Source organism: Micromys minutus (assembly GCF_963924665.1).
Source record: "Micromys minutus genome assembly, chromosome: 3".
Taxonomy (NCBI): domain Eukaryota; kingdom Metazoa; phylum Chordata; class Mammalia; order Rodentia; family Muridae; genus Micromys; species Micromys minutus.
In genome coordinates this window covers 75,653,765-75,942,122 of record NC_137972.1, presented here as the reverse complement: position 1 = coordinate 75,942,122, position 288,358 = coordinate 75,653,765, and the positions used below count along the sequence as shown (strand labels likewise).

At 38.6% G+C, this 288,358-nt stretch overlaps 1 pseudogene across 1 annotated transcript; it reads left to right on the top strand.

Annotated features, from left to right (window-relative positions):
* Positions 1-123,459: 123,459 nt before the first annotated feature.
* Positions 123,460-123,803, top strand: LOC308419283 (ribose-phosphate pyrophosphokinase 1-like; annotated as a pseudogene). Its single transcript has one exon. The product of its transcript is annotated as a ribose-phosphate pyrophosphokinase 1-like (transcript).
* The last annotated feature ends 164,555 nt before the right edge of the window (positions 123,804-288,358 follow it).

Sequence of the window (288,358 nt, the reverse complement as noted above, 5' to 3'; positions counted from 1 at the left end):
GGAATCTTGCAAGGAATTTGACTTTTGTGCAACATCCTAGATATAGGAACCAGAACCTGTATTTAGTCAAACCCCCTCAGCAAATTTCATGCTCTAGAAAGCATGGATGGTACCAAAAATCCTTTTATCTATCCCCCTGTGTGATATTGGGGAATGTTTATTTTCTGACACCATCTCTGGTTATACTGAAGATGTTTTACTTTTCATGGAGTGCAATGGGCTCAAGCGGTCATGTAACTTGTTCATTATCAGACCACCCGGAACCTAGCCTTTCATCAAAGGGGGTCTCATTACTTTGTAATAAGGAGGCTTAAGTGAGAAACTAACCTACCTTTAGAGAGGAAATACAGTTGGCCTGCTGTGATTATAGGCCTTTTTGTTAGTTTTAAACAAACAGGGATCAAAAGCATTCAGGGAAAAACTCCTGTTTGTAGAGAAGATGAACGTATTTGAACATATTTCTTCTTTTGGCTAGATATGATGGTTCACACCTTCAGTACCAGCACTTGGGAAGCAGAGGTAGGAGGACATCTGAGACTCATTTCAGGTGGTCTACATAGTAATTCCAGGACATCAAGGTCTATACAAAACAGACTCTGTCACAAACAAACAATCAAAAAAGCCTACCAAATCAATTTTTTTTTCTTTTAAGACCATTTTTCTCTAAGCTCTATAATCTAATGACTACTTACAGAACAGTACTTTGTTGTAAGATTTGGAAATGATCTGTAGCTGATTTAAAGTATAGGAGAAAGTGGGTTATATGAGCACATGCCCTGTGGATACTGAGGAACAGCTGTATATATTGGTGACATTGTCTGTACTTTCTCTTCTGTTTTCTGATTATTTTCTGATTACCAGGTTCCTCTTTTGATCTGCACTAGATAGGATGGGCACACACACAATCGCTGTCTTTTCATCATAACTGCATTGGACAGAGTGTACTCTGTTAACTTTGGGTATCCTAAAGCATATTACATCATGTGCACTGTTTTCTTTCTTTTCATTTCAAAGAACCCAAATGCAGACAGGATGAGGAGCAATTCCCTGATAGGATACTATTTTGCTTTGTTTTTTTGGAAAAAAATGTAAATTTAGGACTCTGTTCCTTACTTCCTTTCTTCTTTTTTTTTATTGAATATTCTCTGTATTTACATTTCAAATGTTATCTTCTCCCTGCTCCCCCCACACCCACCCTTCCTCCCCTTGCTTCCATGAAGATGCTCTCTCCCCACCACCCACTTCCACCTCAGTGCCTTGGCATTCCCCTATACATGAAAAATGAGCCCCCCTTTTTTTTCAATAAATGCCACATAAGTGGACCAGTTTGGGGAGACTTGCTGTTTCATAATTTACTTTCTCTGAAAAGATGAATGTCTTTAATTTATAAAAGAAAGTATAGGATGTCTATAGTTAACCTCTAGCTTTTATGTATCATTAATAATGATGCTTATTCATAAAAGAGGATTGGGGAAGGAGTTAAAGAAGAAAGAAATATGGAACGTGGATTAAATAAGCAAACACAGAGCCCATCATTTCTAAATGCAAATCTTTCAAGTGTAGACATCTCACATCCTTCTTGGCAATCCTCAAAGGTCAGATAAAGAGAGTATGTGGTGCTGAGCTACCTGCTCAGCTTCATTTCGGGCCTTAGGCTTCAGTAAGCATGTGGAAATCACTTGAGGACAAGACAAACAACCTCTGTCTGGTTAGCTGGGGAAGCCTATGGAAAATCAAGTCACTTCTCTCTTTTGATTAATTCTCCTTAAGAGAGAATTTGAGAAACCGCTTGAAGCATAGATTTTTTGCAGGGTTTTAGGAAAATAGACCCCCAATTTCAGGAGGATAATGTTGCCACTTCTCAAAGCATCAGCATAAAGATTACATTAGTTTTTTAATTGCTTCATTGCAAAGTACCTCAAAACTGACTTAAACAGCAATAAACATATGGTTCACAGTTCTGGCATGTCAGGAAGTCTGGAGAGATTTACAGGGGCCGCCCTAGCTCAGAGGTTCTCTTGAGGTTATACTCAAAGTGTTGGTAGAGTCTATGGTCACCCAAGGCCTTCTCCCTGGGACTGCAAGACCTTTTTACTGAAAGACTCCATCATTCAGTTTTGTGGTCCTTTTGTAAGCAGGGTGTGTGTTTCTTGCTGTTTGGAGCTCTCCGGAAGTATTGTTGAGTGTTTTGGAAACATGCCAGCTAACTTCCCTTAGAGCACAGCAACAAGACAAAACCCAAGTCTTTCTTATGGCTCAGTTTTTAAAGTTTCTCATGGCCCTTATACAAGGAGTGGGGGGAAGGAGGGAGTAAGGGAAGAAGGAAGGGGAGAGAAAGAGAGGGATTGGGGAGGGAGGGAGAGAGAAAGGGAGGGGAGAGGCGGGGAGAGAGAGAGAGAGAGAGGATGGGAGGGAGGGAGGGACTAAGGGGGGTAGAGGGAGAGGGAGAGGGAGAAAGGGAGAGAGGGAGAGAGGGAGGGAGGGAGAGAGGGAGGGAGTGAAGGAGAGAGAGAGAGAGGGGAGAGGGAAAGGGAGAAATGGAAGATTGTCTCAAATTTTGGAATGTCTTGGGAGACATGTACTTTGAGGAACCCCAGTTCCAAGTCTTAGTTCCTCTCATTTGGTCAAACATCTAAGGAAAGTCATTTCCAGTTCTGAAGAATGGATTTTAGGTTTGCTCACTGTTGACTATGCTGACGATAAAAAGGCAGAACAGGTTGAGATGCTTTGCATACCCAAGTTCTGTGAACCTGAATGATGCTATTTTATTTCCTCATGAAGAAATTGAATCCAAGGAAGCCAGAAGGCAGGATCATTATCATGAAAACAAAATTACCTGCTCCCTTCAGTGCATTATGAGTTCCCAAAGGTCCCCCCCAACTAGGATAGTTGTGATCTTTTGAGCACTGCCAGGTGGTTCTTATAGCCCAAACTAAAAGCCACATCATCTTATATGCATGCTTTGCAATTTAGAAAAAGCTTTTACTGGTATTGTATACTATTTGGGCTTCACTTTTTTCCCCCAACATAAGATACCTTGTTTCTAAAAGCAAGTTTTAGATTAGTACCTTATAGGAGTGCGAATGCGTGCTCCTCTCGCTGGGTCTTAGTTTTATGCCTGCTTATCACTCCCTTCCATGAACTAGGGACTGGCAGTCAGAGCTCTTCCTTGTCTGCCAATATGTAAGACATTTGTGTCTCAGAGCAGCCAAGTGGCTTATCTAGTCACAACTCCGTGGGATGACTCTGAAAAAGCTTTTTTTGTCTTCTTGCACTCTAAGCTACTAAGAAGGAAAAAGACAATAACGTTAATCAAAAGTAATATCATTATAATTTCAAACTCCACTAAGTTTTCATTATGCCAAGCACTGGAGTCACCAAAAGTTGGGAATGTTAATACTTATTCATTTACTTGTGAAGATGGTGGATCAGACTGGAAAACTAGTAAATAATTTCAGAGCAGTATTATCATATGTCTTCTTGGTTTGGGGACCAAGTCTTTAATGACTGAAGGTGTGTGGAAGTGAGAGTGGGGACATGATATTAGAGGCAAGAAAAGAGTCCAAAATAAGAAAGCAGTAATATAAGGGTTGAATGCTAAGAAGTGATGGCAGATAGGGGCTAGAATAAGTGGCCACCTTATATATAATATTTTTCTAAAAATAATACTCATCACTAGTGCATTAAATCACATTTTAAAATGTTTCAAAGTCTTTAAACAAAAAGAAATTTAAGGCAACACTAATTATTCTGAGTTGATCTTTATATGTTGTATAAATAGATCTAAGTACCATACCCTAGAAATATATTGCATGTCAATCAAAAGAAAAATGATGTTTTTTCCTGATTGAAGTGTATATAGAGTACTTGTGAATAAGGAGCTAGGTAGGTCATGACAGATGTGTTTAGCAAATAGCATTCCTAAGGTATGTGGAGGACGTGAGTCACACTTTGAGGGAAGACAATTAGCATTAGCACACATTGGGGGTAACAAGACTTGGAGACTTTGCAGTGGAATGTGTGTAGATTAGGGGTTGGCAAACATTTTTCTGTAAAGGGCCAGATTGTAAATGTCTCAGGCTTTGTGAGCCATATGGTCTCTGTTTCATCTACTCAAATCTGCTGTTATAGCACAGAGGCAGCTACAGACAATGTGTAAATGAGTGAGCAGGGCCGTGTTCCAATAAAACTTTATTTATAGATGGTACATTGAATTTCATATAATTTTCATATGTCATATTATCTTTCTTTTGAGATTTTTCAAAAAGTCACTCTTAGTTCATGAGCTTTCCAAAAAAGAAACAAAAAAACAAAAAACAAAAACAAACAAAAAAACAACAACCTTGGAGTCAGGTTTTCCTTGCTGGCTGAGGTTCTGCAACTCCTCTGGGTGTCTTTGAAAGTCCACACTATACCTGCCTGCATAGACTGGAAGAACTCAATCTAATTTTGGGAATGGATGCATCACAAGGCAATCTTCTGCTCCCAGCATTCTCAGGCCACAGCTGGATTCACTGCACATTCACAAACAGAACTTTAGTTTGAGCAATGAGAGGTGGGCATTTAGCTCAGACAGTTTGTCTTTCCCACAGATCATGCTGAGATTCTAGACAGGTGAAGGCCTCACAGAACTCCAGATTCTGCCCTATCTCTTGAGCCTTTTGAGAGGATGGAAGAACTGGAGATCAGCCAGTCTAAGATGATCTGGATGGCTACTGTGGAAAGTTCCCAATCTTAGCCTTTGTTCTCTTCTCTTATATAATCCTCAGAACGCTGTAAGCCACGTGAAGATAGGTTGTGGATATTTAGACATCACTTTTCCCCAGTGAACCAAGTTGAAGATAAAACTGCTCTCTTGCCTTCGCAACTCATGTGCCTGTTTAACTTCCAGAAATGGTTGGTCAAGCTTAGTCCATTGTAATAGCTTAGGGCTGTGGCTTTCACATTAACTCTGATAACAAGTAGAAGGTGAATGGAGTCCCAGGGCACTGCCTGGAGGATCATGGCTTGAATGTCTTTGTTCAGCCTCTGGAAGACACCCTTCAGCACCTTGAGTCTGTTTCCATTCCCTGCCTTCCTTTCTGCCTTCACCTCTCTTTCCTATTTCTCTTGCTACCTACTAGCAAATGTAAGCAATTATTTCTGTGCTTGGGTCAAGAGACATGAAAGCAAACAATTACTTGGGAAGTATGATTTTTAAAACACAACAATCCAAATATTTGAACTTTAGTGGCATTTGTATTCTGTCTTCTGTCAACTCTAATTTTATCAAACAGGGAAGAGCAACGCTCAGGGGATATTGTGATTTTCCAGTGTAGTCGAGGGAAACCTTGATTTGTCTGAAATTAGGCAAGTGAAAAAGCAAACAACTAGAAACAATAAGGGTATTTTTTCAGCCTCCTTCCTTCCTTCCTCCATTCAATTTTTTACCTAAGTCTTGAAGGTCATCTGGGAGCTTGTACCTGGGTAATCTTCTAGGCTTGAGGCAGGATGGCTGGCTTGCTTTATGAAGGATCTGGGTATCAACTGTATGTTGGTAGGTAAAGAATGGTTTCTCAGGTTGTATAGGATTGTGTGAAGTCACATTATCTCTCTTTGCCCTCAACCTCACCTAATACATCCAACCCAGTCACCTAACAATTTTTCTTTTTCTTATCTAGCTCCCAGCATGGGATTATTGGTTCCTCTAAAAGGGTCAGATGAAGGGTCTCCTTATATGCATGTCTGGGTCACTGCTCACTGGAGTTTACATGGAGACTAGACTTTCTTTATAGCATCTAGACATAGGATAACATGTCAGCACAGGCAAGATGCTCATGAGTGTGTGTGTGTGTGTGTGTGTGTGTGTGTGTGTTTGTGTTTGTATCTCGGGCAAATTCCTCAAAGTCTTTTGGACATTTTCTTTCTCCCCAGCCTTTCCTCCTGTCATCTGTCCCTTTCTCTCCCCCTACCCATTTCCGTTTCTCCCTTTTTATCTATTTCTGACTCATGGCCAGAAATCTTCACTTCTTGGCCTTCTATCCTGAGCAGTTTGAATCCATACTTTCTAGACTCCCAGAGCCTTAAGGTATCACAACAGAGCCTCTTCAGAGAGCAAAGGTGGATTTAACAAAAATTAATTCCACCAGATTTAGAAGATTTACATGTCATTTTCAAGCTGTACGAGACAGAATCAATTACTTTATGTCACAGAATAAGCCTCAATGCCATTTGTTTCGGTGACCCAAGGGCTATCTAAATGAACATATACAATAATTAATAGGTATGCAGTCAACTATACACCTAGCACCTTGGCAAGAGTTGTATTTTTGTGGTTTTACTGATCTTTGTCATCAGAACTATTTTCAGACTATTAATGTTTTGAATGTCAGAGCTGTTCAGAGACCTGCCTAAGGTTGTTTGTCCAAAAAAGACAGAGTCTGGATGAGACTGATATAAAGTGTTTTATAGCAGAGACCCTCACATGCTATCTGCCTCTGATTAAGGCTCACATCTGGTCACTTATGGAAGAGGAGCTGGGTCTTTCAGATGATAGAAAATATTGTGTGAATTTTGCTAAACTAAGAACTAAATTACTCATTAGTATTGCCTTACTTGTATTTATATTATGGATTAAGCAGATTTCATAGACACAAGTCAAGCATAGTGGCTTTGGAAAGAGGTCAGCAATAGAGAACTAAGCAAGACTTACTTAGCTTCTTTCAGCAAATGATTACCAACACATACCCCTACACACACACACACACACACACACACACACAGAGAGAGAGAGAGAGAGAGAGAGAGAGAGAGAGAGAGAGAGAGAGAGAGAGAGAGATGGACACACATGTGCACACATTATTCTAAGTAAGGGAATTTCATAGAGGGGATAGAAAGGTATTGGAGGAAAGATATGGAGGAGTCCATAATTTAAGATTAAATCTATGTATTTATCTTAGGTTGTAAGAGCTGAGAATGTAGGAAATCTATGGCATAGTAAAGCTAGTTACATTATTCTCTAAAAGGCAAGTTAAACAGTACATAGTAGGGCAGCAGATTAAGCAGTAGTCTTTTTATAAAACATACTTTTTTATAATATTTAAGTACACAGTAGTTGTTTCAGTTGTATTTAGTTAAGTACACACAAGAAGAGGGCATCGGATTTCATTACAGATGGTTGTGAACCAACATATGGCTGCTGGGATTTGAACTCAGGACCCCGGGAAGATTCTGAATGAATAATTGGAGCAAGGAAGAACAGAGCACGAGACTAGCTACCAGTCACCTGTGAGACGTCATATTCCAGGTCAGCAGCACTGGCATGTAGATACTGTCCCCATTTACTGATGAAAGCCTGAGGCTCAGAGGTCAAGGTCTTTCACCCTCTGTCCACTCTAACAGGCAAAACCCTACCAGTTAGCTTTGATTCACTTTTTTTCTTGTGTGTCCCATAGCCAATATACCCTGTGGGTCTGTTGCTTTTAGCTCTTAATTATCTTCTAAATCAGAAGCATATACCAGTCATTGGGTTCATATATCAGTCATTCTGCACATCAGATTGTGATGCAAAACCATAGCAGAAATTCTTGCGCAGAGCTGGCCAATGGGGCCGCCCTGTCCGTATTAAGACAATGCTGATTTATCTCTGTCAGGTGTGTTTGTTCGTGTGCGCAAATGTATGTAGATACGGGACGGCACCTGAATAAATCTGATCTTACTGTGTGCTCCACCTCTTTGTCTGAACAACTGAGGAATTCACAGAAAATTTCTCCAATGTTCACTGGTGCTTTGCCACTGGCCTCTCCCTAAGACCACATATTTTTGACCTCGGAGCAGGAAGAGGAAAGGAGAAGGGTGACAAGAGAGGACAGGTGGCTCAATTAGTCCTGATGTATGCTGTGCTGCTAGTTAACAAGCTGATTTGGATCAATATTAACATTGCTGGGGCCTCAGTTTCCCCATCTGAAAAGGTCAAGGCGATGCTTTGAATTTCTTCAAAACTGAGAATCCATTCTCTGTGTTTCCACCACTGAAAACACTAGAAGCTGTTCCTGAGTTCTGTCTTGTGAGCTTTATAAATAATAGACTACAAAGGTACCATCTCCATCTGAACCCAATGTGCTTAATCATATCTACCTGCTCAGTAAAATGACACGGGAAAGGGGCTTGCTGTCGATAGCTCTGTGTTTGGAAACTAACGCAGAGGAGAGGGCTCACGCTCTCTCATACATGTTCTCTGCAAACACATGTTCACATAGCCATCATGGGACTTTCATTTTCCTCTGTAACTCAGATGAAAGTGAATAATTTCTGATAAACTTTTCATTTGAAGATACTGAGAAAAAGAAACCAAACGCATGTCATTAGCAAAAGAGGCATTTAGTTGCTGGATTATCATTTATCTCTGAGTATACATGGAAGTTTTCAGTCATGGGTATTTAGCTGAACAGACAGCTGCAGCATTGTAGGCGCAGAAAAGCCCTTGAATGAGTTATGATAATTTTTTTGTTGTTGTCTGGTTGGTTAGTATTTTTTTTTTGTATTGAATATTGAACTCAGTTTCCTCAAGCTTGTGTTCTTAGGTACTCTGTGGTAGATTGAACTATCTTCTCCACACTTATGTGGTTACTAATAAACAGATGGGGAGCATTCCAGGTCATTAAGTTCCTAGCTTAGGGCCACAGGCATGTCCCTGGTGTTCAAATATGAGTCTTTAATGTTGTGGAGGCAACATAATAAATGAGTGTGTGTTTGTACAGCCTGATTATCTTATCTGAGAGAAGTACAAAGGAGGTCTACCCAAGACTGAACTGTGATCACCATGCACTTATCATAAAAAAGAAGAAACATCATTTCATTGCCTTTTCTGCACACAAATGCTTTGCTGACCTTTTCTCAGCCTGTGCAGCACTGTGCTGACTTACCTGCAACAAAAGTGACCGTGACAGACTGCTTAAACTCTCATTGTCTCTTGTCCCCTGCTACCATTTTGGCAGGCATCCCTGTCTTTTATGTTTGAGCTGTTGCCACTCATGTTCCATAAGGCACATGCATCTGTGCTTTATAAAGAGATGATACATCAGAGATGCCCCGTCTTTGAGCTTGGATTTGTACATGGTGATCTAGGCTAGAATAAACATGAAGCAAGCACAACATTTTCTAGATGCTTTATTTTTCCCCCACTCCAGAAAATGGCATTGCTTTTCTAGGTGAAGATGCTTATCCACTTAGGTATATGGCCTTTCAGAGCTTTGAGGAGCTTCAGGACTATAATTAATATTTCACATTACAGGTTCCAGTCATCGGGCTGGTCATGCATTGTCCCTTGAGAACCTCATGGATGGGTGGGCATCAGTCATCTGGAATCACATCATCCATCCTGTAGATCAGCAGTCCCAGGAGAGCGATGCTGACAACTTAATTGGGACATATATCAGAAATAATGTGTAATCTATATCTTTAAAGGTTTCCTGGGAGAATTCCTGAGCATCTTATAAAGGACGCTGCATTGACTGAATGACGCTGATGTTTGTCCCTCAGTGGAAACATTTCAGGTCATGAGTCTGTTTCAACCTTTGTGTTCCTTACTTAATAACCTACACTCACAGAAAATATTCATGGAATGGCACGTGGTACTTAACAGAATATTCTGATGACTTATGTGACATTTTTTTCCTTTAGAAACAGATTCTAAAAACATATTTGTTATTAGGATTATGAAAATTTTATAATGTTGAAGGTTATTTAACTTTTTTTCCCCATTAAAATTTCTAAGTTTTCATTTGGCCCATCTTCAACAAATATTTCATTTTATAATATAGAATAATTGGTATTTAAGTAGAAATATAAGAAAAATATCATCCATAAGCTCAATTCCAAATGTCAACAACTGTTCATGTCTTGATCTGATCCTTTTTTGGGAGGCGGCTGTTTTTATAGTTTACATAATTCAATCACAAGGCATAAAAAATGTATTACCTCTAAAACAATTATTTTAGAAATATAATTTGTTTAATATAAAGCAATCATAACATATAAAATATAAAAATGAAAATTAAAGTAATTTATAATCTCACAGATAGAAAAGCTGAATAATTGTGTAGTTTCCAGAATATTCTCTATGTCATCATTATTACATATTTTACATATGTAGAAAATAAAGATAATAGTATAACAATTATTCTTGTATTTATCATAGAAAAATTCCAAATGCTGATATTTGCTACACATGGTTTATATCCTCTTTCTGCTACTCACTGTATCCTCCCACCCCCTCTTCTTTCTTCTCCTTTTTTTTTTTTTTTTTTTTTTTTTTGCAAAATCAGTCTTTTCCTTCTTCGTCCCTTTCTTCGTAAAAGAAAATATCAAAATTGAAGTTACTGATGTCCAGGCTTTTCTTTCCAGTGTTTATCCATACTGAATTACTCAGGTGTATAGAGTTTCTCTAATGAATGGAATTGTTCGATGTGATGATGCCCCACAGCGTAATTAGAAGGGATGTTCCAGTCTACCTTTCTGTGCAGGAGCCTCTTTTATCCTCCCAAGGAATTTTCCAAGTTCCAATGTATGCCTGGGATCTTGGTTTGTATCAGATCTTTTGCATACATGTCTATGGTAAAATTTAATTATTTAAAAATAACATGTGTATATGTGCATACTTGTGCATGAATCCAGGTGCCCTCAGAGGTCAAAGAAAGACTTTGACTCTCTTGGAAAAGGAGTTCCAGGCAGCTGTGAGTCACCTGAGCCACCTGAAACTGATGCTAGAATCTAAACTCAGCTCCATGCTTCTCAGAAAGAGTAATATGCACAGACCAATCAATCTCTCCAATCCTACAAAATTTTAATTATAGCAACACTGAGTAATCATCAAATAACATTTTGGTGGTGTATCAACCAGATTTTTAAAAATTTATTTATTTTTCTAAAATATTATTATAGCTCACAAAATTTGTTACATAATAATATATGATAAGTACACATATTTTTAAATCTTTTTTTTATTTTTCTAGGAAGGACTGAGGCTTCTACATTTTGGCCTTCCTTCTTTTTGAGCTTCATATGGTCTGAGAGTTGTTTCTTGGGTATTCAGAGCTTTTTGGGGCTAGTATCCAATTATCAGTGACTGCCTACCATGTGGATTCTTTTGTGAGTGGGTTACTTCACTCAGAATAATATTCTCTAGTTCCATCCTCTTGCCTAGGAATTTTGTAAAGTCATTGTTTCTATAGCTGAGCAGTACTTCATTGTGTAAATGTACCATTCTTTCTGTATCCATTCCTCTGTTTAAGGACATCTGGATTTTTTCCAGCTTCTGGCTATTTATAAAAATGGCTGCTATGAACGCGGTGGAATATGTGTCCTTATTATATGTTGGAACATCTTTCGGGTATATGCCCAGAAGTAGTATAGCTGGGTCTTCAGGTACTACTATGTCCAGTTTTCTGAGGAACCTCCAGACTGATTTCCAGAGTGGTTGTACCAGCTTACAACCCCACCAGCAGTGGAGGAGTGTTTCTCTTTCTCAGAATCCTAGCCAGCATCTGCTGTCATCTGAGTTTTTGATCTTAGCCATTCTGACTGGTGTGAGGTGGAATCTCAGAGTTGTTTTGATTTGCATTTCCCTGATGACTAGGTACGTTGAGCATTTCTTTAGGTGCTTCTAGGCCATTCAATATTCCTCAATTGAGAATTCTTTGTTTAGCTCTGTACCCCATTTATTAATAGTATTGTTTGATTCTCTGGAGTCTAACTCCTTGAGTTCTTCGTATATATTTGATATTAGACCTCTATTAGATATGGGTTTGGTAAAGATTCTTTTCCACCACATGACATTTATGATAACCTAATGTAATAAGAATTATTTAAAAGTTTTAAATTACTTATTTGTGGGATTTTCCAGTTAGTATCTTTGGCCACAGGTAATTGAAGAAAACTGGAACCAAAGGAAGAAAAATCAAAAGTAAAAGGAACACTGCACAGGCTTTGTGAGATAAAGCACTATTTCTGCTTTTCCTAATAACTGTCAATTTGTTTATAGTAGAAGCAAAACTTTGTATACCTAGAAGCAAAATTTTAAAACTTGTATGTTTGACACCTCTTTTTTCTCTCCCTCCCTCTCTTCCTCCCTCACTTCCTCCTTCCCTCCCTCCCTCTTTCCCTCCCTCTCACTCCCTCTTTCTCCCTCTCTTACTCACACACCCACACTCACACATACACACACACTCACACTTTTATTGAGTGGCTGCAAAGATGACTCACTATAAGTTTGAGGATCTGATTTCAAATTCTCAGAAACTATGTAAAAAGTCAGGCCTGGCTCTGCCTGCCTGTGACCTAGCATGAAGAGGCAGACATATGCAGTTTCTGGAAGTTTAGACACGGATTCTACTTTAGTAAGGGACCCTGTGTCATAGCAATTAGACCCAAAGCAATGGAGAAAGATACTTTATGTCCTGATCTGGGTTCTCATGAGTGCACATGGATGTGTACACACACATATGAATATGTGTGCACTCCATAATACACCCCTGTTTTGGTTAGGGTTTCTATTGATGTGAAGAGATACCACAACCAAGGCAACTCTTACAAAGGATAACATTTAATTGTGGTTGGCTTTCTGGTTCTGAAGTTCAGTCCATTACCATCAAGTCAGGAGGCACAGCAGTGTCCAGGAAAGCATGGTGCTGGAGGAGGATCTCAAAGCCCTCCCCCACAGCGACACACTTCCACCAACAAGGTCATAGCCACTGCAACAAGCTCCCCCAAAAAGTGCTACTCCTTAGGTCAAGCATATTAAATGCCTCTACAACCTCCACAAACCCATACAATTTTTTTTTATACTTTAACTTTTTGTAAAGCTAGGACTTAAAGTTTTTGTCAATATTGTTTTTGGTGTATACATGTGTATTTATGTGTATGTATGCAAATTAGTGTATACACATTTAGGGTCTATATATCAGTGTGGCTGTCAACTTTATGTTTTTGAGACACAGAATAAGTAAAAATACAGAATCCTTTTCTTCTTTTACTCCAACCCAAACAAATGACCATTTGTGGATAATCTCTACTTTTTGTTTTACATTTATGGTCATGCTCAAATGCATAGGATGTTCTTAATCATGGGTTCTTGTTTCCTTAGTTTCTGAGCAGGAGTTGTGTGTTGTTTATTTATTTTTTATTGATTTATTGATTTATTTTTTATAATCTTATCTGTCAACATTAGCTGGGTGTTCTAGAATATGGACATATTGTAACTAACTCTTTGAATTTTGTGCACTTAGAAATTTTTTTAACCTTTACAAGACTTTATTTTTTTACATAGTGTTCCTCATCCTCCAGTTATTTTTTTTCTTTAAATGATTTTATTAGATATTATCTAATTTTACAATTCAATTGTTATCCCCTTCATGCCCTCTCCCATCCCTCCTCCTCCTCCACTTGTGTTGATGCAGGTGCACTCTTTCCCAATCACCCTCTCCACCTCAGTGCACTGGCATTCCCCTACACTAGGAAAAATTGCCTTAACTAAACCAAAGGCCTCTTCTGCCATTGATGCCAGACAGTGCTATCCTCTGCTGTATATGCAACTGGAGCCATGGGTCTCTCCATCTGTGTTCAATGGTTGGTGTTTTAGTCCATGGGAGTTCTGGGGGGGGTTGGTTGGTTGATAATGTTGTTCTTCCCATAGGGTTGCAAATGCTTTCAGCTCCTTCAATCCTTTCTCTAACACATTGGGGATCCAGTGTTCAGTAAAATGGTTAGCTGCAAGCACACTTACCTGCACCTGTATGATTCTTGCAGAGCCTCTGAGGAGGCATCCATATCAGGTTACTGTCAGTAAGCACTTCTTGGCATCAGCAATAGTGCTTGAGTTTGGTGGCTGCATATGGGGTGGATCTCCAGGTGAGGCACTCTCTAATTGATTTTTTCTTCAGTCCCTGCTCCTCTGTTTGACCTTGTACTTTCTCCCTTGAGTGTTTTGTTCTCACTTCTAAGAAGGACTGAAACATCCACATTTTGGCCTTCCTCCTTTTTGAGCTTCATAAGAATTGTTTCTTGGGTATTCAGAGCTTTTTGGGGCCAATATCTGCTTATCAGTGAGTGCATACCATGAGTTTTCTTTTGTGACTGGATTACCTCATTCAGGATGATAGCTTCTAGTTCCATCTATTTGCCTAGGAATTTTATAAAGTTGTTGTTTCTCATAGTTGAGTAGTACTTATTTGTGTAATGTATCCATTTTCTGTATCCATTCCTCTGTTTAAGGGCAGCTTGGTACTTTCCAGCTTCTGGCTAATATAAATAAACCTGCTATGAACACGGTGAAGCATATGTCCTCATTATATGCTGGAGCGACTTTTGGGTATATGCCCAGAAGTGGTATAGCTGGGTATTCAGGTACTACTATGTCCAGTTTTCTGAGGAACCGCCAAACTGATTTTCATCTATGGCAATTGAGAGTTTTGCCAGATACAGTATCCTGGGCTGGCATTTTTGTTCTCTTTGGGTCTGTATGACATTTGTCCAGGATCTTCTAGCTTTCATAGTTTCTGTTTAGAAATCTGGTGTAATTATGATTGGTCTGACTTTATATGTTACTGGTTCCTTTTCCCTTACTGCTTTTAGTATTCTTTGTTTGTTTTGAACATTTGGTGTTTTGACTATTACGTGTCAATAAGAATTTCTTTTCTTGCACAATCTATTTGGAGTTCTGTAGGCTTCTTTTATGTTTTTGGTCTTCTTGTTCTTAAGGTTAGGGAAGTTTTCTTCTATGATTTTGTTGAAAAAAATTTACTGAGCCTTTTAGTTGGGAGTCTTTTTTTTTTCCTACACCTATTATCCTTAGGTTTGGTCTTCTCATTGTGTCCTGGATATCCTGGATGTTTTGGGTTAGGTTTTTTTTTTTTTTTTTTTGTCTCACATTTTCTATGATAGTTGTGTCAATGTTTTCTAAGTTATCTTCTGCCCCTGAGACCCTCTCTTCCATCTCTTATAATCTGTTGGTGAAGCTTGCATCTATGACTCCTGATTTCTTTCCTAGATTTTCTATCTTTAGAGTTGTCACATTTTGTGATTTCTTGATTGTTTCTATTTCCATTTCAATTCCTTGACCTGTTTTTTTTTCCTTTTTCTTTTTCTTTTCTTTCTTTCTTTTTTTTTTTTTTTTGGTAGCTCTTTAAGTAATTTTTGCTTTTCCTCTTTAAGGGATTCTACTTGTTTATATGTGTTCTTCTGTAACTTTTTAAGGGAGTAATTCATGTGCTTCTCGGGGACTTCAACCATATTCATGAAGTATGATTATAAAGTCCATATCTTGTTTTTCTGGTGTGTTGGGAAATCCACTACTTGCTGTGGTGGGAGAACTGGGTTCTGATGTTGCCAGGTTGTCTTGGTTTCCATTGCTTAGGTTTTGGGCTTGCCTCTTCTCATCTTGTTATCTGTGGTGTTAGGTGATCTTGTCTCTGACTGGAACTTGTCTCTCCTGTGGGTCTGAGGGCCCCGGGCTCAGGAGGAAAACTTCTTCTCGGCGTTTGGCTCTTTGTAGGCTGGCTGTGACCCAGCTCTGTCTCTGGATCAGAACAGACCTGTTCCTAGAGACCACCACACTAGCTGAGCCTTGAGAGTTCCCAGTGGTTTATCCCTGGATAGTCAGTGGGTGAGTGGAGGTAATGGGGGACACACTCACAGGCTCAGGTGGGGAGTGCTTCTGAAGCTCATCTAGGTGCTCAGCTGTCTAAGGGCAGGCCCCGAGTCCTGATGTCAGAGTCCTGGCTGTCTCTGGCCCGGAACTAGAATATTTTTATTTATCATATATATATATATATATATATATATATATATATATATATATATATATATATATATATATATATATATATATGTGTGTGTGTGTGTATTTGATACATATATATGTGTGTGTAATATATATATATATATATATATATATATATATATACATGTATACATTTATATGTATGTGTGTGTGTGTGTGTGTGTGTGTGTGTGTGTGTTTGTTAGGAAATATATTAGGAAAACCATTATGTTTTTAAACTGAATATTTTATTTATTTACATTTTAAATGTTATTCTATTTCTCTGTTTCCACTCTGCAAATTTTCTATCCTCTTTCCCCTTACCTGCTTCTATGAGGGTACTCCTGCCTCACTGCCCTAGCATTCCTCTATACTGGGGTATCAAGCTTTCACAGGACCAAGGGCCTTCCCTCCCACTGATGCCATATAAAGCCCCTTCAGCTCTTTTGGGGTTTCCCCCTAACTTTCTAACTCCTCTTTACTACTAACTTCCCTAACTCCTCCACTGGTGACTCTGTGATCAGTTCAATGGTTGGGTTCAATATTCCTATCTGTATTGGTCACGATCTGGCAGAGCGTCTTAGAAAACAGCTGTATCAGGTTCTTGTCAGCAATCACCTCTTGGCATCAGCAATAGTGTCTGGGTTTGGTGTCTGCATGTGGGATGGATCCCAGGATGCTCTGGATGGCCTTTCCTTCATTTGCTGCTCCACTCTTTGTCCCTGTATTTCCTTTAAACAGGGGCAATTCTGGGTTAAAATTTTCGAGATGACTGGGTGAGCCCATCCCTCAACCGGAGGGCCATGTCTATCTTCTGGCTATGGTCTTGACATGTTCTCCTTCTCCTTTTTGGGGTATTTCAGCTAAAGTCATCCTCGTGAGGTTCTGGGAGGCTCTTTTTCCTGGCATTTGGGTCTTTCTGGTTGCTATCTCCAGTTCTCCATCTCCCATTGCTACACACCTCTACACAACTTCCTGACTCTCTGTACTTCTCCATCTCCTCCCATACCCAATTCTACTCCTCTTTTTCCTCCCCCTTCCTCCCAAGTCTCTCCCACACTCTACTTCCCTTGATTATTTTGGTTCCCCTTCTAAGTAGGCCTGAAGTATCCACTCTTTGGTCTTCCTTCCTGTTGAGCTTTATGTGATCCATAAATGCCTTTTGACATTGTTGTGAAAACTGCTGGAGGAATGAATCCTCACAGTTACTTTTTTTTAAAACAGGGCTTAAAACTGCCTAGGAGGCAGTGACTTATACATGTCCATGTTCTCGAACACCCAGCTGATGTTGACAGATAGCTTCATAAATAAATAAGTAGATAAATAAACAACACACAACTGCTCACGATGAAAGGAAACAGGAAGTCTACTGACAAAAATGAATTTGCATACTTTTATGCATAAATGCTTAAAATCTGTACATTTATCTTTGTTTTTTTAAAATAAAGTTGCTCAATTAAAAAAAAAAAAAGAACAGCATGTGCATTTGGACAAAGTGTCCATTCTGTTAGCATTAAGCTCAGCAGAGAATGAGAATATTAATTGTAATTACTGGATAGCCTGATTTGAAGGCTAATGATAATGTACATGAACTCCATAGCACAGAGTTAGAACTGTCACAGAAACTAGAAACTCACAGTCAGTCCTTTGTTTCACAAGTCTGGATATTTTTCTGGCATAGACCTTTTGAACCTATATAGAAACAGAATCATGTAATCTCTCTTTGACCGGAGGCTTCTTTCATCAAGAAGATGGTTTCTTTTATAATATTGATGTGATACACCCCAAATAATTTTTCTTCCTAATTTAACTTCTAGGAAAAAAAGCTATAAACGAGATAAAATATTTCACTCATATCAGGCTGTGGGCAGTCGACACTGTTATCAGCTGCATATAATAGGTTACCATGGCGGCAGAGTGCAGTAAGAGACACAAAAGAAGCAAAAATGTCCCAGTTGTTTCTGTGTGAACATCTATCACGTTGTTTATGTTTCTCAAGTGGTAAACTGAGACACAGAGGCGCCTCTCAGTTGTTGATTTTCTCACCAGCAGCTTCCAACCACTTACATCATTATTACTTTGATTTAGTAATAATTATGTCAACTGATATAATAAATAAAACGTAGGGACAGGCACAGCACAAAATTGAATTGAGTGTGGTGGATGTACATATGGTATATATTTCTTTCTTTCAAAATTTCTCTGATTTTCTCATTATCTACCTATTAAATATTAGTTTTGAGTGATTTTGAGTGTTAAAAAATCTCGTTTGCTTTAATTAAAAATGCCCATTCAAGATTAAAAGTTTCTTTCTATTTGTGTACTTTAATATATAGAACAATCAATGGGAAATCATGAGAGGATTAATAACTAAAAATAGAATGTTTTAAGATCAAATTGTCTAAAATATTTAAATAATTCAAAGGAATTAATATAAAAAAGCAGGGGTAACAAAACTAAGTGGGAATACATAAATAAAATAAAATACATAAATAAAAATAAAATCACCCTCAAAAATAATCAAGGGGTAGACCAAATTCAACGATATAAGTAAATTATCAAATCATCCCAGCATTTCATATTAAAAGTGTTGATGAATGACATGTTCAGTTACAACTTCAGAGATTGTATGAATTGGTGTTGAAAACGATGATACCTAAGTATATGATGTTATTAAGAGATTTATTTTACATAGAAGAAAAATAAAGAATACAGGTTGTGTGGTACTGAAGAAAGTGACAGCATGAAAAGCAGTATATGCATCTGGTGTATCCCCATCTTTACCAGATCAAACATCTGCCCATGAACCAGAAATAAAACGAGAAGATTCATGATGGGGAAAAAATCATCTCATCAGGAAGATAGAGGAAATTTTATAAATATACAATATCAATTCTTAGATCTATACCATGCAGAAGTATATATCTAGGGACTAACAGATAATTTATAATTGTTACTGGTGATTTCAATATGAAATTATTAAAAGAACAAAACAAAATATTACTAAAGATACAGGTAATCTGAGCAATACTACACAGTAGAATAATAAAACCAACAATATGTCCGATAAACACAGAATATACATCTCTTTGAAGTTGTTACATGCTATGTCCTTTCAAATATGACTCTGTATTCAAAGTGACTCTTACTGGTACCTGTACTTGGATTGGGGTCTTGATTTCAGGAAATGTCATGCAAAACCACATATGATTACATTCTTTATTTGAAATGCTTCTCTTTGTTATTTAAAACAAACATTTCTTCTGGTGATCACATGCTTAGAGAGATACAGAGAATCTCAAGCAAAAAGCAAAAGGTACGTGGTCTGATTTTACAGTTTGAAATATTAACAAATTTAGCATAAGTTAGCAACTACCATCAGTGTTATATTGCATGTGAGCTAACAGTACTGAAATATACAGATGGGTGTTTTCTGACAGGAAATGGATAATAATACATTGAAGGGTTATTATTATGTAATTATTATTTACTTATTGTTGTGTGCACGGAGGTGGGTATATGTGCCACATTGTTATACTGAGGTCAAAGGTCATCTTTCAGGAATTATTTCAGTTCTTCCATTGGATCTGAGGCTGTAACTCAAGTTTTCAGGTTTGGGTGACAAATGTCTTTATCTGCTGACTGGTCCATTGGGTTGTATTTTTGATAGAGAGGAAAAAGTATACAAGAATTCAGAATGATAGGTTATCAAATAAGAGTCCCAGTGCCGGACATGAGATAGCTCCCCTTGTGTTAATGAGAGGTGTCCCAGCTCACTAGAAGTTGATGGTAAGACCTTTGCTGAAGGCAGTACACACACCGCTCACATGGCATGGAAAAAGCCAGTTGGTATCGATCAGAAAGCTTCATCCCATTGGGTAGCTTTTGTAGCACAGGGGGGTGTTCTGGACAATAGTATGCCTTGGGACCATCAACCGTTTTATCGAACTGTACGTGATTCTGTGTTTCGTTTCTCTTCTGGTGGTTTTTGGGCACCACTGAAACACTGGCTCAAGGAGGACTAGAGAGCGTTTGGGAGGAGGATCTGTAGCTATCATCTCCCTTTGGGGTGTCAGAGCAATGCTGTAATCTAGGCCTGAAGGAGAGAGTCAGCCCAGACAAGCTGGATCTGAGTGTTGAGTGTGAATGCCAGAGGGGCAGGAGAAAAAAAAATGTCTTTGGGCTTCTTAGTGTTATGGCTTATTTAGGCAAAGGCCCACCCTGTGGCAGTAAATATTAGAAAATCTACAAATGGTTTCAGCCACCATTCCATGCTGCTTCCTGCTACTGTCTGTCTGGAAGTCAGTCTCTCCTCCTCCGCTAGCAGAATGAAGTGGCTGCCCTCTCCAGGCTGACTCTCTGCTGAGAACTTAGCTCACATTCCCAGCATCAGCCCATTGTGGTCACTGTCACAATTCCTAGTAATCCAACAAAAATCAAAACTCTTAGAGCTTGCAATTTATTGATCAGATTTATATCAGTAAATGCTCACTTCACAAAATGTCCACACAATAAACTCAGAACCAATTGATATTGATGTAAACTGCTCATCTAGATTAGACAAATTGTCATATAATTCATAATCTGTAAGTTATGAATACTCTGGTAGCAGATCCCAGCAGATCTGCCACTTGAACCGGGATCCTCTCCTACCTACATGTTGTCTCCATCTTCCTTCCTGTTCCAAAGAGAAGCTCTCTTTCTCCTACCTCCCTTCTTCTCTCTGACCTGGAAGTCCCATTTACTTCTAGCCCAGTGATTGGTCCCCTGAAATCTTTATTCATTAGGTAAAGGTTCTAGTCATATCTCCCCATGGTGATCTTCAAGGAAGCAGCTCTCTGAGAAGATCTCAGCTTGTTTGTATTTCAATATTAGGGGTGACTGTGAATGCATATGTTTTATGTGGGGAAACCAGGGATCATATAAATTTGGAGAAAGGCATGAAATTATCCATGAAGGGAAGACCACTGGCTGAAGGCTAAGGACACACTGCGATTTCTCTTTAGCATGGAGAGGCATTTCAGGTGTTGTGGTACTTGACTGACTGCCCATAGATACCTTAATTGAGGATCATGGCTCCGCAGTGGGCATAGTGGCAGGGAGAGAATAGCTCTACTCCTGCTGTCTCAAATCTCTGGGTATCCTGAGCTTTGAGAATTGTCATCAAGATATGCAATACCAGCATGAATGATATGGGGTAACTAATTACTTTATGACTGAATATAAGGCTTCTTCCCCAGTAGCAAGTACATGCTAAGTACCAAAAAAATTGGCCAAGAACCCATACCTGTCATCCCCTGCCACATTTATAGCACCAGGAGTGTATTAATCTACTAAATGATCATGAAATCAAACTGCCCTTTAAACTTTCCTCTCTGCCATAGATTAGCACAAACAGCATCAGAAAAGCTTCTGTGTGTAGCAGATGGTGAATAATGCAGACAGCCAACTGGTCCATGTGCAAAGGGTAAAGTGTTAGTGGAGTGCTCAGTCACAAATGGTTCATTTACATCACACTGTCCTCTCAGGGTTTGGAGACCATTAGGGAGGAGGGGCACAGCAGGAATATTTTAAGAGCAGAGGCAAAGACTATTTAAAAACAGCCTCTTCTGGACCTGGCAAGATGGCATCTGTGGTTGACTGTATAAGACTTGTACAAGATCAACCTAGTCAGTATTCTACCATGGAATGGGAAGTCTCTACCTCTAACTGAGGAGTTATGAACAGTTGATGGCATCTGGGGAGAGAGCGTCAGTTTTCTTTGAGGGTTTGGCATCTGATAGGCTGACCACATAGCAGTAAAATGGTCCCACACCAGGAGTATTTACGCAGCACAGATTAAAGTTCATTAGCTGTTAAACAACAGCAAAATTTGAAAGCACACATAAAAATATGGAAGAATAGGGATATTATATAAAGTTCTTAGAGAATTAAGATATTTAAAAAATAATTTTGAACAGATTCCCAACTAAACACAAATATATTCCTTGTGCATTGGGGGAAAGAAAACAGAAGAAGAAAACCCAGACAAAACATACACCTTTTGTCCAGGCACAACCTTGTGAAAAATTTTTTAATAGTTGGTTGAGCTGATCAGAGCAAAGTTAAATGGTTGGGGTGACTAAAGGTAGGTCGATGTATAACAGGACACAAGCTCATGTCCCACTTGTGTGTCTGTTCCGTTTAGATGTTATTGGCTTGCATGTGGAGTTTCTGAGTCATGGTTAAAAAAAAAGCCCAGGTTGTTAAAGACTGCCGCCTTCTACTTACAGCTACTAATGTTATCCTGAAAAGTTTTATTAAAGAGGAGATGAGAAGTAACAAAAACTTAATTTTTTCACCACCCAGTAACACAGCCCACTGCTTATAGTCCATGAGTGAGGACTAGTGACCATATTGATTACCCCAGGCACTGCAGCATTGAGTTTCTCCAGGGATGACAGTCAGTAATATGGAAAAGAACTGGAAACTATCATGTCTTGTTATTTTGGGGGAAAGACTCTATAAATGCTAGAACATTTATGGTTTGATATAGAGTATGTTTAACAAGGTAAAAATATCAGATTCTTATTTATTCATTTCTTCTACATAAATTCATAATTCTGTGTTAGATAAATATTATTTATTCTAAAATAAAGTTTCTGTATTTATTTTCACAAATCAGCAATTATTATTTCTGGGTCCTTATAAGGCTTTTAGGATTTTCCCCACCGGGATAAACATATTTTCAGTAATCGTTTTTATTTCTTGAATAGTATTTATACACTTTAGAATATGCTGTCTGAATTAAGGGTTTCTTATGGTAAAAAGAAGAGTTTATGTATTGCTTGATTTATATTAAAGTGTTAAAACCTTTAAAATAAAATTTTAGATCAATATAAAAGCATACCATCATATTATGTAATATTTGTATATCTATCAAAATCTGTTCCCTATCTTATGTTTATTTTAAACATGGATTCTTTTTTATTGTGTAAACATAAATTACTTTCTTGTTAGATATGTTTTAATCATAATATGTTTAATATATATTACATATATGCACAGTAGTCAATAAATACATTTTTAATCATTACTTAAAGGTAGGTAGGAAATACATAAATGAAATAGATTCATAAATTATAATCAAATTGAAACTGTACAGTATATGTTCCATGAGATTCATGGAAAAGTGTCAAAATAGGAATTCACAAATATTTTGGAAGTCCCTAAATATGTGGAAATTAATTACACTCCATATGTTGTTAGTAAAACTAGAAAATATTTTGATTTTAACTGTAACAAAAACATAGTACTCCAATAATTTTGGAATATAGATACAGTAGTACTTAGAGAAACTAAGGCTTTATATGCTAATATTAATAAAAGAGTAAGGTATCAAATGAATAAAATAAGGGTCTAACTGAGGTTAAAAACATAACTTAAAAGTAAAACTTAGAGGTTAAGAGGGGGTACAACCACTCTGGAAATCAGTCTGGCGATTCCTCAGAAAATTGGACATAGTACTACCTGAAGACCCAAGTATTCCACTTCTGGGCATATACCCCAGAGAAGCTCCAACATACAACAAAGACACATGCACCACAATGTTCATTGCAGCCCTATTTATAATAGCCAGAAGCTGGATAGAACCCAGATGTCCTTCAGTAGATGAATGGATACAAAAATTGTGTTATATTTACACAATGGAGTACTACTCAGCTATCAGAAACAATGACTTTATTAAATTCTTAAGAAAATGGATGCATCTAGAGAATATCATCCTGAGTGAGGTAACCTAGTCATAAAAGAACAAAAGTAATATGCAGTCACTGATAAGTGGATACTAACCCCAGAAAGCTCTAAACACCGCAGTAACAAATCACAGACTATATGAAGTTCAAGAAAAAAAAATAAAAAAGAAAATGAAAAACCATTATGCTTAATCTTTACACACAAGAAAACTTTGACTAATTATAGGTTACATCTTGTTTTACATGTACTTTATGCTCATTGTAACTAGTAAGATCTTAATGCACACTATCAAACCTTTAAAAATCTAAGTACTGACAAAAATGAATTCGTATACTTTTGTGCAAAAATGCTTAAAATCTGTACATTTATCCTTGTTTTTTAAAATAAAGTTGTTCAATTTAAAAAAAGGAGGTGGTGGTGCATGCCTTTAATGCCTTTAATCTCAGCATTCAGGAGGCAGAGGCAAGTTTGAGGCCAGTCTGGTCTCTGGAGTAAGTTCCAGGGCAGCCAGGGTTACACAGTGAAACCCTGTCTTGAAAAACTAAAATAAGTATGTAAGTAAGTAAGAAGTAAATAAGTAAATAAATTCTTATAGAGAGGGAAGAGGAGGGATCTTAATCAGTGAAAAGATAGAAGAACACCCAAGATATGAATGTAGGGTGGGGCAGGGCAGACATGGGAGGGGAGAGGGTGAGAGTAAGTTTAACAAAAACTAAGGACATATAAAAAACATTGATGAAACACATTGCTATGTAAGTTAATTAAAAAATTCAATTATTTCAAAGGAAAAAGTTTGAACACAGGTACCTTATATGAGTGGAAAATATTTTTCCTGGAAAACATGACCTATTAGAAAACTAGTCCTATTGATGCTACGTCCTTAGAAATTTTTGGTCATGGATATTCTCTAGAACCCTGCTCCCTGGACACATGAGATATTGCCATTGGTCTTAATTGTACACCATAAGTAGATGGTTAGATTCTGTTGATAAAGACACACCACACTTTGGTTGCAGGGCATAGGGAATTAAAGCTGCAACAGACCTGAAAATTCCTTCCCTGTTAGATAGCTTTCATTGTACTAGTAGAGCTATGTTGGCTGCCAGGAAAGAAAAGTCAATAGTTTTACCCAGTAGTGAACTTTGAATGCCATAATATTGACCTGCCAGGGAAACATATGTACATCAGTGAATTAGGGGAATAAAGATTATGGAGATAATTAAACACTTTCTGATTGGATCTAATATCTGCTACAAGGAAAGGGGTTGATTCCTGGCACTGTAAAGGTAGCCCAAAAGCCTATGGCTCTTGATGTATAGACCTTAGAGGAGAACCTATTGCAACTGTCTTACTATTGTAAAGCATCTCCTAAATATTTATGTTCTTGCCTTTACATCAGTGCCGTTATCAACTTTTGTCAGAGAAACTGCTTCTCCTCCCCCTCCCCTCCTCCTCCCGCTCCACTCCATTTGCTGTGGGAAACAGTCAGTGCAGATACTGATTGCTCAACCCCAAATGGAGCACTTCTACCAACCTCCTCCATGCACATGGAAGACCCAGAGGATAGGGAGGATAATGGTTAAGGCAGCTTTTAGCTCTAAGATGGAGATTGTAAGCATTGAGTCCCTGAAGTTTCCTGTAAAAGAACTGCACAAGACTGCTCCAGCAGAATCAGTCAGTGCTGTATAAGGCACAATTAACTGGACTCAGTGCCTATCCAAAACAGAAATTAAAATTTATGGAGAGGACATGAAATGTGAAGATGGGAGGGATCCATTTTGGGATGCATGTGGAGGGAGTTAGAGAAGGGGGTTGAGGGTGGATCTGATCAATAGAGACATGTGTCCAATTGCCAAAGGACAAACAGAGGACAAAACCTACAATTTACAAAAACGTAATAAGATGCAGCAAAAATTAACTTCAAAATAAAACAAAAGTCTGTGAACTAAACTCAGCATAGGGGCTGGAGAGAGCACTGGATGCTCTTCTGGAGGACTGGATCCGTTTCTAGCATCCAGATGGAGCCTCAGAACCATGTGTAACTCTAGTTTCAATGGGTACATTGCTCCCTCTGGTCTCTGTAAGCACCAGGCACACACCTTGTGCACATACACACCCTCAGGCAAACTGCTCATATGCACAATACGTCTCTAAAAATAAACTCTCTACAAAGGGTACAGATTAGGAAATCATACTTAAAAATTTCTTTTCTGAAAAGTGATGGTTTCCACAACATGTAAGGAATTGTTATGGTCTTCCACGAAAAACATCTCCTTCAGGAGCAGAAAAAATAATCTGAGAAGTCACTTTGCAAAAGCAATATACCCAGGGACAAAGTGTTTAATGTCATTAGTCATCAGAAAATGATAGCCAAACCAGAAAAAGATAGGACTACCAGCCCATCAAATGACTGAGTTTGGGAAGATTAAACATTAAATGTTGGCCGGAATATGGAACTAAAACTCCTGGGAAAAGTGTTAAGCAGTCTAGTCACTTTGAAAAAAAATTTTCTATAGACACTTTAAAAAAGAAAATTAAATATCTGTCCTATCAATACAGTGATCTGAATGGTAGGTGGTCACTCAATGTTAATGAAATGCATGTAGAACATAACTTCATTCCTAAGAGTCTCAAACTTTGAATGTTCCTCAAATTCACACACCATGTCTGTGAAGACTCATGTAATACTGAATAGTGACAGTTTTGTGTTAACCGAAGTGTGATTAATACTGAAGACCAGCGACATGATGGTTTCACTTCTCTGAGCAATGAATAGAAGGGATATGAAGTGGACACACAGATATGGCCAATACATAGGTTTGCCAGAATGTAAACATCTAGTCAGTGAACACACTGATGTTCACTGGGAAATATTTTAGCTTTGATTGTTTGAAAAAGTTCACAGTAAAATGTATCCAATCACTAATTGGAGCCCTCCCGACTTGACCGTAGTGTGAAATGGATAGGAACTGTACTTAAGAGTATCAACATTTGACCATTTCCTGGTCAGTCTTTCATGAGGCTGTGCTGCCCCAGCTACCCCAGGGATGAAGAAAAGCAAACGTGTGGCTAAGCTGTGAAATGTGAAGAAAGAACATAGGTTCTCATGGATCCTAGGCTGACAGGAAAGTAAGCCAACCATGAACTTTTGAACCTCCTTGCCTCTAATAGTCAAATGCTCAGATTTTAGGCATGTGCTTCCACGTATGGTTTACATGACCCTGATGATCAAACCCAGGGCTTTGTGCATTGTTGACAGTCATTCTCCCAACACAGGTAAATCCCAGCTCAGAAAGCTCAATTTTAACATAGGACATGGTGATGGTTGGTTGTATTTGTTCACTTGATTGGACCTGGAATCACCTAGGAGATAAGGTGCTGAGGACACCGAGGTAGGATCATCTTAATGGTTATTTCAAGTGGGAAGACTCATCCCCAAGTGTGGGCTGGCTTTTTGGGTGGCAGCCTAGGAAAAAGGAAGTCCTGGGGGAGAAGCTCTGCCATTGTGCTCATGGCCTTGTATCTGGAAGGTGAGTTTATGTACTCCATTGGAGTTGCTACTGCTCTGTTGCTGTTGTTGCTGCTGCAGCCACCACTGCCACTACCCCCTCCCACATGTTCCTTTACTGCCCACATCAACCTATTTTGAAGTTCCAATGTAGACTGAAGACTAGTGGCTCTGCGGACACATCCCAAGCCTTTAGTGCCCCTTTGGCATTGCTGAAGCATCTCATCTGGACTGAGAACTCACCAGGTTCTCAGCCTCCCTCCAGTATGACAATAGCCATTGTTAGGATAAACACAGTGAACTGTGTAAGGGTCTCTAAGAAATCCCTTTTAAACGTGTGCTCATTCTGTTGGTTCTGTTCTTCTAGAGAATCCCAGCTAACACAGATACTTTCAAGTTATGATGAATTTTTCAGAATGTAATGCCATGGTAACCAGTACAAGCCTTCACCATCCTTCCCACTTTCTAATAACCTCAACCTGAAAGCCTGCAGTGAACAAGGAAGAAGAGGGCACCTTTGGGCTTTGACTATTTTCTGCACCTTTATAGTAGTGGTTTCTGGCCTATTTGGGACTGGCTCGGGGGTGATGAGGGAAGTTAAGGATACCCAGGCATTACTGAATACTTTATTAGCCCCACAGTCTAGGTGTAGGTATGCATTTCTTGTTGGGTTGTTTTAGGCCAGGGTTGTCCCACAGCAGCTCTTTAACCTAGGCAACATATTTTCTGAATGGCCACCATTTGTCTCATCTAGTGCAGCCTACAATACTGAAGCTGGTTCACCCTAGACAGGCAATATTTGAGGGTAAACTCTTTTCCCAGACCCATAGCTGGTTGGCTACTATGGATGCTGTAGCTGGGCCCTGGAGTATTCATATCCACACACTTATGTTGAAATAGGGGTGAAGTGGAAACTTAAGGGTTCTTTAAAAAGTCCATTGGATGATGTTTTGCTGGGGAAAACACACGAAGAAACGTTTTATTAAAGTGGACACAGGTGTGAAAAGCTAAGACTCACGAAGAAATAAATAGCTGAAGCAGATACAGGAGAGGATGTGAAAGGACTCACAATGAAGGATTCTTTGCTAACAACACACATGTGTTGGTCTGGCTAACTTTGTGTAGTTGAGCTGCATTTGTCAGGACTACATAAAGAGAAATGCACCAAAAAGCTTCTGGTGATGTGCTGTACTTTTTTGCCACTTCTGTGGACCCAGGCTGATTGGCAGAGTGATGTCAGCTGAGACAGATGGACGTATTGAGGCAATACACAGGGAGGATTCGTGATGTTTGGAGGGTATAAGTAGGACTAGGTGGGAAATGAAGGAGACTAAGTTTGGTTTGCTTACAGAGCTAGCTGTGAATCACTTGTGGTTTCTTTGCTTCTCTGAGAGAGGCACGGCTAAGAGCTTCATCTGGTGTTTGTCTTTGTGGCTCCTGCTGACTTGAGCCAAGGTTGAGGCCTGGCTGTCTCTGCTAGGTAGCGTCACCGCTGCTGATTCATGTTTGCTATCCCAACTTTATTAAATTGGACTGTGATGTATTTGTGAAGTGTTTGTGAGTGTATCGAACTGCTACGGCTAACCTGTAAACTGAACTTTAGATTTCCAGACAACACAGATGGGGGAGTTGCTCCACAGAACCTTTCTAAACACATCCACTTCTTCATATCCTTTCTCTCCCACTAATTCTGGTGGGTGGTGGGTTAAAGGGAGGTTAGAACATTTAAAAACCATCATAAGATAGGTTTTGAAAAAAAAATAAATTTACATATGGGCACTCTTGATTTAAATCGTTTCCCTTTTCTTTGATCCCTGGTTTCATCTGATCCAGTCTGCACCTTAACTCCTGGCTCTAGTCAGATGCAAGTGGCAGTTTCTGGAACTCCAGTCTTCTGAGACACCTGCTACTCTTGATGGCCTTCAGTTTGAAGTCCTCTTTCATGTAGCATGCTTGCATTTTAAGATGAAGGAAAGACATTTATTTCTCTATCAAAATGGGACCAGGAGGGACCATACATAGACCTGGGGCCCTTTAAAGTCCTCCCTCTGAATATATTATGCAGATTAAACCCAGTTCTCTAAGATATCGAGGTTGGTTACATGCATCTAGAAAAAAGTATTTGTTGAGCAAACTCTTTGCAGGTCTTGGTAAGTAGGTCTTTATTCTGGCTTTCCCTGTGAAGAATCTTAACAACTAATGCGCAGCATTACCTCTCTTCCATGGCAACCTGGAGAAGACAAGTATCTATTCTCTATAATGATCCCAGCTATTGCTTCACTGTCTCTCATATAGCAAGATGCTCATGAGGTGCAGATGTTTGCAGAGGATGGGTGGAAGTAGAAGTCAGAACCCTAACACAGAAAGGGGCTTTGGAGACCCACTAATCGAATCCCTTCCGCTTGCAGAGGAGACATGAGGGAAATACAAGTAGCAGAAGAGATTAACTAATTTCTAGTTCAGTGCTCAGAAATTAGTTTTTTTTTTTTTTTAAAATAAGCCCACTCTGCCAAGGATATAAGAATTAAAGCCCTGTTTCCTCCCATCTTTCTGCTGTGACTGAACCCAAGCTTCACAGTGGCTCATGCTGAATCTTTGAGCTGCGAATGACAGAGCAGTGTGCCTTATCGAAGATCCCTGCTGGGACCTGCTGGCTACCTGAAGCTGAGTGCTGATCATCCTCTAAGCGGCTGCCCCATGCATGGGAGGAGCTGCCTGGCAGAGCCTCACCCACTCCATGATTGAGTTGAAGGTGGGAAATGAGGTGGAGATGTTGCAGAGGTGGAGATGTTGCAGAGAAAGGGATCATTTGTCTGGCAGCCTGGAGGTGCAGGGGTATGGGAGTTCACTTTCTAGGAGTGGGTTAACTCACAGCCTTTCATGACCCCTGCCTTCATTTAATCCTGGGTTGCTTTGGTTTTGTGTGTTTCATGGGGGAGCTCCTGTGGTGTCCCTTCTGCTGAAGAGCAAGGCAGAAGCAGCCTGCAGAGATATCCAGGGATGTTGGTAGTGTCAGATGGCAGTGACCAGTGACAGACCAGCACAGTGTGGGTAGAGCACCTAGGGTAGGAACTTTATTGACTTCCTTGTTTACATCCTTCTGATACCGTATTTACCTTTGGCAAATGGGAGGGTAGAAAATTTGCCAGAATGATGCTAGTCAAACATAGTAGGACCATTTTTGAAACTATACAGGAGTCTCTTTTTCACAAAGCTGCAGCTCCACAGGGCAGTGACAACCTCTCAGTGGATCAAATCAAATCAGCCTTTAACGAAATGTGATTGTTTAATCCCCTGCAGCTCCAGAAAGAGCCACATGACTACAGCTAATCAGTTGTTGAAATGCTTGTCCAAGCCACATGTGCTGGGAATTCACATGAAGGGGAAAAGGCTTTAGGATACTAATGAAGACTTATTCCAGTATACACAGTCCTCCTTAAACACAGACTCCCTAAGCCTGCATGTGGTTCCCACTGCTCTGCCACAAGGAAGCACATCTTATCTGGGCATTCAGCTATTTTCAATATCTCTGCCAGTGACATGGCCTCTGGGCTCAGGTAGACAGAGCTGGTTTGACATCATTTTCAAAGATTTCAAAGATTTGGCATAGAGTTTATGGAGTCTGGGTTTGGATTGGTGTGGGGAGTATTGGGGTGTTGAGGGTGTGGCTGAGATGGACCAAAGCCAGCCTCCCATGGTTGGTCACACCTCCTCACAGGCAAAGGTTTGAGAAGAGAATTTAACCCTTCCCATCTATTCTTCATCAAATATGAGTGATGGAGGGAGGAAAGGCTGGGGAAAATTCCATTATCTACACCTATCATAGATCTGTACCTTTCAATCATCCAGTCTACCTGTCGATTATGAAGGCTTCATAGCAGGAAGTGCACAATATGTTCTCACTTCCTGTCTTTCTATACACACCCTTAGTCAACTAGTGTGTTAACAATTATTTAAATGACACGAGTAATGAAAAAGGCCAGGAAGCACTGTTCTAATGAGAAGGATTGGGAAGGAATGGACATTCAACGGGGAAGCTATGTATATTGTAAAGTCAGGTGTCCTAGGTAAAGACAAGAGGGGAAAACTGGATCTTTTCCACTTCCTTCTCAATGGTGAGGTCACCCTCTTCTTTATTTCTTTTCTTTGTGCTTTCTTATCTGTTATGCTTTTATTTGCTGACTTTCATTTTATTGATTTCAGTGTGTGTGTGTGTGTGTGTGTGTGTGTGTGCTTATGTATTATGTATATGTTAATAAAATCATTAGGTATTTTATATATGTATGTTAGAGCCTTAAAATATTGGCCTTTAAGGTTTCTTAGATTTATTTTTATTTGTACATGTAGATGCCTGTGGAGATAAACCTTAAGAGTGTCAGGTCCCTTGAAGTTGGAATTACAGGTGATTGTAAATTCAGCACTTGCAGGTACTAGGTATTGAAATTGTGTTTCTAATGTGTATTTAAAGAGTGAAGACAGTCTCATAATTATCTTGGAGCTTAACACCCTTGTGACTAGATTAAAAAAGAGCTTAATCTTTCCTGCCCTTTGTAAGCAATTATTTCCTATTGTAGTTGTTTCTGTTGCTTGGCTCCATGTGTCTAAATACTATGCTCAGCATGCTTCCTCGCCTTTGGATGGCATGCAGACATTACTTACTATGTCCAAGTCTCTGTGCACAGGTGTACTTCCTATACTCTATCCCACCCTTTCCCTAAAGCTGGATCTTTTGGTTGATTAATATTTAGCATTCCTGTTCTTACCACTATGCATAATTATTCATAGTAGAACCATAATGAGTACTGCTTCCTTCTTGGCACACTGTTTGTTTTTCCCGGAGCTAGTAACTAGTTTTTGAGCTGCTTTCATATCCTGTGAAGTTATTATCCACTCACCTCTGCAACTCCCTACTGCTTAATTCTCCCTTAACGTCAAGTCAAATCATCTCTTCTGTGAAGTTTTTCCTCTGGTTTCATGTACACTGGTTGCTCTCTTGTCACCATTGCTGACCTAGAGTCTTCCTTCAAGGTTAACTTGGGGATTGATTTATCTTCTAACTGGATTGGGCCTCTATTTCTTAGGTACAATATTTGTTTAGAAGTTCTTTAACACAGGGCTGGATTGGTGACCCAGGAGTTAGGTGTACCTATTGCTCTTCAAGATGACCTCAGTTCCAAGCACCCAACTCAGGTGGCTTCTGACCACCTGCAACTTCAGTTTCAGGAGATCTGACATCCTTTCACACTTGCATTCCCCCTTCTCTCTTTCACACACACACACACACACACACACACACACACACACACACACACACAAATGTGCATATGCACATGCTTGCAGGCACATTTTAGCCCCATATTTTGATGGAGTATTCGGTAAAGATAGTATATAGCAAAACATTTCTAAAGAATGACTATATTCTTTATTACTATTGTTATTGGGTTGGATATGGGTAACTAGGTTGGAAATTACTTCTGATTTTTAAAACTACTTTCCAGGTTCTGTCTGTCGCTTTTGAGATGTTTCAAGCCATTTTAATTTTTATTCCTTTATTTTTTATTAAAAATAATTGGAATCTTGTGATCTTCATGGTACAGACTTTAATTTTATTTCAATGTAAAATGTGTCTTTGAATGAGGGAAGGGGGGGTTTATGTGTACAGATGCATTAGCTTTTTACCTGTCTGTCCCTATCGTTTTGAAAATTTCATTATTAAAAAGTTAGACATCTTCAAGTTTTTTTTATATATTTTGCTTCTGAACTTTAGCTTTTTATTTTCTTTCAGATTTATTCCTGTAGGGACTAAATGGTCTTCCCATCAACTTTGGCTTTTACCTTTCCGATGACTATCACTTTTCAAAGGTACCCAGTAGCAGCTTCAATTTCTAGAAGCTTTCTCATTTCTGAATTGGGTTCTTGTCTCATGCACATAATGCCTGCTTTTATGTTTTTAGAACACACACAGTGGTTTGAGGTTTATTTTTCTTTCGTCATGGTCCCCTTTCACTTAGGTTATTTTGTCTTTTGGGTTTGATCTGTGCCATTTATGGTAGAAACTTTGCTCAGATATCTGGTGACCCTTAGCTGCCACTTTCAGCTAAAAAGTAGAACACCCAAAAAAAAAAAAAAAAAAAAAAAAAACAAAACACACACACACACACACACACACACACACACACACACACAAACCAAAAGGCAGATGGAAGTTCTGGATTTATTAGCTTGGACAGTGAGCTGGCTGGTTCCGTTGCTTGGCAATGGTTTACCATGCCTATACCATCATCTCTAGAAACTGTTTCTTGACATGAAGTTCTCTCTAGAGAAGACCCATCTTACCTTCTGCCTGCATACTTATTGCCCTACTTAGATCTGAGTTGGAGGGAAAACAGAGGACCACAGTATTCCCTATGGAAATGACCTTTCGTGTGCTCTATTTCAGCACTCCGTGTGCGAAGAGCTCTGGCCTGAGACAACAGGCTCCCCCATTGCCCCCGACCCCCATCCCTAACCCTTATTCTTCTGAAAAGAAGCCTCTAGATTGCTGCCATCATGAAAACAATAGTCACCCACCCCTAGGAGAAGACATGAGATTTATTTGCTACTTTAAAATAATTCAACTGAATTCATCCCTTTGCACCCTTCCTTTGTCTTTGAGGCTAGAAGAAAAGGAAATTGCCAAGTTGAGTTTTAGGGATTCTGGCTGTTTTCTTGTTGCTGACTTACAAGTCGTTTGCACACTCAGAAGTCACTGCATCAGGTTCACCTTATACATTCTACGTTGTGCCCTACTAAATGTCATAAATACTGTCTTTTTAAAAATACTTCATTAAAAATAGTCCATAAAGTTTAATGAGAGTAGAGAGAGGCATATGGAAGGGTTTGAAGAGAGGCAAGAGAAAAAAATAAATGTGGTACTTGCAACAAAAAATTCGGTACTCAAAAGTAAAAAATTAAAGTAAAATGTATCAATTTCTCTTCCAAGTGATATTTTATTGATTTTTGACTTTGATTATATCCACTCCAGCTCCTCCCCTTAATTTCTCCTGGCTCCATCCCACTTCTAACTTTGTGTTCTTTTGCATTTTGATTTAATAATCCCAAGTGCAGAGACTCAGTGACTGAGGAGTGTGTCACTACAAATGGGACACCATGTCCTCTACATCACACCCGTCCTGAGGCTCATGGACCTTCTTAGAAGGGAAGAGGAAGTGGAAAGTTTGTAAGAGCCAGAGGTGAGGGAAGACGGGAGCAAAGCAGTGTCCTGGGGACCCAACAGGACTGACCTCATGACCCACAGCAGCCATGGTTACCTGCATTAGATCAAGCCAGCCAATATGTATCACGGGGTAGGAAGGGTTTATTAGCCATTATCACTAACTAAGTTTTATTTAGCAATAAAGAAGCACTAAATTACGCCACTTGCTGAAAAAATGGACAAAAGTGGAGTTCATCATATTTAACTGAACAAGCTTAATTCAGAAAGATGAATACCCAATGTTTCTCTGCTTTGTGGGTCCTAGATTATCTACATATCCCTCTAAACTGAGGGGACACTGGGTGGGGGAAGAGACTAGTAGAAGGGAGGAGTAGGGAGCAGGGTAAGGTTATTGGGGGTTAATATGATCAAAGTACACAAGACATTAAAGACTTTTTATGAGAACAATCATCATGTACAATGGATGAATGCCAGTACGATTTTAAATCCAAAGGAAAGTAAATTAGAAGCAAGCATTAAATAATTTGTCAATCTTTTAAAAGAAGAGTTGCATAGCTTAGTCTTCTGGGAATCCTAAAGCAGGAGCAAGAGCTGTCTGTGACTCTGCAGCCTGTATCTGGGCCCTTTCCTCCTACTGAGTGCCTCGTCCAGCCTTAATACAAGGGGCGGTACCTGGTCTTACTGCAAATTGATATGCTATAGTTGGTGCACATCAATGGGAATCCTACCTTTTTCTGAAGGGAAACTGACGAGGAGTGGATGGGAGTAGGGTTGGGAAAAGGGACTAGGAGGAGAGGAGGAAGGTAAAATTTCAGTTGAGATGTAAAAAATAATAAATAATAAAAGATAAAGATAGAAGAAGGAGAAAGAGGAGAAGGAGAGATCAGAAAAGTGTGTGTGTGTGGCGGGGGAGATGAAGATGTACTGTGTTCTGTTTCCAGTCTCCAGAGTAAAAGAAAGAAGCCTGAAAAGTTAAATTTTAAAGGTTTCCGGATTAAATTCTGAGTAGCCTTGGAACAGTTGGGTTCAGAATGTGCCCATGTGTCTTTGAGGCTCTTTTTGCCTGTGGATTCAACATTCACATTCTTTATCTTCATATTAATGCTGAAAGGTGATGTGGAGATCTCCAAATGGTTTAAACAAAAGGAACAGGTTATCCTTACCTCTCACCCAAACATGAGCATTGTTAATAACTTCTATATTTCCTTCCTCTACTTTATTCTAGGAGCCCAGTCTCCCATCCCAGAGGTAGTTTTGCTCATGAAATTGTCTTAGACAAAAAGTAAGTTGTCAGAGAGAACCGCCCACTCTCTTCTCATATCCAGTCTCTCTACCTTGAAGGTGATTGACTCTGGAATCCTGCATCTGAATCTCAGGGTGTTGACATCATAGCTTATGTCTGGATGCTCGCTCTGCAGTGCACTCCCTTCTTTCTACCCACTTCTTCATTTCTTGCCTCCCAGTTCATACTGACATTCACATTCAATATTCAGGACAATCCAGGTAGAAAATGAGTATTATTCCCTCTCCACAGCAAGAGGCAGCCACACTTTTGCAATTGAAAACAACCAGGACTGTTCATGAAAGTGATTTTGTTAAAGTGTGTGTGTGTGTGTGTGTGTGTGTTTGTGTGCAGGTGGTAGTTGTGTGTGTGAGACACAGGTTCTTAGCACCAGCACACACACACACACACACACACACACACACACACACAACACACACACAGTGTAGAATTAGAGGACAGGTGCATTGTGGGAACTCATTCTTACTGAACTGAGAGCAAGCAGCTGCAACATTGTGATAGGAGCTTGGAATGCTTTGTGGAGCCAGAACTGTCAAACACTGCTCCTGGGGTCTGAAAGGCAACAATAAGATGTGCTCCTCTGACAACCAGTCAGAAAATAGAATATGTGTGTGTGTGTGTGTGTGTGTGTGTGTGTGTGTGTGTGTGTGTGTGTGTCGGGGGAGGTGGAGGAAGGGAAGATGTGGGGAAAACCTTTCTGCTTCTCCATGAATACCTAGCAATGCCAGTCTTGGGGAGAGCACCGGCTTTGACCAGGTGGAAGAAGCAGAGTCAGAAGCCTGAGACCTGGTCTTGGGAGGGCGAGTTTCCTCAGCTTAAGCAGATGAGGAGGCTGTGCCCTTATCTACATAAGCCATGCTTTATCTGTGTTGTAGTTCCCTTCCCGCAACTGATCACTTGCTTGACTGTCTGTGCCAGGGGCCAACTAACATCAGTGAAGGGACAGGTAGTAAATATTTTCAGCTGAGTGGCCCATATGGTGTCTGCTGCAACTGTTCCTCATTGCTGTGGTAGTGAGAAAACATCCGTGGTGGCTCATAAGTGCGTGTGGGCTGAGTTCCAATGGAATGTCGTTAATGGAAACTGAAGATTAGCTTTCATATAATTTTACGTGCCGTGAAATATTCTTAATCATTTGAATTCTTCCATCCACTTTGAAATGTAAAAACTGTTCTTTACTCATGATCTATACAAAAGAAGACCACAGGTGGGGTTTGGCTCCTGGACATGCTTGGCCAAACTCTGATTTGTATCCAAATTGTGGCATAACAGAGAAAAGGGATGTGTGGGCCTCCTTCCATCTTCATTTCTTCTCTCTTCATAGTTGATTGTGTTGATTTGGAGGTCAAAGATCTATGTCAAGAAAGTGACTTCTTGGTTACTGAGCCCATAGGTATCACCACTGCAATCTGAACTCAGGACCAAATGAAGAGACGTTGTAGCCCAGATCAAGTGCAGCCATGTTTTAAGATACCCAGGGGTTGCCGTAGATATAAAAACCCCTTTTGGGAAGCACCTTGTGGTTGGCATTTAGCTATTGGAAATGGCAATTAAAAAAAATAGAGTCACTTTTGTAAGTTAGCCGAGCCATCTTGCTCAGTAATGATGTTTGAGTTATACATTGTTAGCAGACAAACTACAGTAGCAGAGACCCTAGCTCTGATGCACTGAGGCAGACATAGGAAGGACACTGAATTTAAAGTCAGGCAGAAACATGTTTAGGTCATGCCTGTAATATGTGCTAAATGTGTCTCATAAGAGATGACATTTTTGCCAGTTTCCCTGTCTGGTCAGTGAGGAAGTGAGCAGTTCACTGACATCACCTTTGTGAGGGTCAGAGATGTCCCGCATGACACTCCTCAAGGCATTTAATAGTCGTTTTATTCCCTCATTTGCCTAATTCATACTCTAGTTTTGAAATAAGCTCTTAAACAGCAGGGTAAGTAAGTGAAGATATTTCTCATTTTAATTTTTGAAACACGTTTTCTTTGATTTAGGAAGTGTTGAAGTTTTTCACAGTTCACTTCTGATCATACTCCAAACACCAGGTCTCCTTAGTAATTGTCACCGTGTGAGTGAGTGCTGCTTGCCCACCACTTCTTGTGCAAACAACTGTTTCACATTGCTATTCCTGCTTCTGCTGAGACCCTTCAAACTGCCGACAACCAGGAACATCCCCTCATGTTTGAGGTTCTGGAAGAAGTATCATTCTGTGTACAGCATATTGGACTTTATTTTAAAAGCATTTTTTTCATTATGAAATGTAAGTTAATTGTACAAAGTCTGTAAAACACAAAGAAATGTCTAAAAAGTATTCTTTTTCATCTGGACATATCCCAGGGTAGCTTCCTGTAAATCACTGTTCCTATTTTGAGGTACACCATCCTCTATTCTCATTCATCTTCTCTGCACCCACGAGGGGATATATGTTTGTCTAAATATGCACCTGTGCAACACATATGCATATCTTAAATGGCATCTGCTTGTCATTAGCGACAACGATAGCATTGTTATCACGGAGAAGTTGAAAAGTGCTAAAAGCTATATAGGAGATATGTAAAATACTCTATAAACTCATCACATGAAAATATTTTTAATATATTTCCTATTTTGTTTGGAATGGTGAGATTGCTATAGTCTTTGAATTTTGAGGAAGTGTGTGTGTGTGTGTGTGTGTGTGTGTGTGTGTGTATGTGTGTGTGTGTGTATGTTCTACACTTTATGGATTTTTTTGGTAAACATATTAGAAATGTGTCCACAAAGGGTAGGCTAGCTGCTCTGAACATTTTCTGTTTTTGAATTCTCACCCCTTCCTCCTCTCCCTTTGAAGGTATTCCAGTAGTTTCCCGGGTCTCTGTGTTAGTTTAAGCAAGAGTGCTGTTGTAAGAACGGGAACAATGATCCCTCTACTTGATCTGAATTTTTTTTACTCACCTGTGATCACTTTTTTTTTTTTTGGATGCATCTTGCCATAAAGCCTCATTCAGAAGGCTCTCAAAAGAGATCAAACCAATGGCAACTATTCCAACTTTGAAATAGTTGCCTCCAAAACTGTGGGCTCAACAAACTCCTTCATTACTGCCTAGCTATGGGCATTTTATCATAGCACTGGAACACTGACAAACAAATATAATAATAAATTATGTGGAATTTTCTTTTTAAACCTATTAAAGTTAGGGGATAGAGGGTATTGCTTGATGAATATTATATTAATTAAATTTCACTATACCAAAAGTTTTATAAAATGAGCCTAATCCATTTCATTTCTTGAATAAATCTCACTTAGTTGTTTTAAATCAATCATTTAAAAACTTATTCACTTGTTCACTTTTCATTTCAATATCAGCCCCTCTTCCAATTCCCCATCACACAGTTCCTCTTTCATTTTCCCCTCCCCTTCTCTTCTAAAAATAGGGAGGCCCTCTCTGGGTATCATTCTTGCCCAGTGAGGCCAGACAAGGGCATCCATTAATGGAATAGGGTCCATAGGCAAGCAACAGATTCAGGGACAGCCCCAACTCAGTTGTTGGGAGAACCTCATGAAGACCAAGCTGCACATCAGCTATGTGTGTGCAGGGGGCCTAAGTTCAGCTCATGATTGCTCTTGTGTTGGTGGTTCAGTCCTGGGAGCCCCCAAAGTTCTAGGTTAGTTAAATCTGTTGGTTTTCCTGTAGAGTCCCTGTCCTCTTTGGGTTCCTCGATTTCCCCCCTCCAACTCTTCCACAAGACTCCCCAAATTCCATCTAATGTTTGGCTATGGGTCTCTGCATCTGTTTCCATTGGTGGAGCCTCTCAGAGAAGAGTTATTCTAGGTTCCTGTTACAAGCATGGCAGTATCATTAATAGTGCCCGGATGGCTTTTGCCTATGGTATGGGTCTCAGTTTGGAGCAGTCATAGCTCAGGTACAAAGATCAACAATTAACACATGGGATTTCATGAAACTAAAAAACTTCTGTAAGGTAAAAGACACCATCAATAGGACAAAATGGTAGATTGGGAAAAGATCTTTACCATTCCCATCTCTGACAGAGGGATAATATCCAAAATATAAGAAAACTCAAGAAGTTAGACACCAACAACCTAAATAACATATTTAAAAAATGGGGCATAGAGCTAAACAGAGAATTCTCAACAAAGAAATCTTTAATGACCAAGAAGCACTTAAAGAAATGTTCAGCGCCCTTAGTTATTAGGAAAATGCAAATCATGATGACTCTGAGATTCCATTTTATACTCATCAGAATGGCTAAAATAAAAAACTTAAATGACAGGATATGCTGGTGAAGGTGTTGAGCAAGAGGAACACACTTCCATTGCTGGTTGGAGTGCAAAATGGTAAAACCACTCTGGAAATCAATTTGGTGATTCTTCATAAAATTAGGAATAGTTTTACCTCAAGATCTAGCTAAATCAATCCTAGCATATACCCAAAAGATGCTTTATTATTCTACAAGAACATTTGCTCAACTATGTTCATAGCAGCTTTATTCATAATAGCCAGAAATTGGAAAAATCCCAGATATACCTCAACTAAAGAATAGATACAGAAAATGTGGTTCATTTACATAATGGAATACTACTTGGCTATTTAAAACAAGGACATCATGAATTTTGCAAACAAATGGGTGGTACTAGAAAATATAATTCTGAGTAAGGTAACCAAGACAAAAAATAATATGCTAACATGCATGACATTTATTTAATTACAAATGATATTAGCCATAAAGTACAGGACAACTCTACAATCCACAGACCCAAAGAAGCCAGATAACAAAGCCCAAGTTGGGGGAGGAGATGCTTGAATCTTTTTTCAAAGGGAAAATAATATAGGTATTGGAAGTGGATGGAGGGAAGGAACTGGATGGGAGAAGAAATGGGGAGAGAAATGGGGCAGGGGTTTTAGAATCAGGTGTAGGGATAGCAGCAGAGAAAGAATGGAAATTGGCCATGGGCAGCAGGGGAAAGCAAATCAGGGGTGACTCTAACTTAAATTCCTAGTAGTTCAGAAGATGGAGCTTGAAGTGGCCATGTCCTATAGCTGGGCAGACTTCCCAGTGGAGGGACAAAGACAGCAGCCCATTCTCTAGGTCTTCAACTCAAAATGTGTCCTGCCTATTAGATGCACCAAGGACAAAGATGGAGCAGAGATGAAGGGAATGGCCAATAAATCTCTTTTTATGACTTGTGTTTGATTCAGTGCTATTTTGTTACAAGTGTTTGTTTTATGCTCATGAGACTTTAGTCTGTTTGGTTTTCTTATTAGGAAAATACTGGTCTATTAGGATGAGTTAGAAAATATTTCTTTGGTTTTGTCTTCTAAGAGAACTTGTAGAAAATTGTAATTTATTTATGTGTTTGATAAAATTTACCAGTATCTCATTTGTGCAGAAGCTCATTTTTTGGAATCATACTATTTTTATATAGTCTTCTAATCTCATGGAAGATTATTAGCTTCATGGTAATAAATTGGGAGAAAATCTCTTTATCTCTGCTCTCGTTGTGACCATGGCTTGAGTTGCTCCGAATTTTTAGGCTATACATTTGTCCTTCCTTGACTCTAACTGATCAGTTATTGCAAGGTTTAGTTTATTTCTCAAATTCATCCACAATTTTTAACTTTCATGGCATATAACAGCTCTCTTGAATTTTTTTATTGTAGGGGTTTTTTTTGGCATTATTTGGCCACTTTTTTATAAAATTTATGGCTCTGTGTTTCTATTTCATGGAGCCTTTTATATTACATTCATTATTTTAAACATTACTTTCTACCTTTATTCCTCCTCTTATAAAGTAGAATCACAAACATAATAGGATTTTAAATTAAATTGCACACTCTGTTCAGCATACAACAAAACCTATTGCCTTTTTATTTTCTGTAGCAGTTTTGCTCTTTATGGACCATGACCTCCACAGCTAATTGGGACAGGTATGTGGGCAAAAGATTAGAGTGCCTACTGATGCTCTGAGTTAACAGCACCTTCCTTGTGTCCTGCTTGGAGATGCCATTTCAAGAGGCATGCCACAGTTTTGCAAAAATGCTCAGTGGTATGTTCCTCCCCAGATCTGTTTTTCAAGTCTTTAAGGCCTTAGAGAACAAACATTTGAATCCTTAAGCTGTGCTCTGGATGTGTACTGGTATCTTCTATAGATGGGTATGGTACTGAATAAAATCTAGTTCAACTGGACTGAGGTCCATGGGGAAACAACAGGGCTTGTCTTCAGCTTGTGTGCATCAGGTGCTGGTGTGTGCTAGTGCAGTTCTAGCATTTGTCGCAGTGTTTGAAGATTCTTACACAGATGAACCTTGTTGTGACTAAGGGCTCTGCTCACCCTTTGGCATGGTTGGAAGTCCACTTTCTCTCCCAGGATCACACAGAAACATTAAAGTCTCTTGTCTATTCTTAGGGTACATGGTCTTATGTCTCATGTCTCTAGTCATGTCTTTTGTTATTTCTAATCCACTTTTTATATGAGACATTGCTCTGGTGACAAGCTGAGTGTTGGTTTTAAAAACAAAGTCTCACAACAGAGAAACATGAACATGTCTGCTGTTATTTACAATACCAAATTATTCAAACAGCCTAGGCATCCAATAACAGATAAATTCACAAGTAGATGTATATACATGCTGGAGTGTTACCAGAGCACAAAGAAAAAGAAATTATGCAATTTGCAGGAAGGTGGATGGAACTTGGAATGGAATATTAAGTGAAATAAAACAAACTTGGACAAATAACATATTTTCTCTCCTGTGTAGAGTCAAGTTGACATGAATCTTCATATTTCCAACAACAAGAATGACACATGAAACAGAAAGAGACATATTTGGGACAAGGAAGAAAACCAGTGTTAGTATAATAGGAGGGAGAAGAGAAGACAATGATATCATGAGTGTGATAGTGATACATTATAGACATGTTACAAATGCAGAAGATCCCCATTATTTCAAACAATATATGCAACAGTAAGCTAAATGTAACATTTATAAGTATATGTATTTCAAAATTTATTGCAATAATACTTATATTAGCTAAGTTATAAAGCCAACATAAATGTCTTTCAAAGAGAGATTGACAAAGAAAAGAGAATTTTATTCAGACATAAAGAAGAACAAATCTATGCTTTTGTAAGGTAAATGGGCCCAAATGGAGATTATGGTATAAACTGAATTAAGTCAGGATCGGACAGAATGCCAGGTTTTCTTTCATGTGTGGAACCTAGATTTTATATCATTATATAAAATGACATGTGTATACATGACATGAAAGTAGAAGCAACTGTCCAGGGAACCAACGGGAGTAATTGGTGGAGGATGGGGAGAAAAGGATCAGACTCAGGGGATATGAGAAAAAAAATCAAATGATGTAATACACATATAAAAATGTCTTTATTAATCCAACCTCTGTGTCCATTGAATGTATGCCAGTAATAGAAGATAAAAGAGCTTATATCTTCCAGACTATGAAAAAAATGTGAGCAGAAAGTTCCACTGCTCTGGAGTTCCCCAATGAGGCTGGATTTGTTGACACAGTCTCCTCTGATATTTTGTCTTGGCCAAGAGTCCAGGTCACCATGTCTGTTCATAGATTTGCTCTTCTCTGCTATCTTTTGGTGTCAGTACTTCCCCACCTCCTCTTTGGGTGCGAATTTCTCATTATATTATATATCCCTTGCTCCCTAGGCTCTTCTTACTGTAAAAACCTATAAATTTGACCCCAATATTACATGAGTATAACTCTTAGTCATACTTTACACTAGATTGGACTAGCAAAAACAATTTTCTTTTTTTTTTTTTTTTGAATTTCAAAAAATTTTACACTCTTGACAGAGGTTGATATTTCAACCAAAGTATAGTTTTTGCTAATTAACTTTCTGGCTCTCGGTCTCAAGAGAATCAATGCTGTGGTTGATCATCCACGTGGCAACAAGTTTCACGACATTTAAAAATACATCTGCTACTTCCAAGTATATCTGGTGACTGGCCATTTGGAATCTTTTGAGATGTCAGTGTTCTGTGAAAACAGTCAGGAAAATTGGACTTTCTCAAAGGTTGAGAACTTTGGCTCTGGAACCCACAGAGAGGGTTTAACAGCTCTGAAGAGAGAAAAGGGGGGATACCAGGGGTTGGTGTGACTCACACGCTGTAAAATTACAAAGTAATTCTAAGGAATTAGAAAATATGAACATTTATAGCTCCTTTTCTGTTCCTCAACACAGAAACAGAGGACTTAGAAGACAGCAACTCAAGCGTCTTGGGAGCAGCATCCAGTACACAGAAGGCTGTGGAGGAGGGAGAAGCATAAACTCCCATAAGGTCCCAACTTCCTCAAAGACTGCCAGTGGTTAAAAAGACTTTGGCTTGATTTCTCAGTATTAACAACCACAAACTGAGTAATGGTTTTCACAGCTCAGTGGCCTCATCTCAACTGGTGATGCTAAATGCTGTCGCTTGCTCTGCTATTTAAGAAATAGAATGCATTTTTTTTTTTTTTTTTTTTTTTTTTTTAGAAAGACCCATGCTTCGTTTAATCAATGCACCTAATGTATGGGCTCTTACTTAGTTGGTGTTTATTTTTCTTATGGTAAATGGGTTTCTGTCTGTCTCCTCACCTCTTCAACTAGTGATAGTAACGATGGTTGGTTGAATAGACATATATTCATTTACCTTAAATGCCCACTCTTAAAGTCTATCCTTAAACTCCCTAGTCTACCTCAGAGCCTAAGGAAGGAAGATCTCACTTTCCACTTTCCAAGTAACTGTCTTTCCATGAGCTCTGTGGAAGGAGACATAACCTAGTTGAAGGTAATTTAAAATGTGGCATGGCAGTGCTAAACTGTATTGGTGGTTATTAATTTAAATATTAGTGGGTTCGGTGTGGCATTTCTATGCATGTGTACAGTGAACACTAATCATATTTAACCTTAATCACTCTCCTCCCCAAACTCACCATTTCTAGTCTCTAATAACCACTAGTCTACTTTCATCTTGACCTTTTCTTTTTGCTCCCACACATCAGGAAGAACTCACAGTTGTCTTTTGTGTCTGGCTTATTTTACTTAACATAATAATCTTCAGTTCCATGTTCTCGAAATTCACAGTACTTCACTGGGTTATGAGTCTATTGTGTGTATTTTGTTTATCCACTCATCAGTTCATGGCCACATAGGCTGATTCCATATCTTAGCTGTTATGCACCCCTCTGGTGTGCCAAGAGCATTCTCGTTGGACAGTGAGATCAGATCGGAAGGAGAACATGCTGATATGGTAGCTGTGTTTTTAGTATTCTACTCTCCAGAGAGGCGGTACTAATTGCTATTCCCACTAGGAGTGTATGCAAATTTCTTTTGTTCCTCATTCTTACCAGCTTGTGTAATTTTTATAAGTTTCATTCTACCTGGAGAGAGAAGATAATTTTGATTCGCTTAATCATTAATAACATTGGGCATTTCTCATACATCTGTTGGAAGTTTCTGTTTTATTTTAGAAGCTCCTGATGATAATTGGCACTTCTTAAAAATGTTTTCCATTTTCGGGTACAACTAAATTTGACATTAGGTGGTCCTGTTGAGTGGCAGCTTTGTCATCGAGTCCTTGAAGACCAAAATTCATGGAACTCACTACTTCTTTCTGCATCCTTCCTATAGGTCACTTGCATGTTTAGAAGGTTTTTTATCAGTTTCTTCCTTTCTTCCTTTTCTGCTTCAGGAAGAGGGAGATGCCAGTAATAAATGGGTCTGGGGCATGCCATGTACTGGATGTCAACTTGAGGATGAACTTAGGAGCTGTCCAGGGATCTTTTTTGGAATCTTATTGGATAGGTTGCTGTCATACCTTGCATCAAGAAAATCATATATTCTAGTGACAAATTCTTTATGTTGTTATAGAAAGAGAAGGACAGACTTGGGAATCCAACAATTTTCCTGAAGTCAAAAATTTTTTTTCTGTATCCCTTATCATCCTAGTTAGTTTTTATATTTTATGTTATACATCTGAGTGTTTTTCTCATTAGCATGTTTTGGTACCATGTGCATGCTTTGCATCTATGGAGTTCAGAAGAGTGTATCAGATAGCATGGAACTTAAATTCCAGATGGTTGTGATCCACCATGTACGTGGTGGAAACTGCACCTAGGTTCTTTTACAAGAGCAATGACCATCTTAACCACTGAGCCATGTCTCAGGCTGCCTGTTCTAGTTGATTTTACTGTCAATGGGACACAATAAGCATCATCTGGGAAGAGAGAGTTACAGTTAGCAATTGTACATATCAAATGAACCTGTAGCCATGTTCGTGGGGAGTTATCTTGATTGGCAACTGATAAGGGAAGACTCAGCACACAGTAGGTAGAACTACCCATGGGCAGGTGGTCTTGAATTGTAGAAGAAATCTGTCTGTGCACAAGTCAGAGAGAGTGAGCCAGTGAGCAAGATTCTTCTGTGATCATCATTAATTTATACTCCATGTCCATTCCTTGACTTCCTTCAGTGATAGGCTGTCACCTGGAAGAGGAGGCCGAAAAAAACCCTTCCATCCAAATTGCTTTGGGTCAGTGTTTTATTATAGTAACAAAAATAAAAAGACCATTTAGAATTTATTCAACGGCCGGAAGTGCATGTTTTCTTGACTATTTGTTCTCAGACAGGGCTTTCTTCTCTAGCACAAGGTTGTTTGTGTCTGTGATCCTGCCTCAGCCACACAAGTCCTGGAATCACATGCTTGTGCCATTGTCTTTCCTTGGCCACAGATGTCTACATAAAAACAAATTCATTTTTTTAATAAAATGTTTTTATAAGGCATCATCCCTGAGTGATGTTTCTGACCTACTTGGTTTGAAAATGAATTACTTATTTGGTATGATATTTTATGTATATTAATACTATTAAAGTTACATTAACATTACTCTTTGAAGTTATATTCTCTCCCAAACTGCCTACTTCTCATTGGCCATGCTTTTGCAGTGTTCTGTGGTTTGAAGGAAGGCTAGTGCTAAAATCAGTCTTGCAAGCCTTTTATACAGCAACAGCAATAGCTCTCCAGGGCACAATGGACCACTCGAATATTTAGGACTTCAGTGATACTGCTGGAGTGGGGCAGAGCTCTGAGCAAAGACTGATTGACCCAGAGGGATTAAGGTCACAGGTGTTTGGTTTGGTGCCTCTTCTCCACAGTTCTACTAGGACACTTTCTCATAAAATGGAACCCTGCCTTGATCAGGCAATGGAGTTGAACAATATAAAATGAGACTTATTCCTAAACTCCTTTAGTGCTTCTAAACTGCAAACAGTAGGACATTTGCCCAAGGCAAAACTCCATCATCTGCTACTTTCATTTGGATACGTAGGAGAATTTAACCAGAATAAAAGGATCCTTATCCATTTAATAAAATCCTGGAGGATTTCATGTTCTAGATGAATTCTAAAATTTGGAAGACTATTGTAACAAGGCAGCTAGTCCTTTGCCATTTTAATTACTGGCCATTATGTAAAGTTCTTTTTCTCTGTTATATGTCTCAGTTTGTCTTGCCAACTGGTTATGTTTAACTAATAAAAGGAAATCAATGGTGGATAAGCCTTAGTATTTTTTTAATCTATTCTTGGACTGCAGGTGGTATATCTGTTAATGGCTCCGTCTGCTCAGTGGTTTCAGATAAACTAAAAGCCACCAGTCTATGTCCCAGATATCCTTACCATGGCTTTAATACTCTGCAGGTAATCCCAGACTCATATTTGCCATCTGCAGTGACATACTTTGCTCATCCATGGCTGCTTACAATTTCAGATTATCTTTCAATAATTAAGTGTTGCACAGAGCTCCTGGAAGGCTGCCACAAACAAAATGCAAGTAGATCTTTAGTTACCTTGACCAGTCTTCTAATAACGACTATCCTTATGCTGAAACAAAATTCCAGGTAGGTTTTAGTTGTTTGGCTTTTGAAAATAAACTGACTGTAAGATTTGACAAGTAAATTGTGGACTGAGTGCTGATTGTACCATCTATTAAGCCACAGGCTTGACTGTAGCCTCTGACAACCTCTGCTTCTTTGACTAACTTTAATGTGGATCCTACACATAAGTGAGGCTGAGAACTATTTGTTCTTCTTTTACTAGTATTATTCATGCTGTTGTTGATGACAATAAAGAGTTTTAGTTAGTTTACCATTGCTGCGATGAAACACCAAGACCAAAAGCAACTTGAGGGAAAAGGGGTTTATTTTGCTCATAGTTCAGAATAACAGTTAAATATCAAAAAATAGTGATGGCAGATACTCAAACAGGGAATGAACCTGGGGGCAGGAGCGAATGCAGAGGCCATGGAGGGATGCTGCTTACTGGATTGCTCTCCATGGCTTGTGCAGCTTGTTCTGATATAGAACCAGGATTCCCAAATCCAAGGCTGCTGATGGTCACAATGAGCAGTGGGGCCCTCTGCCATGAACCAGAATTCAGAAAATGTCCTACAGGCTTGCTTACATCCTGTTCTTATGAAGACATCATCTCAGTTGATATAAAACTAGCCAGTAGACAGGAATCCTTTTTTTTTCAAGGTAAAACATTGGATATATTTTACACTTCCTCATCCATTCATCCAAGTGGAAACAGCCTGTTTGGATAGGTTGGGTGCACAGTGAGTGCTGTGACAGAAATGAGAGCAGAGATGCCTTAGCAACGTTGTCTTTGTGTCTTCAGATAAGCTTCCAGAGCAGGCTAGCTGGATCACATGGCAGTTCTAGTACTAACTTTTTGAGGAGCTGCTTTACTGTTTCCATAATTCCTGTGGTAATTTACATCCAACAGTGTACAAATTACCTTTTTACAGCCTCCCACCTTCGTCCACATTTATCATCTCTTGTCTTTTGAAGATCATTGCTCTCAACAGGAGTGAAATAAATCTCATTGTTGTGTGGAAAGCCATTTTACTGAAGATACATCATGTTTGGAGTTTTCATATACATATTCATTTTACGCTTCCTTCTGATAAAAGTCTATTCATCTCTTTCTCTCATTTTTGAATTTGGTTGCTTTCCTGCTGCTGGGTTATTTGAATTCTTCATATGTTTTGGTCAAATGTGTAGACAACCATCTTTTTCATAAAAAATTTTTGCCTCTTCACTCTCTTGACTATTTCTTTTGCTGTGCTAAAATTTTTGTTTGCTACAATCCTACATGCTTAATTTTGCCTTTAAAACCTTTGTCTTTGAGGATCATAACCAAAAACTTTATAAAGACCAATATAAAGATGCATGGAGTTGGAGAGATGGCTCGGTGGTTCAGAGCTATTGTCACTCTTGCAAAGGACTCAGGTTTGGTTTGTAACATTCACACAGTGTCTCACTAGCATCTGGAACTCTAGATCCAAGGTATTTATGTTCTTTTCTGTTCTCTCCTAGTTCCTACTTACATATTTTTCACAGACATACTCTTAGGTGTAGAGACACATATACATTAAACATATACATATATACAATAATTTAAATATACAAATAAGCTTTTACTTTGTTTTTCTGATAGTCTTATAACTTCATGTTATCACTTTAAGCCTTATATATTGTTTTATATTTATATTTTCTGTGAGAGAAAGATCTGTTTTCATTTTTCTGTGTGTATTTTTCTCATACAGTATGTTGATGAGATTATTCTTTGAACAGTTTTAGAATCTGTGGTGAAAATCAAGTGACTACTGTAACACTTTCTCCTTTGACGGGTAATGTGTGTGTGTGTGTGTGTGTGTGTGTGTGTGTGTAGTGTGTAATTGTTTAGATGGGTGAATATATATATGGTTGTATAAGTGTCTATTTGTGTGTGTGTGTGTATGTGTGTGTGTGTGTGTGAGAGAGAGAGAGAGAGAGAGAGAGAGAGAGAGAGAGACAGAGAGACAGAGAGACAGAGAGAGAGACAGAGAAAATGAGAGTGGGTATATAGGTAGATTTATGAATGGGTGTTTAAGTGTGTGTATGTGTGTATGTGTGTGTATATTTAGGTGTATGTGTGTATGGGTATATATGTGTATGAGTGGGTATATGGATGTATGTATGTGTCACTCTCTGGGTGTTAGTATATGTAATATATGTGTGTTTCTACACACATTTTTAGTAAGTTTCTAAACATCTTAAATTACATGTTTTCAAATTACACATGATTAGGCATTATTACAATCATTTTATAAATGAACAAAATGAGGCTGATCAAAATCAATAAATTGCCTAAGGTGAGATGGCAAATAATTACCAAAGATAAAATTCAGATCAATTGCTACCCAAGTATTTTTTACCCTGTTATAACCACAATTTTGCTACTGTTATAAATTGTAATGTAAATATTTGATATGTGGTCCTGTAGAGGTTCATAACTCCCAGGATGAGAGCCATTTTCTAGAGAAAGAATTACTCTCCTTAGCTTAAGGGCAATGGTCAGAGATGACTACTAACATTTCATGGGTAAAAAAATATGGTTAAGGAAAGACTTTGAAGAAAAAATGTAAATTAAAAAAGTGATCAGAACATTCTAATAGTGCTTTATGTGTGAAAATAAAATCAATGTTTACATTAAAGTCTCCATCATTTCATCATTTTTTTTATGGTTTGGGAAAAGGCCACATATAAAAAAGGATCCATTCATGCTGAAACTGAGGTTAGTTTCCTGTGTACAACCACATCTGATAGTAATTTCTTTTTATCCCAGGCTTCTATTTGGCTTTCCCAGCAAGCAGAGCTACTGGACCTTAAAATGTAGTTATTTATTAGTACTTGGGGTGGCTGAGTGCTTGTCCAGTACTTATGAGGCCTCATGTTATCGTGACTCCAACCATAAGATTATTTTGCTACTATTTATAACTGTAATTTTGCTACTGCTAAGAATTAAAATGTAAATATTTGATATGTGACCCTGGAGAGGTCATGATTCACAGGATGACAGCCACTTCTCTAGAGAAAGAATCGCCACCTTTAGCATAAGGAAAATCATCAGAGAGATGACTACTGTTTCATGAGATGGGTCTCTAAGTTACTAGCAGAGATGTTCATCCTTTAGACACTGTGATATAACATGGTAACTTATGAAGTTTATGCTTGAGAACTGCACAGTTGAGCTACCAAAACAATTATGAAAACTTAATATTTTAAATAAGTTCATGAGTTTTTCATGGGTTGCTGTAACAGCTATCCTGGGCCACATGTAGTAGATTAGACACCCTTAGACTGTTCAGGAAGAAAATGTTGAATAACTTTATATGTATCTCTGGATATCATCCAGTAGTGATCGCTGGAGCTGGTACTTCCCTTCCCACTGCTAGTCCTCTGCCAGGCTGCACATTCTGCTCTTCCCAGAAAAACTTTTGCAAATCAGTTCACAGCAGTTTCCCATTGGCCAGAATCCAAGCCTTTAGCAACAAGAAAGCCAGAGTTCTCACCACATTCAAGTTTAGAAATTTAAAGTCTTTATGAGTTTCCACCATGTAAAATGCTCTATTAAAACTAATGGCTCCATTACTCCAAAGTCATAAGCTAGTGACTACATAAATGGTTTTACCAAAGCAAGAAAGAGAAGTACCCTTTCTTCAACTGGTTTGTGTTAGCTGGATACACAGCCTCATTTTTCCCTCCGTATGCCCTTCTGAGATAGAAACTTACTTGCTTAGGTTAGAGATTGGAGGGTTCAAAGAGTTAGGTGACACCTCAGGTTTGGGATTCGTGATGGTTAATCTCATTCTCAGCTTGATTAGATCTGGAAATATGCCTTTAGGTGAGGAAAGCTAACTACTAAAGGAGGTAGATTCTCCCCCAGAGACTTCCACTGGCAACAGCCAGGTTGGAACAAAATCTAAGGAAAGGAGTGTTGCTTTTGCCTGCCTGCCTTCACTTCTTGCCTACGGGTGCATCTATGCTGTTGTTGTGTTCATCTTTTGCTAACGATGAAGTGCTGCCTCTTTAGTTTTCCAGTGTGGACTAAAGATCAGTAGCTGTCCAGGAATTTTCTAGGCCTTCAGTGACAGATTGGAGCTGGCAGTGAATTTAGCTTGATGGAATGAGCAGCTACTGGGTTCTCAGTCTCTCCAGCATATAAGTCATTGTTGGATTGCTCAGGTCCTATCTTGTGAGCCAGTTGACTAATTCCTTTGTAACAAATATTCATTCTGCAAGTTTGTTCTTTTGGGAAATGTGTATTGATAGGAATGCAAATCCCTGTGTGTTTTATGCTTGCCACTAATGACTGTTTTCAGCTCTCCTAGTCTGAGTTTGATCCCATACCCAGTACACAGGACTTCTCTTACACCAGTGGCTTCTCCGTTCCAAACAAACAGTAACACTCTTCCTTCTGTCCTGCTGAGTCTCTGACAATAAATGCCCAAGGTTGTGAAAATTTGGTCCATCTTTGGGCACGTAAAAAACAGTGATTTATGGGCTCTTAAAATGTTTGGTCCCTCTTTATTTTAATAAAAATGAATCTTTTCTTTTAAAGGATGTATAATAAAACCACACGGAACATTTGCATGCAGAACTAGTAATATATGATAACTATATGCTGTGTATGTGTGTCATTCCACTAGCATCTGCTTCATAGATGAATACACGTGTGATCACATCAGTTTGCTTAAATAGCCTACATGTTAATGTCTGTTGGTTAAATTACTGGCTATGCCCTCTGACCTCAGCCTGTACCATCTTGGCTTTGGCTTAATAGTGCTACTTAATTTTTTTCATTTTAGAATTTTTTAACTCTTTTTAATATTTGGCTTTCTAGACCAGTGGTTCTCAACCTTCCTTATGCTACAACCCTTTAATACAGTTCCTCCTGTTGTGGTGACCTAATCCCCGAACTATATAAGTATTTTCATTGCTACTTAATAACTGCAATTGTGCTATTGTTATGAATTATAATGAAGATAACTGTTTTTCAATGATCTTAGGCAACCCCTTGTGAAATGTCCTTTAACCCCTAAAGGATCTAGACCCTTTTTATATAAAAGGATATGGCTGGGTCAGCAGTCGCATCTTGAAACATACTGAAATGCAGTTTCCAGGCTAAGGCAGGGTTATCATTGTTTTCTTAGCATTCTCTAGGGTTTCTGTGCATACCAGTGCTTGAAAGTCACCTTTGAAAGTACGTTTGCAAGTCAGATCTGCCCAGGTACTATAGTCACATTTGAAATGGGTATATGAGTACCTAGTCTGTGCATTCTACGCTAGGCCTTGTCACAGGACACAGCAAGCATTTCAGAAGTTTGCTAAACTTTGTTCTAGTTCATATACCTCATAAAATTGGAATTCCAGGTAGATTTGCAAAATGATTTATTTTTACTTTATGTGTAAGAGTGTACGTGTTGGCATGTACACTATCTGCACACCTGAAGCCCCTAGATAGCAGAACAGGGAGTCAGATCCTCTGAAAAAAGATTTGCAGATAGTTGTGTACCACCACATTGGTGCTAGAAACCACATCTGGATCTTTACAAGAATAACAAGTGATCTTAACTGTTAAGAGTCTCCCAGGCTTCAATTTAAACAACAACAACCCAGTATCCCCCCCCCCCCCCGGGTGTTTTCAGAGATGTTCATGACTTTACACATGAAGCTTCCTGCATTTTGTGCATGTGTGAATATATGATTCTGTCCTTGGCTCAAAGCTCTCTAGGAGCAACATCTTGAATATGAGTACCTATGTAACTGGCTGAAGGAGCACTCCCAGAAGAACTTGTAAAAGAGGAATGTGAGCAGAGGATGCTGTGTCTACTCTGGATTTAACCCCAGATGTTTCCATGCCTAATGCTGGAATAGAAACTGAACCAGAGAATTGTGCTACCCCATGGCTAGGGCCCAGGCTTCCCAGAGCAGTGTATTAGTACTTGACCTGGTGTTCGTTGGGAAAAACATTTCTTGCCAGCTTATCTGGAGAGAGCTGCTCAGTTGTCAGAAACTGCCCCCAAGAATTTGGCAGCTGTCATTACAGCAGCTATTCGGGAAGGCTGCTGGTGGGGTTCATGTCATGACTTTACTCTCTGTGTTTTTGGTCTCTAGAACAATCCTTAGCACCTGGAAATCAAGCAGTAAATGTTTTACATGGACAAACTTTGTTCTGGTTTAATTTGATTGCTGTGGTAAAATACTCTGACAGCAAACTGGGGAGAAAGAGGTTATCTGGCTTACAGTTCAGGTTAAAGTCCATGGAGTTCCTGTATGTCAGAACAGGAACTAAAGTAGAAAATGGAATGTAGAAACCAAAGAAGAATGCTGACCGCTGGCTTGCTCTGTGGCTCACTTACAGGCACATGCTTAGCTAGGATTTTTACACAACTAAAGACTGCCTGCCTGCCTTGGGATAGTCCTCCCCACCACGAAACTTTCTACATCAATTAATAATCATAACAATCTCCTTGAAATCTAGACATGCCCAATCTTATCTATGCAGCTCTCAATCCCAGCTTTCTTCTTCTTTTGTGGGGGGCATTGATTATGAGAGGCTTTTTTATTGAACATATTTTATTTACATGTCAAATATTATTCTCTTTTCAGGACTCCCCTCCATATATCCTATCCCATCACCCTTCCCCCTGCTTCTATGAGAGTGATAACCCACCCTCCCAACCTCTACTGCCTCTCCACCCTGATATTCCTTTACAGTGGGCCATTGAGCTTTGCAGGATCAAGGGCTTCTCCTCCTACCGATTCCCAAGAAGGCCATCCTCTGCTACATGTGCAGCTGGAACCATGAGTCTGTCCATGTGCACTCTTTGGATGGTGGTTTAATCTCTGGGAGCTCTGGTTGGTTGGTATTCTTGTTCTTATAGGGTTGCAAACCCCTTCAACTCCTTCAATTTTTCCTCTAACTCCTTCATTAAGGACCTTGTTTTCGGTTCTGTGGTTGGCTGCAAACATATGCCTCTGTATTTGTTATGCTCTGGCAGAGCCTCTCAGGAGACAGATATGGCAGGCTCCTGTCAGCATGCACATCTTGGCATCAGCAATATTGCTTGAGTTTGGTGGCTGAATATGGCCTGGATCCCCAGGTAGGGCAGATTCTGAATGGTCTTTTCCTCAGTGCTTGCTCCAAAACAAACACTGAAGCATTCACAATCTGGTAGTTTTTCTTGAGAATCATGTAGTCTGTATATTGCATTTTAGGTATTCCCAGCTTATGGGCTAATATCCATTTATTGATGAGTGCGTAACACTGTATGCTGTGTATTTTTGTGATTGGGTTACATCACTCAGGATATTTTCTAAAACAATCCATTTGCCTAAGAATTTTATGAACTCATTACTTTTTTCTCACTTACAACTTTGTTTTTAAAAAAGAGGAATACATATACAGATTTTTAAAGACATTTTGGCATAACACTATATGAATATTTTTGTCAGTACTTAATTCTTATAGAGGTTTGATAGCATGCATTGAAATCCCACTAGTTACCATAAGTGTAAAGTACATGTAAGACAGAACGTAACATGAAAACAGTTTTCTTGGTGAGTATAGATTAAGCATAATGATCTTAAAATACCAAAAATTGCCAAAAGGTTATATTCTTAGTTCTCGGATTATTAATGATTTAAGTTCCAGGTGTACCACACTCTGAAAGGGTGCTACACATTTTTTTCTAAGTAGTACTAAGGCTTTTATTCATTGGCCTTTGTTTTTCTTGAGCTTCATATGGACAGTGAGTTGTTTCTGGGGGTGTTCAGAGCTTTCTGGGGTTAGTATCCAGTTATCAGTGACTGCATATTATGTCTGTTACTGGATTTTGTGACTGGATTACCTCACTCAGGATGATATTCTCTAGATGCATTTCCTATAAATTTCATAAAGTCATTGTTTCTGATAGCTGAGTAGTACTCTATTGTGTAAATATACCACAATTTTTGTATCCATTCGTCTACTGAAGGACATCTGGATTCTTTCCAGCTTCTGGCTATTATAAATAGGGCTGCAATGAACATTGTGGTGCATGTGTCTTTGTTGTATGTTGGAGCATCTCTGGGCTATATGCCCAGAGGTGGAATAACTGGGTCTTCAGGTAGGACTATGTCCAATTTTCTGAGGAACTGCCAGACTAATTTCCAGAGTGGTTGTACAAGTTTATAACCCCACCAAGAGTGGAGGAGTGTTCCTCTTTCTGGGTACCCTCACCAGCATCTACTGTCATCTGAGTTTTTGATCTTAGCCATTCTGACAGGTATGAGGTGGAATCTCAGGGTTGTTTTGATTTGCATTTTCCTGATGACTAGGGATGTCGAGCACTTCCTTAGATGCTTCTCAGCCATTCAATATTTTTCAAATGAAAATTTTTTGTTTAGCTTTGTATCGCATTTTTTGATAGGATTGTTTGATTCTCTGGTGTCTAACTTATTGAGTTCTTGTATATATTAGATATTAGACCTCTATCAGATATGGGGTTGGTAAAGATCTTTTTCCAAACTGTTGGCTGCCATTTTGTTTTCTTGATTGTGTCCTTAGCCTTACAGAAACTTTGCAATCTCCTTGAGTCCCATTTCTCCATATTTGATCTTAGAGCACAAGCCATTGTTGTTCTGTTCAGGAAAATTTCCCCTGTGCCTATATGTTTTAAGGTTTTTCCTAACTTCTCTTCTAATAGTTTCAGTGTACCTAGTTTAATGTGGAGATCTTTGATCCACTTGCAATTGAGTTTTGTACAAGGAGATAAAAAAGGGTATATTTTCATTCTTATGTATTCTGAGTACTAATTGAACCAACACCATTTATTGCACAGTCTGTAATTTTTCCATTGAATGTTTACAGCTGCTTTGTCAAAAATCTAGTAATCATATGTGTTAGGGTTCATTTCTGGATCTTCTATTTAATTCTATTGATCAACATGCCTATCTGTATACCAGTACAATGCAGTTTTTAGCACAATTGCCTTGTAGTACAGCTTGAGATCAGGGATGGTGATTCCCGCAGATGTTTTCCTGTTGTTGAGGATGGATTAGGATATTCTAGGTTTTTGGTCATTCCACATGAACATGCATATTGTTCTTTCCAACTCTATGAAGAATTGGGTTGGAATTTTGTTGGGGATTGGATTGAATCTGTAGATTGCTTTTGGTAAGATTGCCATTTTTATAATGTTGATCCTTCCAATCCATGAGCATGGGACAATCTTTCCATTTTCTGAGATCTTCCTCAATTTCCTTCTTCAGAGATTTGAAGTTCTTGGCAAAAAAGTCCTTCAGTTGCTTAGTTAGAGTCACATCAAGGTATTTCATATTGTTTGTGACTATTTTGAAAGGTATCTTTCCCCTAATTTCTCTCTTCTCATGTTTGTCCCTTGAGTAGAGGAAAGTTACTGATTTGTTTGAGTTAATTTTATATCCATCCACTTTGCTGAAGTTGTTTATCAGATTTAAAAGTCCTCAGGTGGAACTTTTGGGGTCACTTATGTATACCATCATGTCATCTGCAAATAGTGATATTTTTACTTCTTCTTTTCCAATTTGTATCCCTTTGATTTTCTTTTGCTATCTAATTGCTCCAGCCAGGACTTCCAGTACTATGTTGAATCAGTAGGGGGAGAGTGGGCAGCCTTATCTAGTCCCTGATTTTAGTGGGATTGCGTCAAGTTTCTCACTGTTAAGTTTGATGTTGGCTATTGGTTTGCTGTATATTGCTTTAATTATGTTTAGGTATGGGCCCTGGATTCCTGTCCTTTCCAAGACTTTTAACATGAAGGGGTGTTGAATTTTGTCAAATGCTTTCTCAGATGACCATTTGGTTTTTTTCTTTGAGTTTGTTTATATGGAGGATTACATTGATGGATTTCTGTATACTAAACCATCCCTGCATCCCAGAGGTGAAGCCTACATGATCATGGTGAAAGATCGTTTTGATGTATTTTCAGATTTGTTTTGTAAAGATTTTGTTGAGTATTTTTGCATCAATGTTCATATGAAGTATTGGTCTGGACTTTTCTTCCCTTGTAGGGTTTTTGTGTGGTTTAGGAATGAGGGTTACTGTGGCCTCAAAAAATGAGTTGGGTAGTATTCTATCTGACTCTATTTTTTTAAATAGTTTGGAGAGTATTTGTATCTGGTCCTGGGCTTTTTTTTTTTTTTTTTTTTTTTTTTTTTTTTGGTTGGGAGGCTTTTGATGACTGCTTCTATTTCTTTAGGGGCTATAAAATTATTTAGGTGGTTTATCTAGTCCTGGTTTAACTTTAGTATCTGGTATCTCTCTCAGAATTCATCCATTTCCTCCAGATTTTATAGTTTTGTTGAGTATAATCTTTTATAGTAGGATCTGATGATTTCTTGAATTTCCTCAGTTTCAGTTGATATGTCTCCATTTTCATTTCTGATTTTGTTAATTTGGATACTGTCTCTTTGCCCTCTAGTTAGACTGGCTAAGGGTTTATCAATCTTGTTAATTTTCTCAAAGAACCAGCTCTTGGTTTTGTTGATTCTTTGAATGGTTCTTTTTGTTTCTGTTTTGTCAATTTCTGCTTTGAGTTTGATTATTTCTTGCCGTCTACTCCTCTTGAATATATCTGCTTCTTTTTGTACTAGAGCTTTCAGCTGTGTTGTCGAGTTCCTAGTGTATGCTCTCTCCAGTTTTGTTTTTTGTTTTTGTTTTTGTCTGTTTATTTATTTATTTATTTATTTTGCAGGTACTCAGAGCTATGAGTTTTCCTCTTTGTATTGCTTTCATTGCATCCCATAGGTTTGGGTATGTTGTGCTTTCATTTTCATTAAATTCTAGAAAATCTTTAATTTCTTTCTTTATTTCTTCTTTGACCATGCTATCATTTAGTAGAACATTGTTCAGCTTCCATGTGTATATGTGCTTTTTGTCTTTTGTTATTAAAGACTAGCCTTAGATCATGATGATCTGATAAGATGCATAGGAGTATTTCAATCTTCTTATATCTATTGAGGGTTGTTTTGTGATCGACTATCTTGTCAATTTTGGAGAAGATGCCGTGAGGTGATGAGAAGTTGTATTCTTTTGCTTTGGGTGAAGTGTTTTGTAGATGTGTTTTAACTCAATTTGTTAATAACCTCTTCTAGATTCACTGCATCCTTGTTCAGTTTCTGCTTCCATGATCTCTCCATTGGTGAGAGTGGAGTGTTGAAGTCTCTCTCCCACTATTATTGTGTGTGGTACAATGTATTATTTTGAGCTTTGGTAGGGTTTCTTTTATGAATATAGGTGCTCTTGTATTTAATGCATATATGTTAAAGATTGAGTTTTCCTCCTGATAAATTTTCCCTGTAATAAGTAAAAGGTATACTTCCTTATCTTTTTTGATAACTTTTGGATGAAAATCTACTTTATTCAATATTAGAATGGCTACTCCAGCTTGATTGTTGGTGCTGTTCGCTTGGAAGGTTTTTTCTCAGCCTTTTACTCTGAGATAGAGTCTGTCGTTGTCTCTGAGATGAGTTTCCTGCATGCAGCCAAATGCTGGATTCTGTTTATGTATCCAGTCTGGTCGCTTATATCACTTTATTGGGGAATTGAGTTCATTTATGTTAACAGATATTAAGGAATAGTGGTTTGTATTTCCTGATATTTTTGATTTTAGAGTTAGAATTATGTCTGTATGTCTTTATTTTTTGGTTTTCTTGCTTAGTTATTTTCTTGTTTTTTTCTATGATGTAGTTTCCCTCCTTGTGTTGGGTTTTCCATCTATTATTCTTTGTAGTGTTGGATTTGTAGTCAGATATTGTGTAAATTTAGTTTTGTCCTGGAATATATTGGTCTCTCCATCTATGGTGATTGAGAGTTTTGCTGGGTATAGCTGCCTGGGTTGACATTTGTGTTCTCTTAGGATCTGTATGATGTCTGTCCAGGATCTTCTAGCTTTCATAGTCTCTTTTTGGAAGTCGGCTGTAATTCTGATTGGTCTGCCTTTATATGTTACATGACCTTTCTCCCCTACTACTTTTAGTATTCTTTGTTTTGAACACTTGACATTTTGACTGTTATATGTCTACAAGAATTCCTTTTCTGGTCTACTCTATTTGTAGTTCTGTAGGCTTCTTTTATGATCATGGTCATCTCTTTCTTAAAGGTAGGAAAGTATTCTTCTATGATTTTCTTGAAAATATTTACTGTGACTCTTAGTTGATATTCTTTGCTCTCTTCTATTTCTATTATCTTTAGGTTTGGTCTTCTCATTGTATCCTAGATCTCCTGGACATTTTGGGTTAGGAACTTTTTGGTTTTTGCATCTTCTCTGACTGTTTTGTCTATGTTTTCAATGTTGTCTTTGGCCCCTGAGATTCTCTCTTTCGTCCCTTGTAGTCTGTTGAAGATGCTTACATCTGTGACACCTGATTTTTTTTTTTGTTTGTTTTTCACCTCCAGGGTTGTCTTTTCTTGTGTTTTCTTTATTGGTTCTATTTCCATTTTTAAGTCCTTCCTTTCTTTGGTTCTGTTTTCTTGTAATGTTTTGATTTCTTTTAGTGTTTTTCATGTTTAGTCTTTAAAATCTTATTTTTGTTTATGGTTGTCCTCCTGTACTGCTTAAGGGAGTTGTTTATGCTCTTCTTGAAGCTCTCCATCATCATCTTGAGGTATAATTTCAGATCTGAGTCTTCTTTTTCTGGAGTTTTGGCAGTCCACTGCTTGCTGTGGTTTGAGACCTGGGTTCTGTTGTTGCCAGATTGTCTCTGTTCCTATTGCTTAAGTTCTTTTGTTTTCCTCTTGCCATCTTGTTTCCTCTGATTATATGTGGTTTTGTTTTCAGTGATTGGTACCTGTTTACCCTGTGGAACTGAGGGCCTATGGTTTCAGGAAGAAAACTGCTTCTGAGTGTTTGGCTTTTGGTGGGCAAACAGTGAGTTCTGGTAGCAGTGAGTCAGCTCTGTCTTTGTGGGCTCAGATGTGGGAGCTCTTATGAGGCTGTTCTGGTAGCTCAGCCCTGTGCCCACAGATCCTGAGTACTACTGGCAGGGACCTGGCTCTTTTTCTAGGCCACAACAGACTCTCTTCCCAATAGCACAGTACTTTCTGCTCTCTGAGGACTCCTGATGTGGCTCTTTTTCTAGGCCACAACGGACCCTCTTCCCAATAGCACAGTACTTTCTACTCTCTGAGGACTCCAGATGTGCTTTCCCTGGGCCTTTGTGTCAGATTTTCCTCTGGTCCAGGTATAAGAGGGTCTGTAGAGTTGAACTTCAAGCACTGCCTTTTTTGGGCAAATCCCAGCTCCCACTGACAAGGGCCTTTGCCTTACTGTGGGCCTGTCTGTATAGACTTTGAACCAGGGCTTTTCTGGCAGAACTCAGAGTCCCTATGCCAGAGTTCCAGCTCCACTGAACCGGAGGGCCGCGATTTCCGAGTGCTCTGCTTAGCCCTCTCTGCATTTTGGTTATTCATGGCACAGTCTCACCAGGCCTGTGTCCCTAGATCTCTGCTGTTCCAGGTGCCAAAGGGCCTGAGCATTTGGTCTCGCTCAAGGGTTTTCTGTGTGGATCCTGAGTCCCCATGCTTGAGTTCTGGCTCCGCTAAACCAGAGGGCTGTATTTTCCGAATGTTCTACTTACCCTTCTCTGAGCTTTGGTTACTCACAATGCAGTATCACTAGGTGTGTCCCTGGATCTCCACTGTTCCAGGTGCTAAAGAGCCTGAGCCGAATTCGTTATTTTTAATAGCTGAGTAGTAATCCATTGTGTAAGAGTACCAAATTTTCTTTATCCATTCCTCTGTACCCATGTCTAGTTGAAGGACATCTGGGTTCTTTCCAGCTCTTGGCCATTATAAATAAGGCTGCTATTAATATAGTAGACCATGTGTCCTTGTTGTATGTTGGAACATCTTTTGGGTATATACACAGGAGTTAAATAGCTGGGTCCTCAGGTAGTCCAATTTTCTGAGGAACCGCCAGGCTAATGTCCAGAACTGTTGTACCAGTTTGCAATCCCACCAGCAATGGAGGCATGTTCCACTTTCTCCACATTTTTGACAACATCTGCTGTCACCTGAATTTTTGGTTTTAGCCATTCTGACTGGTCTTAGGTGGAATCTCAAGGTTGTTTATATTTGCATTTCCCTGATGACTAAGGATGATAAACTAGGTGCTTCTCAGCCATTTGATATTCCTCAGTTTAGAATTATTTGTTGAACCATCTTTTAATAGGCTTATTTGATTCTCTGAAGTCTAACTTCTTGAGTTCATTATATTTATTGGATATTAGCTTTCTATTGGATGTATGGTTGGTAAAGATCTTTTCCTCATCTGCTGGTTGCTGTTTTGTCCTAATAACAGTGTCCTTTGCCTTATAGAAGCTTTGCAACTTCATGAAGTCCCATTTGTCTATTCTTGATCTTAGAGCATAAGCCACTGGTGTTCTGTTCAAAAATTTTCCCCAGTGCTGATGTGTTCAAGCCTCTTCCCCACTTTCTCTTCTATTAGTGTGAGTGTATCTGGTTTTATGTGAAGATCCTTGATCCATCTGGACTTGAACTTTGTGCAGAAAAATAAGTACGGATCAATTTACATTCTTCTACATGATGACCTCCATTTGGATCAGTACAATTTGTTGAAAATGCTGTCTTTTTTCCTACTGGATGGTTTCAGCTTCTTTTTCAAAGATCAAGTGACCATAGGTATGTGGATTCATTTCTGGATCTTCCCTTATATTCCATTGATCTACTTTCTTTTGTCTGTACCAATACCATACAGTTTTTTTTTTTTTTTTTTATCACTATTGCTCTCTGTAATACAGCTTAAGATCAGGGATGGTGATTTCCCCAAAAGTTCTTTTATTGCTGAGAATAATTTTTACTATCTTGAGTTTTCTTGGTATTCCAAATGAAACTGCAAATTTCTCTTTCTAAATCTATGAAGAATTGAATTGGAATTTTGATGGTGATTGCATTGAATCTGTAAATTGCTTTAGGCAAGATGGCCATTTTTACTTTATTAATCCTGCTAATCTATGAGCATGGAGATCCTTTCATCTCCTGAGATCTTCAATTTCTTTCTTCAGAGACTTGAAGTTTTTACATACAGATCTTTCACTTGCTTAGTTAGAGTCACACCAAGGTATTTTATATTATTTGGGCCTATTGTGAATGGTGTCCTTTCTCTAATTGCTTTCTCAGCAATGTTTATCCTTTGAGGAAGGCTATTATTTTGTTTGAGTTAATATTATATTCAGCCACTTTGCTGAAGTAGTTTTTCAGGTTTAGAAGTACTATAGTAGAATTTGGGGGTTACCCACTTCTACTCTCATATCATCTGCAAATAATGATATTTTGACTTCTTCCTTTCCTATTTGTATCTCTTTGACATCCTTTGGTTGTCTAATTGCTCTGGCCATGACTTCAAGTAGTATATTGAATAGGTAGGTGGTAAGTGGGCAGCCTTGACTAGTTTCTGATTTTAGTAGGAATTTTCAAGATTCTCACTATTTAGTTTGATGTTGGCTACTGGTTTGCTGTATATTGCCTTTATTATGTTTAGTTATGGACCTTGAATTCCTGATCTTTTCAAGAATGTTAACACGAAGGGGTATTAAATTTTGTCAAGTGCTTTCTCAGCATCTAATGAGATAATTATGTGGTTTTTTTCTTTGAGTTTGTTTATATAGTGAATTATGTTTATGAATTTCTGTATATTGAATCTTCTCTACACCTCTGGGGTAAAGCCTACTTGATTGTGATAGATGATCATTTTAATGTACTCTTGGATTTGATTTGCAAAAATTTCATTGAGTATTTTTTTATCAATATTCATAAGGGAAATTATTCTTAAGTTTTCTTTCTTTGTTGGGATTTTGTGTAGTTTAGGTATTAGCGTGATTGTGGCTTCATAAAAGGAATTGGGTAGTGTTCCTTCTTTTTCTAGTTTGTGAAATAGTTTGGGTAGTATTGGTATTAGGTCTTTTATGAAAGTCTGATTGAATTCTGCACTGAAACCATCTGCTCTTGGGCTTTTTTTGTTTGGGAGGCTTTTGATGAGTGTTTCTATTCTTATAGGTTATGGGATTGTTTAGATGGTTTGTCTGATCCTGATTTAACTTTGGTATCTGGTATCTGTCTAGAAAATTCTCCATTTCCTCCAGATTTTCCAGTTTTGTTGTGTATAGGCTTTTGTAGTAGGTTCTGATGATCTTTTGAATTTTCTCAGTTTTTGTTGTTAGGTCTCCTTTTTCATTTCTGATTTTGTTAATTTGAATACTATCTCCTTGCTCTCTGGTTAGTCTCTCTAAGGATTTATCTATCTTGTTGATTTTCTCAAAGAACCAACTCCTGGTATTGTTCATTCTTTATATAATTCTTTGACTTCGTTGCTTTCAGCTCTCAGTTTGATTATTTCCTGCTGTCTAATCCTGTTGGGTGCATTTGCTTCTTTTTGTTACAGAGCTTTTAGGTGAGCTGTCAAGCTTATGGTGTATGTTCTCTTTACTTTTTTTTTCGGAAGCACGTAGGGCTATGAGTTTTGCTCTTAGCACTGCTTTCATTGTGTCCCATAAATTTGGATATGTTGTGCCTTCATTTTCATTAAATTCTAAGTCGTTAATTTCTTCTTTCTTTCTTTCTTTCTTTCTTTCATTCATTCATTCATTCTTTCTTTTTTTCTCTTTCTTTCTTGACCAAGTTATCATTGACTAGAGCATTGTTCAGCTTCCAGGTGTATGTGGTCTTTCTGTCATGTCATATATATATATATATATATATATATATATATATATATATATATATATATATATATATATATATATATATATATATGAGTTATTGAAGACCAGTCTTAATCCATGGTGATTTGATAGGATGCTTGACATTATTTCCATCTTCTTGTATCTGTTGAGACCTGTTTTGTGACCAATTATATGGTCAATTTTGGAGAAGGTACCACCAGATGCTGAGAAGATATATTCTTTTCTTTTAGGATGAAATGTTATGTTGATATATGTTAAATACATTCGGTTTATAACTTCTGTTAGTTTCACTGTGTCTTTGTTTAGTTTCTATTTACATGATTTTTCCACTGATGAGAGTGAGGTGTTGAAGTCTCCCACTATTATTGTGTGAGGTTCAATGTGTGCTTTGGGTTTTAGTAAAGTTTCTTTTATAAATGTGAGGTTTTCTCACTATTATCTTTTTAGGGCTGGATTTGTGGAAAGATATTGTGTAAATTTGGTTTGATCATGGAATATCTTAGTTTCCACATCTATACTACTTAAAAGTCTTGCTTGATATAGTAACCTTCGTTGGCATTTCTGTTCTCTTAAGATTTGGATGACATCTGCCCAGGATCGTCTAGCTCTCATTTCTTCAAATGCCTTGTCCTGTATTTCTTCAACAGAGTTATCTATGACCTTCTGAAAGTCCTTTAACATCATCATGAGTAGTGATTATAAATCAGTGTTTTGCTTTTCTGGTGTGTTGGGGTATCCAGGAAATGTTGCTGAGGAGAAACTGTACTCTGATGATGCCATGTGGCCTAGGTTTCTGTTGCTTAGGTCCTTGGACTTGCCTCTTGCCATCTGCTTTTCTCTGGTGATAGCTAGTCTTACTGATACTTGACTCCCCTGTAAGCCTGTGTGTCAGCATTACTGTGGGACCAGTTTTCTCTCAGTATGGTCTGGGTAGAGATAGTAGAGACATGGCAGCAAAGGGTGCAGAAATAAACCAGTAAGATGCTGTCTCAGGCTGCTCCTTGGTTCTTATGTTCTGAGTACTCTGGGTGGCACCCACAGAACAGAAACAGTAGTCTTCCCTGTGCTCTCATGTATTTCAACATTTCTGGGGTCCAGTTCTCTCCCGGTGTGGTGTGGGTATAGAGAGTTATAGCACAGAGTCAGCTCCTGGCACAGGCAGAAACCACATGGCTTTCTTCTTAGATGACTCTAGGCATTTTCTTTCTTCTAAGTAGACATTAAAGTTAACTAGGATGCACATCGTCCCAATATAGGTCTTCCTTGTTAATTAAAATAGACTACTTTTATTGTCTTTTTAAAGTGTTTGTCCAATTAATAAAGCAAATCATCTTGGTAGTTACGGTAACAAGTCTAAATAGAGATCCAGATGAAGATAACTTCATATACTGCCTGAGCTGTAAAAGCAGCTATAAATGTTAGTTTATTCCCCTTTAAGATTAAGTATGCTATCCATACTTTATTATGGAGAATATCCACTTTCCTGTTTATAGCTTCTAACAAAATCAAATGAACTGAGAGACATTTATGCTGTTATTATCTAAGTGTTTGCTCTACTTGCTCTATTTGAGGCTAAGAAAGGTGACCATCTTTCAGTGTAAGGAGGTGTCATGATGCTCTAATATGAGATAGTAATCTGAGATGTAGTAATGATAATGACATTAAAATATAGAATACAGCAGTGAAAATATTTTGTCTATGTTGTAAACAGTGATGGCTGCCAGGGTAATGCATACCTTTTACAAGGTATTCTATACACTGTTGTTTAATACTCAAAATACTCCTAGGCAGTGATAGACCTATACAGGTAAGACACATGACTAACACAAGAAAAAAGTGGTAGAACAAGTATGCATTTTATTATTTTTATGTTTAAATATAGTTTTAAAGTAGTCAAAATTATAGAAACGTTTTACATAAAACTGATTGTTTTAATTTTTTGAGTTATATGTGAAAACATTATCCCTTTTTAATTCCGAAGATTTCCAAATGTCTTCATTAAGCATTTATTTGTGTGTGTGTGTGTGTGTGTGTGTGTGTGTGTGTGTGTGTGTATGTGTGTGTGTGTGTGTGTTTGTATGCAGTTCACATATGCAGAAGTCAGGGCACTTGAGTTTTCCACTTCTCTTCCTTCATGAGTTGAATCTGCACAGAACTAGTAGGTTCCTGGAATAAAATCTAGGGCACCAAGTTTGGAGCAGCCACTTTTAAGTACTGAGCCACACCACCACCTAGTCTCACACCTTCTTACCATCAGATATTATTTATTCCAATTTTAGAAGTAAGAAAGCAACTTTTTAGAGAATATGGAGAACCATGGAAGGTCAGAAGACAGAAACATGGTAACAAAAGAGTTGGAGGGCTGGAGGAACAGGAGAAAGATAGTAGCATTCAGATTGGAAAAGCTTTCTCTTTGCCTAACATCCACAGACTTGTATCTAGCCTCAGGATGCTGTTGTCACTAGAGGATAGTTCTGAATCTACTGATGAAATGCTATGGCAACCAGGTCTGGAGGTCCCTTGAGCTGCTGGACACTAGGATGATCCCAGCAAAGCCCATTAGCCATCTCCAGAAACTGCTGCTCTATTGGCATCAAACACTAGAGGCCTCTTACTTCTCCTAAACATTCTTTTCTCCACTTAGTTCTTTCTATTGGAGCAATAGAGAAAACAACACTTAGGAGAGCCTGAGAAATGCATCTTCATTGACCAAGACCTGTGAGCAGAGTAAAGAAGTGTGATGTGTATATCTTACAGAGATGAGAGTCAAATTACTAGGACACCTATGTACCTCAGAAAAAAATGATGTTGGGCTGCACCTTACTACCCCTCCCTCTGTATAATGTATATGTTCAATGTGAAGCAATGCTAGCAAGTAACCTTATTCACTGTACTTGAACATTCATGTTTTACAGAACTGGAAACTGCTGATTTGTTCTCTGATTCTGAATCTTTATATTAAACTTTAAATATGATCTTTCATGAGAGAAAATAAATTTTTATACATGGGTAAAGTTATAAAAACTGGCACTGGTTCTCAGCATTGAAACCCTGCTGGCATCATCTGCAGCTGTACATTGTGACATTTTTTTCAAGTCCCAGAGAGAGTGTATGATTTATACTGAAATAGCTTAGTTCTACTTTCAATTCCTCTGTTATTTGGTAGCAATTTTAAAAACACATTTATAACCATGTGGCAATATTTTCATTGTTAGTGCTTATTCTGTTTATGGCCATTTATCAAATTTATCACTGAATTAGGGTTTATGGGATTAGATAACATAAAGTTTCCATTAATTGAAAACTCGAATGTATGTTTACATTTATGTTTATGTTGTGTGTCTGTGAGTGGCTTATTCATGTGGACACTAGATGGGAGTCATATATCACGTGTCTTCCCCTACCTCTCTCCAACTTGATTTGTTGAAAGGAGTCTTAGTGAACTGGAAGCTTGCTGTGGAGGCTAGGCTGGCTGGCCAGCAAGCTCTCAAGATGCACTGAATTCCATTCCTAGTGCTAGGGCAACAGGCAGGTATAGCCATGCTTGGCTTCTTAATATGGGTTCTAGGGATTTGAATTTAGGTCCTTCTGCTTGCGTAGCAAGTGATTCACTAAGCCATCTTCTCATGCCCTCATTCTATAAATTTAATCTAAACCAAGATGATTTACATAAATATTCTAGTAAATCATCTGTGAGAAAAACTTTAGATTATATAGCTTTTTTTCTTACTAAAGATGCCCACACTGCATTCTTAATTTTGGAGTTGTATTAGGACTTTCCACAGCAGTGGTTATCAATATACCTAATGCTAAAGGCATTCATAAGTCCCTCATGTTATGGTGATCCCTTAATTATAAAAATATTTTTTATTACTTCCTCATAGCTATAATTTTGCTACTATTTGAGTCATAATGTAAATATCTGTGTTTTTCTATGGTTTCTCAGACATTCTAATATGGACATCCAGGCCTGGATGTACTTTGAACCGCTGGACTCTGCAGGAATATCTAACTCACACTAGGTAAGCTTTTATGCCTTCAGCCAGTTCTTCATGGAAACAGCCTCACAGACCCACCAAGAGGCATGCCTCAGTGAACTGCAGATCTCATCAAGACAACAATCAATAGTAACTATCATAGCAGTTAAAGACAAACAAAAACCTATGAGGAAGAATAGATATTCTGGAATGACTGTAGGGTTAGCTCTATATTCTTCCTCATCTGTATCATGGGTCCTCTATGTCTTCACCAAAGCAGCAATGGTAGTGACTTCATCAAGAAAGTAGAACTATTAAAAAAGACATTACATGATTTAGAAAGATAGGTAGAAAATAACCAAGCTCAGCATCATTTTGATGTTGCTGCCACACAAGGATTGGAAGTGACAAGCAGTGATGAGTAATGAAGACTTGACTCCGTAATGCAGGGACATCAGCATATTCTCTGGCAAAAAAGTGTCTCATAGCATCAACCACAAGAAATCTTTGTCTATTTCATATCTTCATTTAAGAAATAAGTACTATTCAATACCCACTGAGTCAATGAATAATCCACAGCGAGACATTTAAGGCCATCAAATATCCAATACCATCTTACTTACTCTGATCATATATAACACTGCAAAAGCACTTACCAGCGGTAGTTATGAATTATTTGATAAACAACAAATTAAATAGAATATTACATAGACATACAAAACCATGTTAAACTGAATTGGTGGGTTAAATAGCGTAGAAAATACAGAGCCTGATTGCTTTGTGCTTGCACTCTGACCACTGAGCGTCTCTTCTGCTTTGGTCAAGTGTCTTTGTATTTATCTACTTACTATTATACTACTATTATACTTACTACTAATCTATCATACTATTTACTACCTGTCTTAAGGTTTCAATTGCTGTGAAAAGACACCATGACCAAGTCATCTCTTATAAAAGCACACATTTAATGGGGAATGACTTAAAATTTTAGGAGTTCAGTTTATTATCATCATAGTGGGAGGTATGGTATCATGCAGGAAGATATGGTCCTGGGGAGTCACGAATCCTATGTCTTGATCTGAAGGCAAATAGGAGGATACTCTCTTCTGCAGCCAGCTAGGTAGAGGGTTTCAAAGCCCATCTTTACAGTGACACACTTTCTTTAACAAGACAACACCTACTCGAACAAAGCCACAACTACTCCAACAAGGCCATACCTCCTAATAGTGGCACTTTTTATGGGCCAAGCATATTCACATCACCACACTACCTTAAATGTTTTAATGCTGTTGCTGTCAATGCTTAGGATACTATTTTTCTGTAGTGCTTTTTGTGAGAATTTGTTCCCAACCAAACTCCCTCTTCCAGGAAGCAGGAAACCAGCCTAATTCTTCTGTGTTTCTGAAGGCTAAGTCCAGAGAGAGAGTTTCCTTTTCATATTGGAAACTGCCTTGTATCCTCTCTTCTTATACTTAAGAACTATTTTGTGGTTGAATTGCTTTTAGAGAAGAGGACACTTATGTTTACATAAGTGTTCAATAGTTCACTTTCAATTAGTTAAGAATTTCCAACTTTGTTTCTCTATTCTGCCATGTGGAAAGACTTCTTATTTAGATCTCACTTGAACATCATATCAGTCATACACAAAGCATTTCTTCAATCTTCCCAGATGGAAGCACTCCATTCCTCTGATTGCCCAATAACACTCACTTCTTGACCCTCTTTGAAGTCACTAGGCTCCTAGTATACAGCCATATTTGGGTCTTCCATTCTATAGATTTTTCTTAAGCAAAGATTTGTAGTAAAGAGGTATAAGGATATCTATCTAATCTTCAGTTAGTAGAAATGTTATTTCAACCCTTGGTTAAACCTAACTTCACATTTTAGTTTTTTCATTGTAAACTGAGGCTAACATTGTCTCCTTTCATGGCTTGTGTGGAGAAGTTCAATTTTCATAAAACTGAAGTAACTGATAAATACTGAATGTTCACAATGTAAGTTCCTTCTTTATGATTCAACTCTGTGGCTTCCACAACCTACAACAAAATTTTTGAATGAAGTCTATCCACAATGAATGTTTATTTGATAGCTGAATTGAATTAGGCTAAGGGATTTACTATCCCAGTAGATATAGTGAGAGTTATGTAAATAATTGTTTTTTTACAGGAAATGTGGAGACCATCAAAGTTTATTTGAAAAGGAGATTGAAGTGTGATTTATTTATTTTTCCTTTGAGCAGCTTTCATAGAGCTGGAGGATGCTTCAAAATTGCCAAGAATGAAATGAAAGTGATCATCAGTCTTACCAGTTGTGAAGCCTGTAAGCTACAATAATGACTAGCATGGTAAGAAATGCCTGCTGCTGCACTTGGGGCATAAAGGGTTTGTAGTGACTAAATGCTTTCTGATTGAATTTAAGGCCTGTTTCCACACAGATGGAAGAGGAAGCATGGTGAAACTGTGTGGTTGGCTCAAGAATCTATCTATGGCTAGATAAGTCATAGACCTCTGCGAAATTTGAATACTATTACAATAACTCCTGATGACCAATCACAGCAGTGCATTCCTCATCTCTCATCAAAGAAGCATTTTCTTGTATAACATGACAATTTACATAGAGAATGCAACTGGTCAATGTGCAGAAAATATCAGACTGTAGGTAGAACATCTCTATCACATCTCCTACTCTCAAAGCCAGAAAGAGAATGGAAAGATTTTAAGACCCAAAAGTGACAAATGAGTATAAGGAAATAGAGTTGTTTGGACACAAACAGGGTAGTTGCATGTATAAACTCAAAGTGGTAATGATAGCATGTATCAAATTTTCAGAGTGGAATGGGAAGGTGAGCAGAAGAAACAACTCCTAGTAGATAAACTACTGGCAGTTGATAGCTGCTGGAAGAGAGTGTTATTTCTTAAGAATGTGACCCCTAGCAGTTTGATTACCCTCTCCAGGCTAATATATGCTAAATATTTGGGTAGCACAAATTGAATTTGATGATAGGTTTTTTTTTTTTTTTTTTTTTTTAAATAAAACCTTTCCTGAGCAAAGAGACATCTTGTTGGTGGTGTTCTTGTATCAGTGATGGTTAGAGCAGATAGCAATTTTTTGTTCATCCTAGTTGGATGTCTAGCTCAGTGGCTGAAGTTGTTTTATGCCTAGGACTCATAAAATCAAATCCAGTTAGCACAGTGAGAGAGAAGGAAGACAGGCAGAAAGATGCAGACCACCATGCCATCCATAGATCCACCCTTAGGTACACATAGTTATCTGTTTGGTGTGACACCGTGCAGCACTGGCTGAGGATGACACTCAGGTCATGCCATGGTCAGCCAGCAGTGGGATCCATTGGGCAAATATGGGGTGGACAGATGGGAGAGAAAGAGAATTGGAGCAGCGTGAGCATCGTGAAGAGGATGGAACTGGAGACTCAAGGATGGAGAGTGGTAGCCTGTTATCAGTGGCTAGCCCTTCCTTGTGGGGCAATGGTGATGTCCTATCCTAGACTAGCTAACACTGGAGGTCATGTCTGTGACTCATATTACCACTAGAGAACATGAGGATGTCCCTGGCTAGAGAAGAAACCTTGGACCATGTGGATATCCATAGGCTGTGAAGAACTGACCCCGCCTCTCACTTGCTGTGGTGCTTTGGAAAGCTGGCCCTACCCTTTACTGTTGACAGCACTCAGGAGAATGGGCCCTGCACCTCACCCAGGCATCACAGTAAAGCTGGCCCTAGTGGTGGGGGTGAACTGCCCCAAAGGCATGCTTGTAGAAGAGCTCATTCTGGCAGTTGGGGAAGCTGCCCAGGGTCATAATCATGGGAGAGCTAGCTCTTCCCCTTTCCAGCTACAGTAGACCCTGTGCCTTGCCTGGACAACACAGCAGACCCTGATGGTGGGGGCACAGATGAGCTTGTCCCAAAGCCAAGTGCACTGGAGAAATATCTCTACCACTCCTCTGCTATGAAATTAGTATGGGTTTGGGGATGATGCTCTCCCGAGGTCATCCCTCACTACCTGGAGCAGTTGGTAGAGCTGGCCCCTGGGGTCATGAGAGTAGGTGAGCTGTCCCTGTCCCTGTCCCTCACACACGGGAAATACAGTAGAGTTGGCCCTGGTGGAGGAGGCACAGGTGCTGAAACCCCAAGGGCTAGATTACAGGAGAGTTGGCCCACCACTCAGCTGTTGTGCAGTGATGTGGGTGCAGGTTTAATGCCCTCTTCCCCCCCCCCTTGCCACCTGTGGTGTTTGGGAGAACAAAACCTCTAGGGCATGAGAGGTATCCATGCCTCCTACCACACACACACTGGCTGTAGCACTCAAGAGGTCCTGCACCTTAATTGGACAACACAGTGGAGCAGGCCCTGATGACTAAAGCCCGGGTGAGCTACCCCTGAAGATGTGAGCACAGTAGAGTTGGTCCAGACCCTTACAGTCTGTAGTACATGGGCAAGTGGGCCCCATACCTTGACTGTAGCCCCGTGGAGCTGGCTCGGGAGGCATGCATGTGAGTGAGCTTGTCCCAAGGGCATGATAGCAGGAGAATGGACTCTGCCTCCTGCTGGCGGTGGCATTGGGCGGCCTAACCAGAGCGGTCTGGAGAGGGTGTTCTGTTAGTGTGGATAAAGCTGGTGCCTTGACCAGCTACCACCCACCCAGGCCATGATCCAGGGTTTTGAGTTGACCCACCCCAAAATCTATATCATTTTAAAAATGGTTGGAATACATGAAAGGCTGGTCTTGCTTATCCAAAGCTGGAGGATCTCCACGACACAGGGCAACAACAGAATAACTAGTAGGAGATCCAGTGAGGAAGCAGTATTGAATGTGCCATAGGAGCCAGAGACTAACTAGGCCTAGGCCAAGGACGCATTGCAAGGAACCCTTGCAAGTGAAGATGTGTGGGTAAAAGGATATACTGAGAGACACTAGAGCTTCCACAATGATATGGCTTTCTGTTTGGATGTTGTGGTCTGTGTGTGTCTGTCTGTGTGTGTGTGTGTGTGTGTGTGTGTGTGTGTGTGTGTGTGTATTTTGGAGGGGAAAGCTGCAAGTGGGAGATGAGCAGGACTTGGATGTACAATGTGAAACTTAGAAAGAACTGATAAAAAATTAAAAACAAGCAACAACAACAAAAAGTTTGAAGTAGAGGTAGATCTGAGTGGAGTTGGCGGAGGAGGACTAAGTATTAAAATACATCATATGACATGCTTGAAGAACCGATAAAATATAATTAAAAAAATTTTTTTTTTGTTTAGTATAGAAGTCCCCCTCATCCATGGTTTTGCTGTCTGAGGTTTCAGTTCCCTGCCATCATCTGAAGTTAGGATGTCCCAGCGGTTCTTCTTCTTACCTGTTATTATACTGAACAGGAGCCCCATGTATTATTAGAAGGTGTAGCAGCTTCATGGTAAGTCAGGAGCCCTCCGTCATTTCCCTCACGTAGCTCATTGAAATAGCGCTGTCTCACATCACAGTCACAGAAGACAGGCACAGAAAGCAAAGGGGGGACCACGCAAGAAAATACTGATGGAAGCAGAAAGACCACATTACACACGGCTTGATATAGCACAGCTGCTCTTTTTATTCTTGGCTACTGCTAATCCCTCATTGCCCTGAGTTGAGCAATTAAACCTTATCTTCAGGATGGAAGTATGGGAGGTTGGAGTCTAAGATTGCTCGTTGCTGTCAGAGGTTTCAGTGACCTGCTGGGGATCATGAAGTGGGTGTCACACAGATAAAGACATTTCAAAGGTACATTATATAATTATACTTCTCATTATTCACCAGGAAAATTCCAAAGTTAATGCTCTTTGCCATAGAGTTTGAGAAACAGAACCAGGCTATAGGCCCTAGAGGGTAAAAGAAAGATAATTTCTTTCCCCCCCTTTTTTTTTTCCATCTGAGGCTGGGTGCACTTAAAATGTACTTAGAGCCAAAATTGAAAATGATGTGCAGCACTCTTTCAATCATGACTGACTACCAAATACCACTAATTATCTCCCAGACACTTTCAAGCACATACAACCCTGCTAATGAGGAGCTTATGCTTTTGTATTTGATTCAAACGGAGTGATCCTCGATTAACCACCTAATGAACAGTCCTCCGTCAGTAACCTCCAAAGGTGGGCATTACTTGGACAGATTTACTCTAGCCCACATTTGGATCTTATTAGCTCTCAGTGGTAACTTTATAGGAAACTTGTGTGGGTTGTCTCTTTTGGACTGACCTGCATTAACCACATTTAGAGACGGATATGAGTCAATGTTGGTGTGAATTTGTTAGTTTGCCTTGAGCATTCTTTCATCAAGTGGGATGCACTGAATAAATTGGCCTGCTAACAAAACCCAGCCCTTATAGGCTGATCTATGGAGAAAACTGGCTTATAATTAGAAGGCTCAAAAAAAATCAGGAACTAATTACTAAATCGATGTTAGGAGAGGCCCCTCAGTACTCATCCCTGGTCCATCCTCCTTTCTCACTCCTCTGTCCATATGACAGATATTTTCTGAAAAAAAAAAAAAAAAAAACATGTTAGGCTCTATGACAAAGGATTCTGAAACAGGACTTCCTATTTTTCATGCACAGGCTTTCTGTTTTTTAACCATGTGACCAGGGGGAAGTTGTTTAGTTGCTCAAGGCTGCAGAACTCTCTAAAGTTACAGCATTTATCCTGACTGGATTAATGGAGCAGTAACATGCAAGTGGCTTAAGAGAGGAGACATCACTGATGCTTGATGACCCTAGTCCATCTCAGGCATATAGGACTGTAAGTTTGCCCTCTGTCTTTTGCACACTGGGAGACTGGGGCTTTCAAAATGTCTAACCTTCTTACCCTAGGCTGCCCTTAGTAAGTGACAGCTTCATCAGGACTGAATAGTGAAATCTGTTGTTTGCTTTAAAAGTTGGATGTTGGCTCCCTAGAGGAAGAAATAAAGTGTAATAAGAATGTGGGTTCTCATTTTCCTCAAAAAAATTGCCTAAGCCTTAATCAATAGTGGGTGGAGACTACTTGTTCTGCTTATATTCAACCTTTGATTGATTTTGTCACTTTCCATATTTATCTTTGCAATTTGGACCTTCCTCAAATGATGCCCTAACAAATCAGATCAATTTTCCCCTGAAATGTGTTTTTAAAAGAAATTACAGCCATCCTAGACTCATATTCTTAGGGAGGAAGCAGTGTGCTTGGCAATTTCCATTGCTTCTGGTTGTGATGAGATTAGATTTGAGGCAGTCATCCTCAAGCTATGCCCTAATTAAGATGAACAGATATTGTTAGCTGGCCTGTTTAATCAGTTCCCCATCTGGCATAATCATGTTTATGAGCGGGTTCTGCTTTTGCTCAGCTTCGGCTGTAGTTAAAACAACACAGAAAGACAATCATATCTCATAAGAATCAGGCCAACTTTTTTTTGCCCTAATTTTACCTGGACAACAACATTTCAAACCCACAGATTAATCATAGGTGGTGCTGGTATAGTGGAACCCCCTTAAGCATCCATCCATCCATCTATCCAACCTCACCCATCCACTCATCTATCCATTCATCCATCCACCCCTCCACCCATCCACCCATCTATCCATTCATCCATCCACCCACCCATCCACCCATCCGCCCATCCACCCATCCATCCAACCATCCATCCATTCATCCACTCACCCATCCACCCATCCACCCATCCACCCATCCACCCATCCACCCATCCACCCATCCACCCATCCATCCAACCATCCATCCATTCATCCACTCACCCATCCACCCATCTACTCACCCACACATCCATGCTTCCTTTCACTCATCCCATGCCAATAAACTCCCAGAGCTCTTGTGTACTGGACTCCTGATGACTCAGCATTTGATATCATTAAAAAGAGACCACTCGAGCTCATGTTTTATTAGTAGAATGGGAACATTCCCAGAACATGGATTTTCAAAAGTAAAGACTGACATTTTTTTAGTCTTAAAACTTGCTGTATTGAAATCATTGTTCATATAGTTCTGTCTCTGATAATGGTGATTATGCCAAAGGAAGGCATGAACATTGTCTTTGGTTATATACTTTCCTAAAAAGAATATGCTTTTGATCAAGTATTTGTACCTCTATATAAGATGGGGCAAAATTGATCTCCTAGGTTAACAAATTATAAACAATACTGAGAGAGAGATTTCAGGTTAATACTGGCATGAATGAACTGATAATGCCACAAATTCTTGCCTGGAAATATACGGCTAAGAATCTTGCCACTTCTCCATGAAAGCCTGCTCTAAGTCAGTCTGAGTTGTGACTTTTGTACCATGAACAGACATAGGGGAGACACTAAATTATTCAGCTCAATCATGCTAGACTATGAGCCTAGGCTATAAGAAGAAATGGATAGTTGCTAAAGTGAGGTGTGTGTGTGTGTGTGTGTGTGTGTGTGTGTGTGTGTGTGTGTGTTTGTGTGTTCTGTTTTATACAGGCTACCATCCACATAGCAGGAGAAAACATGGCATGAGAAGAAAGGTCCCCCTTTCTCTCTTTATCAGGCATTGAGCCCTTGAGGCTTATTCTACTTTTGAGCTGGCAATGCCCGGACAGAAGAACCCAAACGAGCAAACCGGAGTTCTTTCTTGAGTAAAGAGAGCTGGAGTTTCATATAGCAAGCAGGTATTGGCATCCAGACTTGACATGACACCATTCGAGGACAGCAAGAACAATGAATAACAAGGGAGTCTTATATAGGAAAGAAAACAAGGCAATTCAGTTTGTCCTCAAAAACATGCAAGTTAATATTAAGTTTTAACATTCTGCCTCTAGCACTTTGGCTAAATGGCTCTTAATTCTTTTGGCTTATTTATGGCATTTTGAAAAAACAATGCAGTTTCACATAGGATTTGAGACCACTGTGTCAAGTTCCTTGGAGCCACTGTGGATGGAAGGGGACCTTAGAGTCATTGATGTAGACAGAAGCACATGGGTATCATGGACAACCATGCAGATCTGGGTTTTCTTGATAACCTTCTCCCTGTGGAGTATAGAAGAGGGACCCTATTTTATGCTAGTGATATCAAGTCACACATCAAAATAGGCTAACACTTTAAAATAGGAAGTGAATCATAGAGACAGGAAGTAAGGCTCTGCAGACAGTGTCCAAACACATACTGTTGATGAATTATTTGAGAAAGCTACTTGGGGTGGAATTCAAACACGGTCAGGGTGACCAGAGGTTTCTAAACTTTGCTACATCTCAAATCCAGAGAGTAACATATCACAAACACAGAGCTCCGAATGTGTGTAAGCAGTGTTCATTTTAAAATATTTGAACAGAATCAATATATTTTTTTTACACAGTGACATTTATTTTAGAATCCATGAGCCAGGTGATCTTTAAGACAGAATTCAACTTTGAGATTTTGTGATTTACCTGGGAAACTGCTGGAATTCCAGGATGCGGCTCAGTTTTGAAAGCATACTGTATACCAGTGCTTTGAAAGCTTCAGTGCTGCATATTTTGAGGAAAGTGGATCCATTTTCACAGTGTGTTGGAAGATTGTCCCATTGAGAGCAATTGTGTTTCAGTCGTTTCCTGCTGGCACTGGCAAAGAAAGATGTGGCTGACCTAGTATGTGGGCTCCCAGGAAGAGCAAGTAAAAGGAGAGAGGATGCTGGAAGCCTTCTGGGAACAGAGAGTATATACCTAACCACATCATTGGGTACCACCTTCTATCTTCCTTACATAGGCTGAGGGCAATAGTGAGAGAAAAATATGATGATAAATGCAAAGCATACAACTCAGGCATTTCTTAACACTAGACTTTTCTATATCAGTACCAGGCAGATGATGGGTACTACCCAATACCTATTAGCCTTTTAAAAAAGTTAATTATCTAATATATTTGTTTTATATCACAAGTATAGTTTTCCTTCCTTCTTTTCTTCCCAGTCCCCCTCCCACATCCACTCTTCCTCAGTTTCTCCTCAGTAAAGGGGAGGTCTCTCATGGATATCAACCAGCCCTGGCATATGAAGTTAGAATAAGACTATGCGTATCTTCTCTACTGAGGTTAGAAAAGATAGCTCAATAAGAGAAAAGGGTCCCAAAGGCAGACAACAGAGTCAGAAACAGCCCCTGCTCTCACTGTTAGGAGTCCTGCATGAAGACCAAGCCACACAACTCTAACATATGTGCCGAGGGCCTAGGTGAGTCCCACAATGCTCTCTGGTGGGCAATTCAGTCTCTGCAGGCCCCTATTGGCCAAAGTTAATTGATTCTGTGGATTTTCTTGTTTTGTTTCCCACCCCCCTTGGCCTCTACAATCCTTCCTCCCCACTCTTCAGTTTTCCCCAGGCTCAACCTAATGCTAGGCTGTGGGTCTCAGCATCTGCATTAGTTGCTGGGTAAAGTATCTCTGATGATAGCTATGCTAGGTTTCTGTCCCAGAACATCTTGTAGACAGGACAGATTATAGGTCAAAGATTTTGTTGTTGGGTTGTTGTTCCAATTCTTTAACAGGAATTCTTTTCTGGGAACAGGAATTAGGTGGTCCAGGCTCCCTATCCTCTATTGCCAGGAGTCTTATCTAAGGTTACCCTCATAGATTTTTGCAAGTTTCTGTTGTTACCAGCATTTCTTAATTTAAAAATTACTTGTTTTAGTTCAGTGATATAAGTTCCTGCCTATATGTCTGAGCACTAAATGTAGGCACTGCCCTTAGACCCCAGCAAGGGATGTCAAATCCCTTGGAATTGGAGTTACAACTACTGTGAGCCACCCTATGGGTGCTAGTAATAAAACCTGAATCCTCTAAAGGAGCAACAAGTGTGCTTAACCACTAAGCTATATATTTAGCATGCTAACGACTATTAAAACAAACAAACAAACATAAAACAAAAAAACATGCAAAGAGCTTTATAAAAGCATTTGTCTTCTGATACCTCTTTATACTTGTTACCAGATAACCTGGAAAGAGCCTTTGACAATAACTCGGGACCCCAAAGTGGTGGTTCTGTGAAAGTAGCTGCAGCCATACGCATTGATTAATTTTGGACTGTTCTGGATTTCTACAGCCACTTTAATGATTTAGTTGTAGCCCAGTTTACCAGTTATACTTTTTTTGGTTACACTGAGCTTCTCTCCAAGCTGGCCTTTAACTCTCTCTCCATGCCAGCTCCCTCCTTCCCGGGCTCTCTGCTGTCAAAGAACATAGCGGGACATGAAGATGTTTGTGATGGCTTGCCTTGATTGTCAGGTTGACTGCATCTGGAATGCAATCTGCTGAGGTACTCCTGTAAGGCTTTTCTTTCTTTTTTTTAAATCAGTACCTTAGCTAGGGTTTTATTGCTGTGAAGAGATAACATGACCAAGGCAGTTCTTATAAATGCAACATATAAATGGTGCAGGCTTACAGGTTCAGGAAGTTCAGTCAATTATCAAGGTGAGAGAACATGGCAACACCCAGGAAGGCATGGTGCAGAAGAAGCTGAGAATTCTACATTTTCATCTGAAGGAAGTCAGGAACAGACTGGGCACCATCAGGTGCTAAGTGGAATGTCTACAAGACCACCCTCACAGTGACAAACTTTCTCTAACAAGGCCACACCTTCTAATAGGGCCACTTCCTAGGCCTAGCATATGTGAACCATCACAGTAAGATTATATGAAGCTGAAGACCCACCTTAGACATAGGTGGTAACTTCTGGTGTTATCCCAGATAAAAGTACATAGAAGAAAAAAACTGTTTTCCTTCACTCTTACTGGCAAGTTCATCTATTCTTTGGCCGTAGCAACTTTTAGAACTCAATGTTATAACCTTTAGGTTTCTAATATAGACTGAAGCCCAGTAGCTCTCCAGGAATCTACTGATCTTCAGCACCGTATTAAGATTGTTGAGCTATCCAGTTTTGTGAATTGAACAACTACCCAACAGTCAGCCACTCTAATGTAAGACAGACACTATTGAACTACCCAGACTACATTGGCAAGCACAGCTAATAAATATGATTAATATATTTTTATTTTTTTCAGTTCCATTTCTTAAGTAAAATACCTTATCTATGTTTCTATTATCCATCACCACACAGTATTTATCTAAGGCATGGGGTCACCATTATACCTAAGAAATAAATTTCTAAAGCACTTATTACATTTTTACAAATAGTACTCTATAAGTCTGTTTTCCATTAGGTTATTGAGGCATGTTTGCTTTTTTTTTTAATCTTACCAACATCATGCCTATTTCTTGTCAGATTTTTTTTCTTTTCTTCAGTCTGAAAGGAAAAGTGATTTTTTTAAAATACAGGGTCTATTATTTCAAGCATGACCTCATCTTCATGAGTTGACTTTCCAGACCTTGGAGAAATGGCTACAATAATGATGTCATAAATAATAATAATCCAGACTCTGTATGAGATGCCCAGAGGCATTTGATGGCAAACAGAAGCCCTAAGCATGGAAAGATAATTGTTTCCCTTGGGATAATGTTGTTGAAATACAGGTGGATATAGAGCAGGTGTATTGGCCACTGAGCTTGAGCTTTATCTGGGAGGAAGATGGAAGAGGAAAGAAAGCAAGGAGAGAGACAGAGAGAGGGGGAGGAGAGAATAATAGGCATGTAATGACTGAACCTGTGCAGAAGTCCTTAAACTATTTGAAAAAAAAATTTTTCTTTAAAATGGGAAAAGGGCAGAAATAGAAAAAAAAACTCACTTTATTTTGGTGATTATGTCTGTTTTTCCTCTTATTCTATGTTTGGTGTTGTCTTTGAAAGCCTAAATTGCAAAAGGGATGACATAAAGTGTTTATACCAATTGCTTCAAGAGTTAGAAACATGCACTTTTTCTCTAGCTTGCATTTCCTGGTAGATAACTAGGGTTTGACACCGCCAGTGGGTGACTCTGCTGCCTTGTACCAAAGAAGGACAAAGAAAAGGATTTCCTTTCATCTACTATTAAGTATGCCAGCACGTGCCACTGCCAGCATCATAAAAGTGTATAATTTTCAAGTAGTACTTTAAAAAAATTTTGTACTAATTAAATGTATTTTAATTTATAAATAAATGCTTTATTTTTTATAAAGAAAGATACATTTACAGATTTTTAAAGGCATTTTGGCATAACACTATATGAATATATTTTTGTCAGTACTTAATTCTTTTAGAAGTTTGATAGTATGCATTGAAATTTTACTAGTTACCATAAGCATAAAGTACATGTAGAACAGAACAGGATATGGAAACAGTCAGAGTTTTCTTGGTGTGTATAGATTAAACATAATGATTTTTGAATACCAAAATTGCCACAAGGCTATATTCTTAGCTCGTGGATTATTAATGATTTAAGGTCCAGGTGTATCACACTATGAGAGGGTATAATACACTTATTTTTTTCCTAAGAAGAACTGAGGCTTTCACTTTTTGACCTTTGTTTTTCTTGAGCTTCATATGGCCTGTGAGTTGTTTCTGGAGTATTCAGAGCTTTCTGGGGTTAGTATCCAATTATCAGTGACTGCATATTATGTCTGTTCTTTTGTGACTGAGTTACCTCACTCAGGATGATAATCTCTATCTGGAACAGAATAGAAAATTCAGAAAAGTAGTACTTTTAAAATAAGGCACTGTAATTTTCTCAGCAGAAGTTCACGAGAATGAGAAATAGCCCCACTGTTTCTGTACACGTGTGGATCAAAGGCTACTCTCAGAGACCCAGACATAAGTGTACTGTTCACAGTATTGATGAGAGAGGAGCTTCAGGATTTCTCTTTGGGAGCTGCTTCAGAATGTAAAGGAAACAGGGAGTCTGCCTCAGTACTTTTACCGAAAGTGAAGCAGTAACAATCTGCCTTCAAGATTTTTTTAGTCTCAGACTCTCTCTGGTTCTCTGGTCTCAGAACCCTCAGCTAAAATACCAAATTTACTTGCATTCCTGGCACCTTCACATATAAACATAAGAGAAAAGCCAAGCAATGTAGTTAGTATTAAGTTTGAAGGACCAATTAAGACTCATCTCCGCTCCCACATGATTCAGACTTGCTGTCTGGAGGGTCAAGAGCTCACAGCACCACAGCCATTTTAAGCAGAGCATAGCTGCCAAGGGTGTTCATAATACTCTCGTTGTGCAAATGATGGATTCAGAGAATACACAGATAGTTGCTGAACAGGATACTTTTGCCTCTTTGTTTTGAGTAGAGTAACTATTAAGAAATTGGTCTCAGACTTGGGTCAGGACCAGATGAAAAAAAATGCATTATAATTCTTTCAGAGTTCCCTGGATAGAAAGGAATGCAACTAGAATAATAGCATTATGCTCAACTTTAAACAGCAATAAAGGTTACCAGAAGTTTTAGTTCCTCTGTGTGTATTTTTTGTTATTTTTTTTTCACTTTTATATCTGAAAGAAATTAACACCAGCTGTCTTTCTATGAGGAAACATTTTTAAAAAATTTTCCCAATGTGAACCCAAGTTCTTTTTTTTTTCATTTGAAGAGCTCTTTTCTTAACATCTGAGATGATGGTTCTAGTGAAGACTGTAGGTTACAGTGACAACAGAGGATCAAATGTCCTAAGTGGGTCCCTTGCCACAAAGTCACTGCTCAGTGATTAACATAAGATCCATCATGGAACATAACAGAGTTTTCTTTCTAGAACTAAGGAAATAGACTGTATTTCTACATGGTCATGAGGCTTCTGAAGGATACAAACATGGTTTGCTTTTGTAGTGGGTTCTGCATTAAAGGAAAATTTAAGTACTTTATCTTGAGTCTGTTTTCTTCCTAAGGCTAATTAAGAACACAGCTCTGAGATCACGTACTAATTCTGAATGGCACCAGTGCACTATAGAACGTTAGCTCTGAGCTGGGGGGATTAGAGAAGATTGGGGCAGCCTCTCCTCTTTTAAAAATAATTTAAAAAATTGGCACGAGGAACGGCAGAGATCTAGGGATGCAGACCTGGTGAGACTGTGCTGCTGGCAGCCGGGGTGCAGAGAAGTCTGGGCCAAGAGTGTGGAAAGCACAACCCCCCTTGGTTCAGGGAAGCAGCAACTCTGCCTTAGGGACTTGATTTCCACCCAGAGGGCCTTGCATAGGGAAGAAACGCTCAGGCCATCTGCTACCAGGAACAGCAGAGATCCAGGGACACAGGCCAGGTACAATGGAGAGACAAGAACCAATCACTGACAAAAAGAACACATATAATCACAGACAACAAGATGGCAAGAGGAAAGCTAAAGAACATACCCAATGGAAAACAAGACAACCTTGCAACACCAGAACCCAGCTCTCCCATCAAAGCAAACAGTGGAATGCCAAACACTCCAGAAAATGAAGACTCAGACCTGAAATCATACCTCATAATGATGATAGAGATCCTTAAACAAGAACAGGAGAAAAAGTACAAAGAAATAGAAGCTTTTGAAGAAGAAATAAGAAAAACACTCAAAGAAATCAAAGAACTAGAGGAAAATAGAACCAAAGAGATGAAGTAATTGAAGAAGGAATTTAAAAGGGAAATGAAAAAATAAAGAAAACACTAAAAGAGACAACCCTGGAGTTAGAAAATCTAAAAAAGAAATCAGTAGTCACAGATGCAAGCATCTCCACCAGACTGCAAGAGGTGGAAGAGAATCTCAGGGACCAAAGACAACATGGAAAACATAGACAAAACAGTCAGAGAAGATGCAAAAGCCAAAAAGCTCCTAACCCAAAATATTCAGGAGATCCAGGACACAATGAGAAGACAAAACCTAAGGATAATATGAATAGAAGGGGGCGAAGAATATCAACTAAGAGGCACAGTAAATATCTTCAACAAAATCATAGAAGAAAACTTCCTTATTCTTAAGAATGAGGTGACCATGAGCATGAAAGAAGCCTACAGAATTTCAAATAGGTTGGACCAGAAAAGAAATTTCTTCCGACACATAATAGCCAAGTGCCCATAGCAAAGAAAGAATACAAAAAGCAGCAAGGGAAAAGGCAGACCAATCAGAATCACACCCGACATCTCAACAGACACTATGAAAGCTACATCCTGGACAGACCGTAAGAGAACACAAGTGTCAGCCGAAGCTGCTATACCCAGCAAAACTCTCAATCATCATAGATGGAGAGACCAAGATATTCCAGGACAAAACTAAATTTACACAATATCTGATAACAAAACCAGCACTGCAGTGAATTATAGGTTGAAAACCCAATACAAAGAGGGAAACTACATCCTAGTAAAAAGAAGAAAATACATACACACGAAAATCAAAAGAAGAAAGACTCAGAGGCACAATTCTACCTCCAAAAGCAAAAATAGCAAGAAACAGCAACCACTATTCCTTAATATCTGTTAACATAAATGGACCTAATTCCCACAAAAAAAAAGATAGAGGCTATCAGACTGGATACATAAACATAATCCACCATTTTGCTTCATACAGAAAACTCATCTGAAAGACAAAGACAGACACTATCTCAGAGTAAAGGGTTGGTAAAAAAACTCTTCCAAGCAAATGGCCCCAAGAAGCAAGCTGGTATGGTCATTCTAATATCTAATGAAGTAGATCTTCAACCAAAAGTTATCAAAATAAAAAGGAAAGACACATTTTATTCATTACAAAGAAAATTTTTCAAGAGGAACTCTTAATACTTAACATATATGCTCCAAATACAAGAGGACCCATATTCATAAAAGAAACCCTATTAAGCTCAAAAAATAAACATTGCACCCCATAAAATATAGGGAGAGACCTCAACACCTCACTTTCATCAATGGACAGATCATGGAAACAGAAAGTGAACAAGGACACAGTGAAACTAGCAGAGGTTATGAACCAATTGGAATTAATAGACATCTACAGAACATATCATTCTAAAGCAAAAAAACACAACTTCTTCTCAGGTCCTCATGGCACCTTTTCCAAAACTGACCATATAATTGGTCACAAAACTATCCTCAATAGATATAAGGAGAGTGAAATACTCCCAAGCATCCTATCAGATCACCATGGTCTAAGGCTAGACTTTAATAACAACAAAGATGACTAAAAGCCCATATACATATGAAAACTAAACAATGCTCTACTAAATGGTAGTATGGTCAAAGAAGAAATAAATAAAGAAATTAAGGATTTTCAAGAATTTAATGAAAATGAAAACACAACATACCCAAACCTATTAGATGCAATGAAACAGTACTGAGAGGAAAACTCATAGCTCTGAGGGTTTCCAAAAAGAAACTGGAGAGAGCATACACTAGCAACCTGAAAGTACAGTTGAAAGCTCTAGAACAAAAGGAAGCAGATACACCGAAGAGGAGTAGAAGGCAAGAAATAATCAAACTCAGAGCAGAAATTGATCAAATAGGAACAAAAAGAACCACTCAAAAATCAACAAAACCAAGAGCTAGTTCTTTGAGAAAATTAACAAGAATGATAAACCCTTATCCAGACTAACTAGAGGGCAAAGAGAACATATCCAAACTAACAAAACCAGAAAGGAAATTCAGACATAACAACTGAAACTGAGGAAATTCAAGAAATCATCTGATCCTACTACAAAAGCCTATACTCAACAAAGCTGGAAAATCAGGAGAAAATGTATCAATTCCTAGAGAGATACCAGATAATGCAGTTAAGCCAGGACCAGGTAAACCATCTAAATAATCCAGTAACACCTAAAGAATTAGAAGCAGTCATCAAAAGCCTCCCAACCACAAATAACCTAGGTCTAGGTATGTTCAGTGCCGAATTCTATCAAACATTTATTGAAAACCTAGTACCAATACTCTCCAAACTATTCCACAAAATAGAGTCAGATGCAACACTACCTAACTCATTTTTGGAGGCCACAATAACCCTCGTTCCTAAACCACACAAAGACCCTACAAGGAAAGAGAATTTCAGACCAATCTCACTCATGAACAATGATGCAAAAATACTCAGCAAAATCCTTGCAAACTGAATCCAAGAACACATCAAAATGATCATTCAACATGAGCAAGTAGGATTCATCCCTGGGATGCAGGGATGGTTTAATAAATGGAAATCCATCAATGTAATCCACCATATAAACAAAATCAAATAAAAAAACCACATGGTCATCTCACTAGATTCTGAGAAAGTGCTTGACAAAATTCAACACCCCCTCATGTTAAAAGCTTGGAAAGAACAGGAATTTAAGGCCCATACCTAAACATAATAAAAGCAATATACAGCAAACTAACAGCCAACATCAAACTTAAGAGTGGAAAACTTGAAGCAATCCCACTAAAATCAGGGACTAGACAAGGATGCCCACTCTCTCCCTACCTATTCAACATAGTACTGGAAGTCCTGGCTGGAGCAATTAGACAGCAAAAAAAAATCCAAAGGGATACAAATCTGAAAGGAAGAAGTAAAAAATCATTGTTTGCAGATGACATGATTGTGTACATAAGTGACTCCAAAACTTGAACCTGAGAACTTCTACAGCTGATAAACAAGTTCAGCAAAGTGGCTGGATATAAAATTAACTCAAACAAATCAGTAGCCTTCCTATATTTAAAGGACAAACATGTGGAGAAAGAAATAAGGGAAAAGATACCCTTCACTATAGTCACAAAAACCATGAATACCTTGGTATGACTCTAACTAAGCAAGTGAAGGACCTGTATGAGAAGAACTTCAAATCTCTAAAGAAGGAAATCGAGGAAGATCTCAGAAAATGGGAAAATCTCCATGCTCATGGATTGGAAAGATCAACATTATAAAAATGTCCATCTTACCAAATGCAATATACATATTCAATGCAATCCCCATCAAAATTCCAACCCAATTCTTCATAGAGTTTGAAAGAGCAATGTACAATTTCATCTGGAATAGCAAAAGACCTAGAATAGTGAAATTCATCCTCAAAAACAAGAAAACATCTGTGAGAATCACTATCCCTGACCTCAAGCTATATTAAAAAGCAATTGTGCTAAAAACTGCATGGTACTGGTACAGAGATAGGCACGTGAATCAATGGACTAGAATAGAAGATCCAGAAATGAGCCCTCACATATATGGTCACTTGATTTTTGACAAAGGAGCTTTAAACATTCAATGGAAAAAGGACAGCTTCTTCACCAATTGGTGTTGGTTCAACTGGCAGTCAGCATGCAGAAGAATGAAAATAGACCCTTTCTTATCTCCTTGTACAAAGCTCAAGTTCAAGTGGATCAAATATCTCCACATTAAACCAGATACACTGAAACTATTAAAAGAGAAATTAGGGAAAACCTTAGAATATGTAGGTACAGGAGAAAATTTTTTGAACAAAACACCAGTGGCTCGTGCTCTATGGTCAAATATCTAGAAATGGGACTTAATGAGATTGCAAAGTTTCTGTAAGGCTAAGGACACTGTCAAGAAAAAAAAATGGCAGCCAACAGTTTGGGAAAAGATTTTTACCAACCCCACATCTGATAAAGGCCTACTATCCAAGGTATACAAACAACTCAAGAAGTTAGACACCAGAGAATCAAACAATCCCATTAAAAAGGGGGTACAGAGCTAAGCAAAAAGTTCTCAATTGAGGAATATCGAATGGCTGAGAAGCATCTGAGGAAGTGCTCGACATCATTCTCCATCAGAGAAATGCAAATCAAAACAACCTTGAGATTCCACCTCACATCAACTAGAATGGCTAAGTTCAAAAATTCAAATGACAGCAGATCCTGGTGAGGATGTAGAGAAAGAGGAACACTTCTCCACTGTCTGTGGGGTTGTAAACTGGTAGAATCACTCTGGAAATCAGTCTGGCAATTCCTCAGAAAATTGGACATAGTACTACTACCTGAATACCCAGTTATTCTACTTATGGGCATATACCCCAGAGATGCTCCAACATACAACAAAGATATATGCACCACAATGTTCATAGCAGCCATAATAGCCAGAAGCTGAAAAGAACCCAGATGTCCTTCAGTAGATGAATGGATACAAAAATTATAGTATTTTTACACAATGGAGTACTACTCAGCTATCAGAAACAATGACTTTATGAAATTTTTAAGAAAATGAATGCATCTAGAGAATGTCATCTTGAGTGAGATAACCCAGTCACAAAAGAATAGACATAATATGCAGTCATTAATAATTGGATACTAACCCCAGAAAGCTCTGAACACCCCAGAAACATCTCACAGACCACATGAAGTTCAATTAAAAACAAAGGCCAAAAAAAAAAAAAAAAAAAACAAGAAACAAAAAAAGAAGAAAATGAAAAACCATTATGCTTAATTTTTACACACCAAGAAAACTTTGACTATTTCCAGGTTACATCTTGTTTAAGAAGTATTTTATGTTCATTGTAACTAGTAAGATTTTAGTGCATACTATCAATCCTTTAAAAAATTCAAGTAATGAAAAAATGTATTCATATACTGTTATGCAAAAATGCTTTTAAAATCTGTACATTTATCTTTGTTTTTTAAATAAAATTGTTCAATTAAAAAAATAAGACGAAAAGAAAAAAATTATTAAAACATTAACACATTGACCCCTCTTTCTTTTAAGCAATGGCTCTCAAAGATCTTTCCCAGTTTTACATTCATTAAAATAGAAATGCCTGATCTTTAAACAAGTGTTCTGATTTGGACTCTGGGAAGTAGAGAGAGTCATAGATGTGCATTTTAACCACCTTCCAGTGGGTGGGAACCACTAGTGTCTATGTCTTTCACGCTGACCGCCATTGTAATCTCCCAGGGCTGATATTCTAGGGGCTGTACTAGGTCTCGGTCATCTTAATGAGACCTCTGTGGAGGACAGCCAGTGTAAAGGTGCTTTCAAGAGGCACTCAAGGGAACAGGCGGCAACCTTTACCAAAAAGTAACTAAAATCTTTGTAAATTTTGAAAGTGGACAAGCTTCAGAGTCGGAAGAATGGAACTGAAGGCTTGACAAGAAGGGCTGTGGGTTGTGTAGCAGCAGTTGATTGGGAGTTGTTGGTTGCTTTGTGACCTGGTATAACACGACTGAGCCGTATTTGATCAGGCTATACTGACAGCAATAGAATGAAATTGCTACAAGAAGGAGCCACAGCTTATACAGCCCTGAGCATCACTCAGTGAGAACCTAATACATTGGCTGTTTCGCTTCTGACAAGCAGCCTATGGATTCAAAGAAACCATCTAAAGGAATAGAGAAATCTGGCTGGGAAGCTGAGGCAGAGATCCAGAAAGAACAAATTTCAACTAGACACAAGAGGGGTGGGGGCTTGTCCTCTCTGTTATTCTGTCCTTTTCTCTGAGCTTGTGATTGTGGCTGGGACACAGCCCCTCTGAACTTAAACCTCTGCTAAGCTCCCAGAGCTTCAGCCTCAGGCAGAAATTAAATTTCTCAGCTAGAGAAGGCAAAGAATGTGCTCTGCTTGACTCTTAAAAATTTTTTTTCTTAGATTGATTTGAGAGGGACACCTGGAGGCATGAAGACCTGTGTTGAACATGGCTCCCCTGTATTTGTGTGTGTGTGTGTGTGTGTGTGTGTGTGTGTGTGTGTGTGTGTTTGTGTGTGTTTTCCTGGCTTAATTGTGAGTGCTCTTTAAAACAGCAGTAAGGACAAATTGGGAATTTAGTCCAGGGCAATTGTGTTTGGAAGGACAGATCACCAAAGAGTTAACATGGCCTTCTGTTGTCAGAGATGGTGAGTAAAGCGCCATTAGGTGGGCTTTAAAGGTTGTCACTGCAGGGGTGTGTGTAGGGTATAGCATCCTTCCAAGACAGATAGATCATCATTGTGGTGGGAGACAGGTTCCCCTACAAGAGTATATGTTCAGAAACCAAAGAATATAATAAGATCTCCAGTGTTGAGAGTGTCTGGAATAACAAGTGAACTTCACTTTTGTTCTCAGGTAGCACAACCTCCATCAGTGTGGCTATCAAGGGAGGGCAGAGACTTGAGTGAAGGCCATACATTAAACCTCAAATATAAGGTCGGCCGTCAAGATAAAATGATAACTCAATGCACTGTTTTAATACTAAAATTCTAGCAAACAAGAACATTGAAGAAACTAGCAAAACTTTGAAAAGGATCACAAATATCCATGTTTATTCATACTGGTGACTGACACCAAAAGGAAAATCAAAAGTAATAATTTCAAATGATGAGATTACAAATAATAACAAGAAATAAAACCAGTCGATGCCAGATGAACTGCAGAGCTAAACACCACTGGTAAGTAATAAAGACTCTTAAATGAAATACAGGGTCCTAATAAACTGTGAAGAGATTCCTTGAACACAATTCAACCAGCACTAACCATAAAGGAGAAACCTTTACAAACAGCATCATAGCAAGCGTGTATCTTTCTGTTTACCCAGAAATAGCAAGATGAAGAGATTGCTTGAGATGGGGGCTGGGGGAGGTAGGATTAAAATATACAACATAAGGTTCAAATTTTCAGTCTATTCAAAACCCACCTAGATGAAAATAAAGACAACCTCATAAGAAACACAAGCAAAAGTTGAAAGAAACTCACCGAGAGCTCCTACCCAGGACATCATTGGTATTCCATTAATAACTGTGGATCTATGAGTCAAACCTGTAGTGTGTATAACTGTGTGTTCCCCAGGAGGGCTAAGGTTGAAGGAAAAATGATACCAAGTACTGATGGCACCATGAGAGCATCATGTGCTGTTGATTTTGTTTGTTTGTTTGGTTAGATTTTTTTCTTTTGTCTTCGTTTCTCGGGTTGCTGCTGTGTTGAGACATTTCCTCATGCATCCCACCAGCCTGACCTTAAACTTTATATGTAGCAAAGGACAGTTTTGAACTTCTTATTTTATGCAATGCTGGGATTACAAGCATGTGCCACCACACACAGTGTTATGGAATGCTAGGAGTTAAGTCCAGAGCTTTGTGCATGCTAGTCAACTACTCTGCTAACTGAGCTACATCCTCATACCGTCATGCTTTGAATAAGATTATAGTATGAAATAATTCATCTTGGGTATGTATTCTACAGCATATTCTAATGCTGACCAGGTACAAGGTACAACCTGTGTATCTGAGCAATTCTCGCAAAAATGCATGTTCACTTTCTCCAAAAGACATATGTAAATAAATCCCTCATATTTCTAAGTAAAACACACACACACACACACACACACACACACACACACACACGCACGCACAAGAACAAATATGACTATATTGACCTAGCATTTTAGAAAAGACAAGTGAATCTAGATCTATAGTAGATCCGTGGTTGTGTGGAGATTAGAACTATAGGTCAGCATTGAGACAGGGGAAGTGTAGCAGGAATGAAGAAGCCTCTTCTATATAAATGCTGGGGCCATCCAGCTGCAAAAGCATCTCCTGTTGGAGGACCTAGTTGAGGACTGCCTGAGAGACCAAGGGGTGCTTACCAGCCAATCAGAACTGCTGTTTAGAAGAGATGCTTTCTTGGGACCAATGAGGGCATGGGTGGAAGGGTAATAAAGGAGCTTGCAGCAGTGTTCAGATGAATTTGCTGAACATTTCTCACCAGCTTCTGGAGTCTGTGTTATTGACTCATTGCCAACTCCCAAGGGCAGGTAGGGTTGAGAGCTGTCCAGGGCACAGGCAACAGGGAGAGAATGCCAAGGGATGCAGAGAGACTGTGTTGAATATATCCATTTTTCTGATTATCATGATAGTTTCATATATAGTTTATATTTTCATGCGTGTACAGTTAAAATGCATTAGAGTGTGTACTTAAAACATATGTATTTTAGTATGTAGGTAATTGTACATCAATTATATCCGGATGAAACTGGCTCGGGAACTTCACTGTCAGGTTGCTAAGGGTCTAGTTATAGATTGCTTCAGAAAGGTGTGTGTGGAAACCAGTTTGAGAGTGCCTCCTGCCTGGAGGGGTCTGGAAAGTGTCTAGAACGCTGAATGCATACTGAGAATCTGAAATGACATGGTAAAGCTGCAGACACAGTTAGAAACCAGCTGGCAAAAGGCCTTTACCCTTCCTATATTAGAAAGCCGAGAGCAACAAAGAAGCTGCAAATCCATCAACAGTGGTGAGCACAGTATTTGGAGGAAGGAAACCAGGTTTTCTTGGTAACATTTAACATGAATACATTTTACATTGAACTCTAGCCACAGAAATGCAAATACAAGGTGTTTGAATGACCAGCTTTACTCGTCTTTTTCCATTTTTAGATTAACCACTGTATGTCCTAGAAAAATACGGAGCAACACAAGGATGTCAAGTCCCTCTGGAACTGGCAAATCTGAGCTGGTTCGCTTATGCCAGGTAGGACTCAGAGTTTGTCTTTATCTTCTTGTATTATTTTTCTCTCTTCTTACTTTTTTTTTTTGAATTCAATAAAAGCACTGCTTTTTTTTTCTTCCTGGAAATATTTCCCTTAAATGCAGGGTAAATGATATCATTCGATGTAATCAGCTGGTTCAGTGTTCTGAGGTTTCGTGCTGACTTCTGTGGCAACCCTCTCAACCTTTATGACAACCATCCTGAGTCTCACTTAACCTTTCAGTGAGTAGGGTGAGATGAGTAGCAGAAGGAAAGAAGATGGAGGTCAGGGGTGGCAGAAAGAGAACTGTGTGATAATAGTAATGTAATACAAAACGCTGTCAAAAATCCTTCCCAAATGTGTGTGTGTGTGAGTGTGTGTGTGCTTGTATGTGGTGTATGTGCAAGTGCATGTGGCACATGTATTGTGCACTTGGGTGCACATGCACATGTGGGGCAACAATTTGGTGTCACATATCTTTTTCAAGGTCTTTCCACTTTATTTTTATTTTATCTTATTTACTTAAAATATAACCAATTTCTCCCTCCTTTCCAACACTTATAAATTCCTTCCCATTTTCTTTCAATTTCATTGCCTTTTGAAATTATTATTTTCTATACATACACAGATAAACACATACACATAAATAATATACACATGTGAATAAATATACAAATACAACTAGGTTGAGTCTGGGTAAGTTTTTAGGGCTGACTACTTGGTATTAGATAACCATTTAGGGGGCTTATCCTGGGAACTACAAAGTCTCCCTCTCTTGGCTATTGTTAATTACTTGTAGATCTTCATGGGTGGGACCCCAATGGATTTCCCCATCCATGGTGAGATGTCAACTAGTGCTAACATGGTTCTGATGCTTTGTAGGCAGCCATTGTATAGCTATTTGATGGGTATGGCTACCCTGTCATATTTAGAAGACAGTCTTCTGGTCCTCTGCCTCTTACAGTCTGTTTGCCCCCTCTTCTATAATGTTACTCATACAGTCTGTTTGCCCCCTCTTTTATGATGTTACTCAAGCCTTAAGTGTGGAAGATGTGTTGTAGATGTGGAATAGTTGAGCCTGGGCACTCCATTGTTATGAAATATGACCAGCAGATGGAGAACATTATAGAAAGCCATTTTTTTTTTTTTTTTTTTTTACATTTTTTACATTTTCTCACCAAACCTGTAACTCACCAATTTAGGTAGGTTTACTAGACAGTGAGGTTCAGGGTTCTGTCTATCTCTGATTCCCCATCAGTGAGACTACAAACAGGTATTACTTCACATGGCTTTTATCTGGGTTCTGGGGATCTTTTGTGCAACTATTTTCTCTTAATCAAAATATTGCATCTTGAATGGAAGCTTAAGTTTTAGAGAATTTCAAAGGAGGTTACTTAAGACTCAAGAAAATATCAAACAACTCATAAGTCTTAGGAATTTTCTGAAACTTAGAAGATACACAAGGTTCCTCTCTCCCCAAGGTTGTAGAGTAAACAGTCAGTGGTAAGATTTCCTGAGAGTTTTAATGAGTCTATATGTAACTCTAATGACTTAACCTATGTTCTTTCAACTACTGATTTCCATAGGCAGATTTGTATATCAAATACATACTTAGGAATTGAAGATACAGCACTGGCACATACCAAGCACCTCATGCTGAATAGTTTTATGTCAACTTGACGCAGGCTAAAGTCACTTGAGGGGAGGGAACCTTAATTAATAAAATGCCTCCATAAAATCATGTTGTAGTCAATCCTGCAGGACATTTTGTTAATTGATTTATTGATGGGGAAAGACCCAGCATATTTTGTGTGGTGCTGTCCCTGGGTTGGTGGTCCTGGGTTCTATAAGAAAACAGGCTGAGCAAGCCATGATGAGCAGGCCAGTAAGCAATATCCCTGTTGTTCTCTGCATTAGCTCATGCCTTCAGATTCCTGTCCTGTTTGAGATCCTGACATGACTTTTAATGGTGAACATCCATGTGGAAAAACAAGGCAAATAAACTCTTTTCTCCCCAGCTTGATTTTATGTCATAGTATTTTAACACAATACATAGAAATTCTAAAAAAACCATAGAAATTGACCCAGTTAAAATTAATTATAATTAGTTAATAAACTAATAGGTTTTTGTATAGCATTTTCATAAACATTTTACTAGGTAATTCTCCTTATTTTCAAAGCATACTTTATAGATTTCAACTTATAGAATTAGGGCTGATGAGGACATTTAAGAGATTTGTCTTGTTGCCCCTTCTATTGGGATGAGTTTCTCCTGGGAATATAATATTTACTGTAGTTTGAATTCTCTGTCTTTTAACAAATGATTGAAGTATGTGAGTTATTCAGAATTGATGCACAGAATTTTTGTGCTGTACAGAAGAAAAAGAAACTTACTCTCCTGAATTTTTAGCATGTAGTGGGACATACCTGTTTCCTCAAGGGGTGAGTAGATGAAGGTAATAAGCAGAGCCATATAGATGTTGAGAAATACAGCTTTGTACTTATGACTGACATTGCTCCAGCTGTTTTGAGGTTCACCTTCATCCTTGATTACTATGATGGAATTCTTCAGTTTTCTCTCAGATTCTGAGTCACAAATTTATTCATTTATTTCTTATGAATATAGGAATGTGGTAGTGGGTGTAAGGATGACCTGGCTTGACCCTAGGGGTCAATTCTGCTGATCTGGCTGGTTAGGTGGTTAGGTGAATGTCCCTTTTCTCTCTCGGTGTTCTGTGTGCATTCCTTCCAAAGCTGCACACTTAGTTGAAGAGGACAACCCCCTCCCAATAGAGGAGGCTCATTTTTCAGCCAAAGGTATATGTGTAGCTAGCTGTAAATCTCCTCCCCCAGAATGTCCAAAGAGGGTTTCAAGAATGTGGTAGTTAATGTTGATTAGATAGAGAGATAAAACACACCTCTGGGTGTTTCTGTGAGGGTGTTTCTAGAGATAGGTGAATCACAAGGACTTTGACTTAGGCAATATCTTAATCCAAACTGAGATTCAAATTAGGATAGACTCTTGGGAGGTGAGAGAAACTAAAAGGTGGGGTCTGACTGAATGAAATAGGTCATTATCTTAGTTAGGGTTTCTATTGCTGAGAAGAGATACCATAACTAAGGAAACTCTTGTAAGGGACACCAGTTAATTGGGGCTGGCTTACAGGTTTAAAGATTCAGTCCAAACACAGGGACTCCAATACTGAATGAGCAAGAAGATTTTGCAACCTCATGGGAGGAACAGCATTATCAACCAACCAAACCCTCCACAACTCCCATGGACTAAAACACCAACCATTGAGCACTTATGGAGAGACCCGTGACTCCAGTTGTATATGTAGCAGAGGACAGCAGTGTCTGGCATCAATGTGAGAAGAGACCTTTGGTCCAGTGAGGACACGTTTTTCCAATGTAGGGGAATGCCAAGGCACTGAGGTGGAGAGGGTGATTGGGAGAGGGTTCACTTTCATGGAGACAAGTTGAGAGGGAGGGAGAAGGGATAACATTTGAATTGTAAATAAATAGAGTATCCAATAAAGTAATTAAAAAAAGATTCAGTTCATTATCATCATGGCAGGAAACATATTAGTATCCAGTAGATGTGGTACTAGAAAAAAAGCCAAGAGTTCTACATTCCGATCTGAAGGCAGTCAGGAGGAGACTGTCTTCCAGGTAGCTAGGAGAAGGATTTCAAAATCCACCCCCAAAGTGACACCCTCCAACAAGGCCAGACCTCCTGGACCAAGCCACCATAGTCACTGTGAACATGTCTTTGAAAGTTACACTTGATTCCTGTCCTTTCCTGTCACTGTCATGAGTTATACAGTGTCTACCTCCATATTCTCCTGTTACCGTAACTATTCCTTCACAATGGTTACATAAGTAAATTGATAAACTCAGTGATTATGAGCTAACATCTGAAACTAAGCTAAAATGAAAAATTTCTCCCTTAAAGTGTTAGTTCTTTTTGTTTGTTTTGTTTTTGTTCATATTTATGCTTTTTTCTCTTTCAGTGCCAGGCATTTTCTCATGGTAAACTAAGTCACAAATAGATAATGGGTGACGGAGATCATAGTGCCATGGCTATTCTTAATGAAGTGATTCACAAGTTTTGGAATTGCTCGTGGGAGGGTTTAAAAGAGTTTGCAGATGTGGTCTACAGCAGCCCTGGAATGTGTGTGCAGGACTTAATTATTGATTGTTTTTGGTAGCTTGAATATGACTGTAGATCAAAATGCAAACAGCAAAGACTGCTCCTAGGATTTTAGAATGGAATGAGAACTATATTAACCCTTGGCCCTCACCCCATTTATATTACAGTCTGGTAAATAGTTTTATGTTCTAGTTCAATGAATGAGGCTTGCATCCAAATGACCTTTGATCTGCTTGAGTAAAATTCAAGGTATCCTAACATTTAGTCTGTGGTTATTGTCACCTTCTTTTAGCCAGGTTACAGTGAGACTAGAAAAGACAAAGGTAGAACAGAAATAATTGAAAATCTTGCAGTTTGGTTAGAAAAGACCATCATAAAGTTGAAGCTGAGGAAGCCAATGTTTCTGAAGAAATTAGCACAATTAAAAAGAACCAAAGCACGCAGCACCTAAAAGTCAGAGTGAGTCCTTAGGAAATCTTAAGACTTGGTCAGATACCATCTAATAATGCAAGATCAATGGCATGAAACTCATATGAAAGACTTTTACTTGAGAAGAGAGTGCCTCCAGAATTTCTTGCTTTTACGAGGGTAATCTAGGAGTTTTCTCCCCAGGGTTTTTATCTAACCAAGCTCAACTGTTTAGACACTCAAGATATCAGTGTGATTGTAGTCTAAAAGAACCTGGTTACTATCTGAATTTACCACAGATCTTCATATTATCGATGTGTTTTTGTGGGCACCTAGAATATAAAATTTAGAGTTATGAATGTTTCATTCAGGACTTTGAAAGAAGGCGTAGAAGGGCAACCAGTGTATTGTAGAGACAGAATTTCTATAGGCAGCTTGTCAGATAGCAATGTTTGAAGTTGAATCAATGAGGACTATGTGATAATAAAGACATCAGGAGTCACAGGTGCTAGAATTGCTAAGTGTCTTCTGAGGAAAGCCATATGCAACAAACAGAGCTAGTGGAAAAGGAAAAAAAAAACACGTAGGGTCATAGGAACAGGGCTAACCTAGACCTTGGGAGATTACATTATACCACTGTGTGCAGTGGGTTCAGGCCATGGGATTACAGAATTAAGTCTTTACTTTTATAGATTTTAGTGTTTATGTTTAGTCTTTACTATTTTTTTATTCTCCCGTTTGATATAGAAATTTTGCTGTGCCATTCTGTATTGGAATTTTTTTCAATTCTGCAGGCATTCCCAGCTAAGAGATGTTTTTAAGACTCTGAACTTGAACGTCTTGTCAGTGCTACAAATGTTGATTATGAGAACTCTTAGGGATGGACTGCAATTTGAAGTATTACATGTATATGAACATTTTAAAGACCAAGGCATGGATATTTCAGCCTCAGGAGATATGTGTCAGTATCCAGTTGACAAAAGGGAACCTGGTGATGGTTAATCTCGTCAGTTGGTTAGATGTGAGATGGCTAGGGCATTAGCAAACATGTCTCTGGTTGTGCCTCTGAGGATATTTCCAGGGATGATTAGAATCAGAATTCTCTGACTTAATACTTCAATACAGCGATGGACTAAACATCCTAGATAGATGTTGCAGTAAATATTAATTAAAAAAAAATAAGGCTTATATCTTTATTGTCACTGCGGTCTCACTCCGAGGGCGCCGCATCTAGTATGGAGCTGGCACATGGACCCTGTTGCTCTGTTCAAGCTACTCCCACAGTCTCACTCCCTTCCCTGGCAGTTTACTCTGCCTGCCCCACTGCCTCCACCCCGGGGTATTTCTTTACCCCAAATACCAACACAAACACAACTCTAAAGCCAGATAGCTGTTCATACAAGTTTATATATCAAACTCTCAATCCACAAACACTTTATACAACAAAACTACAGCAAATAGACAAAGAAACAAACTGCCCTATGAAATCCTTAAATGTTCATAGCTACTTAACGCCAATTGAGCCCACCTGGATCTAGTTCATCCTTCCTGACATCATCTTGGAACTCCTCTCTTCCTCCTCATCTGTCCTCTGACCTTGGACCTTCCTCTCCCCACCTCCCTTCCTTTGCCCAATCACCAGCTCTCACCTTTTTTTGACTAATTAAAATGGGAAGGTTCAGATGCAGTCACTTTCATGAGTTCGTGACTAGGCAGCCCTTCATGGTGAAGTAAAATTAGCATCAAAATAAAGCTTCATGACTATCTACAGATAGACACTGTATGAGAGTATCTTGCTGGAGGTATTTCTTCAAAGAGTATAATTTACATGACTTTGACTGTTGTTAGTTGAACTGGTCTGCTCCTGCATGTTCATCCTGTCACCCGCTGAAACTATTAACTGAAGTAAACATTTCTTCTGTTTACATTGCTTCCTCCAGTATTTTTGTTATAGAGGTTCAATCTCTGATTAACAGAGTCCCATCAGGTTTTCTATAACTTGCTGCTAACTGTTTTGTCTTTATTTTAGAGAAAATTTGACAATTCTAGAACAAAAGGGTTAATCTGCCACAATCAGACATTTGATTATACATTTTCAAAATTGTTAAACTTGAGTGACAAAGCATATGTCTATTTAGTTTTCTGAGATGAAAGGAGATGGGGCTTCTTCCTGGTAGCATGCATGTTGGCAATATTGAGTTGACAAAGACTGTACCTATGAATTTGATTTTAGAGTTACAAAGATCTGGATATAAATTAGGTAACTTTTATAATCATCCCCCTTATCAAGCTGTACCAGTTACGATCATAGATTTTAGTTGCCATAAAAACTTGGATGATTAACTAAAAGTGTATCAGTAACATTTCCATTCTATTAGTGGTAGAGTAGCTTGGGTGGGACCATTCCTTCTTAAAAACAGTGATAAATACTAGAATATATATATATATATATATATATATATATATATATATATATGATAAATTTTACTACACACACACACACACACACACACACACACACACACACACACGCTAGATCTCTCAGTGCAAGGCAACTAGTACTGAAACAGAAAACTACAGATTTGTGAATTGAACAAGAACAGAATCAGAATTAGGTGATATACAAGCAGTTATAATTTAAGGGAATATGTCTTAAAATCAAGTATCCAAAAACTCTGGTTGTGTTTTGTTTATCTGACACAAACAGACATGTCTGGGAAGAGCATTATTTTCAATCTTTTTGGGATTATACTATAATTACAGTTTCTACCTTCTCTTTTTTTCATCCAACCTCCCATTGTAACCACCCCCCGCAACTTTCTCTCTTTTAAATTCATGGCATTTTTCCATTAAAATTTTTACATATGTATATCCATAAATATATAAATACCACTTGCTCTATTTTTACAATGCTATTTGTATGTCTATATTTTCGTGGCTGACCATTTGCTACTGGATAATCAATTCCCTGGGTAAGATTATATCTCTGACTCTCAGCATGCTCATTTTCCTCCAGTTCTTTGTCTGAGAAAGAGGCTTCATGGGCTTTTTCTTTATTGTGTCAGCATGTCCATTGGTACTATCCTTGTTTGGATTATATTTAGGTAGCTATGTTGGTGAGTCTTCATGGGTGTAGCTTCTGATATCTCTAGAAGACTCAGTCTCATAGCAAGCCTCCTGTTCCTCTGACTCTTACAATCTTTCTGCCACATGGAAGAGGAAATTTTAATTATAAAACAATGCTTCTGTAAGATTGGCCTGAACATAGGGTCCCCATTGAAGGAGCTAGAGAAAGAACTAAAGGAGCTGAAAGGGCCTGCAACCCCAGGGGAAGAACATTATTAACCAATCAAACCCTTCAGAAGTCCCAGGGATTAAAACACCAACAAATGAGCACCCATAGTTTCAGTTTCATACGTGGCAGAGGATAGCATTGTATGTCATCAATGGGAGGAGAGCCCTTTGGTCTACTGAAGGCGCGTTTTCCCAGTGTAGGGAAGTGCCAAGGCACTGAGGTGGAGAGGGTGGTTGAGCAAAGGAGCACCTTAATGGAAACAAGTGAAGGTAGAGAGGGATAGAAGTGTGTAAAATGTAAATACAGAGAATACCCAATTTTAAAAAGATTGGCCTGTAAGCAAATCTTTGGAATAATGCCTTGATAAATGGTTGATGTGGCAAGGCCTAGCTTACTGTGGAGAGAACCACCACTGGGCAAGTGCTTCTGGATTGTATAAGAAAGCAGGCTGAGTATAAGCCAGAGAAGTGGAATCCAGTAACTACCCTCCATGACTTCTGATTTAGTTCCTGCCCCTAGCTTCCTGTCTTAAATTTCTGTTCAGACTTTCTTCAATGATAGAGTGTGACCCTAACAGTTGAAAGCTGAAATAAACCTGTTTCTCCCCAAGTGGCTTTCAGTCACAGTGTTTTATTACAACAATAGAATGCCTAACTAAGACACCAATTAAAATGAAAATTACAATTCCTTTCTACAGTTGTATTATAACATGTGTGTGTAAATTAACAATAACACATTGTTTGGGAGTCACATATAGGATTATCTTGCTGCAGTTGTCTTCTGTTTTATGTGATATTGTACTAAAATAATTTAATATAGTCTGTGAAGTTAAAGACATGTTATAAAACGTAAAGAGCCAGCTCAAAGAGGCCACATAATTAAAATTAAAATAACACATGCACACACGTACACACATACACATCAAAAAACTACATTACCTCAAAAGATACAAGAACAAAAGAAAATATGTTAGAAAGAATATAAGAGAGTACTAGAAAATAAATAGCAAATACAGGCAAATATGTTTAAAATTAGCATAAGCATAAATGGACTTACTATGCATTCTAATTTAAACAATTAGGTTGTCAAATGAGATTTTTTAAACAGTAAATCTAACTACATGCTGGATTTAGTAAAGGACTATAAATGAGAGGCATTTCTGTGCTGGAGACAGACTGAGCAGCTAAGAGAGTATATTGTTCTTCCCGGTGTCCAAGTTTGCTTCCCAGAACACATGGTCTGGCTGTTTGCAACTGCCTGTAACTTCAACCACAGAGCATCCAATGCCCTCTTCTGGCCTTCAAGAATACTAGCGTACCCAATATGCAAGCAATTGCAAACTTAAAGTATAATATCTTTTCTTTAAAGGGGGATGATTTAATTCAAAAGAAGTTGAAAACTAATGGATTGAAAAAATATGTGTAATGTAAATAGTAAGTGTAAAAAAGGTAGATTTATACCAGAGAAAGAGCTGTGGGGATGAGGGGAATTAATAAGAGTAAATAGATCATGGTAATAAGATTACAGTATTTTGGAAGAAGAGCAGTTGTAAATTCTCACAGGAGGGAGGCTGGAGTTGTCAGGAGGACTGTAATGGATAAGATTATACTTGCACATCTAGTTACAGATTTCAGCATTGCTCCCAGTAATTAATGGGGCTCTCAGAAAAGATGGAGGATGTTTGAAGAAAAGTGCCAGCTGTAACAGACATATTCTCATTTTTAGAACAATTTCCATCATGTGGGAAATGTGCTTTGCATTCCAAGCACACATAGATCAGGCACCCAAGTAAATCATAGGCTGGTGATTAAATGTCCCAGTGAAATTGTAAGGAAAAGAACTTACAGTTCAATCATGAGATATTTGAGAAATTCCAGGACTGAAAATTAACACATTTTTTTTGAGACTGGGTTTCATGTAACCCAAGATGGCTTTAAAGTTCTTCTGCAGTTGAACTTGAACAGCTACTAATCCTGGTCTCTACCTTCCAAATACTAGGACTATAGGCTTTTGCCACCAGGAAAAAATGAGGACAGACCTTTAAATGATCTATTGACAAAAGGATATAAAAATCAGAAATTATTTTAAGTTATATGAAAATGGAAATAAAATATACACAACGAGGAGCTGCAGAAAGAGCAATACTTAATGGAATATGGAGTCTTGGAAGCTTCTCAGCTATAAAATCAGTGAGTTTCCAATTAGAGAATTTTAAGAAGATATGCCAATCCAATCTCCCCCCACCTAAAAAAGTCAAATAAAAGGAACTTGAAACCAAATAAGATAGAAAGTACACATTAGAAAACTGAAGGAGATGCAGGTAAGTTCTTTATAAGGAGCTATAAAATTAGTAAAGTCATTAAAAATAGAAGAAACACAAAATACCCACTATCAAGGATAAAGATAGCACATTACTCAGTCAGCACCAACAGGCTATCAAGAGGAAATCTGGGAACTCTTTTTATTCTATTAAATTTAGGTGAAACTGACACATTTCCTTAATATTTTTAAAGATGCCATAAGAATTAATAGAAGGGCAGAGAGATAATCCAGTCAGTAATGTGCCCGAAACGCAAACAGGAAGACCTGAGTTTTATCTCCAGTGCCTGTGTAAAAGTCACTCACATCTGCCTGGGCCTGCAGCTCCACTGCCAGCCAGTCTAGGCAAACTAGTGAGGTTCAGGCCCAGTAAGAAACCCTGTGTCAAAGAATCAGAGTGCATTATGCACGGGCATGCATACACACACACACACACACACACACACACACACACACACACACACACACACACAAGTATTAATGAACAAAGTTAATAAGACTGAGAGCTATTGAGACTGCATGTGAGCACACTCAGAGAAGACAAATAGGAAGTTTGAAAGTCTCCATGACTACTAAACACAAAAACTTACTCACAAAGACAATGCAGTCCAGGTAGTTCTTTGGTAGGTCACGAAGGAAAGATTTAGGGAGAAAACAATAAAATTTCATAAACTCAGAAGGATGTATAAAAAGCAAAGACTAGCATATTTATTCCCCAGCTAATTTAATGAAGGCTGACTAACACTGATGCTAAACTTGTACAGGCACATAGCAGAAAAAGAAAACCCTTAACAATGTATGATATTCTATAGACCATTTATCTATTCTATCTATCTATCTATCTATCTATCTATCTATCTATCTATCTTGCAGAGTCCATTTGCATATATATGCACTCAGCAATGAGCATTTTTACAGGATGAGCAGTTTAGGACTCATCCTCAAGAAGGACAATTCTCCCTCTCTCAGCTGTCTTCAGTTGTTATAATTCTTTGTCCAGAAGTGCGATCCCGTGAGATTTCTTTTCTCTACATTAGCCTGTTTATTTATGCCATTGTTTTTGGTCTTGTGTGGGCAATCATTTTAGTGAGGTTTAATGGGACTGGCTTCCCTGTCATTTGTAGGAGTCACACAGATATTCTGGTCCTCTGGCTTTTATAGTCTTCCCATTCCCTCTTCCACAACGTTCCCTGAGCCTTGGGTGTAGGAGTTATGCTGTAGACATATCCACTGCGACTGAGCACCCCGATCAATTGTTCTCTGTGTTTTGACCAGATATGCTTTTTTTGTACTGATGCCTAGACATGACCATAGCTTTTAGGAAGTCCTAAAGAATCTGCAAACTCTTAGTAGAAATAACAATTTTTTTAAAAAAGATTATATATAAATTAAAATATATGCCTACATGCTCAATATATAAAATTGTCATTTAGTTTTTCTTCCTCAACAAGAAAATTGGAAGATAAAAAATAGTGTATTCACAGTTACAGAGAAAAATTAAATTTATTAAAATAAATTTTGTAATAAATTTATAAAATTTCTACATCAACATATTTTAAAACATAACCAAAAACAATTGAAGAACCAAAATGGAAGCAAATTAAATTATAACCACAAATTTGAAAAATATCAGTATTGTTTTATTACAGACTAAGATGGTTTTGCAGCTTCAAAATAATCTCATTAAAATATCAGCAAATTTTTCTTTTTTCTTTTTTTTTTTACTTTTGTAGAATTGATAGTATCATTCCAAAATTTACATAGAATTAGAAATGCAAATTATGAAAGATTTACATTCTCTTATTTCAAGACTTCTTTGTTTGTTAAAACACAGATTGATGAGAAAATGTGCCTGAGTTGAAGGGTGGCTTCTTCATGGGACCCTCACTATTAAGACTGATGAGAGCTATCCTATCCAGAAAGGAAGAAGAAGGAATCGGATGCTCCAAGAGGTGAGAATGAATTGAGACTGCTTTCATCTGTTTTGAATTTGCAGAGAGTAGTAATGTTAATGTGAGCAGAGTATGTCCAGTTCAAACTTCAGGAGTCATTCCTTCCAACAAAAGGATGAAGGTGTCTATTTGTAGAATTTAAAAGATTGTGACACCAATAATGGAAGGACTTACTAAAGCAAATGAAGCTAGGGAACCAGCATCCCAAGGCATAGAGACAGAGATGCTATAAGAACATTTGGACTAAAGGAAGCATTCTTTATGTAATTAAATCTCAGAGCTCACAGAACACCCTTCACTTGAGAAAGATTATTCTGGCTACCCTATTGATACATATTTTGCACATTACTTTCTCCTTTCTAGTACAGACTGGTGTCTTCCTTCCTTTTGAAGATCTCTAAACTTTTGTGGGAAGTTTCTCTGCCTCTGGAATGGCTCCAGAAGATACACTTCAAGACTGACTGGTGTCACACATACAATGACTGCAGGGCCTGGTGTGTTTTGTGACACAGCAGCAAGCTGCAAGTACTGATTAGAAGCCCAACACAAAGGGAGCCTTCCTGGTCATGCCATTGATACAAGTCTTATGCATCATTTGGCGATTTCAAGGAATATTTGCCTAAGTTGTAAATGTACTTTGAAAGGCACACATATGCATGTAGCTCAAGAACAAAGTATTTGACCATAACAAGCACATTGCTTACTTTGGGATGATTCCAGATATACTTATGTTATTTCCTTGAAGGAAATTGACCAGTAAGCAGCAAATTATAGAACAAATGTTAGTCTTTCACAGAAAACTCTGGAGGCCAGTAGAAGGCTTCAGATCTATTGAAAATAGGTTTACATAGAGCTGTAAGCATGCAGATGTGAATGCTGGGAACTAAACCTGGGTCTTCTGCAAAAGCAGCAAGTGCTCTTAACTGCTGATACTTCTTCCCAGCCCCCAGAGTCTTTCTTATATTGCAGCTTTATGAACACTTCAGAGAAATTTACCTTAATCCCATCATCTTCCCACATTCTTTTGCTTACTAATGTTTTCCGCTTACCTTGCCTGACCTCGCAGGTTAATTCTCCTAATCCATTTAAAGCATTCATTTTAACCTCTGTCAGTGAGAATCTTTTTATAGCTTTGTAAAGAATATTGCAGAAAATATTTTTATTTCAATTTATTTATTAGATTTAACTAGATAATAGAATTTCACTATGAGGGTTTGAAATGACTGTAGAAGATGAATTTTTATCCTCTGTATATTTCATTGTTTCCATGTTGTTCCACTTAACCTTTGGAGGAAATATCTTTTCTCCTTGGTTAACTTTTTTCTAGCATTTTATCTTTAAATTATTTTTATTGGACAATTCCATACAGGTATACAGTGTATCTTGATATTACTTACCTCTCTTCCCCCTTAGCAGTCTTCTCAAATACTGGCTCAACACATCTGTTCCACTCTTGCCTTCAGATGCTCTCTGCCCTACCTGGACCCCATTCCTTTCACTAATTCACTGGGTAGACTTATTTGGGCTTGCTGGAACATTTACTCTTCTTATTGGCTTGGCTGTGTGCAGGTGACTAGAGTTGCTGTTAGTTCCTGGGAGCAGAGAACAATATTTTATAGCAGCACACCCCACCCTCTTGCTCTTGCATTTTTTCTGTCTTTTTCTTTCATTTCACGAGCCTTGGAGGAGGTTAATATAGATGCCCATTTAGGGATGACCACTTAATAATCACTTACTTTCAGTATACTTGGTATTAACTGCTGCCCATCATAAAGAAGAAGCTTTCCTGGCCAAAAATTAACATTTTATCTCCAGCTCAACTCTCTGTGGCCTATTATCCTCTCCCTACTATTGTAGATATAATTAATCTTATTTTTTTTTTATTTTAAAAAATCAGTTCTGCTTGGGACTGAGTGTGCTATGTCAAAAGAACGAGAACTCTGTTGAGCTTCAAAATATTTTCTTTGAAAGAACACATGCTGTGTTTATCTCATGTTACTCTAGTTTTCTGTGAGTCACTTTAGAGACAGGTTAAACTTTTTATTTAGTTTTCTGTGTCTTCCTAAAATGGAGCACCATCTGTATCCTCAGCATCCTTTCAGCACAGCTTCCCTCCAGTTCAGAAATTCTCTTCTCAGTTGTATCTAATACACCATTCAGTTCTGTATTAAGCCTGATCCCAAGAACCAGGCTTTTGTTTATTTTATCTTCCAACCTTTCTGATGACTTTGCTTTTGTCCTCCCTCATTGTGACCCTTTCCCTTTCTGTAAAAATCAAGTGGTCCCACACATATTTAGTTTATCACAACTAATAGCATAACATTTCCTCCTGTAAGTTTGAAGTGTTAGAAAACACATTTCCTCACGTTATAGCTGTAAGCTTTCTGTTGGCTTGTTTCCTTTGATCGTTTGTAAAACGCAGTTGTGAGGCCACAGTCAGTGGGAGTATTAACTCTATGGGAATTGAACCTAATCTTGTTTGAGGAAATGTTGCCAAAGACTGGTTCCACGTTTGTTTGTGCCAGGTTTGGGAGTTTTCCCATTACATGGCGAGTTTTTATGTTGAACTCTCAATATTGGTGTCCCAGCAACACAGATTTAACTCTTTGGAAAATAAAAAATTTGCATGCATGCCTTGTTCTATAAAAGGACTGGGACTGCAGAGGGTAGCTGGGCTTCTTGGAAAGAATATGCATCTCCACCATATGCTTCTTTGAGGGTTTTGCATGGAGAGCTGAGCCCATTAGTAGCTGGCACGTTGAATCCCGAGGAACCTGGAAGGAAGAGTCTCACCCATGCCAAAGGGAATCTTCATTCCTGCACAGACTAGGAACAGCTTGGATTCCAAAGGACTCAGAGCTGGAAAAATCCATATTCTCTGCTTAATATTCTCAGATCCTCAAACTGCTCATCCCATTATTTTAAGTGGAGAGTCTTAAGTATATTCGTTTCTTAAAATTCAAAGCTATAACTTCCTCCCACAACACATGTTGGCCTCCTGTGGTTAGACATGGCTTCGTAGCAATATTCTCTTCTGTGTGTTCTTTCAATGTAGACATCTGGGGCTCTCCACAGGTAAAGAAGTGATTTTAAAAGTTTTGCTAGCTTTAAGATGGTAACCAAGAATTATTGACATTTACTAAAAGACTTATGGATCAATCCTTATACAATTAATTTATATTAATTATTTCATTGTATCACTTAAAGCCTCATAGTATGCTGTTTTTAACTCAAAATGTGTTTTAGAGACTTTATTTATATACAGTCACTGACATAGTGACAGACACCATGACCAAGGCAGCTTTTATAAAGAACAACATTTAAATGGGGCTAGCTTACGAGATCAGAGTGGGGGCAGCACAGCATCCAGGCAGACATGGGACTCTTGTTCTGAGGGCAGCTGGGAGAAGCCTGGCTTACAAAGAGCCAGGGTGAGAGGTGTAACACCCATGTCCACAATGACACACTTCCTCCAGCAAGGCCACACCCACTCCAAGTGCCACTCACTGAGCGAAGCATATTCAAACCAGTCATAGACTCACACATTTGAGTTTGTGCCAGGCTAACCTGAATCATACCTTTGTTTTGTTTGGCTCTCAGGTCTCACCATATTGCCCAGGCTGACCTTGAACTTCTGGCCTGGCCTCCCAAATACTGAAATTACGGGTACTTACCCCCACATCCCACTGCCATGTCACATTCTTAAGCCCCTTAATCTCTGAGCATCCCACTGCTGTTGGCATTGAAATTGCTTCTTCTGGCAAATAACAGAGATGAAGAGATTGTAATGCGATGTAAAACCACTTTTAGTCATTTTAGTATCTTAAAATATAACTATCAGAAATATTAGCGTCCTACAGCAATTTTAATACCAACACTTGGCTATTTTTCCACAAACTATCAAAATGACTCTGAAATACCACTCATTTGGCATGTTTACGTTCTAACTTGGCTCAGACACGTCGGTTGGTTATTAAATCCTGACTGTGGCACTTGAAGAAGTGCCACATATACTTCTCCGAGGTATTAGGAAACTTATGATGCTTCTCACCGGAGACGGCACGGGCAGCAGTTGGTGCTTCTGGGGTTTCCTGCTGCATTTTCAGTGATTTGTCTTCCCCCATATGGAAGCTCTAGATCACACTTAGTATCTGCTCAGCCTTGTGTGCTGGCCTCAGTGAGGAGAGATGCCAGGAACAGTAGCTAAGGGAACACATGAGAGGAGACAGATATGCTTTCCCAAGAGAGAGACTAGGGGAGTTCTTTCTGTACTGAGGCTGAGCTTAGGGTCTAGTTTATACTATAACCAAACTAGAGCTCTTGCCCCACCTTATTTGAAATTTTTATTTTATTTAATTGTTTTTACACTCCATATTTTATTTTCCTCCCAATCTGCCCTCCAACTGTTCTACAACCCACACCTCCTCTCTGGCCCATGTCTCTACCCCCCCCCCAGAAGACCTCTAAACTCCCTCCAGTCTCTTGAGGATTAGGTGCATCTTCTGACTGAGCCCAGACCCAGCAGTCCTCTGTTGTATATGTCTTGGGGGCATCATATCAGTTGGTGTATACTGCCTGGCTAGTGATCCAGTATCTGAGAGGCCTCAGGGGTCCAGGTTAATGAGACCACTGCTCCCTTTTTGTGCACAGTCCACAGACTCAGTAATGATGTCAGGCCTTGGGGCCTCCCCGCTTGAGCAGGGTCCCCCTTTGGGCCTGTCGCTGGGTCTTCTTTACCTCAGGCTCTTCTCTATTTCTATTCCTGCAGTTCGTGCATGTCCTTTGGGTCTGAATTACCTCAGTCAGGATATTTTCTAGTTCCATCTATCTGTCTGCAAAACTCAGGATGTCCTCATTTTTAATGGCTAAGTAGTATTCCATTGCGTAAATGAACCACATTTTCTGTATTCTTTCTTCTGTTGTGGGACATCTGCGCTGTTTCCAGCTTCTGGCTATCACAAATAAGGCCACTATGAACGTAGCAAAACACTTGTCCCTGTGGCATGGTGGGGCAACTTTTGGGTATATACCCGAGTGGTATTGCTAAGTCTTTAGGTAAATAAGGACCCATCGAAATACAGGAAAACAGAGGAGCTCTTACCTTTTACCTTGTGTTTTGAGACTTCCTCTTGCTAAGCTGTTTAGCCTTGAAATTCACTCTGTATAACAGTCAGGCTTGCGATTTATAATTCTCCTTCACCAGTTTCTGAGAAGCTAGCCAACATACTTGGATAGAAATTTCACATTTTTTCCTCAATGATATAAGATATCTTATCGTTCAAGAAAATATAGAAAATATCTAAAAGTATAAAAATGTATTCACAATTTTATCAGCTAAGACACTCACTGTTGCATGATAGAGTTATTCATTTATACCTTTTATTTGTGTATTTTTGTGACTTTGTTTTTAATAATTACAATGGAATTATAGAACCAAATCTCTTCGGGTTAACCCTACAAATCAATAACATCAATATTGCTTAATATGATATCAAGGGTTTTCACAAATTTTCCATGCTTAGTAGAGGAATGCCTTTTACCTGAATATTTTGTGAATGCTAAGTATTCAGGACTGAGCTTATTTCATAGTGGGCTGTATTTCCTGGCAGATGATGGTGACAACCATCCATCCATTCCACTCTCAGTGTACCTCTTTAAGTGTGATGATGCCTCTTCCTAAGTTCCTCCTGGATGTGATCCAGCTTTGGGTTGAACCTAAGCCACAGTGGGATGTATCACATTGTTCCTATAATGGCAGAGGATTGCCACCAATTCTTAACCGCAGTCTAGTCTTTTGACTAGCTATTCTTTGAAAGTATCCTGCACTACTACACAATGAACCTATTGAATTCTACGTGACACATTTCTTAGGTATGTCTTCTTTCAACTCACACCTTCCCAAGCTCAGCACTATAGCATAGCAGACTGCATTTGCTGTAAGTTGGAGTTTCCAGTTAGAATCCATGTAAATGTCCAAAAAAAAAAAAGCTACTGCAGAATAAAGACACAGTTGTGACATTGAAGACAACATAATGGTAATGATTGGTTAAACTCTTATCTGCTCAGATTAACTTAGCAGCAATTAGAACACAGGAGGAATAAATTAAAAAATGCAACACATGCTTTCAGTGTGTGTGTGTGCACGTGCATGTGCAAGCACATACTGTTTCTCTGAGCTAGTTGCCTCAGAAATTCCAATTTCTGCTCAAGTCCTCAGCGTTCCTGCTGAAGATCCACAGGTTCCCTGAGAAGCACTGGTCCTCGGTTCACATGATGAATCTGGGTACAGACAAAAGCTGGCAGTGCGAATAGACACAGGATAGATGCATACTATACTGTGATTGTGGGCAAGCAGGAAGCACTCTGTTCTCCTTCGACTGCTTTCTGTCTGGATCTCTACCTGAAGCTTCTGTCTACTAAGGGAAGAGCCTATTCCTTCAGTCAATTCTTTCTCTGGTTGTAGAGTTCATTAAATTGACAAATATTGTGTATTTGTGATATGTATCATGGTATTTTGAGAATTGCGTTCATTTTGAAATGGCTGAATTGATCTTTCTAAAATATTCATTTCTTCATGTATTATCATTTTCACTGTGATGGGAACAATACTCCTCTTTGAGTGCAAAAAGTATTACTAAATATGCAATCAAGATCTACCTTAGATGGTCTACCTTATGTCTAACTGAATATTTATGACTTTGATCAACCACGCTCTGATCTCCTTCCTCAATCCATTTCTACTTTCAACTGTCTGGGTCTCTGTGCCTGAAACTTTTTTAGATTCTTGACAGATCATCTTGCATTTGCCTCTGTGCCTTGCTCATTCCACATAATACAATGCCCTCTAGGCTCATCTGAATTTTCATAAATATTTAAGAAAAACATTTTATTTCATTAATTCATTTATGTCTATTTAGGTACCACAGAACAAGAGGTCAGAGAACAGCTTGCTAAGTCAGTTTTCTCTTTTCACCAATGTAGGTTTGGGGATTAAACTCAATATTGACAGAAATTTTCCAAATTAGCCATCTCACTAGGCTGGTAAGATTGTCTTTTTCGCTTTGGTAAGAGCCACCCTGACAGTTTTGAGGTGATAATCTTGTACTTTGCACTCAAATTTTTTAAAGAAAGTAGATCTCATGTTAAATAAAAAGGAAGAAAATATTTTAGAGAAAAACAACATTACCATAAATACCTTTCAACATCTCACTAAAACTATTTATTTAATATGTACATATATATGTACATACATACACACACACATACATACATACATATATAAATACATACATATACATATTTATATATTTCTAAATATAAGTTGTTGAGTCCATCTTTTATGTTTTTGAGATTGTAATTTCATTATTTCCCTCTTCTTCCTTGTCCCTCTAAGCTCTTGAATACACCCCTTTTTGCTCTCTTTAAAATTAAAATTTATAGGCATTTTTAAAAGATTGTTCTGTATGTGCATCCACAGGGACGGAACTCTACATAACTCTGCACTGGTTGTAATTTTCTGCAATTGTTGTAATCCCATGAGATGAAAAGAGAAGTTTTTAAAATTAGGGGTAAGGACTGCATTTATTTGTAGAGCAAATATTTAGACTATATTTAGGGATTGCACTGGTTTAATAAAATAGTAGTTATAGGTTCTCTTCCAAGATCCATAATTTTACTAGCCCGAGTAGCTAGCCAGATTTCCTGTACCAGATATGATTTTCCTCTTGTTGGTATAATTCAACTAGGGAGCTGTTGGTTGACTTCAGGATATGTGTGCTGTTATCTTACCCTGAGGACTATCATGCCATTCTGGTTGGTTTTGTGGTTTATAGATAGTACAGCTAGGTATAAGCTCTTTTGAGAGTTTGCATAGCACCTTCTGGGACTGTGAAATCTAGTTCTCAGGACAGAGTCTTCCAGTCAGATGCAGGATCCTTTGGGATTATAATCTCCAAAATAAAAGAACCATCTTTTAAAATTACAAGTAAAATTTAAATAGCACCATTTCTGAGTCTGAAATGTATGGTTTCTTCAGCATATGAGCTTCACTTTCACCTCTAGGGACCAACCATGGGCAACAGCAATAGGTTGTTTATTTTGGGGTATCTCATGTAACCCTGACTGACAACTCAAAAGAGAGCTTCTCATGGCTGGTGTTTATTAGATGATCTTTAACTCTTTGAGAAAGCATCGCCAGTCCAGATGAGAAATTTTCATTTCAACTATATATTTTTGTTTATACATATAATTACATGTATAACAGGTTTTCTTTAGGTAGATAGCTTATAATATGACTTCTAACAATTTTTCAGACATCCATACTGTTACTTTACACTTCTTTTCCCTTCCTGTACTTTGTCTTTCTATCCCTTCCCTAAGGAGGCTTGTGTTTTCCCATTTCCCCATCAGATCACTTACACGTAATAATAAAGATGTTATTGCCTCTCTATAACCTACCTCTACTCCTCCACCATAGCAATGGCCCATTTTTACTTTCCATGTTTATGATATTACTCCAGGATATGTATGCACACCAGAAGATTTGCTCCAAAATCTTAAGTATAGTCCAAATTATATAAAAAAAAAAATAACAGGCCTGGAAAGATGGCTCACTGGTTAAGAGCACTGACTGCTCTTTCAAAGGTCTTGAGTTCAAGTCCCAGCGAACATATGGTGGCTCACAACCATCAGTATTGGGATCAGATGTCCTCTTCTGGTGTGTCTGGAGACAGCAACAGTGTACTCACATAAAATAAATAAATAAATCTTTAAAAATAATAAATAAAGACCAAAACAACTCTTTAAAAAATAATGTTTAGGTATCAAACCCTAAACTTTTAAAAAATTTAATTTATCGTTTTCAGATATGATATCATTTTGTCCACACTGATGATCCTTGAATCTATTATGATGTCAACCATGACATTGAATCCATGGTTTTTCTGTGTTTATTTCCCTAATGTCAGAGCTGAGCTGGGATTACAGACAGGTCCCATTAAATCCAATTTCATGACGTAATGGAGAGAGAGTTCAGGGTCTTAAACATGCTGGGCAAACACTCTACCAACTTCATTATAGCCTCAGACTCCAAAGATCCTTTAAAGGAGTTTCCTACATCTGATTTTAGGATGTTTCCTGAGGTGTGGGGAATTGACTTTTATATACAGATAGATTCTCAGGAACGGTTGGCTTATCCATTTCTTTTGAAAGTTCTCTCTCCAACCTTTGTGTGAGGCAGGTACTATTAGAGACAAACTCTTACATTTATAAGAAATCTGCCATCTGTTTAAAAGACTGTCAACATTTAAAGGTGTTCTTTCTCTCTGGTTTCATTTCAACTTTGCGAAGTGATTTACGAGGAGCAAGTCAAGGTTACAAAGGGATTCTGACTCTGATAAAGAGTGAACTTGTCTCATTATAATACTGAACTGGCTGCTCCCCAAAATGTTCATGTCTGCCATCTGTGTGTTGTTAAACATGTACTCTATAACCTCAGACTGAGCATGCTCAGAAATGTACACCTGAAGCTAACCATGTTTTGAAATGTGTCCAGCATGTGTGTGTGTGTGTGTGTGTGTGTGTGTGTGTGTGTGTGTGTGTGAGGCCAAAATTGATTTTTATTTTGTTTTCTGAGACACTAAGCATAGATCTTACCAACTCACCAGAATAGCTGACCAGCAAATCCACAGTGTCCTCATATGTCTGCCTTCCTGATGCTAGGGTTGTAGGTATAACATCTATTCTGGATTTTATGTGGGTGTTGAGGATCTGAACTCAGTTCTGCATGCTTGTGTGGCAAGTACTTTACTTACTGATCCATCTCTGTACCACCGGCACTGCTTTTTAAGCAACCCCAGTGATCTTCTTGCTTGCTGCAAATAAGAGATTGTTCTTTATTCTTTGATCCTCCAAATGTGTTCCTTGACCTGACACTCATCAAAAGGTGAATTTATTGTGTCTAGCTATATTTTGTGTGAATCACTTATGCCTGATGGAGGTAGGTAAGTTCCATTTGGAGATAGTTGGGAGATGGGGGGAGCCATGCTGGAAAGAGCAAGAGTTGAAAAGTAAAAGAAGAAAATGAAAAGTAAAATGGCTCTGAACCAATCGTGACCTTGTCCTATACCCATTGCATAACCTTGATAATGATGTATCATCTCTGAACTTTACTTCCTTTGTAAAACTCAGCAATGTTTTGCAACTTAAATGTAGAAATTTTTTAAAATCCCCCACAGGTCATCAGCCTTTCCCATTTACCGCCGACCTTTTGGTATGGTAAGGGAATTTGGTTCCTCATGGACTGGCATAATATCATTGAATGTTCTTGGACCAAACTGTACACACCTTGGGATGACCTCAGCAAGGAACTGAAAGCTATTCTCAGGACAGAAGGGGGTGTACAGGGAATATTTGGTGGCATCTTCCACCTTATTGGTACCTACATTTGCAGTTTCTGGAGATTGGTATTGGCTTCACCCTTATGAAAATCATTATCTCTTCACTCATTTATCATCTAATGCAATACAGTGTCCAGTAAATAAATGCCCACAACAAATGTAAACAGAAACTGTCTGACATCTGCAGCCCAGAAAGATATTAACACAATAAATATCCCAAGCACCAGCCAGTGGCAGGCAATACACTACCTATAAATTATCCTGTCTCTTTCAGAAAATACAAGTTGGTGAAAAAAACAGGTATGCAGTTGGTGTCACAAATTAACTGGGGAGTCTCATCTCATGGAGGTATAATCATACTTCTCTCCCTTACAAAATGCTGCCAACTGTGTTTAACAACCCTATAATCCTGTTACTCACTGGGCTGCAGAGTCACTAAAGTGTGTCTTAGCCCACATTCCACTACTTTCCACTCACAAGCTGATTATTAGTCTCATTCAACTTTTTGAGACATTTGTACAACATTCTTCTCCAAGACTCTCCAAATCCCCCTTCTTCTCTGACTCAGACAGAGGTAGAAGTGTGGTTTCCATGGCTGGTGTGGAGGAATATGGAGTCATATAACACCTGCCCTCTCCTTATACCTATAGGTCCCATGGGCAGGGGTAGACAGTACAAAAAAAAGGCAAGCAAGCTTTTGAAGCAGGACCAATGTACCTTGTCTCACAGCTGTACTGTCCTCAAGTGTAAATAGTCTCTGGTCTTCCCCAAACCAGGGAAGCCACTACTAACTACTGCCCTAATTGTCATAGCCTGCCATAAGACTGGTTTCCTAGGCTCACTCCTACTGAAGACCACAGCCTCAGCAACAGACATTTAATTCCTCATGATTCTGGAGGCTGGGTGTTCAAGATAAAGTTTTCCACGGTTGACTGCTTTTCTTTCTCCTTGACTTGTAGTTGGGATCTTCTCCAAGGAATTGCCACATCCCCTTTTCTCTGAACAATGTGCCTGTGACCCAATGTCTCTTGTTACAAAGACACTAGGTTGATTGAATTAGGCTCCACCATAATGGATTCACTTGGACATTATGAAATCCTAAGAGTTAGAACATCAACACAGCCATTTCAGGAGAAACAGTAGAGTCCACCTCTTATTCAAAAACCATACTAGTGACATTTTTTGTGTAAGGATGACTTATCAGTTGCTGAGAGTCTTCCCTTCCGCAAACCTGGAGGAAAGGCCATGAGAGGACATAGTCATCTGTAAGCAAGGATGAGAGGCCTACCTTCTTACCTTTTTATAGTTGTGAGAAAACAAAATACCTATTGTTTAAGCCAGCCAGTCTAGTATTTTGTCAAGGTGTCCTAGCAGAGCGACACTCATGTATTCTATTAAAAAGATCCAGAAGACTTTTTAAAATTTGCTTTTATTTTGTCTGCTTGATCTATGTTAGGTGTTAGAATGACTATACAGTCATGGCATAGTCTGTGAACCTCTCCCTATCCAGGGGAGGGAGAGTGACCTGCATGCAGCAATATTAGGTACCATATTCTAAGATAATATAGGATAGAGGGATACAAGCAAATTAATCATGCCCCTAAGGAGAGAGTTCTAAAAATCATAGTCCGTGGGAAAGTTAAGTAGCTAGGAATCTGACAGAAAGTGAAGGTAGCTAGACATGGAGAGATATGGTGACCTTAGGAATGGAATGATACTAAAGGTATCAATGACAGAACATTTTAGGCCACCAAATCTTACCTTACTGAGAAACACCATTCTGTGGAGCTACTCATAAGAGAAAACATTCCCAGAAAGAATCATTAATCGGGCACATAAGCAGTGGATTTCTTCTCCCTTGACACTTGTGCAGGGCAAGGCTTAAAGGAAAAGCCAAGAGAACCAGTTAGTTTATGAGGTTAAGCACTAAGGTCAAGTCACAGAGATCCCTACTCATGAGTGGATGCTACATGTAAAGTCAAAGCACACAGCGAGGCTCTGCACAGACTGCATTTCCGCATCTTGCACAGGTTTTGATTTGGAAAGTTCGCCCCTAGGTAAGCAAATATTTATGTCATGGATTTTGATGTTGCTCTTCATATTTGTGCTATGATGAGTCCACTCCCTTTTCAATATTGAAGCCATTTTAGAGACAGAGTATCAGCAAATGAGCTTCCTTAGATGAAATGGCTTATTTTTAAAGGAAGTGCAATGCATGTTTGTAGTAGGATAAGCAGAAAGGATCTGGAATAACAGTAACTATCTAAATACTCTCATTTTTCTTTAGAATATATACATCTTACCCTTTTGCAACAGATATGCAGGGTCTCTGAGTGATAATTATTATTGATATTTTCCTGTATTGTACATGCCAATATTTTTACTCTGTGTAAACATATACACAATCACACCCATGCATGTACATACATACATACACATACACACACACACACACACACACACACACAGAGAGAGAGAGAGAGAGAGAGAGAGAGAGAGAGAGAGAGAGAGAGAGAGGAGAGAGAGAAACAGACTGAGAGACACACAGAGTCAGAGAGAAACGAAACAGACAGTGAAACAGAGAACAGAGAAAGAGAAATTACATGTAGTCACACATTGTCTTAATTAGAAATTTATACCTGTTGACCGCACATAATACATCATTATCAATTCTGCAGACTATTAATGAATTGGAAAATTTGACTTTTAAGTCAACAATATCATAATCGATTTATGAACTTTCCATGATTCCTATAATCTCCAGCATTTACCTTCTGAAAGTTTATAGTGTGTCCAATGTTCTGCTGCTAAAATCAAACCATGGTGAGCTTGAGTAAATATGTTGTGTGCATTTTTGATTGTTTTCTAATGATAATCACTAAGCACAGCGTTAGTGGGCCAGAGCCTAAATATTTACCACTGATGACAGATGTAGTTTGTTTAACTCACCCCCCAGAAGGACTACTAAAGTGTGTGTTCCTATGACTCATTTATACAGCAGGTTGCTGACTTACAGTACTTAAGTTTAAGCACACGATCCAAAAAGAAAATTTGCCAATTTGATAAGCAAGTGTAGACTCACAACTTCATTACAATGGGATTAGAAAAATTAATTTGTTTTCATTGTTTTGATTTTAAGTGATTTAAATGGTGTCTGTTGAAGATTGAACACAGAATTTGCTATTTTTCTACTTCTTCAATATTTCTCTTGTTAGTTGAAAGATGTTTTGTTGTGTAAAATAATTAACTCGGTGATGCCTAATTTCTTTGATAGTCTACCCTCTTCTCTTCTTTTTGTGTTGTTGTAGCATAGCATGCAAGGCAGTCGGCTATGTCCTGGCCTTGCGTGCTTTCCAACACCATCGACTTACACAGGTTTTAGCGACATGGTTTAGTTGACCAGGCATTCTTTATTTTGGGGCTTTTTCCTGTTAAATATATACTTGGATTTTTTTCTGAGTTTATCTTTTTTTAAGTAATCTTTTCAAACTTATTTTGTTTTGCTTTTTTGAAACAGTGTTTCTCTGGGTATTTTTGGCTATCCTGGACCTAGCGCTGAAGATCAGTCTGGCCTAGGACTCAGAAATTTGACTGCATCTGACTCCTGAGTGCTGGGATTAAAGGCATGCACCATTAGCACTGAGCTTTCATCTTTTTTTAATTTTAACAGCATTAGATTGTGTGTGGGGTATAGGCCCCAAGAATCCTTTCTTATACCTCACATCCCTGAGCAGTGTATGTGTATGTGTGTTTGTGTGTGTGTGTGTGTGTGTGTGTGTGTCTGTGTGTGTGTGTGTCTGTGTGTCTGTGTGTGTGTGTGTGTGTGCATATATGTATTGGTCTGTCTGTGTGTGTGAGATAAAATATTCTTAAACATGGTATGTACATATAACTCAATGTACATGTATTTGGTAGCCAGAAGTAATGACAGATGTCTTCCTCAATTGCTTCTTCCCCTTAATCTTTTGAGACAGGGTCTCTCACTGAACTCAGATATTATGAATTTGCTAGATTGGCTGACTTGAGGGCCCTCAAACAGAAGGCCAGTTCCAGATTTGGAGGAACCAGTGAAACAGGATCACTCTACTTACTCTGGTTGTCCTGGAGCTCAATTTGTAGGGCAAGCTGGAGTCAAATCTAAATTGATCTACCTGCCTCTCACACCAAATGCTCAGATTAGAGATGTGTACCACCATGCCTAGTATACACCCAAGTTGTATGTGAGTACTGGGGAGCTTAACTCTGGTCCTTCTGCTTATACAGCAAACACTTGAAGTCTCCCTAGTCCCTTGAAATCTCTCTTTTTCTCTTTTGCTTGGAGTCTTACCACAGAACGCTAACTAGCAGTGTGAGAATTAGCTTCTATATAACTCATCTTAAAGGAAGAGTCATGGCTATTTGTATGATCCCTGTAACAAAGGCTCCATGAATGGCTAATGTGTAAATAAGAAGGAAATCTGCCTTCTAAACTATCAGGAAAGAAACAATTATCCTAAATTGGAATTTAATGGTCACAATCTCTATCTCTTGTTTCTTAAGTATGGCTGAACCCCCAGGTTGTGTTTTAATGAGATAAGTATTTATGACAAAACTCAAGCCTCCAGAGCCCTTCAATGGGACACACCCTTCCCAGGCCCTGACAGAACTCTTCATAACACATTCACAGGTCTATAGGTCTTCAGCATTTGCAGGACAGTTCACTCCACTTTTATTCCCTTGTCCATTGACACAATGGACAAGAGCATTTTTGATGCCCAGCAAAGGTGTAGATGATCTGGGACTGCAATTTGCTTGAATTTAGCCAGATCTTCTTATATGTTTTTCAGTCATTTTTGTGTACGGAACCCCTTCTAGCTGACCTGATCTAAAGAACCTGCTTACAGGATGAAAGATGACTCAGTGGTTAAAGTACTTGCTGCCCCAGGATAAAGACAAGAGTTTGGAACAGCAGAACTGGTATAAATAGAATTCTAGTTTTCTACATCAGAGAAAGGATCTCCTCAGAGCAGGGTGGCTTGAGAGACTAGCCTTTCCAGCCAGCTCTTGGTTTGATTGAAAGACCCTGACTCTAAATAAAGTAAAAGAGCAATTGAGAATAATTGTCCACATCAACTTAGGGCCACCTCGCACATGCACACACACACACACACACACACACACACACACACACACACACACACACACCCATGCATGGACACATACAACACTACATCCCTCTGTTTTAAACAGAGATTCTATTCCTGCACAAAACAACATGACCAAGAAGCAAGTTAGGGAGGAGAGGGTTTATTAACATTTCACTTCCTCATTGCTGTTCATCACCAAAGAAAGACAGGACTGGAACTCAACCAGGCCAGGAAGCAGGAGCTGATACAGAAGCCATGGAGGGATGTTACTTACTGCCTTGCTTCCCCTGGCTTGCTAAGCTTGCTTTATTATAGAACTCGGGTCTATCAGCCCAAGGATGGCACCACCCTCATGGGCTGGGCCCTCCCACTTGATCACTAGTTGAGAAAATGCCTTAAAGCTGCATCTCATGGAGGCATTACCTCAACTGAAGTTTCTTTCTCTGTGAAAACTCCAGCTTGTGTTCTTGCTCTACTCAATGATACCTTGGTCAAGAAAGGAATTAAAGACTTTTAGAATTTAATGAAAATGAAGGCACAACATACCCAAACTTATAGGACACATGATAGCAGTGCTAAGAGGAAAACTCATAGCTCTGAGAATCTCCAAAATGAAACTGGAGAGAACATACATAACAGTTTCACAGCACACTTGAAAGCTCTAGAACAAAAAGAAGCAAATATACCCAAGAGGAGTAGAAGGCAGGAAATAATCAAACTGAGATCTGAAATAAACCAAGTAGAAACAAAAAGAACTATACAAAGCATCAACAAAACCAGAAACTGGTTCTTTGAGAAAATCAGTAAGAGTGATAAACTCTTAGCAAGACTAAATAGAGGGCGCAGAGAGATTATCCCAATTAACAAAATCAGAAATTAAAAGGGAAACATAACAACAGAAAATGAGGAAATTCAAGAAGTCATCAGATCCTACTACAAAAGCCTATACTCAACAAAACTGGAACATATAGAGGAAAAGGGCAATTTTCTAGACTAATACCAGGTACCAAAGTTAAATTGGGATCAGATAAACAACTTAACAATCACATAACCCTTAAAGATATAGAGAAGTCATCAAAAGTCTCCCAAACACAAAAAGCCCAGGACCAGTAGGTTTACTTCAAAATTCTATCAGACCTGCATAGAAGACCTAATACTAATAGTCTCCAAACAATTCAACAAAATAGAAACAGAGGTAACACTACCCAACTTATCCTTAGAAACCACAATTACACTCATTCCTAAACCACAAAAAGATCATACAGAGAAACAGAACTTCAGACCAATTTCCCTCATGAGCATTGATGCAAAAAATACTCAATAAAATTCTTGCAAAATGAATCCAAGACCACATCAAAATGATCATTTACAATGATCAAGTAGGCTTCATCCCTGGGATACAGGGATGGTTCAATGTAAGAAAATCTATCAATGTAATCCACTATATAAACAAACTCAAAGGAAAAAAAAAACACATGATGATCTCAGTAGATACTGAGAAAGCATTTGACAAAATTCAATACCCCTTCATGTTAAAAATCTTAGAAAGATCAGGAATTCAAGGCCCATACTTAAACATAGTAAAAACAATATACAGCAAACCAGTAGGCAACATCAAACTAAATGGTGAAAAACTTGAAGCAATCCCACTAAATAAAGAATTAATTAGGCTGCCCACTCTCTCCCTACCTATTCAACACAGTACTGGACGTTCTAGCCAGAGAAATCAGACAGCAGAAAGAGGTCAAAGGGATACAACTTGGAAATGAAGAAGTCAAAATATCACAACTAGCAGATGATATAATAGTATACTTAAGTGGTCACCAAAATTCCACCAGAGACCTTCTACAGGTGATAAACAACTTTAGCAAAGTGACCTGTTAAAAAATTAACTCAGACAAATCAACCACCTTTCTCTACTCAAAGGATAAACAGTCTGTGAAAGAAATTAGAGAATTGACACTCTTCACAATAGTCACAAAGGATATAAAATACCTTGAGGTGACCCTAACCAAGTGAGTGAAAGATCTGTATGACAGAAACTTTAAGTAACTGAAGAACAAAATTGAAGAAGACCCCAGAAGATGGAAAAATGTCCATTTGCTCATGAATTGGAAGGATCAACATAGTAAAAATGGCCAACTTGCCTAAAGCAATCTATAGGTTCAATGCAATTCCCCATCAAAATTACAACTCAATTCTTCATAGAGTTAGAAAGAGCAATTTGCAAACTTATTTGGAATAATAAAAAACCAAGGATAACAAAAACTATTCTCAACAATAAGAAAAAAACTTCCAGAGGAATCACCATCCCTGACCTCAAGCTGTACTACAGATCAATTATTATAAAAATCTGCAGGATTTTCATATAGAGACAGGCAGGTAGATCAATGGAATAGAATTGAAGACTCAGAAATGAACCCACACACCTATGGTCACTTGATCTTTGACAAAGGAGCTGACAATATTCAATGGAAAAAGAACAACCTCTTCAACAAATGATGTTGGTTCAATTGGCAGTCAGCATGCAGAAGAATGCAAATAGATCATTACATATGTCCTTGTACAAAGCTCAAGTACAAGAGGATCAAAGACCTCCACATAAAACCAGGTACACTGAAACTAATGGAACAGAAAGTGGGGGAAAACTTAGAACACATAGGCACAGAGGAAATTTTTCTGAACAGAAAACCAATAGCTTATGCTCTAAGATCAAGAATCTACAAATGGGAAGATGGCAGAGTAGCAATGTAGTGCTGTGGGTGTTCAGGCTCCCTGCTAACTTCTCTTCTAGTGGCGGTGGCAGCGGCAGCGGGATCAGTGACCACTGAGCACATTTGGCTTGTTGCCCAAGTTCCCAGAAAATTGCTGACTGCCTGGGCCTTGAGCTAGGAAAGGTGGTGACTAAGAAATTCAGTAACCAGGAGACCTGTGTGGAAATTGGGGAAAGTGTTCATGGAGAGGATGTCTACATTGTTCAGAGTTGGTGTGGTGAGGTAAATGATAATCTAATGGAGCTTTTGATCATGATTAATGCTTGAAAGATTGCTTCAGCCAGATGGGGTACTGCAGTCATCCCATGTTTCCTTTATTCCTGCCAAGATAAGAAGAACAAGAGCTGGACTCCAATCTCAGTTAAGCTTGTTGCATATATGCTGTCTGTAGAAGGTGTGGATCATATTATCACCATGGAGCTACATGCATGTCAAATTCAGGGTTTCTTTGATATCCCAGTGGACAACTTATATGCACAGCCAGCTGTCCTAAAGTGGACATGGGCAAATATATCTGAGTGGAGAAACAGTACCATTGTCTCACCTGATGCTGGTGGAGCCCAGAGAGTGACTTCCATTGCAGATCCATTGAATGTGGATTTTGCTTTGATTCACAAGGGAAGGAAGGAGGCCAATGAAGTGGACTGCATGGTACTTGTAGGAAATGTGAAGGACCGTGTGGCTATACTTGTGAATGACATGGCTGACACTTGTGGTACAATCTGTCATGCTGCTGACAAACTTCTCTCAATTGGGGCCACCAGAGTTTATACTATGTTGTTGCATGGGATCTTTTTGGGCCCAGCCATTTCTTTTGTCAACAATGCATGCTTTGAAGCAGTAGTAGTTACTAATGCCATACTCAGGAGGACAAGCTGAAACAATGATGCAAAATACAGGTGATTGTGAGTTCTATGATCCTTGCAGGAGCCATCAGGAGAACCCACAAAGGAAAATCTGTCTCCTACCTGTTCAGCCATGTTCCTCTATAATATAATAACCTCTGAATCATTTTGAAAATAAAACCAACCCCATCCCTTGTTTGTCTTGGTATTGGTGCTTCAGTATAGCCTTTTACATCCCACATTAGCTATATTAGAATTTATCCTACATTGGAGAATGACAGATTGCTATTAACTGCTAGGATGCCCTACCTGCATTGTTGCATCCTGGCTTTCTTGTTTATATTGTGAGCCTTGCAGCTTTAAGTTGATCTCAGCTGTTGAAAGATGTATAGAAAGTTAAGGGAATGTTCCACAAAGTCCTTAGGACAGGTATTAACAAAGCTCATACTCCATTGCATTTGAATGCTTTGGGGTTTTCATTCAGAAAAACTAGTAACAAAGTCAGCCCCTGTGTAATACATTTTCAGAGGTCTATGCTACACTACAGCAAGAACCCTGAGCATCCATAAACATAGTTCAGCTGTTGAGCATCCTGTAAGGCAGGGTTAGGTAGCTCAATGCAGTACATTTTTTTTTGGGGGGGGGGGGAAGCCTCATCCATTGCCATCTGTTTAACTCTATAGCTTGGATTGTCTACACCCATTATTTGCAGTTGGCTTTATCTTCATCTATCTTGACACTTTCCTGTCCAAATATCTTGGACTCAAGTGATCAGTGTTACAAAATATTCTGTAAGACAGACTTGCTTCTTGCTATGTAACATCCCAACATTAGGTAACTTGCTGTAGCACGATCTTCCTTAGCCTCCTACCTCTGAGGGTTTTAGGTGGTGTCATGTAGTGCCTTTTGCTTAATTTAAGTATTTAATTTTTATCTTTCTTGGACCTGTTTGGCCTCTCAATTGAACATATTTCTGCTTAACAATTTATCTTAATATCTTGTGTAGAAGAACCTTAATAAAATGTCTGTCATGTGTAAAAAAAATAAAATAAAAAAAAAAAAGAATCAACAAATGGAACCTAATGAAATTGCAAAACTTCTGTCAGTCAAAGGACACTGTAAAGGACAAAACGGCAACCAACAAAATGGGGAAAGATCTTTACCAATCCTATATCTGGTAAAGTGCTAGTATCCAATATATACAGAGACTAAAGAACTTGGACTCTAGAGAATCAAATAATCCTATTAAAATGGAGTACAGAGCTAAACAAATAATTCTCAACTGAGGAATATGAAATGGCTGAGAAACACCTAAAGAAATGCTCAACATCCCTAGTCATCAGGGAAATACAAATCAAAACAACCCTGAGTTTCCACCTCACACCAGTCAGAATGCCTAAGATCAAATCTCAGGTGACAGCAGATGCTGGCTAGGATGTGAGAAAAAAGGAACACTTCTCCATTGTTGGTGGGATTGCAAGCTGGTACAACCACTCTGGAAATCTGGAAGTCTGGTGGTTCCTCAGAAAATTGGACATAGTACTTCCTGAAGACCCAGCTATACCACTCTTGGACATTTACCCAAAATAAGTTCCAACATCTAACAAGGACACATGTTCCACCATGTTCATAGCAGCCTTATTTATAATAGTCAGAAGCAGGAAAGAACCCAGATGTCCTTCAACAGAGGAATGGATACAAATATTGTGGTATATTTACACAATGGAGTACTACTCAGTTATTAGAAATGATGACTTCATGAAATTCCTAGGTAAGTGGATGAAACTTGAAGCTATCATCCTGAGTGAGGTAACCCAGTTATAAAAGAACATTCATGGTATGTACTCACTGATAAATGGATACTCGCTCAAAAAGCTTGGAACAACCAAGAAACATTCACAGAAATTATGAAGCTCAAAGAGAAGGGAGGCTAGAAGGTAGATGCCTCAGTCCTTCTTAGAAGGAAGAATAGAACACTCATGGGAGGAAATAATGGGACAAATAAAGGGGCAGGGATTGGACAAAAGATCATCCAGAGACAGCCTCACCTGGGAATCCATCCCATATGCAGCCACTAAACCCTTGAACTATTGCTAATGCCAAGTAGTACTAGCTTACTGGCAGGAATCTGATATGGATGCTTCCTCAGAGGCTCTGCCAGAACCATACTGAAACAGAGGAGGATGGTTGCAAGTAACCACTGAACTGACCATGGGGACCACAATGAAGGAGCCAGAGAAAGGACTGAAGGAGCTGAAAGTGTCTCGAACCCCATGGGAAGAACAAAATTATTAACTAGCCAAACCCACCACAGCTCCCAGGAATTAAAACATCACCCAATGAGGTCTTATGGAGAGACCCATGGCTCCAGGTGCATATGTAGCAGAGGATAGCATTTTCTGCCATCAATGAGAGGAAAGGAAGGCTTGTTTTCCCAGTGTAGGGGAATGCTGAGGCACTGAGGTGGGAGTGGGTGGTTGGAAGAGGGAGCACCTTCATGGATGTAATGGGAGGGGGGAGAGGGATGGGTTTAGCAGAAAGGGGATGACACCTGAAATGTAAATACAGAGAATATCCAGTAAAACAAAAAAAGAGGGGGGGGGGGAATCTTGGGAGCATAGTTCTGTTGAGTAGACAGAAGACTTCTCCATGCCTCTGCAATGCCCCTGTGCTGTTACCAGGTCACTAGTGTATGCGGGCACGCTGTTGTAGGAGAGAAGGAAAGCAAGGTTTCTCTTGAAGCTGTTATGCCCACTTTAATGTACCCTTTAGCATCCAGGCTGCCTTTATTCAGGATAGATGATGCTGAACGGAGGAGTGGGTCAATGAGATTTCAACATCTGTTCTACCCTATCTACCTCCCTTCATCCATCTGTTATGGTCCAGATAGCTCTTCCCTGCACCCTATGTAACTATGATAGATGCATTTCACAGGAGACATATTGTGGAGTGTGTTTAATTTGTCTCTAAAACTAGAGCCACAGCTATTTTTTAAAGATGTTTTGTAATTATAAAAGCAATGTCCATTTATGGCTGTGAACACAGAATAGACACATTAGAAAATAAAAATACCCCATAACAGTAAATTTCATTTAGTGTCTGTTGATTTGTATTTAACAGACTTACACTGAACCAGGCAGACAGCTTTGCACTGGTGGCTTTTTCTCTCCACTTAATGTGTCATGGGGCTATTTCCATGATAATAGGAAGTCCTCTCCACAATCTCAGCTTAAAATTGCACATGGAGCTTTCCTTCACATGTTGCATTATTTTTTTCACTCTCTTTTTATGACATGTTTCTCATAATTAAGCGTTCAAGATGAACAGCTTTTTTTTTTTTTTTTTGTTGGTTACTGCAAGTTAGTAAATAGCCCACCTCCACCTCCTCTGCTACTTGGCAAAATTTATGTTCTAGAAAAAGAACTTCAGTCTTTAGTGAAATGACTAGGATTCTTAAAACTGAGAAGAGGGAGCTACACACACACACACACACACACACACACACACACACACACATACACACACACACACACATACACACATACACACATACACACATATACACACAAACAAACATATACATACACATATACACACGTATACACACATGAACATACACTCACATACACACACTCTCACACGCGCATAAACACTAACACACACATACACACACATACACACATAAACACTACACTCACACACACTAGTATTTCACATTAAAACTTTGAGAACTACATCCAGGGTTTGAAAGAAGAGCAGAATGTGTTGTGTTTTTAAGAACGAGGTGCTGTCATTATTTTTATGTGTCTCTTTGCCTTAGCTACTGCCACACATGATAAAGATTACACTGTGTCTGCACAATAGAGATAAGGTACCAGGGGAAGTGCTTGCAGATGGCTGTGGTTAGAGGGGAAAAAAGGAAAAGGCACAAAGAACACTTTAATTAAGTCTTCCTCTCACTCTTATTAAAATTTGGTGAGTATTACCATGGAATTTGTACTCTATCTCAAGGACAAATCATAACAACTTCACAAGGCTACCCCAGGATGACTGAAATATAGCTTATTATTTCTCTATGATTTGATAAATCAGAAAATGTATTTGAAAACCTTCAACCTACTCTTAGAATGCTCAGTCGTGGGTGCCTGTTTTCTTGACACCATTAGAGATCTCACTGGAAGTCACTTAAAATAATATTGCAAGTAATGGTAAAAAAAAAAAATCCACGTGTCTATGTCTAAAAGGACAGTTGTCACTTACTGCCTATGAGAGATTTGTTCTGGGATCCTGACAATTAGATTATGAAAACTGACATAGTATTTTTATATAACTCGTGCTATTTCCTGCATAATTTATGTATATGTCATACATGTATAACACACATACACATATAGATGTGTTAGAATATTTTCTATTTTTTATGTGTAGGTTAAGTCTATGGATGCTAGTCTGGTTATCTAAATCAACTGTTCCCCTCTTCTCTCTCATCTCTCCCCTTCTCAGTGTATTTGCACACATAAAAATTATTCCATTTATAATAGTCTATCAGAAGAAAATTTGAAAGTTTCTAAAGAGTTCAAGAGCTCATCAAGAAGGCCATGAATATATCATAGAATACTTGTTATTAAGCAAATAAACAGAAAAAATACAGAATTTTAAATGGATGTTGAGGGTGTTGAATATAGATGTGACACACTGTAAAGGTAGTGCTAGGTCAGTGCAGAACCTGGTCTTCCTGGAGTTGGTGTCTAGAAAGTAATATTGAAAGATCACTGTGTTGACTAGTATTTCTAAATTTTTAAGAGATACTTTATATTACACTCTTAGCAAACCCTCCCTGTATTTTGTCTTCAACTATGCTGGATTAGTTTCATTATTAGGTAAACACAAAAGTTCAAAACTGTGAAAGAAGATGGCTATGGTTCAAAATTCTGAGTTCAGGACTTGAACCTTGAACCTGTCTCTCTGCTGTCAAGGCCACTTTTATTTTTTAAATTGAGTTCCCTCTATTATACCCCAAGGTATACCCCAGATACCCCAACTGCATTCTGTGGTGCGGTTCTCACATTAATTCTTCGTGTATAGATTTCATCCCGATTCTCCCTTCCTTGGGAGATGCATCTTTTACAAATGTTTTCAAAAAAGACGTGTCCCGACTCACCCTTCCTTTTGCTGTGGATGTTGGGACAGTCTGAAACAACTCCACAGTGGTTGGGGTAAAAAAAAAGTGCTTTTGAATGAAAAATATACTTTATCTTTACGTCTCCTCTACACTGTAGGGGGACTACACACCTGAATTGAACCATAGACTTGAATTCCTCTGCCTGTTCTAAGAATGATGCTGAACCACCTCTCAGCTTCTTCCAGGAGCTTTGGTTGTGTAAAAGAGCCATCAGAACATAAAGGCAAATCTGTGAACACTCAGGTGAGGCTTTTTGGAGAACAAACAATGATTGTCTTTTGGAAAACAACAATAACAATGAAGAATAAGGGACAGGAGAGAGAGACTTGCAGGCACACAAGACAAGAGCAAGCTATGAGAGGAGTAAGGGAAACTGGAGGAGTTGGATAAGGGGACAAAGATGGGAAGAAATGAGAAAAGTCAAAAAGTGCTGAGTCATTCCTTGTATCGCCATTCAAGTTCTCTGGAAGGAGGAAGAAGTGTGGGCAGTATTTTCCCTGCTTCCAATGTTGATCTGTAGTTGTGTTCAGGGCTGAGCTGCCCGCGTACCTGCCGCAGACTCACGGACACAGGATACAGTACAGGATTCTTCCAAATGTGTGCTTTAATTTGTACAGCTGCTTAGCTTCTATTACTTGTTACTGTAGTATATCTTTTTTATTGGGTTTTAAAATCTCAGCTACCAACAAAAATTCTTCCGCTGAGATCCCTGTACTTTAAAAGTACAGGTCTCTGGTGAGTAGAGGAGAAAACATAGATAAAATGGGGGAGATGTCCTAAAAGGACCTGTAGGGTTTTCTTCCTTCCTTCCTTTCTTCCTTCCTTCCTTCCTTCCTTCCTTTCTTCCTTTCTCCTTTTCTCCCTCCTTTCCTCCTGTCTTCCCCCCCCCCATCTTTCCTTTAGCTTTTGTTTTTTTTTTATTTAATTGTTTAAGACTTTCATCCATGCACATGATGTATCTTTAGTAAATTCCCTCCCTGCTAGGGCTTCACCTCTCTCCACACCACGTTTTGTACCAAGTTTACTTGTTCTTGTTTATATGTAAACTAGAGAGTGCAAATCGTGTTGTCTCTAAGTACATGAGTATAAAACAATCTATTGACCCACGGATTGATTTCTCAGGGGCCACATCCCTGAAGAAAGTTGAAACTTCGCCACCAGCAATCATCAATGCCAGTGGATCCTCCAGTAGGTGTGTGACACCGTGACCCCGTACCTGACCCATTCTGAGAGTTTGGTTAACTTAGACCATGCTGGCCTATGTTCTCTTTTAAGTAGCTGTGTTTTATATTTATTCATAAATACAAATATTTCATTTACTTACTGTGTTTCTCATTGTAGTTCTCCAGAAATATTGCCAAGATTAAAATTACTTATAACCATAAACACATTTTAAAATTTTTATTTAAAAATTTTATTAGCATTAATTAATAACAAAATTATAAATATGTGAATTATACTTTGATCACCGAGTATTATATGATGCATCCCCACTTACTGTTCTCCTTCCTCTAGCTCTCAGTCCTTCTTCACTTTTGTGTATTATCATTATTGTTTTCTTTTTCATTTAATTATTATTGTTACATGAACAAATAGATATATCTACAACCTGCTGAGTTCATTTAATGGATTTTTTTAATAGCTGATCATATGGGATTAAACAACTACTTAGGGGGCTCATTCCTGGGGAAGGGGGCTTCTTTTATTTGTGTGAGTGTGCATGTGTGTGTGTGTGTGTGTGTGTGTGTGTTTGTGCACTTTTGGTCTGCATATGGGTTCATATATGTGCATGTATATGTATGTACATATTCACATGGAGGTCAGTAGATGATCAGGTGTCTTCCCTTAAGTGTCATTGGTCTGTTCTTGGAGACTAGTTGGCTTATTGGCCTAGAACTTATCAACTTTGAACTAAGTTATGAGTAAAGGCTAAAGAATTAGTAATGCTCCTGTGGTACGAAGGTAAAAGTCTTGCACTGGCGTTGTCAGCAGAAATCGGTCACTTTTGATAGTCCTTAGGGACAGATATATATAGAGAGAGAACATTTGAAGGATGAATGGTTACATTGGTAACAGGACATGTAGTAATCTGCTCAAGTAAGAAAACCACACTTGTACAGCAGCTGCAATTGGAGCTACATTTGCTAAGTTCTTGATAGTTATCTTTTTTCTTCATTATCCATTTGTTTTCTGCATTAGACCAAACAGAAAAGTTGAAAGGAGAGAGGTGGGAACCATTCCTCCTGTACATTTTTAGTCCTTAATGGTGTCACTAATTTCTGTTATCGCTCCAGAACAGCAATAATTTTTTTCAGTTCACTATTTTCTCTGGTAGTAACAACTCTAATGGCTGCCTTTTGGCTTTGAGTCTTGTTATATAGGCTTAGATGTAACCTATTGGTGTCCACTGAGGGTCAGAAGTATTGTCTTGTCCTGAAATATCCTTTAGGAAAGGTCATTGACAATTCTGCAGAAAATGGGGGATTGATTCTGCCAGGCAAAGGTGGGGGTAGGGGTGCATTTTCTGTTTAGATACTACTTCCCCAGGTAAGGTAAATTCTCCAGAATGTGAGGGCTTAAAGTTCTTGACCTCATAATAGTTCTTCTGTGCACCTGTATTCCCAATGAGAGACTGCTACTCTTTTCCAATTAGGGCTCTCATTTTAACTGGCAACACCCTTTAAGGGATTTTCTTGATCAGATTATTTGTGTGCACTCCTGTGAGGAAATGGTTTGGTCAGATCCACTTTAATTTGGGCACCTTCTGGTACCAACCCAGATAAAAGGACATGAAAGAAGGAAATGCGATATGCCACCCAGAACAGCGGCTCATAGAGGCTGAGCAACTGGTGGGTGGGAGACATGGGCTGCCAGGGAGCAGAGAGATCTCTGCTGAGTACAAACGGAAAGTGCACCCCCTGCCTTGCCCTGCCCTGCCCTGCCTGATCCAGCGACCAGGAACAGAACTTTGGAACTTCTGTTCCCACCTGGCGACTTTGAGGCATAGAACAGGGCTCGGCCCATCTGCCACCTGGACCAGTGGAGATCCAGGGACACAGACCAGATACAAGGGAAAGGCAAGAACATATCACTGACAACAAAATGGCAAGAGAAAAGCGAAAGAGTATATCCCAAGGAAACCAAGACAATCTAGCAACACCAGAACCCAGCTCTCCAAAAACAGCAAACATCAGAATTCCAAACACTCCAGAAAAGGAAGACACAGACCTGAAATCATACCTCAAGATGCTTATAGAGATAATTAAACAAGAACGGGAGGAAAAGCAAAAAGATTCAGAAGCTTTTAAAGAGGAAACAAAAAAAAAAAAAAACTCAAAGAACTACAGGAAAACACAACCAAAGAGATGAAGAAATGAAAGAGAGAATTTAAAATGAAAATTGACACAATAAAGAAAACACTAAAAGAGATAATCCTAGAGGGAGAACACCTAAAAAAGAAATCAGGAGTCAAAAAGCAAGCATTTCCAATAGATTACAAGAGATGGAAGAGAGAATCTCGGGGGCAGAAGACAACATTGTAAACATAGACAAAACAGCCAGAGAAGATGCAAAAAACAAAAAGCTCCTAACCCAAAATGTCCAGGAAATCCAGGACACAATGAGAAGACCGAACCTAAGGATAATAGGAATAGAAGATGGAGAAGAGTATCAACTAAGAGGCACAGTAAATATCTTCAACAAAATCATAGAAGAAAACTTCCCTACCCTCATAAATGAGATGACCACGAGCATAAAAGAAGCCATCAGAACTCCAAATAGATTGGACCAGAAAAGAAATACCTCCTGACACATAATAGTGAAAACATCAACTGCCCAAAGCAAAGAAAGAATACTAAAAGTAGTAAGGGTAAAAGGTCAGGTAACATATAAAGGCCGGCCAATCAGACTCACACCCGATTTCTCAACAGAGACTATGAAAGCTAGAAGAGCCTGGACAGACATCATGCAGACCCTAAGAGAGCACAAGTGCCAGCCCAAGCTGCTATACCCAGCAAAACTATCAATCACCATCGATGGAGAGATGAAGATATTTCAAGACAAATCAAAATTTACTAAATATCTGACCACAAACCCAACACTACAACGAATTATAGGTGGAAAACCCAATACAATGAGGGAAAATATAGCCTAGTAAAAACAAGAAAACTCCTAAACAAGAAAACTAAAAGAAGAAAAAGACACAGACACAAGTCAACCCAAAAAAGCAATAATGGCAGGAAACAGAAACAACTATTCCTTGATATATATTAACATAAATGGACTCAACTCCCCAATAAAGAGACATAGGCTATCAGACTGGATACATAAACAAAATCCAGCCTTTTGCTGCATACAGAAAACTCATCTCAGAGACAAAGACAGACACTATCCTAGAGTAATAGGGTGGGCAAAAAACTTCCAAGCAAACAGCCCCAAGAAGCAAGCTGGAGTGGCTATTCTAATATCGAATAAAGTAAATTTCCAACCAAAAGTTATCAAAAAAGATAAGGAAGGACACTTTTTACTCATTACCGGGGATATCTGTCAGGAGGAACTCTCAATCCTTAACATATATGCTCCAAATAAAATATCACCCACATTCATAAAAGAAACCCTACTAAAGCTCAAAAAAATACATTTTACCCCACACAATAATAGTGGGAGACTCTAATGCCCCACTCTCACCAATGGACAAATCATGGAAACAGAAACTGAACAAGGACACTGCAAAACTAGCAGAGACTTTGAACCAACTAGAATTAATAGATATATACAGAACATATTATCCTAAAGTAAAAGAATACACCTTCTTCTCATCACCCCATGGCACCTTCTCAAAAATTGACCACATAATTGGACACAGAACAAGCCTTCATCGATATAAAAAGATTGAAATACTCCTATGCATCCTCTCAGATCACCATGGTCTACGGCTGGTCTTTAACAACAACAAAGACAACAAAAGCCCACATACACATGGAAACTAAACAACGCTCTGTTAAATGATAGCAGGGTCAAAGAAGAAATAAAGAAAGAAATTAAGGATTTTCTAGAATTCAACGAAAACGAAAACACAACATACCCAAACCTATGGGATGCAATGAAAGCAGTATTGAGAGGAAAACTCATAGCCCTAAGTGCTTCCAAAAAGAAACTGGAGAGAGCTTACATCAGCAACCTGACAGCACAGCTAAAAGCCCTAGAACAAAAGAAAGCAGATATCCCAAAAAGAGTAGACAGCAAGAAATAATCAAAATTAGGGCAGAAATAGACCAAATAGAATCAAAAAGAACCATTGAAAAAAATCAACAAAACCAAGAGTTGATTCTTTTAGAAAATCAACAAGATTGATAAACCCCTAGCCAGACTAACTAGAGGGCAAAGAGAGAGTATACAAATTAACAAAATCAGAAAGGAAATTGGTGACATAACAACTGAAACTGAGGAAAATCAAGAAATCATCAGATCCTACTACAAAAACTTATACTCCACAAAATTGGAAAATCTGGAGGAAATGGATGAATTCCTAGACAGATACAAGATTCCAAAGTTAAACCAGGACCAAATAAACCATCTAAATAACCCTATAACACCTAAAGAAATAGAAGAAGTCATCAAAAGCCTCCCAACCAAAAAAAGCCCAGGTCCAGACGGGTTCAGTGCAGAATTTTATCAGACATTTATTGGGGATATAACACCAATACTCTCCAAACTATTTCAAAAGATAGAATCAGATGGAATACTACCTAACTAATTTTTTGAGGCTACAATAACCCTCGTACCTAAACCACATAAAGACCCTACAAGAAAAGAGAACTTCAGACCAATCTCACTTATGAACATTGATGCAAAAATACTCAACAAAATCCTTGCAAACCGAATCCTAGAACACATCAAAACGATCATTAATCATGACCAAGTAGGCTTCATCCCTGGGATGCAGGGATGGTTTAATATAAGGAAATCCATCAACGTAATCCACCATATAAACAAATTCAAAGATCAAAATCACATGGTCACCTCACTAGATGCTGAGAAAGCATTTGACAAAAACCAACACCCCTTCATGTTAAAAGTCCTGGAAAGAACAGGAATCCAAGGTCCATACTTAAACATAATAAAAGCAATATACAGCAAACCAACAGCCAACATCAAACTTAATGGCGAGAAACTTGAAGCAATCCCACTAAAATCAGGGACTTGACAAGGCTGCCCACTCTCCCCCTACCTATTCAACATAGTACTGGAAGTCCTGGCTGGAGCAATTAGACAGCAAAAGGAGATCAAGGGGATACAAATCGGAAAGGAAGAGATAAAGACATCACTTTTTGCCGATGACATTATAGTGTACTTGAGTGACCCCAAAAATTCCACCAAAGAACTCCTACAGCTAATAAACAAGTTCAGCAAAGTGGCTGAATACAAAATTAACTCAAACAAATCAGTAGCCTTCCTATACTCAAAGGAAAAACAGTTGGAAATAGAAATTAGGGAAAGATACCCTTCACAATCGTCACAAAAACTATGAAATACCTTGGTGTGACTCTAACTTTGCAAGTGAAGGACCTGTACGACAAGAACTTCAAACCTCTAAAGAAAGAAATTGAGGAGGATTCAGAAAATGGAAAGAACTCCCATGCTCTTGGATTGGAAAGATCAACATCTTAAAAATGTCCATACTACCAAAAGCAATCTACAGATTCGACTCAATCCCCATCAAAATTCCAACCCAGTTCTTCATGGAACTGGAAAGATCAATGTGTAATTTCATATGGAATAACAAAAGACCTAGAATAGCGAAATCCATCCTCAACAACAAAAGAAAATCTGCGGGAATCACTATCCCTGACCTCAAGCTATATTACAAGGCAATTGTGCTGAAAACTGCATGGTACTGGTACAGAAATAGGCATGTGGATCAATGGAATAGAATAGAAGATCCAGAAATGAGCCCTCATGTATATGGTCACCTGATTTTTGACAAAGGAGCAGTAAACATTCAATGGAAAAAGGACAGCCTATTCAACAAATGGTGCTGGTCCAACTGGCACTCAGCATGCAAAAGAATGAAAATAGACCCTTTCTTATCTCCTTGTACAAAGCTCAAGTGTAAGTGGATCAAAGATCTCCACATTAAACCAGATACACTGAAACTATTAGATGAGAAAGTAGGGAAAACCTTAGAACACATAGGCACAGGAGAAAATTTCCTGAACAAAACACCAGTGGCTCAAGCTCTAAGGTCAAAGTTTAACAAATGGGACTTAATGAGATTGCAAAGTTTCTGTAAGACGAAGGACATTGTCAAAAAAACAAAACCGCAACCAACAGAATGGGAAAAGATCTTTACCAACACCACATCAGATAGAGGCCTAATATCCAAGGTATACAAGGAACTCAAAAAGCTAGACACCAGAGAATCAAATAACCCTATTAAAAATGGGGTACAGAGCTAAACAAAACATTCTCATTTGAGGAACACTGAATGGTTGTGAAACATCTGAGGAAGTGCTCATCATCCTTAGCCATCAGGGAAATGCAAATCAAAACAACCCTGAGATTCCACCTCACACCAGTGAGATTGGCCAAGATCTAAAACTCAGATGACAGCAGATGCTGGCGAGGCTGTGGAGAAAGAGGAACACTTCTCCATTGTTGGTGGGGTTGCAAACTAATACAACCACTCTGGAAATCAGTCTGGTGATACCTCAGAAAATTGGATATAGTACTACCTGAAGACCCAGCTATTCCACTTCTGGGCATATACCCCAGAGACACTTTAGTACACAACAAAGATATATGCACCACAATGTTCATAGCAGCTCTATTTATAATAGCCAGAAGCTGGAAGGAACCCAGATGTCCTTCAGAGGATGAATGGATACAAAAATTGTGGTACATTTATACAATGGAACACTACTCAGCCACCAGAAACAATGACTTAACCAAATTCTTAAGAAAATGGCTGCATCTAGAGAATATCATCCTGAGTGAGATAACCCAGTCACAAAAGAACAGACATAATATGCAGTCACTGATAGTGGGATGCTAACCCCAGAGGCTTGCACTCCCCCAGAAACAACTCACAGACTATATGAAGTCCTAGAAATAAAGAAAACAAAACAAAAGAAAAAAATATTTACAAAACAAGAAAACTTTGACTATTTCCATGTTATATTTTGTTTAACATGTACTTTACGCTCATTGTAACTATTAAGTTTTCAATGCATACTATCCAACCTTTAAAAAAATCAAGTACTGACTAAAAATATATTCATATAGTTTTATGTAAAAATTATTTTAAAATCTGAAAAAAAAGTACTGACAAAAATGTATAATTTTAAGTAAAAAATGTTTAAAATCTGTACGTTTATCTTTGTTTTGTAAAATAAAGTTGTTTTCTTTAAAAAAGTAAATTTAGAGTAATAAAAATGAGAAAAAAAACAAAAAAAAAAAAAAAAAGAAGAAGGAAATGCTGCCCTTTTTGGCCTGCTTGCCATCATTCTTTGTGGCAAGTCCATCTGTCCTGTAGCCTTAGCATTCTGCCCTTAATTTACATAACTAACGTCTTAGACTTAAAATGAGCAATTCTCTAGGAATCAATTATTATACCTCCAATGCCTGGTTGGGACTGTTGAAACATGTAACCTTAAGGAACTACTGTAACTGTACTTTTAGCTACTTTATTGGTTCTTTTTCCTACTACGTTCTCCACCCTTCCATCCTCAAAAACTAGGTAGGAAAATAAGACAGAGGGGAAAAGGGCATTGATTTTGTTGAACTACTTCTGGTTGAATAGGGGCATCAAGTTTCTTGGGACAAGTTTGAGCGTCATTGTCAAGATACCTTCTACCAGCAAACACCAACCAGCAAATGGCAAATAGCAGATGGCAAACAATGAATGGCAAACAGCAAACAAATGACAAACAGCAAATTGCAAAGAACAAGCAGCATCAGCAGCAGCAGCAATAGTAGTAGCAGCAGCAGCAGCAGCAGCAGCAGCAGCAACAGCAGCAGCAAAGGGAATAGTCATCACCTAAGCTTCCCAGGGAGCTGGCATTTTTATACTCTCTCAAAGGGTCCCGGAATTCCAAAAATAAACTATCTTCAGCTGACAGAATTATGCACCTGCCAAAGCATGAGACAAATCATAGTCAGCTGCTGTGAATAGCCTGGAAAAGCCCCATTTCTTACACGTGGGATTAAAACAAAAACATTCACACAACTTTCCTGTGTTTTTAGAGAAACCAAAACTCTCTTTACAAACTACTAGATTCTTGGCTTGTCCTGTATAAGACCACCATTGTTGGATTACATGCTGGAATCATGAGTAATAAATCCCAGTCTATATAGATAGACATAATTATTCTGTCAATTATGTTCTTTTAAAGAGCCCCGATTAATCTGGAGCTTGAATAAGACAGATACCAATTTGGTTCTTCTATGCCTTATACTTTTTCCTTTACTATTTTCCTCAAATAACTGTGCCTTGGGTGACCTGAACATCTCAGTCCCTGCATAACTGAATACATTATGTGTTTACTCTTCTTCACTACAAAAGGGAACATGAGGGCAAAGCTTTTAATCTCTGTGTTTATGGCTATAATCTTATAGTACTAAATGCAGATCAGGCATTTAATAAAACGGGACCAGTAAGTACTCAGTGATTTAACAAATTCAAGTCTCCCACTATGTAACTCCTCTGTGAGACCTTGTTTGACCTCTCTTAGATGTTAAAGTTTCTCCTCTTCTGTCCTCACACTATGCAAAGATAACCCACAATATATTACTGGAAACGCAATACACAGTTTTGTTTAAATAAAAGTCTATCCTGATCTGATAAACCCACTATCACAAAAGACTATGGACTAAGTGGTTTAAATAACAGGTATTCATATCCTCAAATTTCCACAGGCTAGAAGCCCAGGGACAGATGCCAGTATAGTTGGGATCGCAGTGGGTTCTCATTTCATGGATTGTAACCATTTCCTTCTTTATATCTCCTCACACTGTGGGGGTAGAGAGATAACTCTAGTTTATTTCTTTTCTTAAAAAAAAGAGTTACTTTCAAATACTATTAAATTGAGGATTAGGGCTTGAATATATGCAGTTGGTGGGGAATCAGACATTCAGTTCAAAACAACCTGTTTTCAGCACTATTTGGGCAATTTTTACTATGTCATCATTTTTTCTCATTTGTCTCAGCATGTCACCCAAGGCACAGAGATACTGCCCATATAGTACTTGCATATTTGTATTAATATAGTACTACTGGTCCTTACACATATACAAATCATTGTGATTTCATGTTCATTAACAAAACTCAACCTGTCAAGTATTATGAAAAAAATAAGTGGAAAGAAATATAATTTTAATTATAGAGCAGAAATATGTTGTTCATTTTTGTGTAAGTTAAATCACTACTGAGTATGTTTCAAATTGGATGGTATAGCACATCTGTGATACTCCTGTTCCTGAATCCTTCCTCAAGCTCTTGACATCGTTAAGAAATGTTTTACATTTTATGAGTTTGACTTCATAATACCCAGAAGGTTGTTTGGTGGCATCTCACATCTCAGCGTGAACAACTGAAACACAGAAAAGTCAAGGCAGTGGTCAGAGAGGTACACAGAAATATGATGGACTGGCATAAATTAGAAGGGATGTTGTTTAATTCAGTTGGAGAGTACCAATGGTAGTTTGGATTCAGTGGCAGCATTAGATCAGGGAGGGATGATTTGAAGACACTGGCATGCTTTCTATTCTGTGACAATTCCCCAGCAAAATGCCAATGGGAGCGGTGCTCCTACAGTTCTGGGCAGAAGTGTGGTACAAATTCAATTTTAGAAGAGACTAAAATATAAGCCATTCTGCAATCAATCAATTCCTGGACAAGCATTACTGGACAGTGATCTTTCAAGAAAGAACACCTTTTAGGGATCCAGACCATCAGGCCATTAATAGATGTGAGAAACATGAAACTGAGCCTATGTCTAAGTCATTCAGTGGGGAAAGATGATAATGTCTGGACAATCCTTGCTCTTGGGGAAAAGTGAAATTTCTTGCATCTAGGCAGTCTGTTGCGGTTTACTAAAACCATCCATACAAGTAGTTCATTAATCTTCATTGAGGTAGGGTCAGCTCCTGAATGTATCATTCCCTTTAGATGTGCTTCAGGGCTCAAAGTCTCTCCAGGGCATAAGGCATAGGTGAAGGACACAGACACACATACACACACACACACCTCTCTCTCTCTCTCTCTCTCTCTCTCTCTCTCTCTCTCTCTGGATTCTCTCCCTTGCCCCCTTCTTCCTGATCTCATCTGATTCTTCCATTCAGTCTTTTCCATAGATCTATAACTCTCATTATTTCCCTTTCCTTTTTAGAGTAAAGACGTGAATTTATTGCAGTTACTTAAAAGAATATAGAAATCTGCCCTTGCTCAGTCTCTTACTCTCGACATAGCTTCTGTGGTTCTATGGATTGTGACTTGGTTATCATTGACCTAAGAGCTTGAATACACACCACATTTTCTTTCCAGTTCTGGAATACCAGACTCAGATTTTTCTACTCTCATCCAGTTATCTGTGGATTTTATAATCTCATTTTTTTCAACTGCTGCGTGATACTCCATTGTATAAATGTACCATGTTTTCTTTACCAATCTTTCTGTTGAGAAATATTTAGAATAGAACATCTGTGACATGACTGAGCGAGCTTCTGTGTATAAAATAAACTGCCCTTTGGCTCTATGCCTAAGAGTGGCATAGCTGGATCTTGAGGTAGATATTTAGTTTCTACTTTCCCGAGAAACCATACTGATTTCCACAGTGGCTGTACACATTTGCAGTCTCCCCAGCAGTGGATAAATGGTCACCTTATTCCACATTCCTTGCCAGTGTGAGATGTTATTTGTTTTACAGATCTTAGCCATCAAGACAGGTATAAGATGAAATCTCATGGTAATTTTGATTTTCATTTTCCTAATGGCTAAGAATGCTGAATATTTCTCAGCCATTTGAGTTTCCTCTTGAGAATTCCCTCTTAAGATCTTTACCCCATCTTAAGTGGGTTATTTGTTTTCTTAATATCTAGGGTTTTTTATTTCTTATATATTTTAGATATTATCCCTCTATTAGATGTGCAGTTATCAGTAATGGGGTAGAAAAAGCCACACTGACTATATTTTGTCAACAAATGAGGCTTTCAGTACTGGAATTGGGTTATATCTAATTGAGTTGCTAGCCAAAGAGTTTCCATGGGAATTCAAATAACCCAGATTGTTTCCAAGACTATAGGTTGCTTTCTAATAATTGATTGCAAGGTCCCATTGTTGGAAATAATACCAACTCAACTTATTTAATGCAGAGAAGTCAAGCTATTGCCTACCTAGAGCCTTAACCTGTATATTCTAGGGTTTTTGGTTTTATTTTGTTTGTTAGTTTGTTTTTTTGTTTTTTTGTTTTTTTTAAAAGAAGGTATTCTACATGATACCAAAAGAAAAATGTAAACACCAAACCACCAATTCTTTGGTCTACAATGTTGTCCTGCTTACAAGATATGCTAATGCAAAAGGCCCTGCCAAAAGATGGGACCCACACTGCTTAGGTAACCAAAGCCTGAGTCTAGATAGCCCAGGATCTAAAGAAAAACCACATACCACTTGTCAGAATCAACAACAGCAAAAATGTAGCAATACAAGGAGACCTAATGACATCCTGATAACTCAAAGTTCTGTATCTTGCTCAGCCATCATTGAAAAAGATTCCTCCTGCAGCAGATGGGAATAAATAACGAGACCCATAGCTAGGTAATATACAGACAGTGAGAGACTTTTGAACATTAAGTCCTAAATGTATGTCTTCATTAAATCTCTCTTCTTTGGACTCAAGACTTGCAGAACATAGGTAGAAGGAGTGGAAGAGTCAGAAGGGATGGAGGATACCAGGCAAAGAAGGTCCCCTAAAGCAACATGAGTAAAGCTCATGTGAACTACCAGACTAAGAAAACATGCACAGAGACTGTCTGGGTCTGTAGAAGGTTCTTTGCACATATATTATGGCTTCCAGTTTAGTGTTTTTATGGGATTTCTGAGTGTGGGAATGAGTGGATATCTTTCTGATGTTTTCTCTTGGGCTCTTCTCCTTCCATTTGTATATTTTGGCCAATTCCAATGTGTTAAGTTTTGTTTAATCTTATGTAATTTATTGTACTATATCATACTATGTTTCATTAGTAAAAATATTAATAGTAATAAAATGGCACTATGATTGTAGTATACAATAATGTAGTATGTTCTCTGTGTTTTTATTTTTCTTTTTAATATTTTAAATCAAACATTTGAATTATTCTGTGAGGGTTTCATACATGTATACAATTTATTTCATATTCTAAGATTTATTTGACTATAGATAATGGAAATCATTGTTAACAATGCCAGATAAGAAGATTCTATTTTGCACACACTTACATACACATATGCACACCCACATAATGCACCTATGTATACCCTTTCTCACAAGTAGATATAGACACACACGCGCACGTGTGTGTGCGCGCGCACACACACACACAGAAATACACATAATTATTTTAATCTTGGCATATTTGTATGGGAGAAAAGTTAAAGATATTTTCATCTAAATGTGGGATTAAATTGCACCTGCTTTAAATGACTCTGTGTGTGTGTGTGTGTGTGTGTGTGTGTGTGTGTGTGTGTGAGAGAGAGAGAGAGAGAGAGAGAGAGAGAGAGAGAGAGAGAGAGAGAGAATACTCATCCAAGACCCCAAGCCTGCTGCAACATGAGCCACCATATCTGTAGAACAGAAGACAGTTTTTTCTGTGTCTCCATTTGCAGGATAGGCAGCCACAGCCCAACAGTGTTATGGCCCACAGCCTTGTTTGCCTGGGTCTGTGTCCACATTGCCAAAGGCTAGTGGTTCAACTGACTTAGTATGCCTGGCTTCAGTATTACCTGACAGGCTTGGAGAAATAGATTTCAGGATTTTATCAAAGTTTCCAGTTCAATAGGTATCCCAGTTTGCCTTCTATGAACGTGATAATTATTATAACCCAAACCAACTTGGTGAAGGAAGAGGTTTCATTTGATTTTTATATTATTGACTGTTATGAAAGAAAATCTGAGTGACAGCTCAAGCTAGGTACCTGGAGGCAAGAGCTGAAGCAAAGACCATGGAGAAATGCTCTTCACTGGCTTGATTTCCATGGCTTCCCATGCCTACTATTTATATACCCTAGGGCTACCTTGCCCAGAAATGGCTCTGTGTGCAGTGCTCTGAGCCTTCCAACATCAATCCTTTATCAAGAAAATACCACCCAACACACACACACACAGAGTTGCCTACAGGACAATCTAAAGGACACGTTTTCTCAACTGGGGTTTCCTCAGACCCATCTCTCCATCATTCTCAAGGATAAGTATATTGTAAGAGAGGAAGGAGTTAAGGCTCTGGCCTGAGGATACAACTTTATTTCAATTTCAGCAAGGAGGCCTAATGATAAAAAGAAGTTCTGCACATGGGAGGAGGTCAGCAATTATTGCAAGAGCTAGACATGTGAGGACCAGGTCCCCAAATGTTCCTAAGTCAGGTTACCTGAGTCTGATCCTGAGAGCCAGAGCTCAACTAGTCCAGAGGAATTCATAGAAAAGGTAAGATAATTTTTCTGGACAGATGTGCAAGGCAGAGTCTCTCTGGATGAGCAGACAAAGAACAGAAGCAAAGTTAGCCAGAGAGATAAAAATAAAATATCATTAGAGTGATTAGAAATCTCTGGTGCCAATTATCAACAACAAACTCCATCTCTGGTAGCCATAGCAACAGCAAGCTACAAACACCGCCCAACTTCTGACTAGGCTGGTGCAGCTTTCCTTGTAACGGTTTAGTATCAGAAACGTGTATGTTCTTACCTAATCACAAAAGTGCCTAACTCTGTATCTACTGCCATATATAAGATGTTAAAGGCTCTAATAGAAAAGATAGAAAACATACATGATATGACAGGTAGCTCCAACAATGTTAGAAATTAAAAGTGCCACAGCAAAAGCAAAGAGTATTCCCAGCACAGTCTAAGAAAGAAGTAGAAAACACTCCAAATATGTGTTAGAACTTTCTATGTTGCCCCACAGGACCATTGAATGTTATCTGACTGACAGAAGCACAACATCCAAGAGATGATTGACAACTTTAACCTCTCTGGTGCATGCAAAAAGAAAACGAAGACTAACAGACGAGAATGGAAAAGATATTTGAGGACATAATGTCTGAGCATTGTCCAAAGTAGACACCAAATGACATATCAGAAAACCCAAGAACACCAAAGAGGATCATATGAAAATGAAAGCAGAAACCCACACACAGGCTCTGTATAAGTGCTGGACCACACAGAAAGACAGCTTTGTGGGAAGCCACAGGGACAAGCTGTGTTACATTAATAAGAATCAGCTTTGCTAGAAGCCTCTAAGACCAGGTACCATGGAGAGACAATTTTTAAATATGGAGAGAAAATCAACTGTCAAACAAGAACTCTATACACTGAATAACTTCCTTTCACATGCAAAGAAGACATAAATAAAAATCCAGCAAACCCAGGCAAAGCTCATGTAGGAAACATTACAGGATGCTCTTTGAACAGAAAAGTAAATGGTGCTGATCCAGTAACTTTGATCTTCACCAATGACATAGATTAAGAAAAATCGTCTTTTCCTATGCTGCAAAATGTATCTTGACTGAATTTAAAGTAATTGCCAGGGACCAGCCTTTGCTGAGGGCAGGGTCTGGACAAGGGTGGATACACGACTGGCAAAGGGAAAGATGGAACCTACACAGGACTTCATTAATTTCATAGGCGATGGGACATAAAGCAGGCACATCTCGGTGTGCCTTTTCCTGCTCTGACACCTTTTGTCTCTTTATTTATACATAAAATAATTTCCTAGGAAGTTTTGTGCATAGATTACACAGCTTTTCAAAATACATTTTCTTCTAAAGTCTTCATTGATTACATGAGAATATTGAAAGAGGAGCAAAGCAAGTGAAGGGCAATTTTATGAAAACTAAACATTAAAATTATAATAAAATCAATTTTTAAACTCAGTATCTTCTTCCTTAAGATTGGTGTTGTAAAGACTTGTGGTTACAGAAATGCTAGACGGGATGACTCAATTTGAATTTGATTTCGTTTCAGTTTGGCATAAGATAATAGATCAAAAGTCATTTCCTACTACCTATTCTATCAAGCCTAACTTTCTATAGAAGCTCAACCCTTATTTAATTTTTTCATTTCCTTCCTCTTTATTTCTTTTATATTTTGACATAAGACCACCGTCCTTTTTTTTTGATTCTTAAAATATTGTTCAGCCACTTTGCTTAAGCAGGGAGGTCTATCAGTAAAGTTATGGTCTGGTGAGTCTGTTCAGAAGGCAGGCAGTTCACTAAGCCAGGATGCCTTCCAGGATGAACCCTTGTTTCATTTCGATCCCTATCTTTACTGCAATTCTGTAATGAACAAAAGGATATCAGGGTTCCTAAAAGTGCTCACTTTTGCCTTCAGTAAAGTACCAAGGCTTGTCATAAACTTGCATGATCAAAATCTCTTTTTATGCATACACATTCCTTGTCTAAAGTTGAACATTATAAACCAAGTAATTCAATGACAGCTTGTCAGTTTCTAAAATTTTCCTACATTTTTCTTCTTTAATTACTCTTCTCAAATCCTCTTTTTCATGCTTACTAACAACACTCATTAGTGATCTGAATATTTAAGTAGTAAATTCTTAGAAAAGACACAATTTTCTGCATTAACTGTTTGTTATTAGGGAACTTACATTAATTTCATTCTTGTTTTCACTAGCTTGTTGTTATCCCAAGCCTAGCTCTCAGAGAGAGGCCTTTAACAGTGAGAAGCATAAGTATAGCAAAAGGTGTGCAGCAAGTATCCATCAAGAATGGTGAAGAGTCAGTCCAGATGGTCCAAGCACTGGAACTTTGTCAAACAGCACCTTCAGTGTCTTCTGTTCTGTTCATGGGAATGGAAGTGGCTTCACTGAGCCAGTGTCCAACATAGAAGTTCAGCAGAGGCGATGGACCAATCTCTGCCACCCAAGTTCATGGCCAGTGATGTTGGAAAGATAGAATTGTCTCTGTTACTACCTATCTTTCTTCGTTCTAGTCTGGTTTTCAAGGCCACATTACTTGCTTTCTAGGAAGCTTGTGAGTCACATCTTATAAACAGAGAAAAAACACACCTAGGTAAGAAAGCCTGTGTGTGTGTGTGTGTGTGTGTGTGTGTGTGTGTGTGTGTGCGCGCGCGCGAGCACACATGAGTGTGTGCTCATGTATGTATATTTGTATCCGGGAGTGTTCATCCTATGACCAATAACTTCTTATGCATCTCCTGGCTAATGTAGTTCATGCTCTACCTCTTCTCCCTTCCCTTCAATCAGGTCTCTATTTTGGAAACTACATCTTTACCCAGCAGCTGCATCAGAGATGCTCTCATTTTCTGATTGAGCCATGGGATCCCTTTCTGATGCCATTCAAGGTTCATGTCTGCAATATGGTTCATTAAAGTACCAAAGAAGTTTGATTTAAAACAATGTCAGTAACGAATTTGAGCTGGAGGGGGAGTGTGTCAAGTTCTATTGGCAATGTACTTACCTACCATGCACAAAACCTAGGGTTCAACCCTCTGCACTACATAAACAGGGTGTGGTAGTGTGCCCCTATAATCCTAGAACTCATGAGATGGAATCAGGAGGATCTGGAGTTCAAGACCATTTCTAGCTACACTGTGTTTCCAAGGCAGCTCTGTGTTACAGAAGATCTTGTCTCCAAAACAACAGCAACAGGTAAATTGAATATTTTGTCAATATTCTTGTGTTGACACCACTGCCACGGCAGTCTGCCTATATTTTAAGAGAAACAGGGTTTTGGGAGTCTGTCTCCAGGTGGCTGATTGCTGTCTTTTTCTAGAAAATTAAACCATACCCGTCGGAGTCAGTGGGCAATCTAAAACTTCCTGACAATTCTCTAGCTTTCCCACATCCGAGTAAACAAACAGAATGTATGGCAGCCCAGCCAAGGCACAGGAGGAGACATCCCATTTCACACTTCAGAGGTCTGACTAAGGAAACAAATATAGATTTTTCTCCCAAACGCCTCTAGGTTATGAGGCAAGTTGATTAAGGCCTCCCTGTAAGCTCCGTCAGAGAAATAAATGGATGATCGAGTGTGTCTACTCTTAAAGAGGAAGAGGTTATGGCTCATATTGACTGTCCTAATCAGTTTGACGAAAGGCACATTGCACACAGATGTGGCACTCCCACCCATGTCCTGGGCAGGAGAAATGAAAGCCATATGGATTTTAGCTTCCTGTTAGCCAGGAATAAATTACATCATGTACTTCTCTCTTTTTACCACTCCATCGTGGATTCAATTTCCATGTAGACAGGTCAGATACATTTTAAAGGGAAGAGTTAATAATAAATTGATTTTCTTTTATCATACTGAGACAGAATCCTATCTTTTTCTCCCTTCCCCCTTCCCACAACTAGTGACCTAATATGAAGAAAGGCTGGGATGAGAGTCATAGCTTGTCACACTTATGTGACTTTGGAGAGGCTATCGAGAGAACAGGCAGGACTACCTTATGGATTTCTCTGAGGGGTAGGGATATTTACACAGGCCCCTTTCCTCAAATTTTGAATAGGATATTATACTGAGTCAGGTAAAAACCAATTGATTTATTTGTTTATTTGCCTATTTATTTGCTTACTGATTAACAATTTTCAATCTAACAAGAGAGTGCTTATCAGAAAAGGATTTAGTTGTGTGAAGATGATCCAGATGAGGGTATACAGGTAGGGGCGTGGTGCATGTTGTGTTATACAGACCGTTAAAAACCCAGATGACTTGGAGTTCTGCTGTCTCCAACTGGGAACTTCCAAGTCATCTTGAATTTTCGTATCTACTTGCATACGTTTAGTCAGAGGAAGAGGCTTGAGCATTTGGCTGATCCAGGAAGCAAGGTGTTCACCTCTGTAGTGCCTCATCCTCCATTTGTCTTATGGCCCTTCGTACTTCTGACCCCAAGGGAAGGGTAAACTTGTCTCTGCTTTCTCTGAAGAGACTAAAGAGACGAAGAGTTTTTTTTCTCCTCTGCATTTTTTTCTCTCTGATGAGTATATGGACATGTTTTCAAAATCACCACAAATTCAAGATTTTTTTCTGTTGTCTTGACAACTTGAATGTGTCAGGAATTGTAAAACTAGGATGACAGCTGCTTCCCATATGTGGGCAATCTATAGCAAGAATTAATTCTGGTTTTGGGTTTTTTTTTTTTTTTTTTTTTTTTTTTTTGAACTAGCATGAATAAAGATATTTTTGCACTTCCTTCTCCAAGTGTCCACTAGCATAGTTTCCCCTTTTAAAGAATAACTGAGAAAGAAACGAAGAAAACACAAGAGAGGAAGTATTTATAGACTGTGAGACAGTTTGCTTTGCATAGCTCATTACAGAAACATTGTATCATTTTCAAGACCATGGTGTGGTTTAAGAAATTCTTATTCACCACTCCAGGAGTTTTGCAGTTGATAACCTACCTGTGGGGACTACTGATCAAAACACTTGCTAGGTGCTAAAAATAGTCAGCAGCAGAGAGCTTTTCATATACTTGTGGGGAAAATGTTCTTGCTACCATCTATAAACATATAAATGAATATACATGTATATATTTATACATACAATATGTTCCTACTGTATATTTATATATATGCATACACATAAATATAAATGCATATATACAATAGCAGAAACAAATTAGAGTTTTTCTAAAAGTACATGAAAAGATCATATATATGTATATATGTATATATGTGTGTACTATCCACAAATCCCATATTATCCACAAATCCCATATTGTATATCTATATCACACACTGTATATTATCATAATTTATATATACCACCAATATTTTATGTTTCCCTTATGGATGAAATCTTCCATGTTACCACAGTGTTGTGTATATAAAGTTTGCTTTGTTTAGGGGTTGAGAAGGTTAACTAGTGGCTTTCAAGTATTGTCTTCCATTAAAAAATAGTGGAAATATTAGGATGAGGGGATTTTTATAATACTTTCCACTCAGGCTGATTTTTCACTCACGCTAGAAACTAAACATGCATCAATAGTGTTCAGCTTTTTATGTGTCTTAAGTTACCTTTTGTATTAGGTATTGATCAAACTTTCAAAGTCACCCCTGTAATATCCTCAGATCCGCATTTTTATTTATATTTTAATTGACTAAGTTTGACTTTTGTATTTGACAAGATGAGATTAGACTTCTCTCTCTCTCTCTCTCTCTCTCTCTCTCTCTCTCTCTCTCTCTCTCTCTCTCTGCCTGTTTTTCTTTTTAGATGCACAGAACCCTCGAAAGAGGGCCCAGAGAGTGGGGAGATCTGGTGGGGTGGGGGTGGAAGGGTGGTAATGGGAGAGGAGGTGAGAAGGTATGGAATGGAGAGCAATAGGGAGTGAACCTGGAGGGGGATAAAGACTGGACTATGAAAAAGAATTAAAGAATATGAGGGGGCGTTAGGCTTTTCTAACTGAGGTTTAAAAATCTTCTCAGTGGGGCTAGAGAGTTTGGGCTCAGCTGTTACAAACACCTGCTGCTCATACAGCGGACCTTCATTCAGTTTCTAGTGCCCATCTGGTGCCTCACAACCTTCCAGGACTCCAGTTCTAGGGCACACAGTGACTTCTCTAGTCTCCTTTTGGCAATAGGTATCAATGTATGTGGTATGTTTAGTAGGCAAAACACTCATATACATAAAATAAAATAAATAAATATAAAAATAAATAAACCTTTAAAAAGCAAGCAAGTAAATAGACACCCCTAAAAAGAATCATATCTATATATCTATATCTATATCTATATATATATATATATATATATATATATATACTATAGATCCATCAATATGAATACTGCAAAATTTAGAAAACTTCAGATATTTAACCTGAAAATGAATGAATAATCTTTTTCTCTGAAAATGTATATAACTAATTATGTCCTATGGTCTTATTTGACCTTAGTGAATGACCTCTTCAGAGGTCTTAGAAGAGTTATTGGCTTGAACTGAAATATCTAGAGGACAGGGATGCCTTGACTTAAGCAAGGAGCTTGCTTCCATTTTTTTCTCCTTCTCTTCTAAGACTAAGTTAACAAAATCTTTTCCATTGATTCCTCCTCAGTTGCTTGTTATGTACTTTAGTGATAGTTAAGGGACAGAACAGAAGGGATAGAATTACAAAGGAAATGTATCAGATTGACCCAAGCAATGTTGCCAGAGAGTCCAACCAGCGCTTTATAGGAAAGGCTAAGAGCACAGTATCTGCACAGCCTAGCAAAATGGATGCCCTGGTTGTTCTTCATCTGACACTGAAAGACTAGACGATTCTTGGAGACCTGCCTATCTTCAGTCCACAACAGAAGGCAGAAAATGCTCAATTTCAGTGACAGTCAAAAATGGCAGAAATAGAGTAGATACACCCACAAACAGGGAGCAAAAGTCGACAGGCAGAACTTTACACTGCTCATCCTTCAGACCTCTTTCTCTCTGGGCCATTTCCAGAGGGAATACCCACTCTGAGAAGAGTCTTCCTCTTTCATGTTTATCATTTCAGGAAGTTATCCATAGAGCCCACCTACAGCTTTCTCTTAGTTGATTGCAAATGCAATTAGATCGACAACCAAGATTAACCACTCTGTCTTGACTTTGGGTTTCCTGTAGTCAGACATGAGTTCACTTTCCTTCTTTTAAAGAATATTCTTATTTCATGTGCATTGGCGTTTTACCCGAAGTTGTGTCTGTGTGCAAGTGTTGGATCCCCTAGACCTGCAGTTACAGGCAGGTGTAGGTTCCCATATGTGTGCAGGGAGTTGAACCCAGGTCCTCTGGAAGAGCAGCTAGAGCTCTTAACTACCAAGCCATCTTTCTGGCCCCTCAATTTTCTCCTTACTTCTTACTTGTACTTTAGACATTTACCTAGAGCTAGTTACTTGGAGGACAAGGACCCCATTACTGACCACTAACGGTGGTTTGCAGAGGTTAACCTTTGCTTAGCTCTCTCTTTTAAGGTTTTATTTTTAAACAAAAATAATAATAATTGCACACATATTCAGGAAATAATGTGAAGAACATACACACACACACACACACTGTGGAGTGTGGAACAGTCTAGAGGGAGAGCATTATGCTAAATGAAGTAAGAGCAAAAAGACAAACACTATATGATCTCATTCATACCTGGAACCTAAAACTGGTCCAGCTTTGTCTTGTCTCCGATTTTAGTGTCATTTCTTTAAATTTTTCTCCATTTAATTTGATGTTGGCTATAGGCTTGTTGTATATTGATCTTATTATATTTAGATATAGACCGTGTGTCCTTGATTTCTCTAAGACTTTTAACATGAAGGGGTGCTGGATTTTCTCAAAGGCTTTTTCAGCATCTTATGAGATGATTGTGTGGTAGGTTATATGGTAGATTATGTTGATGGATTTTCAAATATTGAACCATCCCTGTGCCTCATGAATAAAGCCTATTTGATCATGGTGGATGATGTTTTTGATGTGTTCTTGGACTCTGCAAGTATCTTTTTTGAGTATTTTTGATCAATGTTTATAAGAGAAACTGGTTTGAAATTTTCTTTTCTTGTTTAATATGTGGTTTAAGTGTTCGGGTGACTGTAGATTCATAGAATGTGTTGGCAGTGTTCTTTCTGTTTCTGTTTTGTGAAATAGTTTAAGGGGTGTTGGTATTAGTTGTTCTTTGAAAGTCTGGTAGAAATCTACACTAAAAGCATGTTTTGTTGTTATTGGGTTTTTTATTTTTGTTTTTTGTTTTGTTTTGTTTTCTGGTTGGGAGATTTTAATGACCAATTTTATTTTCTTAAGGGTTATAGGGCTGTTTAAATAGTTTACATGATCTTGATTTAACTTTGGTAAGTGGTATTTTTCTAGAAATCTATCCATTTCATTTAGCATTTCCAATTTTGTGGAGCACAAGTTTTTGAGGTAAGACCTAATGATTTTTTGAAATTTCCCAGTTTCTGTTCTTACATCTCCATTTTCATTTCTAATTTTTTAAATCTCGAAACAATCTCTCTGTGTTTTTTTTTTTTTTGTTTGTTTTTGTTTTTTTTTTTTTTTTTTTTTTACTTTGACTGAGGATTTGGTTATCTTGTGATTCTTCCTAAAGAGTCAGCTTTTACAATATACAGCCAACGTCAAACTTAATGGCGAGAAACTTGAAGCAATCCCACTAAAATCAGGGACTCGACAAGGCTGCCCACTCTCCCCCTACCTGTTCAACATAGTACTTGAAGTCCTGGCTGGAGCAATTAGACAGCAAAAGGAGATCAAGGGGATACAAATCTGAAAGGAAGAGATAAAAACATCACTCTTTGCCGATGACATTATAGTGTACTTGAGTGACCCCAAAAATTCAACCAGAGAACTCCTACAGCTGATAAACAAGTTCAGCAAAGTGGCTGGATACAAAATTAACTCAAACAAATCAGTAGCCTTCCTATACTCAAAGGACAAACATGTGGAGAAAGAAATTAGAGAAAAGGTACCCTTCACAATCGTTACAAAAACTATGAAATACCTTGGTGTGACTCGAACTAAGCAAGTGAAGGACGTGTATGACAAGAACTTCAAACCTCTAAAGAAAGAAATTGAGGAGGATCTCAGAAAATGGAAAGATCTCCCATGCTCATGGATTGGAAAAATCAACATCTTAAAAGTGGCCATCCTACCAAAAGCAATCTACAGATTCAACACAATCCCCATCAAAATTCCAACCCAGTTCTTTATGGAATTGGAAAGATCAATGTGCAATTTCATATGGAATAACAAAAGACCTAGAATAGCGAAATCTATCCTCAATAACAAAAAAAAAAAACATCTGCAGGAATCACTATCCCTGACCTCAAGCTATATTACAAGGCAATTGTGCTGAAAACTGCATGGTACTGGTACAGAAATAGGCATGTGGATCAATGGAATAGAATAGAAGATCCAGAAATGAGCCCTCATGTATATGGTCACCTGATTTTTGACAAAGGAGCAGTAAACATTCAATGGAAAAAGGACAGCCTATTCAACAAATGGTGCTGGTCCAACTGGCACTCAGCATGCAAAAGAATGAAAATAGACCCTTTCTTATCTCCTTGTACAAAGCTCAAGTGTAAGTGGATCAAAGATCTCCACATTAAACCAGATACACTGAAACTATTAGATGATAAAGTAGGGAAAACCTTAGAACACATAGGCACAGGAGAAAATTCCCTGAACAAAACACCAACGGCTCAAGCTCTAAGGTCAAAGATTAACAAATGGGACTTAATAAGATTGCAAAGTTTCTGTAAGGCTAAGGACATCGTCAAGAAAACAAAACGGCAACCAACAGAATGGGAAAAGATCTTTACCAACACCACATCAGATAGAGGCCTAATATCCAAGGTGTACAGGGAACTCAAAAAGCTAGACACCAGAGAATCAAATAACCCTATTTAAAAAATGGGGTACAGAGCTAAACAAAACATTTTCAGTTGAGGAACACGGAATGGCCGAGAAACATCTGATGAAGTGCTTGACATCCTTAGCCATCAGGGAAATTCCACCTGAGATTCAACCTCACACCAGTCAGATTGGCCAAGATCCAAAACTCAGATGACAGCAGATGCTGGCGAGGCTGCGGAGAAAGAGGAACACTTCTCCACTGTTGGTGGGGTTGCAAGCTAATACAACCACTCTGGAAATCTGTCTGGCGATACCTCAGAAAATTGGATATAGTACTACCTGAAGACCCAGTTATTCCACTTCTGGGCATATACCCCAGAGACACTTTAATACACAACAAAGATATTTGCACCACAATGTTCATAGCGGCTCTATTTATAAGAGCCAGAAGCTGGAAGGAACCCAGATGTCCTTCAGAAGATGAATGGATACAAAAATTGTGGTACATATACACAATGGAATACTACTCAGCCACCAGAAACAATGACTTAACCAAATTCTTAAGAAAATGGCTGCATCTAGAGAATATCATCCTGAGTGAGATAACCCAGTCACAAAAGAACAGACATAATATGCAGTCACTGATAGTGGGATGCTAACCCCAGAGGCTTGCACTCCCCCAGAAACAACTCACAGACTGTATGAAGTCCAAGAAATAAAGAAAAGAATATATATATATATATATATATTTACAAAACAAGAAGACTTTGACTATTTCCATGTTGCATTTTGTTTTGCATGTACTTTACGCTTATTGTAACTATTAGGTTTTCAATGCATACTGTCAAGCCCTTGAAAAAAATCAAGTACTGACTAAAAAATATATTCACATGGTTTTATGTAAAAATTATTTTAATGTCTGAAAAAACAGTACTGACAATAATGTATAATTTTAAGCAAAAAAATGTTTAAAATCTACATTTATCTTTGTTTTGTAAAATAAAGTCGTTAAAAAAAAAAGAGTCAGCTTTTAGATTTGTCCATTCTTCGTTTCTAATTAATTGATTTTCATAAAGAATAGGATACCCAGGCTAAACTCCAGACTCAAAGAAGCTAAACAAAAAGGAAGGCTCCAACAAGGATGCTTGAATTTCACTCAGAATGGAGAATAAAATAGTCATAAGAGGCAATAGAAAGAGGAAACAGTGGGAAAGGGACGGACAAAGGAATGGGAGTGTTGAATAAAAAGTATCTTCCTATGCAGTGTAGACATGAAGTTTACCTACAGCCCCAGAGTTTCTTCACTAGCTTGGCTTGTTTCAATCAACACATAGTTACAGAAAACTGAGAATATTTGGCTGCTTGCTTCACATGTTCTTGAAGTCAGTGTCTCTAAAATTTAGTCTATCATCATTTTTTTCAGATCTATTTTCTCCATTTCAGAACTTAGTAAACAAGAGCCCTGCAGATATACTCACTGGATCAGTAATTGCCATGGAACGTCTACTTAATTTCTTTGTCATACTTATCATGTACAAATCCTATTTCTAAAGCACTCTTTTTTCTCTATTTCCTAGGTAAGAGCTTCTCCATTCCCTGTGGAACTGTTGTGTCTGACTCATATGTTCCTAAACTGCTCAAGTGAGAGTGTCCTTAAAGCAAGTCCCAGCACATTCAGAAAGGCAGTCCTTCCTTTCCAATTGCCATTCCCCTCCTGTTTCATGCCAGGAGACTGGCTTCCAAAACTTGGTTCAAATGTCGCCTTCTTAGTTTTCTTTTGGCAGGCCTTCTCCTTGTGGGGACTAAATAGATCTAATAGCAACGATAATGGCTACCATTGATTTAACTGTCAGCAAAGGGCCAAGAATCATTCAAAAAGTGTTTCACACACTTTTGCTTAATACAATACATGATACAACGAGGTAAACACTACTCTTCTATCATTCTCAAAATTTAGAGAGCTTAAAATTAGTCAAAGTTCACATTGTAAGTGACAGAATCAGAATTTCAACCCAATATGCCCTGGCTCCTGAGCACCTGTATGTGTCCGTAGGCAAGGACATGCCATCCCATAATTCCACTTTATAACAGATCTACATCACACAGCACAGCTTATTGTATCAGCATCTATAGCCCTGTTCAGAGGTTATACAAACGACCTCTATAAAGTTATGCTGCCTTGCAAGCAAATTAATTAACCTCTGAGGAAAAAAAAAAAGCCAAAGCCAAAAAGGATTAGGATTTTTTTAAATTTTGTGTTGCTCATTTTTATTGTTTATCTTACTTGAAGATTGTTGAAACTTATTAGGATTTATTTTCTTGCTTGCTTCTTAGATCAACAGTCTAAATTCTGCCTAGTGCTGACAAAATGTCCACCATAGAATTAATTGATTCTGCTAATGTATGATTAACATCCTGGAACCAGAGTGAGAACTGGTGAAGATGATCTTTGTTGAAAATGAATCCTCTTTTAAAAAGGGTCAGCATCAACTATCTTCCAAAAACCATGCTAAACCATCAAGGATGTACATGAACATTATATAAATGAATTTCTTTGTAAATATTTAGAAGTTGAAAACTCTATAAGCCCATTTGAAACTCGTTATTTTGGAGGTCTGTATTATAAAGGTCTTTGGACTTTGACGATCTCTTATGTTTCGTACCTTTCTTTCTATTGAGCTGTCTAGAAGGCAAGTGGCAATCCCCTGTGTAGCCATTGTTTGAAGTACACAATGTTTTGCAAGAGAAGTGTGATCACATCATGCGCTTTAGTTTAAAATCTTGTTCCCTCACTGTCCTGATGAGGGAAGTCATTTGTTGGCCCCTGAACAACATTTTGATTCCAATAGTCATACCATTACAGAGAAGATTCCATTCCTAAGCCTCACAAACTGCTTCTGCCAGGACCTATCACTTCTTAACTTGGACCCCATGACACAGCTTTCATATCTACCTCTTTGGTGTGTCATCTTCACAAAGGTGTAGCCTTTTTACTCTAAGCTTCTATAATATAAGCTTTGTGAATGTTTTGGTACTTATATCTTAATCCCATGATATCCTCATCCACTTTCATTTATAGAACATGAACCTAGTGTCAATATTATTTTTATATTTTTAGACTTTAATTTAATGCCTCACTTATTTTAGTGGATATACACATTATAGAAAGCTTTTGTAAACAGATCTGACACAGGACTCAGCCAGACCTGGGCCAACATTTCTTAGTGGAATATCAGTGCCATTGGGTTTTGAACCACAGTGTTGGAGAATATTAACAATGTTCAATGGAGAGAAGGAATCTGATTATTTATAAGAGTGTAGCCCTAAGAAAGTTAACTATGCTCCTGTGGAGGGCTCCATTTTTAAGAATATTTGAGTTACATAAATTGGTCTTGATTGAAAAAACAAAAGGCCACAAAGTAGGAGGAATGAGGAAGGTGGTAAACCTGAGAAGAATTTTTGGGAATATATATATATATATATATATATATATATATATATATATATATATATATATATATATATATATATATATATATAATGCATATACACAATTCTTGAAGACTAGTGAAATATTAAATGATATAAATAATAATGAATTCTAAAAAAGTGTTCTTCAATTGAACAAATAACGGAAGTGTTAAGCATATTAATAAACCATGTTTTACTTTATTTTTAACTCTAAAAAATAATATTGCATTTTATTTGTTTGCCTGGTGGTGTGCATTTAGAGATCAGAGGACAACTTGTGGTAGTCTACATTCTCCTCCCACTGTGTGAGATCAAACTCAGCCCATCAGTTTTGGCAGCAACCAACTTTGCTCACCATCTCTCTTTCTCTTTACTAATTTTGTTAAACAAATAATTAACATGTCTGCTGTGTGACCTAAAAATCCCCATATTTTTAGCTTTAACGTTTTTTTTATATATTTATGAGAAAATTGGCTGAACTAGGACAGGTACCTTGGAGGTAGAACACTTGCCTAGTGTGCATAAAGTACAGTCACATACACACACACACAGACACACACACATACACACACACACACACACAGAGAGAGAGAGAGAGAGAGAGACAGAGAGAGAGACAGAGAGTGAGAGAGACAGACAGACAGAAAGAGAGAGAGAGAGAGAGAGAGAGAGAGAGAGAGAGAGAGAGAGAGAGAGAGAGAGTTATGTTAGTGCTGGAGACTTGGCTCAGTGGTTATACTCTTACACTGCTCCTTGGAAGGAACCACATTTAGTTCCCAACACCTACATTATTAGACTGTTCACAACCAATTTAATTTTAAGGAATCTGATCTAGCCACCTCAGGCACTAGACTCACATGCATCTAGACCAACAGACACAAACAGAAACACATAATTCATTAAAATTAATATACCTATTTATTAGCCTATTGTGTCTAGTGGTATCATTATTTCTTATTATAAAGTAATTCCACTTTATCTCTTTACTTCATTTGGAATTGTTAGCTATAGACACCAATCATTACAGGTTAATGCCAATGTTTTTGGTTTCTCTCAAGAATTTCGTAGTAATACACAGTTGCTGAAGACATCATATGCTTTAATTACAGAACATGAAGAAATCAAGCTGGTACTAAATGGATTCTTCATCCCTACTGGTAAAGTTTTATAGTGCTGGAAGATATTATGTATATTACTAGAGGAGAAAATTTAAGCATTGGTCTTGTGCATCTGTGAATACTAAGAGCTAACATAATGATTCCCCTGAAAAAACTTGGCCACTGTTGCAATAGTGGCATGAACATCATGAAAGTAATCAAACACTTTCTGGTTGGATATAAATCCTGCTTGTCATATATCTGTAACTGTTACTAGGCTAAAAACTTGTGGCGAGATAGGCCATAGGCTCTAGAAGAAGCCCATTACTATTATTCTGCTAAATAGAAATATTATTAAACTGACTTCTAATGACTTATTGTTATACCTATAGATTAAAAAATTTCACAACTATCACCCTGGAAGCTTCTATTTTTAAGAGATGATAATTAACACAGAGACTCACACCTGGACACAGTTCAAAAGTTAAGATACTACAGAATATTCAGCCCCCCCCCCAAAAAAAAACTAATATATGCCACCACCTTTTGCCAAGGTTTTTGGGTCATCACAAAAAATGGCAGAAACTTTAAGAGCCAGAGGTGGTAGATTATTACAAGGAAACATGTATTCTGGTTATAGCAGAACATCTGGACATGTAGACTCATAGTAATTGTGACAGCATACAAAAGAATATGCAAGCTCAAAGTCAAAAGAAATTCTAGCCTTGTGAAGGGAGCTGGGCATGAACTCCTACACCTAATCAAATAGCTATTGTTAATGGCCAGTTCCACGGAGAGAGTGAATCTGTTATTTAAGATTGTAGCCCTAGGTAAGCTAACTATGCTCTAGTAGAAGGCTACACATCCAAGAATGTCTGGGGTACATAATTTTGTCTTGATTAAAAAAGCAAAAGGGCACAAAGTAGGATGAGTGGGGAAGATGGTATATTTGGGAAGAATTTTGCAAAAGAAATATATATGATAAAAACATGTACACAATTCTCAAAGACTAATGTAATACTAAAAATACTGAAAATACTAATGAATGATAAAAAGTAGGTTACCTTTTCAGCAGGATGAATATTGCAGGAATTCTTCCTTGTAATAGAAAACCATGGCATCTTGAGGGCTGAGAAGATAGTTCAGTCAGTGAAATGCCTATGTGACAAATATCAGAACCTAAGTTCCGTTTTCAGAACCCACATTAACAAAAGTAAGTTGGGGTATGTATGGTGATACCATTCTTTAATCCAATCTTTCACATGCAGAGGCAGCAAATACCTGGTGATTTCCATGAGTTCCAGGCCACCCTGGAGAATTCTGGGAGAGAGGCAGGGGGAGAGGGGAAGGGAGAGGAAAAGGGAGAAAGAGAAGAAAAAGGAAACAGTGTATAGTGCCTATTCTTGTAATCTGCACTGAGAGGTAGAGACATGTAGAAACTTGGTGCTCACAGACAAACCAGTCTAGTCTACTTGTTAATAGGCCAGGAAAAGTCCTGTCTCAAACTAAAATAGAAACAAAGTGGATAGTATTTAAGGAATGATGGTACCTAAAGTCATCCTCAGGCTTTCACATGCATAGAATTTATATGTTCTTATATCTCAACACATATGTATACAGACAAACACACACACACACACACACACACACACACACACACACACACACACACACACACCTGCACACAAAAATATATAACTTGAAGTATAATGCTTTAAGAAGATAATTTTATAATTATGTTCATGTACAGAAAACTTAGCAGTGTACATTTAACTCCAGTTTAGTATTGAGTTCTTTAGCTTTTGCCTTTTTCAGCTTAGCAATGTGAGCCACAGACTTAGGACCCAGCACATTGCCTCCCCAGTGGCAGCTGATCTCATCACATCTGTAATTGTAATTGGTCCTAATAGCTTCCACCAGTAAGCCAAAACACCTCTGTCTTCTGAGCTAATCTGTGTGAAGGCAACAGTAGTGAGCAACTTCCTGTGGACCAGGCATCCCAGCCTGTTCTTTCTCTTGATGGTGCAGTAGGGTATCCCCATCTTTTGACACAGGGCAGGTAGAAAAATTACTAGCTTAATGGAGTCTACATTATAGGCAATCACCATCAGTTGAGCCTTCTTGTTCTCTACCAAGAATGGTGACTGAAATGACCCTTGTTTAGAGGACAGGTGGTCTCTTTGTTTCTTTGCCAGCAGATCTGTTCTCAGCACAGGCCAGTAGCTTTTGCTTTTTTCCTACTTTGTCACTGGTCTGTATTTGTGGGCAAGCTTAAGCACCAGGGCAGTTGTTTGCCAGTCCAGGTCCTGGATGCATTGGTTAATGGCAGGAGGTAGTTTGAAATACTTATAGAGGATGGCCTTTTGACACTGCAGCCTGATGCAGTGGAGCCATTTGACAAAGAGTGTAAGATCTCTTTTGAACTGGATGTCATGCCCAATGCTGAAGTTCTTGAGCCTTTTCTCAAACAAATAATTGACCATCTTTTTGGCTTCCTATTTCTTCATAATGATGGGGTCAAGGGCTACCTTCTTCCTTTTGGCATTCATTCCTTTGGGCATCTAGCTCAGCTAGAGGAGAGATGAAGTGTAATTTTTAAAGATTTCATACATATCACAGGCTGTTTTCATTATAATTACAGTGTGGTAGAACAGAATGTTTCTTCAGACATCCATTAATAACAGACCTGTGATTCATTCAGAATGCTACAGGTTATATTTCTTGAACTAACACTATTTGCAGAAGATTCGACTTAACATTAAAGATGGAGACTGATAATTCACATTCACGTTCTGTTCTGATTAATATTCATTTACAAGTTGTTGAAAAAAAATATTGACCATCTTACTACAATTCATCCTATTTGTGCTCAAACTTAGCTTTTCCACATCATTCTTATGTCTGGATATTAAAAGATGAAATTCAGAACTCCACAAGTGGAAAGGGCTCTGGGACATTTTTTTCACACACATAGAACACTTTACTCATGGTTGAGGCTGGAAATCTTGGAAGCCAAATTAGGATGTACCAATGACTGTACAGCATCATCAGAATTCAGACCAATTGCCAAGCAATTAATGAGAACATCTGCTTATTTTGATCATCTTATTGACCAAATTCATTGACTTCCATTGCAACTCAATTAGCATGACAAATATGATTTGTGCTCAGGCAAAGGCATTGCCCTGTGATGTCAGGCTTACCTTTGTATGTAGCTTAAGATTATTGACAATCACCCTTCTTGACTTGCACTGGGAATCCTGTAGCAACACAAACACGCATGATTTCGAATAGAATGTATTCAGCGAATAATGTTATTGCCTCTACTACAAAATTTACTGTGCCATTTAGATGTCACACTCTAACTTTGCTGCAATTTATAGACACTCATCATCTCAATTATGTGAAATCTTTTATCTTTAAAAGACCTGCTTATTATATTTATGTTAGTGTATCTCAGGGAGCAAAGTCAATGTGCGTTGAAGATTCAATTAATAAGAATGAGAGTGGTGATTAAAGATTGAGAATCATTTGGCTTGTGACTAATTTGGTCTCTTTTCATCTCATTTCTTAGGGAATAATTGTAGCTTGAAGTATAGTTTTATTGTATATTGGTGTTCAATGATACTAAGCCAGATACATTCATCTCTTTTTCTAATATATTCATTTTTTGTACAATGATATTCAGCCTCTGCTGTATGTTAACTGTCCAAGTGCTTTGTAAGGTTTCTAAGCTGGAGTGTGGAAAGAGGGATTTTAGGAAGCTGGAGGAACTCAGTCAATAAAGAGCTAACTGCAATAGCAAGAGACCCAATTTCAATATTCAGTACCCATGACAAAATGCAGACATGGCTGTGTGTACTTATAATGAAAATGCTGGGGAACAGGAGACAGGAGATTCCCTGGAACTCTCTCAGCAGCTAATCAGTGAGCTCTGGGTTGCTGGAAAATTATCTTCCATTATTTTACCTGAAAGTGAAACCACAAACAATGCAACATGCAAATTAGAATTTAAAACCTCATAGATTCATTGACAATATTTTCAATATTCAATGATTTACACAATTTAGATTTCTGACTTCAAGGAGACGAAATCAGAATCTATCACTCTGTGTGCTCTCAGATCAACCATGTCCCCATTTCCCAGGGTAGTTGACTTCGGAGGCATGGCTAGCAATAGACACAGCTCCTGTTCTGAAATTCTAGTCTGTGCATATCTTCAGAACTATACAAAAGTAATGCAGAGGTGTGAGTCGGGAGCAAAGTGTTCTCAGGTGCTAGGACTCATCCAGATTTTTTCAGGGGACAATGATGCTTATTCTGAGAAGCAGAGACAAAGATAAAACCCAAGTCCAACCATAAGGATCTGTGCAGGAACAGCACTGCTAAAATGATGCTGTGGGGGCTCCCTAAAGATAGAGAAAATTTAGAGGAAAGAACTTATGATGGGCAGTTATCATCTGAAAGGATGTATGAGGAATAACAAGGCTTGTTCTACAAATGAGAGAATGGCAGGTTTTCTTCCCCCAAGCTCTAGAGAAATGTGACTCTGTCAGTGTGGAATATCTTTAGCCCAGGGAGTAGCATTACTAGGAGGTGGAGCCTCGTTGGAGAAAATGTGTCACTATTAGGGTGGGCTTTGAGACCTTCCTTATAGCTGCCCATAAGTCATTTTCTACTGGATACAGTTGGATGAAGATGCTTAATTCTTGGCTCCTTTTAAGCACCGTGTCTGCCTGGATACTGTTAGGCATCCTGTTATGGTATTAATGGACTTAACCTCTGGAATTGTAAGCTAGTCCCAATTCAATGTTGTTCTTTATAAGAATTGCATGGTCATGGTGTCTCTTTACAGCAATGGAAACCTTAAGACAGATGTAGGTACCAGGGATCACAGCAGACAAAAACCAAGGTACTGGTTCCACTGGAAAAAGAATGTTGCACCTCAGGGATACTCATGCTACCCATACTGTGTCCTAGCTATGGCTGGCTAAGGCTGCTGGCTTCTTCTCATTCAAGAATAAGGGTTAGAAACCAAAGTAGAGCTAGGCACAACCAAAATGTCAACAATGTTGTTGAACTTGACATTCAGTGGAGAAGCAAATTTTATGCAAACACAACCTGAAAGATAGTGAAGACACAGTCATCTTGTGCTTGAGTTAGATCAAAGCAGCTCATTATTTGACACTGCCAATCTGTTGTTCATTTATCATGAAACAGGAAATTATATTATTCATCTTTAAGACAAAATGTAGAAATCCCTGTAAATAGTCTAGCCATTAACATTAGCAGGAACTTGCTAAGAGAGAATATTCTCTTATATATAAATTATCATTGGAATTTAACGGTCAAGTGTTCTTGCCTTGTTCTCTCAATTTTAGCTTCTCCCAATGAGAGGATTTGCCTTCTACACACACAGGAGGGTTAACTGTCCAAAGACAATGACTATGCTGGGTGAGATTACACTGAGACGAATACATACACAGTTCTTGGCTGCTGTTCCTCCTGTAAATCACTGATTGAGTATAGCATGCCTTCCCACTGAGCTGGCATAAATCCTCACACTCTTTTCAAATACTCTGTTTTAAAAGCCAATCAGTGGAAGTTGACCCCAGAAATAAAGTGCACCTGCCTTCCTTTGATTGGCTCTTTGCTGCCAAATGTCCCATGGATGAGATGCTGAGTGGAGGCAGAGCATTTATGTCAAGCTCTGAAGCAGGCAGATAGTTAGCCAAGAAAACCAAAATATACTATTATAGTATGTTTTAAGGTGTTAATTTGCCTTGATTACTCCTACCTAACCTTTTCCAAGTAGATAACCAAGATACCTATAATTTCCAGCCCGTGAGATTTTATTTCTGTTTTTATTTCTTGCTGGGCTAAAAGTATAAAATATAACCACACTTCTCATCTTCTGTAAATACTAAACTGAAAGTAAAGATTCTTTCCTATGTGCTGGGAAAGGAAGTAAAGAAGAATGCTAGTTTCCTAGCCATATGGGTGGGAGGACGCAGATCATCTGTGGGCACCGAGAATCCCAGCTAAAAGGACAAGGAGGGGCCACAGGAAGGAAAGAAATAGCATGAGTCTAGTCATAGAAGAGCTGTCATCTCCACCTGCCTGAAGGATGAGAAGGAGGAAGAGTGGCTACATAAGAGTGAAGGCAGGAGTCCTATAGAAAGACTGGAAGTAGCAGAGACCACTGGAATACAGACAAAGAGCCCATACAAGCCAACAGCATAGAAGGTAAACCAAAACCTTCTACCTCACACTCTGCTCTCACTCCTCTGTCCTGCTGGGGCTTCCTGTGGCTAACACAAACAAGGCAAACCTAAGGTCAAAGGAGCCTCCTGCCATCATTTGTGAGGGAGTGGCTGAGAAAAGTCAGGGCTCAGATAGATGAGCAAATGTAATGAATGTGTCTGTCACCAGGTCATTTCCTTTTGCCACTCACTCTTGCCATCACTTGAAGGAAAATGTTTTGCATTGGCAACAGAGGATATGAGAAGCCCTGCCAGTTGCTACCCCACCAGAGAGGCTAGAAATTCATTTGTACCTATGCCCCAAATCTGGAATACTAGCCATGATTGATGTCTGACACCAAGACACTAAGAGACAATGGGGAGGGAGCAAAGTATGTAACACATGGCTGCTATGCTCCTCGGCTGGGTAGTTGATTATATGGTCTAATTACTGAGTCTTGGATGTTTAATTGACTAATCCTCGGTTTTGCTTGCTAGTCGCTCAGTTGGATGAGCTTCTCTACCTGATAAAATTATTCAAACTTCACTTCTCCACTCACTGACCTCTTTAGGCTTTTATTTTATCATCATGGCATTTCACTATTGAGGTCTGCTGGGCAAAGAAGTCCTTAAAGGCATCCATGAGCCTGCTGGGCATAATATAAACACTTCCTCATTCCCATTGAGTAGCACTGGGTCCTTTTCCTCACTTAAAAATATATTGTGAAGGGTATCTGGAAATGCCAATCAAAACAACCCTGAGATTCCACCTAACACCAGTCAGAATGGCTAAGTTCAAAAATTCAGAGGACAACAGATTCTGGAGAGGATGCAGAGAAAGAGGAACACTCCTCCACTGTTGGTGGGGTTGTAAACTGGTACAACCATTCTGAAAATCAGTCTGGCGATTCCTCAGAAAATTGGACATAGTCCTACCTGAAGACCCAGCTATTCCACTTCTGGGCATATACCCCAGAGATGCTCCAACATACAATAAGGACACATGCACTACAATGTTCATAGCAGCCCTATTTATAATAGTCAGAAGCTGGAAAGAACCAAGATGTCCTTCAGTAGATGAATGGATACAAACATTGTGGTATATTTACACAATGGAGTACTACTCAGCTATTAGAAACAACGACTTTATGAAATTCCTAAGAAAATGGATGCATGTAGAGAATATCATCCTGAGTGAGATAACCCAGTCACAAAAGAACAGACATAATATGTAGTCACTGATAATTGGATACTAGTCTCAGAAAGCTCAGAACACCCCAGAAACAATTCACAGGCCATATGAAGCTCAAACAAACAAACAAACAAACAAAACCAAAAAAATACAAAGGCCAAAAAGTGAAAGCCTCAGTCCTTCTTAGAAAAAAAAAAAGCGTATAACACCCTCTGAGTATGGTACACCTAAACCTTAAGTTATTAATAATTCAAGAGCTAAGAATATAGCCTTGTGGCAATTTTTGGTATTCAAAAATCATTATGTTTAATCTATACACAACAAGAAAACTTTGACTATTTCCCCATGTTACGTTTTCTTTTACGTGTACTTTATGCTTATGATAACTAGTAAGATTTCAGTGCATACTATCAAACCTTTAGAAGAATCAAGTACTGACAAAAATGTACTCATATAGTTTTATACCAAAGTGCTTTAAAAATTTGTACATGTATCTCTCTTTTTAAAATAAATTTGTAAGAAAAAAAAAGAATAAAATACAAATGCCAACATGACCTGGGCTAATTTAAAAATACATTCTGTGCAGCAGAAACAGGGTGTATAATGTTGCTCTTCTCTGACTATTGGCTCAGTATCATGGGAAATTCAGTTTCTGATTTAACCGTGATCCACCTCTGCTACCTGGTAGAGATACTTCTTTGCGAGGAATGCAAACTTCTAAGTATTGAAATCAGGATTTTAGAATTAGGAAGCAAGAGTTAATTGTGAGAGTCTCACCCTTGCAACTCAATTCTGAGATCCATGTTTTCCAGCTGTGGGTAAGACAATGCCAAGAGTGTTTTTACAGCAATTCATTGGTCTCAGTATTGAAAGCTGTTGTCTCCAACTGGCACTGTTTGTTACCAAGTCTTTAGCAGGGCCCTTACTACCCCATGGAACAAGCTGCATCTGGATATTACTGCTCATAATAACGTGTATCCTGTGGGGACAAGTCACATTGTTACACTTCTTTTATTATGGAAAACAGACCCTGGATAGAAGTAACACTATAATAAATTCCATGGCAAGGTGGAATTATGTTAACCCCCAGATGGTACCCCTCATAGATGAGTACTAAGGACTATCTTCTGATTAGATCAGGGAAATGTGACCAAGAAAATAGCACTTATAATATCTAATATCCAACACAATGGGTATTTTTCTTAACTTTGGGCATAATAAGTTTTTAACACCCCATCTATAAGGAAAATCCTGACATTGAGCAGATTGGTCAACTTCCACAAACTTTCTAGTTACAGAAATCTCCTAAAATTTTTTGAAGTTCATCTCTCATCTTTAGACATTCTGATGACTGTTGAGGGCATTTAGGGTACTGTGTACCATTTGCTAGCCAAGATGCAGTTAGCACCACCCAACCTGTGAAACAACCCTTCATCATGTGCTGTGAGCTGCGGCACAGGACTATTCTGAATTTTATTAAGAGAGGGTTAGAAATAAATTAACCAAGGCTGAGGCACTGCAATTAAGTATTATGCAGCTGTAAAACAATTATAATTATTTTGTAATTATAAATGTAATCACCATCCCTAAGATATAAATATAAACTCCTTTTGGTTCAAGTAGAGGACTGCTACATAAATTGGGCCAGTCACTGGACACAAGGTGGCAGGAGCTGGGGCTGAAATTTTTGCTGTGATTGGTATTAGTACTGGAGTGAACTCCTTATAATCTACTGCCTTATTTTATAAGTCATCTGCATTTTTCACCTAGTAATATAGATAGATAAAAGTATTTATAAGAATTCTCTCTGCATCTCTCAAGTCTGAGCTAACTGCTTCTCCCCAGGGATGAATTGCATGACTATCTTCACATTAGGGGTACTTCAGTATTATCCATTTGGTCCTTCCCACAGCATGTCCAAAAGCTCATATGAGCATCTTACTGTTGTCAAACACAGATACCTGTATAGTTTACCTGGGCTTTCAGTCCTGTTATGGACTGATACCTATGAGCTTCTGCTTTGATTGACTGACCAGACACACCTCCGGCCTCCAAGGATGACATAAATTAAGGACTTCTCTCCAACAACCATTAGGAGGTTGTTTTATATTCCTTTCTGGTGTTCTGACTATTTTATTTTTTTATTTTTTATTTGTCAGTTTGACACACACCTAAATTTATCTGGAGCAAGGAGTCTTAACTGAGAAAATGCCCATAAAAGATTGCCTTTACTTAATCTTTAGAGTATTTTCTTAATTACTGAGTGATGTAGGAAGGTCTATCCCAAGAAGTCATTTTTATAGTAAAATTAATCTAGCACTAGGCTCTTTCTTACAGGTTACTAAAATATGAATAATAAAATAGAAAGCTTGCTTCCCTCCCATGATTTTTGAATTTTAAAGGTGCTACACAAACTTGGATAAAATATTTGTTTTTTTTTTTTTAACTTCAGTTTCTGCACAGAACTATTTGGATTTGGGTGGGGGATACTTCTTTTGTATTATTAAGGAAATTCTTGAATAAGTAATAGTTAATGAAACTCTAAGCCATTATCAGGTTGAGCCTGTCAGGTTTCCTGACACTGGGAGGTAAGAAGAATAGAGTGTGGACTTGATGGGGTTTGCCTATATGATAAAGGTTCATTTCTGAGCTACAGGGTTTCACAAACTGTCAAGTTGGTCAACACAGACATGTGTTTCAGGATGGGTGTATTCAACTCCATAGAAGCAAAAGCTCCAGCAGTCAGGACTCATGCACACTAAATTGTGTAGTTCATCATGGATTTGTTTATAGAGGATAAGATGTGCTGTTTGGACCTCCTCTGGCAACAGAAACACATGTAACACACACACACACACACACACACACACACACACACACACACACACACACACACATGCACTCATGCACTCATGCACATATACACACAGGCAAAGCACACATACACATAAAAATAAATACATATTTTAAAAACCATTCTTTGTAACTAATGTACAAAGTAAGCAAAACGTTTTCATTAGCTCTGTGAGTTTAGCATGTTGTCAGATCAAGAAGTCATCATGGAAGCTTCTGATTTGTAGCCATGATAGAGGGAAGTTGTTATTAACTGGGAAAGAGTATTCACACTCTTCTCTAGTGAGACTTTTAGTCTTTGAAAACCAAAGATATCATTTGCTAAAACCAAGTAAGGAAAAAATCATATAGTTACTCAATAGATACAGAGAAGAACTTGTTAAAAATCTAGAATCTCCCTATGATTAAGGATAGAATTGAGAAACGAAAAAAATCTTTTTGAATAAAATAGCCTATGATACCAAATTTAATGGTGACTTGAAAATCTGTAAAGTAAACTTTAAAATGAAACATTATTATTACTATCATCATCATCATCATTATTATTAATTATACATGTGTATATTTGAGAGAAAGAGATTTGTTGGGGGTGGATATGTGTATATCTCTCAGAAGGCAATTCAGTTCTTATCTTGCCTTCCTCTATGTTTGAGGAATCAAACCCAGGTTATCAGACTTCTTGGCAAACTCCATTACATCTGAATCACCTTGCTGGCCATCAAAAGTGAACCTCTAAAATCTCTATTTTTAGCTGGTCATAGTAACACACACCTTTAATTTCAGAAATTGGGAGGCAGAATTAAGATAATATCTGTGAGTCTGAGGACAGCTTGCTCTACAAAGTGAGTTCCAGGACAGCTACACACACACACACACACACACACACACACACACACAGAGAGAGAGAAAGAGAGAGAGAGAGAGAGAGAGAGAGAGAGAGAGAGAGAGAGAGAGAGAGAGAGACTCACATAGAGACACACACAGAGAGAGACACACACACAATCTGTCTTTAAAAACAAAAAAATTCTACCTTTCTCACCCATGCTACTTTCCATTATAAATAATAAAGGTCACATTGAGAGGTAGCTTAGATGGTGATCTAAAGCCACTGAAATTTAACAGTAGGGATTCCCTCAATATTTTTATTACTTGAGATATAAATTATAAAATTTTTATAAGCTAGATCCCATTAAATCTTAGAATCAAAAATTCTAAAACAATATTTGAGGAGGAAAAAAGACTATTTCTAGGAATAGGACTTAGTGGTATTTAAATAAAACAAGGTATAAAGTCCAGATTTACCTTTTAAAGCTCATGCAAATACATATTGTTGTTTTGTGGGTATATGTGTATGGTGGTTTGCTTGTGTGTGTGGTGTGTATGTGTAAGTGTGGTTTCATGTACTCATGTGTGCACATGTAGATGCCAAATGTCAGTCTACGCATCTTCCTCGATGTCTCCCCATTGTACTTTTTCCAGGCAGGTACTCTTACTAATTTAAAGATCACCAATTGGCTACATTAGTTTCTGCTCCACAGTGTTGGAGCTAGAAACACATATCTGGCTTTTTTTGTAGCTTCTGGACATCTGAACTTTGGTCCCCATGTTTGTGTAGCAAGCAATTTACCCAGAGGATCATCTTCACAGTTCCACCAGATCAATTTTTTTTCAAAAGGTTAATAATGTGCAAAAGGCTTGGATGGGTTTCATAAAATAAAATAACCATGTTACACTCATCATCAATACTGAAAGATTATTTTAAAAAATGAAAATTACATTAATAATGTAATCTAATGTAATCTTTCCTACCAGAAAGGCTGACATCCAAAATCTGATGATGCATCATGTTTGTGAGGGTGGAAACAACTGGGAAGTCCTTCCACCCACATCCCAGTGTGTGCTCAAGCAAAGACATTCATTTACCAACACAGTTTTTCTGTACCTTTTAAATCTAGACATTTCCTGTGACTCAGAAATCCTACTCAGCAGAAAGGAGAACCTGTATTCACAAATAAACCAACAATCTGCTCAAGGGTGGGTAGATTAGCTTTATTCATAATTGTCCCAAACTGGGAGCAACACAAACATTCATTGACTCTATACTGCAGAAACAACTGTGATTTATCCACATCATATAATTATATACATTAATCAAAATCAGCCCATGATAAAATACCATATGACTGTCTTCTAGATGTGATGCTGAGTGAAATTAGTCAGAGACCCAGGATCTCAGTGTTTGATTCTATTTTTATATCTTTAGTGCTGCCCAAACTGTGTTGAGAGAAGTCAGTGCAGTGGTGAACTTGGGAGGCAAGATAATGAGAAGGAAGGTGTGAAGAAGCCTGCATCTCTCGATAGGAAGGAAATATTCTACCAGAAAATATCTTTACAGTGACTTCCAGAGGGTACAATATATTTAAAAGTTTCTCAAGCCCCATAATTTATTGTAAATTTTTATTAAGCTTTCCTACAGTTACAACTCAGTTTTGAAAATGACTTTGAGATGTATGAAGACAGTATTTCAGGGAACATACCTGTTATGTCCATAGATATTAAGTAGACCTGTAGACAGCAACAGAGGCTCTGTTGTATCTTGATACTGCTAAATCATCTGTCAAGCAGGCATGCTCCTCTCCTATGGGGGTAGCAGAAAGGGGCTGTGCTCACGTTTTTATTGCCTGTTCCTTTGAATATTTATACAGCAACAAAGCAACCAGACAGATATGAACCCACGCAGTCTGCCTCTAGCATCTGTGCAGTGAATTACTGTACTCAGATTGTCCTCCAGACCACTGGGCAATGAGGTGGTTTATGTGCACTCTTTGTGTTTTATGTCTCTATGATTCCTCTTGTTTATTTTTAATAAAAAATATAGAGAATGATTTACTTTCATGCATCTTCTTCATATAGAACTTCACCTTTTTTTAGAGTTGAGTCAGGTATTAATACAAAAAAAAAAAATAAAAAAGAAAGTGTGAGGTTGGTTTGGTATTTCTAATTTAATGTCCAGACAGACCAAGTTAGTCATCATTTATCTTTTTGAGAAGGTATACAGTCTATGCCATGTGGTGGAATGATAGTCACTATGTGTGAACAGAGCTCTCGGCCCATAAAGAATTCAAATCACTATACATTCTATTATTTGCTTCCTGGAAAATGTTTCATCCTTTCCTTCATCTCTAAAATATTCACAAGACTCTCTCCCTGACTCAAAAAAATAATAAAATGGCAACAATAACTATAAAACTCTAATCTTGCAGATGATCTACTCATGCACATTGCTAAATGGCTAATAATGTCCCATTCTGGTAATGCTTGGGTCAGTTCTATTCTTTTCTGCCCAGACTCTATTATTCTCCATATCAATGACATCTATGGTACCTGGAATGGGAGACTGCTCTTACTGCTGATTTGTCTCTATTGCCTTCTCTCCTAAATTTGAAGAAGACAGGGCTGCCCTTTCTCAAATTAAAAACACAACTATGCACACACATGGCAACCTTTCATTTATACTTGCCCAATGAGTGGGTCTCAAATTAAGTTAAGCAGTTTGATAAGGGTTGAATAATATACTCTGTCTGGTACCTTCCAAATTTGTTCTTTCAATTTTACATCCTTCTCCTTTAAAATAATTCAATGTTAACCCCAAGGTCATAGGACTAGAGGTCAGAGAAATTAGATAGTGTAGTTTTATTTTTTTAAAACCATAATTATCTTGGAGCATTTGTAAAATTTCTAAATGATGTAAAGGTGAGAGCCTTCTTGTTTCATAGTGAACATAGCTTTATAGCCATTTGTTCTGTCTATGGAGCTTCCTTTATTTTAATTTTTGTCTGTGTTGGATTTTCCCTGTTGATCTGAAGAGCAGATGGTCTGTCTTAATGGACTTGACCTGGTTCTTTACATTTTTCTCACACGTGCATTATTCTATGCTCTAGTGACTTTTCTCTGCAGACCAGGACAATCTAGCAGCATCTTTACTCTTATAAATGATGTGTCTAATGGATGCTTGAGCAGAAATGATATATAGGCACTTAATTATTACATAAATGAGACACAAGATATGGAGTCAATTGAAGCTAAGTCTTCCATTACAGTAAATTTATCAAATTAAGAAGATTATCTGTCGGTTTCTCTCAGCTTTCTTTTTGTATCTTTCACTTGATCCTGATTTGGAGAGTTTAGGGAAAATTGATCTTGAGACTTTTTACTTTGGATCTGTATATGTTAGCTATTCAGCCATTAAGTGATGAATGGCTAATACTGTTAAGTACCAAGGACTCCGAATAATGCTATGCATTCTTCCTCAGGCTCAGGGAGAGACATGATTATATACTGAAGACATATAGTTATTTCTATAATGTAGAATTAGTCTGATTGAGGTTGAAGAGATATTGAAAAGAAAAAAATTGTTAGGTAAGATTATCAAAGTCTTCGTAGGAACTGATATAGCCTACATATTCAAAAGACACTTTCTAATCCACTGTGTGGATAGAGAGGAGAGCTCATGTAAAGGTTAAGATGTGGATAAGTGTTTGGTTAACTAAGATTCTTCACACACACACATACACACACTTTACTATTATTGAAAATAGTCTTGGTTCCAAAGAAGGAACAATTTGAATAACCAAAAAGATAATGACATCTGTGTATTAAAAATATAGTAAATATCTCCAACAGCAAAAGTAAAGGTTGAAATAAATATAAGGGAGATCCAAGAATTCATATCATACTGCCTTTAGTCATTCACCCATATTACTAAAACACCAAGTCATTTCTCTACAAGTCTATGAAGCAAAGAGTTAAGTACCCTGACTTCTTTTACAAATTATGTTTTAGGATCCTTCAGTAGTTGGTAAATGATCTCCAGAGTCAAATTGCAGTAATAAATGTAGAAGGAAGCAAGAAATCCAAATACTGATAGTCTGTAAGAATTAAGTCACTTGATAAGAAGGTGACAGTGGGTTTTATAAAGAGTCTGGGAGAAATAATGTGATCCAGACGCTGTACTCTCCTCATGCAAAGCATAAAGAAGTAAAGATTCCCAACTGTGAGATTCTTTTGGAAAGAAAACTAATAGAGAAAGCTGAATCTGCAGGCTTTGGATGCTCAGTTTCAAAGAAAAGCAAAGGGGATATATGCTAATACTTCATTTCTTCAATAAATATTTTTATTAAAGGGAAAAGAAGCTCCTTAGAAGAAGTGGTCATAATCAGATTTCTCTTAGTGTAACAAATCTTTGAGATAATCAGCTTATAAGGAGAAAAAATGACCCAGACTGACAGTTTTTACACTGCCCGTGCTATGACAATGTGATAGGAGTACTTGGTGGAGTAATTAGTTCACTTCATGACTGAAACAAAGGAGAGAGAAGACAGAGTGGCAAGAGAGAGAGAGAGAGAGAGAGAGAGAGAGAGAGAGAGAGAGAGAGAGAGAGAGACTGCTTCTCAAGGCACATGTTACAAGTTATCAGAAAAATCACCCACTAAACTCCATCTTTTGATGAAGCCACTGATTTCCAACAATGCTGTCATCTGGGATCAAACCATTAGCACATGATCATTTTAAGAGAACATTCCAGTTCCAACTATGGCAAAAAGATACCTATCATCTGTAATGTGTTTACTTTCTTGACTAATTTTTGAAAGTACAAATCCAAATGATATTTCAGGAAGACTACTTGATGGTATGGATAAATAAGAGTTACTATGTATGTGTAGTACTAGTGGAAAAAAGATACAACGATATAAATCTTTAGTAATACTACATATTGAAAACTTTTGTATAGGTGTAATATGGAGCTCTGAATTTTCCTGATAATAAACTGTATTATTAGTCCAGCCCCTTAGAATCATCAAGGGGAGGATTTGTATATGAGCACTGTATCCAGGAAGTTTCCTGGGATAGGGGAGTGGGAGTGTGGCAGAGGAGCAAGACAGGGCCTGTAAACAACACACGAGCGTGTGGTTTCAGTTACCAAGTACCAGATAACATCAGTTTCTTTCCCAGTAGAGTCTTAGATTTCTGCTCTGCTTCTTAGTACTGGGCAAGAGGGCATCCAGGAGACCAGACTCTTCTGACAGATATTTTCCTGGAGCCTTTGGAAAGATAATGGCTTCCAGTTAATTACACAACTTCCCTCCCACACTACACTACCTTTGGTCTTTCTAATTCTGCCTTCTGCACAGCTCTAGGGTGGGGAGATATATTCTTGGAATGTCAGTTTGTGTATTTGTGGGCACTGAGGATAGATCCCACTATTGCATGGCTTGGAAGTAAGTAATCTATCAGCCAAACTGTACCCATGGCCATTTGTTTGCCTGAAGCAAGAGAGCCATGGCCCCAGATTTTTATGGGTATGTATCACTGACTATAACGGTTACACTAGAAGATCCAAACTCTTACTATACATCTCCAAAGAGTAGTTGAAGATGCAGCGTTTTGGAGATAAAAACACATCAAAGCCTGGACAGGTGTGAACAGAAATACTCACAGGAACTCGTGAATTCAGAAGAGACTGGTCAAGGCACTCACTGCAAGAAGGTAAGCAGGACCAGTTTATTGAATACTTCTACTATTGTCCATGTTACAGATTTCCATAGGAACCTGGAAAAGCCATAATTGTCATTCCACTTGGGCTAGAGATGGGGTATAAGATATTCTTTTCTGAAAGCTTGTTTCTACTTCAGCTTTCGGGAATCTTACAAATCACTTGTCTGTGGAAATTATGTTATATAGCAGTAGGATTCTCAGATCAACCCACTGAAGATATTTATGATGGTGATGAGTAGCATGTGCTCCCAATAAAATGCATGGGAGAGCACCTGGGAGGTAGCACAAGTATCTACACCACAAGCTTCTGGTTTTGCCTTCAACACTTTAGGGAAGTGGTTGTCAGCCTGTGTGACATGATCCTTGGGTTCAAACAACCATTCAGAGGGATGATCTGAGGCCATTGCAAAACACATATTTGCCTTAGGATTCATAACAGCAGCAGCATTACGGTTATGAAAAATAGCAATGAGGGAAACCCATCACATGTAGACCAAATGCTCATGACATTTGCCACAAGAAATAGCAGAGATCCAGGGACACAGGCCTGGCTAGACTGTGCTGTGAGTAGCCAGGGCACAGAGAGGGCTGGGCCTAGCGTGTGCAGTAGGTGCGGTCCTCCAGTTGGTCCAGGGGAGCAGGAACTCTGGCGTAGGGACTCAGTGTCCACCAGAAGGCCCTTGCATGGGGATCAAATGCTCAAGCCATTTGCCACTTGGAACAGGGGAGATCCAGGGACACAGGCCAGGTGAGACTGTGCCATGAGTGGCCAGGGCTCAGAGAGGTCTGGGCTGAGCACTCAGGAAGCTTGCCCACCCCTGATTGGTTCAGGGGAGCAGGAACCCTGGAATAGGAACTGGTTATTAGCCCGGAAAGCAATCTTATGCGGACCAAACACTCAGGTCATTTGCCACAGGGAACAGCAAAGATCCAGGGACATAGGTGGGATGAGACTGTGCTGTGAGTAGCCAGAGGGCAGAGAGGGCTTAGCCTAGCACACAGTAGGTATAGCTCTCCGTTTGGTCCAGGGGAACAGGAACTCTGCCCTAGGGACTTCGTGTCCACCCGGAAGGCCCTTGCATGCAGAACAAACAATCAAACCATTTGCCACCTAAAGCAGCTGAGATCCAGGGAAACAGGCCAGGTACACAAGAGAGAAGGAAAACAATCACTGACAACAAGACCAGGTATAATCACAAAAAACAAGATGGCAAGAGGAAAGTGAAAGAAGTTACACAATGGAAACCAAGACAACCTGGCAACATCAGAACCCAGCTCTTCCATCACAGCAAGCAGCAGAATGCTAAACACTCCAGAAAGAGAAGACTCAGACCTGAAATCATACCTCAAGATGATGATAGAGATCTTTAAGAAGAGTGTGAAAAACTCACTTAAACAAGAACATAAGGAAAACCATAAAGAAACAGAAGATTTTAAAGAGGAAACACTAAAAACACTCAAAGAAATCAAAGAACTAGAGGAAAACAGAAACAAAGAGATGAAGGAATTGTAGAAGGAATTGAAAACAGAAATGGAAATAATAAAGAAAACACTAAAAGAGACAACCCTGGAGGAAGAAAACCTAAAAATGAAATCAGGAGTCACAGATGCAAGCATCTCCAACTAACTACAAGAGATGAAAGAGAGAATCGCGGGGGGGGGGGGGGGGGCAAAGACAACATTGAAAAAGACAAAACAGTCAGAGAAGGTGCAAAAACCAAAAAGCTTCTAACCCAAAATGTCCAGCAGATCCAGGACACAATGAGAAGACCAAACCTAAAGATAATAGGAATAGAAGAGGGCGAAGAATATCAACTAAGAGGCACAGTAAATATCTTCAACAAAATTGTAGGAAAAAACTTCCCTACCCTTAAAAATGAAAGGACCATGAGCATAAAAGAAGCCTATAGAACTACAAATAGGTTGGACCAGAAAAGAAATTCCTCTAGACACATAATAATCAAAATGCCAAGTGGTCAAAGCAAAGAAAGAATACTAAAAGCAGTAAGGGAAAAAGGTCATGTAACATATAAAGGTAGACCAATCAGAATAATACCCAACATCTCAACAGAGATTATGAAAGCTAGAATATCCTGGACAGACATCATGCAGACCCTAAGAGAACACAATTGTCAGCCAAAGCTTTTATACCCAGCAAAACTCTCAATAGCAATAGATTGAGAGACCAAGATATTCCAGGACAAAATTAAATATACGCAATATCTGACCACAAATCCAGCACTACAACGAATTATAGGTGAAAAACCCAATACAAGGAGGGAAACCACATCGTCGTTAAAACAAGAAAATAACTAAGCAAGAAAACCAAAAGAAGAAAGATACACAGGCACCATTCTACCTCTAAAAGCAAAAATAGCAGGAAACAGCAACCACTATTCCTTAATATCTGTTAACATAAATGGATTCAATTCCCAATAAAAAGACATAGGCTATCAGACTGGATACATAAAAGAATCCAGCATTTTGCTACATACAGAAAACTCATCTCAGAGACAAAGACAGACACTATCTCAGAGTAAAAGGTTGGGAAAAAATCTTCCAAGCAAACGACCCCAAGAAACAAGCTGGAGTAGCCATTCTAATATCAAATAAAATAGATTTTGAACAAAAAGTTATCAAAAAAAAAAAAAAAAAAACAAGGAAAGACACTTTTTACTCATTACAGGGAAAATGTATCAGGAGTAACTCTCTATCCTTAACATATGCCTCAAATACAAGAGCACCCATAATCATAAAAGAAACCCTACTAAAGCTCAAAAAATACATTACACCCCACACAATAATGGTGGGAGATCTCAACACCCCACTCTCATCAATGGAAGATAATGGAAGCTGAAACTGAACAAGGATTCAGTGAAACTAGCAGAGGTTATGAACCAACGAAAATTAATAGACATCTACAGAACATTTCATCCTAAAAAAAAGAATATACCTTGTTCTCAGCATCTCACAGCACCTTCTCCAAAACTGACCATAGAATTGGTCATCAAAAAAAAAAAAAAAAAAAAAAAAAAAAAAAAAAAAAAAAGCCTGAATAGATATAAGAAGAATGAAATACTTCCATGCATCCTATCAGATCACCATGGACTAAGGCTGGTCTTTAATAATAACCAAGACAATAAAAAGCTCATATACACATGGAAACTAAACAATGCTCTATTAAACAATAGCATGGTGAAAAAGAAATAAAGAAAGAAATTAAGTATTTTCTAGAATTTAATGAAAATGAAAACACAACATACCTAAACCTATGGGAAGCAATGAAAGCAGAACTGACAGGAAAACTCATAGCTCTGAGTGCTTCCAAAAAGAAACTGGAGAGAGCATACACCAGCAACTTGACAGCACAGATGAAAGTTCTAGAACAAATGGAAGCAGATACACCCAAGAGGAGTAGAGGGCAAGAAATAATCAAACGCAGAGCAGAAATTGACCAAATAGAAACAAAAAGATCCATTCAGTGAATCAACAAAACCAAGAGCTGGTTCTTACAGAAAATTAACAAGTTTGATAAACTCTTAGCCAGACTAATTAGAGGGCAAAGAGAGAGTATCCAAATTTACAAAATCAGAAAGGAAAGTAGAGTCATAACAACTGAAACCGAGGAAAATCATGAAATCATCAGATCCTACTACAAAAGCCTATACTCAACAAAACTGGAAAATCTGGAGGAAATGGATGAATTCCTAGAGAGATACCAGATACTAAAGTTAAACCAGGACCAGCAGGACCAGGTAAACCAACTAAATAATCCCTTATCACCTAAAGAAATAGAAACAGTCATCAAAAGTCTCAACCCCCCCCCCCCTACAAAAAAAGCCCAGGTCCAGATGGATTCAGTGCAAAATTCTATCAGTCATTTATTGACGACCTAATACCAATACTCTCCAAACTATTCCACAATTAGAGTCAGATGGAACACTACCTAACTCATTGTTTGAGGCCACAATAACCCTCATTCCTAAACCACACAAAGACCCTACAAGGAAAGAGAACTTCAGTCTAATCTCACTTATGAACATTGATGCAAATATACTCAACAAAATCCTTGCAAACTGAATCCAAGAACACATCTAAATGATCATTCACCATGATCAAGTAGGCTTCATCCCTGGGATGCAGGGATGGTTTGATATAGAGAAATCCACCAGTGTAATCCACCATATAAACAAACTCAAAGAAAAAAAACACATGGTCATTTCACTAGATGCTGAGAAAGCATTTGTCAAAATTCAACACTCCTTCATGTTAAAAGTCTTGGAAAGAACGGGAATTCAAGCCCATACCTAACCATAATAAAAGCAATATACCGCAAACCAATAGCCAACATCAAACTTAACAGTGGGAATCTTGAAGCAATCCCACTAAAATCAGTGACTCGACAAGGCTGCCACTCTCCTCCTACCTATTCAGCATAGTGCTGTAAGTCTTGGCTGGAACAATTAGACAGCTAAAAAAAATCAAAGGGATACAAATTGGAAAGGAAGAAGTAAAAATATCACTGTTTGCAGATGACAGAATTGTGTATGCAAGTGACCCCAAAAATTCCACCAGAGAACTTCTACAGCAGATAAACAAGTTCAGCAAAGTGGCTGGATATAAAATTACCTCAAACAAATTAGTAGCATCCCTCTACTCAAAAGACAAGAATGCAGAGAAAGAAATTAGGGAAAAGATACCCTTCACAATAGTCACAAACAATATGGAATACCTTGGTGTGATTTTAACCAAGCAAATGAAGGATGTATATGAGAATAACTTCAACACTCTGAAGAAGGAAATCGAGGAAGATCTCAAAAAAATGGAAAGATCTCCTATGCTCATGGATTGGAAGTGTCAACATTGTAAAACTGGCAATCTTACCAAAAGCAATCTACAGATTCAATGCAATCTCCATCAAAATTCCAACCCAATTCTTCATAGGGTTTGAAAGAGCAATGTTTAATTTCATCTGGAATAACACAAGACCTAGAACTGCGAAATCCATCCTCAACAACAAGAAAACATCTGCGGGAATCATCATTCCTGACCTCAAGCTATATTACAAAGCAATTGTGCTAAAAACCGCATGGTACTGGTACAGAGATAGGCATGTGGATTAATGGAATAAAATAGAAGATCCAGAAATAAGCCCTCACACATATGGTCTTTTCATTTTTGACAAAGGAGCAATAAACATTCAATGGAAAAAAGACAGCCTATTCAACAAATGGTGTTGGTCCAACTGGCACTCAGCATGCAGAAGAATGAAAATAGACCTTTTCTTATCTCCTTGTACAATGCTCAAGTGCAAGTGGATCAAAGATCTCCACATTACACCAGGTACACTGAAAGTATTGGAAGAGACAGTAGGGAAAACCTTAGAACACATAGGCACAGGAGAAAATTTCCTGAACAGAACACCAATAACTTGTGCTCTAAGGTCAAAGTTAGACAAATGAGACTTAATGAGATTGCAAAATTTCTGTAAGAAAACTGTCAAGAAAACAAAACGGCAGCCAACAGATTGGGAAATGATGTTTACCAACCCCACATCTGATACAGGCCTAATTTCCAAGGTAATCTTGTTACATAGAAGGTTTTTGGGTCAAGAATTGACTACATAAACCTGTATGAAAAGTTATTGGGCTGTAGAGTTGTGTTTGTGTTGGGTTTTGGGGTGAATTTATACCCCAGGACAGAGGCAAAAAACCACCAAGGGAAGAGAGTAGTGCAGACAAAGTGAGACCCAGGTGGCAGCTCATTGAGCAACAGAGGTGCTTGTGGCTCCTTACTAAAATTGGACCTGTGGTGTGAGGCAAGGGGTCAATAAAGAGATAAGCATTTTAAAAATTATTTTTAATATTTACTGCAACAGGTTTTTTATTATCTCATCAGCTCAAGGTTCTGCCAGCAAGGTAGTACACCTAGTCTGTCACTCACTGAAAACCTGTCCACCTTGCGCAACCCCATACATACTCTATGCAACCAGCTACAAGACCTCAAGCCTTTCAGTAATTTCTCTTCAGATTCTCACTAAGCTGTATGCTCTTCCCTGAGTTGGCTCATGACTCACATCAGCCCCATTAGCAATCGTAGATGGCTTTCTCTAATTGAATCTATTTTTTTTTCATGTGAGCAGCATGACATTTTCAGTCCTGCTATTATCCGATTCTGTGCTCATAATGACACTTGGCCGTTATGTTGTTGATATTCAGGAAGACAGTGTAATAGCCCCAAATTCGCTGCTGTGCTGTGCTTCCCAGAGGTTTTAGTGTTGGGAGCTTGAATCCTAAAGAAGTGATGTTTGGAGATTCTGTAGAGCCTCTAAGAAATAGGGCTTAGTGGAAGTTTTTAGGGCATGAAGGTATTACTTCAGAAAGGAGTCCCCATTTAATTTTGTGAGGAAATTTGACGATTTTTCAGGAAAGTCCTTGTCAGTCTTTTGATGGCCCTTATTGAGATATGAGATGTGATCCTACACGTTTCTGCTATTCTAGTTCCATCTACCATGAGGTGTTTTGTTTGTTTTGTTTGGTTTGAGGACATAAGTTCTTACTACATTCATACACCGTTTCATGAATAGACCTGACTGGGGCACCAAGAGAATGAAGGAAAGACAGACATATTTAGAAATTAGGAGAGCTGGGCTCAGGTGGTCTGGACTCCCTCCTGGAGAAGCTACAGAACCCTGGGAGCTCAACATGTCCATGGTATAGAGTGGAACAGAATGCATCTTGTGTCTTTCTGACTCTATTAAATATAATCTTTTTTACTCTGCCATAACATGACCTGGGGAAATGGCATGGTCTTTGCCTTTTCCATGCCATTTTCTGTATTCCCCATGGAAAATAATACTTTTATATATTTTAAAATTTTTATTTAATGTGAATAAGGGAGAAGTGTGGGAACCTCATAGCATGTGATAAAAAATCAGAGGACAAGTTGTGGGAGTCAGTTCTCTCTTTCCATAATGGGATTTCGGGGACCAAATTCAGGTTATCAGTTTTGGCATCAGGTACCTTTCACCTAGTCAACCATTTTTACTAGCCTGTTACTACTGTTTCTCCAAAAGTACAGATAATTTTCTAGACATGTGAAGAACCAATAAATCTATGAATGAAGGTAATAATTAACATGCTTAGTATATAGGAAGTATACTTATAAAACTTTTCAGAATAGCTTTAGGAGGGAGGCAATATTAATGAGTTTATTTTATAGATAAGGAGTCCAATGACTTCTTCCAACTTGCGGGCTGTGAGTCAGTGAGTATTAGAGTTGGTTTAGGAACAGAAGTAGCATGCTTCAGTGTCCTTGTACATATGCATCCCAGCTCCCTAAGGGCAGAAGTTTGAGCCCATCATAAGGAAATGCCATTCCTGGAATGAACTCGATTGGCAAATCTACACAAGGGCAGCTCAGACAAGCTATCTTTTATGGAAGATTGTAATTCCCAGTTCTAGTATTGATAATATTTCTTATCATCCTGGATCTTAAAATATGATGTTGACATTACCGCTGTTGAGTGACACAGAGCATGTCCTCTCCTTCTTGGACCCACATGGATCTTTGCAACTTCTCTCAGGAATAGAGTCCAGAATGGGGGACACAGGTTAACTTGCAAGATTGAACTGTAAAAATTTCTTGCTCTCTTACTCCTGCTTTCAGGGAATCTGAGCAAGACACACACACACGTACACCCACACACACGGGGGGGGAGTGCTATGTACAAAGAAACCACCTTGAGAATGTGGAAAAGAGGAATACTCTTCCATTGTTGTTGGGATTGCAAGCTGGTAAAACCACTCTGGAAATTAGTCTGGAGATTCCTCAGAAAATTGTACATAGTCCTCAAGGACTCAGCTATAATGCTTCTGGGCATATACCCCAAATGTTCTCCAACATATAACAAAGACACATGCTCCACCATGTTCATAGCAGCCTTATGCATAATAGCAAGAAGCTGGTACATTTACACAATGAAGTACTACTCAGCCATTAAAAACGACATCTTCATGAAATCCCTAGGTAAATGGATGGAATTAGAAAATATCATCACGGGTGAAGTAACCCAGTCACAAAAGAACACACATGACATGCACTCACTGATAAGCAGATACTAGCCCCCCAAAGCTCTCAATACCCATGAAACAATTCACAGACCTTATAAAGCTCAAAAAAGTCTCAAAAGACAGAAAACAAACAAACAAACAAAAATAAAAACAAAAACAAAAAAAAACAAGGAAGGCCAGAATATGGATGCTTCAGTCCTTCTTAGAAGGGAAAACAAAACACTCAAGGGAGGAGATACAAGGACAAATAGAGGAGCAGGGACTGAGGAAAAGATCATAAAGAGACTGCCTCACCATGGAAATCTATCCCATATGCAGCAACCAAACCCAGTCACTATTGCTGATACCAAGAAGTGCTTACTGGCAACAGCCTGATATGGATGCCTCCTTAAAGGCTCTGCCAGAGCCATATTGATACAGATGAAGATGCTTCCAGCTAACTACCAGACTGTGCAAATGAACCTTAATCGAGGAGTTAGAGAAAGGACTGAGGGAGTTGAGAGGGTTTGCAACCCCATGAGAAGAACAATATCAACCAACAAATTTTCCCAGAGTTCCCAGGGACTCAAACACCAACAAATGAGTACACATGGAGAGACCCATGTCTCCAGTTGCATATGTAGCAGAGAATGGCATAGTCTGGCATCAGTGAGAGGAGAGGCCTTTGGTCCAGTGAAGGCATGTTTTCCCAGTGTAGGGGAATGCCAAGGCACTAAGGTGTGAGTGAGTGGGTGGGAGTGGGAGCATCTTCATGGAAGTAAGAGGAGGGGAATGGAGAGGGAAGAAAAGTGATAGCATTTGAAATGTAAATAAAGAAAATATCCAATTAAAAATGATAAAAAAAAGAAAGAAACCACCAGGTTTCTTGGTCCCCAGATTAGACTGAATTCCCAAATCAAACCCAGCATCGGTGTTTAATATGATCCACCATCTTGAAAGTGGCTTTTCTGCCCACCTGTTAGACCATCATGGCCAGCTGGAAGCCCCACAAGAAGTCACAGTGAGTTCATTTTGAGCTCCACTAACAGCACCTTTTATTTGTAAGAGATGTAACTGATTATTGTTGCCTTAAATACTTACATTTTGAGGTTGGTTGTTTTGCAATAACAAGTTTCCGAATCGGTGCAAAGCAGTGTCCTGTCTACACTGTATTGAATCTGTAGAGAGCAAGTGAGAAGGATGATTATCTCGGGCACCAGGCCAATTGCTATCTTTTACCTCATCTGTTCAGGCTTCTGTATTAACTCTTAAAAAACAATCCTGTTTATTCCTAACTTGCAGGAGATGAAGGTCTGAGAGGCTTCTGGTTTACCTACAGGGCAGGTAATGGAGGTATGCATTGGAAGTGAGATTTAACTCATGTCTTTTCTTAATCTAAGTATGAGTCTGTAACTTACACCTTATTTCTGTCTTGAGTGCTGGCACATTAAAAGACGGTAACTATAATCAGTAAATCAGAATAGGTCACCACTGAAGAACATAATGGAAAACTCCGTTTCCCCAAATCACATCATATGGAAGCTTAGGAAAATATGATATCAAGGAGGATGAGGAGGACCTATCAGATGAAGATTAAAAATAGAAACAATAATTTAAGAGGTGAGCTGGGTTTTGTATCAGGTGCTTTACAAACAACACCTTGAAAACATTCTTAATCACAATTCCAGAAGAAGACTGAAATTCATACAAGGCAAACAAGTTCTGAAGGTCAACATCAAGTAACGTCTTTTAATAGTGAGGTGGTGATCATCCAATGTATCAACTAGGGGAAAGGGTTGAGGAGGATATATGTACCTTCCCATCGAATTGCCTTCCCCTTAACAGTTGTCAATGATATGGGTGGGGGATGGGCAAAACATTAAACTTCCATCAATAGCTAACTATAGGGGCTCACTAACAAGAATGGTGGGTGATAGGCCACTAGGGTATCCCAGAAGCCTTACAGATGCCTTACTGAACTCATAGGCATAGCTGTGACATAAAGCTGTGACACATCTATGGCCCCATTCTGCCTAACATTTCTTGGCATTACAATCCCAGAGAGCATTTCCTAGCCTTCTGATGCTTAGATAAGCCAGTTCTTATAGCTGCCACACTCTCTGAGAGTTAGAGACAGCAGAGGACTACATTTAGTTCTATTTATAAAGTAGAATTTTTCTTCTCCTGGCTATTTTTAAAATGCATGTGACATCTCTATCAGCCATAGACATCTATGGATTGTTACACAAGATACATAAAAGCCAACCAAAATGTTAAGGGACTTTTTCCAGTGTGTCCCAAAGGAAAATACAGTCCAGAAATGGAGCAGCCTTAAGCCCAGGCTCCACTGACAAGTTTTTATCTCAGTTGGTGATTGTCTCAATGGCAAATACAGCCATCCCTTGTTTTCTACAGGGGATTGTCTCCAGGATCAAGTATTGACACCAGAATCTATAGATTCTCCAGTGCCCTCCATAAAGAAACATGGTATTTGCACATGACCATGCCCTTCCTCCTTGACAACTTAAATCATCTGATATGAACACAATATAAATAATAAATGCAAATAGCTACTGTATAGCATAGGCTAGGATTATACTTTTCAGGTGACATGACTAGGAGAAGATGACAATTAAAACATTCATGTTCAGTACTCTTTTTCCCAGACATTTTTTAAACCATGGTGGGTTGAATCTAAAGAGGTAGAACTTGTGGTTGTAGAGGCTTAACAATAATTTTGAACAAAATTTAAAGAAAGGGAGAGATAGAGGATAATATTTCTTCTAACCTAATGGTAAGAGGCTATTTTTGGAGAGAAATGTGCTTTAAAAATAGAGTCACCTGTTTTCACTGCATATTCTAATTCTGAAGCAAAAGGTGTCCCTTTGGATTTTCAAAGGGGAGTGGATAAGGGAAATGCTGGTTGCCATAGAAATGAAATATATTCTTATGAATTCAAGTGTAAACTTGGAATGAAGAGAAGATAATTTCTTCCAAATGAACAAATCTGCTACTCAACTTGGAAAAACAAAATGCTCATTGATATATGTATATGTATATGTATATCTGAGAATGACAATGACAAATTTTGCCTCCCTTTTCCTTTGCTTGTTAGATAACCAGTAGAGCTACTGAGCTAATCTGATTCAAACCTCATCTTCTACACTAATTTAAAATTAATTTCCATCCTTTTCACTTACGTTGCAGAAATGACTGGGGAACTACAGTGTCTGAAGCTATGCATGAAAACTTTCTGATTCTGTTTCTTTGAAATAGTTAATGACAAGATGTTAAGATTTGGAATTAGACAAGGAAACAGTTGAAACTGGGCTCTACTGCAAGGTTGTCTAAAGTAGCTAGTCATTTAGGTTTCTGTGATAGAGTTAGGGGGAAAAACCTATGGTTAAATAGTATTTTGTGTTTAAAAGCCTATAGATCATGATCCATAGCAGGGCAAACAACTGACCATTTTTGTAGCTGTCACAAGCATACATCATTCTTGTCTTTTCAATTTGATTAACATTCAGAGATTAAATGTCCTAAATTTGAATTACACATACTATTAGATATTGGATTAGGATAATGTTAACATGTGCACATGCCCAACATTTAAGAAGTTTGTGCTTTCTTTAATAAAAGGTCCCAGTATGTGGAGCACAAGACTTGTTATGACATCAGGTGACATACAATCACAGGTAGTGTGTCATTACACAATGAACACAGAACAGATATGAATAGGCAGCTGGAACTTGAGCCACTGGTGGGACCACTCTTACTTCTTGCCTGTTGGGACACTTTTGTTTTCCTATTTTTTATTTAGCTGTAGCAAATAAAAGCAAAACAAAAAAGGATTTATCTGCAAGGCACCAGACCATTAATTGTCCCATCTATTAATGTTACAAATGCTAATGGAGTCATCTAATCAGCATTTTATATTCCTACATTAGACTTTGGTTTTTCATCAGAATATACAAGGGTTGGAGCTGAACTAATGCCACTCTCTGAGTCTCATTAATAAGCTGTATGTTTCTGTTCCTTATGATTTGGATCTGAAATGTTCCGTATATCATGATTTGAAAGCTTGTTCCTCATTTGGAGGCATGGTTTGGGATTCCATGGACCTTCAGAGGGTGGAATCTAATTGCAGGAAGTAGTTACTTGGGTGGGATCTTGAAGATAATGTCTGACCCCAGGTTTTATTCGGCTCATGGGTCCACCATGATATGAAGAACCTCAGCAGCACACACTCACTGTGATGAACTAGGCTGTCCTGGCAAACTTTTTTTTCCTCTTTTTATTCTCCATGGATCAATCCCTCCGAAACTATGAGCCAAAGTCAATCTTTCCTCCCTTGTCTTAGTCTGGTACTTGGCCATAGAGCCAAGGAAGTTAACTCACTCTAAAATGTAGTAGCAGTGAAGTGGTTTGTATATGCTTGGCCCAGGGAGTGGCCCCATTAGGAAGTGAGGCTTTGTTGGAGTGAGTGTGCCACAGTGTGGTGGGCTTAAGACCCTCACTCTAGCTGTCTGGAAGTCAATCTTCCACTCGCAGCTTCAGATGAAAATGTAGAACTTTCAGCTCCTTCTGTACCATACATGCCCGGATGCTCCCATGTTCCTGCCTTGATGATACTGGACTGAACCTTTGAACCTGTAAGCCAGCCCCAATTAAATGTTGTACTCATAAGAGTTGCCTTGGTCATGGTGTTTGTTCACAGCAGTAAAACCCTAACTAAGACAAGTAGCATGTGACTCTTCATGATGGTCAGTCTGTGAATTTCACTGCTAGCCTTAGCAATTCATTTGAAAATTCAGGTTCATCAGAATGACTTTCTAGTGTCTTTATAACAGTCATCTGATGACAGGCTACTTCATATAATAGTACATCTCTACACTTTGTTTTTCTCATGAGAAAGGAATAAGGTATGATAATTCAAAGGTGTATTCATTAGGAACAGAAAAACCACCAAGGCTTTGAAATAATAAGAAAAGTTTTATGATCATAAATAAATTCAATTGTTTTTCATAGCTTGGGATAAAGCACAAGCTTTGCTTTCTAGGCAAGTGTTGCAGTCCTAGGCTACACCCTGGAGCTCTAAGTAAAATAGTCAGTAATGAGGTTCAATATGCACGGTATTCTTTCCACACTCAAACACAGATACGTGTGAAATCCCTTCTTTTAAATAATTTTTATTGTATAATTAAAATATATAATCTCCCTTCCTTTTCCTTTATCCAAACCTCTCATATAACCCACTTTGTCTTTCAAATTCATAGAAATTTTTCCTTTAACTGCTGTTACATATGTGAACGCAGTGTGTGCATGTGTGTGCGTGCATGCGTGCGTGCGTGCGTGCGTGCGTGCGTGCGCAAGTTACTTAGTAGCCAGTAGTTGTTTAGAGCTGAGGCTCTATAAGATTTCCCCCTTTTTGTGTGACTGTGTCTGTTCATTCTTATTCTAACAGTATGATGACGAAATGTCATGTGTGTAGCTTCTTTGTCTTTTCTTAAAGATGAACTCTCCCTATTCTTCTCCCTCTTACAATCCTCCTGCCCCCTCACTGGGATGACCCCTGAACCTTAGGAACTGGGGTTTAGTTGCAGATGTCTCCGGGTGGTGAAGCACAATGGTTTTTTCTGCATTTCTGTAATGTTCTTCATCTGTTGCAAAGAGATGTGAACCTAAGTGAATTTAAGGCTTGCTCAACAAGAGGGAAGTAATGTCCAATACTAGAAACTTTGCCAACTATGTGGGGCTGGTGAAGTCATAAATCTTTGAGGGGAACCTACAATGGCCACTTTATGAATTCAATGTAATTATTACTTACGTTTAAAAATTATTATAAACTAAATATTTGTCTTTATTCCTACAGATAAGTGTAGCTCTTACTCCGAATCTCTGACTCCATCAGCTGGCTAAGCTGGACTGGACCTCCCAGAGATCTGCCAGCCACTGAAGGCTGATATTAAAGGCATGTGCCACCCCACCCAGCCTGCTATCTTATCTGTAAAACAGACCAGAAGTTTGTGAAGACTGCCTTACAAAGGTCTAAGTAAAATGGGCCGTCTTTTTTTGTAAGTTTGTCACAAAGTGGTAAAGGTGAATTTAAACAGCAGTTTGCTAAACAGGAGTCTGTTGTCAAATATTCAAGAAGTCTTGAGAGCAGGTGGTTAGACGGTTAGTAGCATGAACTTAACCAAGATCAGAGAATGTACAGATTGGGAAACAGCAGACAGTAAGCCAGACTTTGCTCTCCTGTGCCTCAAAAGCTGTCTGTGAGGACAAGCACTCACTCGTCTTCCCTGCCTTTGTGTGTTTCCTTTGGAATTAAGTCTTTTCTAAAATAGCATAAATCTGCTTATGTCCAGGGCAAAATGTAAACATATTTTTAAATGATTTAAAAAGAGTAAAATGAATCTAAACTAAACCAAAACGAGACTGAGTTATCTCCGAGTGGCTTTCAAATTCCTATAAGTGATATGGATGTGGCTTTCCTTTGTCCCTGTTATGAGACCACTGGACTAGGAGTGGTGTTTGTGGAAGGTAATTAGGTATCAGGGCAGGTTCTAATGAAAATATTTTTTAAAGACCTTTGAAAGAGACTCTTTGCCCCCTTTAGCCATGTGAGGACCCAGGGAAAAGATGTTGACTGTAAATCAGGGCAAAACAAGCAAACAAAACAACAAAGAAAGAGCTGTCACTAGATAGCTGTCGGCACTTTGATCTCAGAACCTTAATTAAGGTTAGAAATAAGAGATTTACAGTGTATATGCAACCCCATCTGTGGTCCTTTGTTATAGCACCTGAATGGAGCAAGACTTGCTAATGCTTTGAACCTTGAGTTGGCATTGAGTCCAGAGAGGGTATGGAACCCCTTTCATGTTCTCAGGGAGCTATTGCTTTCTTGATTCTGCATTGTGCGCTGCAGTGTGAGTGTGTCAGCAGTCTAGATAAAAAAACAGCTTGGTGTGCTGGGCGCTGTGTACTTGGTGTGCTTTCTTAAAGAATTCCTATTGAAAATAAAGGCTTCCTTTGATCACAAATAGTGAGTTCCCCAGTACCTTGTGTGACTTTAAATTTCAATTTAGTTAGTTTCACTCCATAAACCTAACTCCAAGAAAGAAAAATAAACACCTGATCTGAGAAAATCTACAAGAAATAACTGACCTCCACAGCCTTTGTGTGGATATACAAGAAGTTGAAACCCCCCTGCCTTAGCACCTAAGAGCCACACTCAGGTCACACTCCATCTCTGTCCCCTCCAGTCTGCATGTTCATAGTTATTCTTGGCAGGGGCCCAGCACACTTTCTCCTGAGAACATGAAAAAGTGACATGCCCAATAAAGTGTTCTGTCCATCTGCCACTGCCTTGACATTGATACTGTCCCCAGCACGTGGCAGATGTGGTCAGAGCTCTGGCAGGAGGTGAGCACAGGTCTGAAACAGGACGCCCAGAGCAACCAGTGAGTAATTTGAGAAGGGGGCCAGATAAAATGGGAGCCTCCAATCTGATGTCCAGGAGCACACACAGAGCTTTCTTCTTTTAGTCTGTTGCCGGCCTAGTTTGCTGAGTCACAGTCCTAACTTCTGTTATTGGAAAAGGCAGCCTATATCAAATTATCCTGCACTGAGAGAGAGACAGAGCAGCCCAGTGTGTCCAGGAAAGCTCCTTCTGTTTGGCTTATTGAAATTAAGGATTGCAAAGAGCTACTGTTTCCCCTGACCATCCTTTGGCGGTTGATATAAAACAGATTCTTCAACCTAATGCTTGTTTCTTCTACCATGTGATTCCAATTAAAATAGCCAAGAAAGCGATCTTTAGCCTGGTTTGAAATCATCAGAGCATGGAAGTAATGGTTGTATCAAGCCAACCAACAGTTATCGAATAGGCCTCGGGTGAAATACTTCTCCCTAGTACATTTCTTAGAAGTTCTACATCCTTTGCTAACTCACTGTACCTGGTAATGTACAAATCATTGATTTGTGTAAATTGAGGAGCATAAACACTAATAGTAGAATGCTGTTTATTGATAATCTGAACTACATCTGATGTTATACTATGCATGCCACATTCATTCATCTTTAAATTATCCTGTACCTAGAGACACAGCAGCCCCATGTGTCCAGGAAAGCTCCTTCTGTTCAGTTTATTAAAATTAAGGATTGCAAAGATCTACTGTTTCCTCTGACCATCATTCAATTCTACTGCCTGAAGCATGTTATTATTCTCTTATTTTATAATGAGATCAACAGACTTGGAGATGGTAGTCAGCTTGGAAATATAAACCACCACCTTATACTGGTTACATATACCCAGAATTCTTCAAAGCTTTGCTTTCAATCCCATCCCAGGATGCCTGCAATAACACCCTCAGCATAAACTCTCGACTCATCACCACAATGTTATTTTCTAAGTTCAATCAGCCTTTTTAAAGAACTATGTGTTTATTTAATACACTGGGATACTCTTTTCTTATGCATGCCAGAAGAGAGAATTAGATCCCTTTACAGATAGTTTTGAGATTCTATGTGGTTTCTGGGACTCGAAGAGAGGACCTCTGGCAAAACAATCAGTGATCTTAACCTCTAAGCTATCTCTTCAGCCCCAAACCTTCATTCTTAATGAGTGAGAGGCATGGAAACAGAAATTCCTAAAGAAAGGAGTGCTCTGAGAACTGTCCCATCCAACTGAGAGAATCATGGAGGAGAAGCCCTCTACCTCGGTGTCACAGGAGACCCCCTCTTTCCACTGAAAAGACCTGAAAAAATTAGGAGTGGGTCTTTAAGTCTGTGGTACTAAAAAAACTAGAAAATGATACCTTGTAATTCTGGCAACTCTCTTAGAACAATGTGCCCCGATGCATGAGTTACTCTTATGGAGGCATAGAGTTAAAGCCAGTCCTATTGAGGGGACAAGCAAGAAAAGCGCTTTGTTTATACACCTTAGCAGAGACAATGCACTTCAAACATTAGCTCTTTTCTTTCCAGTAAGCACACAGTGAACAGAAAATTCTTCATGCACAATGTTTGCAGTGCATAGCCCAATAACTGTTAACATTATGTAATTCATAAAAAAATGATTTGTTGAGGCATTAACCTAATTCAGCAGGCTCCTGAACAATCTTCTGCTGTTGATGTTCTCTCCTTATTTTCTTTTTAATTTCACCATCAAGGAAACATAGCAAATGCTACACATTTATTATGCTCTTTTCTCATCGTATGTTGAAGGCTAATCACAGTACGTTTGAAGGCTCCATTGCCTCATTCCTTTCAACTTACTGAATTATTACATTCGCCTTAGAGGTTTAAATCAACCTGTATCAATTGGCATTAAAGCTTAAATTCTATTTGAGCTTTTGGAATGCATGAGATCCACCTCCCAATCAGTGTTGAATTTGACTCTGTACATAAGACAAAGAGTTCCCTTCCTGGGAAAGACTGGTCAGGAGACTTCATAAAGTAAAATACCTTAATATTTAAACCCTATAAATTAATTTACTAGAGAAATACATCTATAAAGTACTTTTCTAGGATTAGAATATTCTCAAGAGCTCTTACACATATAATTCTCATTTATGTGAAATATCATTTTTCATTAAAGAAAGCTGTGAATGATTGAAAAGCCACATGAAAGGAAGAAGTAGAATCTGAAATAAGGGTTATCTTGCCTCAAGCACACAATTCTCTCACCTTCTGTATAGCAAGATTAGCAAATATGATCCTGGGCCTACTGCCTGCCATATAAATAAAATATTGTTGAAACACATCTGTACCTGCTTGTTGATGTGGCAACTTTAAATGGCAACTTTAGCAACACAGAGTAATCTGAATAACCACAAGGAACATATGATACACAAGGGCTTTAAAACATTGAATTATTTGTCCCTTTTAAGGAAAAGTTTGTTGCTTCCTGCTATGAAGAACTGAGGTGAGGAGCTTGAAATACATCTCCACAGGCACAGGATAAGGCTCACAACCTAAAGCATCATCTGCAGGACAGTATATCCCGTATGATGATGAATAGATAGGATTCCAACTTGGCAGCTACTGGAATTCTAATAGAAAAATCAACATGTTAGTAAGGCTACAGCTAATGGTTTCACCCACAGAACTTTCAGCTTCAAGGTAAGTGGCGGTCTTTTTCATTCTTCTAACTAATGGTATAAGCCCTGCATCATTTTGTCAAAGACACTGGTTATTTTTCTACCCCTAGGATTCCTCCTTCTGTAAAAATCTCAAGACTCCTGGGAACTTCAAGTTCAGGTACATCAATTCTAGACACAATTACTTAGTTGAAAGAAAACAGGCACAGCTGTTTGGTAGCCTGGGGGCTCCACTTCCCATTGGCATCATGACAGCTGCATGCTTATGATGTCATAGGTGAGCACCATTTTCTGGGTCAAACTATGAAAGGTGACTCATTTCTCATGAAAGCTGTTCACTTCTTATTCAGCAATTGTTGTTTGTGAATCAAATACATACAGAGTCGAGTGTCTTTCCTTGTATTGATCCTAATTTCTCCAAAAAAAAGGCTGGGTTTTCCTTTTTTTTATTATTGATATGGAATGGATACAATCTGGCACAGAACCTGTCAGATACCAGGACAAGTGTCACAGCTGAGGTCTGCAGCATAGGTTACTTTGCTCCACAGTAGTAGTGGCCTTGGTGGAGGTTCCTAACTCTGAGTCTCTGCTCTGCTCTCTCCTGCTGTTCTCCAGGATTCTTTTCTGAGAGCTGATTGCTTTAACTGTTCCCATTTTCACGTTTTTTAAACCTAATGCAGAAAGCGAGACTTATGTCTCCGTTATTCTAAAGGCAATAAAACATCATTTCCCCGAATCTTTGGAACTTTGCAAAACTCAAGGCATTTTTTTTTCAGCCAACTGATTCATTATAGTGACCACTGTTATTAAGGCATTTAATAGGAAGCATGTTTCATTGGTTGGATTCTTCAGTTTTTAATCAAGGGTGCTCAAATGAAACACAATGCTTGACACAGTTTGTAAAACTCTTCAAAAGTATGAATGGCCATTAAACTGAGCTAAGGTGCAGCTAACTGAGAACATGTCTTGGATTTGCCTCTCTCCTCCGGTTCCAGTTCCTTCTCACATCTCAAATCAAAGATCAACAGATACCTGCACTCTTGCCCAAACATGGAGCACAAGGTTTCTTGAGTCATAAACAATAAATACATGTTGGCTTTTTATTCTTTGGCTTTACATATTTCTTTTATCATTATTTATTTTGTAATTTTTGTGTGTATATGCCTGTGAATGTTCAAGTGCCTGCAGAGGCTGGAAGAAGGCTTTGGGTCTCTGGAGCTGGAGTTAAATAAAGGTGATAATGAGCCACTTGATGTAGGTTTTAGGAACTGATCTCAAACCATATATAAGAGCAGTGAGTGCTCTTAAGTGCTGAGCTATCTCTCTAGCTCTTTAGTGCTTGTTTAAAAGTTTTGTTTTGTGGCTGTAGCACACTTCACAAAACATGATAGCTGAATATTTCCCCCAAGTCCCCTTAGAAAAGAAAAAAAAAGACACTGCCTCTTAGCATCAGCACAGATACTAACAGAAAATTCACAGATTCCTCACTTGTCTGGAGTTTTCCTTTGGTGTCTAGTCTCTGAGTATTGTATAATAGGATTCTTGACAACAACCATGGTGATGGGATTAGTGTCTGTCAGTCCATACCCAAGGTTCCTGCCCTCATCTTATCTGTGTGAAAAGTCCCCCACAGGGATCATATTTTTAAACTGCATTAGTCTATAGATAACAGTGCTATGCTGGGAGATTATGGCATCTTTAGGAGGTGGGGCCAATATGTACCAAGTGGATTACTGCAGGTGGGACATTGGGAGTATTATTCAGTCTTAATGCCAACAGATCTACTTTAAAAATATTATTATTATCACTACTATTATTATTATTACTATTATACAGTCTCACTATTTAGCTCTGGCTGTCTTGGAACTTACAGAGATCCACCTACCTCTCCCTCCCAACTATTGAAATTAAAGGTAGGCACCACTACACTCAGCTATTGATCTCTCCACTTCTTGACTGCCCTAATGTCATAACCCATTACTCCAAGCTCCTGCATTTCTCCTTCAGCCACCACTTCTGTGTTGTGATAGACTAGGGTCTCTCAAATTGTCAACTAAGTAAGTCCTTCCTCTACTCAGTTGCTTCTTTTAAGTACTTTACCACAACAATAAGAAAACTAATATATATGTTAAACAGACAAGGCACTCCACTATTAACTAGACATTTGCTGGTTTGTATAGCTCCACATCCAATTTCTATGCTTTTCCTGCTGAATGCTTGGAGACCCAGTTTCACTGCTAGAAGATACTGTCCTCAAATACTCAAATATCATGGTGAGTGCTTCTTCAAACAGTCATTTAAAAAAATTCATGTGATGTTAGTTCTTCCTGAAAAGGTCAACAAAATTAGTGGGTGTAGTTGTGCCTATGCAAATGTTGATCTGTCCTTTGTGCTCCTTCAAGGTTTGGGGTTTAGCCATACTACTTGTTAGACAATGAAAGATAACTTAGAAACAATGCATGACTAGCACTTCTGTATAGACACCTTTGGGGCTGTCCTACATGTTCTTTGCATTGTTGAGCCTGGTAATACTCATGCATGATAGTGATGTCATAAGGTGATGGTGACATTTTTCATACTGCAATCGAGAATGAATAATCTAATCCACATCGGACATACATCACTGGCAGGAAAGAGTCCTTTGTTATTTTAAACCACTAAGATTTGGGGGTTGTTATGCATTAAGCTTATCTTGGTGGGTAAAGGCTTGAGCTATGGAAAAAGTAAGTCATATTCTTGAAGATACAACTTTTTATTTGTAGACTGCTAACCAACTAAACACCTATTTAACTTATAGGATTTTAGCTACTTCTACTCAGCAAGAAAAATATCAATTCAAAAAGTTTGACCGATTATCCTTGTATCTTTTAAGAAACTCTTATGCCAAACTGAATGTAAATTTGCCCCTTCTCCAAGGATTTCAGGTATCCTGAACTTCACACAGTGTAGAAACCTTGTGTTACAAGCTTGTGTGTTTAGCTTATAGAGACAAGTCATACACAATAATCCAAACACAGACCAATTAAATTCATCTGAAGTTTTGTTAATGAAATATCAACTTAGTCCCTTTCTCCTTGTTGTGATAAAATACTCTAGTAAAAGCAACTTATGCAAAAAGGATTTATTTTGGCTTACAGTTTCAGAGGACTACCGTCTACAATGAGCTAGGAAGAGTTTATAGCAAAAAAGATGACAGGGGCTGGAGGCTGACTGATCACATTGCATTCTCACCCAGGAAACACAGAGAATAGAGCAAGTCTACAAACCATTGGCCTCCAGTGACATACTTCCTTCAGTGAAGCTCTATTTCTCTGAAGGGAAATAAACAGCACCACCATCTATGGTCAAAGTGTTTGGCCCTATGAACCTAGAGGGGACAGTTCATATTCAAACCATAACATGTTTTTCCTTTTTAGAGTTCTTATTATTAAGTTGTTGATAGAGAATATAACAAAGGGCTTCAGAACAATGAAATACTTTTCCATAAGGCCTGAAAAATACTTAATGCACTTTATAATGTTACTTTGTGTACTTATTTTTACTGTGGTAACTTTTGACAGTGTAGTTACTTTGACAGTGGTAACTACCTATTAGCCATAGCAGTGACCTTTTGGTTTGCTCATTCATTTTGCTATGATAACATATACCCCACTACAACATTAACTGTGGCCTGTAGAATTTTCCTCTGTGACAAGAGGGAATTTAATAACTGTGTCTTTCAGATAGTTGAGTAGAGGAGTAAAATAAGGATCCCTGCCCAATGCAATTGCATCATCTAAATGAAGACAATAAGATAAAAATGTAGGATTCCAATAATCCCAGAGTTTGTGTTCCAGTGACTGTTGTAATTAGCACTGAAGAGAAAGACCAAGGTCAAACCAAAAGACTTTGGATATTCTCTCAAGTCATGAGAACTTCACAGGAGTTAGAGTAGTTCTTGTCTCTTTCTTTTTCTCTTTTATCCTTCAGAGACTGGTGATAATATGTAATTCATACAACCAGCTAGCTCTGGCTTCTTCCTGTACTCTCCTTCTTTGCTCATCTGGGAAGTATTTGGACAACTGGACACCAAAATGACCATACTGCTCAACAGACTTTAAGGAGATCTCATAAACAATCTTCCTCAGGCACTGTAATATTTTTAACTCCTGAGGCCTTATTTGATGCCATTATTTTTTTCTCTTTGATTTTCTTAACAATCCTGGTCTGAAAGCTTACAAAATAGAAACACTATTTTTTGTATGGAAGGCTCCAGTTAGGAGACCTCTCAGTAGTGAAGCTCAGAGAGGCATCAATTGGCTCCTCTCACCTGTCTTCGGCAGTCGTATGCAGGTGGTGGCTTTCCCAGAAACTTTAGCTGAGTGATTATCTTAAAATGCTAAAATGAGCATTGGCAATGCAGTTTTCTAGATCAAGGGATCCAACCATTTAATTATATTCCTGTGGCCATGGAGCTTGTTTTACTTACTTCTCTCTGACTGTTGGTAATAACCTAATACCCTTATTCTAAGTTACTGTGTGCAGTATGACCACATGTTATGACTTGTTGCAAAAATGTATGAGCTGGATTTTGAAAACTTGCCCAATGGCTTTTTAATGTGTAGTAAAACTGAGGTACTTTCCCAACTTCAAATTGGCCAATTAAGTCAACAGTGATGCTCCCTTCCAACCCACACTCTTGGGCACACATGTTCTAACACATCCTGTGTTGTGCTTCTCTTCTTATTTATGTGCATATCACAGATCAAAGGGTGAGGCCATTGGATCATGTTATCAACCATCAAAGGAACACATCAGAATGTTCCAGTGTTTACTGTTTTTACCCAGTCAACCTCATATCAGAAACCAAATAGTTTTCCACTGATAGTTTCATGGTTGAGTGGTACTGGGCGTTGGATCTCGTTTGGAGAACTTCTATGGAGTTTCTGTGTGTCATCCCAGAATAACTCCAGTCCCTGCTAAGTGCCTGCCTGTGAAGAAGTCATGTAGAAAATATCAAAACTCAAACAGACATGACTATGGTGAGTGGAGGAGGTGGAATATTATCCCACATGAGAGGGGAGGGGAGAGGAAGCGGAGGGGAGGGGAGTAGAGGAGAGTAGAGGGAAAACATCCTTTTTCTCTGTGGCCTCCCTTCACGCTTGGCTGCTGCTTGACCTCCGTGCAGAGAGAACACAGAATTTTGCTCAGTTATGCTGCTGGTTAATTGCTAATATTAGAAGTCTGCAAATTACACATCCATGGATGACAAAAGAATGCAAATGAAGTGAGTGAATATGGAGGCTGAAAGAGCATGCTCAGTCAGAACTAAGTTATGAAGCATGAAAGACAACTGGTTAGAATGATGAAGGAGGAGGTGGGGAACCCCAGGCATACTGAAGGAGGGGGATCCCCAGACCAAGTGGAATGAAGAACCAGGACTCTGGGTAGTTAATATAGAGGGCACTGCTGTGAGATGGCTGCTCTGCACCACCCCACTCCCCATGCCATACCACTGCTATTTGAACCCACTTCAGATTTTTTTCTGTCTCCTGCAGAAGCTCTGAGAGTTCAATGGATGTTTAAGCCACACAGAATTGTTTCTGGTGGTGAAAATGACATGTGATCTTCCAATGACGCTGTTTACTGGTTGACTCGTCCATAAACTGTTCCAGCTGCAGAAATAGCTTGGTCTATTGAAGCACAGTTGAAGCAACCATTTAGTTTCCCAAAGGGACTATTTTAAAGAAACGATGGTCATTTCAACACATAAGTTCGAGTTTCTGTGTCTTCAAATATTTCTTACTATTGCTTAGTTGGAACCTTGTTACTTTGAAGAAGTGGTTCTCAACTCATGTCATTTCTCCTATTCTTTAACACAACCTATTTACTCCTGACAGCAATGTGTTTTACTACTGATTATTTTCAGGAGGTGACCTGTGAAGAACATAATGCCCCATTCTTAGCACAGAACAAGGGGTCTGATGCTGATGAGATCTGAGAAGATCAACACATTTCATTCCTCCTCAGGGAGAACTGTGCTGACAGATGGTGATTCTCAGTAGCTTACCTTGTGGTTTTCATGCTGCTTAGTTGGAGAAACTCCCCATCCCCACCTCAAACCTGATGTAGTTCTTATAGATATTTCGTCAAGTTAGAGGAATCTTTCACTTCAGACATCTGAGTCAGGGCATTGGTGATGGGTAATATGGTATGGTGGATGTGATATGTGCATCTGTCTGTCTGTCTGTATGCTTGTGTATTTGTTTACAAGTGATTTTTAACAAGAGAAAGAATTAAGGACTGTATAGAACACAGAGTTCTGCAGTGACTAATGATTAGCAATGTCTCCAAAGTAGACAATTCTAGGCTAATAATACATTGCTGCTTCTTTTGTGGGAAGACTAGTTTGGGTAGTAAAAGTTTTTCTTAAGACTTTAAGAGACACATAAGGAGGGAAATAGGCAGACAGAATGGAATGAAACCCAGGGACCTCATACATTCTCCTCACTTCGAGCCTCATCTTCACATTATAAACAGGTAGGATCTTAGTCCTCAGAAGGACATTTCAAAGAATATTTTGATCTGACCAGGGTTGTGTCTAACCTAATCAGAGCCAGCATCTAAATCAAGTGCCTTAGTTACCTTTCTACTGCTGTGACAAAGTATCATGTCCAAGGAAACTTACAAAAAAAAGAAGATTTAAATTTGAGACTCAGTTATGGAGGGCTAGAGTTTATGACAGTCATGATGAGAAGCATGGCAGCAAGCAGGAAGGTGGATATGACACTGCAGCAGCATGTGAGAGTATACACACTGAGTCACAGCATGAGGCAAAGAAATAGAGGCAGCTAACTGGGAATGATGTAGGTGTTTGAAAAATTCAAGTTCATCCCAAGTGACACACTTCTTCCAATAAGGCCACACCTCCTGATCCTTCCACAACATTTCCACCAAATAAGAACTAAGAATTTGAATGTATGAACCTACATATGCTGTCTCATTTAAGCCACAATACCAGGTTAAGACTCTACTTTGTGAGTATGTGAACATATGATGGAAAAGTGCGGTCGTCTCACACAAGTTTTCTGATAGTCTGAACTTGGACCCTTTTTACGACTGCCAGTCATCACCAAGAAACCACAAATAAAAACAGATTTGTGATTCTTCCCAGTGCTCTCATTGCTACACACTATGGTTCCAGTTTCTGCTTCCTCCAAAACTAAGGTTAAGACTTAAACCCTAATATACTAGGAGGTGGATCAAAGCAATAAATACAGAACTTTCATAAGTTGGAGTAGCAGTCTTATGAAAGGGCAGGTCTAGTTAGACTATGTTTTGTGTTTCTGTCCCTTATGCCTTGGGAAACAGTGTTAATTTCCCCTGGAGAATGTAGCAACCAGGTCCCAAGTTTGAGGCAGAGATCCACTAATATTGTACATAGACCCTGCAAATGCCATAGTCATGAACTTTAAGCTATGGCACTACAAGAAATGAATTTCTGATCTTTATAAATTACCCAGTTACATTAGCAAGCTTTATGTCAACTTTTTATAATCTAGAGCAGTGTTTCTCACTCTGTGCTTTACAACCTCTTGACAAACCTGTGTCTCCAAAATGTTTATGTTGCAATTTGTAAGAGTATTAAAATTATAGTTTTGGCATAGCAACAGAAATAATTTCATAGTTAGGAGTCACCACAACATAAGGAACTGTATTAAAGCATTACTGAATTAGGATGGTTGAGGACCACTGATCTGGAGTCACCAGAGAAGAAAAATCCTCATCTGAAAAAATGCCTCCATAATATGAGACTCTAGGCAGACTTGTAGGATATTTTAATAATTAGTGACTAAGGAGGGAGGTCTCATTGCAGGTGGTGCCACACCTGGGCTGGTGGTCCTGGTTTCTGTAAGAAAGCAGGCTGAGTCAGCCATGGGAGCAGTACCCTTCCACAGACTCTGCATCAACTCCTCCCTGCATGTTTCTACCCTGTTGGAAGTCCTGCCTGGGCTTCCATCAGTTGTCTGTGACTCAGGATATGAAAGTCAAATAGGCCCTTTTTTCATCAAGTTGCTTTTGGCCTTGGTGTTTCATCACAGCGAATGTAGCCCCAACTAAGACACCTGTGTCAGGTATTTTCCTATAGCAGTACAGATGGGCTAAAACAGCATCTAATATTTCTAGAGCTAAAGCAGAGGCTCACATTGGCTCAGGGTAGCATGGGAAATGTGAAAGTCCTTTGCATTAGTATTGCCTGTCAGTGTGACAAAATGCCTAACACATGTAACTTAAGGAGGAGAAGGAGTTATTCTGACTTACAGTTTAAGGATCCAGGATACCGTAGCAGAAAGTTGGAGCCACAGGAATGTGGAACAGTAAGTCACATTGTATCTTTAGTTAAGAAGCAGAGAGAGAGAGAGGTGAATGCTTGTACATTATCTCCCGTTTTATACTCTGAGACTCAGTCCAGGAAATGGTGCTGCTCATCTTCAGGGTGGATCTCATCTCATTCTCCTCATCTCAGTTGACCTAGTCTAGAAATGCCCTTTTATGTAGGGAGATCTCCTAGGTGCTGGACTCCCTTAGACACATGTTCACAGGATGACCTCCTAGGGCGTAGGACTGAGATGATTTTGATCTTGTTGAATTAGCATTTAATATTAATCATGACAATCCTGAAAAACAGATTCTGCTGTGGCCATTTAACGACAAGAAGACACTCATTCCTAAGCAGATCTCTGTACTCACTTCACAGACATTGAGTTGGGGGACCACCAAACAGTCTTCACAAGTGGTGGGTCCTCCTTGTCCCTGCCCACCAGCTGTTCTCAGGATGATGCTCAGTGTTCCCCTGACTAATCACTGTTAACCCCCCCCCCTCTCTCACTCTTACCTCATCAGTTATTCTCTAGGGCAGAGTTCTCCATCTTCCTAATGTTACTGCGCCCCTTTAATACATTTTCATAGTTGTGGTGACCCCTAACCATAAAAATCATTCTTGTAGCTACTTCATCACTGTGGTTTTGCTACTGTTATAAAGCATAATCTAAATATCTGTGCTTTCCAATGATCTTAGTTGACCCCTGAGAAAAGGCTGTTCAGCACCCAAAGGGGTCACAAACTACAGATTGTGAACTACATTTGTAGAAGATGTAAGGTCACAGGAAGATGGACCATATTTGTCTTGTTCACTGGACATATTTTACATTAAATGTTATTTGCTAGGTGACTATTGGGCTGAACATGTACAATATTCATTCATCCGCAAGTTGGTAGATAAGATCTCAGCTCTGGATCCTGACAGCCATTAATCAAGAAAATATGTTTATTTGCTACCTGTGTTTTCTTTCAAAAATTCTTTTGGAAATGATTGCACCCCAAAAGCATTTCAAAAATAATGTCATGAAAGGCCAAATGGATTGAATGCTGGATTGTTGTACCATTCACATATTTTATGTCATGTTGTTAATATATTTTCTCCTCTTACATTCTTACTTTTCACTATTGGTTTCTCCTTAAGAGAGAGATAAGGCTTAATTCTTGCTATATCCCATGCACATAGCAAAGCTAAACTGTATAAAAGATTCACAACAAAGACATTGGGAGAAAATCATGATATAAAACAATGCCTCTGTTATTTACTCCTTTGTGTTATATAATTTTCCTGAGTTTCTGGAAAGTATTTGTCGTACATTTCTGCAAACATGTTTGCTGACTTAAACTGTCCATCTCCTAGACAGTGTTAAATGAAAATTCTCTGTGCTAGACATCCTGGGATTTGAAATAGCACATGAGAAAGAGCTGGGCTTGGAGACTAACACAAGTATAGAGCACTTGCTGTCTTAGGTGGTGTTCCTCTACTGAAGAGACACTATGACCAAAGGAACCAAAGCATTCAGTTGGGGGCTTGGTTCAGAGAATTATTACATGATCGTCATGTCTGGAATCATGGCCACATGCAAACAAGCATGGTGCTAAAAATGTAGCTAAGAGCTATATCATGATACTCAGAAAACAGTGACAGAGAGAGCAGGGAGATGTGGGGAAACAGAGAGAGGGAGATGGAGAGAGGGAAAGAGAAAGGGAGAGGAAGAGGGAGAAGGAGAGGGAGGGGAGGGATGGGCTTTTGAAACCTCAAATCTCACCTTCAGTGACTCACCTCCTCCAACAAGGCCACACCTTGTAATCTTTTCCAACAATACCACTAACTAGAGACCAAGCTCAAGCTTATGGGCCCATGAGAGTTATTATTATTAAAATCCCCAGACTTAGTTTCTAAAATAGGATCTGTTAATTTCAGCAGTGATTTTCATCCACCATCAGTTTAGAACACTATAAACTCAGCCTTGTGACCACTGTGAATGAAATTCTCCAAGGCTGAGAGACTACCAGAAACTCCTATGTGAGTCAGGTATGTCTGCAGGGGTGTACCACAAGATCAATGTTCCGCAGACCCCAGAAATTCTACAGGAGCCTTCTGAGTCAAAAAGAAAATAAACTGTGGCAGGGTTAGTGGTCACCAAATTAATTATAGTAATCATAATAAAAAGCCAAAATTAATACATTTATACTCAGGCTTGGGGCACTATGCATACTTTACTTATGTATAGTCCAAACCTTAAGCTCTCTAATTTCTCAGCAATATACTCAGCCTTCACTCTCTACAACTTTCACATCTATGGAGACACCAAATCATAGATCAAAGCTATTCAGGGGTGTACATATGCAGACCTGCTTTTCCTGTGTCATTTCTTAAAGCATGACATGTTTTTCATTACATCTTTATTCAACTCTATTTTATTGAAATCATAGTAGAATCACATCATTACCCCTTTCCTACCTTCCAATCTGATAATTCCTCTTCTCCCGTTCAAATTGAAGACCTCTTTTTTTTTTTATCTAATTATTTTTATATTGCTGCTTATATGCATGTTTTCAGAGTTTACCATCTGGTGCTGGATGGGCAGTTAGTGTACTCTTTCCTAGAGAAGACTATTGTCCTGGGGCTTCACCGAGTCTAGGAGATGGGCAGTTTAGGGTACAAGGTAGCAAATACATTTGAAGAAAATACTGGAATTATTTCCTGAAATTCTGGAGAATTATACAGCGCAGAAGAGTAAATAAGAGAGCCATTGTTACAAATACACAATCACAGTATTCTTCAGTTACCTCTAGTTCTTGGTGGAGGGTTGAGGTTTCCATGAGCTTTCTGCTTCCACATTAGCATGTCTATGATGTCATCTTTGATTCAGTCATGTTTAGCCAGCCATGTTGGTGAGAGTTCATAGGAGTAGCTCTGGAATTCCCAGGAGCCAAAATTTTAAGTATCTGTTCCTTGGACCCTTAGTCCTTTGGCTCCCTCTTCCAAAATTGCCTCTGTTGTGGATAGATCAGTTGGGCCTGTTTTCCACAACTCCACATTTGGATTAGTTGTGATTTTATGTAATGGTTTTCCCAAATGTTGCAAAGAGAAGTATTCTTGAGAACAGAGAACCACCTTTATCTGTGGGTCTAAACATAAATATTTTAGAAACAGAGATTCTGCTGGATTAGTAAAGTATTGGTTATAAATCTTCCTCCAAGATCAGTGATTTTACTAGCTCTTGTTAGTTGACTGGGTTTCTAGTACCAGATATGACTTCTCTCTTGCCAAGTAGAAGATAAAATCAGTTAGAGAGTTACTGGTTACCAGCAGTGTATGTGTGTTACTAATGTACTTTTAGGATTATTGTGCCATACAGAGTAACATGGTTTTGCTCAGTGTTCATATAGATTTGGTATCGTAAATCTAGACATATTGGGTTCTCTACAAATAACATGCAGTATTATAGTAAAAGGATTTAATGTCAGCATCTTTGAAATATTTTCATTGGAGAATTGGGGAGGGTGGGGAAAGCCACTTCTCTGAGATTACACAAAGGAAACTGTATCATTAAGCTCTTAAGGTAGCAGGGAGGTACCATATTGTGCCTTGAATCCTCATGAGAGTGGATGAATCATTGATACTATCAGGTATGCTAACAAACAATCAATGCCTTGGGCCAGTACAGTACTCATAGGGATCACAATACAAATTACTGACAGATGGTGAGTGGAGTTTACAGATTTTGCAGATGTTCATGACAGTGTATTCAACTACTAATAAATAAGTCTTGGTAAAGAGTTTTTCTGTTATTTTTCTCAAGTGCATGTGTTGTGTTCTTTCATATGAGTATATAGTTTACAAGTACATATTTGCATGTGTGTATGTATGTGTGTCACTTGTATGTGTGGAAGAGGTCTGACACGGACGTCAGGAGTCTTCTTTGGTCATTTTCCATCTTTTTTATTGAGGCAACTTCTCTTGATTGAATCCAGAGTTCATATATGCCGTTAGTCTAGCCACCACCTTGCTATAGGGGTTCTGGGTAGTTACCTTTAGAACTCTAGAATTGCATGCAGACTACCACATCCACCTGACATTAAATGGATTCCCAGCATCAGAATTCCATTCCTTGTATTTGAAAGGCAGGCTCTTTAACTGCCAAGTCATATCCCCGGACAGCTTTGGTCTTTGCTTTTGTTCTTAACAGGATTTTTCATTAGGACTACCAAAAAACTAAAATGGCTGTAAGAAAAGATCTGCGTCCTGGAAGTCACTAAAGATGTGGTTTTAGAAACTGAGTTTTGATGGTGGTTGGTTTGTTTGAGGCAGGGCCTCACTCTGCAGCCCAGGTTAACCTGGAACTCATGACAATGCTCCTGTCTCAGTTTTTTTCCCATATGCTAGAATCACAAATGTGCCACCAGGTCTGGATTAGAAATTGAACTTTGTTTCCAAATCGTGCCCTATCCCAAGATTGTAATATCTATTTCTGAAATGTATAACTTTTTATAGTAAAGGCAGAGAAAATATTACTTAGATGGGCATTAATATAGCAGTAGCTACAATAACAGCTAAAACGCAGTACCAGATCATTCATGCACACAGGAGACTATGTTACAACACTTGTCTTCTGTTTCATAGCTCAGAGCAGGAGTCAAACACTTGTCATGGTTATAGCACCAAGAAGGTAACATCTCTGTATAAAGGCAATCACTTGTATAGTAGAAAATAGTAAAAATTATTACAAACTAGGGGTCCTTGTCATGTCTAAAAGAAAACTTCCAGGTTCACTTTCATTAACAACTTTTACTATGGTCATGTTGGCCTCAGACTTGACAGAGCTTCCAGGTCAGCAATAGAAGATGGAATCTGCTAGTGTGGGTATAGAATAGTCAGGTACTATAGGCACTCACCATATGAAGCTGCCACACTCTGGAAATATTTATCTATCCTCAATGAGGGTTCTTTAAAAGTGAGTATTATTGAAGATCATTGGGAAGGATGTTTTGAGTAGGTTTTCAAATTTGGGACAGTAAGGTTTTCTTAGACAGCATCTTAGACAGCATGGAGAATGACTACGTTGGTCTAGGTTCTGCATTCTTTAGCAGGCAGGCCCACTTTCTTTCTTCTTTACCTGATGATGTGGCAATCATCAGTCCTAGAGTGTCATCCATCCCTCTTTCTGTGTCTTGGGTCCAGGTAGAAATTTGCTCACTGGAACATTAAAACTTTCATTGACTTTCAATTTGAGTGGTCCCTTTTCTTTGCCCCTAATCTGACTGATAAAAGTTATCCAGGGCTATATCTCATGGGTAAAATTGATATAACGATGCCATAATTTCACATAGCATAAAGTTTAATGCCATCATCACTGGCCTGGCATGTTGCCGGTAGTAATGAGCCCTAGTCAAATTATGATCATGATGGCCACAGCCATTTTCCTAACCTCATAACAAGACAGGAGGCCAATAAATATGTTCTGGAATATAAATGGAAAAAAGATGGAGGCTCATAGACTAGAAACACTATATGCATGTATCTTATAGAGAAACACATTCCTGGAAATCCATGTGTCAAATCAAAGTACCAAACCAGATTCCAACTGGCCTTAAAAACTTGGTTGTTCTCTCAACATCAGATTTAACATGACAGGGCCACTCTCTGTTGGAACTAGGTTCCAGGTGGCTTCCGGATGGGACACTGGCTCTCTTGTCCATCAGTCTCCTAATTGTTGCTGTTATTCTCTGACTGGATTTGCATAGTGCCATTACCTCTCTGCCCACCCACCCCCCAAAGCATACATCTTTTTGTTTTGTGTTTTGTTTTTGGACTCCACATCTAAGTTACACATGCCTTGAGGGCACATACTGTAATGAATTCTCCTCTGTACACGACTGACTCAATTATAGATGTTACCTGGAAAGAAACAGCTTCATTCTCGCTCCATGGACTCCAGACATCTCTGCTGCTACTGCCACCTACTCCTACTCTCCGCATCTGCTGCTCTGACAGCCGCAGCATCCATTTGTCTGGGTGAATGAGAATGGGGGCAGATAACAGAGGGAAGGAGACCAGATTGGCCGAGAGAAGAGACCAGCAGTGAACCTGATAAGGCTGAGGCTGCTCTCCCAGCACTGAATATGTCATCCTTTGTTTCTTTTCAGTTCTGGATGCTGTGCTGTGTTCCTCGTTACCTTAACCTGATCCTTTGTTCCTCTTTCTAAATATGCAAATTTGGATAATCTGCAGATTGGAGCAGTTAACATGCTTAGGTCTTATGCATAACACTTCCTCTCCTATTCCTGGACTTCGTTAATGTCTCTGAAGCCACTGGAGCCATGGATCACACATCTGTGCCCGTGGTATTCCCCCTCAGCCTCAGCAGCAGCTGCACCAGCCCCGGCCTTCTTCATGCTCCGTTAGCTAACAGGGATGGGATGGCCAGCTAGCTGTAGATCACTTTCATTCTCTGCCCTGCTCTAAAAAATTATAGATGACAATAACAACAATAAAACCTGGGTCCATTGTTCTTATTCTGCTTTTAATTAAGGCCTGAGATTACTAATTCTAGTGATTGTGCTGGCAGGTGTCCATACTTCAAAGAGGCACCTGTCACTGGATGGATAATTGACTTATTTTTCCCAACCAATCATCTCACCCTTATAACCTAGCCATTTCGTTCAAATGAACTTTTAAAACTGTTCTTTTGAGTTGGTCCAGACTGGAAGGGGCGTGGTTACTGGAGGCAAGACAGAAGCTGAGACCTGGAGCTGAGTTGTCAGCCTTTCTGGAAGCAGAGACAGACTCAGTGGAGAGCTTATCTGTGGAACCAGCATAGTGATTAGGGCAAGAGCGTCCTCTGCCTCATCCTATTAATATAGTTTGCCACTGCTGTGATCAGATATTACCTGGTCTGCTAGCGGTTGTCACTAGCAGGTGTCCCTTGGGGAAAATGGACAGCATAGATCTCTGAGCATAAAGCATCTTTTGTTTCCTCCTTCCACGGAAGGAGACAGAGGTTTAATGTAAACATCTTAATGAGTAGAGCTGTGGCCCAAGGCCAGGCAAGGATGTTTCCTTTCCTAAAGGAGGCTAACTTTCTTTGTCATAAGGTTCCTTGATGGGTTTGACAGGTCTGCCATCCATGGAACAAAGGCTGAGGATTTGAACCAAGAGAATGCACAGCTCTCAAATTCTCTGCAGACAGACAAAATGTACCCTGGATTGTGAGGAGTTCTGGGAGGGTAGGGTTTCTGTGTTTGGCCACTGTACTATGTTGATTCTGGAGCTGTTGGTTTTAGGCTTCACTACATAAAATTGTCAAAAAAAAGAAGTTGCCCGTTTGCAAAGAGCTCTTGATTTCTTTAGGTTTGCCAAGCTTCCTCTGACTAAGCCACTGACCAACTATCTGACTTTATAAAGGTTACTTAAGTGCTCACCTCCATTTGTTTCTACAGGACAAAAGTAGACAGCCATGTTGTAAATTGAAATTAAATATCATTAAACTATATATAACTCAATGACTTTCTTTGAGAGTATTCATTGAGATGTTGATCTTCTTTTGTAAAAACAAATAGAATAGGGCTGATCCTAAAACCCAACTGGGCTGCCTGTCCCTACTGTCCTTGGGCCTTGTGTGCCATGGATACCCAAAGACACAGAAACTAGAAGATCTGCAGAACCAAATGTCCCCATGGTTCTGCTCAAAGAGTGTATAGTAAACATCAGGTTTTCACTGTTCTGACCCACACCAGTCGCCTCTCCCTAAGACTCGGACCACATAGCCCATCTCTGCATCCCTCTTATCCACTGCTTTCTGATGTCTAAAATTGTCATTTACACAGTAAGCGTCCTATCTAGCTCGAGAGCGTCCAATCTCCTGAAGAGACTGCTCTCATGTGTGAAATGCCCAGGGTGGTATGTTATTCACACTTTATTAACTAATTATATTAAAATATATACACATATGTGTATGTATGCATATACATGAGTATGCTTAAATAGATAAATTTTAAAAACCACAATCTATGATTTATTAATGTCTGTAAGCCTATATGAATTAAATATGAATATTAATAAGTGAAAATATTAAAGTCTGTGCCTCATGTAATGTTTAAATATTTGTGTGAACCAACCCTATTATCTTTTGCTACTATAATTCACTTTTCTTTAGAAAATAGTCCATAATCAAACAATCGCTGCCAACTAAGACATTGATGGGAGAACACTGATGAATTCATCTGTCTTCCATTTTTGAGGAATTTGCTTTTGCTGAGTGGAATGCAAAAATCAAAAGGCAAGGAGAGGTTTTCTTTCAGACAAGAGGAAAAATAATATCTAGGAAGGTATGAGGAGATAACCTCTTGCAGCCCAGCCAGATCAGGGGAGAGGAAAATCATAGCGGAGAAAGAGAACATTGGGATGGCTTTCATCCAGTTAGCTGCAAAAGTGACATTTTTGAGGAACACAAAGGAAACTTGGCCAGCTGTACTCTAAGGTCAGAATCCAAATTAGGATCACATCCGAGTCCAAGTCTCCAACACAAATGCTCTATGTTTACCGCTTCTGCCTGCACTCAACTTATGGAAATGTCATAAAGAGGAAAGTCCCATGCAAATGTCATAGACAGCCATGGAGGGAAGGGTCTTATTAAGGAAGGTCTGAAAGGATTTTGAGAGAAGTTTATGTCACATGAAAAAAATGCCATGAAGGAATGAACATGCACATTTGTTTGAGGTCAGATTTTTACCATAAACACCCGCTTTTGATCGCAAAAAAAAAACAAAAAAAAAAAAAAACAGTCAAAGACAGTCATAGATTTGCAAAGTGCACCCAAATTCCCATGAGAATAAACCTGAGCCCCAATTACAAGGAGTTTCCAAATGCTGTTCTTCCTTTTTATTTCCCTTCCCCAATATCCAGGCATGAAGGCACATGACTTCGCAAGCCAATGGTCATCATTGCATATCTTTCTTGATTATTCTCTATGTTATTTTTTGAGGCATAATCTCTCACTGAACCTGGAGCTTATCTATTTGACTTTGTTGGGTGGACAGTGAAATCCAGAAATCCTCCTGTCTCTGCTTCCCCAAACACCAGGGTGACAGATCTTTGCCTGCCATGCCCAGCTTTTATGTGTATGTTTAGGTCCTCAGACTTAACATAGCAACCACTGTAATGAATCAGTCATCTTTCTAACTTCTAGATGCTAAGTTCTTAAGTGCCAATTGGAACATGTAAAGTCTTGTAATTCTACAAAATGTAAGGACTCAAGAAATGTTATTTTATTAAGTGTGGTACTGGACAGCAACTTGACTGCTTTAACATTGTCATTATTTTTTTATTGACTCCAATAAATTATTAGAAGAGGCAAGAGATTTTTATGTATGTGTTATCTCACAGAGCCCCGGAGCTGGAGAGACATTAAAACCAGAGAGCCGATAATGAGGGCTACTCAACGGAATCAGCTCTGTGATCACGCAGCAGGTTTATTCACAGAAAGCTCTCTGAAGGACAACAATTGTGCATTCATGGACTAGGCATGTTGAACTGAAATTTTTAATTTTATCATTAGATTTATGGTTTGAAAGTGTGGTTCACACCATTCACGGAGCCCTCTGCACATATCTCACAGTTATGTAGCTTGGTCTTCTTGTAGGATCAGGGCAGTCTCTGACTCTGTTGCCTGCCTTTGGGACCCTTTTCCCCTACTGGGTTGCCTCTTCTTGCCTTAACAGGAGAGAAAAATCTTGATTTGTTTGTCAGTTTATATCCTGGTTTGTATCTTGGTTTTTCTAGTCTTACTACAACATAATAGGCCATGGCTAGTTGATATCCATGGTAGATTTGCCCTTTTTTGAAGAGAAACAGGAGGAGTGGATGGGGAGAAAGGAAGGCAGGGAAAGGAGTGGGAGAAGATAAGGAAGGGGAAACTGTGATCAGGATATTAAATAAATAATATAATATAATATAATATAATATAATATAATATAATATAATATAATATATTTTTAAGTATGGTTCAGTGAGACAGAGGAATGTATACCAGACCTGTAGAGACTGAGTTTAGGAGCTGCCTCCCACTGCCTCCCTGAGATAGACCAGTCTCTATTCAAACACTGTAGCTGCCCTGAGGATGCTCTTTGAAGCAGGTATTCTCTAAGAAACAGACCAAGAGGTTAGAGCCCATATCTAAAAGTCCCCTGAACCTGATAGGATGGAAAATTAAATATCAAATAAAAAACACGTGTAGAGTTTGTGATAAGGACAGCAAAAGAAAGGGGGGGGGAAGTATTTCTGTTTTTGAACAAAGGACTTCAGGTGTTTGGGTTATGTTTTTGTTTTCCCAGTGGTCTCGGCCTTTGCATGTACAAGGGCTCAAAGTGACTTTATTCATGTCCCTGTAGTCTTGGCAGGTACAGCTGAAGGTGGAGATTACAGTCTGCTTTTACTTCTTGCCTCTGGTGTCTATTATGGTACATTCACTGTCTCCCAGATAGAGGACTGTGAGTAATTCCTTCAGAAACTGGATATTGCTGTGTATAAACAAAATAACTAGAAACAGCTTCATGAGGTTAGACCGAATTTATCAACTTTAGATTATACATTTATAATCCTTCGATTGCTTTGCTTTGTACCTCTATTAAGTAAATGATTTCAGGTATAATTTCGGGTGGAATGTTTAATTGTGGCTTTCTTTACATTGAATATAAATGATTATGAGCCAATATTATACATTCTATTAATTATTATGAATTCTATTAATTTTTCATCCTTCCTGTAAGAATGTCTGCAGCCAGCCTCTGTCCCTCATTGTTTCAGTTAGCCATCACTGTCAACTTGGTGCAACCTAGGATCCACTGAGAGAAAATTTTCAACTGAGGATTTACCTGCATTTGATTGGCCTGTGAACAATTATCTTTATTATTATTAATTGAAATAAGAGGGCCCAGATCACTGTTGGCAACATCATTGCTAAGCAGGTGGTCTTGATTTATACAAGGAATCGAGCTAAGCATAAACTTATGAGAAGAGGGCAGAGAGCAAACCAGCAAGCAGTGTGTCCTCTGTGAATCCTACCCTGACTTTTCTTCAATAGTGTATCATGACAGGAAGTATAAAGGGACTAAACCAGTTCCTCCTCAATCTGTTTAGTCAGAGTCTCATCATAGATAGAGGGAGGAAGCTATAACACAAGTGTACACTTGCATGTTCACATGTAAATACTCCCCCGCCACACACAGTCGCATATACACATTCAACATGCAGGGCGTAGCTTTGTTTTGTTTATACTTTAGAGTTGGATAATAGTTTAAAATGCTTTAATCAAGATTACATAATCAGGGGCAATTTGTATTTTAATAAATGTAATCAGAAATCCACCTTCAAGAGGAAACTATTGTAAGTCTTTGGCTATCTTTAGAACATTTACTGATTGGGGTGAAATAATGTTAAAATGATATTTGAAATTAATGAGATGAATGGCTATGTTAAACTAGCTATAAATAATTACACAGAAACAGTTTCCATTGTGTGTGTGTGTGTGTGTGTGTGTGTGTGTATGTGTGTGTGTGTGACAAGAATACCCACCACCCTGCATCTGCAGGATTGTTATCTTAGGCAAAGGACCAATTACATCTGTGCTCACATTCACCTTTCACTTAAGATGGAATTTCCTGTTTTGACTTGATTTTTTTAAAACATAGTATTAGATACAGTCTACATCATCATTTTGTGATCTAATGAACACACATAAACATACATATACACAGATACACACACAATACACACTACAAACCTACACCACAACCCAACCCCCCCAAAGCACCCCTACAACACGCACACACACACACACACACACACACACACACACACACACACACAGACACTGGGTAGGTGTTTTGTTTTCTACTGAGTCTTAACTTATCCTGTATAATTGTCTTGCTATTTTAATTCAATTCAATTCTGCTCTATTTTTCATTTATAAGTTGTGGGCCAAACATTCCAAATTTATTTTATAGCACACTCATTATCTATAAACTCTAATCTGAAAATTATAAAATAGAAGTATATTAATCTAGTTTTCACTACTAATATACCCAAGGCTAATGTTATGAGAAAGAGGTTTGTTAGCTTTCAGTTTGGGAGGCTGAAAGTGTAGCAAAGTATGCTGTGTGGTATTTGGACAAGCTTGCTCTTGGCATAACTTTATAGTGCGGTATTTGAAAAAGGGTGTAGTCATACTTCAAGTTAGGAAATTAAAGGGATAGAAGAACCTCTTTTATATCCATTATCATATGAGATTTAACAAAAGGTTGCTTGTGCTTGAAAACTCTCCCACCTTTACTGCTGATCTAATGGCCTTTAACTAGGCTCCACCTATTACATATTCTACAATCTCCTAATAGGGTCACCATGGAAACCAAGCCTCCTGACACATAGGCCCTTAGTGGGTGGGAGTACCCAAACCATAGCAAGAAGATGAACAGAATCCTAGCATTGGAATATTATATTCCATGGCTCTTTCTTGCCACATGCTGGACAAAGGTTTTAAATTGAACACAATGGGGACCTCATTGAATTACAAAAGCCATGAAGCACATGCTTTGGATCCGTGTGTTAACAGTGTTTGTTTGTGAACCAGAATTGGGTCAAGATCTTGTTTTCATTGTATTATAGCAGCAGGGAGTGAAGAGATGGGCAAGGAGCTCCCAGTGAATCATATCTCAGGAAAGTTAAAACTACCATAGAGGACCTAATTATGCAAAACCACATTGATATAGGTCAGCTAGTAATCAGTTTGGATTTTTAAGATGAAACACTAGAAAGGTATGAGGTAGGTTGATTGGTTGACACTCTACAAGTTAGATCTACTTCAAATCTATGAGTCTGACTTTATTTGAAGAAAGGGTCTTTGCTGACAGGATAGAGCAAAATCTTGTTGTTTTTTTTTTTTTAAGTATAGGATATAGGATAGAGTTTATTCAGGGAATGGGGAGGAGAGTTAGAAAGGTAGAAGGGGCAGAGAAAGAAGAGGAGAAGAGGAGTAGAGAAGTAGAGCCACCCAGGAGTACGTGAGGGGCAGGGGAGAGAAAGATCTTGAGAGAAGAGTCAACTCAGTGTATTTGGATGGGCCTCAAATCCAGTGATCAGTGTCTTTGTGGCAAGAGCAGAGGGGATTTGTAGTGAAAGTGAAGGCTACAGAAAAAGGGAGGCAAGGTCAAAGTGTCCAAGCCACAAGCCAACCAACACCTGGGCCACCAGAAGGAGGAGAGGGAAGACATGAATTATTCTCTACGGACTTCAGATTTCTGATCTCTAGAAATAATGGATGCCTGTGGTTTGAAACTGCTAAGTTCTTGGTGGTTTGTTATGGGCCCCAGGAATTGAGTGCAGGCCTGATGCAGACAAAGGCCTCAGAGTTTTCTTTTATAACCAAGTGTTCAATTGCTAACGCTATGATCTCACCCTGAACCAAGGACTGAAAAACTATTGTAATTTTTCCAGTCTGTCTCAAGTTAGCTTTCAGGCAATAACAATCTTGTTTGGCTCAAAATATTTTGAAACATCATTCACCGTCCCTGATGGCCTCTAGCGCGCAGCATTCCCCACAGCAGCAGGCTGACTATGAACATGGATACACACTAACTTCATACAGTTGGGAGTAAGAGGCTTTTAAAGGAAGGCATGAGCAGATGGGTGTGACCAGAGGAATGATTCTAAAAGGTTTTAGGTCATTAAAGGTAACTCTGGTAGACTTTGATGGAAGACTGGAGTGTTATATTGGACTAATAGGGAAAAGGGAGTCAGTCTGCCTCAGGATTTAGGATTTGAGACAACATCCACTTTCAGGTAACAAGCAAAGTAAGAGAGAAAAGAAACATCAAAATTTTGTTTTATTCCAGAAAATCAAAGTTAGTCTGACTATCAGAGATACTAATATAGATCTTGTAAATGTTTGTGAATCAACTTGTGTGCTGTAACACATCTAACATATGTGTGTGTGTGTGTTCAAAAAACTTCTAAGTAATTGTTATCCTCCCACAGACCCTCAATGGCAAATGTCTTTGTTGTAGCTTCAAAGATAATGTGGCACATGTATATATTTCAAGATCAAATTATAGTAGAAAAAAATGGGTCACTACATTTTTTCAACAGTTCCCCATAACAGGATAATTTAATCATTTCTAATGAATCATTAAATCAGAAAGGTTGCAAAATAGTATGCAAATTGTATATGCAAATTGCCTTTGATAACACCAACACTTCGTTGCCTCTGGAATCTAATAACATAAATGTTTTTGGTTTTCATGGAACCAGTTATTTATAAGAACCAACATGAAAATGGCATTTGAGTAGAATGTAAGTGACTTGCAAGCTGCCCTGAGACAGACTCTAGGTGACCTCATTACCTGCTGTGACCCCTTCCTCAGTGCTTTGCTTATGAAAGAATTCTATTCTGTTAAAGAGTTCCAACTCTTCCTTTTACATGTTTGTTTTTCTTTTTAAAGATGTCTTTATTTATGTGTATGAGCAATCTATTTGTATGAATGCCTACATGACAGAAGACAGGATCAGACAGAAGAGGTCATTAGATCCAAGTAAATTGTTATGAGCCACCATGTGGTTGCTGGGTATTGAACCCAGGACTTCTAGAAGAGCAGACATTGCTATTATTCACCGAGCCATCTCCCCAGTCCTTTTTAAAATAAAAAATAAATAACACTTAGGTGAACAAGTTTATTTTTAGAGCATATAATGGATCTGAGTTTATGTGATTCCATTTTAGTAAGCCACAAGCAAAGTACATTCACCTTATTAAAAGAACTGAGGCAATTCCTGGAACAAGATTCAGACTGTGACCATTCCTTGAATAAGTTGCTGTGAGAACCAGTAGAGGGATGTTGACTGGCACAGTTCTCCCTATTCTGTAGAATTTAGATTATCTACAGAGCAGAGAGGGCAGTTGTACTTGCATTTTGTGCTCTTTCAGAGGACCCAGGTTCAATTCCCAGAATCCTCATGGTGGCTCTCAACCACCCTTCTAGTTTTAGGGAATTTGATGCCCTCTTCTGACCTTTGTGGGCACTAAGCACTCATATGATACACCTATATACATGCAGGCTAAACATTCATATTCATAAAATAGAACAAACAATTTTGACAATATAGAAAAATAGGCATGTGTATATGCCATCACTCCAATATGATATCAACTCTCAAACACATACAGGATACAATTAAACAACTGAAAAAAAAGTATTAAAGAAAGTCCACACAACCACCCACCAGTGTGTGTGTTGCTATATTTCTAGAAGATGAAATTACTAGAAAGATACAAGCAAAGTAAACATTTACAGATGTTGTTTTGTATTTGCCTAGACTTTCATTTTTTATTTGTATATATAAAACTTATATATGTTTTGGTGATTTTAGTTTGTTATAAAAGATGAATGTTTAGAGTTAGGCTAAGCCACTGGGGCAGAAGAGTTCTTGAAAGTTTTGCAACAATGGCTTCCATGGGAATCTGGAGTGCTTTACTGGTATAAACAAATTAGCTAATTTATCCACAGAAGCTCAGTTTGGAAGATTTTTTAAAACTTTGTCTCTTGACAAAGAATTCCTTTATTGAAAAACTCCTCCTGCCCTCAAGAAACAAAATATACTCAACTATAAAACTATTTAAATGCTATCACTCATAGATATTTCATTCAGTTCAGTAACTTGTCTATCAGTATTTCAATTTTCAGAATAGCTAAATTCTGCTATGTTTTTGCTGTGCAATTTTCTCATCTGTAAAGTCAAAATATTTCATAACCGTGCCTTGCCTCAACCATGAGCTCTTGGCAACTTCATAGACTGGCATCTGAGAAAAACATTTCACAGTGGTCCACACATTTATCCATGTGATGCCTCTTTACCAGACTGAGCCTTTTGGGGGATGTCTATAGAAGTTAGACACATATCTAAATGAAGTTTTAGGACTGTTAACTTCCGGGGTTTAAAGAGGGGTGGGCTGATAGAAGATGAAAGAAATATACTCAGACTGTATCTATAGGCTGGAATGAGACCATGCAGAATCTAGAGGAAGGCTTGGATTGCTTAAGACTTCTAGAGTATACATGGGGAAGTCCTAAACAAGCCCATCTGAATCAACTGCCCACATACAACTGTGACATCACAGTGAAGGTCTATCTATATAATGGTAAGAGAGATCTGCCTGATGTGTGTGAGCTGTCAAAGTGCCAATTTAAAGCAACATGGATAATCACCCTTCAGAGACAGAAACCCAATCAGGGGTCTTTAGAATGGGTCCCTTCTAGCTTCATAGGTGCCAGCTATCTCTCTTGCTACCCTAGTGGAAGAAAGAGGATGATGCTACATTTCCAGCCTTCATGAAAGCTCAGTTGTTGTGGTTTGAATGAGAAATGTCCACCAGAATTCAAATATTTGAATGCTTGGTTCCCAGTTGGTGGTCCTGTTTGGGGATGTTATTTTAGAATTCTTAGGAGGTAGAGTCTTGGTGGAGGCACGGAAGCACTGTGGGTGGGCTTTGGGGGCTCTTACAATTCACACTTCTTGTTTCCTGTGTGTGGATAAAAGACTTGATAAGCCAGCTTCTTATTCCTCATTTCATTTTGGACTCTTCCCCCTAAAATGAGAAATCAAAATAAATATTCTCTTCTAAAGATGAATCTTGGTCCTGGTATTTCATCACAGCAACAGGAGAGTAACAAATACTGAAAGGAACCACTCAGAAATGTAGCAAACTCCTATTTAAAAAAAGTCAGTACCCTGAAAGTGAACTTCCTGGATCAAGCCCTAAGTTGATCTATATGGAACATAGCACCTAGTAGGAGTAGGAGTCTGGTGACTAAAATGCAGACATCATAAAATAAATGCAGCCTTCCTTATAGAAGGTCATGTTTTCTAGAGGTTCCTCTGTCCTCAGACTAGAAAGTTCTGGAGTTCTCTCAACTAGTGCCAGTATATCCAGACCTGGCTGATTTCCTTGATTTACAAAAGGTTCATTCCATGTCCCAGCACTACAGCCCTCTGGGGAGAACTCTGCAGTTTTCCTCTGCCCTTCCCCAATTCTCCATTTCAGATGTTTCCAACCCATAGAGCCAAATGACCTGGAAGCCAGTTCAGATATTATTGGTTCTTAAGCTGTACTACTTCAGCAAGTTAGACAAGGATTGACTTGCTTAAGCGGCTGAGTAAACTAGCAGATGAAGTGTGCATTTACTGGAACCTGGGAAACAGCAACTGTTTCAAAACTACTGATGTCCATATTCTTATTTAACCCATGTTATGGCAATGTGATCTTGTACGGCTTGCTCTATAAAACAAGGTTGAAAGGTTCCTTCCAGTCTCGTAGGAAGAGAAACATTGTTTTTTAAGAAAATAATTTTCTACCAACGTTATAGAATTCTCACAGTTCTGATACTAATCATTGAACTGCAAGCCATCCCCAATTAAACATCTTCCTTTAGAAGACTTGTTATGTTCATAGTATGTCTTCACAGCAATAAAACACACTACCTTGGCCTGTTGTTTTGGGCCTGTATCTAGTGACATATGGTGAGAGCCTGTAACCCAGGAAGCTGTCCAAAGAGGGGGTGGGGTCTTGGGATACAAATATTCCCTTCTTGGATATACCCCACCATGACCTAATTTTCTTCTGCTAGTCCTTACCTATTAGATGTCTTAACATTTCCCAGTTGCACCATAGGTTAGAAACCAAGCCTTCAACACACTCACTTTGGCTGACTTTTTAATTATCTGTTTGTTGTTTGTGCTAGATTATCAACTTCTTGAAAGGAAGGCTATTTTTTTTTTAAATCTTCTCCTTGAGTTTATTTCAGTGCCCTGCATGTATGGAGGGGAATCTGACCCATGCATGACTGCTAAAGTGACAGCACCTAGTATGGCCCTCAGCTTGTATTAAGGGATCAATGAAGTCTGGCTTCCTTCTTCCATTGCTGAGCAAGTTCATGAGACAGGCACATCTTGACATTTTGTTCCTTAAACCGATTAGCAAATCTTCTTTACAAGGAAGATTATTGAGAAACTGATTATAAAATGTCTTTAGTTCACAAGCAAAAATAGCTCTTAAATAGAGGTTACATTACAAAGCTGAGCTACCTTTGTTTCCCAAATTATCCCTGCTTCAGACATCTATTGTGTCGCCTCCCCAGTCTTCAGTTTCAGTATGCTTCACACAAAGGAGAAGCTCTGAGGATACAGCCATCAATATTTCTCAGTAAGAACCTTGACTCTGCTATAATTAAATTGCCCTCTTGTGCTAATTTGCATGCATGCCTACAATATTCCCTTTTCCCAATTAAACACACTACTCTTCGACAATGGTTAAAGAAGTAAAAGGGGAAAGAATTCAACTGGCACTTTCCACAGTTAAGATGTTTTTCCCTTCCAGGGATTTGGAACATGGTGACTTCTGAGATGATGATGACTATACTGTGGGAAAGGCTATGATGGGTATGGTTTTTTATATTGGCATCTGTCACTGATGATGCTTGGAAACTCTTTTGAAACTGCAAAGGAAGCATGAATGGCTGGTCTGTCTCATCACAAGTGTGTGGCATAAAATTTATCTCCAATAAAACTAACTACAGAGAGCTCATTATCATCTTACCCATTGGGGGTGTGATACGAGGAAGTCCTGCTTCTTCAGCATAGCACAGGAGCTCTCAGATCTTCGATGGAGTTCTAGGCCCTCTAACCCCAGCTCCAACATGATGAAAAGATAAGACTGCATTTAAAACTTGAGATCAAATGTGGTAGAAAGTGGAATCTTTTTTTTTTAAAGAGGCCTTTGAATTAGTTTCTGAATGCTGGTGAATCCTGGCAATTGATTTTGATCACTCTCCCCATGATACAGTTTATTTTTCCATCTTGACCTTCTCAGTTATTCTGTTTTTCATTTAATAAAGACAGATTTCCTAATTCTTCTTTCATTACTGCTGGCCTCTCGAGTCTGATTTAGCCAGAATGGCTGTGATAATATGCAGACTTTAATAGGGAAGGGAAATAGCTAATTACACATGTTATCAGAGGATGCCAGGAAGTGCCCGGAGAAAAGATACATCTGTAAATCCCAGAATCACAGCCTCTGCCCAGAGTATCTACCCTGCAAAGATAAACTAAATGTGCAGCAGATATCAAGGTCTTGTCTGCAAGAAAGTATCTTTCCCTCAAAGTCTTCAAGCAAATAGTTTCTTTCTGATATCTCAACTTGCTATGTAACTTCTGAAAAATATTAATGACATAATATTAATCCATGTTAATATTAATATTGATGACATAAGTCTGCATCCCAGGCTGGAGAATTATATAATCACAGGATTGAGTGTAACATTTCCACCTTAATTTAATTGAATTCTTTACATTTGTGTTATGTGAAGGTATGTATAGTGTTGGTAGTCATGTGGTGTGTGTGTGTGTGTGTGTGTGTGTGTGTGTGTGTGTGTGTGTGTGTGTGTGCTTATGTTTGTGCCAGAGGTTGCTTGATGCTTGGAGTCTTCCTTGATAGTTCTCCTCTTTGTTTACAGAAACTGGCTCTCTCACTGACTTACTGCTTCTGCAACTCCAGCTGGCCAGCTTGTCCTAGGAGTCACCTGTTCCTGACTCCTGAGCTTTGAGTCACTCCTGTGACCCTCAGGCTTATGCAGCAAGAGTTTTATCTTGGTTCCATCTCCCATTTCTATGATGTTGGCCAAAGGAAGTGCCAATTCAAGGCAGACAATGTAGAAAAGATTTTGGCACCTCCCACCATATTACCGGGCCTATGTTCCTACCCTCCCTCCACTTTCTTCTTATAGTGCTGTCTCAGTTTTTTTTATTCATACTCATATGTAAACTCACTCACTGGATATGAGATGTTATTTAAACAATGAAGCCAAGGAACTCATCTCTCCAAGGAAAGGGGAGGTCAGCATTATAAGATTGGATCAGAACATATAGCTACTAAATGGCAGAACTATGTTGATTGACATTGTTTTTTTTTTTTTTTTTTTCCTAACAAGCCTTGACTGTTTTTGTATTTATGTATGATGGTGAATGCCTATAATTCTGGCATCTGAGAAAGGAAGGCAGGAGGCTCAGTACTTCAGTCTGATCTATGTGGAAGCCCATCTGAAAACAACAAAGCCTTCACAAGTATATTTTATAATGTGTATTATTTGGTAATTTCATACACATGTTTTTTTTCTACTTTTCACTTACAATTTTCTTAATTAATTAGCTAGCTAACTAGATGATAAATAAAAATAAGTACATTGTGTCCAGTTACTGCTTTCAGTAGTACATGGTACAGAAGCATCTAATGGAGCATGGGTAACCTCCCAAGGGCTGAAAGTCTAAGGAAAACTGACTCTCCTTCCCTGAGCACCCATCAGTTTTCAATAGTAGCTCATCAGGAGGTAGAATTTTATCTGGACTGATATTATACAGGTCTTGTGCATGTAGCCACAGGAACTGTGTGTTACTGTGTTCAATGACCCTGTCTTATCTGAAAAATATTCTTTCACTGCAGTTGTCCACTGACTCTAGATCTTAAAACTTACCAGTCCCTCTTTCCCTATGATCTTGGAGCTTTGAGAGGAGAAATGTTATATGGATATGTCATTTAGAGTAGAGCACATTACATACTCATATTCTATGCAATTAATCAGTTTTCAAATTACTCTCCATATACTTCAAAAAGAAGCTTCTCCGATGAAGGTAAATAGATAGACTCATCTACAGGTATTAAAATTAGAACTTATGTATTATTTTAATACTATAGCTATTGAACAGGACAATAATATATTCTACCCTAAGGTCTATCACTTAACCAACCATGAATTCTTATCTCAGTTAATGGTGCCAAAACATATTTTAGAATAAAGTTACTTGAAGTAGACATTCAGCAATAAATTGACTTGATGCGAAAAGAAGAGGGCAGAGCGTCAAATAGGAAATGAGTGAGAAGAAGGAGTTACTATGGTTATATCAAGCCATCCATCCTTTGCTGGAGTAAGTAGGTCAGTGAACATGGGTTATGAGGTTTCAGAAGCTCAATCTTTTCCAGTGTCTCTCTCTCCCTTCTGCTTGCAAACCTGGATGTAGGACTCTCAGGTGCCTCTCCATCCCCATGTCTGCCTGCATGTCCACATGCTTCCTGCCATGATGATAATTCTGGGGTTACAGGAAGCAAATTGCTCTGAAGAATTCACATCTAGAATTGTACTATGGCTCCATCACATACCAGCGGTCAATTCACACTGCACTTGACCTCTTAGAGCCTTCCTTCTTCATTCATTAAATAGAGATAGGGATACTCTAGAAGCTTAATAGTTGCTCATGGGAGCAAAATATGATAATGCCTATTGCCATGATTGATGCTAATAGCACGACAGAACAACTTAAGTCTCGGTGCTGAACATGGTGAGAGCTTACATCTGTGCCATATCATCTAGACAAGAAAGCCGAGTGTGGCCCAGTTCTAATCAGTGATTCAAGACCCAGGACATACTTCCCAGTACATGTCTCCTTCATCCTCTAAATTCGGTCACCAACTAAAAAAGGGGACTTGAAGAAAGACCAGTTAGTTGGGGAGAAAGTCTGAACCAGTTTGGACCACTTTTGCTCAGAAGTATGTGGTTATTGGAACTCATTCTTTCCTTAGTTAAGAACCCATCACCATGTGCAGGGGTGGAAAACACTGTACTCATGTATTCAGGAAAGCAGGCAGAATATAGGATATGGAAGGGCTTTGTTATCACAGTCATATCTGTCCTGGAAAGCTGAGCTGAGAATCCGGTTCATATCTTACTGCTAAACAGCCAGCTGACACACAATTGTTTATTATTATTATCATCATCATCATCATCATCATCATCATCATCATCATCATCATCATCATTATCATTATTACTATTTGACCCAGGGTGTTCTGTTAGTATTAGGAGGTATTGTTGTAGATTGTTGTTTGTATTTTCTGTTCTCTCAAGAGGGGTGCCCCATGTCAGGTAAAACCTTAATTAGTTAAATAAAGGCTAGAGCCTGTGATTGGGCAGTGAAAGGAGAAGGTGGAGCTGAAAGTTTTGGAGAGGGAGAGAAAGGAGGAGAAAAAGGGGACAGAGACAAAGAATGGAGGGAGAAGAAGATGAAGAAGAATCAGAACCACATGGCCTGGAAAAGCCACACGTAGATAGGGATTTCCTAGCTGGACAATAGAGTAATGAAATGGTATATTTGTCCAATATAAGTGTGTATGTGGCTTGTCATATTACTAAGTTGTGTGTTCTTTGTAAGGCATTTTGGGGTTGAAGATTCATCATTATAAATCTGGCTGGTATATTACAGGTCTCTAGTGGTTTCATTTCACAAGGCTGAGTGGATCTGAGTGAGCAGAGCTGGTGTTCTGCACCAGTCACATGGGGTGGATGCAAGCGTCAGCTCCAGGCATTTCAGAAAAAAAACTGGATTGGTTATCTTAGCAAGCTAGCCAGGACAAGAAGGCAGCTTAGAGAGATTCCAGTGCCTAGCCAAGTTTAGCGTGGGTTCATTTTAAAACTACATGCTACAAAGTACCATGACAATGGCAACTCTTATAAGGAAAACCATTTAATTGGGGCTGGCTTACAGTTCAGAGAATTAGGTCATTGTCAACATAGCAGTAATCATGGTGCCATGCAGACAGACAGGGTGCTGGAGAGTAGTTGACAGTTCTACTTCTGAATTTGAAGGCAGCAGGAAGAAAGAAAGACATTAGGCCTGTCTTGGGCTTCTGAAACCACAAAGCCAAGTCCCAGAGACATACTTCCTCCAACAAGGCCATGCATACTCAAACAAGATCACCCATCCTGATCCCTTCAAAGAGTGTTACTCTCTGGTGGTCATTATGAGCCTGTGGCATTCATTTTTACTCAAACTACCACAATGTTTATCCATAAAGGTAGCCAGTGTCACTATGTATAAATATAGCAGTCATTGATATGCACATCAATCATTGAGGTAAAGGAGTTAGGTGCTTAAAATGTGTCCCAGAAGAAAGCTAAGTCTAAAGCTACCTTGCTTGTTTGCTCCCAAAGCCAGCAGACTTGAGGCTGAGACAGGCCATCCACCTCTCCTTCCTTTTGTATTCAGACTGGGTTACAACTCAAAACAGTGTCCAGGATCCACGGACTCCATCAGACTCTTGGACAATAGAAGCTACCAAGCAAGAAAGAAAACCTGAATACTGACATATTTAATAACTTAGGTATTTTCAAGTATTGTCCCTTTTTGAAGCATAAAGAGACCTTGCCTTGCACTTACTGGTTGGTGACTGTTAGAACTTGATAAGCAATTTGAATTCCTCAAGTCTTTGTGTTCTTGTTTGTAAAATAAGGATAAGGGTTGTGCTGAAGACAAAATGAGACAGGAGTGCAAGATACTTGTGGCAGGTAGCTGGGACCTATAAACGTTAGATTTATAGTCCTAATCATAGTCTGATAATTACTTCTATTACCTTTCAAGTCCTAACTTGATAATTACTTCCATTACAATCTATGTGGTAAATCAAATGTTTATATTATGTGTCTACCATGACAAATGTGTTCCAAGTATGTTCCAAGTGTGTTAGCAGCTGGCTAGCCCCCATGCACTCTATTAAGCTCTACATAATCTTTGATATTTTTATACATATGCCATATAATTAATTATAACTTAGGTAAGGAAAGTCAATAAGTGGTAATAATCAAGTCAAATTATTATTATAATGATATGCAATAATAAAAGTTATATAAATATGGCCTTTCTATCTCTAACTCTGTTTGTCTCCTTGTGTTTTCTCAAAGTATGTAACTTTATGCATAATATTTTTAGACCACACTTACAATTATGAGTTATTGAATTCATGAAGAGGGAGATTAACTACAACTGCCTAGTGACTCTATATTTAGTCAAAGGTAGATACCGCATACAATAGGAAAAGCCTGTCTGGCCCCTTCCTGTCTTTAGCCCTTGCTGACCAGGTGTGCATTTGGGGGCTACTCTGTGTGTTTCCTTCCTAGAAACCAGAGGACATTGTTCAACAAGAAGAGTTAGGAAGGTTTATGAGAAATTACTCATTAATAAGCTGAGCATCTAAAGAAAACTAATACTCATTTCTTCCAGTGAATTTTCAGGAACTGTACACATTTACTGTGACACATAAAAATCAGAAAATTGATTGCATAATCCAGTCCTAATAAAGGTATGATCATTTTTTAATTGTATATTTTTACTGGATAATCTATGTATTTATATTTTAGAAGTTATCTCTTTTCCCTCAATCCCATCCTTCCTCCCATTGCCTCCATGAAGGTGCTCCCTCTCCCAAAAATCTCTTTCAACAACCCTCTCCCACCTCAGTACATTGGAATTTCCCTACATTGGGAAAATGAGCCTTCACTGAACCAAAGGCCTCTCCTCTCATTCATGCCAGAGAATTCTATCTTCTGCATATAAACCTGGAGCCATAGGTCTCTCCATAGGAAATCATTGGTTGATGTTTTAGTCCCTGGGAACATTGGTCGGTTTGGTTAGTTGATAATTTAATTCTTTCCATGGGGTTAAAGACTCTTTCAGCTCCTTCAGTCCTTTCTCTAGCTCCTTCATTGGGCTCCCCATGTTCAGTCAGATAGTTAACTGTAAGGATCCTCATCTGTATCAATATGGCTCTTACAGACCCTCTGAGGAGGCATCCATATCAGATTTCTGCCATTAAGCACTACTTGGCATCAGAAATAGAGCATGGATTTAGTGGCTGGCGGGTGAGGCAGTCTCTGGATGTCTCCAATATCTGCTCCTCTATTTGTCCCTGTATTTACTCCCATGAGTGTTTTGCTCTCCTAAGAAGGACTGAGACATCCATATTCTGGCTTTCATTCTGTTTGAGCTTTATAATCTCTGTGAATTGTTTCTTGGGCATTGTAATATTTTTGTGCTAGTTACTGCTTATCAGTGAGTACATACCATTAATAATTTTTTGTGTGTTTTTTTTTTTTGTTTTTATTTTTATTTTTATTTTTTGGTGACTGGATTACCTCACTTAGGATGATAGCTTCAAGTTGCATCCATTTACCTAGGAGTTTCATGGAGCTGTTTAATAATAGCTGACTAGTACTTCATTGTATAAATGTACCACAATTTCTGTATCCATTCCTCTGTTAAAGGACATCTGGGTTCTTTCCAGCTTCTGGCGATTATAAATAAGGCTGCTATGAACATGGTGGAACATGTGTCCTTGTTAGATGTTGGAGCTTATTTTGGGTATATGTCCATGAGTGGTATAGGTGGGTCATCAGGTAGTACTATGTCCAAATTTCTGAGAAACTGCCAGACTGATTTCCAGAGTGGTTGTACCAGCTTACAAAACCACCAACAATGGAGAAGTGTTCCTCTTTCTCACCATCCTCACCAGAATCTGCTGTCACCTGAGTACTTGATCTTAGTCATTCTGACTGGTGTAAAGAGGAAACTTAGGGTTGTTTTGATTTGCATTTTCCTGATGACTAGAGATGTTGAACATTTGTTTAGGTGCTTCTTGGCCATTCAATATTTCTCAGTTGAGAGTTCTTTGTTTATCTCTGTACCCCATTTTTAATAAAATTATTTGAATCTCTAGAGTCTAACTTCTTGTGCTCTTTGTATATATTAGATACTAGCCTTCTATCAGATGTGTGACTGGTAAAGATCTTTTCCCAATCTATTGGTTGCTGTTTTGCCTTCTTGACAATGTACTTAGCCTTACAGAACTTTTGCAATTTTATGAAGTCTCATTTATCGATTCTTGATCTTAGAACTTAGGCCATTGGTGTTTTGTTCAGAAAAATTTCCCCTGTGTCTATGTGTTCTAAGTTCTTTCTCTTCTATTAGTTTTAATGCCTGGTTTTATGTTCAGGTCTTTGATCCATTTGGACTTGAACTTTGTACAAGAAGATAAGAAAGGATCGATATGTATTCTTCTGCATGCTGACTCCCAGTTGAACCAGCACCATTGTTGAAGAGGATTTCCTTTTTCCATTGAATGTTTTAACCTCCTCTGTCAAAAATCAAGTGACCATAGGTGTGGTAAGGTTTATTTTGAGGTATTCAGTTTTATTCCTTTGATTTATCTGCCTGTCTCTATATCAATACAATGCAGTTTTTATCACAATTGATCTGCAATACAGCTTGAAGTCAGGGATGGTGATTTCCCCCGGCAGTTTTTCATTGTTGAGAATAGTTTTTGCTAACCTCTGTTTTTTATTTTTCCAAATGAATTTGCAAATTGTTCTTTCTAACTCTATGAAGAATTAAGTTGGAATTTTGATGGGCATTGCATTGAATCCATAGTTTGCTTTAGGCAAGATAGCCATTTTTACAACTCATTAGCATGCAAGATTTTTACACCTTCTGAGGTCTTCTTCAGAGACAAGAAATTCTTGCCATACAGATCCTTCACTTGTTTGACTAGCATCATCCCAAGTTATTTCATATTGTTTGTGACTATTCTAAAGGACTCCAATTCTCTGATTTTTAAACCTATGCATCCTTTGAGTAGAGGAAGGCTATTGATTTGTTGGAATTAATTTTATATCCAGCTACTTTACTAAAGTTGTCTATCAGCTGTAAAACTTCTCTGGTGGAATTTTTGGGGTCACTTAGGTGTACTATAATATCATCTGCAAATAGTGATATTTTGATTTCTTTCTTTTGGAGTTATATCCCTTTGACTTCTTTCTGCTGTCTGATTGCTCTGGCTAGTAATTCCAGTACTATGTTGAATAGGTAGGGAGAGAGTGAGCAGCCTTGTCTAGTCCCTGATTTTGGTGAGATTCCATCAAGTCTCTCACCATTTAATTTGATGTTGGCTACTGATTTGCTGTAAATTGTTTTTACTATTTTTAAATATGGGCCTATGTTTAACTATGGGCCTTTAATTCCTGATCTTTTCAAGACTTTTAACATGAAGGAACGTTGATTTTTGTAAAATTCTTTTTCAGCATCTAAAGAGATTATCATGTGTTTTGTTTTTCTCTGAGTTGGTTTATATAGAGGATTAGGTTGATATATTTCCATATATTGAACCATCTTTGCATTCCTGGACTGAAGCCTACTTGATCATGGTGAATGATCATTTTGATATGTTCTTTGCTTCTGTTTGCAAAAATTTTATTGAGTATTTTTGCATCAGTATTCATGAGGGAAATTGGTCTGAAGTCCTCTTTATTTGTAGGGTCTCTGTGTGGTTTAGGAATGAGCATAATTGTGGCTTTGAAGAATGAGTTAGGTAGTGGTTTTTTTCTATTTTGTGGAATAGTTTGGAGAGTATTGGTATTATGTCTTCTATGAAGGTCTGATAGAATTCTGCACTAAACACATTGATCCTGGGCATTTTTTGTTGTTGTTGGGAGGCTTTTGATGAGTGCTTCTATTTCTTTAGGGGTAATTAGATGGTTTATCTGATCCTGATTTAACTTTAGTACCTGGTGTCTCTATAGAAAACAGTCCATTTCCTCTGGATTTTTCAGCTTTGTTTAGGCTTTTTTAGTAGGATCTAATGACTTCTTGTATTTCTTCAGTTTCTGTTATTATATCTCCCTTTTCATTTCTGATTTTGTTAAGTTGGATACTCTCTCTGTGCCCTCTAGTGAATCTTGCCAAGTGTTTTTTAACGTTGTTGATTGTCACAAAGAACCAGCTCTGCGTTTGATTATTTCCTGCTGTCTACTCCTCTTGGATGTATCTGCTTCTTTTTGTTCTAGAGCTTTCGGGTGTTCTGTCAAGCTGTTAGTACATGCTTTCTCCAGTTTCTTTTTGGTGGCATTTAGAGTTTTGTGTTTTCCTTTTAGCACTGTTTTCATTGTATTCCATAAGTTTGGGTATGTCCTGCCTCCATTTTCATTAAATTCTAAAAAGTTTTTGATTTCTTTCTTTATTTCTTTCTTGACCAAGCTTTCATTGAGTAAAGCATTGTTCAGCTTCTTTATGTATGTGGGATTTTTTGTTGTTGTTGTTGTTATTGAAGACCATCCTTAGTTCATGGTGACCTGATAAAATTCTTGGAATTATTTTGATGTTTTTGTATTTGTAGATGGTATGACCATTTTTAAGAATCTAATAAATTAATAATTAGCTTTGAATAGCCTAAGACCTGAAGTATAAGAACTGCAGAATAATTCCCTGCCATTCATTTTAGTGAAAAAAGGAGAAGTGAAAGCATCAAGGTGGCACTTGTTGCTGTCAACAAATGTTACCACCAACACATCATAGCCAATTCCAAGTTAATATGAGACCAAACAGTTATGATTTTCCTTTGCTCATCATTTTACATTCTTTTCTCAGGCAGCAACTTGTAGATGACTACAAAGTACAATTTGGAAAATTGAGCTTTCTGTTCTGGATAAGACCAAGACAGCTTGAAAGAACAGAGAAAGAACATCTGTCAGAGCCTCACTAAGTACCATGACCCTGCTCAATAATGACACTGAAGTGTCTAGAAATATGAGGCTTCTCATTTTCATCTCAATAGTTTCTGACACAGATGAAGTGCACTCATAGGCATTGACTCTCAGACTCTGCTCTTAGTCACCTGTTTATCTGAAATGTAAAGCAAGACCCCTGAGGGTAATAGAAAAAATGTGTATCATGCTATGAAGCATTCTACACTGTCTAGGAGAACAAGCAGCAGTATAGTTCCTTAATGTGGTGATAAAAAGAAGACATGGAAGCCTAAGTGAAAACTTGACCTCCTAAGACTCATTTTCAGTAACTCGTTCCATCTATTCAAAAACATGTGCCATGGGGATTGCATGGGACAAAGGGATTCAGAAGGAGGTGGGGCTCAGAAAAACATAGGAAAAGAAAAGAAGAGAAAACAAAGTCCCCAGGGGTCTGCCATGCCCAATGTTGTCTCTTTTAAAGATGAGCTCATCTGCTCTCAGAAAATACAGTTCTTTCTGTTATGAAAAGTCATCTTTGCTTAGGTTGAGAGACTCTTATTATATGAGTTCCTTAATAAAATATGACTGAGATGGTTACTTAATTAATTCTTAGTATTTGATACTGTGATATACATTCAAGACTACTGTGTTTTCACTATTCACTTAGGGTCTCTTTGGGTACAATTCAGTACCGGGAAATACAGTGCTGGTGTGTGTGTGTGTTATCTTGGAAGCCTAAATTCAGGTTACTTTAGAAAACTTGATCTATACAGAAAATATATGACCCAGTCACTTCCTCTTGAAGACGGAATCTCAGCTCCAGCATTTTGGCAGGGGCTGAATACAGAGCAGCTGATTCTGCTTTGGTGAGACCACCAGCCGTTCAGCAGCCATAGAGATGCAGAACTAAGGATAGAAGAGGCTCCACATCATTTCGCAATGCTGTTTAGGAGTACAAGTGAAGAGTTGTGAGGCAGGATTTGTTGTATCAAGAAAGTGTGGTTCCCAAGGGAGAATGCCATTACTACAATTGAATGATTCTTTAGTTCTGCAGAGAACTGTAACCCATTACCCCTGGATGGGCTGGCACACTTTATGGTACAATAGCATGGAGATGCAAAAATCAATGATTCCTACGTATGACAAGAAACACAAAAATAAGAGGTTCTCTGACAGTGATGGCCTCCTAATTTTATTTTTAAACTGTATTCAAATGCTCAATTATTTCTCCTTTTTTTCTTCTCTTTTTTTCCTTGCCATGTAAATTTAGCAGACTGGAACCCACTATGAACCCAGGATTGTTTCTGAACTTACCACAGTCCTTTTGTTCCATTATCCTGGGTGCTGCTCACGAAGAATAATACCTGACTCTAAAATAATTCTTTTATTTATCATGACCCTCAAGGATCAAAAGCACAGCTATCATGTGGGCATACTGTTGTAATGGAACATCAATTTTATCTCTCAAATTCTATAGTTTGGTGACCTAGAGTGTAGAGAACTAATGTAAGAATTTTGTCAACTTCAGCATCCTTTTAATTGACAGAACATGACAGTTATTTAGAATCGATTATATATTATTTTCATTACAATCAGTTCAAGACAGATTTATCTTAATTTATAACAACACTTTGCCATCAGACCATTCTTTACCACAATTTATTTTTGTATTATCATCTCAAAAGCAAATAACTTTTCCTTCACTGTCAAATTTTCTAAATCGATTTGACAATTCATTTATAAGACTATCAGATATGTACCTTTTATCAGGATAAGTTTCAATAGCTTTGTTCCAATATTATCAGTTAGGTAGTGACACGAAACACTGATGAAACAAATCAAATCCATTATTTATTTGAAGCATCTGATGCTTGGAAAGCTATGACATATTAACAGTTACTACTTTACATTTTTATAGTCACAAGAAAATCTGAAAGAATGATAAACATTCTAGAAGTGTAAAGATTGGGGTGAGGGAGATAGTTTAATTGGTAATACAAGCACAGAAACCCCAGGACCTACAGTGTGAGGCCATACATACATTTGTAATTCCAAGTTGTGGGGAAGCAGAGACAAGCAGAACTCTAGGGCTCACTGACCAGCCACCAAGGTCTACTCTATACTCTGTTAGGTGAGTTCCATGATGATATAAGACTCAGTCTGTACAAACAAACAAACAAAACAAAGCAAAATAAAAATCCCCAAAGGGTACACATGGAAGGACCCATGGCTCCAGCCTAATATGTAGCAGAAGATGGCCTTATTGCATATTAATGGGAAAAGAGGCCCTTGGTCCTGGGAAGACTTGATGCCCCGGTGTAGGGAAATGCTAGGAAGGAAGGCAGGAGTGGGTGGGTGGGAAAACCCTTATAGAAGCATGGGGAGGAAGAATGGGATAGGGGCTTTCCAGAGTGGAAACTGGGAAAGGGAATAACTTTTGAAATATAAATAAAATAAAATAAAATAAAAACACCCAAACAGGTGGATGGTACCTAAGAAATGGCTCTCTCACATGCACATACACAGCACACAGCGCACATGAGAGAAAGAGAGAGAGAGAGAGAGAGAGAGAGAGAGAGAGAGAGAGAGAGAGAGAGGTAAATAGTTTAAATGTAATGAGTTTTATTTGATCTAATTAGACTTCCAACTGGGTTGTGTGTGCTTTTTCAGTCTTTAGGCACACTCTTCTCAAAATACAATCTTCAGTCTGTGTAAAGCTCAACCTTATGCCATCTGCAAAGTCATGCAGGATTGTTCATTCAAATATGTGCCCTACTTGTTACTAGAACTTTGAGTGAAGGCAAAACATACTGTATTGGCTGGTTTTGTATCTACTTGACACAAGGCAGAGTTATCACAGAGAAAGGAGCCTCAGTTGAGGAAATGCTTCTCTGAGATCCATCTGTAAGGCATTTTCTCAACTAGTGATCAAGGGGTGAGAGCCCAGCATATTGTGGGTTTTGCCATCCCTGGGCTGGAATACCTGGCTTCTATAAGACAGCAAGCTGAGCAAGCCAGGGGAAGCAAGCCAGTAAGTAACATCCCTCCATGACCTCTGCATCAGCTCCTGCTTCCTGACCTGCTTGAGTTCCAGTCTTGACTTTCTTTGGTGATGAACAGCAATGTGGAAGTGTAAGCTGATTAAACCCTTTCCTCCCCAACTTGCTTCTTGGTCATGATGTTTGTGCAGGAATAGAAACTCTGACTAAGACACACACAAAATGAAAAAAAAAAAAAAAACTGAACCGTCTATCTTAATATAACTCTTAGTTACAAATCTCTCCATAGAATATGAACTCTGACAAACACACACCTGCATATGAGCAGAGGAATTCAGTCTTTCCTAAACAAACCAGGTCTCTGTTATTTCATTCCCTTTTGTAGCTATGCTCCTTTCTCTGTACAAAGGTCTTGTGACCCTTAGAGGTCCACATAGGACTAGCTCCTTCCCTTGACATGTTATGACCTAGGGTCAGTCCCAAGCTGTCTTTGGTAACTGGCCTTGCGTTCTCAGGGCCACCTAACTGTCTGATCCTTCAGAAAAGGTTTTGTTGTTGTTTTAACTTGTTTTCAGTTTGCTTATTGCTTGGAATGAAACAAAATCTATTCTATTTTTGACTCCTCCAAAACAGCCAGGTATGTGACTGATATTAGTGACACACTTGGGCGTGCCTGGTGTGTAGTGGGTAGACACAACTTATATTGTGAGCAATGACAACTTCCGTGTTTCTTAACTTGCTTTCTCAAATTCCTGGAGCTTTACCACAGTTTCTAGGCTTACCATCAAGAGAGTTCGATTTAGCAATATGATCTGTCTTCCTAAAGATAGAAACAAGCTCTCCCCAGACTCTGTCCCTCATCTGCCTGGTCAGGCTTCACTTCTTTTTCATGACTTTACCAATGGGCATTTGCCCATGTCTTGGTTAAGTTTTTATTGCTGCAATAAAACGCCGAGCCCAAGGCTACTTAGAAAGAAAAAGAGTTAATTTGGTTCATGTCTTCACAGGGTTAGAGTACAAAGGGATAGAGAGCAGAGCCAGTTAAGAACTTTCATATTGATCCACAAGCACAAAACTGAGAGAAAAACACTGGGAGTCTTTTGAAACCTCTGAGCTTACCCTCAGTGAGAAACCTCCATCAACAAGGTTATTCCTCAAACAGTTCTACCAATGGGGATTAATTACTCCAATATAGAAGCCCATGATGCTATTTTCATTCAAACCACCAGAGCCCAACAAAGGCCTCCAGGAAGCTCTGTTCATAGCCCACTCCTGCCTACATCAATGGATAGAGACACTTGTGAGCCCTAGCCCCACGGGTATGCGTGAGACTCTTAGACTTGCATGTGAATATGCCATGCTACTGAGTTTGCTTTTCCTTGGTCTCCTAGATGACATTGAACATGAGGGAGTGCTCTGGAACAGCTAGACCTTGGTAAGAAGAAGAGAGCAGAGCAAAGCTTATCACATTTAATACACACTTTTTAGTAAGAGTCACTCCAGTCTCAAACACTTTGTTCTTGAAAGTGTGAGAATAACTCATTGAAATTGAAGGGAGAGGCAGAACTGAGTGGGGTTTTCACTAGACTTTGCTCTTAGTATTTTGCTCTTTACTTACAGGACTTAACAGAGCACAAGCTAGGTGTCACTTGCAGAACACCTAGCTTCAACTTCTAACTGCAATTATTCCATGTTTGACAATTTTCTGGGAGACAGAATCTTAAGAGGTAGAAAAGAGACTCACAGTAAGGGACAAAGAAGTTGGAGGTAACTTGGAGGAATACAACCTGATATTACCAAATAGGTGAACCCAGTTTTCCTACCCCACCATCCACACAGTGCTTGAAGAAAGACTAACCCGGGGAAAAGTGTCCTTAGGGGCTGATTTGCAGCTGGAAGTTCTGCTGGAAATAAGGAAGCTTTCTTATTCACTGAAAGTTGAGCCATCTGCAACTTAGCAACAGTAGCTATGGAAGGCTTTTGTGAAATAGATATTAGCCAAAGTAATAGTCCATAAACATTAAGTCTGCCTTGGTAAGTAAGTGTAAAGTTGTTTAAAGAACACACTTACGTTTTTATATGTAGTCTGCCTAATAAAATAATTATGAAATCAAATACAAATCAAAGAGCAGCCATATTTATATGAAAAATTAAAAACACTGGTTTCTAGAACTTTCTGAGGCATTAGTTTTCACTTTCACTTTCCTGATGGATCAAAAGATATATATAACCCAAGGGAGTGCGCTGCAAAATCATTACCATGAGCAGGAGACTGTGATGCTGATGGATGTGACAATAAATAAAAACTAACTTTTCTTCTTTTTCTTGGTTGAAAGAAAACAATTGTGGAAAATGCTAGGAAAAAGGACTGATGGGCAGTAGCTACAAATATAAGTGTAAAGATTGTGATGCATGAAATAATCCTGATTGGCTGCAAGACTCCGAAACCTGGAGTAAGAGTAACTTCAGAATAGCCTGCTTGGTTCACGTATATACATACATACATACATGTATATACTCATTAATTAATTAATTTACTTTATATCCCAATCACAGTCCCACTCTCCTCCCATAACCCCCTCACACAGTTCCTCCCTTCATCTCTGAGGAGAAGGGGGAGGTTCCCAGCCCTGGGTACCAACCCACCCTGGTTCCAATGTAATAGTACCCAGCTATTAAAAACAAGAACATTGTGAATTTTGCAGGCAAATTGATGAAATTAGAAAATACCATCCTGAGTGAAGTAACCCAGACCCAAAAGGACATGCATGGTATGTACACAGTTATAAGGGGATATATTATCTATATATCTATAATATCTATATTAGCCATAGAGTACAGAATACCAAAACTATAATCCACAGACCCCAAAAATCTAAATAATGGGGGTCCAGGACAAGATGCTTGAGTCTTATTCAGAAGGGAAAATAATATTAAAACCAGAAATCGATGGAGAGAGGAAACTAGGTGGGAGAGGGATGGAGAGGGGAACGACGGGGGCTGGTGGAGGAATCAGATGTAACCTGCTTATATTTAGGTTCCTGAGATGAACAGATCAGTCATGCTATGTGGTTCTCAGGGTGATGCTCTCTTTCTTCTTTCCCCTCTGGAATCTTAGGTCTCCATCTGCATCTCACACCCTGGTCCAGTATGGCTGCTCAAATTTTCCCACTTTCCATTTGCATTCACTGGTTGCAGAGAACTGATTTCACTCTATTTCAGTAGAAATATCTATGTTCCGTATATGAAAGGCTTTTGGCTCACAGGCAAGGCTACGAACAGGACGAAACCGTATTAAATGGCTCTGTTTTTCTCAGCGCTCATACTCACCCTTCTTTTCTTTCTGGACTCACGGCTCACCTTTCCTCTAAGATTATGTCCAAGGGAAGGCAGGTAGGTCAAGGCCCAGGATCTCGGCTTGAACAGACGCAGTCTCTAGCAGTGCTGGATGCAGCTTCATATGGTCCAGTGACATGTAGAAATAGAGAAAGTGTTTGCTGCCAGAACACCACGAGGGAGAAACAGTGGGATGGCCATGATTGAGCTCTTCCTTTCGGAGAGGGATAATGAGGGCATCCATCAGTCACTGTTCCACTGCAATTATGAAGTCCTGCTGGGCAGGATTAGCAAGGCCCCCTGCTCTGCTGGAGCAGTTTGCTCATCTCAAAGTGCCCCAGGAGGTTTCCTCCCCACTGGCCGCACACTAACTTCCTTTATCATAGGAGGCCATTAACAGTGAGCAGACAACACTTGGCAGAAAGCTCCAATTTCCCTACATTTCTTTTTCCAGGACAGCTCCTTTCAGTCTGCCTTACACGGTCCCATCAGATGACCAGTTGATCGTGGTTTTGCCTCTGCATTAAGAGTGTCAGATGATAGCAGGTGGCTCCTTACTGCCTATCACCATGTCTCCTTCCTCCAAAACAGGTTGGAAATCTATGTGAAAAGACTCAAGTGAGGTTTATCATGAAATCTAACAAATTGAAGTAAACATAATAAAATAAAAAAATAAGTTCACAGAATGGAAAGATGAAAAATACCAGTTTCCCCTAAATATTCCCATAATGTGATTTAAATCTCAGCCCTAAGAGTCTAGTATGATTCTTTGAAACCTGAATGTATACCCTTATGAATAAATATATAAGAACTGACCAGAAGAAGTTATATGAAAAGACGTAACTTTTTACACAGGAACTCGAACATGAGTCTGTATAGTCTTCATATTACCTGAAGGAGGAAATAAGTTAAATATCTAGCAGTAAGAAAATGAAGGAATAAAATGTAGCATATGAAGGAATGAGGTTCTGGTAAATTCTGTAGCTTCAGTAGCAAACACATCACACACACACACACACACACACACACACACATACACACACACAAATAAAACACAAATCTTTAGGAACAGCAGTAGGTAGAGTGGTAAGATTAGATGCTCTCAGTCACCTTATTTTAATGCTTAGCTTCATGTCACATTTTACTAAGGTTTCAAGAAATTCTTATACTGAAATATGTGTTCTATCTATGATTTTTCCACTTAATTGAAATTAACTTATTTACTATAATGCTGTGGATATCTGGGGTTTATTAGTTCTCACTTGTCTATGACTTATTTCCCAAAGAAGGCTCTACTTCTTAAAGATTCTGTGACCTCCCCAAATAGCCTGGCCAACTGGAGAGAAGTAGTCCAACAGAAATACCCACAGGGGACATTTCACATTCTGTGACACCTTGCTGGTTTCTGTGGATAGCATGCTTTAACTGGAGGATCATTTTCTCCATTCCTCCACTCTCTCTGGCTTCAGTGATAAGGTACAGAATCCTGAGGACAACTTGAATGTGCTCACCTTAGTGAGACAAGATATTTCCACCTGGTTAGCTTTAAGGAATGCTTATTCATTCATTCATTCATTCATTTCTCTTGGAAGTTCAGGAGTCTCAAAGGCTGTCTTAATACCTTCCTTTCTTATGAATAATTATTATTAGTAAAGTGTATGCACTTTTGACTAACACCTGTGAGCATGTTTCATATTTTCGTGGTCGTAGGATTAGACTGATTTCTTTGTTTTATTGATTTCATAAATACATATTTTTCTACTTTTTTGTTCCTTCTTATCTTTGGTGTCTCCTCCCAATAGTTGTAAAATTTAAATATTTCAATTTTGAGGATTTTGTACTTTACTTTCATAAATTCTACCCCCCACTTCTTCCAATTACCTTCTGTCTACCACCACTTCTTAAATGTATGAGCTCCTCTTTTTAATTATTATTGTTACATGTATGTGCACACACTGTATGTATAGGCTATTGAGTCCACTTAGTGTTGCTCGTATATACATGTGTTTAAAAATGACCTTTTAGGATTGCAGTGCCTATCGAGGGGCTGGTTCCTGGAGAAAACTGATTCCTCTCTCAGCAACCATTGATTACATGTTATGTGTGTATGTGTTTGTGTGTGTGTGTGTCTGTATGTGTGTGTGATTCTGTGTGTGTCTGTGAGTGTCTCTCTGTGTGTATATATATATGTGTGTGTGTGTGTGTGTGTATTTGTGTGTATATGTGCATGTGTATGTGTGTGTGTTGCTTGTGAGATTTTTCTCATAAATTTTAGCATGTTAATTGGTACTGTCATATATAATATTGAGGTTTCATGGGGGCAGGTTCCTTGTCATGCCTAAAAGGTACTATAATGCAGCATGTGTTCTGACCAGACTTTCTTCTAATATTTCTGTACTTTCTCCTGAGATGTCAGTTGGTCTATGGATGTGTTGTAGATGTACAAAATGGGGTTGGGCATCCTGTAGTCACTGATGTTGACCAGTTGTGAGTCTCTGTAATAGACACCGTGTAAGAGGCACAAGCAAATATAGCTTCTTTGATGACAGGTGATGAGTTATACTTACTTGTGGGTATAAGGATAAGTATTTACAACACAGTTAGAAATTATATTGAACTGCATACCATGTGTGTTCTTTGTGACTGGGTTATCTCACTCAGGATGATAGTCTCTAGTTCCATCCATTTGCGTAGGAATTTCATAAAGTCATTGTTTCTAATAGCTGAGATACTAGCCCCAGAAAGCTCTCAATAACCAAGAAACAATTGACAAAACTTATGAAGCTCAAAAATAAAAAAGGCCAATATGTGGATTCCCTAGTCCTTCTTAGAAGGAAGAACAAAACACTTATGAGAAGAATACAAGGTCAAATAGAGGAACAGGGGTTGAAGAAAAGATCATCTAGAGACGGCCTCACCTTATATCCATCCCATAAGCAGCCACCAAACCCAAGCACTATTGCTGATGCCAAAAAGTCCTTATTGGAAGGAGCCAGAGAGAGATGCTTCCTCAGGGGCTCATCCAGAGTCATACAGATACAGCTGAGCATGCTTGCAGGGAACCATCGGACTGAACACGGGAACTCCAATGAAGGTGCTAAAGAAAGGACTGAAGGAGCTGAAAGGGGTTGCAACCTCATGGGAAGAACAACATTATCAACCAACCAAACTCTCTACAACTGGACTAAAACACCAACACATTGAGAGACCTATGGCTCCAGTTGCATATGTAGCTGAAGATAGCAGTGTCTGGCATCAATGTGAGAAAAGGCCTTTGGTCCAGGGAGGGCACTTTTTCCCAATGTAGGGGAATGCCGAGGTAATGGGGTGAAGAGGGTGAAGGCAATTGGGGGTAAGAAGGGATGGAAGCTGGGTGAGGGAAGGGGATAACATTTCAAATGTAAATACAGAGATTATATAATAAAAAAGAAATAAAATGAAAAAAAGAAATTATATTGGTTTAAGAAAATGGCAGAAGTTCGTTTTCCTTTAGAGTCTATGACATCTTCAGGCACAGGTAAAGTTGATTAAATTTGTAGTATTGGCATGCGATCCCTCCTAAGTCCATTTAGACAATTGTTAGTTTTCCCCAAGATAAATTGTACCTATTGCACCATCAGGGTATATTTTGCCTGGTCAGTCTGTGTTGAGCTTCATAGGCTTTGTAGCTAAGTAGGACTGTTGGTGCTTTTCTTTGTTGGCAGCTGACATTATGTGCATTAGTATTCAGGGAGAAGGCTTCTAGGTCTGTTTAAGCTTAATCTTCCAAGTCTTGTATATGAAATGTGTGGTGTCTTCAGCAATAGAATCTTACTTTTTATATAATATGGAAAAATTTTTTTAATTCTTTATACTTTGTTATATTGAATATGAATTATACATAGAGGTTTGAATATATTGTTAAATAAGCATATATTATGATTTTGTTTCCCCTCTCTATTACTTCCCTTTAAAACATTCTGCAATTATTTATTTGTTTGTTGTTCATTCATTCTTTTAATGTACATAGAGGTCAGAGAACAATTTATAGGAGTTGGTCCACTTCATCCATAATGTGGGATCTGGGAATCAAACTTAGGTCATTTGATTATCTATTGAGCCATTTTGCAGGCAGACCCTTTAGAATTTTTTAAATCATCTTCTACTTCTATCTTTCCTTTCTTTTTTGACATCCCCAGGACTTTTTTATTTTCTTTTTTATCTTCTTCCTTCCTTCCTTTCATTCTGTCTTTTTTTTCTTTCCCTTTGTTCTCTTTTTCTTTCATTCTTTCTTTCTTTTGCCTCTAGAGTCTACAAATGAAAGAATGCATTGCTATTTATCTTTGTGGGCCTGGAGTATTTCTCATACATGAGTTCTGAAATTTTGCAGTAGAAAATCAATTCTTTCTTGCCTGGATTCTAAAATTAACGTTTACAGCCCCTGTGTTACTTTATATTTGTTTTGTTCATCTCTTCATCCTAACCACCTGTAAGTCTTACCTGATCACTGCACTTCACAGTACCCATGACAGTGTGCCAGTAAATACTTCAGCATGTCTTTCTCCACTAAAAACTATTAATTATTATGAGGATGCCCCCCCTTATCTTAAACAAAGAAATGAACAAATATTTTTTATATAATCTAACTTTCTACTAAGATTGAAAATATCATAGTTATTCCAAATTTGCTTCCTGATTGTTTTAGTCAGTGCCCATCACTTGCCCCTCACTCCACAGATAATTACAACTTAAGTGATTTCCTCAATAAGTTACGTTTGCCCCTCTTAGGACTTTGCATTAAAAAAGCTCATGGAATGTGTTTTTCTACATGTAAATTTCTTTCATTCAGTATAGTTTTGGGAGGTTCATTCTAAGTATTAAAAACTAGTTTTTTCAATTATGTAATAGTTCATTATTAAATATTCTACTACATGTTTTATAAATCTGTTTTCTTGTGATTAAACAACCTGGGCTAATTTGTTTATGTCTGCTCTATGTAAAACTATAAGCAACTTTAAACATGATGCTTCCTGTTGTACTTACACATTTTCAGTTCCTCAGGGTAAATGCAATAGGATAGTGGCTGGGGCATACACTTAGCTTTATAAGAAACTCCTTTCTCTTTTTTCTAAAGTGGTCATATAATTTTGCACTATTGACAACAATAAATGGGCATTTCAGTGACTCATTGTTGATAAATAATTATGACTTTATTGCTTCAGGTTTTCCACGGATATTTGTTTATCTTGCTCTGAGAAGTTTTTGACAAAGGCTTAGGGATCTTGGCTGTCATTTGATCATATGATCTCTAAACCTTGGTAAGGTGAGTGAACTGTGAGTATTTTCTCTGAGGCAATAGCATTGTCATTCTTTGTGTTTGTTTTGGAGTGCCAGAGGTTGGACACAGGGCCTTGTCCACATTGATCTTCACCCCAGCCCTTTATTAGTTTTCTTAATTAAATTATTTGGTTATAAGACATCTGATATTTATGACTACTAATTTATCATTTTCTCAAAAGATAACATTTTGTTTGATCTAAGAAAGCTTAGAATGTTACAGTTAATCACAAAGGATTTCCCTAGATAATATTCTCTAAGAATCATAGTTTCTTAGTTATGTTTGGGTTTTTGACTCTTCTCTAATTCTGTCACAAGATTGGAGTTGATAGTCATTTATGATAAATACCTGTTAGCTATTCTCACCCTATTTACTGCAAAGGTTCTCTATACTTCTCTGGACTTCTCTGACAAATGCGAGGAATTAAATGCTCATATAAATTAATTTTATTTCTGGCTACACATTTTGTCTCATTGAGCACTTGGCAACTCTAAGACATCGTTAATTACTGTAGCTTTACACTAGCTTAAGGGCCCCAAGTCAGTTTTTGAATTCACATTTGTCATCCAGTCTATGAGCATAGTATATCTTCATTTTAAGGCAATCTTTAACATCATTCAGCCATACTTTCTGCTATGCAGAATCCTCCTGGTGTTTTGTGAAAAGTTTCAGATGTGTTTGATGTTTGTTTTTGACAGAATTATGCATGATTTTTCAAATTTTATATTCTAATTTCTTAATTGTAGTGCATAGACATACTTCTGGATTTGGTAGAATGCTGTCCAGTTACCTTACTAATTTTAAAGTCCTTTATTTGTGAAATTACATACTTCATTATGTTTAAATGGTTTGTCAGGTTTAGGATTTTGTTATCTCAAGATTAAAGATATATTTTCATATTTCCTGATATCTATAGTATGTATAGATTTTATAATATTACTTAGTTAACATATGTTAAGATGATGATCTTGTGGAACTATGACAATTGATTATTTTAACCCTATTTATTAAGTAAGTCACCCACTTTTAGGTTGGATTTGTATTATCACCCTATCATCAATGTTTCAAGAAGAGATAGTCTGATTCTGAAATTTGAGGTTCATACAGTGATCTTTTTAAATCTATAGCTTTGCCAGTAATTAATAGCTTCTAAAATGAGATAACTTGCTTTTTAATTGTCCCTGGGTAATTCTGGGCATGACTCACTCAGATAGAAGTAACATCGATTTTTATGAAATCTGTAATTGCAACTCTCATCAACCTTGTACTAAATTTGTAGATGAGTTCATGACTACATACTTTTGGATGTTGAATAGTTTCTCCTGCAGCACAGTCTGCATCTCCTTTGAAAATGTCATTTTGTGACTTGATAATCTTCTGCGTACATTAGCATTATTTTCCTCCTGTGTTTCATAATGAACTTACAGTTGGTATCACTATGGGACTTTTTCAATCTTCTAAGTAGTTATTGAAACAAAATTTTTTTTTCATATTTTTCAGTCTTCATTATGTTTTCAAGGTAACTGAACTTAATTTAATTCAAATTGTTAAAGTATAAATTTCTTGAATTGGCTGTTCATTTTCCTGTCACATTCACAGACAAGGAGCACAAAGTTACACTACATCAATGGATTTCTGTGCTCTAAATTCTCTGAGACAGGGTGAGTCATTGCACTGTGTGTGTGTGTGTGTGTGTGTGTGTGTGTGTGTGTGTGTGTGTGTGTGTGTGTGTGTACTTACACACCACTTTTCTATATACCAGGAGTGGTAGACTTACAGAGTTCCTTTCAGAAAAAGTCCAAGGTTAGCTCACAATGAGTATGTTTTACCTACTGCATTTTTCCTTTTTCAAGGAAAAAAAAAAGAAAATCAAACTATGCTGCTGTTTCATCTACCCAGATGGACTCTTACCTCTCAATGACCTTCATGAATCTGGCCTAAAGACTATAAATTGGGCACATCCATTGTCCAGACCCAAAGACAAATAAAACTAGCTTCAACCCCTCATCCATCTCCAGGAAGTAGCAATTGCATTTGAAGAAGTGAACAACATAGTAGTTCAGAAAAAATTTCAGTGGATAGAATAACCAGTCCTCTCTTGGGCACAGAAACAATGCCAATTTTTAGAGCCTGTCTGCAATTCAGGGTGATTAAGAATCTCCACTTTACACTTTTATGACATTTAGACCAAGTCTGTTTCCAATGTCATCAAAAGGATGAATCGACCAGAAAAGGTCCCTCTGTGTGTTCTAGTCTTAAAACTAACTACCTGCTCACACACACATGAGTTCAGAAATATCACCAATTTTCTAAAATATCTCACAGCCTAGCCTTTTATTCTCACAAAACACAATATAACAAGGCTAAATGCAGTGCTGATGTCGGGGTCAGTGCTCTCCTATAGCCTGTCAGCCACATAGGTACTGACAAACTTTCCACCGAAACTTTCCCAAGGTGCTGAAAGTTTTATCCATCTATACCATAGGAGGCACTTGGATCAAGTGCCCTTTTTATTCCTCATAAAGATTTTCTGAGGCAAAATTAGCAGATAATAAAATCAAGCATTATTTCTGCTCTCTTTTTTTTTTTTTCTATATTCTGGAGATGAGGCTTGTCCTAATCTCAAATTTTATGGCCAAAACCAGATAAAAATAAATTTTAATAATTTAATAACTTATAATTTTTTTTATTTTTTATTAGATATTCTGTATTTTCATTTGAAATGTTATCCCTTTTTTAGCCCTCCTCCCATTCTCCCTCCCCCTCCAGTTGCCTTCACAAACGTGCACTCCCTTCTGATCCCCCTCTCCTTCCCATTGCCTTGTCATTCCCCTGCATTTGGACAAGGTACCCTCTCTGGAACAAAATCTTTCCTCACATTGATGCCAGACACTGCAGTCTTCAGTTACATATGCTACTGGATCAATAGGTCTCTCAAAGTGCACACTTAACCTGTGAAAATTCTAAGATGTACACTCAATCTCTCTTCATGTGGTATTTATCAATATCATCCTGAAAGACTCTCACTCATTCTAAATTCCATTATGTAGTCTTTGACTTCTTTAACTTTAACTTTGTCTTGTTTATGAGACAAGGTCTGCTATGTAAGACATAGGTTCTTCTTCCTCCTAACTCAGTTTTCTATGTGCTAAGATTACAGACCCACCACGCCTACCAGCTGCCTTTCTTGGCAACAGTACATTTAAAACAATATTCCTGGTCACTGATGATGATGCATATTGGCTCAATCTTTTACTGATGGATCTCCAGGGATAGGCTGGTGTATTCAGGGGATGATGTCCTCTTTCCATTGTTTCACAGTAGTTTTTCTGATCCCCATTTGAAAGGTAAAGGAATATATTTAAAACATACATCTTTAAACCTTAGTGCATGTCAGGTAGTGGCTCTGCATCCTCATTGCCCATGCAAGTGAGCACGTGGATTAAGTTAAAAAGTAATAGTAAACCTTGAAGAAAACACTATAGTAATGTTGGCTGTTCTTGGGAAATGTACTGTTATAATCTGTCAGCACTAGGGGCCTGTTATATAATTTTTTTTTCAACTTGTCACAAACTAGAGTCACCTGGAAAGCAGGGAACCTCAACTGAGAAAATGTTCCTATTAGATTGATGTGTATGCAAGCCTATGGGGGTGGGATTTTTCTTGACCATGTGGGAGGAACTAAATCTCAGTGTGGATGGTACTACGGCACTGGTAGGTAGTTCTGAGTTGTATGAGAAATCAAACTGAGAAAATCAGAAAGAGCAAGCTAATAAGCATTGCTCTTCCATGGTCTCTGCTTTGGTTCCTATTCCTGGCCCCCTGACTTCCCTTCATGATAGAGTTTAACTGTAAGCTGAAATAAACTCTTTTCTATACACATTGCACTTGGTCATGGTGCCATATCACTGAAGTAGGTAACAGGGGAAAACAGAGGGGTACTAAGAGTTTCCTGGAGGAAAGAGTTTCCTCACTGAGCCTGATAATATGTTGAACCTGGAGGAATAGGAATTGCACAAATCACAGAGAATGGAATGTGAACAGACCAGGAAGACATTCTATACACATCTAGATTTCTGTGTAGCTTTGGGAGAGCAATGGGACTGTGTGCACTCCATCATGAAGTTACTAGAAACCATATGTCAGTTTCTGTCCAGAGGACACAAGAAGGTACTGGAAGTCTGTGTACAAAGGCTGAAATTGAAATCATAGATGTTTCTGACTCCACATAAAGAATGAAGAGACTGTGGTTGGTAACCGACACTGGCTATGGAGCAAGTGGGAGAATGATATCAAGGGTGACAATTAGTGTTGTTCCTAGCTTTGTGATTAATTGTTTTATTTAACCACCAAAGACAGATTTCTTGGAAGAAAGGCTTATAATATTTAGGGTCAGAACTAAGTGGACTCTCAGTCCCGAGGCTTTCTTTCAAGCTATGTGCACATTGGAGTTCACTTTGATTGGCATCTCTGTTTTCTGTTTTTGTCCATGACGTTTTACTCACATTCTACTTTATCAGCTTCTGCTAAGAGATAGAAAATCAGAGGATGTTAATGAAGATTTAGACTTTGCCCTTGCTGAGATTTGACTAGTTGTTGTGCTGGTACCTCTATCTTCTATTTGATGGTTAGTCAAGTCCCAGGAAGCACAAAAGCTAAATGGTCGGCAATCCTACCAACTTCTCACTTTCCTGTGTGCAGGGCCAAGTGAGGTCATCAATAGAACTACTCTGCATTTGCTTTGAAAGAATGTTTCCTCATTCTTTATGCACAAATTTTTATAGACATCAATTTTATCCCCAAATTAAACAGAAATATCAAGACAGATGCTACTATATGCACAATAAAAGGGTTCAGAAAGTTAATGACTTATGATTTCTAGGGAAGCTAGAGCGTGCCTCTAAGGTAGGATTTAATATGTCTTTAGAGAGCAGAGAAGGGAATTTGACTTGGTAATTTTGCTGTTGCTGTTGTTTGAGGCAGTCTCCATACGCACATCAAACCTGTGACCCTTCTGAATCAGCCTCCTAAGCTGATCTTGTGTGGCTCTTCAAACTCCCACTGGAAAATCATAGGCTTTCTGATGAGTTCCTCAGTTTGTAAAGAGCAAGAGGAAGGAGTCTAGAAGTTGGTGAACATTAGAAAAGTGAGATCAGTATTATATTCCGGAGTTGTACCCCCTACTTTAATTATTCATTTCTTAGCTTCACCTTAATAAAATCATTTTAAAAATCAAGGGTTTTTTCTTCTACAAAGAAAGGCTAATGCAACTACAATTCCTTGTCACTGACTACTTACTGTTCCTGGGATAACCTGAGAATATCAAAGATTGGAAAGTCATTAGTTAGCCAAGGGCATGCAGATACCACCCAACGCAACACCAAGATTGATCCTAATATCAGTTTTGTGATTGCTGCTGAGAAGAAACAGATGGTCAGAAAATAAGTGCCTGCCCCTCTTTTTTTCAAACAAAACCAAACAAGAATGAGACATATAGATAAGCAACTGTGCTCTGTACTTTCAGCATTAGTTCATTCATCTCTAATCTCTTTCCATGGTTCTCACAAAGGGGAAAATGTGGGACTAATATACCATAGTGATGGGAAGGAGTGTTGGAAGGAAGGAAGACAGGCAGAAGGCAAGCAAGGCAGAATCCATCCAGCAATCAAGCAATTATGCCCACTCTTCCTTTCCACTGATGAACACAGCTTTCAAATTCTGATAAGAATCCTTCGGGCCAAATGTGACAAATATGCTGACATTTAAGAGGGATTGTGGAAAAGGGATTTCACTTACATCTGAAATGTAAGTGCAGAGAATTTCCAATAAAAAAAAATGGAAGTGTGGAAGAGGGAAGTCATTAATGTCACCTCCTTTGCTTTATGGAAAACTAACATGAAGGAAATTCCCACTTGTACAGCCAGAATCTTTGAAGTTGTAGCACCTGAGCTCTATTTCTTCTTGAAAGCCAGGCACAGTTTGCAGGGAATCCAGGTGTTTTTGAAGAAAGACTTCACAGTGGCCCTACACTTCGTCTTAATCTACCTATCGCAAGTGCAGAAGGAGGAGAGTACAGGTTATAGCCCAGCCATGGACCAGCCCATGAGGATACTGTTCCACTTCACAGGCCACTGGAAAAGCTCTTGACCCAACTCTGATGGCAGATAATGGGTGAAGACCAGACAGAGCAGAACAAAGGCAGCTGTATGGCTACTTTGCAGGTGATTCTCTCAGGGCAGGATGGATTATTTTCAAAGGAAAAGGTTGGAAGACAGTTACCATGGTTACTCTCCAAGTTCTGAAATGATATAATCAGAAAAAGCTCTTGAGAGAAGAGAGGAGAGGAGAGGTGGTGGGTTTAACACACGTGGGCTGCTGCATTATAAAATTGAGGTGTTTTCTTTTCCTTCTAACGGTGTCTGAAACTTTTAAAAAGAAAGAAAACAGATAAAAGAGAGAAAGAAAAATGATGGAGAAGGAGAAGAGGAAGAAAAAAGAAAAAGAGAAATAAAATAAATAGAAATAAAGCAAGACAGGGAGACAAAAGGAAAGAAAATGATTTTTTCTTCCAAAATTTATCACAAAGAAATAATCTTGGTAGTTAGAAAGAGCTTTCTGTGGAGTAGAAGCCAGGAGAGGAAGGTTCGATTCTCCACAACTTTGACTTTTGTGCTTTTTGAAGTTTGATATAGACTTTGTTCAGTGTCTTTGAGTTGCTACTATTGATTAGTATATGTCCAATATTCATAATGACATAATGAATTTTATAATATTACGTATTAGAAAGCATACTTACCTTGACATAATCGGGTTATTTATCATTGTAGCGTAAGATCCAGATACTTTGCTTGCAATGCCATTCTGTTTAGAGCAGTATAAACTATAATGGTGACGATTTAATTTATATCAATAATGAAACTCATCACCAGTTACTTTTCACCTAAGCAAAACTTAGTCTATTCTGAACATTGAAGCATCACACTAGGAAACAGAATTTATAAAATGCTTAGAAACAGGAGAATTTATTATTTTATATCATTGCCTGCCAAGTAGACTATTAACTCAGGCCCTTTGTTCCTTTTTCTCTTCACACACTTGTCATTACAGCTCCCAACCTACTGTCGGCATAGTGAGTGTTGCAGAAACACATAATACCCTAATTGGCATGATTTGGTCCATGGACACACTAAGTTAACCTTGCTACAAAGAAGAACTATGTGTTATACTTACCAAATTCTACTTGCCCAGAAGACCACTAACTCCTCTTCTTCCCCCATACCTCCATTATCTTTCTCAATTTTAACGTCGCCTACCCTTATTTGATGAGAAACTAGAATCCATACGAAGAGTTTTTCTTTATTACCATACCCTACCTTCATCTATATGGATATGCGTTCTCTGGTGTTTTGAATGATAAGTGTATCCCATAGGCTTGGTTTCCAGTTGGTAGTCCTTTCAGAGAGTTTTTTTTTTTTTTTTTTTTTTTTTTTTTTAATAGCTTTAAAGGGAGAAATGAACAACTGGGAACAAGCTTCGGGATCTAAGGGCTTGCCAGTTCCAGCTTCACCCCTCCCCTCATATTTGATCATGTGATCTCTCAGCTCTCTACTTCTGCTGCCACTTGTTGCAATGCTTCCCTAGCATGATAGATTTTTATCCCTCTGGAATTGTAAGCTAAAATGAACTCTTCTTCTATGAGTTGTTTTCGGTCAAAGTGTTTTATCACTTCACCGGAAAAGGAACTAAAACTTCATCTTTCCTCATCCATCAAGATGAAGCGCAACCATACTGCTGTCTGGGACCAGTCTTTCCATGTGTCACTAGAACCCCTCTCTGCCAAATCATCCAGAACTATTAGTCTTGATATCAGTCCGCTCTCTGTTTTTATTATAATCCAGTTTTCTCTCCTACTACATAATTTTCAGCAGCATAAAATAATGTCGTTTTATCTCCTATATCTAGGACCCCTGTAACTTCTAGGCTGCATAGCATATTTTGGATAAAATTCTTCATAACTTCCTTTTCTTTACCCAGTTCTATTCATTATTTTACTTTCATCACTCTGAAGAAACAACTTTAGTGAGGATCACTAATGATATCAATGTGGCTAAGTCTCAATGTAGCATCCTAAGAAGCTCCGAAGGGTGTGCTGCACATTTTCTTCCCTTGGCTTCTGGGACATCAATCCCTTATGATCTGATGTTGCCTCCCACTTTTTGACTCTGTCTCATTGTCAGCCTCGAAATATTAGTCCTATAGTCCCTGGATGGATAATTTGTTAACTCAAAATTTTTTTATTTAGTCAGCTGCCATCCCCTGAACTTCAAACCTGTGTATTCACCTTTTTCTATGTTTCCATTTGGATGTCTATCAGGAAGATCAACATAGAGCTTCTGAGTTTATTCACACAACCTCCCATGTATATTTTTGGCACTAGCATCCTTTGGCTCAATTATTTTAATTCCTTCCTCTTTCATTTTAGATTCAATCTACAAAATTCAAACACCCTCAGACCCAGCTGTTCTTTATCTCCTATTGTCAACTCCCACCCCTATCGTTTGTTACTATTACTTGGTGAGTCATTAGCTGTTATGATGATTAAATCTGGTTTCGAGTTTCCACCTAGAACATCAATGAGATGCAACTCTATGTTTATCTATATAAAGGGTATCCAGGGAGAAGGCCCACCCTGAGTGTGGTAGCACCATGTTGGTCCTGAATTGAATAAAATGAGGAAGCCAGCTGAGCATCAGAATTCTGCTTCCTCGGCTTCCTGATCCATTCAGATATGGGCAAGCCTTATATTCTTGCCACTGTGCCCCACCTCCCCTGGCATGATGAACTATATCTTCAAATCACAAGCCCATATAAACTTTTTCTCACATAGGTTTTTTTCTTGACAGTCACTTTGCCACAGATACATGAAGGAATATCCCCTAGGCTCATGCTCTCCATTCTGTTTTGACAACGTTCTGGTCATACGATGCTGTTATTAGAGGACAGTTCTACAAATGAAGCCCAGCTCTGTCATACTCCTATTCAGAGCCTTCTAGTATCATCTGATATTACCAAACATAAAATATGTTATAGTCAATCTTGTCAACTTGGTTGACTATAAATTGTCTAGGAGATGAGTAAAGCTCATGTCTGGGTCTGTGATGGCATGTTTATAAATCATATCAGAAGGGTTCTTATAGAATGAGTAGATAAATTGCTTGAAGGTTTTATGATATGATGGTGTTATTGACGGGTAGTGAAAGATAGGATTAGGAGTTTTCTTAGTTTGCTTTCTTTTGTTGTGATAAAATTTCATGCCCAAATGGAACTTGTGTAGGCTTGATTTGGCTCATAAATACAACATATTATCAGGGGATGTCAAGGGAGAAACTCCAAGAAGAATCCTGTAAGAAGGACCTGAAGCAGAGACAAGCGGGGAGTGCTGCTTACTAGCTTGCTCCTCATGGTTTACACAGTCTTCTTTCCTATACATCTTGGGACCATTTGCCCAGGATTGCACTATCCACAGTGTAACCTGCAGACTTGCCTTCAGTCCAATTTTACAGAAGCAATATTTCAACTGAGGCTTTCTCTCCCAAGATGTCCTCAATTTACATTGAGTTGGAAAAACAGGACCTGATTAGAGTAAGCAGTCTCTGAGTCCATATTTTACCTTGGCCTTTTCTTACCACCATAGTTTTAGGTTCAGTGGCTGCTATGATATGAACTGTTCTCATCCACATCATCCTTCCCACCAAGATATGTTGACAGCTAAAACTGAGAGCAAGAATATGTCCATCTTATCCCGACTCTGTCAGTTGTTTCCTCACAGAAGTGAGAGGGGAAATTAGATCACTCCCCAAACTCCAAGTGCATTCTGTAACAGACTCCCAACCCCCTCTTTGGCCTCATCTTTCGCCGCTGTTCCTCTCACCGTTCTCCATTCACATTAACTGTGATAGAGTTCTGTGATCACACCAAAGTGTTTTCCACCTGGATCCTCACATGGCTCAATAGCTTCATTTATTCACAGCTTTAGTCTGGCAAGTGGAAAGAAGGCTCCCTTGGATGTTGCTGTCTACTGTCGATTGGCAAATTCCTTCTTGCTGAAGAAGTATCCATCACACATAGAAGACACCATATAGAGCCCATCCATTTCAAAATATACCCTCAAACTAATTTATGTGCTTTCCGAGAAAAATCCTTACTAATGAGGGGAGAGGACCCATCCCATCTCTCATAGTTTAGGTTATCCTTCCCACTCTGACCCCTGCCTCTCATTTTCTGTAAGCTTGGAGAAGAGGAGACAAGAAAGCATCATTACATTAGAAAACACTGGGCAGAGTTGGAGCAGAGAATCTTTTTCTCCCTGATAAGAAATGAAGATTATCAGAAATATGTAACAGGAGCTTACTGAGATGTTTTCGAAGTCCTGAGGTAAATGTCCAAAGACAAGAAAACACCAAAGTTAAAATGATTCTAATTCAGTTGAAATTCGAATGTCTTGTGATGTTTCTCTTGCTACCTTCAAATCTAGAAACATTTCATATGTCAATAATTTCCATAGCCACAGACATTTCAAGAGACAACAGTAAACAGAAGAGCTGTGTTCTCATTCAGGGTATCCACGGCCAAGACATAGCTCTCCTATTTTGTTATTTTACTGTGGAAGTCATCTGAAAAGTTGCTGTGTTGTCTGTTTCCCCAGGAGAATTCTTTACCAATTAGTTCTTGGGATGAACTTCCAAGAGCTGAGTCAGCCGTGTTCTTAGAAAAGGTTGAAAAACAAACCTTAACAATTTATGTGTGGTAGCATTTGGAAATGAAACAGAAGGGTTGAGTGACAGTTGTTTGCTTTCATGCTCAAGGAATAACCTCCTTGGTAAATTTGAAGTATGACTTGAAATTCTCTCATGTCCAGAATCATTCTAATTGAGCTAAAACTGCAATATTGTAATTACTAGGGAGATCCAGGGAAACAGGCCTGGTGAGACCACACTTCGAGTAGCCAGGGAACAGAGAGGTCTGGACCAAGCAGGCAGAAAGCCACCCTCCCCCCCCGACCACGCCATTATTTCAGGGGAGCAGGAACTCTGCCATAGGGACTCATTTTGCACCAGGAGGGCCCTTGCATGCAGAACAAACAGGCCATCTGCCACTTGGAACATCAGACATCCAAGGACACAAATTAGGTACACGGGAGAGACAGGAAACAATCACTGACAACAAGACCATGTATAATCACAGACAACAAGACGGCAAGGGGAAACCGAAAGAATGTACCCAAGGGAAACTAAGACAACCTGGCAACTCCAGAACCCAGCTCTTCCATATTACAGCAAACAGCAGATTTCCAAACACTCCAGAAAAAAAAGACTCAGACCCGAAACCATACCTCAAGATGATGATAGAGATACTTAAACAAGAAAGAGGGAAAAGCATAAAGAAAAAGAAGCTTTTAAAGAGGAAACAAGAAAAACGCACGAAGAGATTAAAGAATTAGAGGAAAACAGAACCAGAGAGATGAAGGAATTGAAGAAAGAATTTAAAAGGGAAATGGAAACAATAAAGAAAACACTAAAAGGACAACCCTGTAGGTGGAAAACCAAAAAAATAATAATAATAATAAAAAGATAAAAGAAAAAAAATCAGGAGTCACAGATGCAAGCATTTCCAACAGACTACAAGAGATGGAAGAAAAATCTCAGGGGCTGAAGACAACATGGAAAACATAGACAAAACAGTCAAAGAAGATATAAAAACCAAGAAGCTCCTAACCCAAAATGTCCAGGAGATCCAGGACACAATGAGAAGACCAAACCTAAGGATAATAGGAATAGAAGAGGGCGAAGAATATCAACTAAGAGGAACAGTAAATATCTTAAACAAAACTGTAGAAAAAATTTCCCTACCCTTAAGTATAAGATGACCATGAGCATAAAAGAAGCCCACAGAACTCCAAATAGGTTGAACCAGAAAAGAAATTCCTCATGACACATAATAGTCAAAACACCAAGTGGCCAAAGCAAAGAAAGAATACTAAAAGCAGTAAGGGAAAAAGGTCATGTATAAAGGCAGACCAATCAGAATCACACCCGACTTCTCAACAGAGACTATGAAAGCTAGAAGAGCCTGGACAGACATCATGCAGACCCTAAGAAAACACAGGTTTCAGCAAAAACTGCTATACCCAGCAAAACTCTCAATCACCAGAGATGGAGAGACCAAAATATTCCAGGACAAAACTAAATTTACACAATATCTAACCACAAACCCAGCACTACAACAACTTATAGGGGGAAAACCCAACACAAAGAGGGAAACTACATCCTAGTAAAAACAAAAAAACTCCTAAGCAAGAAAACCAATAAAGAAAGACACACAGGTACAATTCTACATCTAAAAGCAAAAATAGCAGGAAAGAGCAACCACTATTTCTTAGTATCTGTTAACATAAATGGACTTAATTCCCCAATAAAGAGATATAGGCTCTCAGACTGGAAACATAAACAGAATCCAGCATTTTGCTGCGTAGAGGAAACTCATCTCAGAGACAAAGACAGACACTACCTCAGAGTAAAAGGTTGGGAAAAAACCTTCCAAGCAAACAGCCCCAAGAAGCAAGCTGGAGTGGCCATTCTAATATGGAATAAAATATATTTTCAACCAAAAGTTATCAAAAAAGATAAGGAAGGACACTATTTACACATTACAGGGAAAATTTATCATTAGGAACACTCTATCCTTAACATATATGCTCCAAATACAAGAGCACCCATATTCATAAAAGAAAGGTTTCTACTAAAGCTCAAAACATATATTGCACCCCACACAATAATAGTCGGAGACCTCAACACCCCACTCTCATCAATTGACAGATCATGGAAAGAGAAATTGAACAAGAATGCAGTGAAACTAGCAGAGGTTATGAACCAATTGGAATTAATAGACAACTATAGAACATACCATTCTAAAACAAAAGAATACACCTTCTTCTCAGCACCTCGCGGCACCTTCTCCAAATTGACCATATAATTGGTCAAAAAATGAGCCTCAATAGATATAAGAAGTTTGAAATACTCCCATGCATCCTTTTAGATCACCATGGTCTAAGGCTGGTCTTTAATAACAACAAAGACTACAAAAAGCCCATATACACATGGAAACTAAACAATACTCAACTAAATGATTGCGTGTTCAAAGAAGAAATAAATAAAGAAATTAAGGATTTTTCTAGAATTTAATGAAAATAAAAACACAACATACCCAAACCTATGGGATGCAATGAAAGCAGTACTGAGAGGAAAACTCAAGCTCTCAGTGCACCCAAAAAGAAACTGGAGAAAGCATTCACTAACAACTTAACAGCACATTTGAAAGCTCTAGAACCAAAGGAAGCAGATGATCCGCCACCAGGAACAGTGTAGATTCAGGGACACAGGCCTGGTGAGAAGGTAGCAGAGAGATCTCTGCCCAGTGCGTCAAAAGTGCGCCCCCAACCTCCTGCTTGGTTCAGGGAACCAGGAACCTGTCATTGGGCCATCTGTTCCCAGCCAACCGGCTTTACACACGGAGATCGGGGACACGGGCCATGCACAAGGGAGAGGCAAGAACCAATAACTGACAACAAGACTACATATAAACACAGATAACAAGATGGCAAGAGGAAAGCAAAAGAATGTACCCCAGGGAATCCAAGACAACCTGACAACACCAGAACCCAGCCCTCCCATCACAGCAAACAGCAGAATGCCAAACACTCCAGAAAAAGAAGACTCAGACCCAAAATCATACCTCAAGATGATGATAGAGATCCTTAAACAAGAACAAGAGAAAAAGAATAAAGAATTAGAAGTTTTTAAAAAGGAAACAAGAAAAATACTCAAAGAACTCATAGAACTAGAGGAAAGCAGAACCAAAGCAATGTAGGAATGGAAGAAGGAATTTAAAATGGAAATGGAAACAATAAAGAAAACACTAAAAGAGACAACCCTAGAGGAAGAAGACCTAAAAAAAATATCAGGAGTCACATATACAAGCATTTCCAACAGACTACAAGAGATGGAAGAGAGAACCTCGGGGCCAAAGACAACATTGAAAACATAGACAAAACAGCCAGAGAAGATATAAAAACCAAAAAGCTCCTAACCCAAAATGTCCAGGAGATCCAGGACACAATGAGAAGACCAAACCTAAGGATAATAGGAATAGAAGAGGGCGAAGAATATCAACTAAGAGGAACAGTAAATATCTTCAACAAAATTGTAGAAGAAAACTTCCCTACCCTTAAGAATGAGATGACCATGAGCATAAAACAAGCCTTCAGAACTCCAAATAGGTTGGACCAGAAAAGAAATTCCTCACGACACATAATAGTCAAAACACCAAGTGGCCAAAGCAAAGAAAGAATACTAAAAGCAGTAAGGGGAAAAGGTCATGTAACATATAAAGGCAGACCAATCAGAATCACACCCGACTTCTCAACAGAGACTATGAAAGCTAGAAGAGCCTGGACAGACATCATGCAGACCCTAAGAGAACACAAGTGTCAGCCAAAACTGCTATACCCAGCAAAACTCTCAATCACCATAGATGGAGAGACTAAGATATTCTAAGACAAAATTTACACAATATCTGACCAGAAGCCCAACACTACAACTATTTATAGGTGGTAAACCCAATTCAACGAGGGGAACTACATCCTAGCAAAAACAAGGAAACTCCTAAGCAAGAAAACCAAAAGAAGAAGGACACACAGGCACAATTCAACCTCCAAAATCAAAAATAGAAGGAAACAGCAACCACTATTCCTTGTTATTTGTTAACATAAATGGACATAATTCCCCAATAAAAAGATATAGGCTATCAGACTGGATACATAAACAAAACCCAATATTTTGTTGCATAGAGGAAACTCATCTCAGAGACAAAGACAGACACTACCTCAGAGTAAAAGGTTGGGAACAAACATTCCAAGAATATGGTCCCAAGAAGCAAACTAAAGTGGCCATTCTAATATGGAATAAAGTAGATATTCAACCAAAAGTTATCAAAAAAGATAAAGAAGGACACTTTTTACTCATTACAGGGGCAATTTGTCACGAGGAACTCTCAATCTTTAACATGTATGCTCTAAATATAAAAGCACCCATATTAATAAAAGAAACCCTACTAAAGCTCAAAAAATATATTGTGCCCCAAACAATAATAATGGGAGACCTCAATATGCCACTCTCAGCAAGAGACAGATCATGGAAACAAAAACTGGACAAGGACACTCTAAAACTATCAGAGGTTATTAACCAACTGGTATTAATAGATATCTATAGAACATATCATCCTAAAACAAAAGAATACACCTTAGTCTCAGCATCTCACAACACCTTCTCCAAAATTGACCACATAATTCATCACAAAATGAGCCCCAATAGATATACAAAGATTGAAATACTCCCATGCATCTTTTCAGATCACCATGGTCTAAGGCTGGTCTTTAATAACAACAAAGATGACATGGAAACTAAACAATGCTCTATTAAACGATATCATGGTCAAAGAAGAAATAAAGAAAGAAATTAAGGATTTTCTAGAATACAATGAAAATGAAAACACAACATACCCAAACCTATGGGATGCAATGAAAGCAGCACTGAAAGGAAAACTCATAGCTCTGATTGCCTCCAAAAAGAAACTGGAGAGAGCATACACAAGCAACTTGACAGCACAGTTGAAAGCTCTAGAACAAAAGGAAGCAGATCCACCCAAAAGGAGTAGACCGCAAGACATAATCAAACTTAGGGCACAAATTGACCAAACATAAACAAAGAGAACCATTCAAAGAATCAACAAAACCAAGAGCTGGTTCTTTGAGAAAATCAACAAGATTGATAAACCCTTAGCCAGACTAACTAGAGCGCAAAGAGAGAGTATACAAATTAACAAAATCAGAAAAGAAAGTGGAGAAATAACAACTGAAACTGAGGAAATTCAAGAAATCTAAAGATCCTATTACAAAAAAACTATACTCAACAAAGCTGGAAAATCTGGAGGAAATGGATGAATTCCTAGACAGATACCAGATTCTAAAGTTAAACCAGGACCACGAAAAATCATCTAAAAAATCCCATAACACCTAAAGAAATAGAAGTAGTCATCAAAAGCATCCCAACCAAAAAAAAAGCCCAGGTCCAGATGGGTTCAGAGCAGAATTTTATCAGACAATTATTGACTACATAATGCCAATACTCTCCAAACTATTCCAGAAGATAGAATCAGATGGAATACTATCTAACTCATTTTTTGAGGCTACAATAACCCTTGTTCCTAAACCACACAAAGACCCTACAAGGAAAGAGAGCTTCAGACCAATCACACTTATAAATATTGATGCAAAAATATTCAACAAAATCCTTGCAAACCGAATCCAAGAACACTTCAAAAGGATCATTCACCATGATCAAGTAGGCTTCATCCCTGGGATACAGGGATTGTTTAATATAAAAAATCCACCAATGTAATCCACCATATAAACAAACTCAAAGAAAAAAACCACATGGTCATCTCAATAGATGCTGAGAAAGTCTATGACAAAATTCAACACCAATTCATGTTCAAAGTCTTGGAAAGAACAGAAATCCAAGGCCCATACCTAAACATAATAAAAGCAATATACAGCAAACCAACAGCCAACATCAAACTTAACTCTGGGAAAATTGAAGCAATTCTACTAAAATAAGGGACTCAACAAGGCTGCCTACTCTCCCTCTACCTATTCAACATAGTACTGAAAATCCTGGCCGGAGCAATTAGACAGCGAAAGGAAATCAAAGAGATAGAAATTGAAAAGGAAAAAGTAAAAACATCACTATTTGCAGGTGACATGATAGTATACTTAAGTGACCCCAGAACTTACACCAGAGAACTCCTACAGCTGATAAAAAAAGTTCAGCAAAGTGGCTGGATATAAAATTAACTCAAAAAAATCAGTAGCTTTCCTCTACTCAAAGGAAAAACATGTGGAGAAAGAAATTAGGGAAAAGATATCCTTCACAATAGTCACAAAAACTATGAAATACCTTAGTGTGACTCAAACTAAGGAAGTGAAGGACCTGTATGACAAGAACTTTAAACATCTAAAGAAGTAAATTGAGGAAGATCTCAGAAAATGGAAAGATCTCCCATGCTCGTGGATTTGAAGGATCATGATTGTAAAAATGGCCATCTTACCAAAAGCAATCTTCAGATTCAATGCAATCCCCATCAAAATTCCAACCCAGTTCTTCACTGAGTTGGAAAGAGCAATGTGCAATTTCATCTGGAATAACAAAAGACCTAGAATGGTGAAATCATCCTCAAAAACAAGAAAACATCTGTGGGAATCACCATCCCTGACCTCAAGCTATATTACAAGACCATTGTGGTAAAAACTGCATGGTACTGGTACAGAAATAGGCAGTGGATCAATGGAATAGAGTAGAGGATCCAGAAATGAGCCCTCATATATATGGTCACCTGAAGTTTGACAAAAGAGCTGTAAATATTCAATGGAGAAAGGATAGCCTATTCAACAAGTGGTGTTGGTCCAACCAGAACTCAACATGCAGAAGAATGAAAGAGACTCTTTGTTATCTCCTTGTACAAAGCTCAAGTGCAAGTGGATCAAAGATCTCCATATTAAACCAGGTACACTGAAACTATTAGATGAGAAAGTAAGGAAAACCTTAGAACACATAGGCACAGGAGAAAATTCCTGAACAGAACACTAATGGTTCATGCTCTAAGGTCAAAGATTGACAAATAGGTCTTAATGAGATTGCAAAGTTTCTGTAAGGCTAAGGATACTGTCAAGAAAACAAAATGGCAGCCAACAGAGTGGGAAAAGATCTTTACCAACCCCGCATTAGATAGAGGCCTAATATCCAAGGTATACAAAGAACTCAAGAAGCTAGACATCAGAGAAACAAACAACCCTATTAAAAAATAGGGTACAGAGCTAAACAAAAGTCCTCAGTTGAGGAATACTGAATGGCTGAGAAGCATCTAAGGAAGTGCTAGACATCATTAGCCATCAGGGAAATGCAAATCAAAACCACCGTGAGATTGCACCTCACACCACTCAAATTGGCCAAGATCAAAAATTCAGATGACAGCAGATACTGGCAAGGATGAAGAGAAAGAGGAACACTTTTCCACTATTCGTGGGGCTGTAAATTGGTACAACCAATCTGGTAATCAGTCTGGCAATTCCTCAGAAAATTGGACATAGTACTACCTGAAGACCCAGTTATTCCACTTCTGGGCATAGATGCTCCAACATACAACAAAGACACATGCACTACAATGTAAATAGCCCCTCCATTTATAATAGCTATCACCTGGAAAGAATCCAGATTTCCTTCTGTAGATGAATGGATACAAATTTGTCGTACATTTACACAATGGAGTACTACTCAGCTATCAGAAACAATAACTTTATGAAATTCTTAAGAAAATGGATGCATCTAGAGAATATCATCCTGAGTAAAGTAACACAGTCACAAAAGAACAAAAATAATATGCAGTCACTGATAATTGTATACTAACCCCAGAAAGCTCTGAACCCCCCAGAAACAACTCACAGACTGTGTGAAGTTCCAGAAAAGAAACAAAAAAGATAAGAAAAAAACCATTATGTCTATTCCTTACACACCAAGAAAACTTTGACTAATTCCAGGTTACATCCTCTTTTACATGTACTTTATGCTCATTGAAAGGAATAAGATCTTAATGCACACTATCAAACCTTAAAACAAAAAAACAAGCACTGACAAAAATGTATTCGTATACTTTTACACAAAAATGCTTAAACTCTGTACATTTATCTTTGTTTTTTAAATAATGTTGTTCAATTAAATAAAAAGGATGCATCTAGAGAATATCATCCTGAGTAAGGTAACACAGTCCCAAAAGAACAGACATAATATGCAGTCACTGATAATTGGATACTAACCCCAGAAAGCTCTGAACACCCCAGAAAAAACGCACAGAAGTTCAAGAAAAACAAAGGCCAAAAAAAGGAAAGAAAATGAAAAACCATTGTGCTTAATCTTTACATCAAGACAACTTTGACTATTTCCAGGTTACATCTTGTTTTACATGTACTTTATGCTCATTGTAACTAGTAAGATTTTAATGCATACTAGCAAACCTTTTAAAAAAATCAAGAACTGACTAAAATGTATTCATATATGTTTATGCAAAATTGCTTAAAATCTGTGCATTTATCTTTGTTTTTTAAAATAAAGTTGTTCAATTACAAAAAATAAAGTTGTGATAACCAAAAAAAAGGAAAAAAAAAGAAATTACTAAAGTTGATTAAAGTTATATGTCTGAGCTTCTGTTATTATATCTTCTTGGGTAAGCTTACTAATCCTTCAGAGCTTCTTCTCTTACTTGTAGAAAAGTGTTTACAATATCACCTACTTAAAGGACTTGTCATTAAGTCTGTCATATATTTCACAGTCACAGGTTATTTATTAAGACTACCAGCTAGTAACTCAACAAGGCTGTTTCACAAGCCATCCCAATACTTGGTGGATCACAAAGACATACATGTCATTGCATTTTAAACCCTGTAGGTTGATTTTATTGCTGTAGGTTTGACTAGACATCTTTGCTTTAAGATCTCATTGAGCTGGGCTTAACTGCAAGCTTCTAGGGGACAGATTCTATTTCTAAGTGTTTATTTCAGAAACATGCAGTAAATAAGAAGGATTTATATCTACCTGGGTCTTGCTCTTTACACCCTGGGCTATTAGACAACCAGAAAAGCCGAAGACACTAGCATATTGAAGGTTGCTGCTAATGTCACCTGGACTTACATTCCATTGGTCAAATCACTGGAAAACTCCAGCATCTGTGGAGCAAGGAAATTTTTATTGACAGCAGGTTGAAGAAAGAAGTGAATAGTGGATGAGCAATAATTATTTCCCCTTCTCTCCTTCCTTCCTTCATACAATTTCTCCTTTCTTTCCTCAGTCTCTGTCTCTTTCTGTGACTCAGTATGTCTCTCTGTCTCTCCATCTGTTTGTCTCTGTATCTCTGTCTCTCACCTGTCTCCATGTCTCTGTCTCTGTGCCACCACACCTCTGTCTTTCTCCTATATCTGTCTCTCTTGGTGTTTGTCTCTGTTTCTCTTTCTCCCTCTTTCCACCTGCAAACTGAATGTAGGACTCCATGCTTGCTAGGTAAACACTCAACCCCTCAGCTATATTCCTATCACTTTTTATTTACATACAGACATACAAAGAGACAGAGAGACAGAGAGAGACACAGAGAGAGAGATTGAGAGAGAGATTGAGAGAGAGAGAGATTGAGAGAGAGAGAGAGAGAGAGAGAGAGAGAGAGAGAGAGACTATATTTCTCCTGTGATTTCTCGTAGCCTTCTGAGTAGCTTGGATTATAAATCATTGACAAAATACTTGGCAATAAGTTTAACCATAACACTGTAACAATCACATGCAACACACTCACAATAAGGATTACTGTTGGGCTGACAGACAATCATTGACTGATTCTTTTATTTTGTTTGGTTGCTGATTGTGTACCAGGAACTACTGCCTTTTCCTTTCTTCCCGGCATCGTGAAGCTTTCTTCTATTGCTTAGTGTGATTAATGCTTTTAAATGGTTACTTCGGAGATAATAGCCAGGTTGGTTTGAAATAAAAAAGTCAGAAACTAAATGAGTGGCCAATTACAGCTCACTCATTAGTTAACATTATCTAACTCATTTAACCTCTTGATACTTCCTAGACCTCTCTGAGCTTCAGTTTGAGTAATCTGAAGAGGAAAAAACGTTCTGTTGAGGCATGCTTATTTTATTAAACATTTTCCATAAATGAACAATTCTTTACTTCATATCAGTGAGTGTTATGCCTTTTCAGTAGAAAAGAATAACAGTTGACAATATCCATTTGAGAAGAGGCTAGGATCAAGGTCACTTCAGCCAAAATGTAACTCAGAGATATGGGCACTGAACTTCAAAATAGATCTTCTTTGCTTGTTTTGGGTCAGACAGCTTTATGGTCCAACAAATATCAAGTTCTAGGTGTTAGGCAATCCCTCGTAGAATTCTAAATGCAGATCACATAGTGTGGAGGCTGTGAGCAAGCTATTAGCTAAAGAGAGAAAAAGGTAATTGTTAGGCATTATCCAGAAGTACAATAATCTTGCCATTTTTCACTTCTCTGAAGAAGCACTATGAGAGAAGGGTCCTGAACAATGGCCCTTCTAATGGCCACCATCAAAACTACAACAAACATGAACAGAAAACTTATCTTATCAGGCTTGAACACTCCTATTCAATTAATAACATTAGGGCTGTTTAGATGGCTCATTTTGTAAAGTGCCTGCGTGGCAAGTATGAGGATTTGAGTTCAGATCCCCATCACTGCATACATGCCAGGCTTTGTAGTCTGCATCTGTGACTCCAATGATGTTGGGGAAGAAATAGAGACAGAAAAATTTCTAGAGTTCATTGGCCAGCCATGGTAGCTGAATCAATAAGCCTTAGGTTAAATGAGACCTTGTATTGAAGAAATAAAGCTAAGAGCAGTTAAGGACCAGTCCCAGTATTGATATCTGGCCTGTACACCCATGTACAAGCATACCCAACCTCATGTCTTCATTCAACAAATATCACATATGTCTATACTACATATGTTGTATGTAGTTATATATTATACTTAATATATATATATATATATATATATATATATATATATATATATATATATATATGAGAACATAATTGCAAGATTATATATAAATTATAAATGGGGAGAAAGAGATAGAAGAGAAAATGAATGTAAAGAAATCACTCATTTTAAGACTGGTAATCATTGATAAATATCTCAGTTGACAGTTTGTCTTCCTACATCTCTTAGAGGAAGGGGTGAAGAAGGAATATGAATAAGTATCATATATTTTTAGCCACACATGGTATATAATTAATATTACCTGAATTTAGACAATATTAGTAATCTTTTATATATTCAGGAAAGAGTTCACAATTACTTGGCTAAAATCCATTAATAACTAAGGAAATACTAAACCTGACCTCTTCTTTCTTATCACCTTTCATCTTCAAGATATGGATACAGTTTGGAAGAATTCTCCTCATTTATACCTAAAGCTATCCAGTAGAAACACCAAATTAATGTTCACAAAGCTCCCGTCAGCCCCAGACATCTGCAAATCCACGATTAAGCACCGACTCATTTCCTCTGCAAGCTTAGACCCCGGGCTATGCGACACATATTTCTCCTCCATGTTTCCAGCTGTCAGTGTCTTGACGGCCCCTCATGGCCACTTTGCAAGTCTTGATTGCTAAGCTTTTATTTTCTTTTCTCAGTTTGTCTGGTAGACAGAGAGCCTGAGGAAGGAGATTGTTGAGTGTTTGATACAGGGCACATGAAATATCTATAATTACGGATTACATTTTTGTACCCAATAAATAGCTGAAAAGAGTGCCGTGATAGAAACTTTTAAAGATAATTGAATGTGTCAGCTGGATCAAAAAATTATGCACTTCACCACTTCAACAAACTGTGATAAATAGTCCAGAGTTGCAGGAGGGAGTTGCCTGGCATTTTCTTTTGCATTGCAAAGTTATGCTGGACTGTGTCACTGAGTTCTGGTTAACAACTCAGAGAAATACTTTGAGTAAGAAGTCATTTTGCAGATGTCAGATACAGCACAGAGGTACTTGGAAAACAGCAGAGTTTAATAATTCAACACCTCAATTGATTTCTTGAACAGCCCCCAGTATCTATAAATCAAAATTGTTTGGCTGAAACCTGGAAGGCTTCATGCCTAAGCATCAATTAGCATTTTTATCTGAAAATATGAAGGAGAAAACAATTTATTCCTCATTATTTATGTTTCCAATTGTACCCTTTCATGGCTGCCTTGGAACCAAGGCACCCTATTAAATACACAATCAATAGCTGCAATAGTGTTTCCTAAAGAGAACAAAGCAAACCATAAGTGGTAACTTCTTATTAAATGCTAATCATATGTCACATGACCTTACTTAGCACTGAACTTGAGGGTTTTTTTTTTTTTTTGTTTTGTTTTGTTTTTTAGCATGAGAAATAGTAAGAGAATGACAGGAATGAGAGGAATTTTTTTCTTAAGCTAAAAGGGGAAAGCTGAGTAACTGCCCTCTCCTCTGGAGAAGACTCTTTGTCCCACACTTGCTTTCTTAGTCACCTGTAGTTCTTAATGTAGTAGGGGACCCTTTGAGACCTCATCCTTCCACATTAGCAAGGACAAATCCCTAGAGCTCATTGGTGAACCAATGTAGCTGAATCAACAAGCCCCAGGTTCATTGACAAAGTTGTATTGAAAACATACAGTTAGGAGCACATAAGGACCACTCCCATGTGCATACTACTAACCTTTACACCCATGTGCATACATGTGCAATCATATGCAGCTTCATGTCTGCATACAACACATATTGCATACATATGTTATATGTGTTTGTTGTATGTGTATATACATATGGATTTGATAGTGAACCTAGTGAAGGTCCTTGTTCAGGTCTTAGGCAGCCATATTGTTGCTATGTTATATGTAAAGCTTTTTTGTTATTTCTAGGAGACACATTCTCACAGCAGATTTGCCAGTCCTCTTGCTCTTATATTCTTGCAATTCATTTCAAAAATTGGAAAAAGGGAAGGGACAAATTTTAGTCTAAAGCTGAGATATATCATAATAAACATTAAAACATTTTTCAACCTCATTTGTTGGGCCTATCAGTTTAATAGAACTTAAAAAACAGAGACAATATTCAATTTTGGAGGGTGGGTGCTTCCAGAAACACATTCAGCACAGCTGGAGAGAATATTAGGCATTTCTAGCCCCTAGGACAAGAAGTTGAATTGCAATTCAAGAGTCTTGAGAAAATTTGTATGCCTTACTTTGGAAATTCTATTTCTGGGATTCTATTAATAGAAATGAAGATAGAGGTCTTTAGCCTAAAGACATGTATTTTGATGAGATTTATAATAATTAATAATTATAATAATTATAATTAATAATAATAGGAAATAACCAAGGTTTTAAATTTCAGGGTGTTTTTTTTCAGCAAACAAGAATGCAAATAGCAGCCACCCATATATTTATAAGATCTTGTATATAATATTACATAATATCCACATTAAACCATTACTTATAATATTCAAGTACAGAGTTTTATATGTAAAATGTGCTCACAGATGTAAAATAGGCATGAAAGAGTTGACTGTGATAAAATGAAAACTGTCATTCTGTGATTCATAGGCTTTTGGTGATCGGCATCCATGCAGCATATTTTCCCAGTGGGACACCTTGGAAAACAAAAGTAGACTATGCTAATGGCTATGAACTAAAATGATCCAACATACGGTCATGTTTCTATATAACCACTTTAAATGAATTCTTACCGAAAGTGATTAGTAAGGCAACAAATGATTCTGGGAAAATTATGGCCAGAAACGTGTTAAGAAAATTGCTTTAAAATTAATAAAAAGATTGAATGTTGAAACATGTTCAAGAAATGTAATTTTTGTACCTAAATTTGGAGGATTATTAGTTTCTTTAAAAGATTTTTTTAACTTTGTACTTATTTATGAATAGCTATGAGGAGAAAGGCTAGATATACCTTAATGTGCGTCCCAGGCTAAAAAGATGGTGTCAGATTCTCTGGGGCTCTTGTTGCAGATGGTTATGAACTGTCCAACATGGATACTAGAAACCAAACTCAGGTCCTGTAAGAGAAGCAAGTCCTCATAACCACTCAGCTGTCTCTCTGGACCCTATCTGTGGAGTTCTGAATCAACAATAAAGACCCAGAGAAAGGTACAGCTATACAATTAAATACTAACCACCTACATGTGTACAGTCCTGGAACAGTATGTCATAAAATTTACATGAAAAGCAACAAGAAGCTGACTGACGCTGGTAGAGAAGGTTTCAAATGAACATCCCACTGGCTAGTACTTTTCTTAAGAAAGTTGATCTAGTTATCAAAGTTTAAAAGACAACAGTTGACATATATGAATCTGGGTTTTTGACTTCTGGAAAATTGATTTAGAAGCCAGCGGAGCCTTCATGATCATAGGCAATAATGCCACAGAGCAGGGAAGTCATAGTCTTAAATCCATCTGGCTGCCTCAGTTTCCCCAGTCTCTGCCACTCCACATTGCCTACTTGTCTTCTTTCAAGAATACTGTATCTCATTATCCACAGACAGCAAACAGAATTTGTGCTCACCTATGCTGTTTTAAGAAGAAGAAAAAAACTTAGGAGTGGAAAGCTCGTAGTTTTCTACAAAGTTACTAATAGAAAACTCATCAATTGTTAGATCAGTCTGTTTACAGGGGATACTTTTTAGATGGTGTTGGAAGGGTGACTATTACGATGGATAATATTTATATGGATATTATGAAGGATCAGGTTTGAAAATGAATTAGAGTTATTTTGTATTTTATATGTGCATGTACAGACTTATGTGGAGTACAGGTGTTTGTGTAGGTGTGTGCACATGCCTGTGAAGGTCAAAGATTGACAATGCTTCATCTTTCTCTGAGGATGGAGGCCATTGGTAGGCTGTGGGCTCCAGTGACACTTTTGTCTCCTCCACCCCATCACTGACATTATAGATGCTCAACACTATACCTTGCTTTATATGGGGGCATAAGTGCTATGCAGCAAGAGAGCCACCTCCCCAGCTCTATTTTATACATTTAAAGGTTTATCTTTGTTTATATGTATACATGGGTATCTGTGGGAATATATGCCACACTGTACACAGGGGCCCTCAGAAGATAGAAGAAGGTGTCACATCCCCTGGAATTTGGTTAACACAAAATTGAAAACCACCAAACATGGGTGCTGGCCACTGAACTCAGGTCCCTTAAAATAGCAGGACATACTCTTAACTACTGAGCCATTGCTCCACCTTCGCTATTTTGTATTTTTAAGCCAAATAAAGTATGAAAATAAAGTTGCCTATGGGTAGTTAAACTAAAATGAGACCATCTGTTGAAATCTGGCAAGTGAAAATTGATATACATCAGAGGGAAAAAGTTGTATTGTTTATGATACTTTATTGTATTTATTTTATCCTAGGATGGTAACTTTAATATTGAATAACTATATAATGAAATTAAATACTGATACATTTACATGAAAAAATTGCAAGTTTGACCAGAGCAAGAAATTAGTCACAGGCTCCCTTGGTGTCATTACAAGCTGCTGAGTGAAAGTTGCAGGTAAGCAGGTTGTGACAAATGTCTCTTCCAAGACGGTAGTTTTACAAAGTAGTGAATTCCCTGACATGGCCATCATCTGAGCAGATCCACAGAACTCCACCGATGATGTTTCCAAGAACAATGGCCTGCTGGAGATCTGAGGTACTTTGGAAGCTCAGAACATTCACTGACCTTAGCCTCTACCATTTCCCTAGATTTTGGCACAGGCAGAGGTTGATGTGCTAAAACCACACTCAATGAAATAAAGTATCTGTTATTTCTCTCATGTATACTTTTTAATGATAAAAATGGGGCATTTTCAGAACTGCCCCTTGTACAACTATAGCTCACTACAACTCTCCTGAAAAAAAAAAAGGAAACAATATCTTTGCTTGTCATTCCCTTGACTTGTGTCTGAGTTGCTGTGGTTCCATATAGGATGCACCCTTATTGGTGTGACATACTGTTACTTTTATCCATACTGCTACTTTATGGCCTTTAATTCTCACAGAAACACCAACAATCAGTTTAAAAAATTTTAATAGTTTGCTATAGTGATAAAAATAATAAAAGACATAAACCCAATGACATCCCTAACATCATGAACAGTAGTAATTAGTCAAGCAGAACCCCTAGACCTCTAGACTTTAATTAGGTTGTGTTCCTTTTGTTTAATACAGGGTATTAGCTCTTTGTATCAGTTACTTGTCATACAGCGACAAAATACTCAGCAATCACAACTTAAGGCAGGAAGGGTTTGCTTTGGCTCACAGCTTGAGAATAAGGTCCACAATACTAGGGAAGGTGTGGTGGCAGGCAGAAGCATGGGTTAGCTGGTCACTTTGCATTTGCGCTCAGAAAGCAGAGAAATGAAATGCTATCACACAGCTTGTTTTCTCCTTCTTTCTCAGTCTGGGAGCCCAGTCCACGGAACAGTGTTGCCCACATTCAGGTAGGGCCTTCCCACCTCAATTAACCAAATCTAGAAAGTCCTCCCTCTACCAAGACTGCTCAGAGATTTGTGTCCATGGCGATTCTAAATTCCATCAAGTTGGCACTTGACATAAACCATCAATACTGCTGACACTGCCACCAATACCCAGGAAGCATAGTTTCCTGGAAACAATTCAGAAAGCAGGTACTTCCTTCCAGATTCCGAATCCTCTATGTACCCTTTAAAGGACTTGACATAAGTCATCTACCCTTCTTTGAAACTTGAGGGGTTCAAAATAAAAAGGTACCTCATGACTGACACCTCTTAGAAATCAGTTACCATCTGTTCCAAATAATCAAAATGTTAGGAAGAAATGCGATTGTGGTATAAAAATCCGTTACAGTGCCTGCCACCTTTGGGGTGCTTAATGAGAAGAGGCCATACTAGATAGCAAGAAGAAAACCCCCTTTATCAGGGGTAGCTCACAGGAAAAGATTAGATTTTGACATATCAGTAGGAATGCATTAAACTAGGCTGTATTGAACTATCTAATAGAAAACTACAGAGAATTTTTTTTAATTCAATCATCCTGGTGTTTCCAAGGGCCTGCAGGCTTTCTGCTATCTAGATGACCCAAATGACCTTCTCTACTTCCCCTGCCACTTGCAAGGTTGCATCTGGTGACAGGTCTCACTGACCTATGAAGGCCTTCAAAGTGTTTCTTAGACCCCCATTTGTTCCCAGCTTTTTTGATATGTACCAAAATGTCAGCTTTTCAAAGCTAATCTCTCCCCGAGTCTCTGACATGCATTCAGCTCTGGTGAATTTGCACAAACCTCTGGGAGAGAATAGTTTGGCTTGGGCAGAATGCAGAAGCCACCCCGCTGCCAGGCAGAACTGAGAAATGTGCCTGCATCTAAGCTGGTTTGTGCCTAAGTGCTCTCTGGAGCTTTGCTTAGTTTTCAACTTGCTCTCACTGTGAAAGTTCCATCTTCTAAATGCTAAGTCACCGAGGCATGAAAGGAAGCAACATGACCATGGCCAGCAGCAGTGGCATTGTTCTCAAGCATGCTGGATGCCTAGTGCCAGATGTTGGCAACTGAGCAATGGACTGTTAAATAGTGTGGCATCTTAGTCCTTTCATGGATAATAACTGTCATGGCAACTCATTGAACACACACGAGGTGTCGGGCTCTGTATTGCTTTCTTGGCTTTGCATTTAGTCTTTACAGTATTTCTCATGACATATAGTCCCTATTATCACTTTACAGAGAAGAAAACTAAAATCCAGAAAGTTAAACAGCTTGCTAATGGTCAAACAATTGGAAAGCAGCAGAGTTGAAGTAGGAGCTGAGAACTGTCAGATTTTAAAGTGAGTGCCTTTCATGTATGTTTATGAAAAGGCAGGAGGTTAATGGAGTAGATATGGACTGTTTTCCTGATGTTGTATGGCAGTGGCTCTCAACCTTCCTAATGCTAAGATGCTTTAATACAGTTGTTCATGTTGTGGTGACCCCAACCATAAAATTATATTTATTGTTACTTCATAACCATAATTTTGCTCTTGTTATGGAGCATAACATAAGAATCTGCTATGAAAAATGTCTTAGGCAACCCCTCTGAAGGGCTTGTTCTACCCCTGAAGGGGTCTGCATACACAGATTGAGAACCAGTGGATATGGTTGAGGCACTGTTGTTTCCCCAAAGCCCCAAGGTACATTAGAGAATACAGTCCACTCTTGCTTGAGAGAAGGTGCTTGCGAAGTATGTATCCAAAAGAAAGTCTAATGGCTTTGTGTTGACTCCAGCCTATGTCTACAATAGACTGCCTACTTGTTCTCTGAAGAAAAAGAGGCAGCATTCTGGATTTTCTTTTATTATGAGATGAGATTACCTATTAGCCAATCACAGTCTTATTTCATATAGTAGTCCGGTTCTGCCTAGGCATCTATTTGAGTACTTAAAATTATATCAATAAACATGCAAATCCACTTTCTCATAGAACCCGATACTCTAAGACTCTTGGGAGATACCAAAAAGAAATAGAAATATGTTCCCATAAGGGAAACTGTGTTTTTTCAAGTGAACATGCTCCTTGTGTGTATGTGTGTGTGTCCGTGTGTGTGTGTCTGTGTGTGTGTGTGTGTGTGTGTGTGTGTGTGTGTGTGCCACATGTCATGCAGAAGCCTGTGGAGTTCAGAAGGAGGTATAAGATCCCCTAGAGTTACAGGCAGCAGTTAGTTGCCCAAGTATAGGTGATAGGAGACAAACTGGTGTGTCATCTGGAAGAGCAGTGCTCTTAATCCTAAACTGTCTCTACAGCCCTGTGAATATGTCCCTCTGTGTGCTCCTTACTCTTCTTTCACTGTCTTTGGAGTCATTTGGTATATTAAAGTAGCCTAGTCTAATCCAGGAAACTAAGTCTTGTATTTATTTTCTGCTTCTTTTATCCCCACTTCCTTAGTTCAGTCACTTTCATCTTATTTGAAGACTATTTGAGTTATCAGATCAAGCTTCGTTTTCACTATTGCCTTCCTATGATTCTTTTTTTTTTTCTAACTCAAGGTAAATATATACACATCAGATTCATTGAGAAAACGGTGTTTAGATTTCCAAATATGAATGCACCAATGTATTTTATTCTAGGACATGATGAGAATGAGTTTCATTCATCTACAACAGGGTCTGTATTTCCCCCCCTTGGTGCTGGAAAGGCTTTGGGATGGCTTCTATGAGGAGAACATAAGAGATCTCCAAGTTCAAGTTAGAAAAAGCAATGAAGCTACACACTGGGTTCTTTCGGTAAGGTTGCCTCCAAACTATAATGAACCCAAAGAACCCTATAGCAGAACTAAATGCTACCCATCTGTGTCCTCACTGGAAATCCAGCATATCCTCCTTATATGTGAATGGCTTAGCACTAGATGACTCCTGTCACCAACTTTTGAACTGCCACAATTCTGCCAGTGTAGCAGATACTAACTACCTAAATATGGCTACACTGCAGATCTGTGGCTAAATTAAGCTACTAATGTTAATGGATATTTTTAAGGGGGCAGGAAATGAACATGTTATCTAAAGAGGGGTATGTAGTGGATAATATTCTTTTTAATGTAAGGAAACTATCATAAGTAATATGTAAGTTGCCAAGGGGTAAGTTCTAAAGAAGGAATACAAAATTAATCCATAGAAACAGAATATGGTGCATATATTCAGGGTCACAGATAAATACTGTGGTGGGATGGCATGGTAGGTACCTTATGGTTACTTCTAATATGTTACAGTTCAAGGAAAAACAAAAGATAAAAGGTGCTTTGGAAAGGAAACCTAGATAAAGAAGGTTTTGATGGGTTTCAAAAGACCAAAGGAGGGAGTCGGGAGTTTCGAGCACCGGTGGGAAGTCAGACAAAGGCATGTGCAGTAGGTCCTGCCATGGTTTCCAAATAACAGTTGACAAACCAAAACACAAACTCTAATGCCTAATAGGAAAGAGAGATGCAAAGGGCTGCCAGGGTACTAATGATTTTGTACAACTCTGTACCCAAGCTCATCCTATATCACTTCCTTTCCAGGATCTCTATCCAGGCTACTTTGCCCTTTGGCTCCAATTTGGCTTTTGTCAATAGGTACCTCACACTGATCAAAAGTTGTAGGAGGCATAAATAGTTCTGTCAACATTGGTATTGCTGTGGTGGGTCTTACCTCTTCCAGCTCATTCTGCTCAATGTGGAGACTTCATGCTGCCTGTACTCTTCCCTTCCTGATCACTACCCCTTTAGGATTTATATCCTTTTTCATATCACAGCACTTTCATTACTGTCCTTCAGTTCACTAATCCATTTGTTTTAGTTGTGGCTAGCTTCTGGTTGACTTACCTTCTACTTTGAACAGGCCTGCCTGATGCCCATGGCAGTTCTAGCTTCTGTGATTTGTACCACTATGGTTGTTTTCATGATCCCAATTTACTTTCAGAAGTATTGTGGCTTTAATAATCATAAACCCATTTTTCTGGCCTACCTGGTTCTATTTGCTACAACCCCTAACACTTTTGAACTGACACTCAGGATAACAATCCCCTCTGGTCAATGTATTCTTGCTCTCTTCAGCTTTCTTTGTGAAGTGAATTGATTTAGCAGCATGGGAAAAGGGGGCAGGAAAACCCTGACTTTTATTTTCAATCTCCAACATACCAAGCTGAAGACAAATGAGTTAACAGAACTGATCATGTTTGTGACTTTCATACTTCCATGTTTAATCATGTATAACAAAGAGACACATTCCTAGGATCATGAGCTCATTAACTTCTGATCTTCTCCTATTTTAGATATGAGAAGAATCAATGCTGATATTGGCCCAGGGGACCTGACACGTGCTGGGGAACTGACACATGCCAGCTAACTAAACCATGTTCAGCAAGCTGTACTGAGCCCCCACAGACTTAGTTTCCTCATTTGCAAATGAAAGTATTAATTATGCCTATCTGGTGGTATGATTAAGATTAAATGAGTTAACACACAAAGTTAATGCACATGTGTTATTTTACTATACCATACACACACATATGTACCCCTAAGAGTACACACACAGAGGGAAGAGGAACTATGTGTGTATAGGCAGAGAGACCGACACTTATGGGACAGAGAGGAGAAAGTGACAGTTTTTCCAAGGAACGCAGACAGGGGCTGTGATGTAATCTGACTTTAGAAATCACTGTGCTTTGTTGAAACAAAGGGAAATTTCCTATATAAAAAGCATTTGTATTTTCTTCGAGACTAGAAAAGCTGTGCTAACTTTAGTGTAAGTATCTCCAGAGCAATCTACCATTGACTTCTTGGATACCAGTCCCCAGGGAACATGAGATATACTCTGAAGCCTGTATCCATTCATAGATTTTGTCAGTGACAATAAGACCAATAACTCAGATTTTTATGTTCATGATCCAATATCAATAAAAAGATGCTGGAAGAGCAAAGAGAAAGGTGTGTTCTAGGTACAACCAGAAAGCAGACCCCATGAAGTGGTTAAAGTCTGAGAGGAGCAATATGAAGAATCCTGTGTTTTCTCTTGGAGAGTAATGATCAAGCTAAACTCTGGAGAGCAAGCCCATAAGAACAGAATTGAATTGAGCTTTGTGCTGGTTGCTTTTGTCAACCTGACCCAAAGCAGTGACATCTGAGAAGATGCAAACTCTTCCTAGAAGAGAGAAGCAATGAAGGTATAGGAGAGTCAAGTCCACCAGTGGCTGAGAGACTCACTAATGCAGAGCTAGTTCTTGAATGAGATAATGGATGGGACAGGCAAAAACACAGTCCATATGTACATGTGCCTGAGCAGGTGGGCAAAGGGGAGCAGGGCCATACAGGAGGTGTATAGTATGTACATTATGAGGGTATGAAACAAACTTTACAACACCAAAAAGCTGTTTGCCCACCTATATGAGAGTTGAGGGATGGGCTTGTGTGGTGGAGTTAAGATTGCCTACATTGTTAGATATGGGGCAAATAAATCCCTTTAAGCTGGTGGGAAGACAAGCAAAGAAATAAATCAACCAACTCGAAATCATTGCAGACAAGAGTTGGAGAACCCTCTGTCTTTATGAACCTAGAACACTCCATGTTTGAGCTACTGTATCTTTAGGTGACATCTTGGAGTCACTGGCAAGTCTGACCTGCTAATTATAGGAAACAGCCTTCACTTTCTTATAATAATCCTTATTACAGAAATTATCCAAAAGCTCCGAAGAGCTGGCCTTTCTAGCACATTAAAATCCTGGTCCCATTGACTGAAACATTTTTCTAGCCATTGTTTGTCCCGTTGTTCCAAACATAATCATTTTTATTTAGTAAATTTTATTTAGCAAAATAAATCCCATAATCTTTTTCTATGTGGCACTTTGTGGGAGAATTTTATAATTGGGGAAGGGAGGTATCAGCTTTTCCAACAATTATATAATGGTTATATTTTAGTTAGTGCAGTGTGCTCCAAACACTGATATGGATAACCAGTATATAATTGGCCTCACCAAGAGTCAGTATTATAGTGCTCTAGTCTTTGAGTATACAAGAAGCTATACTTTGCATCTTTATAATAACAGTATTATGACTTGGGAATGTATTCTAAGGTGGCATTACTGTGAGCAACATCCATTTTCTGTTTCATTACCAAGAGGGGTCATTCGCTAATCTTCTGACGGCATTGAGTAAATCTATTTCTCCAAACTGTTCTCCTGGGATAAACAGATAAAGTCATCATTTTGTTCGCTGTGGTGTCTCTAACTCTCAAAATGACTGATGGGCCATAATGGTAATCCATGGGATGGAGTGCATCAGCAGCAAGGATAGCTTTTTGTTTCCTTGGCAACTCTCTCCTAGGGATACCATGGAAGCCACATTTATTACTAGGTAAAAATCTGAAAAAAAAATTTTTAAGACATTTTTTCAATTGAAACTTTATAGATCTAAATTAATTTTCCTCATGGGAGTTCTGTTTTGCACTGCTATCATTTTGTTTTCCAGTGTGTGTGCTGATTTCTCATTAGAATAGCAATTTCTATCCTGTGAGAAGGGCTCACGGGGAGGGGAGCGTGCTGGGGGTAGAGAGATTATAGAGGCCTTATAACCCCAGTTCCAAAGAGGATGTGGTTTTCTCTCAGCTCCATTTTCCAATACAGCCCTGAGGGGAAGTCATTTAGAATCTAAGCAAGCTCCTTCAAATGCATGCCCTCCTTAGTATGGTGGTATTCAATCCAAGTAGAAATAATTTAGTCTTCACTATTGTTCTTCCAGGAAAGTCTGGGTGAGATTGATTATCATTTTCTAAGCAGTGAGGTCTCAAGTTCAGCACTACTGATGTGTGTGTGTGTGTGTGTGTGTGTGTGTGTGTGTGTGTGTACAATACTGCTTTATAGGTTGCAAGATCTCCGCTATCGTGTAATTCTATGTGTCCAGGAATTTCCAAATAGCTCCTAGGACATAATATAGCTCAATTTGAGATCTGATAAAGCAAGCCACCATGCATTCTTAGGAGTAGCTAACTGCCTTTGTCATTGTTGGTATATTCTCAAGTCTTCATCTTTAGCTTCCTAAATATTTATATTTCAATCACCTTTAAGCCAACAGCTAGAACACTCACATGAGACAGAGCTATGTGATATTGACATATAAGTTATAAGTACTCTTATACATGAGGACATACCAACAATGTCTTGAGTAGTTGTAGGCATTAATCATTTTTTGCAGCCTATTTTAATAAAGGTTCAATCTCTCCTTTTGCTCACTACCCACCAGAGGCAGTGGAAGAGAAAAGTTATTAGGATATGGGGAGAGGGGAAGGATGTGAACCTGTTTAACAATAGTTCTTGGGGGCAAACTCAATCTTCTTTGTCAGCAGTTCAGTCCTATAGTAAACACCAAATACAAACCAGCAGCTGCAGACCAGTCCTCTCCACACACCGTCACCAGGCATGAGCCAGAAGCTGTAGTTCAATTCTGAAGAAACTGCAAGGCTTGTCCACCAACCCAAGGCTTCCAAAGTGGCAAAAAGTTTCAAGCAGTTTTTTGGGTTTTTGTTTTTGTTATCGTTTTTTTGGGTTTTTTTTTTTTTTTTTTTTTTTTGTTTGCTTGTTTTTAATGAATGTGGGTGCCCTTGTATTTGGAGCATAGATGTTCAAGATTCAGAGTTCATCCTGATGGATTTTTCCTCTGATGAGCAAAAAGTGTCTATCCTTATCTATTCTTTTTGATAACTTCTGGTTGAAAAATCTATTTTATTCAGTATTAGAATGGCTACTCAATCTTGTTTCCAGGGACCATTTGCTTGGAAGATTTTTCCACCAGTCTTTTACTCTGAGGTAGTGTCCGTCTTTGTCTCTGAGATGAGTTTCCTGTATGCTGCACAATGTTGGATCCTGTTTATGTATCCAACGTGATAGTCTGTCTTTTTATTGGGGAATTGAGTCTATTGATTTTAAGAGATATTAAGAAATAGTGATTGTTGTTTCCTGTTACTTTTGTTGTTAGAGGTAGACTTATGTTTGTGTGCTTATCTTCTTTTGGTTTTGTTGCATGATTATTTATTATTATTATTAATTATTATTATTATTATTATTATTATTATTATTTTGCTTTTCCTTGGGTGTAGTTTCCTCCCTTGTGTTGGATTTTTCCATCTATTATCATTTGTAGGGCTGGATTTGTATAAATTTTGTTTTGTCCTGGAATGTCTTGGTGTCTCCATCTATGGTAGTTGAGAGTTTTGATGGATATAGTAACCTAGGCTGCGATTTGTATTCTCTTAGGGTTTGTATAATATCTGTCCAGGATCTTCTAGATTTCATAGTCTGTTGAGAAGTCGGATGTAATTCTGATTGCCTTTATATGTTACCTGTCCTTTTTCCCTTACTGCTTTTAGGATTCTTTCTTTTTTGAACATTTGGTGTTTTGACTATTATGTGTCAGGAGGAGTTTCTTTCTTGGTCAAATCTATTTGGAGTTCTTGTAGGCTTCTTGTATGTTCATGGCCATCTTGTTCTTTAGGGTAAGAAATTTTCTTCATTGGCAGTTTTACCATGAGCTCAACAACAGCGTAAGGCAAGCCAATACATGTGTGTTGTTAGAATAGCAAGGCAGAGTAAATCAAACCAATGCTCCCACTCCCATTGTCAGTAGGGTCATATTTATATTCCTTCATCACACATTCTTTTACATGTCTGCTTTAGCAAAACTTCCTTTCACCTGTGTGCCCAACAGAACATCATTTGACATAACTGGCTTTCCAAAGAAACTAGAAATTTCCACTTCAGGTAGTTGTGGAAAGAAATGTTCAGATCCATCTTCCAGTCATCTTCTCAAGTCTCTCAGTATCTCAACCATGGCTCATATTTCTGATGAGAGTATTTAGGTCAGAGAGAAGACATCAACACTTCAAGGCTTAAAACCAGAAAACTAAAGGTTATTAAGTGCCATATAATAAAAGGATGTGCCATGGTAGAGTCTGCTCCAAATTGCACAGAATCTAGTTTTTTTTTTTTTTTTAGAATTTTATTTGTCTCAACAATTAAACACAAAATTAGACACACCTGGAGAATAAAGCTATATAACACTTTTAAGTCCTAGAAGGCAACTAAAGTTTTTTTTTTTTTTTTTTTTTTTTTTTTTGGTAAGACCCAATACTAAAAGTAAAATAGAATAGCATACTTGTCTCTGTAGGTGGCTTGCTTTCTAACATGAGAGTATAATTCTGAAAGTCTCATGAGAGGAAGATAGTGTTCAATGACCTCAAAAATAAAGATGAAATGTAGCACACATGATATTATCATATTTGAAAAAAATCCATGAAAGGAAGAAAGATATTTCTAGGAACTGTGAAGAAAAAGCCAAGGATAAAAGATTCAGTGGCCGTGAACAATTTATAAAATCCATATATGTGTGGAAATATCAGTGAATTATAGTAACCTGTGTAACCAATACATGTGGGTACATAATATATTAATTATTATTAACATATAAATACATGGTTTTAATAATATATATGGTAGATAGCCTTATGTCAATTTGAAATAACCTAGAGGGCTTATCAGATACAAATCTGACAAGAGGGAACTTCAACTGAGAAAATGCTTTCATAAGATCCAGTTGTGGGGCATTTTCTTAATTAGTGATTGGTGGAGAAGGGCCCGCCTACTGTGGGTGGGGCAACACCTGGGCTGATGGTTCTGGGTTCTATAAAAAAAAAACAGGCTGAGCTAGCCATATGGAGCAAACCAGTAAGCAACACCCCTCCATGGCCTTTGCATCAGCTCCTGCCTCCAGGTTTCTACCCTGTGTTCCTACCCTGACTTCCATTAATAATGAACATCAGTATGGGTGTATGAGCCAAATAAATTCTTTCCTCCCCAACTTGCCTTGTTCGTGATTTTTTTTTTTTTTTTTAGCAATAGAAAGTCTAACTAAGACTATATATATGTTAAATATTTATGTAAATATAAGTCTCTCCCTCTCTGTCTCCATCGCCCTCCCCCTCCCTTCTCTCTCTCTCTCTCTCTCTCTCTCTCTCTCTCTCTCTCTCTGTCTCTCTCTCTCTTTCTCTCTCCCTCCCTCCTTCCCTCCCTCCCCCCCAGTGTGTGTGTGTGTGTGTGTGTGTGTGTGTGTGTGTGTGTGTGTGTGTGTGCCTACCTGAAGTCTGCAGCTGACAGAAGGCTAGACCAATGCTTACTGGTGGAATAGATAGAATGGATCATCCCTACCTTTCAATTCCACCCCAAAATTTCACTTATATTAAAATATAAAGGCAGAAAAAAGTCCCGAGACTCAAGTTCTTCCCAGTGTTACTCAAGAGCTGTCCTTTATAGAAATGGTTTCTAAAGATACCACCCCTTCCTTACTCAGCTCCTGCCAAACCTCAAAGACTGAAACCATAAAAAAATGGGTTGCTAACTGCCCTTGCTTCCACTGTTGCTCAAAAAGAAATTAAAAGCATCAGTACTGTTAAGCCAAAAGCTCAGTGTGTGTAGAGCGGCAGGCACACTTCTATTTCTCTTCTTTTCAGCAGCAGTTAATTTTCTCCTGGGGATCCCTGACTGTGCTGAATGACTGAGCAAGTGCAACTGTGGATTTTAAGCTTCATAAATATGGTCTTTATTTGTGATTTCACTGAAGAGATGAATCAGTTAAGACCTATACAAAAGTCAATGAGTTTAAGCACAGGCTGTGTAGAAACAATTGCCATCATTTTACTTGGTGGTTTAGCTCCAAATTTGCTACTTTATTTATTCATTTTATTTCTGGATAAATAGAATAGCTATGTTCACAATACTGTATATTGCTTTTTCCCCGTTGTAATGGACATTTTAAAAAAGACAGAAAGAGCCACACGTCTTATAGTCTTAATAGAGCACTAATGGATGAAATAGGTTAGCCACCTGACTTTTTAACTGGATGGCATGCTGTGAATTTTGTTTTATGATACCAAAAATCTGAGAAACTTCCATCATTCTGGGAGGACAAATCAGCACACATCACACAGGCAAATGGAGAACAACAATACTGAAGATGCAAGGTGCAAAAACTGCGGTCAAGCACATCTGGATTCTGTGTGTGTGGATCCAACCAAGTAAAAAATGGAAAAGATTCTGATAGCTTCCATCTGGGCAGACTTTTGCTTGTACACTCTCTAAGTACCATAGCATAGCAACTATCTGTTATATTGGGTATTACACGAAATGGAGATGATTTAAAATACACAAAGAGTATGATGACTTATCACAATGGTCAACTTGATGAAATTTAGAATCACTTTCAATATGCCTGTTGGGAATTATCTGCATCAGGGTATTTGAGGTGGGAGGACACAGTCCCTGTGTGTGGAACCATTCCCTGGGATGGGATCTGTGACCATATTCAAAGGAGAAATGGAGGTAAACAGAAGCGAGCCTTGTTCTTTACTGAGTATGGATGTACTGTGACACCCCAGTGACCACACCTACCTAGTTTGAACTGTGAGCCAAAAATAAACCCTTTCTTCCTTAAATTACTTTTGTAAGACAAATTTATCACATCAGGAATCGTAATTATGACAGGAGGATTGTGAAGACTCTGGGAAGTAAAGGAGCACTGTAGGATTTTGGTGGGGACATGGTGGGGAGTTCTGGAGTCATTCTCTCATGGATACTGTGGGAAAGTGGAGACTCTCTCATTCGAATGTCATAATCACAATCCAGGGGTGGAATAGCATGGACATTTTTCCTGTATGGAAACAAAAATACAGAGACACTTTCCCCACAATTTTCAGCCAAGGGCAGGAGGGAAGAGGGCCAGTAAGGAGCTGAGAACTAAGAAAGTCTCCAGAGAATAGAGATATATTCTTATACATCACCCAGACTTTTAGAATATTCATTAACTTCCATAAAAATGTCAGTTATTTGAAGTGCTACGTTACACTTAAATTTTGGGTTGTAGCCCAGTGGGAACATGCAAAGGGTCCATACCTCTCACAACATGAGACGTCTTGGGACTGTGCCTGGCAAGAATAGTTGATATTCTGCAGATCCATGTGACTGTACATCAACCAGTGAGACTTTGGTAAAAGATGCATCTTTCTACTATCTAATAGCAAGCTGGGTACCTGCTAGAAAAACCCAAGTGGTCTGGTGTTCCTCCCTACCTGGGTCTTCAGCCATGAGGATACAAGCTCAGACACTCATGCACGTGCAGTACCTCACAGTCTACTGCCTGGAAATGATCACACCCTACATTATATTTGGAGTTTAGGGGATAAAAACTACCCCTTCTCTTTGGCCACTACTTCTGGCCCAGGTTACAGGACAGCTCCTGAGTACTGTCAGAGCCCAAATCCAATTTAACAACTGCAGCTAGAGGCACCTTGGCTCCCCATGTCCCACTGTTCCTTGTGTGTGTCAGTCCAGAAGCAAAACTTGGTTCCTGATGCGATCCAGTAATGTTATAACTCACCTTCAAGCCATGACCAGGCTCTGCACGGTGACTTGTTTCATTGCATGCAACTTCCATTCCCCCCATTCAAGAACACAGCTGCATAAAGTTCAATGCCACTGCTGGAGTTGAACACTCCAGGAGGGACAGACTTTCTCACTGGGTCTGCTTGTGTTGTTTTCTGGGACCTGGCAGTGGAGCCAGTAACAAGGACTGCTAAGACTGGCTACCTTCCCGGTCCTTCATTTCTACAGTGCCACCATGACTTTAATTAACTACCTACCCTCTGACTCAGCAGCAGCTGACAAGTCCACAGGCACAGCCAGGAGCTCAATAAATAGAGTGGGACTAGATGTATTGAAACTTCAGGGCAGCTGTTAGACCCTGCCATGGCTCGTGTTACCGCCAGCCAGTGTGCAGGGCAAGAGCAGCCTAGTCTCCTTTGTCTGCAGGAAGACTTCTCAGGCTGGCTGGAGGCAAGCGAGCTCTGATTTCCCAAAATTGGTGGAGAAGATGCTTTTCTTGGCTCTGGTGACCTTAGTTGCTAGACCTTTACCAAACTCCCATCGAGAGATTGGCTGTGTTCTCTTCATGAACCTTCTTGGTGGTTTTAGACAGTTGTGACAGGGATACAACATCTAAGAGCCCTTATGTAGCATCTGGGGCAGGAGAGACGAGAATAACCTTCAGAGGAAAGCAACCTAATGTTACACAGCATGGGAGCAATGGGAAGGAAGCCCAGGCTTCCTATCCAGTCCATATGGGATCTGGTACCAGCTCTTCTAACCTCTTCCATACCTCTGGGTAAATCACCCAAATTCCCCTTCTTGGTCTTCTTGCACATAATAGGGGAACATTCCTGATATTACTTTATAAGTTGAGTGGAGAGAAACTAATTAAGATAAAAATAGCACCTTTCTTTGAACAAATGGTGCTAGCGTGGCCAATGTGTATTGTCCAAGTTGGTGATGTCTGAAGCTAGAGGTAAGGCACAGTTTTCAAACAGTGTAGATGTGTGTGAGCATTTGCATAGCTGAGGCACCATGCTATCTAGTTTTCAGACATTACAGGCCACATGGGGAAGTCATTTTCCATCCCCTCTCTCCTAAGGGAGGATTTAAGATCTTAGTGAGAATACCCCAGCCCTTCTATCCTAACACTCTTTACAAATGTTTACTGTATGGTTAGATTAAGGTATTATTTGACTATTTTTTAAACCTCTTTCCTTTTCACTTCTGTAACTAAAATAATCTTTTCATCGCACTGATGTTGAATTCAGACTTGAACTCATGTTGACCAATAGCATATGTGAGTGGAAGTGAGTGTGTGTGAGTGTTTATGTGTGTATATATGGGTGTGTGTGTATGTGCACACTGTTAGTGTGCAAGATTTACCAGAATCACTGTCCCTTGACCCTCAGTCCCTGGAGTTCCTCAGTCCCATGGAAGAAACTCCCAGTCTGAATCAGAGTATGACTGGCAGCCTTCAACCCTTTGAGCAAAAAATAGATACCTAGTGCTTTAGGCCCAAAGGGTATAGACCTACTTGTATACTGAAGTAGCTTACCAGCTTCCTGAGAAGAGGACAGAATGGGAGCCGAGATCGCCTCAAGTTTAGATCCACTCGTCTTTCTGGAAATGATCAGTCGTTCAGATAATTAGCAGAATAAAAGTCATCTTTTTAGGAATGATTCTGACTCAATCTGCTTCACTTTGCTCATGTCTAAGGCATACACACAGTAAACACATGCCAGCACACATGCACACCCACACATACACAACACATACTCACATATGCACATATAGTATACACATCCTTGCACACACATGACCACACACACACACACACACACACATACACACACACACACACACACACACAGAGAGAGAGAGAGAGAGAGAGAGAGAGAGAGAGAGAGAGAGAGAACAATAGTTTGAGACTATTTTGCAATTTTCTAATTTTACATAGATACCATTATAATTTTTTCTTCTCTGGCTTCCTCAGCACAAATTATCAACTGAGGCAAAGGTAATCATCTCTATCAACCACCAACTAGTATACCCATGATTAAACCAGGTAGAGTAAAAGAAAAAGAAAATCTCTTTCTTCAAGGTATTTACTTCTTTGTATAGAAGCTCTTCTTCAGACCCTGCTACCAGAGTATTTGCCTAAACTTGGATATCAGAATAAAACATATTTTAATCATAAATGATTCTTAGTTAGGTTTCTATTGTTCTAATAAATGCCACCGGCACCATGGAGGAATGGTTTTAGTTCACTTGTACTTCAGGATCCATCAACAAAGAAAGTCAGAGTAGGAACTCACGTCAGGAACCTGAAGGCAGAACCAAAAGAGAACCCATGGAGGAACACTGTTTACTGGATTGCTCCTCATGGCTTGCTTTCTTATGTCAAGAGTAGTACCTCCACCTTTGAGATAAGCCCATGCACAGGTAAGTCTAAATTTGTGTCAAGTTTTCAAAAAACAACTAGCACAAATTTGTCCTGATTATTACATGGGATATGATATATTAATATCAAATTTATTTCTTCATCTGGAATCCATTCGTAACTAACTGTCTATGCTGTTTTTATGCGAAGAGTCTAATAACACTACTACTTTAATCCAGGCATGGATTGGATGCTGAAAACAAAGTAGTTATGAATGCTAGGTGGTTCCAGACACCCACATTTAATCCAAGCACTAAGTAAAATAGAGGCAGGGATATCTCTGAGCTTGAAGCCAGCCTGGTCTACAGATTGAGTTCCAGGACAGGCAGGGCCACACAAAAAAATCTTGTCTTGGGTGATAGGTGATCTTTATTCTTTAAAATTAATTTTTTGTTAATGAAATTCATTCAATAATTTCACAGATGTATGCAATTTGTCCTATTTACTTTCAACTCCACCCTCTCCTATCTCTTTTCCACACTTATGGTCCCTCCTGCTCCTTATACATGCTCGTCCCACACTATGGTTTTTTTTTTTTTTTTTTGTTTTGATTTGTGACTCACTAATTTTAATCTCTACCTTCTGTGTGACCTTAAATTTGGATCCCCTGGTGCCTGGTGGGCTCATGCAAAATTACCTTTTTTTAAACATTTCTTTTTATGTCTATATTATCAATGTGTGTGTGTGTGTGTGTGTGTGTGTGTGTGTGTGTGTGTGTGTGTGTGCATGCAGTAGAAGTATGTGCAAGTTTCTGCAAAGGCTAGAAGATAGGGTGTAATTTGAAGGTGGAGTTACAGGTAGTTGTGAGGCACCAAATATGGGTGCTGGAAACCTAATGAGATCTGGTTCTTTACAAGAGCAACAAATGCTCTTTACCACTGAGCAATCTGGACAGATCCCCCTGACAATTCTTAATAGCATTCTATATGCATACAAATATTTGAGATTTATATTGTGTGTGTATATATGCATTTTGTATATACATATATACATATATGTATATGTGTGTGTGTGTGTGTGTGTGTGTGTGTGTGTGTGTGTGTGTACAAAACATGAGCCTAGACATAAAAACTGCATACTGTATACAACACAAAATGAGCTCAGTGGTAATTTTTTATTTTATTGAATAGGATATTTTCTGTATTTACATTTCAAATGTTATCCCCCCCGCCCTGCTCCCATCTCCCCTCCCCCACCACTTGTTTCCATGAAGGTGCACCCTCTACCAATCACCTTCTCCACCTTACTGGTAATTTTTAGACCTTTTGTCCCAAATTGCTTTTGGGGGGCATATTTTTTGTCTTGTTAGCTTTTTCTTGTATATTATGGCTTCCAGTTTTCTGTTTTTACATCTGTGTGCTTTTGTGTGTGCATGCATGCGTGGCTTTGCTTATTGTTTTCTTTTTGATTTTAAAATTCTGGTTGGTTGATTTGATTTTTAGTCTGCTTTTTTTTGTTGTTCTCTAAAACGAGGAAAACAGCATGAAGTTGTGTGAGTGGGGAGTTGGGGAGGATCTCAGAGGAGGTGTGAGAGTAATACTTGATCAGAATGTATTCTATAAAAATATTATTTACACACACACACACACAGATATATATATATATATATATATATATATATATATATATATATATATATATATATACATAATCTAAAGATATAGGATGGCTTTGGGCTTCATAGATAACAAGGTATTGAGGAATATTAGCACGCATGCTATTCTCCCTCAGCTCACATCTGTGTCCTCAAAAGCTGCAAGTCAATAAAGAGGAAAGAAAAAATTAAATGATAGAGTATGAGAGATAGTCTGACAATTGCCAAAGTAAACTGACATATTTTACAAATAAGTTCACTATTATGCAAAGGTGATCTTGAAAAGAAATCAGAAAGCAAATTGGCTCAGTGCATAACATCCAGCAGCCTATGTTCTTGGCTGTTTGATTTAGAAGGAGAAATTACTTGATGTGGGTTTACACTGATTTGTAGGCAGTGGCTAACAGCTTGGCTGCATGATCAGAAGCTTGGAAGAAGCAAGGGCATTGGTGACCAATGACTTTTGAAGAAGATGCTTGTGGTGCTTCTGGAATAGCTTCCAGAGGTTAGAGTATCTGTACTCTACTGCAGAGAAGAGCTGGGAACATCAGGAGAAAAACCTTCCCCATCTGCAAATGGCCATCATCCTATTTCCCTGAGGCTCCCTGTTTTCTTCCAATGGGCAGATGGCTGCTAGAAAGAACAGAGTCCCTAGGAGCCTGGCTTTCTCTCTTCCAAGTAAATCAAATTATCCACTACTAAGAAGACAACTTACCTACATTTACAACTTATCACCAATTTGTATCATAGTATCTTGAAGAAACATATAGGTACCTAGTAGGTAGAAGGGCTGTAAAGTCTTCTTCCATTATCTGAAATCACCCATCCCCTTTCAGAGCTGTTCAGTCCTGAATTTGAACATCATTTTCTTGCTGAAACCTGGCAGACAAAACATTTCTTGAGAAAGATGTGGTCTTGCTAATTGAGATTCTCATATATCCTTTAGTGTATCATTCAGTGATGCCGGTGATCATGTGGCAGAAATGGTGAACATAGTACTTTACACCGATGACAACTAATATATTTCATATAATTAAACCCGATGAATTACTAGTAAACTTTTTTCTTTTCTCCCACACAATGCAACTACAGTCTATTGGGCCTAAGTCTTAGAACCTACTTAGAAAACTACCCATACCCATGAACTTAACAATATTACCACAGAAGTTAAACACTCAGAGTGCCAGCTGGCCATTCAGAAATCCTTGTGCTATCCACTCAACCATTAGAAAAAGTGTTAGATCATTGGCTGGGGTACTTAATCCTACAAAGGAAAAAAAAAAGTGTTAAATTAAGCAGTGGGCTGTGAGTAATTATGAATGTAGCACAGGTGCTCCCCTGGATGCCTTTTAGTTCAGCCATGCTGAACACAACATGCAAGTAGGCAGGACCAAAAGAGGTCCAACATGCTGTGGGAAGGAAGGTTTGAGTCCCCTCACTAGGCAAGCATTTGTGATCACCTTGGTTGCTGGCTGAAGGCCTAGTGAGCAATGATAGTATCATCAGCCATAACCTTGGAATAAGTCATGGTACAAGGGATGGATTTGTGAGAGCTCTTTGGTTAAGCCACGGGTGGGCCAGGGCGTGAATGAGATCTCAGCATTCACAAACAGGTTTGCAGCTCTGTGAGCAATTGATTTTGAAAGGTGGATTTGGGAAAAGGAACAGATAAGGATGCATGTGGGTGTGATCTTAAAGAACTTAACCAAATTTGGCTTGCCATAGTCATTATTCTTCCAATTGAGGGATATGTTAAAATAGGAAGACATGAACCCAACTCCTCTGGGAAAAGTGAAGTGAAGGAGACAGTTCACATGAATTATATTGGACTATTGTATGTCAACTCTGCCCTTAGTTTAGATTTCTAATGGTCAACAAATATGGATGAGAAAATTGGGCAGTTTGTGATTACTTATCACAGATGTGATGAGGCAGCTGAGATCCTATGATATATGACCATGCACACCAAAACCCCACAATGCCAGCTGCCATCACAGTACACAGTGTTGTTCAATTTATGTACCAGAATTAAGGATCAAGCCATGTTCTTTCCCCTGGCTGTTTTCTGGTTCAGAATTATGTGATTTTTTCCCTTTTCTGTCATTCTGCATGCTAGCATGGACCTTCCCAGTGATTCCCCTCTTGGACTGCAGTAGTTCAGACTTAACCTCTGTTCTTTACAATCTCTGTCCCTCCATCCCAACAAGTTGTTTTGTAGAATGAGAGGGTCTGAGACAAGACCTGGAAGTGAGTGGGGGAAGTGTGTTAAAAATGTGTGTCATGGGAGAAGAAGTGATCAAGGGAAAGCCCAAAACAATCATACAGAATGATGGGAGAAGTTTAGCAGACAAGGAGAATGGTAAAGTAAATGCCAAGTCCTTTAGGAAATGAGATGGGATCATTTGGTTACAGTATAGAAAATGGAGGTGGAGATGGAATGATCACACTGAAATCTACTGGAAATTTCACATAACCCAGAGATGTGCTAGGATGTGGATCAGGCACCAGAGAGAAAGAACATTCAGGAGTTCTGCCATGTGAAGATGTCAGAGAGCCATGTTCTCACAGCAGAAGAAGGTTTCAACTACTACAAATAACCCAGAGAAAATGAAATTGATTAAGAAGATGTAGAACACTGTTTCCTCCGTGACACGGAAGTTTCTTGAATGGATGTTCAGAGATGAGCCCTGGGATATTAGCTCAGATGTAAGGTATACATTCTGCAGTGGATGCTCTAGGAAAGGGTAGATGTCATGTAACCCAGGCTGTTGGCAAACAGTGTGATGCCAAGCACAAGTTCTTACTTTGGTGTACCTGCAGGAGGTGTGCTGTGTGACTCTCAAGTATGGCTGGGAGAGTGGCAGGTCTCTCTGTAGAGTTCTAGTCCTATGTCACTCTGGGCACATAAGTTTGATTTATTCATCTGTATAATGGGGCCTTTATTACTTGGTGGTTATGAAGATTCAAACTAAATTTTTAAAGTGCTTTTTTAAAAACTTCTCCTGGGAATAATTTTAAGTGATGATTTTAAGATGCAAGAATAAAAATAACACAAATAATACAGGTATACCTTACCCCAGATTCACCCGCTGTCAATTCTTTTATCTTATCTGTTTTATCACTTATCGTTTCTACTTCCCTGTTCAACTGAGTGTACAAATGCATATAAGAGTATGTATTCAACTCATAGCTTTATTAATGGACTCACTGAAAACCCATTTTGAATTTCTTCCCAGTATGAATCCTTCCTAGTGCTG